Consider the following 277,218-nt stretch of genomic DNA (forward strand, 5'->3'; position numbering starts at 1 on the left):
TTACACAATGGATAATTTAAGCTGAGCAGTCTCAATGTTTTCTAAAATTACTGTAATGTTGTAGTGTAATAATAATACTGTCACAGTAACCTGGCTTTGACACAGCACAGCAGCAAACACATTTCTGATAACACACACACACAATAGGGGAGGAGGCTTTTCTTACCCTCTTCCTCCCTCCGCTTTAGTTTTACATCGTAGAGAATGAACTGGGGGCTTATGTCATGTACAGTAAACTTTTTACCAGTGGTTATGTGTTCGACTTTTTTTTATTACATTTAAAACACTTAAAATACCATTTTAGTTTATCCAACATTTTCAGACATCAGTCTTTGGAAAACCCCGATGAAGGCAGGCTGATAATGAAAATGCAAATGCCTAACTGTGAATTCTTAAACGTGAGACAGTCATTGCTTTCAAATTCTTTTCAATGACATACAAAATGCAATTTAGCAGACTCGTGAAGCTCCAATGGTCACTGATTGTGTTAAAAAATATTTTTCTTTCAAAATGACATGTATGTTACTATGTTATATTTGATTTTGTATAACTGCACTGTTATTCTTTAGATCGTAATATCATACTGCTCTTTTACTGCTGTTTACATAACCCTAAACTTTTTGATCACACAAGTCACTTTATATCATCACTGGTCACTTTAACTTGACATCCACTACACATAATTCGTAATTGTCCTGTATTGTTTAACTATTTATATTCTTTTGTATATACATCCTATTGTTGTTTCTATCTGTATTTATCTTATCTATCCTGTGAATTTTGTATTACTTCTTTCTCTGTCTTGCTGCTGCAATGCCCGAATTTCCCCTCTGGAGATCAATAAAGTATTAACCTATCCTATCCTCTGAGGTTTCTATGTTTGTTGGTGGTCATGATATTGAGACCTAATTGTTTATTATTGTACCCAACAATCATCAACCATTTCAAGTGGTAAAAAATACATTTTACAATCCTTAAACCATTATTACCAAGATGACAGAGTGGCTCTTCAGTTAGGTCTGCACTGCTCTTAACACAGCTCTTATGGTTTCTTGAGGATCCGATATAACTTGTGTTTATTAGAAGATTCTTGAAAAGGATGTTGTAGTGTGAGTCTGATCATGAACCCCAGGTGTCTAGTTTAAATTCAATTCTAAATTAAGTAAATATTGATGAATGAGCTGGAAAACTATTCTAAAAGTTGGTACAATGTTCCTCCCTTTAATTTATGAACTACAACTGCTCATTTGAGCTAATTTTAAATCTGACTTAGGAACAGTCACCTGTAGGCCCGGAGGTTTATTCTACATCTTAATTAGAATGAAGTAAAGGTGAAACAGATTAAAACCTCTATAATTTCCCCTTAGATCAGCACAAAATTACTTTGACCTCGTCAGGATTCTTCAAGAGAATTTTGTTTTTTTAAAATGTTTCGCTCATAAGTTATATTATATTGCGGGGTTATGAATTGCAGAATTGTTCAAATTTAAATTTATTTGTGTTTGATTACATGTGTAGGAAGTTTCAAGGGTTAAATTTAAGGTAGTGTTTCAGTTAATAAAAAAGGATGCCTCAAAAGCCTGAAACTGTATTAGGTATTGAAAGTAGTAAGATTGAAGTAACATTGTCCACTGTAATGGAGAGCTGTTAAACTCCCATTTGCACAGCCAGACTGCCTTGTCAGGTATAACTGCTTTTATAGCTTCACCAACTCACACATCTGAAACAGAAACGAAGACAGAAGCAGTACCCTGGAACCTCATTAGCACCATCTGAGGTAGAATTCGATCAGGAGTCCAAGTACATAATAATCCCTATTGAGTTTCAAACAGAAGCTATCACTCAAACCTGAAGACTGTGAAAACCACTTGTCAAAATCAAGATGTGAAAAATGGCTGTCAGAGTTTCTGCTGTAGACCTGTTTGTTAGGTTGATATAGGCTCACTTCCTGCGAGCCCTGTGAATGTAAAGCTAGGCTTCTCATAAGCTGCGTGTGCCCACAAAACGCATGAATTATTCAAGTGCGTCTGCATGAATATGTAATGTAATATATGTTTTCATCCATAACCAACACAGGAAAACAGCTGAGGGGAAAAGAGAGAAAACTTTTCCTGGCGCAAACTCGGCTGATGATTCAGTGTTGTTGTACAAACACGCCTCAGTCAATCTGTTGCTCTCACCAGTGTCTATCCGGAAGCAGGTGGTGTGGAATTTCCCCATGTAGAACTCCACCCCGATGATGGCAAACATGACAATGGCGAAGAAGAGCAGCAGGCCGATCTGAAGCAGAGGAACCATGGCTTTCATTATAGACTTCAACACCACCTGGAGACCTGGGAGAAAGAGAGAACAAAGTGTTAGCAGGGCTCAGTCAACTACATGAAGAGGAAAACACAGAGTTCACACTTTATCTCAACCTGGGCCTTATTTTCTATCACTTAGACTTGTTTTTTTTATCACTTAGGAGGATTGATCATCTGAATGCTTATAATTTGTGCACAATCTCCCTTCTTTTTTATCATTTTTAAAAACTCCAAGGTCTAAGCAATTTAAAATGTTAGTGTTGTATTATTCTCCTAAAGAAAAGATGGTCCAAATCAAAGCTGGACGTTTAGTAGTTTAATTATCACTTTAAATAGAGATGATTTCTGATGTGAAAAAAAACAATAGAGCCTCTGTAAAACTGGGTCAAAGCCACCAAACGTCAGTCTGAGTGATCATATCTGGAGCAATCGATAAAAAGAAAAAGGTTTATGAGAATTTATAAAAACTAAGTTATCTGCTTTTGTAAATAAACTCTTTATCTGCTATGATAATTACTCATATAAGGCTAGACATGTTACAATAATACATCATTTATAAATGATAAAGAGAATAAAAGATAAAATATTGCTGTATATATGAGAGATAATTAAAGAATATAACAGAATATCAAAGCAAAGAACAAAGAACATGAAGAACATAAAACTGACATTTTCTCACAAAGCTCAAATCACAGCCGAGTAACAAACTGGACGATGACTTTCCAGAAGTTTGTTTTTTTATTATATTGACAGAGAGACTCACTGGGGATTCCTGACACAAGTTTCAGGGGCCTCAGCACTCTCACAGCTCGCAGTGTTCGCAGGTCAAAGTCTGAACCCACTTTGGCCAGGATCCTGTGAAGACACACAGACACAAACATCCAGTTAGCAGCCAGTATTCCTCTGTAGCACTGATAACATAGCTTCTCATAACATTTCAGTCCAATACGCTACACATCGAGTATGCATCTTTAACTCAGGATGCCAATAACAAGTAGAAGGGAATCATTGTATCTTTTTCATTTTTCTTAATAACCCAATATGTTGAGAGAAATGTAGTTTGTTGTAATCCTCTTCCTGATTTTAATCAAATGAAGACAAAGGCTGAAACTACAACCTGTATGTTCTTCTCTGCGTGATGTCATAATTCATAATTCACTATATGCATTGATCAATAATCTAAACCTCTTGTGATTCACAACTGTGAAATGGTATGATCCCAAAGTTTCTTCAAACTGCTCGTTATACTTACCCAACAATCAAAAATAATAATGCTGACTATTTTACTATGAGTACATAGTACACTTGATAACCACTTCTGCACTATTTGTGACAGTAAAAAGACTTAAAATATAAATGTATTTCAAAGGAATCATGAGAAGCATTGATTCCTTAAAAATGAACCATCTCATTGTCTGTAGATTGGCTAACATAAGACATTCAAGTATCAGAAATTATTTTTCAAAGACCCTGAGACCCAAAAGTGAAAAGTGATGTCTTCAAATAGTTTGTTCCTCCAGTGCAATATCTTCACACAGAAATCTTTCAGAAGTATCACACTTATCTTTATTTCCGTCACAAACACACATCCTACAGCTGGACTACATATGTGTCTAATATCTGCCTTAACCTACAAGTGGAGGAGTGACACTCTGGCAGATCCATGTGTGTGTATGTGTGTACATATGTGTGTGTGTGTGTGTGTGTGTGTGTGTGTGTGTGTGTGTGTGTGTGTGTGTGTGTCTGTCTGTGTCTAAGTGCTCCAGCCATTGAGCCACAGCTGGCAGCCCTCATTACAGGCGGTACACAGAGGGGGAGTCTTAAGTGCTCCACTGAAACACAGGGGGGGAAAAAACATGCTCAAGGCTAAGAAAGAGAGAAACAGAGAGATTTCATGAAGGAAACGAGGAGGAGAAATATAAAATACATTTATTTATTTAATTAAAAGAAGGGGTTAATTCAACCTCTACTGACAGCGGATTAGAGCCGGAATCCAAGATTGAAGTATTCACATTCTCTACATTAGTATATCGGTGTGTGGGTCCATTATAATATTTCACTTGTAAACACAAGGCTCAAACTTAAAGATGGGACAGATCTAAAAACGGTATCAGGACCAATATTGACAGAATTTACACATTGGATATCCGACTGACGACACCAACCCAAGTCACCGATCAAAACGATACTGTCAGGCTGATCCGCAAGTGCCCACAAATCATCATCATAACGTTCATACAATATGGAACAGATCCTTCTATATCATAAAAGTACAAATCTTGCACTTCAGTTTAAAATATTTAATTTGAAAACCTGACAGTTGTTGCTGCTTCCTGTTTGTATGTGAAGCCAGCACAATGCAATGCTGGGTTTACTACAGCTTTGTGTAGCCTTACACATAATACCAACAACAACAATGACACTAATAATTATTATTTATTTAAAAAATATATATTAGAATCAGTATCGGTATCTGTACATCTGGATCTGAACTGAAAAAAGTGCATCTCTCCTCAAACTTTTCATCTAAGTCCAATATGCGATGAGACACTCTTATGGGCTATGGTCATAATGTATAAAACAGGGACGCTCAATATCAGTTTTGTTTTATTAATGTAAGTATGTGTTTAATGCACAAGATCAGATAAAATCATAGTCCATGGTGGAGGTTGACTAGGTCGTCTAGTTCCAGCCCAAAATGTCTGAACACATCCCTGGATATTATGCTAAATGTACTACAGCCAGTTTGACTGCTTGGATCATATTCACTGTGACACTGAAGTTCTCACTGCCCTATCAGAAGCAACCATACAAGTCTTATAACAAGTTGGTCTGATCACACAGCATACCTAAATGTGATACAGACAGACAGATAGCAGATGATGAGACACTGCATGCTTGATCTGTATATGAAAAATAGTTAATAGTGATATGCATGACACACTAATAAGCAATTGATTCATTTGTTCTTTATAAGTACCATCTTTGCCATCTGATAAGATTCTTTGTATTTATTTGGATGTAACAAAAATATTTTGACATATTTTTAAGTAACGATATTCTAAACATCTAATAAAAAAGTCTTAACTAATCAAAAATTATTTACAAAATGTGTCCTACAATAACCTCTTATCTGAATCATTGACAAAGTACAACCCAAAACATACCAATTTTGAAAGAAAACACAGCATTTGCCTTTATTTAGTGGAAGCTGTATTCATGGTGTGTTTTCTATAAAACATTTGAGAATAAGTGATATTATTTATAACATCCCAAATGGGTTTGGTTTTTAAACCTCTCAGTTAAGTACCGTTGGAAGCCCCAAAGCAGACGGAAAATCCTCAAGGGTACAATAGCTTTTATGTAGAGGGGAGCGCACACTCATCAGTAATGGCTGACTGAAAAAAATCCAGCACACATGCACAGAAACAGTAACACAGATGCACACACACACAAATAAAGAAAGAGGATGAAGACAACAAGAAAACTCACTCAATACTCCCTGTTGCAAGTTGGCATGGTAACCAATGAAGCACTACTGTGCTTTATGAAATTATCATTATGGGTGAAATCAGTCTGCTGGGATGAAAGTGCCTGTTTAAGTATATTCAATATAGAGTTTTATATATTTTATGCACAGGCGCTACAGTGATCTAATTCTCAGACATTGAAGGATTTTTGAATGTCCCTTTTTATGAATGTTCTCATTTCTCCACTTGCATATTAAGACTCACAATCAGAAAATAAACAATGTGAGGAGCGATCCTTAAAGTACAAGGTATGAGCTGAGGGATGACATGATGAAGACATGTGGAGGAGCACTGTGAATCAGTATGTAGAGGACAAGTCTTCTTGCAGTCACAAATCATCATCCACACAAGCATGAGACACAACTGTTGAAGCCCTCAGTATCCAATAACACATTGTATCATGCCACCTCAAAGACATCACAGACCCTCTCCTGACCTGGACCCCCTGCAGTTCGCTTACAGAGCTAACCGGTCTGTAGACGACGCCGTCAACCTGACCACCTTCTTTTATCCTAAAGCGTCTTGACTCAGCTGGGAACCTACGGCAGGATCCAGTTGGAGGAACTCAGGTCTGCTTTCAACACAATAAACCCAGCTCTGCTCTAGGACAAGCTCTCCCAGCTGAACACACCTGACTCCACCTTGCAGGTAAGATTGTGGCCGACCCCTCTAACCCTTGACACAGACTATTTAAGACCCTCCCCTCTTGGAAGAGACTGCTGTCCATCAGGACCAAAACCTTACACCACAAGAACAGTTTCTCGCCTTCTGCTGCTGGCTTCATTAATAATGAAACATTACATGCTACTATGTCAGTGTGGCTTAATGCAGAAAGAACATACACAATCTTCTTGTTTCCATGACTAACCTGCAAAGAATTCCATCTTATATCATATTAGTGCAGCAGACTATCATCAGATCACATAGTGGACTACTGACATGCTGCATGCAGAGTCTGAGTGTCACCTGCCCAAGCACCAAAAGCTGCTATCACAGGTAATATCAGAAGGCTTATCAAGACAGGAGCCAGGTTATGTGAGGCACGTCCTCTTGGTGCTTGTTAACGCTGTCGTAACAAGTGTGGGCTGTAGATTTCAGCAGTGTTTACTTTCAGCAGCTATAACTGCAGCTCATGAACAGTGTGTGTATCTCGTGACCCTCAAGTCTATTTTTATAGTTATTAAGAAGAACTGTGTCCCACCACCTGTACCCTCTATACTGGTTGCCTCACTGCTCACTGAGTAGCTGGCAAAGGTTTGAACCAAACATGGTAAAATAAGAGGAGGATTGTTTTATTAGATTAGATCATTAACGTGGCTCCACCAGCTCCACCCATCACAAGGATACTTTTGCTAACTCGTTTAAAATACCTGAATAATGGCTACAATGATAATGGAGAAACTGGACTAGTCTATTCACAGTACATAAAGCCCCAGTGACCTGAGGAAAAGAATGAAAAGAGGATATAAAAATATGAATCATCCCTCTGTGATGTTTTTATGTCCTCCACAATCAATAACTCACTTTGTTCTGCAAAGTGTGCACATGCGTGTGTGTGTGTGTGTGTGAGGGATGATCTGATGGCTATGTAGACAGAGAGTCGGGCAAGGAGCTGGCTGAAGAAGAAACTATGACTTTTAATATCCCTTTATCATCACAGCAATATATTTATGTGGGCGCCAGACACTTGGATAGGAAATATGGAGGATGATTTTATCGTCTGTCACTCACTCACACACACAGAGCCACAAGCCGTTTTCCCTGTTTATTCCCCCCCCCCCCCCCCCCCCCACACACACACACACACACACACACACACACACACACACACACACACACACAATCAAACACATTATTCTTAGAAGGTTTGGGCAGGTAGATTCTTACTTATTCAAGAAAAAAAGAAATACACAATTTGTATAGGTGCGTGCATTTTTTCCATAAAGGTGTCCAGATTTCCTGTGTGGTTAATCGAATACATATCTGGTTGATGTGATTCAGCTTTCATCGGTGGAATATAAACAGAAGCTGAACTGATTTTACCTTAAAGAAACAATGGCAGAACAATACAGAGAGATTAGAGTGATTCATGCTGCTCAATACAATCTGTAGGAGGGAATGCACCCTTCACTTCACTTCATTTTTGTTCCTCACGCAAAATTTAAAAAAATTAGAATAATTGGGACTTGTGTAGCTGGTTATCACTCCCAGGTAGGTCACTCCCGTTTGTTTCCACAGATCGATCTATACAGTTCTTATAGAGATTGATATCGTTCTTTTGTCTGTACATTAAGTGTAGCTCAGACCAGAAACCATTTAGCTTGGCATATCATTAAAAGACTTGGTACAGGACCAGGGCAGAACAGCTTCCCTATTTCTGTCCTTGGCAAAAACCAGAAATAAATCCACCCAGTAGTACGTCTAAAGCTCACCAAGTAACACATTGTATCTTCTGATTAATCTACACACACACAAAACAAAGTGTAAATCAAATCATTGTGGATTCGTAAAATGTAGAGATTTATTAAAGAAGAAAGAGTAACAATCAAAACCAAAAATGTAAAACTATTACCGATATTCTAAGGAAGTGACAGTGTGTCATAACAGCATTAAAGGAACAAAAAAAGAACCTGGAGGTGGACTTACAGAGAAAGGTGTAGCTGAGAAAAAGAGAGGAAAACGGAGAAACACAGCCCTCTCGTGAGGCTGAGTGATGTAGTTTAATTACTGCAACCCTGCACAGCTGGGGGCCGAGGGCTGTGATTGAGTTTTTCACACATCCCAGTAAGAAGAGACGGGAGCTCCCATGGGACACATGAGAGAACATGGTGCTGAAAACTGAATAACTGCTTGCCTGTGTGTCTGAAGACTCCCAGCTGGTTTCAGACTGTCTGCCTGCCTCACCACATTTAAACAAAACTGGCTCATGACTGGTGGTGAATGATGTTTATTCTCTGTGATCTGTGCACTACCATAGACTGTATGCATACGACCCGTGTCATTCTCCACTCTTTTGTTGATGAAGGATTCTGTCCAATCTATACATATACACATGTAGAATTGATATGAAGCCAAATATTCTTGTTATAGATTTGTATTGTGGAATCTGTCTCTTCGTCTACTACCAGCCGTCTTTTCTTTTTACATTGTGTCATGCCTCAGCAGACCCCTAGCCCAGTGGTTCTCAAATGGTGGGTCGGGACCATAGGTCGGGGAGCCATTTTCAGTGGGTCGCGAATGTGTGCCTGGAAAAAAAACTTGTATCAAAAAGTCTGTGAGGCGCTTTTTTAAGCGTCTTTGCTTTGTTCAGTTTCTTGCTTTAGTGACATGTTTTGAAACGACTGAGATCCAAACTGCACAATTTTTCAGTCAATAAATATGATTGGTCGAAGAATATCAGAAATTTGGGTCGCGTTTTTTGAGGTGGGTCCTGAAGCCAGACGAGTTGAGAACCACTGCCCTAGCCCTCCATCCTATCTGACATGGATAGACTCCCACTGTGAAGTGCATGTGTGAACAACCAGATTGTGAGGATTTCAAGGGACATTTTCACCATTGTGAAAACAGCCACGTGTTTAATTTAGTCAAGATCAAATCAGTGTTTGTAGCCTTCAGCACCTGTCCTTCAGCCTGTTCCTTTTCAGAACTTGGATGACTTTAATTGCATCCTGTAAATGGGACAAAATTGTCTCCAAAATGTCTGTGGTATTTCAATTACAAGAGCGAATGGATGTGCAGCCAGAAAGACAAACAACACAATAAACAATTTAGCAAATGGACCAAATCATTAGACACAGACCATTTCTTGCCAATTAAACCTGATTTCTACTATGTCATCAAATGGGAAATGAGCCAGCCATAATGAAACGAGCTTCAGTATGTCACATCTTGTTTATGTGCATAAGTGCACGTGTATTTGCATGTGTCTGAATGCATGTATCGCCATGACGTTATAGGATGTGACTGGACAGCTGTGACAGAGTCAGGAGAGCAAACATTTCCCACAATGCACACGAGACCAGAAGGGGGTACTCATGAACTCATCGCGGCTGCCAGAGCCACTTCAATTCAAATATAGCTGTTGTAGTGCGACGGTTCTAAATTAGCACTGTATGAAAGTACACACACACACACACACACACACACACACACACACACACACACACACACACACACACACACACACACACACACACACACACACACACACACACACACACACACACACACACACACACACACACACACACACACACACACACACACACAATCCCCGTTTTAGAATCATAAACAAGTAAAAAGCAAACCGATAGCTCACATCTTCAGGCAATACTATTACATAGCTCTCATTTTCTTCATCACACTTGATCCTCACAGATCTGACAACCCTCTTTTCATTTACAAACAATTTAGATATTGTTTCACTGAATTATCATCAAGTGGATGTTCTTTCCCTTGAGGTGAAATTAAAATTACAAACATTCAAGCTAGGGCAAGGCAGGCCAAGGCACCCAAAAATGTAATGAATTGCTTTCAAACAACATTCCTTTACCAACTACTCCACAGGAGTATCGACTGTACCATCCCAGTTAAGCCAGGGCAAAGATAGCTATCTGACATTATGTGTTCAATATACATTTCCACATGGTTCAATTTAGCTGCTGTGGCTCAGTGTGGTTTAGGGTGGTGAGTTGGTTTGATCCCAGCTCCTGCAGTCAACAAGTGTCCTTTGGTAAGACGCTGAACCCCAAATTGTCACAAATGCTGAGTGGTAGGCCTATAGCCCGTGGCTTAGGAATGCATATGAAGGGGTTAGTTAATATTGATGAGCACTTTACACAGCAGCCTCTGACATCAGTAGATGAATGTTTGTTCATGGGTGAATGTGGCATGTAGTGTTAAAGCGCTTTGAGTAGTCAGAAGACTTGAAACGCACTATACAAGTACAGTCCATTTGCATCCTGGCTGTAATAAATTCAAAGTTAGAGTGTGACATACTTCACCTTTCTTGTAAGTGTATTTTTTTCTCCAAGTGACTAATGACCCCCAAAAAAACATTTTTTAAAGGGCACGATCCTATAATCTGTATTTTTTACCCAAACATGTTAATCCCTATCAATTCCTGTATATACATTAATCACATTAGACACGTAATTAACGTGTAAATAGCACCACAAAACAGTCAAGCATTCAAAGATGGATCACAATGAAAAATCATGAAATTTGGAAAAAAAAGTAACCTGTTCCAGCATAGAGTCTAGGATTGTCTGAATAAAGGTCAGGATTTTTAGCCCTGATCCGCAGTGTGGAACAAGACAGACCCAAATGTTATGGAGGTTTTGGTTTTGGATTTATTCCAAAATCCTTGAATTTCTTAAGGAACCTGTATCTTTTTATGTGAGAGAGTATCTATTAAATTATTAAAACAATGCTGTGATGAAAATGTTACAGATTATTTTCAAATGCTGGGGTAAAATTCTCATTGCTCCTTCATTCTGGTCATCAGATTTATGATTTATCCTTTCATTCATTCCTTAAAATGGTTTCAGGATATTCCACTGATGTTCAGGTGCCAGAGAAAAATTAGCTTTCACAAATGTTTTATAATTGTGGATATTAAAACAAAGCATCAATCAGAGGCCATGGATACATACAATGAAGTACAGTTAATAAAGCACAGGAACCTTTCAAAAACCTAGAACTTTTTTTTTTAGCCAGTCTGTGGCAGTGGATGTTTGTTATAAACACAATTTAAACACAGTCTCAGTTATAAATTGAAATTGCGAGTAATCAGCTGAAGTGTTTAATTTCCAGCATATAAAAGCAACTTATCATTCTGAATCCTAATTCATTCATTCTGAGTCAGGTTTCCATCCACTATTGATCCAATATTGACTCCATTTAGGCCTTTTTCGCTCTCTGCCCTGAGGGAAATATCTGGCTCTTTGTAAGAGAAATGCTCCATAATGCTGAGCCACTGGTTCCCTGTATGGTTTTCTGCTGAACATGGCAATTACTGATGATTTCTATGCTTTATTTTTACCTAAGGCATATACACTTTCTAAAAAAATATAGATTTTACTCACTTCACCTTTACTCCAAGGTGTTATTGTGGATACTATGGATGTGAGCATTTTGTCAAATAAACGATTAAACATCGTCACGCTTGCTAGTCGGCAACAGCCAGTCAATCCTTTTCCCATCTGTAATGCAGCCGCCCGCCACTACCCGGGGTCGAAGTCATAGACGTAGCTGTAGCTCTGGCTAATACGTTTTTTCTTCCTGCTCTACTGCCCAGATGCAAGCAAGTATACGCTTAATGGATAGCATCTTGTAGGAGCTGGCAGTACGTTGATCTACATAATGGAGATAAGCTGTGTCAGCTTGAGCTGGCATATGCATTACCACATTTAGCACAGGAAGGCAGACATTAACCTGCAAGGCAGCTTGAGTAAGCCACACTCCACAAACCATTTTGAATTAGTTTATCTGCTGACTAATTTAAATCATTTGTGTTCATTTTGGACTGTTTTCTTACCTTGAGAAAAAGTCAGTCAAACAGAATTTAAATTAGCTTCTAATCGACTTTCTAAATTAGTCGCAGAGGAACATCACTAGTGGATGAAAAATTATGACCTGGTTTAAAGTGCCAAAAAGAATCAATCAAATGTTGGTCATTGAACAAGCCACTGCTTCCTCCGTCTGCAGTTGCATTCCAATATCCAATTTAATGTTCGTCATGATTCGTTTCTTATTTGTGCGATTATGCAACTTGGCAAACTGTATTGATTTCTTGTATACTCATTAGAAAAACACTATCAACATTTGCATGTTGTTCATTCTGCACTCTTATTACTGTGTTAAATGGATACGGGAAGCAATTCTGGTTTAAATTGGATATCTTGGAAAGATCTAATCGTTTTTGAAGAAACTATGAACAAATGCAGTCCAGGTGTTCCAACAGCGGTGCTGCACATCACTCATGAGTTCAAAGTGGAAGCAGATGCACGACAAAGAGGCAGCAGGGAGCTTGAGTGGTTGTCAAAAAAGTCTAAAACAGACTCTCATGAGAGATTATGCAGCAGTTTAAAAAAATGGCTTTCAGGCAGGAGTGAGACGATTGATTTGTTGTCATTTATATTATATAGGACACATCCAGTATGTTTCAACTCCTGACAAGTCAGCTAATTTGTGATTCAGTGTACGTATTTCTGAGACGTGATTGGCTGCTAAAATATTATGATCATAACATATTTTACATAACAGGTGCTGTGAATGCACATAGAGTAATCCAGCCATTGATTAACATGGAAAACCATATGGTCTCTGTCACAGCGTTATTGTTAGAGGACACTTCTCTCCAAGGAGAGATCCCGACAGGATGTGCTGTGATTTATGTGTGAGAATGTAATCAACCCCAGCCCCTGTCAGCTGAACCCTTTCTGCAAAGCTACATGGACGTGACATTATCACACCCATCCACTGCATGGGCAGACGGTCATTGTATATATCATGAGGTACGTCACTGGGATTGAAGAACAGCATTGGGATGAATCATATATAACAATATCTCATGTCTGACGCTGCTCCATTTGTACAGCACACTGTATTTCAAACAAAGTAAGACAGCCTTTACCCTTATTGTTTTTCAAAGCAGGGTGCTTACCAGAAAAGCTAATAAAGACCAACACAGAGGAGAGAAGCAGACACAAACACGCACACCAGATTAATATAAAGCCAGACAGTAAAGATATGACGTGAAATATCTGAAGGAAGCTGTTTATCTCAGTTAAGGAGGAACTATAACTGATGATAAATTCTCTATTCTTCTCCAAACTGCAGATTTAAACGAATACAAAACTTCAGCTGAAAGTGTGCAACATATTTTCATGTAACAACATCTGCCATGATCATATCATAAAAATACCTGATACTTATAAATGATACTGATTTATATGCCTTCATGATTCCATTAAAAATAAATATTCAAGAATCTTTGAGCTGCCTTTTTTCCTTCTTTTACCGTTTCACCCTGACATATGTTTTAACTTTAAAAACTTTGGGATTTCTACTTGAGAGAAACAAAGTTCTGTGTTTCATTCATTTTAAGAAGTTTTGGGTCACATGGGTTTTTGAGGTTAATTAGACCATGGTCTGCTATTAAAGGTATTCAAACATATTTAATTTAGTCATCTAGCCTTTTCCACTTAAAGAGCAAGTGTTACAAAGTTATTTAGCTTGGTCACTAAGGCCCTTTTCCAAGACGAACCATGTGGAAAGTGAGAAAAAAACCATTACCAAACAGTAAAAAACAACTTCCTTCTACAGATAAGCTGTGGCACCCAGACTTTGGAGAAGTGTCCCCCTCTAATGTTAGATCACGGGAATCTTTAGACTATTAAAAAAAAGATTTAAAAAACCTCACCGCCTTTGTGATTTTGAACAATTTGCTTTGGTTGTTGATTGTTTCCTTTTTGATTTTTGTGTTCAAAGCAACATGTTTTGTGAGTGTAAGTATTTTTTATGCTTATTGAATGTTTTCATCTTATTAGGGTTTTTCCCTTTCCCCTTTACTGTTTGGTTTAAAGCACTCTGTCACTGATGCTACATAAATAATGTTTACCTTTCCTCTTTAATAACTCAAATTTAACAACTCAAATTCAACAACAGTTCAACTAAGAGCAAATCTTCTCTGCAGATATGAATACAAACTTGTGAGTACTCAGAAATCATATAACATAACAAAGTTATTCAATTCTAGAATTCACTTAGTAGACACTTTTATCCAAAGTATTCATGATTGAGCAAACCAGAAGAGAGAGTACAAGTTGTGCTTTATTGTTGTATCTTATTTCCCTGGTGTTAAAATGGCCTTCTTGAATGCAGTTCCATCTCAACCATAGACTGTGCAGTATATGAACATGGACGTATAGTACAGCAGTCGCCATGTCGACAATGCTGTCTCAACCCTAACTTTTGGGCCACCTAGCAAAAAGGCAAAAAGCTGGAGCTGAGGCAGGCCTTAAGTCTCCAGACAAACAGCTATAACACTGTAAATATGTGTATTTGTGCTGTCAAAATGGACATTTTATATATCTGCCACGTGTCATTTCATATCGCAACATCAAGGACATTAACTTAACTGCTCTCTCCAGTGACATTGACAGCCTCCCCAGCATAAACTGTTTATCCACCCCCGATGAACTGGTTTCTCATTACAATGATGGTCTTCATAGCCTCTTAAATACCCTGGCTCCTTTAAAAACCCGGATTGTTTCATTCACCCACTCTGCTCCATGGTTTACACCTGAACTTCGCTTACTCAAAACAAAAGGCCGTCGCCTGGAACGTCTCTACAAGAAAACTGGACTTCTTATTCACAGAGAAATGTACAATAACCACATTCTCCACTACAAGGACAGTCTCTCTACAGCTAAATCAACTCACTACGCAGGTATCATCAGCTCAGGTGAAGGGAATACAAGGACACTATTCTCCATCGTCAACAACATACGACGACCACCGGACTCTCTTGCTTCTCATCTGTTTTCCACCGCCTATTGTAACTCTTTAATGTCATTTTTCACTGCCAAAGTAGACAAGATTCACCAGCAACTGACTCCTAACATCTCATATCTCCCAGTCTTCTTACCTCCTCTCTCTCACTCACTTTCAAGTTTCAAACTTCCTTCTGTTGCTGAAATATCTGACCTCATTCAGAAATCAAAACCATCTACCTGTCCATTAGACCCTCTCCCTACTGTCCTAGTAAAAGCTTGCCTACCCCCTCTGTCTTCCCTAATAATGTTCATCATACATTCCTCCCTCACCTCTGGTCTTGTTCCCATTTCTTTCAAGTCAGCTTCAATAACCCCTATACTTAAGAAACCTGCTGCAGACCCAAATGACTTCAATAACTTCCGTCATATCTCTAATCTACCCTTCCTATCCAAAATTCTTGAAAAAACAGTTGCATCTCAGGTTCACACTCTTTTGTCTGACAATAACCTCTCTGAACAGTTCCAGTCTGGTTCCGGCCCCCTCCATAGCACAGAGACAGCACTGGTAAAAATCACCAATGACCTCCTCATGGCAGCTGACTCTGGACTTCTAACCATCCTCATCCTCCTTGATCTAAGTGCAGCCTTCGACACCATCTCCCATCACACACTCCTTGACAGACTTGCCTCCATCGGAATCACTGACACACCCTTGCACTGGTTTTCATCCTATCTCTCTGGTCGCACTCAGTTCACTCAACCCGGAACCTTCAAATCCCAACCATTTCCAGTCACTACCGGTGTTCCTCAGGGTTCTGTCCTGGGCCCCCTTCTGTTCATCATCTATCTCCTTCCTCTTGGCCATATCTTCCGTAAGTATAACATCCAGTTCCATTGCTATGCGGATGACACCCAGCTCTATCTGTCCACCAAACCCACCTCCTCCCTCCCGCCCACTTCCCTGACTGATTGCCTGCAAGAATTCAAATCTGGTTCACCTTCAACTTCCTCAAATTAAACAGTAACAAAACCGAGCTTCTCCTCTATTGACCACTCCTCAGTTTCCCCTTCCCCTCAGGTTAAGAGTCTGGGTGTCATCCTTGACAGCACACTATCATTCCAAGCTCACATCAATAATGTCACCCGGTCTGCTTATTTCCATCTACGTGAAATTAATCGCCTCCGCCCGTCCCTCACTCCCAGCAGTACTGCCATCCTCGTCAACACCCTGGTTACATCCCGCATTGACTACTGCAACTCCCTTCTCTTTGATCTCCCTCTCAAGTCCATCCACAAACTTCAACTGGTCCAGAATTCTGCCGCTCGCATCATCACCAGAACGCCCTCTGTTAATCACATCACCCCTGTCCTACAGCAGCTTCATTGGCTCCCGGTTAAACATTGCATCACCTTCAAAATTCTGCTTCTCACCTTCAAGGCCATCCACAACCTCGCTCCGCTTTACATCTCTGAACTCCTGCACATCAACACACCTACTCGCACTCTCAGGTCTTCTTCTTCCATTCAACTCACTGCACCACCCACCCGCCTGTCCACCATGGGGTCCAGGGCCTTCAGCCGCTCTGCCCCCCACCTCTGGAACTCCCTCCCACCACAAATCCGTAATATCGACACTCCCTCCATTTTCAAATCTCATCTCAAAACACATCTTTTTAAACTGGCATATTCAGTTTGATCATCCTCCACCCATTCCCATAACTCCTTTACATCCTGTACATTTGTGTTTTTTAATGTTAATTTTATCGTTGTGTTGTTACTTTGTTGTTTTTTATCTCTGCTCTGTAAGGTGACCTTGAGAGTTTTGAAAGGCGCCTTTAAATAAAATGTAGTATTATTATTATTATTATTGTTATTATTTTCAACACTGTACTTAACGCCATATCAGACATTTCTTTACAGACCAGGACCTTTTAACCCACTGTGCAACAAACACATTTCGGCGTCTTTTTGAAACAGCAGTTTTACCAACCTATTGTTCCAAACTGTCCTTTGCTATCATGTTTTTTTTTCCATAGTCTTTTGTACTGTTGGTGATGGTAAAGTAGAAAGGGACTCAGTGCCTGCTGACATGCTAACAGCCATGCTGTCGTTCACAGAAGTCTAATCAGAGGGGAGATCTGTCTGTCTTGGAAGAAAAGCTCCCTAGTGTGCAGCAACCGCTCTCTGGATTTATATCACTGTCAGACTCTGTCAAAAGCAGACTCTCAGACTTTCCTCATAAATTTACAGAAAATGACACCAATTCAACGTGAGAGGACTAGTGCTATACTTTTAGGATTAAAGTATGCCACATGTGAGGCCATTCATTAAGGCACTTTCATGTCGCCCCCCATCTCCCTCTTTACCCCTTTGTCTCTCCCTGCTCCAGGGATCAGCTGATTATGAGTTTTTTCTCATTTCAGTACTAAACCAGCTAAGATGTTGACACGCCCTCTCTTGACCAGTCATTCTGCTGCTGTCAGATCTGAACAGTTTTCCTCTGTTCCACTGTCAGTTTGTCATTTCAATAATATATGTTACAAGAGGCGGACAAAAAGGATAATAGCTCATCAAAATAACTCTAGATATGAATCTAATTGAAATGTTTTGGCCCTTTAGTCACACAGCTGGCAGAGTCTGCTACAGTTTAGCCACCTAGAGATAAAAATATGCTGCCACAAAGCATTACAATTTTAATTAAAACCGCAAGCGGTGATGAAGGGCTCTCAGTCCCCTGTGAATGTCGGGGTGTGTAGCGACCGCGGGAGTGCAGCTGCAGCTTAACGTGGCTAAGCAGCAGGCCGCGCAGTTTGATTTGTGTAAAAGTCGTAGTACTGGCATGTTGAAATAGGCATGTTGAATAGGCTGCGCACCGCGACGTGAGGGACGGCTGTGCATACATTTTCACAGAGACATGGCTGAACGAATGCATCCCAGACTCCGCCGTTCAGTTTGAACAATTCACATGCTACCGTTCGTTACTGTAAATATTATTTATCTTATTTTTACCTCATTTTATTTATCTAGTTTTACCTTATCTTATTTTACCTTATTTTGGTTGTATTGCACCGCGGGACAGAGTATGTATGAAGTTTCAGGGCAGTACGACTATGTTAAGCCTGTGAAAAAACTACTTCCTGTTTGATGGCGATCGACACGTCCATATTGCGACAGCATTGGACGTAGGCGTTTGAGCTTGTAAGTGTTAAATGGCCAAGGTGTTAGCATGGTCCACACCAATTTTGAGGGGAAAATGAGATACCGTGTAGCAATGGGTAATACTAATTGAGAAGCAGTAACTTCCTGTTGTCAACAGGTGGCGCTGTGACTAATCAAAAAATGTCAAATATGGATGTGTTCAGGGCGGGTCCCGTATCATGCATGAGAAATTTTAATATGATTGAACACTAGATGGCAGAGATATAAGCAATTACTTTTTTGGCACCTTGCCAAAATGCTCAAAAAAGTTCAAACGCACACCACGGCTACGCCTTTTGACGAAATAACATGCGGAGCACAACGAGATATGCTGAATCTGTCTAGAACACACTGACACTGAGTTTGCGCCAATCGGATGAGCGCCCTTGGACAAGTGCGTTCAAATAGGAAGGCTGAAATCAGCGATTTTGAGCAATTTTGGGCCATTATCATGAAATTCAACTTTAATTTGTGGACTTCCTGTCGGGTTTTTTGAAACGCTGCAAGAGGATTTTTAGTCCGTCCCGACAAGCTTAATATGCCTACCAATTTTCGTGAGTGTACGGCCATTTGAAAATTTGGGGGGCGCCACTGAGCCATTTTACGAACTGCGTTTACGAAACCACCAGAATATCAAATTTTTGACGAGACCTGATGACCTTAGAAAGTTTGTTGAGTTTTCGGGCACGTTCAGGCCCTCAAAAGGGGCCGCAAAGTGGCGGAACAATAAAAACAACAATAAAAATAATAATCGCTAGGGTTTCAAGAGGGTCCTCGCACGATTCATGCTCGGGCCCTAATTAGAACAATAAACCAGTCATTATTAATTTATTTTGCAGAACAGCTTGGTGCAAATACATCAAACAACAAATGACTCTGATTATTTTAAAATGAAAGAAGGAAAAATAAAGAGATGTATTAATGTTAGATATAAAATATGTTACCTTTAACATATCGGATAAGAGAGGACAGTTTGATGGTCTGAATGAAGTGCAGAGAAAAGAACACTTATAAATCTTATTTTATATGTAATAAAAGTTAAAAGACAGGCCACAACCTTCACCTCAGCAGGATGAAACCTGATCTAGAAGATGAAGCATGAATCGCCTATTAACACTTCATCTTAAATCACTGTAAAAAAGTTTGGTATGGACACTGTTATGACTGTAAATCTTAATTACACACATCTTTTCCTGGGAGCTCCTGAGCTCTGATGTCTCATAGGTTCCTCAGGTTCGTTAGTGGGGACGGCCTACTGCTGCTGTGGACAATCCATGTTTGTCCCTATCCTTCTTCTTCCATCTTATCCCACCTCACCCTCATCTCATTTTCAAGCCCGGCACAGTTTCTCAATATCACATCCTGGACTTGAATTTTGTCTGCTGTCTCAACTTGATTTTGTACGGTAAGTATAAAAGAGTATAAAAGACTCCAAGTGACCTGTTACTCAGCTCGTTTAATGAGGTCTTCATTAGGAAAACTAAAGCTATCTGAAGTTAACTCTCTCCTTCAATTGCTTCTCTCTAGTTAGAACTTGGTGTCAGTGAGATCTGACAAAAGAGAATTAAATGGTGTGAAGCTAAATGACATCTGCTTCGCTGCAGACACTTTTCTTTACGGGTGACTGAGGATCTAATCTGTGCGCATCAATTAAATCTTTGTTGCAAAGTATATATTTAAGCAGGTATTGAGATCAGGGTACCATGATGGGATATTACAGCAGATAAAGGTTTAAAAAAACTTCATTCTTAATACCATAAAAGATAATTATCCTGCAGAGAATGTTGTGTAACACAAACAATTAATGGTGTCTGTATAAAAGGGTTTACAAATATTTCTCACAGCAGACAGCTGTCAAGAACATGTCAATAACAACTATCAAGAGAGTATCTGTGGACATTAATGAAACACAGACAAGTTTTCTTCTTTCACATCCTTAACTTAATGACATTAAAGCTGCACTATGGAGTTTTGGTAGAGAAATGTGAAAGTTGGTATGGTGGTATATGTTCATAACTATATACACCAACTGTCCTCAGAGGAACATTTGGTCCCTGTGACACTGTTTGAAGATAAAATGCTACACGAGAAGTTGCGGTGGTGGCCCCTGCAACAGTGAAACTTTTACTCTCCCGTTAGCTTTTTAGCTCCAAACAGTGATTCAGGGATTTTTTTCTTTGAATAAAGTTTGTGTATTGAAGTCAGAAAATAAAGCATAGAATAGTTTCACTTCTTTCAAATTTCACTACCAAATCTCCATAGTGCACCTTTAACCTTCATGGGTTGGGATGTTGACAGCCAACCCTTTGTTCTGCATCAGTGTTTCCTCTCTTATTTATTTGGGGTGGTGGTCTCACCTCGACACGATCACCCACCACTCTAAGAGAAAGGCACAATATGCTTAATTTATGAAATCTACCAAATGTGTGTGCACAAGCAGTGGGGAATACAGACTTATTGACTGTGGCTGCTCAACTGGGGCCCCGATTTGTGCAGGGGTGGCATGACGTTTGTGTGCACACACACAAAGGATCATCATTTATTGACCTTTACTGTCCTCCCTAATCATATTTACTGCATTCAAGGCAGCTATCTAATATATGTTATGTTATAATTCTTAAACAGTGCTTCTTTAAAGTAAATGCACTGTTACAAACAAACCAAAACTAACTGTAGAAATAAATAAATCAAAACCATCTTTGATGTATTTTGTATTCAACAAACATTTGAGCGTTTACTTTTAAAACACAACTATTATTCACTACCTAAAATAAAATACAAAATAAATTAATAAATAAAAGGAGCAGCTTTTTCATGCCAAAAAACCTCTGGACAACAGGACAGTTATTATCATTTGGTCTTAAGTTCATGCGCAAGCCTCTTTCATTTACAATAACCCTCTGCCACAAAGCAAAGTCATTTAAAAACACCATGTTACCTTGACCATTGTTAGCACATTAGCATGGAGAGACTATCAAATATATTAGTCTCCAGAGATTAGGTGCCCAAGCAGAGCATCAAGAAGCTGCTATGGCTGTAGAATGACGAAAATATTGAATTAATGTTCAAAGTGTAAACCGTTAATGTGCTTCATTTGTTTCCTTTTCTATAGTTATAATTTTGTCTCACAACTTGCTTAAAGTAAATGATGGCGGTCGGTTATTATTGAACATTTCATAACGACACATGTTGACTTTTTCAAAACTTTACCAAACTGCATTCATGACCTTTAACCAAACCAAGCTGTCTGGGTTTTCTTCACCTTACAGCAGATGGGACGGACGACATGATGACGACACGGTCCTGCACTTTGAAACTCTTAACGGGTAAACAACTGTTGAAAAGCATCGATCTGCAGAAGTATTGTAGACATGTGGGGGTGGGATTTTCACCTTTGCTACTTTGCAAAGGTAATACCAATATTTAATTGTATCACATTGTTTAAGACATTATATAATCAAATAATGTATTACCGAAATATCCCAAATAAGTGTAGTAACAGCTTGTATGAATGTGTAACAATGAAATATATAGTACTATGAAATACAATTAATATAATGATCTGTAACTGTGCCTACTGCTTTCTGCTATTGGTACATTAGTATTCATGCTGAAAGAGAGAGAGAGAGAGAGAGGGAGAGGGAGAGAGAGAGAGAGAGAGAGAGAGAGCAACATAAAGTTATGGATGCAGGCTAATCAATGTTGAAAATGAACCTGTGTGGCCAGTTGTGTTGCTGAGCACTATTACCCATACATCACCTTGTCTATACAAGGCCATTACTGAGAGCTATTAACCAGCCAGTAATCAGCCTTCAACTCATTAATAGCGTGAAGATAAATTAACACAGTGACTGTTACATAATGAAGCCCTGATCACAGGAACTCCAGTCAGTGAAGGAGGCAGTGGAGGGAGTAACAGAGATAAAAAATGACACTTACACCTCGAACATAAACAATCCATAAATTACTCATTACTGTACCAATAGTGTAAACTTCCTCTGACTGCATCGAGCTGATGTTAAAGCACTGTCATTATAACAATATTAATAATAACTTTATTTGTACAGTTCAAAGATTATCTACATAAAAGCATTTCTATAGTTTGTTTTAAGAAGAGATTTAAACAATGAAACTGATATTTAGCCTAATTTCCTTTGGAAGACTGTTCTACAGTACAGTTGCTCTAACAGAGAAGTCTCCTTTGTTCCTGAGTCTGGACTGTAGAATAACTAAAAGGGCCGTGACAGAGGACCGTATGCAGTGAGTCGGCTCAGAGAAAGTTAAAAGGTCAGTGATATAGCTTATATGACATCCATCCAAAGGGTAAAATGTACACATGCAGAGTGAGAAAGCATTTTTCCCCAAAACTATCGTTTCCTATTTATTGAAATAAATGTAGTTTTTTTTTGCCATATATATTGTAAAAGCAAAGCATTGAACCCTCAGTGGCTCAGTGTGCAACTCTGATATCTCTCCACTAATAAAAAAAAAGAGTGAAAACATGAAAATTCTCTTGAAGATTAATAGCATGTATCAAAATATGTCTTACCTCTATGACTGACTGACCGAGCAAAATGTGCAGTGTATGATAATACTGTTCTACCCCTGTCTTGCAATGAACAAGAAATATTATATTAAAGGGGAAATATTTTACTCTGACATGCAGCGTTTAAAATGTAAAATGAAAATCCAAATTTAAAACATTGGAGAGAGCTGTGTGTCCCCCCCCCCGCCCCCTCCTCCCTAGAGTAGATGCACACATGGGATGCCATGTCCTGGACCCTGAAGCTTTAGTGTTTAGCCAACTCTGCAACAGTCTGTAAACCTTTCTGCGTTCTAACCGCTCCCAATTTTTCAAAAAGCATCTCCAATATTGATCCTAGTTTGAGCACGTTTCTGCTCGTGGAGCTTATTAGAAACATGCAGAGGCTTTTTAGTTCAGGTATAATCAGTTCTATCTGAACCACTTCTCTTGTCCTCGCCATCGCTGCAACATCTGTTGGTTTGCCGTGATAAATATAAATGGCAAACCCAAGAGGCGTGACCATGTGGCAGTTACTTAAAACCCCCTGTCTTTTCTGGTCCAATCAAATACAGACCATTCGTCCACCAAAAGGGCTAAGGCCAAGGTAGATCTCCTTGTTGATGATTAATTGCCAGCATGGAAAGAAGTGTTCAATATATGGTTTTGTGATCATTGCACCATACCCTAAATTATTGTGAATCCTTTTTTTATTATTCTAAATGCAATGTATGTTCTGTATATTCTGGCCTCATTCTATTGTTGTATCTATTGTATTGAAAAGTAGGTTGTGGTGTGATCAGAGGATTCTCTATTGAGGTCAGATAAATGAGGTGGAAAGTACACAGGTTCTCTTTTGGAAAGTCCTGGAAAATTGACACCTGAGCCTCCTCTGAGGTCAACCCACAAGTCCAGACAGGTGGTACAAAGCCTGGGGTAATGGCCACATGAGCCACACACACACTAACACACTCACACTCACACTCACTTTCAGTTACTGCTCCTGTCATAATGTTTGCTGTACAACTGATTGGAGTGCCTTCATGATTAATTAGATTCAATATTTCTCTATTATATACACCCCAGTAGCAGTACTGTAGCAATAAATCATCCATCTCCTGATAGCTGCGAGCACTTTCTGTCATAAAAATAGTGAGGGAGGTGTCACACAGGGCGACAAGAAGAACATTATCCACACGTGCACAAACACAACTTGTCAGTGACTGTCTCCTTACGCCAAACCCTAACTCCCTCCTACCAACCCCCTCTTACACTCTTGATGTCTCGCCATTATGTTGGTGAATTGGAGCTGAAGAGAAAGCGGGAAGCCTTGACACAGAGCTGCTAATGCAGAACAGCTACATGTACACGTCCTGCACACAGCTGGGGACAACATCAACAGGACGATGAGGGAAAGCCAACACTTACACGCCGTGCAACACATACTCTAATCCCCTGGAGTGGCTCTACCAGCGACGCAAATACAAACATTACATCACAACAGGGTGAACATCTCACTCCCAAGAAACTTATTCATAGTTTCTCATGTACTCAAAATCCATCAATTCCAAACTAGCAATAACACTCCACAGATTTATAGTTTTCACATTTAAAGCAAATCAAATGACTTCCCTTCAAGAGTGGGTGGACATCAGAAGTAAAGTGAATATTGGAAATACATTTATTGATCTTTATGATGCTTTGTATCTGATGGACGCCTTAAGCATCAACCCCTCAGGGTGATATAAAGTTAGGTGTAAAGGTCATAGAAGGGACTACTGCCTTATCTGTTTTAATCTTTTACAAACAAAGACAAGAAATAAGAGCTATGTAAACCCCAGTATCAAAAGTGAAAATAACAAAAATGTAAAAAAGGCACATGGCACACATCTATTCAGTGTCTTCAGGAGCTGCACCTTATTGGTTACCTGTGTGTCAGTAAAAAGTAAACTGATTAAGCTTCACCTTTCAATTCACACTGCATCCACACCAGAGAATATGACGTGTATAAGAGAGATACAGGTGTGTGTGTGTGTGTGTGTGTGTGTGTGTGTGTGTGTGTGTGTGTGTGTGTGTGTGTGTGTGTGTGTGTGTGTGTGTGTGTGCGCGTGGATAAGAAAATAGAAGGGGAACTTAAGTTAGATGAATAAAGCTGTTTGTTACAAAAGCTTAAATTAGTTAGAAAAGAAAGCCCAATTAATATACAAACCATAAATATATACTTTTATAAACAGGAAGACTTTTATTGCTAAATGAGATCTCATCATTAGAACAGACAGAGAAATCACTCAGTCTGCTAACACTCTAACAAACCTGACCCTTTATACTCAACACAGAATATTGATTTTGATGACTGAACTTAATTGAATTACTTGGAAGGACGCTCTTGATATCTGATGTGATTTGTAGCTCATTGTGGTCAATACATCTGTTTATTTTTGTACACTTTCCAGTTTTCTTTTTCTTATGAGGGCTTTGTTGACGACACTTGATTTCCATGTAGATTGTGTGCATTAACAAGTCTTTGTGTGGAAAAAGTACTCGCCAGCTTCTTGGTCGCAGTGTGTGATGATTTACAACATGCCGCTGTAAATCAGATTAAGTGTAATTTTCTAAATGAATCACAAGTGTTACAAGAAGGAGTGTTCAGTTTTAAAAACCAGCAACTCCAGCAAACAGGATCCTATGGGCCTATTGATAGCAGAGCCAGGAATCACACAGGAGAGATACCCCACAGTGCTTTTGGTTTTAAAACCAATATGAATATTATTTTGACTGTGTATGTCACGGATAATAATTAAAAGTTCTCAAATGGGACATTTCAGGTTGAACTTATGAAGAAGAAGAAGTTTGTGTGATCAACAGGTTATCTAAATCATAGACTGTAGTAGTCTAGAAAGTAGTCACATCGAGCTAGCTGTTACTCATTCTCCTGACCTTTGCTTCTTTGAAGGAAATCTTTCCATCCATCTACGAATATGTCCTGAGGATGAAAAATACCGCCTCAGAAAGAAGAGGCCAATTTATTGGAGCAAATGATGACGGAAGATGGTAGAAACATTTATTTTACAGTGTTAATTATCAAATACAAAGAAAGGTTTGAAGTGGTCTATTCAAGTAAATATGACCAAGAAGCATTTGAACTATCATGGCTTTTTTCCTGTGTATAGGCTGTTTCTCTTCGTTTTATAGTAATAATTCGAATGATGGGAAAATGCACTATCACTCTGATTTGCACACAGCCTGGTGCCTTTTACAGATCTCATGTTATATGTAATGTAACATTTATATTCTCATCTACAAATACATCTGTTCTTCAGAAGATAAAGCAGAGGAGTAGTATTCTGCGTACTAGATATCTCTGTGCAAGCACGTGTAAGCAGAAGTAATTTATCATGGTGCATTGATTCCTCACGGTCTGTCAGAGGCTTGTGTGTGTGTGTGTGTGTGTGTGTGTGTGTGTGTGTGTGTGTGTGTGTGTGTGTGTTTGAAGGCATACACAGTAGTATGTTAACATGTACATATGTGCTTCTGCCAATCATGTATGCTGACAGCTGCCCGAGGTTCAGGACCAGCTGGACGAGTGACAACGTAACATGCTCCAAAGTCATTTCACAGTTTCCTGTCTAGCAGGGAGAGCAGGTGTGCGTCTGGCTCATACCTCCAGCTAAAGAGACGCCTGTTTGGTCATGAGATGCTGTGGTATAGGACATCTTTGTAATAGAAATAGAGAGAGAGAACCCTACAGTAAACCCTGAAGAATTACAATGTGCAAGAAAATCTTCAGCTTCTACAAAAACACAGAAAATATTTGGCCAAATATAACATTCAGTTGAGATCCAAATGAAGCAAGAAGCCTCTTCAAAGATCTTTAAAGCAACTGTGCCCGCCATAAAAAAATGATAATGTTGAACTTGAGCAAAGATTGAGGAAAGCCCACTCAGACAACTTGTCCTGAGCCACAGCCCTCACACAATCTGGACCCACTAAATGTGGCCAAACGCAGAAAAAGTGCATCATCCCTTGGATATATTTTTTACTTAATTAACACCAAGTGTCAGGATTGTGATACTTTTAAAGTTCAGATACTTAGCATGATACCATATCTAAGCTGTTTCCCTCAATGCGAACCCAATGACATTTTATGTCGTTCAATTAGACTGAACTGAAAGCTGTCAATTCAACTTGGGGATGGACTTAACAACCAAAACAAGATTGCTTAAACATGATTGTCCAAGCAGATCCTGTCAATGTTTGGAGTGGAGCAGCCAAAAGTAGATGGAAACAAGCAGAATGGTGCAATTTTATGATTCATTTTGCAAAGGAAGACTAACGGGCAGATTGGCAGGCAGCCAAACCAGAAACTGGTAAGAGGCTGGTGTAAGTAGAAAGATCTGGGGTGAGGTGAACATGAACTGCAAAGGCAACATAGAAATAGTGCATTAAAAAAATGGAAAATGAACTGAAAACAAAATGATCTGATGAGTATGGTTGGAGGCCCATTGGGGAAGTGGACAATGGGGTAATAGGGAGGCTTAGACAACTGCAGGACTAATTAAAAGTCAATAAAAGGAATGAAGATGGGAAAAGAAGGGAAAGTCTGATGGTGGACGAAGCAACAGGGTCAGCTATACAAGGCTATGAGACTATTTGCCTTTTTATCAATGCTGCGTGTAGTTCGACAGAATCACAATGTCATCAGAAGAGTGGGGAAGAACAGAAAACATAAGGCAGCAGTTTAATTACGTGCATGGAGATGGCAAGGATTGCATGCATACAGTCTATGAATGTGCAACAATCACAGGAAATAAACGTCACCACCCCGTCCCACTCGTTCAAGGGGAATTTTCCTGATTACATCCTGCTGCGTTCTCACGAGCTTAATCTGACTGATTGAAAAATACTAGGGGGCTGGCAGGAGAAACTCGGGAAAGTCTGATTGAAAAATTTAGCTGTTTGTGTTTTTAACTTAAAAATCAGAAGTCCTTTTGTTTACAATTCAATTCAAACAACTTTATTAATCCTTCTTGGGGCAAATGCTTTGGAGAAGCTTGCACATCAAAAAACATAAACACAGTGACGTACTGACAACAAATTATGCAAAGTAGGAAATAGGAGCTAAACACAAGATACCAATGTTAAACCGACGGATTAGTAATCAACCAGACTGAATAAAAATAATAAAAGGTTTAGTCATAAAAGGATTTTAAAAAATCATTTTTTGATTTTGTATTGTTTTGTGGTTCTCAAACCACCATTAACAACAGCCTCTGGCATCCATGCAACAAGCACTGGAATTACTGTACTCAATTTAAACCGTGCTAATAAGTACAATTTGTACGCATGTTATAGATTAAAGAGTGTGTAAGTGTGTGTGGGTGTGTGCATATATGAGCATGGCTGATCCGCCTGTCATGTATGAGAAAGTGGACATGGTTTGAAAGTCACTGGGGCAAGGGAGCAGCGCCGAGGCGAGAGACTCGATGGCGACACATCGCACCTCGTCACCATAGAAACAGGAAGGCGACATGACAATGGCTCTATAGGGTTTGTGGAGGAAACACAGCAGCTAGAGAGCCAGTACGAGGACTGGAGTCAGAAAGTGATGTGGGAGGGAGGGAGATAAGGGAGGTGGGTACGAGAGACGGGGGTGGAGGGGGAGGGGGCGTCAGAGCGATGAATCACATATCTGTTTGTTTTGTTAATTCCACTCTCTGCTGCCAGACATATGGATTCTTTTAATAGAGACGTAAAAAAATCATGATGCAAATACAAGCTGCCTCTGTCAAGATGTTGATTATAAAATTAAGGGAAAGGGGGGGCAATATTCCTCATACAGAGACTTATTCCATTTGTTAGCTAAAATATCCATAATACTACCAGTCATTATAAAAACAATAGGCAACAGTGCACACACACACACACACACATATAGAAACGCCTTTAGAGTGACTGAGGAACTACTTTACATAATGCTGTTCACAATCACAACCAAGCCAGATTTAGTCAACTGTGTTTTCTGCAATAAAAAGGCTGTGTCCAATCAACAGTTTTAGGTTCAACATTTTACGTAAATAGGTGAAATATTCAGAAAACATAAACTCCAACATTCTCATAAATCAAAGCCTCGATGCTGCCACGTTTCCAGTAATCATATGTGTTGACGAATAAAGCAGAAAAGGGATTATCTGCTAAGGAAATGGATAAAAAAGGCAGAAAGGCAGAGAAAGATGCAGAGAGAAACCAAGAAATATCTAAATAAAATATATACAAAACAATTTGTATTGCCTTTTCTGTATTTTAAATGGATTCCTGGTAACTTGAATCAGAGTGGTTGAATCCTTGTTTACGTTAAAACAGGACAAAGACACAGAAGATTAACTCTAGGACTTATTTTAAGAGTAGTTTTGAACAGTTTTAAAGGAACCAAAACATATACAGGGAAATATTTGTATGTTTTTCCTTTAAAATATTGAAATGAGAAGATTAATATCGGCCTTTTTTTGTGCTAAATTAAGCTGAAAGCAGAGGGAAACGGTGTACCGCCCTGAACAAAAACAGAAATGTTAAAATTACAGTTTTAAAGAAGATTTACAAGTTAAACAAATCTGTCAAGTAAAGATGCAACAGATAGCAGTAACTTTCATATACACAGGTATATTACCACACTGCTATTAAAGCTCACGATTGTGACAGAAAAGATGAGCTTAAGGGGAACGGTGCATTTTAGGTGAGGACATCGGAGGCAGTGATAACATTTAAATGTCATTCACTGGCATGCGGGAACTCGTTGGCAGCACATGACCTCAAGGTCATTATCAGCCGAAAGAAATGAGAGAGGAACACAGAAAACAGATTAAAAGATAAAGGGAGAGCGAAATAATCAGAAATACAAAACACTAGTATACAGTGCAAGCAAGAGAAGGAGATGATGTAAACTGATACTCACTCCATCAGAGAGCCTAATAACCAAAGAATAATAGAAAAGAAATTTAAAATTCTACAATTTCATAAGAATGACTAATAGGACTAATAGTCTCCATTGGTGCTAATGGCTTTTCAGGGTGTATCAAGGTAAGTGTGGCTCTGAGCTAAATGCTGATGTCATTCAGCATTTTAATCATTTGCTTTAAATCAAGTTCATATTCAGCTAATCAAAAAAACAATGGATAAAAAGTCTATGCTTCTTTCTATCAGCACAATGTATAATGGTATGCATTGCTTTGTTAGTCACCGTCTGTTGTATCCTCACCATAATGTGCTTTGGGATGAGTTTGAGTCCACAATCAGGTAAAATACAAAGACAATGTCAACATCCTGACTGTATCCGCCTCAGTTGTCCATCTAAGATGGATACAATCAGGATGTTAACATTGTGACATCTGACTGACAGGAGGGAGTGTTATAGCTGTTTGTTTGGTTGACTGAAAGTAAAGTTGAGACAGCATTTCCAATATGGCCACCGCCATCAACGGGCTTCAGAAACTATAGGGTTACATCACTGAGCCTCAAGCAATGTTTTATCACACTTAGGTTTCAATACATTGTGCCTGAAGCATCTGGTTATGTTAAAACAACCTTGTTAACTTGTGCATGTAACAGCTGTTGTAAATAAAGCTCAAATATCCAAAGTGAATTAGATGTATGTCATGATATACGCAAACACAGAGCCTCTAATCAGTTATCAGCTGTGGACTGATAAAGTTTTTCACCACCTTGACACCTTCCATACCGTTTTCCTACCATACCGCTGTGAGATATTTTGCATCAGTCTGGCAGCTTTTGATATAACATGTATACAGTATGATAGAATACAATGTGTTATGACTGCAGGATGTTTCTAATATATAATTTTAACCCGAATAATGTTGATACCTACTGCATGTGACAATAAAGGTGAAAGGTGTGAAGTAGTCTGAATCATCGACTGTGCATCTCTCTTTATTGATATTGGTTAGTAGAGGTCTAAATAAATGTGAATACTAAAACACTAAACAAAGAATTATTTTTTCTAGTTTTGAAACTAGCTTAGATAAAAACACTTCCTTTTGAAAGCCAGTTAATACCTGTCTTTTTCATCAGTATGTAATGTCTGAGTGGATAGTTATAACTAATGCATTTAAATGATGTAGTTAGTCGTGTTGGAGCTGCAGTAACTATGTTGCATACTTTTGGATAATCATGTAAAAAAAAAGAATTTGAATAGTGAGAACTAATCTCATCTTAACAAAAACAGTAACATCTTGGCATCTCAAATTTTGGCTAAACTCCAAGCTGGAGTGGGAATGGCACCCAATTGACCTGCAAAGCTTACACCAGAGAAGAGTAATAACACTGTCAGGTTATGATTGCTGCATTACAGCAGATTATCTATTTTCAACATTTAGAATTGAACATTACAATTAGACTGCTAGCAAAACAGCTTATAAATGAGAAACAGAGTTGAAACAGCTGCCTATCAGCAAAGAGATTTTGAAAAGATCTCTTTCTATTGTTGTTAACTGTAGTAACGTCAAAACCCCATTTCTCTTAAACAATAGGAAGAATCAGTCCTGAAAAAAACTGAGTTACCTGACTAAAGTAAATGAGTAAATCTTTTTTGCACTACTGAACCAAGTTGCCACATAAAAACTGGTACCTACAAAGCAAAATCAGTTTCAATAAAAGGAATGTGTACCTGTAAGTAGACATGTTTTGATACTTTTTGTTTCTGGTATTATGTCTGGAATTCATTGGTGGATAAAAAAAACCTTCTGTTAAGAGCGAGGCAGTGTCTAAAACTACTTTCTAACGTACTGCCTACTACATACTCAAACAGTACTGCATGCAGCCTAAACAGACCGTCAGTATAACGGCCACGTGATGTATTTCCGATCTAAGCTATGTTATATACGCTAGCATCAAACTAACACGACTGTCAGTCTGTGAATAGAATTTTTATTTTATGTGACAACATAAAACGCATTACAGTACGTTTACTTTAAGTTGTATGATGCTAGCTGAATGGCTGGCGAGCTCCACAAAGGGTTAGTCCAAGAGCCGCAATGCATTTTTTGGAGGGTGTTAGTGCTACCAGTGTGCCTCTGTATCATAATAAAAATTTCTGGCCAATCTAGTGTACATCTGTGTCTCGCATACACAAAATTGCATACTATGATTTGTAACATACTTCATGCTCAATATGGTGTTATATTTAATATGAATAGTATGAACGTATGCAGTTTTGGACACAGCATGAGTCTCGGAGTCTAAGCTACATTTATTTTACATGATAGTCCATGCTTCATCTTGGAACCAAGTCAGAACAATTTCCAGATCATTAGTGACCATTCTTCCTACTATCTACTGCTGATAGCGGCAATAAGTGAAAATGATGCAAGCCTCGTTTTGATTCATGATTCAGCTCCGCTCTGCTTGTGGAGGTCTCTCATATTCTGCCTGATATCTCTCCCCCTGCAGAATATGCACTCCCCCTCTCCCATCTGTCTTTTTACAGCCTTTTCTAATGTAGCATGGATACACTGCAGTAAATCAGTCGTGGTGACTAAAAGGCCCCCTTACAATCTCAAATGCTTTCCTGAAGATCAACATTCACGCAGTAAAAGGCAGACATTGTTATGAAGTAGTGGGAAGGGGGGGCAGAAGAGAAGGATATTGATTAAATGGAACACACAGTATTTTTCAGCAGCACATTGTGTGTATGGCTTTTTCTTCCAGGAAGGACTGCTTTGAGAAAACATGCATTTTTCAGAAGGTTAAAAAAAACAAAACCTGTTGGCTTTGAGATAAGGTAATGCATCTCAATAATCACACCCATTGAGCGACTGTTTCTTTCCTTGTGTTGCATCCATCTTGCAGCACTGAGGTTACAGCCTCAGGTAATATACCTCGAAGCTTTAGAAAAGCTTCAGAAAATCAAGGCACATTTCAATCGCGCTCACTCATCTCCCTTCAGCACTGTATAGATGCTAGTTTACTCAGTGGCTGTGGGAAAAACTGACTTTTACCAGTTGCAACCATTTCGTTTCACTCATCTTTGTCCACTGCTTGGAAAGTTGAGTGCCTTCACTCAGAAATGTTTTCATTGTTTCTATCAATACTTGGGTATTTTCAAATACACAATACACATAAACTCATTTCAAATGCAGTGTACTGTGTTCAACATTGCAGATCTCTTTGTTACACAGCCATTCCAGGCATTCAGTGTGACTTTAGTGTGTTTGTATTTCAGAATAAAATCGATACAGATATGCGTTTCTACTAGCAGTAGACATCAGCAGTAGCAGTGCAGATAAGTGTGTTGCTGGCTCTTTGGTGGTCAGCGTCGTCTCCTTGTTGACTGACGATTAAATAGAGCTTGATAGGAGATCGCAATATAACTTTGACCTATAAAGGCAATAAAACCGTGACATGTTATATTATGTATAACCAAACAGAGCATTGACAGCAGAAAACGTCACAACAGCCAGCAGATATTGCTTGCATGTGAAGTACAGACCAGAGTACACGCCCACTACCAATTGCAAAGCACTGTTATGAGCTGCTGGAGATATTGAGGTCTGAATTGTGAAAGAAAAAAAAAGAGCATCTCCCTCTCTGAAAAACAAGTGTCCACCTAAAGGCACAATTTTTTCTGCTTCATTAATGAATGCATGCCTTTATGCGCTGATCGAACAGCTTTACAACAAAACCCACCAGCAAAAATCAACATACAAACACAAGATAAGTATTCATATAAAAATATAACCTGTTTAAAAAACAGGTCTATAAATAATGGTTAATGGTAAAAAAGCCAAGTCAATACAAATAAATGGTCAAATAGTTGACATTTTTCCATGGTAAGAGTTCATCAATACAGCCATCAGTGTCATGATTTGGTTTCTTATTTTCAGAGTTTAGGTTTTCTTGTTGTTTTTAGTTCTCATTCTTGTCTGATGGTGTTGTTTCCCTTGTGTGTTTTCTAGGTTAGTGTTTCATGTGTTATTTTTGTAACTTCATATCCTAGTGTTTCTTTATGTTCTAGTGTGTTTTGTTTCATTCTTGAGTTCTGTGTGTCTTCAGTGTTTCATGTATTTTATTTTGTAGTTGTCCTCAGTGTTGTGTCCATTCCTTCCTCTGTGTGTTTCCCTCCAGTGTGATTGCCCTCATTGCCCTTTGGCCTTTTTGTTTAATTAAATATTTTTGGTTTCTGCACTTGGGTCCACCTCCCTTGTTTTCTAACCGTCCGTAACAATCAGATCACATAGAGCCAAGCTGCAGCACACTTGCATGCTAACATCTTGCTTCCATCAGTGTAATAAGTCCTGAGAGAATTATATTAAGTCGTTTTAATACTTTAAATTAGCAGGACCTTTTGTTTCTACTAGGAGCAGACTTTTTTTTGACAATTTGGCTCCTGCTTAAAATCCTGTAAACGACACTAATGACATAATGAAATCCTAGAAACAAGCTCAGCTGAAATTTGCAGTAGCTCATTTCTCAGCCCCCCCATATCTCACAGGGTGACCACCAAAGAGACAATTATTTTCCCCCTGCTGAACTACTTTTTGGTTTTAAATATCGTCTCAAAAGAAATACAGCTTGTTAAACCTGAATTTGTATAACTTTGATTTCTCAGTTTGCACTTCTATGATTGTGTTATTTGACAGCTGATTTCTCCAGGCCTCATTTATGACCAAGATACTTCTGAAACTTGCCGCATTATCAAACTATATAACTTGATAAACGTAAATGTTGATCAGTACGGTGATCATATTTATTTGTCATATCTTCAAGCCCTAACCTTGAGTGTGATTCTTGAAGGACAGACATCCTGCACATCTACACGTGGGGAAGATGGGCCACTTCCTTTTCCATTTACACCCCAGTATTGCCAGAGATCTCCAGAGATGGACTGGGAATCACACAACACACAGCTCTCACCTGCCTCTCTGGTGACTTGCGGTCTCACTTCACAAAGGAACAGACTCTCCACTAGTTTTCTTCTCTTATTCCACACACTATCTTTGAAACAGTGTCAGTATAGGTTAGGGATGAAGGGGATTGGAAAAGAAAGGTGATGAAGTGGAAATAATAACAGTTTACATTTTAGGTGACTAGAAAAGTGCCGGCTAGGAACAGGTACTGTAAGTGTAAGGATGGATACATCATTTGGTTCATTCATTTATCATATCTGTGTTTTTATATTTCAGGCCAGATAAACTCATATCCATAAAAAACACTGATAACTCTGGAGGTAGCTTTCACACTGTTTATGCCATGCTTACATCAGTTTCCTCTGACCAATGCTGTGGCCCACGATAGGAACTCAGTGATAGGCCATTACCATAATTACCAATTTAATAAGATGGACCCTTATCTAAACCAGTTAAAGGTAGGGCATAGAGGATGAAAAGGGGAAGTAGAGAGTGTATAGCAGTCAGGTGAACACGTATGTGAAGGAGCCTTCAGATAGTGCCAAATAAAGTGGCTTTCTGATGGAAAATTGACGCTCTGAGAATTTTCTTTGTATAGCGTACACTTACCCTGCAATGTTATTTTAGGTCATTTTCAATTCAAATTAGCCAAATTACTGGGTACTAACTTCCCCCTCTGCAGTGAAGCATAAACTAACTTCTGTGCCAGCAAGGGAAGGGGCCATGCTCACTGGCGTCCCCTGTGGCTAATACACCCAGGGTCTGATTCACAAAAGGATTGTGCTGCTTTTGCGCCTGCTAAGCCCGTGCAAATGAATCAAAATGGTTTTGTCCAATCCACAAAAAGGGGGCTAATTGCGCCATTGCTAGTTGCACATTTTTAAATGGGCAGTTATGCCATGTGGGGAAAAACTTTTCCCTTTCTATGCAAATAAGCATCATAAGAAAAAAAGTGTCTAATTCACAAACACCGGCACTAACAGCAACACGCAGTCAGTGTTGCAAATAAACGTCTGCTGAGACCGGGTGGTAGTGTGCCGCCGTACTTATGTCACAAGCAAACTTTCCAGTGATCAAAGAAACAATTCCACCTCTGAAAAACTCGACACGTAAGCCTGTATGCCCAAGGATGCACGTTTTTTTTTCGTTTGTTTGTCTTGAGATGCTCTTGGTTAATTCAGAGAGGAAGCTTTGAAACTCATTTTACATTTTTCAAGTCTAGCATCAAATTAAACCCTGCTGAAGAAGTCTCCCTCCTGTCCTAGCTCATCATATTTATATGGACAAAACGGCTCCGTCAGCATGAGAGCTCATCAGCGCGCAGAGTAAAGGTGCCGATCGTTTTCCCTCCACATTCAGACACTAAATAAGAGCATACTGCACGGAGCATGACAACTTTATGGGTGTGTGTCTCTACGCCTGAATATCATTAACACTATATGCTTTTGTGAATTAGACCATAAGACAGATAGCGGGAGCAAGTGATGCACAGTTTTTGGAGCTATTAGCGACCGCAATCCATTCTTAGTGAATCAGGCTCTTACTGTTGACAAGTGACCCCTCTTCAAATAAACTGAACTATGCCTTTAACATGAGTTGCTGCAAACTGTGATTAACTGCAAGTTCATGAAGCTGATTTTATTAGCTGATTGCTATCTTCATATTACCAAAACAGTATTCCACAATAAAGGTTCAAGTTTAAAAAGTCGGTACAAATCCACTCGTTTCTGCGGCTATAGTCACAGAAAGTACTGATTAGATCTGGAGAGGCTGGACGTTGTTTTTTAATATATTGAGCTTTCCTCAGACTCACATCAATAGAAACTTTTACATGGTAAACTTTACTTCTAAAAACACCACCAGCAGGACAGCCAGCTGTGATGATTCAGCCCTTTAAGTTTTAATTTCTCAATGGCCTTTTTTTTTTCTTCCAACAACACCCTCAAAACTGAGCCTGATTATATGTAGGGCCTTTTTTGAATGTATTGATTCAGAATCTCAAATGTACAGCATGTTATCATTACAGCCAATGTTACGGGAGGTCACAGTAATTTAGTGGATCCAGCTGTGTGTGGCCTTGAACTGTGAAAGACAGATGAAGCAGGACCTGATCGATCCTTAACATTGTCACTCTCAGAGTGTTAACAGGCCTGCTCAGCCAGCATTCACATTCAGCCTAAAGGCCCGCATGATGGTATGGACCAAAAACTAGACCCACACAAGACAGCAAGCCAGCAGATTACTCTTGAGACACCACCAATATCTCCGCCCACCTGCCTTCAACCAGTCTCCACAACCCTACAATCAATATTGACTGATCCTAAAATTGGTCAACTGTCTGATAACCAACAATTTTGTCAATAAGGCTCAGGTCATCCCCCAAAGGTTGTGTTTTACTTTAAGGATAAAAGCTTTCCTTGTTTGCTCAATTTGCTTAGATACCAGATAGGATAATTATGGTGTTACACAACATCAACTTAGCAGCAGGAGAAGATTAGCACTCAAACTGCAATAATGTGTGTACTGTGCAATGCTGAAAACACCCACTGAATTAATGAGAGGAAGCAAGACAAACTTGTGAAGATAATTCACACTTGTAACAGTATCTTTTGGGAACACCCTTTAGGAGTTTGTTTTAATGTTCTGTGCAAATAAATGTGAGGAAACAAAACAAAAAAAATATGAAAAAATAAACAAAGAATAAAAGTGAGCTATTTTACAAAAAAAGAAAAACGTCTAATTCTTGGCTTTGTGGGCCGACAAACACACCTACTAGTACATGTTTATGAAGCTCGAACAACCAAAGAAGCAAATGCAATTCAAATACTCACACACACATACACACACAAACAAACCAAGTATCCCCTGAGTCAGCCATTTAATGCCTGTAGCATGGATAACAAGGTTTCTTCAGAAGAAGCACATGCTGGTTATCCTATCAATAAACTCCAGTGCCAGGATCAATAATTCAAGCGCATAACAAGCAACCACAGAATGGCGGACAGCAGAGTAGTCATGGCAAGGACTGTCTTTACACACAAACAGTTATCTGACTATACAGGTGAACCACTTTCACAAGCCTTCCGGTGGTTACCTCTTTGAATAGTTATTAAAGGAACATTATGAAGGAAGTTGTGCTCTCAGGTTCCCATCGAGGGTCTCTGAGTGCAACTTCAATCAGTGCTGACAACACACTACTTTATGTAAAACCACAGATATTGTTTTTCATTTTGCACATTTGCAAGTTGATTTTGTTTATTGGTGATTTTTCAGAGTTGTTGGTAAGACCCTTTTCACACCCTTTCAGGAGCTTCTCTTTCACTTACCTCACAGCGTGACATTATACGTATCAGACAAGCTCTCAACTCTCACAACAATAAATATTCTCAGAGGAACACAGCAGTGGAAAACAATAAACTGACAACTAAGGGAGCATGAGAGTACAAAGCAGCAAAACTCAAAAGTGCCCCCCCCCCCCCACCCACTTGCTTAGAGTAAATGTACCAGACTATTACCTGCTGCGTTCAAACATCAGCTCACCCCAACAAGGTAAAAATGATTCTGTTTGCATTCGTACATGCACACCATCCAGACTATGATTTTCAGGAGTACAGTGAAAGTGTGAAAGGTACCTAGATCTCACTGATGGACGTAAGCAAAATAAGCATATCTTTTTAAATATTATTTTAGAACTGGTGGCACAAATATGGAAATATGGGTATATAGGATACATGAAAAACGATTAGGACAGCACTCCAATTTTTTTTATTTAATTGTCACAGGACAGGCAGGCCTGTTACACACTGAAGAAGAGCGTCTACTCGAAACGTTCAAGTGGCTATTAAAAACACAAATTTGGAGTGCTGTCCGAATTGATTTTCTTGTTTGAACATTTTTCGGGATTCAGCACCCAGTTGTTTAATGTTGAAAGGGAGTTGAGCGTGTTTTCTCAATCATTATATAGGATACATCCAATTTTATTCAGATCATATTTATTTGGATATCTCCTGGCTACACAACACCTTCACATTATTGGATGAGCCTACACCGGAGTCAGATGTTAATCAAAAGCTTTTGGGATTGCACTCTTATAAACGGAGGGAATAGTTGCACACAAAAAAACATATTACAAATAAAACCTACAGTATAAAGAAATAATGGGTCCAACCATAATATCACCATGAGTGGCAGTAAGAATGACCGCAGTGCAAAGTGTTCATGGACACATGGGCGGGGGGTACTTTACTGTACAAACTGTTCTCTGCCTTGACAGAAGACCATTATGGCATACTGTATAGCGTACTATGTGCTATGTGACAAGCAAGCCCACTTGACAGTCGGTTATACAAAGATGCAGGAAATTGAAAATAAAAAGTATAAAGGAGGATGCACACTGAGACTAAAATGTACTATCTTCAGCAAAGAATGAAGTACATCCTGTTAAGTAGACAGTTTATTGTGTCGGCTAATATTCAGCCCTTTGATCTCAGCCTCTCTTTTTCATCTCAATTTCACTACTCTCAGTTGTGCTCCACACCTCTCTTTGTGTCACCCATCAGTTATTTCAAAGTGAGAGAGCTTGCAAGGGGGCCGGGGAGGAAGGACAAACAAATAAAGCACCTCTCCACCGAGGCGAGACGGAGGGGAGAAGGGGAGGAGGCGGCAAGTGCTTCAGCGCAGCAGCAGTGGCAGCATCCTCCTGGTAGATCTAATGAGACAGAGGAGAAGAAATACTGGAGGAGGAATGTTGCTTCTCTCCATGCACAGTGCAAACAGAACTCCCCACGCCCTCAACTCTGCCAGAAGCAGCAGGCAATAAGGAGGAGATGCTCTCTGTGCCATTATTCACTCCATTATGCAGATGTTCGGGAAAAGGAGGGGACACCACAAAAAGCTACTTTCCCAACCTTTAAGGGGTCGTGATATGACTCAGTAGGAAACAAGGGGGAGCCAATCCATCCATTACATCGGCAATATGACCAAGTGGGACTCATTATGTGGTGCAGCTGGTGCACTTGCAGGTGGAGGGAATGAGAGGAGGGGCGCAAGCAGATGACTAGAGTAGATCTCAGATAATTCAACATTTGCACTGTTTCAGTTTCCTTACATTAGTAACTGAGACAGCTTGAACAAAAATATTAAAGTGATATGCATCATGCAGTATACTAGTTACTATCACTGACTGCAATCAAATGTCTCACCTAAACAGAGAAAACTGTTATGTTGCCTGTTGGAGGGCCAGAATATGTAGCCAGGGGGTGAAACGCTTTAAAAAATGCCTTTAACTTATTAAAAACACAAGATATCATAAGTTACATTTTACATTTTTAATCTTTTGGCCTGCATCCATTTTTGCCTTCTAAAGGCTCAGCATTTCAAATTGGATGCTAATTGAAACTAAATTCTGGGGGTTTTACCCTAATTGCAGTGCATCCTCCCTATTGTTTTCTAGTAGACGAAGGTGACGAGACACCTTTTTGTAATTCAAAGTCAATGATAATTGATGTGTTTTTTTCCCTTTATTTGTTGGTGGGACTTAATCATGTTGTCTATTTTCCCAAACCACCTCTGATGGGGTTTAAAGACACATTTTGCCTCTTGTTCCTTCTGCCAAATTCATAATAGAACTTAATTGCAAGGTGGTATTAAGATGGGCATGACAAATACTGACGCAATGTAAGAGATTTAAAAAATGAGAAGGAATTGAGGGTTACGAGTTAAAAAAAACAAACACATCATCTGATTCATTTTTTTCTCCGGCTGAAAGCTCTTCTCATTCTCGAATGTTCCTCAAAATGTATGGCAAAAATAAATCTTCCTCCTGTCATCTGTTTCATTTATCTGGCTCAGATACTTTTCAAAGGTTTGCTCTGACTAGACAAAGTTGACCTACAACTTAAATACACTGAAACTGCAGTACATAAGCTCAATTACTTCGTTCACAGTTATAGTTTGTTTCCCTATAAATAAAAGTGCTTCATCACTTTGTGGCTCATCATCCTGAACCTGAGGGCAGCCTCTCCAGTGACTTTTCTTACACTTGCAGACTATTTAACACAACCGGACTAAATGGTGTGTGGGCCAGTGTCACAGGTCATAGTCACGTAAACACCCTGCAGGCTGACGTGTCGTCCTTGCTTTCTTTGAGAGCCGACATGTTCAACAGGATAAACACTCACATTCTCCACAGTGCTGCTCAGTGGAGGCTAGAGGATTCAAAGGTCTCTGTTATTAACTTTAAGCCTCCTTGACCCAGATGAAGGTTGAATTGTGACCCTCTCCATGCTGGATGGACACTTTTGAGGCCCCACCGGGTGTGGCTTCAGGCACATATCCTAAACATTTATGTGATTTTTCAGGTGTCTACAGTTTGGACTTCCGTGCACGTTAGAAGAAGAAATACAGAAAGGAACTCGAGATCTGGTCAAACAGGCCGTTCAGCTTTTCTCCATTCACTCTGAACGTGTCTGCATGACTTAATGATATTACAGTTGTCCCACAGTCTGATGTAGTCTGTGAACTTCTCCACACAGACTCTACAAACACTGAAGAAAACAATGCTCACTAAATGCATGCTCCATTTTACTTACAACATGAACCAACGGAGCAGCAAGTGAGTCACACACATCAGTTAAATGAACGGTCTGCTTATGTCACGTGTTCAACTTTGTCAAAGCTAAATACACAACTTCAGCAAATCCTGCAGCACTAGGTATATTTTAACAGCAAGAAGATAAAATAGCATACTTTTTTTTTTAAGTTGATGGGGGATGCAATGTAAACGATCCAATCATTTCTAAAGTATTCAGGCATACTTTTTTATTTATTTTAGATTGTAAATTGCCACATGAAATTTTAAAATGTGATTTATATTCCTTGGAACCAAAATCCATTTCACAAATAGCATAATTGGCATTTTAAGAAAGGGGAAATGGAACTGCAATCCAGCAGATTAATGAGCTAAGGTAATGTGATGTCAACCTTGTGCACAGCTGAGTTCTGACCCATCTGATGTTTGCAGAGGTGTTGAAATTCGAGTCGTATCCTGGTGTCATTTGCATGTGATGTTATGAAGCCTATTCAAAAGTCTGCATCAGAATATAAACGTATAATCATGTGCTTTTGTACCTGCATCACTACAGTTTCTTTACAGGTCTCTGTTCCACTGTGCTGAGCTTTTACAAACATCTTCAAGAACTTTAAACAAAATAATTAATTAAAGTTGAACAACAGTGAAGGTTACAGAAATGATTGACACAAAGAAAATATGCAGGCACAACATGCCCTTAGATAATGAGCCTGGCTATCACCATAAGTGTTTTACCTACAACCTGGCTTCACTGCCAGGATGTGTTGTGACATTCCTGAATGTAGCTAGATTTAGCAAGGTATATATCAGTCTTTAAACTTCTCAATGCAAAGTCTTTCACATTTCCCCACCAAATAAGCAACAACTTGTAATGTACCACTTCTTATAAAAGCACCTCCCACTTTCTCTCTCCTCCAATCAGTGTACCACAGGAACCAAAAACACCAGACAGTCCAGTAATCTCAATTCTAAGGTAACTTTTCTGGGGAACATGAAGAATTTTCTAAATTGCAACCCATTTAGTAGTTTCAATCCATTAAATAGACAAGCATCCCTTGATCGATGCCCCTAGCATAACACAACACGAAAGAGCACCTGACTTTAACCACTTAAATGTGAAGATGTAATGCTTTCCTTCATTTAATATTATTAAAAATTAAATATCTTTGTAGTTATGAGTGGTTTTGTTAACAAAACACAGATGTCGAAAACATCTCCTTTAGGACTGTGGGTACCTTTTTTTATTCCAGGCGTTTCACAAACAAAACAATTAATACCAAAAAAAATTGTATAGAAATACTTAGTAAAATAATTATGAGTTGCTGATGCGCATCCCTAGATGCTATATGTTTCCTTTTCATTTAGCATTCTGTGTGTAAGTGTAGCACAAATAAATCCTTAAATGTCACTCTCTCTTTCTTACATAATGCAGTGGGAGTACCTGTTAAAATTGCTGATTTTTGCCAGAAAACAACACTTGGTTTGTAATCATCTCTACACTGAATCATGTGTGAAGAGGGAAACCTGCCAGTCTGCCACATCAGCTGTGGTGTAGTGCACTTCCTCTTCCTTTGAAATGACAAGCATCACTTTCAGTCACGCCTGACTGGATCTTTGGCAGCCGAGCCAGCAGAGGCAAAGGTGTGTGTATGAATGTGTGTATAATTGTAAGTAAGAGAGTGAGGTTTACTCGCGTTCTCCTTTTCCTTGCATCATCTCATCGTGTGTCTAGTCATGTTTGTTTGCTTGTGTATACTTCATTTACATGCATGTGTACAAAACAATTAGTCAGAAAAATATATTAATGATGTGTGCCACAGTATGTGTCTGTGTGACTGCCAAGTTCCCTCTCAGCAAAATGAAGTCACGTTATTCTTCGAAAGCTTCTACAGTATGAGCCACTCGCTCTTACCAAGGGATGTGTGTTACAAGTTAGGCAGATGATGCAATATGTGACACTCTTGCCAGGAACCTGCCAAATATGTCATTATGATCATTGGTTGAGCCACTGCATGTGAAGCCCTGCAGCTAGAAGCCATTTCAGTCAGCAGGCATAAATAGGCCTGATGGCAATGAGAGAGATGCAAGCAGGATTTGTTACATCCACAGTGTTAGACTGAGTCACCTTGGCTCTCTGTATTTCTGTTCTCATAAATATTCATTCACTGGGGCTAGCCTGCTGGTTGGCATTAGCTGTTATTAGTCAGGTTGTCAATTCAGCTGTCAAGACCAAACATGCGAATGCTAATTCTAATGTGACAAGTGTCAAATCCAAATCACAATAAAAGTTGGAGTTAATAGTATGTGGATAAAATGTACTTAGTTATTTCCAAAAGAAACAAAAAACATTACAAAAAAATCTTAAAAATACAAAAATAGTTGAAGGCATCAGGATCAAAAATAGGGAACACAAATGAAGCACAATAACACAGAGGTGAAAAAGGTGATGGGCCTTGGACGTACAAGAGTTAATGGACAAATGAGGATTCAACTTCCAGGCCTTGTTCACAACTGGAGGGGCAAAGCTAATAGTCCTTACAGTTCAGAATCAGTATTCATTGCCTAGTACATACAAGGAATTTGACTTGGTGTTCACCAATATACTCTAGGCTAAAGGTTTTATTATGAGGTTATATAAACACAACCAAACTGACAGATCACATGTCCAAGGAGAGCCTACATAATTAAAATACGATGGGCACAAGCATTGATCACTGAGGCCTCCCACAGTTTATAGGAGTACAAGTGGAGACCTTATCAGTGAACTCCCTGTTGGATGAATAAGAGGAAAACCAGTTGATCCCAATCCATTTTCTAGCCGATCAATATGATCAATAGTGTCGAAAGGTCCCAGACAAATCTAAAAGAACTAGTAAGGTATTTTAAGCATGGTCTAGCTGCATGACCGGTCATTTGTGATCCTAAGTAGAGCTGTCTGTATGCAGTGTTCAAAGAAAGCTTGCTGAAATGCTTAGATTCAAGCTTTGATTTGGAAGGGGTCAAGTTGCGACCTTTGAAGGAATGGGTAACAAAGTCTGATGAGAGCAACTGGTTCTTATTAAAAAATAGGGATGTTCCGGTAATGCTGATGGCTTCTCTAAGTAATCTAGGAGGCCTAATGTCAAGGGGATACATGGATGAATGGGAGTAAGTAACACTTACTATCAAATCCCCAAGGGTGACAAATTGATCCAGTAAGGCAATCTCATAACGGGGGCTCGGGGGCATGATGGTCTTGTTTTGTTAATTTTGTCTACAAAAGAAGATAATTTGCCATAATGCTTCACAAAAGTCAGGAAATGCTGGAGGCTGAGTTGTATAGTAGATTAAAAATTAAACTAGACATGTGTTTTATGTGTTAATAAGATTGTAGAACTCAGCAGTTTTTTCTCCTTTACTCTTTAATACAGTAAAAGAAGGGTTTGACTTTAAATCACTTTATTTAATGTGGGTTTGGGGTTTAGACAGCTGGATGACAAGCATAACCTGAGGGCAAGTGGCAACAAAAAATAACTCTATGAAAACCAATTTTCTATCCCAATTTTGCACTCTAATATTTCCAATCTGTCCTTGTCTAATCATTTCTTAATGTCAAAGTAAAGGACGTCTGTCTTATTTGCTTAAAATCACCTTCTTTATATTGTTTTTTTCATTAAAAAATTTACTTTTGATCTACAAAAATCTACCTTGGCCCCCACATTTATGGGTTTGGTGGCCAATATCAACATATATTCCTCACTGTAGTAAAAAAAATACAATTACATGCGTCTTTCTCTTGAAGTATCAGTTCAATTAAATCATCCATATTCAGGGAGCAACATATCAAAAAGGATTGTTTTGAATAAGTTAAGGATATGGCTAATATTGGTATTGTTGGGATGTCTGGGTTTTGGAGAGAAAAAAACATTTGAAGAACGTAAACCCTGAGCTCCAGAATATTGTGATACAATTGAATTTACTTCCTAACTTCTGTGAAGGGATGATAAATGGGATATTCAAAAGACTGCAACAGCCAATTACATAAAGAACCTTTGGTTGCATTGCATCTCTATACTTTAATTTTGAATTCCTGGCCACACCCGTGTGTGAGCGTGAGTAGGAAGAGAACAAGCTGACTGGGTTCCCAGCAGCCGCTCAGAGCTCTTGTGGCAGACAGACGGAGCAGAGCTTGTTTCAGTGTGCCTTGGTGAAGACAACATGGCCTCAGCATCAGCAGCACTCAGCTGGCCTCACAGAAGAACACACTGTTCACCGAAGGGATCACTAAAGGGCTAGAAGACATTTAGCAGAACGACCTGTACCAAGAACACAATAACCACATGCTCATGTATGAAAAGCATCACAACCTCAAAGCTGTCAGTTCAAGGACCACATCTGCCAGTACAACAGACATTGTGAAAGGGATCAATAACTTTACAGAGAGGGGCGCTCCTGATAGACAGAAAGTGAGAAGAAATGTAAATAATTATGTTTGTACAGCAAATCTGTAATCTTCCTTCTGAGCGGATTAAATGTATAAACACAAGCTGGACAAATCTGGTTGTGTAATGTAATTAGAACTGTAGTCTGTATTTTTTTTTTACTACAAGACAGCAAGCAGTCAGGATGCAGCTGAATACAGAAGAATAGAAAATTACTTCAAATTTGACCTCACTTGATCAGGGCCCAGTCAAAATAAAATAAAATATACAAAGAAAGGGTAGGGGTTGCAACATACCAAGCTCTCTCGGTAGTTAAAGTCTTCATGTGCGATTTTTCACACTTAAATATAATATAAATCAAGTATATCCTCTGAAAATAACTCTGTGAGTCATGACTGTCTACAATGGGTGTAACACCCGAGTCCCACTGTCTGTGATGTTTTCAGAGTTTTCAGAGTCCTATCTTCAGTTTGTTTACATCGCCCGGACAGCCGGCTGACTCCTCCCCTCATGTATAAAGGTTGTTTAATTGAGGGACTAGAGAAAAGAAGAATAACATACTGTACTCACTGCTTAACTGTGTTTCTAGATCACGCTCATTTCAGGTAAATTTACATGCAGTGTGAAGATACGAGCATAATAAAGATCGCTAGCATTAGCATGCTAACCAACAATGCACCGCGAGTCCCCTGTGCCAGTTTGTACCAGGCTGTAAACATGTTAATTTTAGCTTTCAAAACAGTTTTTTTAATAGGTGTGTATGTGACTTCCAGGGCTCTTGGAGCCAGCCTCTAGCTGACCCTCAACGACCTGCATGATTTTTCACTTTTGCATTGGCTTCATTTTTCAACAGTCAAGGGTTGCCGCTTGGCTTACATGTTCTCAAAAATGAAACTTGCATGGTTTGGTAATAAACCTAAGCATCCATTCAACAGTTATAGAAACATTTCCCATTCAATAGATGTTAAGGATAAGTAAAATCCTTTAGTGCAAGATGGAGGATTACCAAAATATTAGAACATGGCAGCTTGTAGAAAATGTCCAGGCAATCCATCCATATAACTGCAGAAATAATTCAGTCTGGACCAGTGAGTCTGAGTAACAGACTTACAGAAACATTCATAGTGCCACGGATGCTGCAAGCACAGCAAATAATATGCAGACACAGATTGGACAGAAATGAATGTAAGAGGGTTCAACACTGAGGTTAATATGATAAAATTCAATAAACTCTGGCTCTTTACCTGAACAGCACAAACATAAGCACACACAAACCCAGCCATGATCAAGTACAACTGTAACCTCAGTGAGGCCAGACAACCAGACCTACATGATCAGACAGCAGCATTTTGGCACACGTTCAAAGGCAACATTTATTCATGCTACCGGGTGCGAGCATAAGCTAAAGTGACCCGACCTCTGTAGTCTCTGCATTTATACTTTGAAGCCTTTTATTGTGTTTGCCGCATTGCCTGAGAGGCACATGAAAGGACATCACAACTTTGAAGTCTACACCAGCACAGACTCTTGCCCCATCCACTCGCTGATGAGAAGTGTAAATCAAACATACTCACAAATATATAAAACCAACTACCCTGGCTTTTGTTCCCTGAGGTTAACAATGGGATTATTATTCTCAGTGAGTTGACCCAGAGCCTGAGATTGTGGTTTCTGCAGAGTTTCCACAGGCAGTAAAAGGCCATTTGAGGATGTGGTCAATAAATGGCGGGCTATTAAAAGCCAAGAGGCAGGGGGATTAAATGGAAATCAACTAACCATTGAGATGTTACTGACACACATTCACAACAAAAAGATATGTTATTGTCTACATACATCCAAAATCTCAACATACAACTGAGCTCAATGTGTTCTTTTCTTTGAGTTATACAGCTGCTCTAAACTTCTTTTGAGTGACTGACCATCTCTACGAGTAAGAAGGGCTGCGGGATTTTGGCCAAAATAATAATTACAATTATTTTGATGAAAATTGAGATGAAGATTATGAATCACCATTATCTATTCATTTTAGGCACAACTGTGTATTGCTAATAAAAAAAACATATATCCTGCAGATCCACGATTGCTTTCACCATGTGTGAACGTAAACAGACACATTTTTCACTCAGACTTTATCCAGAGTTCTCCTCCTAGCCCTTTTGTAGAATTTCAGTGTGAAGTCAAAGTGAGCTAATGTGAGAACCCAGAAGGATATAATCAGGAGAATTCACCACGAGCAAGCGAGAGGGGGGTGGTAATGTTTATTCCCTGTGATCGCTGCTAGACCATAGACTGTATGCAACCAGGTGCATGAAATCAATCAGCTGCATATTGTATTCTGTTCACCAGTATGTTCCCCGCTATTGTCTTTATATTTTGATTCTTTCAAACTTCACATAGCACTGATTTAAAGGAAAATACTCTCATTATAGCATCTCATAGTAGACTCTGCTGCATCTTCACCACCTCTGTGTCGTTCTTTACAACATGTCTTGGCTCAAGAGCCTCCCCCCATCCGACAGTCTCTCACTGTCAGGTGCATGTGTGAACAACCAGATCAGGAGGATTTCAGGGGCAGTCAGCCTGAGAGTCTCTAGAAATTCTCAGGGATGCTTATGTGTTTGTTTGTGCATGGAGAGGAGTACTGAAGGGAATCATGTTGAGCAGCCTAAAGTCGCTAGTGAACAAACATTAATGTAAGAGAATACTCATGCAGAATATGATATTTAACCAAAAATGATTTGAATCGGGTAATTTATTTCTATTTTAAATAGATGACCACATAGATTTTCTACAGGCAGAGCACGCATTTTAAATGTCAATCACTGTCAATCATGTTTCTCTGATTGTGGGGAGGAAAAAAATCAGGATCAACATTCAAATTTGATGAATCATGCAGTCCTGTTTTAAACCTATAAAAGTCTTGACTAGGCTTTTTTTCATCCTTTCAGAGTTACATCAACTTTATTGCTCTATCTTATGCAACACTGTTTTCATATTGCACCTCTGCTTCACAATAGAAGAAGTATTTGCACACCATGAAGTCTTAGAGGCAGGTGTGTACAATCAAAGGCATCCACAAAGATAACTTAAAATCCCATACACTGTCCATAGCTCATCCTCAGTTTATCCATAACTTCAGTCCTGAGGACTTCATCAGGGAGGTTCAAATTCTGACTGAAAAATTGTCAAATGAGACTGTGTGTAATTACTTTTTTCTTTGCCTTCCATTAAATTGAGGTTAAAAGAGAGGTGAGAATGGTTTCTGGAATTTGCAGCTTTCTGTCTGTCCAGTTACATCGCCCCCCTTTTTTCCAACTCCTCACTTCAGACTATGACTCAAGTTTTCTGTTTTTGTAGTCTCCAAGCCCAAGCTTATGCCACAGTATTTTTTTTTAAGACTTCACAAAGCTCATCAAGAGCCACAGACGGTATTCAAATCCCAATAGCTACATTTTAAAATGTAGGGGACAATATTTATTCTCTCTGGCTTTAAAGTGATGTTTCCTTAAATGATCCTAAAAGGAGGAAAAGGCTTCTGGTTACAAATAGACTCTTACTGAGTTTAGCCTCTGAAATAAGAATAATAATTATGAGTGTCAATTAATCCCCTTCTTCTGGGATTATTTAAATTTTTCATTTTCCACAGCTGAGTCATGATTCTCTGGTTTCTGTAAGCTTGATGCTTCATACTGGCAAATGTTATAAATACTCCAGAAAAGAAAATGGTTTTCTGAGCAGACTTCTCCCCCTCTCTTTGAATGTCATGGACTCTGCCGTGCTCAGCGTGTGATTGGCCGTCTCTGGCTCCTCATCAGGGCTCTGTGTTCCTGGGCTGAGTTCTATTGATTAGGTCTTTGGCAACCAGGCCAGATTTATTCTCTTATTAGAGGCCTAATGCCTTATCGGGGTAGATTAAAGGTCTGTCCTTGCCTCCGGCTACACTATCATTTAGATCCTTTCATTAGGCGCTGATGGCGGTATTGATATAATTATTCTAAGGACTAGGCACTGGAATTGTACAAAAGACAGGGAACTAATACTGAGTGTAATCAGATTGGAAAAGGAAGAAGGTGCAGTATTGACTTGTGTAATGTATGATTATAATAAGTGCAGAAGTGATGATGTTTTAATGTCAAACTTAGGAGGATATTTTTCACGTCTCTCTTAGCATTACTAAAATTACTTCTTCTATGAGCTTTTCCTAAATTAGATTTCAGACACATAGGGTCAATACAAACACTTACATGTCACTTGTGATTGATAACCGAGCACCTTAAAACTTATCTTTTACTAAATATTCACGCTTTAATCCATAACAACCAACTCTATAGTTTTGACATTAATCTCTTGGTGTTTGGCTTACCAGTCTCTTTCGTCCATGCTCCTATAAATAACTTATCATTTCCTCTTTGTCATTCAACTGCTTATCATGATGACTGAAGGTGCTTGTTCTATCTGGGGACGACAAAGTAGAACAGATTTTAACACCCAGGTGTGCAGTAAAGTCTGTTTGATCCGCTTAAGATCACTTAGAGAGCATAAGCGTCTGCGGACATGGTTAAATCTCTTTTCCTATACTTCAGCTTAGCCATCAGGACTAGGATCAGATTTAGCTTTGATCCAGTGAGCCAAACCGCACAGAGAGGTTGTCTGATTGATTTTAAATCAGATCACCCCCCACCCAATCTTGTAGGAGCATGTAGAGCACTAAAGAAACAGTGCACTTCACACTCAGAAATCCCCCATCACGCCAAGACACACTGTGGTTGCCTGGCAACAGCACAGAGGCAAACACACACACATCATAAGCTTAATTTGTATCCAGCTATGTCAGCAATGGGTAGGCCAAAACTGAGGAGCTTCTACATAAGATTTGTTTTTTTTAGGTGCTTTATGTTCCAACCTGACTCTGCAAAACGAGTCGCTGTATTTACCTGCAGCAGATTAGTCTACTGTAATGTCCTCAATGCTGGACTTCCTAAAAAGTCAATGGGTAGGCTATGGTCATGCAAAATGCTGCTGCCAGAGCGCTGCCTAGGACTTAAAAAGTAGAGCTGATTACACCTGCTGAAAATGGAATTAAACTGGAATTAAACAGACATGCAACGAGACAGGATTCAAGGCTATCTCAGTGCTCTACCACATTTTAAGAGAATGAGTAAAGCCCCCTTCAAGATGCACATTAAGGCAAAGTGGGAGAGGAAACTTTATGTTAAAGGTACAGAAGAATGTGTGAAACACAAACCACACTACAACTTCAAGGACATGGAGAAAGTTTGGGTGGAAAAATTTAACCAACGACGTCATCACACCTAAAAACACAAAGAGTAAACAAACTGGTTCAAAACAATAATTTTGGAGGTTATGTGGGAATAGAGAAGCAAACCATACACATACTCACTCTGAGAAAAGGTGCTAAGTACAATTAAAAAGATAATGGGAAAAGCAATTGTTTCATTAATGATGATAGAAATGTAAATTGATGTTTTATGAAGTAATCATCTTGTACAATGTCACTGCTTAGAGCTTAGATATTGTTTGTGTGAAAAAAATATACTTATTATATAACTTTTCTAGTCCTCAGCTAGCTATGACTCAATCTGTGTTTTTTAAGAGCACTTTAAATCAAAATTCATCTCCACGCATTTTGATAGTGTATCACATCCTCAATTTTCTTCTCTATAGGGCCTATATTCTCATTGTTACAATTCCAATAATAATACTATTAGCAGCTTGATAAACCTTAGATGTCTTTCAATGAAGAACGTGCTTTTAAAAATCTGAGAACAACAGACTGTAATGAAAAAGCTCCATCAATTAAATTACTTATTTGATACCCCCCATCAGAAACATAAACCATTTTATCAAAATAATATGTAACAGTTTGGACAGATTTGAATGCTCTTTAACACATTTCTTCCTCTTCTTTATTTCTTAAAAGCAAATAAAATGTTGCACAAAACTGATAGCACCTCTGCTGAATTATGAGTGAAGCAGAATGTGTGTATTTTGGCTCTGAAGGCTTTTGCTGTCCTTCTACATGCAGATAGTAGAGATACAGTGTTTTGCTCCAAGCTACTTGCCTCTGTGTGATCTCAGTCTTACATTTATAAAACGCCTTCTTTCATCTTCCACCACACAGGAAATCATCCACTGTGTAGGTATTGCAGTGAAGCATTCAATCCATCACATATCCTACTAATGTGTCATGTGAAAGAAACAAGCAAAAAAACATCTTTGAGCTGTCAATGTTCCATCTATGGCTTAAAAAACAAGAAGAATTGTTTCAGTCAAAGTCGATGATTAGTCACGAAAGACTCCCTTTCTCCCCTCTTGCTTCTTTTCAAACATACCGTTTTTTCTGAAAACCTCAAACACTCTTGGCCCCGACCTCTCTGCAATCTTTGTTCTGTTTCTCTTGAACATCACTGTTTGTTATTTGTTTATTGACTTTCTGAAATAGCCACAATTTAAAACACAAACACAATCTGAAGCTCAGCAGAAAGGCATGAAAGTATTACAGCCCGACCGATAAATCAGTCAGCCAATAATATCACATCTAAAAGAGATATCAGTATCACATTTTTTTCTCTCCCCAATATCGATATCGGCCCCAAAAATTCCATATCAGTCGGGTCCAAGAACATATGTCTCCTCTGATAGATTTAACGAAGCAAAAAGATAATTTAAAATCAAGAAGTGAACTAAAATGAAACTACTGCACTTCTTACACGCCATGATGATTTTATACTTTCAGGCAGTGAAGACTGGGGGGAGTAGTGGATTACTAAAGTGCTTTTACACTGTTGTACTGAGCTGACTGACATTAATTAGAACTAATGGATTTTTGTCATTTTGGTTCTTGATAAATGTGGTGAACACCTTTACAGTGTACTGTTCTATTTAGCTTTTGCAAAGTTCATGAGACGAGCCAATTAATACATCAGGCAAAAGACGAACAACCATGTTTTCAACACTCTCACCCTCCAGTGAAATTTCTGTATTTTTAGAACTCCCCAGATAATACACCCAAAAAAACTAATGATGTTCCCTTTTCTGAAAAAGCTTGTTTTCCTATATAATACATAATAATGGTTTTGTTTGTATAAATAGATATCAGGTGCTCCCCAGGACAACACTAACTTTCTCTGTGACGAGAAAAGGTAACTGTTTTTAATCCATGGAGTTAAAAAAAAAAGTGAAGCAGCACAAAGCTGCATGACAGATAAAAAAAAGGGAGAGCATTCTCCACTGTTATCTGAATTAGCCATTAGGCGTCAGAGCTCTCATAGGGCAGTCACACGAGCCTCCATCAGCTGTGATTGTCTTGTCCCAATGTACAAGACATCTTTAGGCCAGTCTGCTTTCTCTGCAAAGGGGGCAAACATTGGAATTCTCTGCCCACTGGCATAAAACTAGAGAGCAACAGTAATGCTTTTAACAGAGGACTCAAACAATGGCTAAAATCAAAACAACAGAGCTCACATGAATAGCTTCTGACTGGTTTATTGTTTGATTATGCTGCCTTTGCTCTACGGTTTATGTCTATTTATTTATTCTCTCCTTATTGTTTTCTCTGTTTTATCGCTTTTCTCCCTATCTTAATTGTTTTCCTTCCAAAAGCCTCCTGTGTTGAGAACTAGCATGCTTGCTAAAACACTTAAACAATGCATCTGGTTTCTCCAATGTATCTATGATGTCCATGCCAAATAAAGTCTATTATTATAAAAGTTCATGTTAAATATTTTCTTGCATCCAAAACCAGTAATGCAAACACCAACTTCATCCTGAGTGACAACATTTTGATTGCTATCAGTGGTTAGGAGCAGAAAAGGAGCACCACACTGCCTTCTGGACAAAGCTTTAGCGTTGAATTCCCAGCAGTAATAACTCAGAATAATTGACCTGACCATTTCTCTGCCACTGACTTTTTTTTTCTGGTAATAAGAAACACAGACCATTACATATCACAAAAGCCAGAGAGTCTGACAGCATTTCTACAAGGCAGCTGCTCTTATCCAAGCTTGTCAGAAATGGAATAAAAATACAACTTTCTTCTATTAAGGCATCAGTCAAAGAGCTCTGTGGTCCACTTAGCTAACACCTTTCAGCCCAGACATGCACTTATTTCTGAAACCCATGTGCAAAATACAACACAAGATGTTGTGTTTTTGTTTCCTATACGCAAAATCAACATTAGAAAGTCTTTCAAAGCAAAATGAATACATTTCTAAGACAAAAATTATTTTCTTGATCACAAAATGAAAAATAAACTGTCATCAACCACATTGTCTGCATCCATACTACATGGTCACTTGTGTAAAATCATATCAATCTAGCAGTGTTTCAGGGCTACTCTTTGTTCATACTAACATGCCTGAAAAAACATCACATTACCATTCATGCATAATATGGAATTTTCTTCTCCGCAGCAGCAAGCATACACAGGGTAAACACTGCCAGTGATTAGTTATCCATTATGAGTTAACAGCTGCAGGTGAAAGCTGATGCTAGTGATACGATTGGGATGTGACCTACTAGGGAAGGACACAGTCAGAACGTGGCAAAAGTCATGCTTTTTGAATGAAAATGGTGTGCAGGCTGTCGTATAAGAATTTTATACTTCCATATGATACTAAGTCGTCTCCAAAAATATCAATACTACATCAACATTTACATTTGCAGCAGCTGTTGCTCAGTTGGTAGAGTCGTCACCTCTCAACCGGAAGGTTGTGGGTTCGATCCCCAGCTGAGCAACATGTCCAATGTGTCCTTGGGCAAGACACTTAAACCCACATTGCTCCCGCTACTCCAATGGCGGTGTATGAATGGATTAGTACTTACGCTCTTATGTATGTCGCTTTGGATAAAAGCATCTGCTAAGTGAATTGTAACATTGTAACATAATGTAACCCAATATGTTGTTTCCTGTGTTAAGTCTCATATTGCAAGCCCTGCACACTGTCTAAATTGCACAAAAACAGTGGCAATGTTTCAGTAACTAAACAGCGCCGATGTATCTGTGCAATCCAGACAGACCGTGCTCTGGTTTAAGGATTTTACTGCAGATCTGTATTTTTATTTTTTTATTTTTTTAACTATGGTGCTTTTGGTTACCATCGATCTTTGAAATTAGGAGATTGTATTGTTATAACACGTTATCGAAAAGTATAATAATAGTAACAACCTCAGTGAGGAAATAGCCGAAATTGTATATTCAAAAGCATGTGGGCACCTGAACATAACAGCTAAATGTGATGGTTGGACATTTTAAACCCATAAGTGTTGGAGTTTCGTCAAAATCAAAATAGCTTTTTGTTTATTTTTCATCACGTTTTGAACTGCTTGCTGTCTATACATGAGTTTCAGGCCTAACAATGACTAAGAGGTCATCTTGTTATTATTCTTTGCACTATTTTAGAGTCTGTCATTTCCTGAACAACATAATAAAATGATGTTGATGATTCATCCTTCACTTTGGGGGTAAAAAAAATTAAGAGATTTCTCAAATGTTTTGGTCCCTCCCTTATGATTCATATGACATCTCAGCTAGGTAGCAGCTAGGCAGCCCGGTCAATTCTTTCCACATTATAAAGAAAATAACATTTCTGAATGTTTCACTAGGAAAAGGACTTCCCCAATCTGTTCACAATCAGTTGGAATTCACAAAGTAGATAGTATCCATAGTGTAGTCCTGCAACAATGTTAAAATCAAGCACAGAAATTGCATGGCCAAAGCAACAACTGTTCAGAAATGTAACACTTTTTTCACATCTTTTCAGGCTTGCACAACTTGTTGAATAACATTTTGGTGCTTGAAGGCAACGCTGCGCCTATAAGAAGGTGATTCCACTACACTCTCTCTCAAGGCGATCACAGATACACACAAAAGAAACCACTCTCTCACTTATGACTTTCATCTCTGGCTGACACCCAGCGGGTTACAGACTTACCCTGTGAGGACGACAACGAAGTCCATTACATTCCAGCCGTTGCGGAGGTAGGAGCCTTTGTGAAATGCAAAGCCCAGGGCGATGATCTTAATGGCAGCCTCGAAACAGAATATTCCAATAAAGTAGGGCTCTGTGTCGTCCTAAAGAAAGACAGAGAGAATCAGGGAGAGGTTGAGAGTGACTGAGGAGGATCTTTTTGTTGGAGGTAAGAGAGTGGTTAATGAAGCGTAAAGTGAAAAAGAAGGGGGGTTAGTAAAGAGTGAAAGAAAGATGGCTCCTTTCACTTTTTGCATCTGAAGCAGTGCAGGAAGTGGAACTGTATTATTTTGATAAAAAGAGAGTAAATTCAGTGAAAACAGATATTCACAAAACACACACCATGACTTTAAGGGCAATAGTAAATCAATGAAGCCCCAAGCCTGTTCATTTAATGTATGCAACCCATTAAACTTTAATTGGAAGCAAACAATTAGATGTGGAATATAAATACGCCTGGAGGAGAGTATTATATCAATAAAATACAAGCTTAGATATAAACAGCTGTGTGCTAAAATTCTTTAAAGGAAAAGGACCAGAAAGAAAAAAGGGCACATCTACTGAGCTTGTATTTTAGGTAGGTGTTAGTCTTTATTTATGACTCTTTGCAACAAGAGAGAAGATGATTCAAGAAAGACTGGAGTTGGGCAAAGGGGAACTTCAATAGAGCATAGGGACTCTCTAACCACTGGTTACAGTAAGTCTGTCCCTTTCGGCTGCCAAGTCAACCAGAGGGCCAATTGAGACCTGAAGAGGGTAGCTTGGGATAAACAGAGAAGCATTTTAACACAAAACTGAAATGCCTCAGCAGAAAGGTTATATGTGGAAGGGACCAAAAGGAAGGGCCTATAAGTTTTTTTTAGGTCAACCCAAGGGGCTTGGTGACAAATTGGAATGCTACTTGGTACTTGGAGATATAATCTTGCCCTTTTAGATTTGAACTTGGATCAACCACAAGGCAAGAGCTGTTCAGTGGCCCTTCTGATACGATATTTGGGCTGAAATACAAGAGGAAATACAGCTATTGTGAGGGCACTTGGAACAAGCACTTGGACACACTAGAGGGGCAACTCTCTACAGTACATATTTTAGGTTTGGCTTGGGGTTTGTTGGGTCTCCATTGTGACATCAGAGAAGTCAAAATACATGAGACTGGGGGTGTAAAAAAGCATAATTTGAAAACACTGAGGGAATCTCTGGCTGACCACTTTGGTAGCCAACCAGATGGCCAATTGGGACCTGCAGAAGGGGGCAAGAGACAGGTGCCTCTGCTGACCAGTATGGCATTTTGGAAAACAAAGTAACCTTTTCTTGCATGACAGAAGGGCTAAATTAAGAATTGAACTGAAAGGGATGATAAAGAAAAGCATGACTTGTGGCCAACAAAAGGGTGGTGTGACTGACATGGAGGAGAAATCAGACATCCTAGGTTGAATCTTATATCAACCAACAAGGAACATTGGATGGTCAATTGCCCCTCTGGTGTGAAGAGGACAAACATTTTGGAAGTGGGAGGCACTTGGGGGCAAAAAGGCCAATCACAAATGTACTCAGCCCAAGCACAGGGCCAACAGCGATCAAAGAGGGGGCAACGTGTTTTACAGCTAGCAGAACCAAAACAAAAACACAAACTATCACACAAACTGTATACAGAAATAAAAAGAAACAAAAAAAAAACATGGGAGGAATCAGAAACACACAAAATTGATTAAAGGGAAAAAAGATAATAAATAAATAAATAAATATAAATATAAATATATTATATCATAGATAAATAACCCATTTGGGCACACCCAAGAGAAATTTAAACCAATCAAAGGGCACTTGGGTCTAATAAAGTAGGTACTTGGGGCACTTAAGCTGTTCAATAATCATTGTCCTTAAGACTTGTATCACCCTTAAAGTAATGGTGTGTGTGATACGATGAAGGACGGAACAGTGGAACCGTGTGTATGGTTGTGTGTGTGTGGGGAAGTGTGTGTGGGGGGGGGGGGGTTAAAGTGACAAAAATGGAACAAAGGGGCCTATTAGTCCACCTTTTGAGCTAAAATGACGACAGTTCAGTCAACCTCAAGGGAATATGGCTTGGAAAAAGTGGCACTTGGCTCTGCCAGTGAGGTACATTTATGATGTGACATTAGGGCATAAATGTTGAATACAAAACAAAAGCGGAGGGTAACTGGAGTTTCCAGAGGGACACTTGTCAAGTGCCCCTCTCGTTTGATAATTCAAAAGCAGAATATTATACCATGACAGCACTCTGGCACTCAGCGCATATGCACAACACAATTCACTAGGCATTATCGATTTGGCCATTGCATTATCCCTGAAATAACAGCAGTGTGTAACAGTGTGATTTTTAACACTGTGTGGATATGTTAACCCTGGGCCCTGCTTTAACCAAGCCAGCTGGATCAAGCTGTATGACATGACACTTTTTTCCTTTGCCTCCATTAATATCTGCGAGTGCCTGGGGCAATGAGCACAGCGTGAGCAGAGGATATCGCACGCCTACACCAACGTCGCTCCCCCTCCATTTTTTTCTCTCTCACTCCCAGCATACTACAACCTGACAGTCTGTGTCCCCAACCCCCAGCATCACCCAGCCTCCACTATAAACAATCAAATAAAAGCGGAGTGACAGGCCAGAGCACTGTAAGAAAAGTGACCTTTTCTGTTGTACAGGCTGACTACAGTAAACATCAGTGTTAATGGATATGTTGAACCAGAGTAACTGTATCAAGCATGAAGCCTGTGTAAGTGAAATAATGTTGTTTTTGTGGTTCAGAAGCAGATAAGCTGCTCCTGGCTAACAAGAGAAGATGTGGGAGCCTGCAATGTTTCAACAACAATGACAGGCATCCAATGTGACTTATGGAATATGTGTGTAGGTTTGCTGTAAAAAGACAAGTTTCATATTCAAAACAATATAATGTCTTATGTAACGACAGGGCTGCCAGGATGAATGTCTATGCTAGTAGTGTGTTAACATCTATTATACATACATTCAAAACATTCTTTAATTATAAACACACTCCCAGCTGGGAGAATTCCCAAGAAACAGCAGCGCTTAAGCCATATGACAGATCTGAAATACGCTTCTTGAAAAGCTTCTATCATCGCCTCCGCTTACAGCACGCCTCCTACTCTGTTGACAGAGCTTCATAAATAATAGCTGATCGCTTCTTCTAATTAAAAGGCTTCTTGTTGTATTACGTCCTCAAGGTGGAGGAGGCAGGGACAGGATGCTTGTTTTCCCCTTTGTGTAACCACTGTAATCACTTTCCCAGCTGCTGAACGCTACCTTTTGTGTATTCCTTGGTGTAACATTTTCACTGCTGAATTTGCATCACAGTCGCAGAGACAATTTGTATCACAAGCAGGTGGTTAAATATGAATTAATTGACTTTTTTTCACATCAAGCTGTTGCTCTTTGTTACAGTCTCTATTTAAAAACAAACTCCCCTGAGCTGCAAACACCCTCCAGAACATGAACAGAAAAGTGTTGAACCATGAAGCCATGTGCTTTTCTGTTTTGTTTTGTTATTTTCCCTGGTAAACAGGAGCAGGATATGCCACTTGACCTCTCTATACTGCAGTCTCTCTTGTTTCTCTTTGAGGCTGGTTGGCTTAGTGACATGACTGTCAGAGTTTAAATGTTGGTTTAAACTGAGTGCATATGTGAGCAGCTATGGCAACAGGGAGCGGCGAGACCAGTGGATCAAAGTTAGCCCACAGAGAGGTTCTGCTGACTTACAAGATGTAGACTGGTTGGAAAATATAAGGACAAACACACAGGGTGTACCACAGCCTAAAGTGTACAAAGTGCTGCTTTAATTGTGCATATAAAATGTAAGTTGCAGATCAATGCCTCGTATCACTGTGACTCTTCTAGCAACGGATAGGAATTCAAAGCTATGAGTGTTCCTCTGATTACTCTCATTATCTTTCATTATCTCTCTGTTTTTTCAGAAAATTACCTCTAAGACAGTCATGAAGAAGCACTTACCAGTCGCTCTGACATGGGCGTCTTGTCATTTGCAGGTAGATGCTGCTCCAGGGCCAAGACGATGCAGTTGGCGATAATCGTAGCAAGGATCATGTACTCAAATGGAGTGTGACAGTTAAGGAGCAATTGAATATGAAGTTGCATTTTAATTAAAGTCACAGAAATGACTTACTTTGTAAAAGCATCACAGGTAAGCTAGATAATCAAAGTATCCAACTGTAAGTATGTCAAAGCTATTCCTCAAAAACACATGAAAATAAACTGCCTAACCTATGGGGCAGGAAAAGTTCACAAGAGAGTGTAAGGTAGAAAATGACATGGTTTTCATCACCTACTTCATCAAACTTCCTGTCCCTTGTGAGACTAGCCTGCTTGCTTTAGCTTGCAGAGGATTCAGCGCATGGGAAATGATTGAAGGGGTAGACTGCCTGAAGGTGGGAAGGTAGACAAGCATGTGAGCCAATACAGTCTGAAAGAAATGACTGGATGCAAACAGTTTGAAATGCAAATAGAATAAATGATAAGAACAAGTTAATTTGCTTTAAACTGCTTTAAGTATAAAGCCTATGGAATATTTAAGGGCCTATTTTTATCAGGAAAGATTAGTAAGTAAAACGTGTTGGTTATTTTAATTCAATACAATCCAGCTGCCCAATCATCATGGCAACCCATTTTAAATTGTACGCCATAGAAAATGATCTGGCAAGTCGCAGAAAAAATGTGCTGATATGCTTATAGTTGTACACATTGTCCACTAAAGCATAAACTCCCATCATGCTCTGTTGAAGGCTTTCTAGAAAGAAAGCATCCTATATACGCGCCCATGATCCTTCCAGATGGTTGACCATTTCGAACCATTTTCAATGGTTGGCTCATTCTGCAATCCATTTTCACTGGGTCATTGCCCTCGGGTTAGGGCCTATTGAGGCACCATGAACCGCGAGGGAATACAGAGCTTATGACCATTAAAGCAAAGATGTAGAATTATTCTCCAAACGACGCAAAACTAACCTGCTTATACAACTATACACCGTTTTTGTGGTAGTAAATATTAACATACATTTATTTATTCACTTTATTTCAGGTTTCCTATAGGTGTAATAGTGTTTTTCCTTATTTTGTTCCTATGCAATAGGAAGTCTATTTTTGATTGATTAAAGCTAATGATGTCACAATCAGCAGTATAGAAGATGCAGCTGTCTTTTTGTGTTCACTGCAAAATAATATTTGCTTTAAAAATTAATTTAATCTGGGGGCACCGGTAGCCTATCAGTTTTGTCGTGGGCCCCATGTACGGAGGCTATAGTCCTCATCGCAGAAGCAGTGGGTTGGAATCAGACCTTGGCACCCTGATGCGTGCCATCCCCCACTCTGTCCTTCCAAACCTTTCCTCTCCTTTTTCATCGTCCCTATCCCAACAAAGGCAAAAAGGCCCAAAACATAACTTTAGAAAAAAGTTTAATCAAATCTTGTTTTTCTGATCTAAATGTAGAAAAAAAAGTATATGACTTAAATGATTTCACTTCAGATCACCCGCTTACAGACTTGGACTGAAAAAATGACTTTCAGGCCTCCACCATTTCATTGGATAACATCTTGTTGCAAGTGCATCAAGTGTTTTTCTTAGATAACCCACCTTGCTTCAAAGCAGGAGGACTGTGTATTTAGATGAAAAACTGAATAAAAATAAACATTTCCATCAAAAATGCACAAAAATTCATTAATGCCTGTTTTCAGAATGAAAGTACTGTTTAAGTATTTTCTTATATTAAATGTCCCTAAGGGAAGCTATTGCAGATTGTTACAGCTTTGACTTTATTCTTACACTTTTTTTTTAACCCAGGATTGAGTGAAATTGGATGGAAAGCTTGCCTAATAATGATCCTCTTGCAGAGTATTTCATTTCAATTAAAAGAGAAAACACAAAGCTTGGAGAATGACCATGACTCGACTCATTGGAGTGGGCATGTTTTTGCAGTGAGTGGCGTGCAGCGGTGAGCGTGGGCGACTTCAGCACCATGGAGAGAGCTCCTAACTAAGACAACGAGGCGGTACTTCAGCCCTGAACCAGCTTTCTCCTTCTACCAAAATAAACTGCTTTTTTTCTTAAGAATTACCTGACTGAAGACGGTGTAACGTGAAGCTCAGTCTACCACGACAGTGCACTTTTACGCACGCAGCTTTTTATTGACGTCCAGTTGCGTCAATCAATACCGATGTTTGATTGTTATGTTCTAACGCTGGGGATGCTGTCCGTGCCCGCTTCACAGTTTACAGCTGACGTTTTAACAAAAGAACTTATCAGTCGATGAAGACGCCATAGGGGCTCTATATTGAGCAGGGAATAGAAGAGGGATCACAAAGGGCGGGTGTTCTTTTCACTGCCCGCACCAATTGAGAAAACATCTTTCTGTCATGTGGAACAGAGATAAGAAGCGGAGCGACAGGTGCAGGCAGTGCTGCGCGTAGAGATGTGAAGACCGACACCCCTGTGGCTGCTCCACAGGCTAAACTAACCGGTAATCCATCAACAAGGGCGGGAATTTAACATAAACCAAAAGAACAAAAAACATGTAAGAACCAAGTTGAACGTATTTGCAAACAGACCTGAATGTGATTATTTTGTTCTGCTTTTCATGTGTGCATGTGTGTGTTGCTCATGGCTACAGATGCACCTGCTCTGTGCGTCAGAAAGGATATGGCCACTCTGTTATTCGCTTGGCATACTTCCTGATGAGATTGTCCTCACGGAAGATGAAGAGGGAGCGGTTGACAGTGAGGCAGTTTTGTTTGACAGGGTTCGGGTTGTAAATGGCCATAGTCCGGGCTCTCTGGGCCATCGACTGCTTGTACACCCTCTGGCCACCCGGAGCGCCACCACCCCGGGCTCCCCCTCGCCCAGCGCCCGGTGGTCCTCCTCTCCCTCCGCCGGCTGCGCTTCCTCCATAGCGGGTGGGTAGATCTTCTGCGAAGCGAGCCATTCTGGAAACGCACAGATCCAAAAGGAAAAATCCAAACTGGTGTCAGTGGAAACGGAGGATAGACGCATCACAACAAACACACTTCATCCAAACCAACAGCTTTAGCTTTAGAATGTGAAGCGCTGCGTTTGGAAAAAATGAAAAACAAGGTGCCATCATCGAAAACCATGTTCTCTGGATCCTTTCCACTCATTCATCTTTAGTGACATTTAAAAGCTAAAAGTTTAAAGCAATAAAACACTTCAGCTGTGAGATTATTCACTTCGCTCAGGCTGTTGAATCATCTGAGTGGGAGAAAAAAAAAATCACGCTGAAATGAAAGCACACCACCCTGTCTCTGTCCAAAACCCTGACATCGTGTCAGAATCCAAACACCAGTTGAAACGTTCAGGATGTCAGTCAGATTTAGCAGAAGCTTCAGAAAAACCGCTGAAATCCCCCCATTTTCCGGTCCCAGCTTAAAACAAAGATGAGACAAGCCGATCGAAGACGAGTAGTCCTGTGATTCTGTTTGATCGCTCACTGTATGGGGGCTGAAGGCTATAAAGCAAGTCCTCAGTGGAATAAGGAAGAGCGCATGTGACCAATACGAGCCTATCGGTGACTGGAGCGTGCAGACGCGCTCACCGTCTGTTGGCTGGTTACAAGAGACCGTAAAACTAATGAAGTTCAGACAAAAAGCCCTGAGAGTTTAAACATGACACTAAATCAATCTTTCTTTTAGCATCAACAAGGCTAAAGCACATTTTCTCCTCAAAAGATTACAGGTTATGAAACAAGCTTTAACATCCTGCAAAGCCATTAAATGTTTAAACGATGTCTATTCCTCTCACTCAATGTCGATAAAACGACACCTGAATGAATGAAGAAAAAGGTTTACAGACCTACCTTGTTTTCTAAAACAAACACTTGCTTTTAGGAAAGGACACATAAGATAGTTAAAAATATATGGTGGCACTGATCACAATGCATATTGAAACACCATCTTAACTTTATCAGACCAAGAAGTTGTAAAAGTCTCCTCCCCTTAATGTGTGAGAAGTACAACTTGATATCAAATAATCCTCACTTTGTCCACATTTTCTTTCTTTTTAAAAGCAGTATTTGGTTGAAATAGCTCCCCTACCTCATTGCTGTGGTCCTGCAGAGCACTGCTGTACCTGTCAAATTTGGATACATGAAAAATCAAACTTGTGTTCTGACCTTCTCAAAGCTTCACTGAATGTGATCAAAGTAAGAAATAATGACCACAAGGCTTTATATCAGACATAGGAAAGATTACTTTATTACTCCTGAGGGGGGGATGTGGGGGTAGATTGCTACTATAGCAACCAATGACATTTAACATTATCATTGAGGTAGTTGCATCAGATTTGCAAGCAGCAGGGTGCAGCTGTGTTTCACTCCTGAAGCAACAAACAAATCTGAGCCATGACAGAGGAGGAATTATTTTGTAACTTTATGTCACCCTTGCTTCCCCTGTTTGCAGTATTCCTCACTAGACTATTGTCTTATCTAGACTTGTACATAGTCTTTGTTTATTTGATCGATTATTGTTTAGTGTTATTCTTCTGTACATGGAGAGCACAGTTTACCAACATCAAATTACCAGTTTGTGCTAGAACACAAGCCCAATAAAGCAGATGATTTTGATATGTATAGACATACTGTAGATGACCAAAGCATTGAGTGATGCTGTTTTTCAGCAAATGTTCAGAGAAACTGTTGCATGCCAAACAAGAAATACACCGCCCACTTGTTGCAATACCCCCACTTGGACTCTAGTTGCTGAAGGTTGCATGGTGTGCATACACCAAAACTTCTATTTACACCAATATTTTCATGAACATTCAGAAATAGCCTACTTAGTTCTTGCAGTGAAATATAATTAGCTGTTTGTCCACTTGATTTCCGTGTACTTTATTACTTTAACAGTTCATATTGTTGTTCTTGGTTGTGTACTCTTTTCTTTTTAAATCTATTTCTGTTTATCTCATAGTTAGTTACTAATCAGAGATGGAAATAAACAAGCCATGTTTATAGTGGCTACAGGGGGAGAGCCAAATAAAGTCAAGTAATAGCCTGCCTAGGAAAACACCAATCCCAGTTAGGAACGTTTATTTTTATTTTTATTTTTTTTATTAGGTGTAATAAAGTGACAAACTGGTGATATACAAAGGAGGCACAAAAAAAACAAACAGACAAGGTCAGGACAACGGCTCCAAAATACAGTAAAACTTAAAAAAAAAAAGACAAATAAGGACAGCAAAATAAGACATCAATAGACACACATCATACTACGAACAGAAAAACTACAAAATTATGTGAAATACAAAAAGTGAAAGAAGCAATAGAGAGAGAGAGAGAGAGAGAGAGAGAGAGAAGGAGAGGGAGAGAAGGTGCTTAGTAAAGGGGACTTGAGAGGTGGAAGAGAGTTGAAGAGTTGAGCAGTGGTATGTGTTGAATATGTTGATGTTAAACAATGTTGTGGTGTGAGAGGTGAGAGTTTGTGGAATGATTATGTTTTAGCGGAGGTTGACTGCAGCCGGGGTTTTGAGGTTGGTTTGAGAAAAAATAAAAGTGTATGAAAATGCTGTTACTTATAAAGTGTGTGTGTGTGTGTGTGTGTGTGTGTGTGTGTGTGTGTGTGTGTGTGTGTGTGTGTGTGTGTGTGTGTGTTGGGTGTGATTGGTGCACAGGAAGAAAGAGTTGATGGGTGGGATGTTGTGGGGGTAGTTATGAGTTGAGGTTATTGATTATTGGGTTCCAGACAGATTCAAATTCGGCAGTTTGATTTCTGAGTGAGGCAGTTCGTTTTTCCATTGATATATATTCAGTAAGTTTTTCCAATGTTAGGAACGTTTATAACGGGAGTTTACTGGACATGATGGCGATGCCTTTTAAATAAGATTGAGAAAATCAATTCAATGCAACATCAAAACATTTTTTTTTTTAAACTTAATCCATTTATTCTGAAGCCGACTATAGTTTTCGCTCAGCAGTTTTTAATTTCTTCATTCTGCATAGTCGTACTAATAATAAAAATACTGCAGGACACACAGTACCAGGAGCTTCATCCAGCTGTAAATAATTCCCTTCAGACATGTTTTTTTTAAGGCTGTTGCCAAAGAAACAGCTAAAGATAAATGGCATTTTGATTTAATTATATGTTCTTCTTTAGTCAGTTAAACAATGTGAGCACATGAAAACTACAACACAAAGGTACACAATTTAAGTCATATCATGTTGTTTTGGCAAGGAAGTGAAATCTCTGATACTATGCTGGAAGGTGTTACTTTATCAGACCAAATTTGTTTCCCTTTGGTGTCAAATAAAACTGTTTACTTTATTCATCAACATGAAATAATTGCACATACTTGAAGCACTATCTAACACCAACTTTAAAGATTTTAGACTTACCTAGTGTACTCTACTCTACTACTTGTCATTTGGTCTGTATTCAAAAAAGAATTAACCCACAGCACATCATTCTGGACTGGTTGCCAACTTACTCACAGCAGTGCACCATTATGAATTGATCCTGTCTTGCATTTTTATTTTCATTATTCAGCATCTGAAAAATCAAAGACTACTCTCTGTTAACATCAACTTGAGCCAAATCAGAAAAAAAACAATGCACCGGACACAGCTGAGGAGACATCTAGTGGTTTAGTTCGTGTACTGCAACAAGAAAACAAGACCAGTGTTTATCCAGTCATGTTTGCTAAGTTAATCAAGTTTCCCGCAAGAAAAAAACAGAAATGGGAAATAATCAGAAAATTTGAAGGGGTAAGTGGGTGAGAAAAGGTTTTATTTTTTTTACATGTGTCAATAAGCAACAGAAAAACGTAATAAATTTGGTGTTTGACTGTTTTTGCTTTCTTTACAGTGACATGACACATGCTTGCAACTGTGAGTCCTCCTCTATCAGTTTATTAGTGTTAAAATCTACTCAAATATAAGGTTATGAAGTTCTAGTAAGAAAGAAGACAATGGGGGTTAAAGTGGGGTGTGCAATTCTATAAAAAAAAAATACATTCAATGTCAAAGAATAGCTACTGAAGTCGCCCCCTGCCAGGTTTAAGTGAAAATCGGTGAAAATACACAACGTGGCAAAGTGACTTTCTATATTGTAGAGATGCTGTTGTTGTGATATTGGCAATAGGGCGTTATCTGTATCTCTATCTGGAGCTGGAGGTCTGTGGGAAGCTATCCAGTAACCCTTTGCATGTAAGCTTTGCTGCAGCAACTGTAACTGTCATTTGTTAATCCGTCACATTAGAAAAATGAGCGACTGCGTCATTGTTCACTGTAGTCATAAATCAATTGAATAGAAAAGAAAAGGCAATGGTTCAAAAAGTGATGCTGATGCAGAAGTGCCTGAGTCATCACTCTGTCTAATGGTCAGCACTTGTTGCATTAGGCTACCCTTATCAATAATAGACCTGTGATTCAATGTCCTATTTATTTTATGTGTAGCCTATAGGCTATACACATTTTGTAAATAAAAGGCCTAGATGTGCTTCAGGAAGTGGCTACCTGTAACTACAAGTTGCTAGCAAGGTCACCTATCAACGAAAGTAGGGAGGTACCAAATGTCTAACCATCCTCTGTCCAATTATGGCAACTTTTGGCTCCAAAAAAACAAAATGGCGACGGCCTAATTGCAAGTTCCAGGTAGTCAACAAACCAATAGGTGATTTAATTGAGTCTATTTCCATTTTTTATTGCTGGTGTATGTGTGTCAAGGTTATTTGTGCATGAAAAACGTCTGAAGGGTTTGTAGCAAATATCATATCCACAGTATACACAATGTTAGCAAACAATATTTCTCCAGAATCTCACACAGAGCCTACCTGAGGCTAAATGGTGCCTTGTTCATTTTATGGATCCCAAAGCAGAAATTCCGCGGGTTATGATGATGTGTCCTAAAGGCCTACTTGTATCCTTCAAAACACCTTCGGTATCTAGGTCTATCTGAAAGTGTAGGTGTAGAAAATGAAGTTTATGTCTCACCCTCCTGACCATGGCGTGCTGTTCAGGGCGTGGTGCCTGTTGACGACCTGACGCACACCGTCACTCCTGCCCGCTCTGCTCAGCCCGTCCAGCTGGAAAACTGCGTCATACTTCTTATTCTCGGTGTCAACAGCTTTCCATGACGGTCCCTCCGGGTCTCCAGCACAGATATCCGACCCCTCAGGCCCCGGCAGCTCCTCCTCTACCTGCCGCCCGGGACTGCGGCTCCTGTTAGGTGGTGGTGCCCAGGTATCCTCGTACTCTGCCCCCAGGGTGAGCATCCTCCAGGAGCCCAATGTGGCTGCACGAACAGCTGGTGGGTAAAAACATGTTATCTCATCAACACGTACTGTAATGATACATGGATGACGAGCTGTCGTCCAGCCTGTAGCCTAACCTGTTGAACAAACATCTGCAACAGGTTCATCATCTAGCTGGGAGCTACTTTAAACAACAAAATAGAGCTAAAATGAACCGTATAATTATGAACCTATGATAATTGAGAATAAGTGAAAACTAAATATCTTGGTCATCCGGGGTAGGCCATCTATCTAGACACAATAAACGCAAAGGCCACTGAAGAACTGAGCAACCTAATACACCAGTTTTCTACCAAAACCAACATAACAGTCACACTCTTATTTTATTTTTAAATCAAATATTATGGTATCATAATGAGAAAAAATAGGTAGATGTTTTCATTTTGCAATTCAAGAATGAAGTTGAAATGTCAACATTTTAGTTTATGTGAACTGCATGACTAACGAGAAACAGAAGGAAGTTTTTAGGACATGTCTCTTTTTTAAATGTATTTGTTTATTTTGAGAATTTCTAGGCTACGTCTTTCTTGTAAGGTTTCAACTCTTCTCAACATTTAGAACTTATTCTCAAAAGTTGCCTTCTCCTCAGTTTTTTCATGTGCCTGGCCCTTACTGTAGCCCACACTCCTCTTTCCTGTAGTCTCCTCTCAAGACAGAGCACAGATGCAGCCTCCATAAAACATTTGTTTCTAGTAATTAAGGCTGTAACACCACTGTTACCTAATAATGCAGAGAATAACATGTAAATACATTGCAGGAATTCATTTATGCAGCTTTTTTAAGTCCTGTTTAACATCTCATTACCCCTTTGACTTAATCTCTTGATGGAAGGCCCTGATCATATGTTTGGTGACCTCTGACATGACAAACAGGTAAAGCAAGGGGACTTCTCTCAGCTGTTACTACCCTCATGGGTATATCTATGATAAAGCAATTAAAAAAATATACAATCAAAGTAGTTAGTACTATAAATCTGAATTTACATACCATAAAGCACAGTAGATCTCCTCTCGGCCCATCTGGAGTTGATAGGAACATTTCTCTTCATAATTGCTCTCCAGGGTCACTGAGTTATATGCAGCTGAACAGAGGAGTCGTAAAATATTTTCGCCATCTCAGTTCATGTGTGTCTTCCTGCAAGAAACAGGCTCCCCTGTAATCCACAGGGGCAGGGGCACCAAAAACAAAAAAACATTCTCCCACCTTGGAATGCGGAAAGGCTGCTTCCTGTAGGGCCCGTTAAGAGCCGCGTTATCAGACCAACCGTCTTCAGTGCTCAAAGGGAATTTTTTCTGATTCAATTATTGACTCTGCTTTCGCTGTCCGCCCTGGTAACCAGGAAGGGAGCAATCATCGGCCAGTTTATGAGGCCTAAAAGGCCTGCAGATGCACACATACACTCACTTCCTGCTGGTTTTGCTCATTAGTACCAGAGCTGATATTTTCCACAGGTTGTTTTGTGAGTACAGCTGACATGATTTAAGTTTTAATAACTTTTCTCCTTGATTTAGTTTAGTTGCAATGCTGGGAAGGCACGTGTTGTAAAATAGTGTGAAAGTATTTAACTCGTACACTGCTTTAATGGAAAATGTAATGCCTTTAAAGCCCCTGTGAGGAGTTCTTAAGTAGTTATGAAACAGACTGAAATTAATACCCATTCCTCTTTACGACCTACAAGAGCAAATAAGACCACAAGGGACAAGCTCTACTATTTCTATACAGTCATTATTCTAATGTGACTGCTGCCTCCTGGTAGGTGTCAGATGAATTGATTGACAGCAGGCGGGAGACATACCCTATTTCTTTCTACGTTTACTCCATCAAATATTGACAAGTGATACATTTGACTGTAAAAAATTAAACAGTATTAGATTTTGTCAGAAAACACTATCGATGTACAAGTCTAATCCTCAAAGAGAGAAAAAAGGCACTTCTTTATTTATTATTTATAAGGCACTTTGAGGCACCAAAATCCACACAAACCAAAAGTTCCTAACAGGAGCTTTAGCTACTCTTAAGCACATTCATCCAACAGCTGTATGTTTTACTTTCTTTGCTAACCTCGATTCAAAGCCAGGGAAACATATTGTTGTTATTTAGAAAAAGTCGTCTTACCATAAAATTAGCTTAATGCACTCTGAAAAACAGCTTCCTTTAGCTAAATAAAACAGCATTTTAGGCCTTATAGCAGCATAGCTCTAAATAAACCTCACAAAACTGTTCAACACCTATTGAATTACACCAAGAACCAAAACTGCATAGAACTTATCCAGTCATCCTGTACTGCCATCTAGTGGACAATACTTTCCCTCCATCGCCGGGAGATCCATCTGGTCATTGTCCACCCGCTTTCCAAGGGTAATGGAAAAAGGTAGTCTTTAGACCAACTTACCAGAAAGCATTAAGGAAGTCTGGGTCCACATTAGAAAACTTAACCCCCATGCCCTTACCTATGATTAACAATGCAAAATGGTCTATCTTAACCAGACCTATCAAATTTTCCTAAACCATGCAAAGTTATTCAGGGGCCAAATCGTACTGAACTAAGAGTAAAAACAAAAAGGATCAAATAACTAATAAAAAGTCAACTTTGACTTAAAATAATCATGACATCAACTGATTTCCTATCCCTATATAGAAAAATGAAAAAGCGTATTGCACCTGGTATTCCCAGGCAGTTTCCCATCCAAGTACTAACCAGGCTCAATCCTGCTAACGAGATCGAAAGAAATTGGGCGTGTTCAGGGTGGTATGGTCGTAAGCAACAGTTGTGTACAAATGGGCCCTTTAAAGACGTGGGGGCCGGTGGTGGCCTAAATTCTTGAATCTGGCTTAATTTTGGGATATCTGAATATGTCTTCACCACCATATGACAAAGATGATGTTTTCACATCAACTACTCATCGGACTAAATTAGCATAGTTACAAAGGGAAAAATAAGGAACTAACTATTAGTTTACCGTAAACTAATGGTTAAGGAGTAGTTAGTTTACAAAAAGTCCCTCATTTGTTACTTAATAGCCATTCCATTTTTTTTATACCTTTAACAGTTAATGGGGGAAATGGCACAGTTACAAGGGATCAAATGAGGAATAAATGAGGAACTATGAAGAATAGTGTGGTGTGGTTGTAAGCAAGTCGTCTGTACAAATGGGCCATTAAAGATGTGGCAGCCTGGGGTGGTCATAATTCTTCTGGTTTGTTTTCTTTATCAGCGTATGAAAAATAATATGTTTTTACATTTACTGTTAATGGGAAAAATGGCATAGTTAAAGTCAAAAGATGTCTGCCTGAAGACTTTTTCTTTACCCTGTTCTACTGTACTGGGTGTTTGGTAACATGATAGCTGGCTGGCATTTTAGTTGATGGGCGTCTGGTTAGTTGAAAGGTAGTGTGCTAATTGGTGGAGGGCTACTGATAGTTGCATTAATGCTGTCCAGTATGGGTTGGGTATTTATTTAAATGGCAAAAGATGGTATCGGCATAAAAACATCACTAAGGTCTTTACAAAAACATAATCATTAAATTTGGGAAGATGACTGCCAGTTATTTCAAGAGGCCTGCTTATCCAAAAGAGATGTTATTTATGCAAATGTTTACCATGACTCCATTTGTTCAACTGACAACTGAGAACACCTGTGTGGGAGCACCATGGTTGTGCAAGACTTTTAATGACCATTTTTGGCCTTTATTATCTTTTAATTACACAATTTAAGAGCGTTGAATAAGAATAATGCTTTACTAAGCACTTATTTGTTTAAGCTGTTCATACACCTTTTAGCCACAGTTTAAAATGATCATTTGACCTGTAACTAAATGATTCTTTTTCTATAACTACCCCGACCACTGATTTTTCTATCAGTTTGAAATGAGCTGTAAAACCAAGTCAAAAACATGATGCTTTGATAATCCAAACTCATCATAGAAAACAGAGTAGAAGAAGTGTCAGGGTATTCAATGTCGTAGCTGCATCTGCACAGCTGAGCTCTGAGTCGCCTGTCAAAACCGAGTTGCTGCTTCGTCTGTGCAGGGGTCGAACTGACTGCAGGATGTCATTTGGAGATCTTTCAGTAATGTGTCTGCACTTTACATGATAAGAAGCTAAATATGACTAAGCTATAGAAATAAGTAATGCCATTTCTAGTAAAAGAGACCTTCCTTCCGAGAGAAACTGGAACAACTAAAGCATATCAGAATAAATGCATTAGTAGTAAATTTATTGAAAAAGATACAACCAATTAGATGGATGGTTCACGGTCCAGAAATATGTAACAGAAAGTTATGGAAGTGCATTTTAACCTTTTTTCCATTATATCTTTCAAGACTTTGCACAACAGTCACTGCTTTACGTACAACATTTAAAAAGACGGGTTGGCTTCTGTCAGCAAAATCAAGAAACAAAATTAAAAACAGCCTAAGTACAGTAACTACAATTAGAAAACAACTTAAAATTAAACATAAAAAACGTAATAGTTTTCTTTTATTTTACAAACTATGTTCACTTCGGTAGTAAAAATGAAAACAAAAAGGAATAACCCTTGTCAGCACCATTTTCTTGGGTTTTTTGTAACGCCATTTTTACTTTAATCAATTCTTAACAACTGTGGCAAAAATATCTGACACATTAAAATCCCCTTAAACATGCTTTGTAAAAAGTCAGCCAATTTATTCAGACTAGAGGCACCTCACTTCTGAGGAACGGTAAAGCAGCGTTCTATCAGATAATCTATACTCACTTGAGTAGTAAATTAAAAACAGTCCACTCTTTGCTTTGTGACTTTCACACAATTGTTAATTCATTGATTCATATTAAACTATGGCGACGATGAATGTTGGACACGTCTGTTCAAACTCTGCAGCAAATATGAATTTACACGGAGACAAGGTGGCAAAATAATTCAACGATTATCAGCTAATTTTGTTGGAATGGTACATAATAAACGACCTCAAAGGTCAAACAAGTTAAACCTAGCTGTGAGCTGAGGTTGTCTTTGCAAAAGACAACTTTACTTTCGTCCCCAACCAGAATACACCTTGATCACGACTCCGTAGGAAAAAGCCATTGAACATATCATCCTAGTTTCTTAAAAAAGTAAAAGACGACCATATGCCCTGTTCTCCTCCCCTTTAAAGTTATGTATGAAATGTAAAGACTAGATTTGACGGTCCCTCTGACACTTGTTGTGTGATAATGCTGCCCCCTGCTGTTCATGTCACACAAGGTGGAATGAAGGGACAGTATGTTTTCCAGGATTAGATTGTGCATCTGGTTCCATGTGGCAGCGTTTAACAGGTTTCCCCCCAAAGGTCAGTGGTCCGTTGTTTTAATCAGAAGTGGAGATACAGTACAAGTTCTCTGTTAAAAGTCTGAGTAGGATGGAGACAGGCGCTGCCGTGTGTCCGTCAGTCCTGTGTACATGCAGCAGTGCTTAGTGTTAGGACAGTTTTATGAGGGACTGGAGGGACCGTTGGAAGAGCTGGTGTCAGGAGACGCGCTGGGCTGCTGTTGGTTCTCGGGAGTGCTGTCGGCCTGCAGCGACGCCATGGCTGCTGACGAGTACTTGCACTTAGAAGAGCCACATTCACAGCTGAACAGCTTGCTTTTGACTTCCCAGAAGTGGTCACCATAGTTGAATCTAAAGGTGGGAGGGAAATGATAAAAAGCAAATTATTTTAGACAAGTACCAGTATTTCAACAAAACCTGCCTTTATCTACCTCTATCAGATTTGGAAAAATCAACAACTTGTTTATTTCATTAAATGTCACTCCCACTCATCGATACAGTCATTTAATTTAAGTGTTTAGCGGTGTATCTATCTAGGTTGAGTCTTTGTGGTGTCATTTTTAGACCAAAATGTACCAAGTCTTGGGAGAGAAATGTAACTACTACCATGGTGGCCAATAAATATCAGGAATAAATACAAACCTTTTCTATGTGGATTGTCCACCAATAGTGTCCAGATAATCCAGAAAAAAGACATCATGACTGCATGCTTTTAAAAAAAAAGTCTTACCCAAGCTCCTCTCCAGCCCTGATGTTTTCACTGGCAAAGAAGGCAATGTGTGGGAAACGAAGGTCCTGGTGCGTCGTGAACACTCGACATGCGAACAAGTTGGGCTCGCACATGTGATTCAGGAAGCGGCTGATGTTTCCATAGAAACGAGCATCTATGCAGTATTGATCTTGTGGCTGGGAGGCAAAATAAATGAAGGAGCCAGAGTCAAAAATAAAACAAATTAGCAGTGAGAGCACAGCTAGGAAAATAAAGAACTTATGATTAAATAAAAAGAGAAATCATGTAAAAGGCTTTACATAGGGAACTTTCTTTTTTACATTAAAACCAGTCAGTTTAGAACATTTTGTCTCCATAATGTGTTTCTAAAATCTTGTTTCAGTGCTGTACCTTATCATCAAGGCTGAACAGGTAGGCGTCATTCTGCCTCATCTCTGCTTCGGCTTCAGAGATGATCTCTCCGACATACCTGTTCAGAAGCAGGTGACCCGTCAGAGGCTTCACACTTCAAACGTCACAGTTTTATGCAGATGTTGTTTAAAACATGTCAAAATTTCATGATCAAGGAATTATAAGGTTTCATTCGGGAAGACTGCACTCATGAGATACTCAGCTTCAAAGATTTCACATTCCTTTGATGTTTTTTTTTGTTTGTTTTTTCAAATCTTTGAAAATATTTCACTTTTTAATTTATTCTGTTTTGAGGTAAATGTCGCCTCTGGATCTTTTCAACCAAGACTCAGTGGGAAATATAAGCTCATGGATATTGTCACCACTGTTGTTCCTTGTACATATGGTTACAGAAGGCGATTGAGCTCAGTCTGTATGGACATGGGTTGAGAACTGGAGGGTCACTGGTTCAAATCCCGGTGCAGACACACTCTGGAAATACTCTGGTTCTGACTTTGACAGGCGCCCTTGAGCAAAGCATAAACTGCTCTGGTGCTCTTTCATGTGAAGCCCCTCACTCTAACATCACTTCATTAGTGCATGACCATAGGATACTGTGTGTTTATTACCGCCTGTGTGTGTAGCAAGTCTCAACAACAGAGTGTGAAATGTAATTTCCCTTGAGAGATTCATATAGGATAAAATCCTCTATACACCACGAGATGAAAGTCTTTATTTCCCTGCACACGTTGGAAAATGTGATATTGCATGTTGCACAGCAGGTTACTGTACTTGCAAACACTTTCGACAGAGATGGTCCCCCAAATGTCTGGAGCTTGAGACAACCCTTTTTAAAGTAGACCAAGTTCAGACCAGGAAATTGTTTCTCAAGACAACTGCAACGGGAAATGTTGCGCAGAAACCTAAATGTCACAATATTTAATTACACTAGCAGAAACTTAGTGACAAATCTCAAAAGGCCTCTGTGACTTCTGAACATGAGAAACCAGAAGGGAAAACTATGCATCTCGTCTGCCGCACTCACAGTGTGAGCTGCTACCATCTGGCAGGACATACAGACTGTGCATGTGAGAGTTGCAGGTTTTTTAAATTAGGAGAAAAGTGACACAACATACCTCCTCTGTGTGGAGGCCAGATTGCTAAATACATGTTTTGAAATGGTAGGATTGGAAAGGAAGAAAGCTGTGGCAGCTGTGCTGAGTTCTTTTGAGGCTGCAAGCAAATTTCCACTGAAAGAAAGTCTCAAAACACTGAATTGACTACACATTCAGCAGTGTTTTACTTGTATATGAGACTTACTCGCATATGAAGGTCCCCTTTGGTAGGTCTTGTAGTGCACGGACACCCCAGCCCTTCTTACTGGTCCTGAAGAGCTGAAGCCTGGCCCTGAAGGATCCAAAACAGCTTCAAGTTAGTTCTTTTTCTCTCCTTAAAATAGATATTTACCTTTAGACAAATTAGAAAATACAATTAAAACTGCAATATATCAGCTCACAGCCTTAATTACACAACATTATGAATATATCCTCCTCCCAGTGCTCCCCTCCTCACAGTGCTTCCAGCTCATCAGTTGTTTCAAGTTCAAGAGCCCATATTATGCCCTTTTTGGGGTTCGTATATTTAATCTATGTATCTACTTTTGTACGTTCACAATAGCTAAAGTTTGAAAAAAGTGTGTTTTCATGTACTGCTCCTCCTTGCTCCCTCTACGCTCTGAGTCCGTCAGCTACACTCTGTTGCTTGCCACAACAAGCCAATAGACTTAGATCAGTGATCTCACACTGACAATGATGTCGCACTGACACATTTTTATCGAGGGGGGCTAGAACCAAGCAACACATTTGCAATTGTCTGCAAAAGAGGGTTGAATTACTTTTTTATTTTATTGGTAAACACATTGAGATGAAATGTGATTACCTGAGGCCGTTCTGTACGACTCTGTTCTTACAGGTCCTCCAGCAGGAACACGCATGGTTGCACTCAAAGATGAGAGGAGGCTCCTCGTGGCAGAATTCAGGTAGAAGACGGCCGCCCTACACAGAATCAAAAAATATACATTTAATAATAGTTTTTTTGTTTCCATGTCTCCATGTTTTGATCCTGCTGCTAAACTTTGGGCTTGCTGCTGTTTTTATAAATTGTGCAAGGCATCTTTTGACCCTGACACACCAGAACAGACGTAGCCATTTATTCCTCTTTTTCCATTTTTCCCTCTGGTTTACTGATACTGTGGATATTTCCAACACAGCATTCATATAAAGAAAAAAAACTGTTTTCATAGTGAATGCTGGTGCTTTGTCCACCCTCTTGGATTCCTGCAAAAATTTTATACTCATGTTTGAGTATAAAAGAGAGTTCAACCTCTCGTCTGACAGGGAGAACTTCCTGCTGTGAGGGATATATGAGAAAGAGCAGATTTCGGGGCCGGCTGTCCTGAAAAGTTCAGGAGTGTATGTGTGAAAACAGCTTATTTTATTAAAGCATTTTAGATCCAGTCCTTCGTAATGGTCATGCAAAAACTGAAACCAGAAGGCTGACTTCAGAAGAGGGTACAGGGTACAGAAAAGGAGGTGCATGATAGTCTGCAGTTGTGATCTTGATTTGGCCCAGACAGAAGCGACATGAGGCTACACTAAATGTGTCCTTCTTTTTGCCAGCTCTCTGATGTTGGTTTATTTCTGGAATTATTGTTCCAATGACATCTTAAATTAATCAGGGGCCTACATTCTTTAGGACATGTTTTGTAAAAGAACGGTCTACTTTATCAATCTTGACTTACCTTGTCGTACCAGCAGCGCAGACTGAGCTGTCCACACATGCAGATACTTGTTGAACAGTCCTCCTTACAAACACAATACTGTTGAAACAAAGGGTAGAAGAAAAAAAATGTTGTCACTTCAAACGGCCATTTGCAGAAGGAAAATCTAGATACTTTAAAATACCAGATGGAATGCTTTCTAACTCACCTGTAAGTGTGTTATGTTCCTGTCGATATTCATGGGGGAGGTGACACAGTTTTCAGGGATGTATTTGTAGCTGTCTGGATAAGGTTCACTGTCCACTGAGTTGACACAGGGAATGGGGACACGCTCTTGCCCGAGAGCTATGTCACTGTGAAAGGAGAAGACACTGGTTAGAGGCTGTCAACGTCAGAAAATAAATTGATGCAGAAGCACTGGGAAAACAAATTCCATGTCCATGGAGGGGAATGGGAAGTCTATTGCTTTTTCCCCTTAAACGCACAGACGTGTAACTCTACCAGGCATTCCTGGATAGTTGTTTTTTTTTGTTTGTTTTTTTTATCTCTCCACCTCGTGACACGTTCACCCCAATATAACCCTTGCTTTTTAACCTTGCTTTTTCCTGTTTAATCCCTCCCAGTGAGACACACAGGATAGTTTATTTTCTACCTGTGAAGGACTTTTTCCTCTGTTCGAGCGAGCCTGCTGTTCTTGGCGTCTCTCTCCTTCCTGTTGGCCTGCAGAGCTGCCCAGGCCTTCGAGTTGTGGCCACAGCAGTCTGGAGGAGTTTCTCCCTCACGGTTCTTCAAAAACACATCTGCTCCTTGGTTCAGGAAAAGCCTAGGGAGACACTGATCATCAACAACAAGCCACGACCAAAGAAAACCTTACAAATTTCATTAGACTGAATGAAATCAGTCTCATGTTTTAAAGTACAGCTCAGAAAGAAAGTTAAATGTTTTGAATTTTCTCTAAAAGTTTTTTTTTTCTTTCCTGGGAGCATTTAACTTACGTAACACAATCCAGACGATTCTCCCGAGCAGCGATGTGCAGAGGAGAGTCGCCGTGGACGTTCACAGCCTGCAGACTGCAGCGGGCATTAAGGAGCAGCTGGGCGATGTCAACACTGCCCGAGAAGGCTGCCCAGTGGAGACAGATGTTCTCTTCCTAGAAGACAAAATGACAGAACCAACGATAACAGTATTTGATTCCTGTGTAAAATGTGTAAAACAGAGCAGGGAGGATCTTTAGCATACCTTATCCCTGATGCTGATGTCGGCTCCTTTGGATAGAAGCAGCTTCACCTGGTCCACATGCTTGTACTCTGTTGCCCAGATCATCGCAGTCCAGCCTCCATCATCCTGAGAGAAAAAAAAACACATTCAAACTCAGCAAACCGGTTACTCATTGCTGAATAAAGGTGAAGCTCATAACAAGAACAAGATAACAATTATTTCCTAAAGAACCTTGAAAGAAAAACTGTTTCTTAGCCCATCTTAAATGTCATGTACACATTTTAAAATAGAAACCATTACTACTACCCACTCGGTTCATCCAAGGCGAGACTGTCAGTACATCCCAGCTCTCCTAATAGCTGCAGCAAGGTCAGACTTGTTTTAAAAGAGGCACATCAGACGCAGTGCAGTTTTTTCTAAGAGCTCTGCATATGTTCTACAGATGTCTATATCTAATTTACTGGCTTCAAAGTGCATTTGAGGGAAGAAAATAAAACACTGTGCCTCAAAGGGAGCCACTCTACAATCATATTAGTTTCTGCTTGGCTGTTCAATCCAGTTGTAGATCTCTGCTAAGACCGTAGTGCTTTGACAGAATATTCTTCTGCACAAATGAACCAGAAGCTTAATTGAAAGTGAACCTGCATCCTGAAGCAGGTTTTTCTCCATGAAAGGAAAACTTGATAATCCTGCTTTCTTTCGGAAATCTATGGGAAAATGCACTTTATTCTTCTATTGCAATGTGGCAAGTGGCATGAGTAGCCTGCAGCCTGCTAGCTTAGCTTAGTATAAATAAAAGAGCAGAGGTTAACACCTAGACTGGCTCTGCCAAAAATGAACAAATACCAAACAAGCACCTTTGATTTTTCACCTTTGGACAGAGCCAAGCCAGTTTCCAAGCAAAAAAAAAAAACTACAATACATAAATTAACTTTAAAAAATACCATATATCTACCTACCCTTGACATATCTCAGTACTTCTGACATACAGTATATGGGTACATTTACTGTGTACATGCACCATACTGTTGTATGTATCATTACTGCAAGGTGAAATGTCAAGAACAAATTACTTGATTATGACAGTTATAATCATTAAGCTGTATGATTTCAACTACTAAAACAGACATGAGCATGTGTGTGCAGTAAGACAGCGATAAAGAGCTAGAGGAGAATGTAATCGGATACACACACACAAAACAAGTAATGTAAAAGCTCTAACCTGACAGTTTATGTTGATCAATCCTGTGGACAGAAGGTGCTCAACAATCTGGTAATGACCAGACTTTGCCGCTAGGTGGAGACAGGTGAACCCTTCAACATCCTAAGAGCAGAAGAGAATTTTTTTTAACTTTTCACAAAATAAACAACACAAAAAAAATTGACAAAAATATAAGCATGTGATGAAATAATACAATTTTAAACTCCCCAGTTTAATGTCTTGAATCTAAACGTTTTAAAGTAAAGTATCATAATAATAATAATAATAATAATGCTGTTTTAGCTCAGATAGCTGCTGGCTGTTGAAGCTGGCTGTTGAAGCTGGCTGGTGGAACCTCTGATACCCAGAGATAAAGGTAAGGATTACTTTGTGTGTGGCGCTGGCTCCAGCCCTCAGCAGATACATGACTGTCTCCATGTGGTTGTTTTCACAGGCCTCCATCAAAGGTGTCCGCTGATCTTCGTCACATATGTCCAAGTTTGCACCGGCCTAACGTGGCACACAGACATACAGGGAGATATTAGAACTCGGAGGGGTTGCCGTAAGTATTTCTACAGGACAGGACTTGGGTACGATCAGTAAAAGAGTCTTACTTGTACGAGCATGTTACAGATTTCTTTGAATCCTCCTTCTGCTGCAGTGTGGAGCGGCGTGCGTTTGTTGTGAGATTCCATCTTAAAGTTAGGGTCGATACCATCCACTGGAAAGTCAATGGAGAAGGAAACTATTTAGCTTTCGTTCAGCAAATAAAATACGATGAGGGATTAAACTGAGGTGCAGGCTCAAACACAACCTTATTATTCCTACCCTTGCCATACAACTTTTATAGTTGGGCAACCCTTTAACTGTTACATTTAAGTTGCACCAAAACAAAGAACAATAATCATAGGTTGAGAACAGTTTACAAAATGATGTATCACCTATCGTTTTCTATTTAACAAGTTTTGAATGTATAAAGTTATTTACACATTTCACAGCATGCATCTGTCAGATACATTTATTCAACAGAGAGTAAAATAAGAAAGTAATTGCCAGGGGCATTCAAAAAAAGTGTAAAGTTAGATAAGCATACCCAACATGAGCAGGACCCTCTTGAGTTCTCCCTGTTTGGCTGAGAGGTAAAGTTGTTTTGGGTGGAAACGCAGCTTCTTAGGCCTGAGCAAAAACACAGAAAAATGATTTAAAAGAACTGTTGAGGCTTTGGTCGTTCAAAAAGAAAACAGATGACACTTTTCTTGTAAAACTCACTTCTCTGTGTCCAGAGCTAATAGCAGACTTTCTAAAGTCTCTCTTGGAGCTACTTGATGGACTGTGGTTCCAGTTCCAGCCTGCAGGGTTGGGGTTCTGGATGACCCAGGGACAGCAGAAGTGTCATATCCATGTGAGGAACGATTTGAATGTGAGCTGTCGGCTCTGCCGCTGAGTTCAGCCCCTGCAGCTAGACGAGAAGAGCTGGGGAAAAAAAGATGAAAGTTGTTATTTTTGCATGAATGACTTGTCTTTGGACCTCACTATTCAAAAGAATAAGCAAAATGATTTACTGAAAATGATTTATTGATTTATCCTCACATGAAAAGCATACACCCTTCTATGAAGATGTCAACCCCCCCGAATATTTAGTTTACCCGCCAGTGGTGGTGTCTGCTCGTCCCTCGACGACCCCCGGCGTTGCAGGTCCATGTGTGAGTGTAAGGGGCACAGTGGAGGTGGTGTCAGCCTTTGCGATGGTGACCTCTTTAGCCTTGCTGGCCTCCTCTCCACAGTGAGGACAGAAGCTTTGACCTTTGAGCACTGAGGCACAAGCACGATGAAAACGGTGAGAGATGCTGACGTCTGGTTGGCACTCCATGAAGGTCCCCTGAAGAAGACAACAGAGTAAAAGGTCTTTCTATAAGCAAAACCTGGCAAGGAAATTATTTTGATACAAACTGTGTTGATTGATTCTTTACTATCTGTCCTATAACAGTATATGTTTTTCTCCTGCAGCAAGACTTTGAATTTTCAGGTGAAGGCCTGAAGATATGTGACATGTTACTCACAGCCCTGCAGAAGAAGCCACAGGTGGGGCAGCACTGGTGCTTCACCATGCCGTTGCGGTGGTCCTCACAGAGAACCAGCAGCTGAACCGAGTTTGAGGGACGCATCATTTCATGTTTCAGTATGGCACCCTGGCAGCGGGTCAGCTGTCCATCGACGCTCTCTGTGGCCATGCACTTCCTGTCTGCCAGCGTGAGAATTTCTCGACTCTTGGGTGTCTCCATGCGGCAGCTGCAGAGCGGAAGCTCCTGAGCCTCCTCGATCGCTGACCCTGAAGTGACTGTACAAAAGTCAGACTGAGTAAATTTACCTCAAGATAAGTACAAAACGGTTTGTATTAAATCTAAGTAGCCCTCTTAACTTTCATCCACAAAAGTTGCTTTAGTTAAGAAGAACAAAGTCTGAAAACTGTGATTTAAATCAGGTTAAATCTGGACACAGAGTCACATGGCAAGATTACAAATCTGACTTCGTCAGTCCAAACAAACTCGTTTTGGGTGGTATGAAACAAGTTAAGTTAATTACAACACTCTACTGATTGAATTTAAAAACAAATAGTCTGCTGTACCAACCTGGAACTACTGTTGTATCGAAACAGAGAGAGAAACAAATCTGTTTAGCAGACAGTCTGAGGTCTTTAGATACAGACACTAATAGCTACAGTTTCCTGACATCCATATGCATTGTACTTGCATGCTTACTTGCAAACTAAGGGATTACTTGTATTTTTTTTCTCTTTTCTTTGAGAAGAGTGGATGTCCCAGTCCCATAATGATATCAGTCCAATCCTGCCTGAAATAGCTGCGTCAGATACTGATGACAATGACTAATTATTGCCAGTCCATGTTTATGGAAGGTCCAACAGATGAATTAATTATTAGGATCGCATACAACAAGTTTCTTGGTTTCCTCACCTTTGTTCTGTGAGGACGCTGCTGGCTTGTTGAGGATGGCAGACTCAGCTGAGACAATCTTTGTGTACTTCTTGTCGCCTGCCTGGACATTAGCTGAGCCATGAGGCTGATCCACCCCCTCCGCTTCTGAGGAGATGAAGGTAACCATAAATGTTAACATCAATGTTTACTATCAGTGAACAGACAGCCACAATAAGATAAAACGCTAAATCTATCAGAGGGTTTTAACAAATGTTAATGTTAATAAATCTGAGTTTCAAATAAAGAAAAACAAGTGTTTTCTTAATTTGAAGCTAAGCAACAGATAGATAGGCCATTCTCTGCAACAGTAATAGGAAAATGAGTCATGTTAGGCGACACCCATTGAGTAATGATGTCTACAATGGGTGTAACACCCGAGTCCCACTGTCTGATGTTTTCAGAGTCCTATCTTCACTTTGTTTACGTCGCCAGGACGGCCGGCTGGCTCATCCCCTCGCGAATAAAAGTTGTTTAATTGAGGGACTAGAGAAAAGAAGAATAACATACTGTACTCACTGCTTAACTGTGTTTCTAGATCACGCTCATTTCAGGTAAATTTACATGCAGTGTGAAGATACCAGCATAATAAAGATTGCTAGCATTAGCATGCTAACACAACAATGCACCACGAGTTGTTTTGGTTTCATGCTGGTGCTCAAGGGCGACATCTACTGGATCAAAAAAAAACCACATTAAGCCTTTAAAAAGGCATATTTTTGTATAATGTACAAAGTCCAACATTTCTGGACCACTCTCTGCTCAGATGTGATGCTTCACTAGAAGTGCTGCAGTGCAGACAATTCTGAAAGTTGTTTTTAAAACCCAAGTGTTGATTTTGCATTACTTTTTCTGAAAGTTATCATAAAAGGCACTTTTCCGGATATATCTTCTGTGACAATTAAAACATTTGAGAGTGACATTTTAAGCCATTAAAATAATCTTGGGTCCAAATGGAATTTTAAAGAATAAAACAATAATCGGTGGCCCACTGAAAATTATGCTGAGCGAATCAGAGGAAGCTAGGGGTGAAACGCGTTGTTGGCTCATAATAAAGTGACAGTAAAGTAATTTTCAGTGTGCCACGGATTATTGATTTATTTTTTATCGTATTTTCCTGCAACTGAGCAGCACCTGAGAACGTAGGGTGGTTGTGCATGGTGTACCCTGTTGGTCATTTGGAAATTCAAAGTGTATTTGAGGGTGTAGGAGGGACTTAAATATCTATAATATGCACATATTTTAGAATATGCATTTTACTGATTAAGGCATGTTATTTTCAGGAAATTCACCTCTGCTCTTTATCCTTCTCTTTCGTTTCCTGGAAGGTCGCAGCCACGCGCTGTCTGCTTTTGTTTTCTTTTTCAACTTCTTCTTCAGTGCAGACTCTGTGCTCTGAGACGGACAGAGAAAGAAATGCTCAAATACAGAGGAAAGTAAATACATTATCATCAGAAGACAAATGACGTGGAGTAAAGAGGATCTTTAATGGGTCTTACCAAGTCAGATTCAGTGCCCTCCTCCTCTCCCTCCTCTTCTCCAGACTCTTCAGTCTCCAGCTCATCTTCCACCTCCACCACAAACAGGAAACAGAGATCAATAGTTATTTCTACACTCTGCCTTTTTAAGCTCCTGACTTGTTAATCATTCTCTCCATACTTTCCACCACTTTTTACACACAGTAAACATGTGTATGCAACATTACTGAGATCAACAGTCTCCTCGAGTTCTGCATTTGGCATTACATAAAAATGCTCCCATGTAGTGTGTGGACACTGAGCAAAAAAATCACTTCCTACCTGGTCGATGGGTTCCGGTTTTTGTTCCTGAACGGCACTGGCAGGTTCTTTTGCTGTGCGCTGCCGCTCCTCTTCCTCAGACTCCACGTCCTCAGACTCTTCCTCCTCAGATGCATTTTCCACTTTCCCACCATTAATGTTTGCTACCTCTTTTGTCTGTGAGACATGATAAAACCAAGATCAGAATTGTCTTAAAATATCTTTTTTTTAACTTCCCTAATGAAGTGGTTATAATTTGCCTTGTGCTCCAAAAAGAGATGTCAGCCATGAAGGCATCACCTTGTTTGTGTTTGTTTGATAAAAGTGAGGAGTACACACCTCCTGGCTCTTTGAAGAGTTTTGGAGATCCTTAAACATTTCCAGCACGGATCTCTGCTTTAGCACTTTGGATTTCTTCTTGGGAACCAGGCTGTATGTTCCCATCCTCCTCTTCTTCTTACGGGACGACAAACCTCCCGAGTTAAGCCCTACAGCAAGAGCAAATTGAAATTTACAACTAAACTGTTAAAAAGACAAGAAAGTCACTGATAACTTTTTGGGAACCCAAGAACACCATCAGTTATTCTACTGCAGGTCACTTTTTTGTCATGTGTTATTAGTCTTACCCAGTTGGAGTCTGGCTGGAGCTGCAGGAGTCAAAGGTGCCACAGGAGCAGCAGGAGCTAAAGGAGCTAAAGGAGCAGCAGGAGCAGCAGGAGCTGCAGGGTCTGTTGGGGGAGCTGTAGCAGAAGGAGGTGGTATAGCGGGTGGAGGTGCTGGTGTGGTGGATGAAGCCGTTTGAGCTGAAGCTGTTTGAGCTGAAGCTGGCGTATCCGGTCGACTCTGAGGTAGATGGTTCTGAACAGAGGATTGCTGTGGGGATTTCTGAGCGTCAGGTGAAACATGAGTGTCCGTCTTCTCCATTTTGGCGTTCTTTGCTTCTCGTAATTCCCTGTTAAGAAGCTGAAGGTGACGAGAACCACAATCATTAATGGTCACTGTAATGTCAAGTGAAGCCCTAGGATTTACTTCTCTCTTTGTCTTCTTAAGAGTCAGGATTGACAATTAAAAATGTATTTCCAATTAGAAGTTTGGCTTCCATGGACCAAAGGTCGATAATCAAATTGTTGCAGCATTGAATTCTGAGGCATGGCATTTCGACATAAGTGTTAATGGCAGATTTTTTTATGCCTAAACAAACACCCCAACAAAATATGGAACAGCAAAAACAACACTTGAGTTTTCTAGATTTGCTTATATTTTCTCCCATTTTGAGCGAGAAGCATATTGTTTGTGAGTACATTTTGTCACAGAGTGCAGCAAAAAAAATATTTGGACCAGCATTCAGTCTTGCATAATCTCAGGTAATATTCACCGCACAACTTCATGAAATGTTACGGTTCTCTGAACCCTGAGTCCATGTGAAAACAGAACCTCATCAAGGCTGTCATATGTTTATTGAAGTTTGAGCCTAGATGACCAGGTCATGTTAAATATCCATGACCTTAAATATTAATTGACCAAAACAATGGTTACATGAGTACATGAACACATTTTGTACTTCAGATCTGGAGATGTTTCGGTGTGTTTGCTGAGATTCAGTTGATGGAAATAGTAATTCAAGAGACAAAGATTTATTAAACAGCACTTAGCTTCCAACTGTTTGCAATAGTTTGGGGGGAAAGCTAAAAAACAGTTTAAAAAAGTAAAGTGTTTCATCAGTGTCTGTTTGTGAAGTCTCTCAGACATCCAGGTCATTGAAATTAAAAGTTATATGTAAAAGGGCCTCTTGAGTTCTGAAGCAAAACCTCTCCAAGAACTTCGACCAAGTCCAGTTGACTTTTGGGTTAACCTTTGATTTTTTTTTTTTGTCTGATTTGGAAGAACTGGACTGCCATGCAGGCAGGCTGAGTCCTACCCCAAACCAATCCAACACACTTTGAATGGAAAAGATGGAAAACCAACTTTGAACAATGTTATCAGCTAGTCACAGTTTTAAATGACCAACTCTAAAACATAAATGTACTTCTGGCTGAATGGTGATTCCCCACGGCCAGGTGTCAAAATCTAGTGGATGGTCATGGACAGTACAGGATGTGATGGCAGTAGATCAATGGTTTATGCTTGATTATGCTTATTATATATTCCACAATCATGGAGGGCCGTACTTCTGTGGTTTAGTATTTGAAAAACTGGGGAAATGCTTTAATCAGTCTTGTGGTATGATTCCAACAAGATCACCTCATAGAAAGTAACAAGAAAAGTGGGCAGTCAAAAACAAAAAAAACAGATCTGCTGATGGTGCACATAATTCTGGTGGTTTACCTTTTGTGCCGGGCTGACAGCAGGTCTGGACATGGTCTTGCGTGCTCGGTGTATTGTAATTGGTGCTGGAGCGGGTACAGGCGGCGATGCTATGCCATTTTTAGTCTCTGATGACCCTTGTCCTGATGTAGTTCCTGTACTGGGGTCAGTCCTTAGTGCACCTGAACTCTGTGCACCCCCAGACGATGAGGGTTTGGCCATGTGTCCCCCTGTGACTGAGCCCGAAGGCATCCAGTTAGTCCTGTGAGGGGGAGTGCCTCCCTCCTGCTGCTGCTGCTTGGTGAGAATTAATCCATTGCTTCCAGTAACAGAACCGTGCGGCGGCTCTGTGTCCAGCATGCCGTTTTCGTTTACCAAAAGTAAAGTCTTGTTGCCTGTTTTGGAGCCCTGTGTCGGGCTCTTGTGCCTCATGTCACAATCGGTGCCGTTCAGCATTGCCTCAGCTGCAGCGGAGGAGCCCAGTCTGGCTGCCAACTCTTTATCTCCATCTAGGAAAATGAAACAGAAATTAATGCAAATTGCAATATAATAAAAGACTATTCTATTCCATTTAAAATGTAACTCAACTAATACCTGGCTTCTCCTCTCCGTTTCTTGCTGCATTGAGTTCCTCTTTCTTGGTTGAGGCACCTTTATCCAAACTGCCCTTGGCTAGACCAGCGGGCTGAGAAAGAAAGAAGACATAAGTGAGTGAGTGGAAACTGAATTAAGAGCACAGACTTCTTTACATTACTTGCAATATTTTAACTCAACCAGCAGATAACTCCTTCAATATATCATTCAGTCTAAAAAATATGTTGCAATATTTTAAAAACAGAGGACTCAGGAGGCTATTTCATGGTCAAATCTTAAATGCAAAAAGCACGAACAGTGCATGCTGTGCAAAAGGCTGAGTTACTATTTATGCAAAGTGCAGCCTTCTTCAGGATGTACGCCTGAGTACACACTTTTTCCTTGAGAACATTCAAAACAATGCGTAAAGATTATGATTAGTCAATCGAAAGTTACTGCAAAAACAATTTTCATGTGTCCCATACACTGTTGGAGTCATTAATCAATCCAAACAGAAACACGTTGAGATCTCTGATCATTTTATACAGATTATAGTGGCTTTTTATACTGTTGATGAACAAAAACCAGACATTAAAAAACGAAAAGATCTGTTGACTAGGCAGAAATATTGTTTACATATCAACTGACAATGAGAATATTTGTTGAAGCCTAAAGTGAAAGAAAAGCAGCAGAAGGTTTAACATTTATTTTAGACCCCTGAAAGGTGAAAAAGTACCATTACAGCTTTTAAAGACACACTAGTTTACAGTAAACAATGGTGGTTTTAATGCACAATAAAATGAATTTAATAACTGACATTATCAGTTTGTATAATTGCCTTCAAAATACCTTAACTAAATGGGCTTGAATACCCTGGAGAAATGTCCCCCATTCATTACCAACAACATGAGACCACTCTAGAGACTTCACAATAGAGTCACTGCAACAGTTCCCCCTCTCCTTTCCAAACAATAAAACATTCCTTTAACACTGTAGGTACATTTTTTTTGGTGGATAACCTTTTTAATACGAAGCCCACTGCACTTTTGCTTCTGATGATATTGTTAACCAGATTGAATGTCCACAAAAAACCCAAGGATGAGCATCTGTATCAGCCTCATCTTTCATTAATGCACTGAATGCATGCTAAACACCTCCTTCTTTGTGCCTTTCAGTGATACGTCTTAGTCAGAATCAAAATCTAAAGAGCAGGCCAAGAGAATAAGGGCGACCCCCATGCACTCTCATTGTCTCTCCCTTCTCTCTTTCAGCCAACCAGTAGAGCAGTAGATGCTCAGCCGGGGCTTCAAAAGAAATCTAAACCACCCACAGGCTGCCTTTACATCTCACAGGAAGAAGAGGCAACACCAGGAAATGTAAAACTGTCTCTTCCTCCAGAGCAGTCCGTTAACCTCGTGCTCACTCCGGGAAAAATGGGCCCAAAGAAGACACAAGAAGCCCAAGAGAACAACAAAAACAACACCAATACACCCATTGTCTATCTGAGTTAGCCTTTAAGATCAGATGTCAAAGGAGAGTGGTCAGTTTGTCCTTGATTAGCAGAATACCAGGTTTATTATCTTCTCGGCCTCACTAGAGTGAAGGTACACATACTAGGATAAGTGCTGACTGGGGTCATAGCAAGTGAGAAGTAAAAAGCATGTGCACAATGTGATAGTCCAAAGAGAGAAAAGGCCCAATCTAAAGACCTGCAGGAGACAGAGAGACAACAGACTAGGCTCTGAATATCAAATCATCTTGTTTGAAAGACAGCATGTATCCTGACATTCACATACAATTGCGACACCAACTGAGAGAGCCATTAAGACACATTTACCAAATCATACACCAAGCATGTGCTCTTGAGTCCCTGATCCAAGCACCTTGTCAAACAGCATTGAGGTCAGACCAACAGCCAGCTGTGGGGACTTTTTTCCCCAAAGAACATCACGTCTTAGACAATCCTCTGTGGTGTAGGAATCTAGCGAGCACATGTGAGAGTAACATAAGAAGAAACCTTTCAGTTCTTTTTCTTCATGGATTGAGGAAAGGCCAGTAACAAAAAAGGAAACACCAGCATTTTCCCTCCCCCTAGTGGTGGAAAGTGGAACATACACAGTGGAAACAGAAAGGAGAGGAGGGGGGAAGGGAGCAGAGAAGCCTGTCTGCAGATCTCCGCCATTTCGCAACCAGATTGTTTACTGACACACCGTGGCCATTGCAGCAGTTTTCCACTAGGTGGAGAATGTGGAGGTCTGAAGGCTGGTGGTTAAGCATATGGGGGCTGCTGAAAGATGTTCCAAATGTGAAGCCAATGTGCTTTGTGTTCATCAGGAACCTTAAGCAGCACAATAAAAATGGAAGGAAGTTAGAAAAGAGCAAAGGCTTTAGTTCTGGCTGCAAAAACATGATGTCAATGATTAAAATATAACAGTCCAGTCTTAACAATCATACATCTAAATACTCAAATGCGTCAATCATCCACTGCCCGTTCACCATAATGTGAAGAGGCTGGATGTTCACAATTTAAATACCACTGCCAGAGGCCTGAAAAACAAGTCGGAGCAGTCTTAACACAAAGCACAGGCACAATACTCCACCAGCTCTTTCACTGCCAATCACAGTCACAAGGTGCCTACACCGAAATCAGTTAAAAACGTTTTTTAAACTAAGCATTTTTTACACAACTGCAGTTCAAAAAGTCAAAGAAAACAAAGAGTAAGTTGCTGCTCTGAATTAGTAAAGCAGGGATTCTAAAGTTTTTGGGGAAATCAATTTAGTTTAATTAAATTTAAAGTAATTCAAGACTATGATCTCAGGGTATTAAAGCACAAATTGCACACAGCAACAAACATTAGTTAGGGCATTCACCAAAAAGGTCCTTTATGAGGCTGTAGGCCAATCTGATTAAAATGACCAAGCAAGTTATTCAAAGATGGGCAGTCTAAATAACCAACTTGGAAATACATTTCTCTGCTATCCATTAGGTTTACATTCTCAGAGAAAGTATGATACTCATCTTGTGAAACATTGTTGTCAGGAAGGTTAAATATTAACCAGAGTCTTTCCAGACACTTTGTGTCTACAATTTGGACAGGTAGGCCACCTAATTGTCTTTTCCAAAACCAATGCCATCATGTGAACTGCAAAGCAGGAACCTCAGAGATTTTACCACCACGTCTAATTATGAATCAAGATTAAGAAATCTTTCATGTGTAGACTGCTCCTGACATAATTTTATCCTTCCTTTTGACACTTACATCCTTATCTAAGACATATCGTTCCCCCTTCTTTATTGTCGACTGTTAAAATAAAAGTCCAAAGTCCTTTCCAAAAATCCATCAAAATGTCAAAACTGTAACTTTCCAGCAGCTTATTATTCAAATGGCCTGATAAAGCAATGCAAGAGCTGACCCCCAGCGGTAACATAAATCCTGCATCTGGTAACCTAGTACAGTCTAAACATGCATCCTATGGATTGATAAGCAGTCAGTGCAGCCTCATGTTCCAGTATGTGCATAATCACAGATCACACTGCATATACAACCTGTCCCCAGGGATCTCATTAGAAACCAAAGAGGAGTGATCAAAAAAAAGGTATGACAAAAATGCGGATGGATCTAAGATTTAAAAAGCTACTCCTAGGGTATTCTCCTGTTCTCCAGGAGGTCAGACCTTCATATTGTGAGTGACATATTTCCTATGCTGAGATTGCTCTACATACAGCTGCTGTGCTAATCCATGAGGAGCACTCTGAAACAACAGGATCCAAAACAACACGCTCAGATCTCTCTTTGAGACAGCAACATTGCTACCAGAGAAATAGCATTGCTCCTGGAGATTAAGTCCACGGTTTCAAGAATCAAGAGCAATCAGTCTATGATGAGGCATTAGCAACTGTCTCGAGAAGAGAAACTATCTCAAAGAGAAGAGAGCAAGACATCAAACCAATTGATTGTAACTTCCCTAACTGTGCAGTCAAACTGTGAATCTCCTCAGACCATTTAAAAAGCCCACCATGGTTGAGGAGTAAAAATCTACCATGTATTTTCCCTTGTGTCCCTCCAGGAAGCATCATACCTGCTTTCTTCTCATGGCCTCCATTGAGGAGAAGAAGAAGGCATCAGAGAGAAAGAGAGAGAGTGTGCGTGAGGGAGAGTGTGAGAGAGAGAGGGAAAGAGAGCGAGAATGTGTCGAACAGATTGTTCCTCATTCCTCTTTTCTTTCCCCGCATGCACATTTCACCTCGCCGGTCATGTGACTTGGTGGCTCCCTCTGTCGGTCCTTCTCTTCAGAGGGTCTCCACAGAGCATGCTCAGTCAGCTCAAACTATAACACCACTCCATTTCTTGAAACTGGAAGACTTCACAGTGTCAGTGAAGATATCCAATGGAGCACACTATACATACAGATACTCTCTACCAAGTAAGACTGCAGGAATATACTGTGAAATCCTGCAGAACATGCACCCAAATAAGGTGTTCACCTCACACTTCATGATTATGTTGATTGTAGTTTTTGAGAAGAAAATGACTAATTGTCTACCAATAAGAGCATGCATTCATTCTGTTGTCTTGCAATTGTAACTATGCTACTATTACTTCCTTAAAAAGTGATTACAACTACCATTTTTCCAAGTTTTAAGCTGATTCTTTTGTGTCAATTGAGAATATATTTTGGTATGTCTCCTTTGGTTCTTCATAACCGGTGTGCAGAGCTACTTCAGGAGCACAAAAAAGACAATATGGGGAATATATAGTACACATTACAAAGCTATAAGCCCAAGAAGCAAACCAAATGTCAGTGAGAAGAAAATCATTTTAAATAAAAAAAATCAGGCCATATCTGAACCTCTCAACAGAGGGGGCCTTTTGTCCCAAGTCAGCCTGAGAGCAGTAAGGGCAGCAAAACACAACTCTACCAGGCCTTGCAACAGAAATGAAGTCACTGAAATGACATAACAGATTAAGCTGGCATTGAGGATGAAAGCCTGATAAATGTTCTCAAAGTAAAGATAGCACAAGGGCAATAACTGATAGAGTACATTATTGTGCTTCGTACAAACTGAGTAACCACAGACTTAAGGAAATGGTCTCAACAATGGTGACATCACACATTAGTTTGTGGTGGACTTCAATTGTGAAGGCTTGAGTTAGGCAGTCACCCACGACTGCAGATTGTTCAGCACAGATCAGTGATGTTCTTTGCAACTAATTTTCTGCTTGATGAAATGGACATTTAAGCTCTAGTTGACTTGTCTAAAGGTAAGAAAACAGTCAACCATATGCACCATCTATTAAAGTTGAGGGGATGCATATTTTGTGCAGCTACTGATGTAATGAACTGTGTCTTTTAATGTTTTTTTAAAATAACAAAACTTTTTAATAATTATATTCCTGTTTCCTTGAGCTGTTGTAATGGAAACATTTCCCCCAGCATCTGGTGGTAAACAATGTCAAATTGTTTAACTGAGTGTGGCTAACTTTAGCAGTGCTAGCACCACCAGCCTTCAGGTGGTGGTGGCTGCATCCTTTGTTTTAAAAGTGTAAATAATTTAGTCAGCAAATCGCGTACAACCCAATGAAAGATAGTTACTCCCTTATATATACCCGGCCTTAATTTGATTAAACTTTGATTTTACTTTGGATATTATTCACAGATTGTTAAAATAGGCCTTAATTCTGCAAGCAGGAAGTCTCCCCCTGCTCGCTGTTAGTTAGAATACAGGTTTAAGGAACTTACCAATTAGCTTCAAATGTGTCATGAAAAAGCCTTTGTCTGCTTCTGCATTTTTTTAAAGATACTTGTGCCCTAATGAAAGAATAAGCGCTCAATGAAGAAACCTCCTACGCCCCTATGACCTACTGACAAGTTACATAACCTACCCTTTAGTCACCATCGCAGGCAGCCAAACAGCATTGCCACCTTCAACAGACCCAAGCTTCGTTTATGCGAGCTAGCCAGTTAGAGCCAATGCTGATACTTTATCATACAACACCAGTGTAATATAAGCTGTTTGTTGTTGCAAGTTTTCAGCAGTGCTAGCCAACAACTACAATTGTTTTGTATAATTTCAATCTGTTAATTATTTTTAAATCAATTATTTAGTCTATAAAATGTAATTTAATAGTCAAGAATGCCCAGACTCACTGTTGTGTTCTCTAGCAACTATAGCTTTGTTTATTAGTGCTTTCACACTTGCACAAAGCTTTGAACTAAATGTGTTGAAGGCTCACTCCGATGATGTGTAAACGCAACACGAGGATAACGGAAAATTCCCCGCAAGGGAGCGGGAGAGGGTCGTGATGACAAGTACTATATGGACTCCCTTAAGATTATAAAGACATTCATCATCCCAAATGAACGAAGCCTGTCAGTATAGGTCATACCTTAACCCTGCTCCAACTCTGTCATGAGTTCTACATATTTGGTTTCCCAAAAACGGTTCAATTGATTGCCATAATGTGATACAGACATTCATGACCCCGATGATGAAATCTGAACTACTTTTTTTCAACAATGATATTTTTTTAATTTAGCTCAATCTTTTGGTCAAACTCAGTCATTGTATTGCTGGTGCCAAATATAAACCAATTAATAAATGAAAACAATCTTGCCTTAAACAATCTGAGTCACCATGGGTTATGCTTTTCATGACATCAGCTAAACCAGTAGACCATCAGAACAAGAGGGCAGTAACCGCCATCTTAACCTCAACAATGTACTTCAAATTCATGAGCCAAAAGCACTTCTTGACATTCAACCGTGTCTCCTTTGAGTACACAAAAGAAAGGAATGCTGAATCAAACCCCATACATCCACACTGCACACTGACTGACCAGGAAATTAGAAACACCTGTATGATGTAACACAATGCTGAACAAGAGTGCCGGCCGGGTAAAGACACGCCTAACTCAAGCTGAAATCTATGCCCTTTTGTTCAAACACTACTGGTTAAACTGAACATCTTTACAGTTTTGATGGGCTGCCAATCTGCATTTGAGTAGCCAATTATTTTCTCTTTGGCCAATTCAAATAAAGCTTTATCAGACTAGCCGTTACACAGCATGTTATGTATTTATTGATAGCAAAATCATCTAGAAAGTCTAGGTATAATCACACTTTTCAACTTTTATTATATACAGTAAGGACGGCACTAGTAAGTAATTTATTTCTATTTTTGAGGCAGGCGGTTAGAAGTATAGAAGATACTGAACATGCATACTCAAATATTTGAATGAATGAAATAATGAACAGACAGCGAGATATCAATCAATGGATAAAGAAAGCATTGACTTAATTTTCCAATAAAGAAGTTAATTTCTAGTTGGAATTTTAGTCTTTCAAATAATCTATTGTTTGAGCCATACTTTTGATCCAGTCACTTTTGCTCTGTCGACAGTTTTCATTAGGATTTCAACGCTTCAGTTGTTTATGTGAATTTCAGGCAGACAGTTTTTAGGAACATGCAATTAAGTTTTTGCAATGGTTTGAGCTTTGAAATCCATTAACACCAAAAAAAACAGTGAGGAGGAAGAAATCCAACATCATCCTCATTTGACCAGAAACAAAACAAAACAACACTTGAGATTGGTGGACATGTCATTTGGGTGAAATTATCCTTTAAGACATCCATGTCTGTTATTCAAATGCATCAACAAATCAGATAAGGATACAGGTGCTGAGTGGCTGCATGGCTCAATGCAATCCTCACTTCAGAACAGACTTCAGATCAGTCTCTGCACAGCGGAAATCATCTCAACGCTGCAGGAGCGACCTCTGCTGAACAACACTGCACCCTGTCCCTCAAAGGAAAGGGGGGAAAAGACACAAAGACTGCATGTCTTACCCATAAGACACAAAAGTGCCATTACATCCAAGCGCTTGATTCAGTGACTTATCTCTGCATTTGTAAAATCGTATCATGAGGTGAGCTGACAATGCAACCTGTTACTGCCAACACTACACTGGTTTGACAATAACTACATACAGCTAACAAAGACAAGCCTGCACCAGGAGCACTATCCCTGTAGAAATAGTTGCATGCCATAATATAGGGATGCAGAAAGCATTAAAGCCGGTTAGAGAGCTGGCGCCATATGTTTACAGTGGGAGGCTGAAAGGAGCAGAGCCAATGTTTCCTTCATGCAACTGCATCAATTATCATGTAGCTAACCGACTTCACAGGATAACATCACATTATCACATCAGCATTTAAGTCATAGTATTCAGAATAACGCAGGTGCTTCCCTCTATCATTTGAGGACGATTATCATCAAAAATAATAATATTTTTTTTTTTTTTTTTTTTTGGATTTGACAAAATGTGCACAGCCTGCTAACTAGCGCGGAGGCTAGCAGCTAGCTAAACAGCAGTGTACAAATTATCATTCAGTGAGCCGGTGATAGAAGATACAGCTAAAACATGAATGATATCTACTAAAAAAAAGGGTTCAAATCTAGCTTTGGTTTCTTTGAAACCGCTAAAGCTGTACAGAAGCAGGACTGTGTTGAGAGCCTGGACCATGTATAACAAAAATACAGAGCAGAGCCAACAGGGCGCTGGAGCGGATCATTCAGGTTCCGGGGCACAGCATCTTCCTGCACATTCAATTGCCCTCCGGTCCAGCACAAAAGCTAGAGACTCCAGGCTGGCAGCGACAATTTACGACAGCTCGACTCTCTCATACCGACAGTTCGCATGTTTACAGGCGAATGTCTTCTTCCCGGTGAGAAACCTGAGTCCAAAGGCTCGGAAAACAATTTGAAAGTAAAAGCTCGGTGAATATAAGCCTCACACACTCACCTCGGGTCCTACCGAAGCCATGGTGCCTGGACGTTAACTCCGCCCACTCGTGATTACGTCACATTTATCGATCAGCAGAAGAAGAGATACCTCACCTGCAAAAAAATCAATTGTGGAAATTAAAATAATTATTAAAAAAACACCTGTAATATATTTATAGGGTTGGGAGGGGATCAGAATTAACTTAACTTTTTATTTGTATAGTTGGTTTATTGAAGGTCTTAAAAAACAAACAACTTTGTTAAACATGTTCACATTGGCAGTGATATAAAACAAGTTAATAAAAAATATTAAACTATATCAAAATTCACTATCTATGGAAAGATAATGTCAGCACTGGTTTTATATAGGTATAGAATGGGCAGTAATTCAGACAACAACACAGTTGACCAGATATCTACTAAAATAGCATGCAGCAGCTCTTCTAAACAGTTTTAGTGAAAAGTGATAACCAACAACAATATGGAAACGTGACAATTTCTTTATTAGTTGTTTAAAAAAAATCAAGTATTTAAAAGTATGGTCAAGTGTTTGTTTTTTTCCAGGTGAACTTTTACTTTAAGTTACTATAGACCTAAACGTATGTAAAATAATCTTTAATTTTATCAAGGACAAAATTATATGACTCAGAAATGTTTCAGACAACAATTCTGGATTTGGTATTATCTGACTACAAATAGAACAATTAAAATACAATTATTTTACTCACAGGTTTATTTCTTTTAATGCCCCACAACTGTTGTAAAATATAGGCTATTAAATACTTTAGAGGATGCAACTACAAAATTAAGAATATTACTTTATTTTCTTGCTTTCAACATTAGCCTACGTAAAAATAATAATATGAATGCAGTTAAACTATCAGATGCAAAATGTTTCCGTTGTTTGATAAAATGTTGTATGACGCCCCAAGACTTGCAATAAGACATATTTTTACACTAAACACATTTGCATAATAATCTAAATATATGCCAGATCCATTACATTAAATATAGGCCCACCATATGAAAAAGTTGTGTTCATAACAGAACCCTCAAAATATAGAGTAGGATGTTTACATTTTCTATCTTTTCCTGTAAGATTGAATTGATTTGTCTTCAGTTCAGATTAGTTCAGATGAAAATGGATCTCTTTGGTATCTTATTCATCATTTATATTGACTCACTGAGAACTGCTGCTGTTACAGTAAACTGTTGGTGCAAAGAGAAGCCTAATAGAGAAAGGAAAGAAAATATTGCAGTAAAGATTTTGAAACAATATTGCCTAAACAGCTGTGGCACACAAGTGTTAATCAAGGATCTAATGGGGGGGGACACACATTATGTGTTAACCATCTAGATACTGGTATAATGTCCATTTGGTTTTAATGTGTGCATCAAAGTTTCATTGAATACTTTTTTCATGTAACAGGAAAAAACATGCAACTAATCGAATTAAAACTAGTTTAAATGTATCTATTTGGCTTATCTTTAAGATTTTGATATTGTTTATTCTAGCTCACTGTTAACGCAGTTTCCCTTACTTATGAGTTCTCTCAAATAAAGTCATCCACTGTAACTCATTTAATGTGGATGCGTTTTGGCCTTCTGAACCAATTCCTTTTTCATATTTCATAATCATCTTTTGGATTTCTATTGTCAGAGATCAAGCTATTTCACATAAAAATAATTAGGATGATCTTGGGCTATAAACCCAGAAATGACTTTATTGATCTAATAAATTCAAGTAAATGCAGCTTGCAAAAAGTTAACAATCAGTTTTGGTAATAATGACACTAACTTCAATTTAAAGTAATGTCTGAGCTCATTATTATAGCTTTAGGCTATATACTGTAATGATGGTGAAGCCTGATTTGCAGTCATCAACTATCCTGGCACAAAGCAAGTTTAATGGAATCAGATTCCTGAGTAATTCAAGTCCAGCTCATTCAAATCTAATACAAATATTTTATAAAGATAGGCCTGAAGTACAGAAGTTAATCTTATTTGTAAAAGCAACCCTTTGCAATATTAACTGCTTTGTTTAGATCTGACTGTTATGCGGTTGTTGCACCAGCAGGTGTCCTCCTTTGCTTAGTCTTCCTCACATCAATACTTAGAACTAACATTCATTCTACAATTCTACAATTCACTTAGCAGACGCTTTTATCCAAAGCGACGTACATCAGAGAGTAAGAACAACACAAGTAAGAAGAGAACAATGTCAGTAAGAGGAAACGATCAGCTTTGAGTCTGATTGGACTCACAGGTGCTGACAGGAAGTGACCAGAGGCAAAGCACAACATTTTCTTGAGAGCTCTAATCAGTATAGAAACCATCTTATAAGTCATCGTTATCAAACAAAAACCATCGTCTTTCATCATCATTATCATCATCATCATCATCAATGATATCGAGACCATCATGGTCAACATTCATGAGAAAATTGCCACTAAGTTACATATTGTCACTAAGAAATAAAAACCAACAGTTGTACAACACATAATACATTTGTTGTTTAACCGAAAAATCCCTGTTCGCACAACTAAATAACGCTCTTTATCCTTTTTATTTACACCAGCAGGACATTTTTATGTATAGCTGTTTATTCTACAGCAACGGCCACAAGGGGGCGCAAGCGCTGCTAGTTACACATGAGACATTTTGTTTCTGCAGAAGAAGAAGAAGAAGAAGAATCATCCCGGACAGCCGATAGGTCAGCACCGCCGGTAGAACTCGTTAGTACATTTTACTCTGTTGTCTGGGAAACCCGCCATGTATGAATTATCCGATTAAAACTGTTTTTATGGCGTTTGGTTTCACGTCCAAGTCAAGGTGCGCGTAGCTTTTTGAGACAAACAAGTATCTATTCGACCACCGGGAGCTTTTTACCGACTAAGCTCCGGAAGTGAATTTATTTTGAACTCAACCTGTAAGGTTAGTAAATCGAGCGGTGGCGTTAGCTACAATGACCCAACAAGCTGCTGCTCTTCAGACCTACAACAATGAACTTGTTAAGTGTAAGTTTTTTACCAGGATGTACAATCATTAAAATAGTTTGATACTGTCGGTAAACCGCAGGTAGATTTGAGATTCACTTAAATAGAGAATATGTTTACATTTTGCATTTTACATTTGTTATTGTATTTTGTATGTATGGTTACCTTTGCTCCACATGAACTCACTTTCTGGTGTTTTTGTAAAAAGAGGTTGATAGTGTTTGTACTGCTCTAGTTTTTCCACCTCATGCTGCCACAGTTCAATCTGATTAACCTGTACAGATTATGCTCAATCTATCAGCTGCAAATCAGCCTTCAGTTCCCTGCAGACCACTACTGTATCATGGTTTTGTAATAACAAGAGCAGGTTTCTTATCCCTGTAACACTTGAGTTGTCCTTCTTGTGTGGTTAGAATAAAACTTTAAAATAAACACACATATTGTTAGCAATATGAGTTTAGCTTCCTTAGTGCACATGAAATAAGATTACTAGAGGATAAATGCAACTATTAACCAAATCAATCAGAATTCACATGGCTTTTTCACTGACAACTTAAAAACAGAAACATCCTGTTACAGGTCAGTTTTCTGTGTATTGTTTGTATTGCTGGTCTGTGTATTTATCTGAGTGCTTCTGATGCCATACTGCACATTGAGAAGTACTAAACTCTGATGATGTCTGCTTGAGATTTGATCTCTCCCTTTGTTTCTGGTACCAGTCACACAGATTTTCCTTTTGAAACAGTTTGATTCATTTTTTCTACCTGTATATCAGAAACATGTAATAAAGATATTGAGGAGAAAAAAAACAGAAATATCAAAACAGAAAAAGGCAATAAACAAATCCTCATACTTGAAGCTAAAACAAGAGCATGTTTATTAATTGTATTTGGTCATCTTTCTGTTACAGACACATTCATTACCATTCATTAGTTTTAATATTTTACCTAATGTCAGGTGTTAACAATGATTTTGTCTCCTGCAGGTATTGAGGACTTGTCCTCCAAGCGGGACGAGTTGAACAGTCAGATCAAGCAGGAGGAAGAGGAGAAGGAGCGGCTGCAGCACGACATCCGAGTCCTCTCAGAGAAGCTGAGCCGAGTCGAGGAGAGCCTGTCACAGAGACTCGCCGCACGCGCTACTTTTGACCGCACCATAGCAGAGACCGAGGCTGCATACACCAAGGTGGGTAGCTTTTCTAAAATGTTATTTATCAACTGTTTAGATGTGTAAATTATGGGACATTCAGTGGTGATTGAAGTCCACCTAATGCATCAGGATGTTTTTCTTTTGATTCTCACAGAGGAATTAGTTTCAGGTTCATTTAACCTTCTAGTGCCAAAGAAATGTGACTTAAATATGGTGTCATAAACATGTCCATAAAATCAGTTGAATCCCAGACAATCCAGAAAAAGGTGATAAAAGTATTTCTGAAGATATCATTTCAGAAAATATGAAACAGGAGTTTTAATAATCCTGGAAGGGCTGCAGGAAACTAATGTGAAATCATTCTGTTGATTACTTTCTAAATGTCAGAACAGGGTAAAAAACCAATAATGTTCTCTCTGCTAATTATATTCCTACACTTTTTATTTGTCCAAAACCAAAAGAGATCAAGCTCACTGCTGTAGAGGAGGGAAGACACAAGAAAAGATTCACGCTCAAGAAGCTGGATCAGAGAATTTTGACTTTTTTTCTGGAAAATACTCCAACTAATAATTCAGTTAAGTGTTTGGTGATTAATTCAGTTTTTGCCAGCTTTAAGTAATGTTGCATCTCTTGTTTAAAACATAATAAAATCCTAGAGTATATGTTGAGGCAAGTAGCAAACAAGGATGTTACAATCTTTATAAAAGGCTCAAAAACCTCTTTAAAACAAAAAATATATTTTCAGTGTGAACTATTAAGACCTCATGAATTTCACTATTAGACACACCTTTATGTGCTCAGAGAAGTAGGGTTAAAAAAAAGTACATGCTACCTAATCACATCTTTGGAGCATCATATCATTTCATGCTTTCATTTTTCATTTTTGTAATTGAATATTTTTTGTTTTTTGATTGTTGAAAGACAAATAATATAAAACATATTTGAGAACATTATCTTGGCCTCTGATTGATTATTTTCTGATGCTATCAGGAAGAAAATTAGCTGATTAATCCATAATCAAGATAATTGACATGTGGGTTGTGCAGGATTTTGTCAAAGAATATTCTATTCTATTTAAATCCCTTAATTTTTTTAATTCAATAAAAGATTATAAGTAGCATGAAAAAAACATCTCACACTTAACAAGCCTGACACAGTCAAATTTGTGTACAGCAGTACCAGTGCCTGTTGTGCAGCTCAAAATAAAACATTCGATAAAACATTCGACAAAACAGCCTCACAGCTACATGCTGGTTTAAGTAGACGGGTGTAGGAAAATAGGCATGTAGGCTCTTCACTCTCAGAACTGTGGTGTGAAGAAGTGTATCATATGAGTGTGGAAGCTAACCTGTGGCTACTGATATATTGTGGAACCACTTGTACAGTGATCATGGAGGGACAACTGAGTGGGTCATGGTACTCATATGACTCTGCAATGCTCACCCAGCTTTTGTCATATTTCACTTTGTTTTTGTTAACAGGATAAGGGACTGCTTCTGTCGCCTTTTAGTACTCAAGTATTCCTCTGTGGTTTGTACTGTATAGTTGGAGAGGCCCCTCTCCATGTTGTCCTTGTGCAGCAGTTTCATCTGCCACAGCCGCACCCCCACTCACTGATGCTGAACTCCCCGAGCCCTCACACTAATCACTGCAAACAAACTCTCCAGAGCTGCTCTTATTAAAAAACAACAAGACAGTCAGCAGTGCCTGAGCTCCTTCTAAATGACTTTGATAGTACAGACGTCACTGCACGTCATGCAGGTCTTGATTCTACTTTAAATGACGTTTTTCTTAAATGTGATATATGTTTTTGTTTCCATCGATAGATCCTGGAGAGTTCTCAGTCTCTTCTGTGTGTCCTGAAGCGGGAGGCAGGAAACCTCAGTAAAGCCACAGAGACTCGGAGGAAATAGCATTGATGTCGATGAAAGGTCTCTGAACTCTCATTGTAACCGCGACAACGCTCTTTATCTGCCATTAACAAAGTCTAATCTCCTCACTGGACCATTTGTAATATACTTGATTGATTTATTTTAAGTTCCTTACTGTAATAAATGTGTTTCTTATCATTACAATGACTCTGTTTCCACCACAACCTAAGCCACTTATCTCATGCTTTTAAACTCTTATTTCACTTGTTCACATTAAAAGAGAAGCTAAAAGATGTCTTCCAGGATTGAAACAACACATACACAGTATTTACATTTGTTCAAGTCTTCTATTTATTGAGCTTTCATTTGTACAAGTATGACATCACTTTTTTTTTTTTCTTTACCCGAATCTTTGACAATAACTTTACAGTAAGCACATTTGCTGAGATGTATACATTTACAGACGAGGGGAAAGTAAAGGGGGAAGAAGATGGAGCTTTTGTGCACAGAGTTGCTACAGCGTGACCAATACAAACTGCTCACTTTGCAACAGGAGTCGACAGATTGGAATAACACACTGCATTAAGAGGCCATGTGTACACTTCAGAAGTCAAGTGGTTTGTTTCTACGTCCCTATGTCCCGGTAATGGCCATCAGAAGAGTTGCAAACGGTGTCATTCAGTTTTACAGAGAGTTACAGATCCCCACAAAGAGAAGACCTCTTTGGTGTTTTGGTCATTGAAGGCATCTGTTACCGCAAATGGATCCACTGTAATAAGCTGAAAGCCACCACGGCTCCACAGCAGGTCCAGATTAAACCTAAAGAACCATACCAGTGTGTATGGAGAGTTTGAGCGCCTTAGCTAAAAGCCATGTGGAAGCAGCCATTTGTATCTCCTAATGGTGTGACAATGCTTTGAATTGACCCTACAATAGGATGTTAAGTTATGTGCAGATCAATTGGAAAAGTGGATTACAGTTCATACTTCAGTTGGGCCTACCTGGTCCATTGATAATGGCAGTATCAGGCTGATATGGGGCTCTGACATATGTATCTGTATACATTTTTCAATATTTCAGATGAAAGTTTTAGGCGTCTTAAAAAAGTAGAATTGCGGTACATTCTCTTATTTGTTTCAAAATTGCGGCACAGTCCATTCAGAAAGATAACATTTTATCCAACTACAACACATTTTCTCTCTGTATTGGTGATGGGTGAATCCTTCTCCTCTAAAATCAGTATCACTTACAAAATCCCCCTATCAGCGAACCCCTTTTTTCAGTACTTGACCCCAAGTTCAGAATACAAAGACTTGCAGAGTGGTATTTTCAGTTTGATAACTTTGCAAATAAAACCCAGGTTATGCCAGTTTGTAAACATTACATTACTTGTTTTGCTGCTTGTGGTTAACATATAGCTTGAGGGGAGCGCAGATAGCTTAGTGGTTATGTAGCTCATCACATGTACACAGGCTACAGTCCTAATTGCAGCGGATGTGGGTTCGTATCCGTCTTTTGCTGTATGTCATCCCCTACTCTTTCCTCTCAACATTTCCTCTCTCTTCAGCTGTCCTATCCAATAAAAGTAAAAACAATTAACTGTAATCAAACATAACTTGAGAAATTCAACAAATTGTTAAAGAAAAAAAATGTTTTGAACTGAACAGCATTATAATTCAACGTTTCCTCGTGTTCCTGGGATGTCTCATTCAAAGTTTGCTGCTTGATTTTCATGCCATAACAAATAACATGGAGCTGAACAGAGATCAGGAATGGTTAGAAAAGCACATTCAAACTTGTACACCACAGTGGTACGGTTTGCAGAATGGTTGGCAGTAATTCAGTTGTTAGTACTTTTTGAGCTTACACATAGAGAATCACTGGTATGGTCCTTTTGAACATATTGTACATCAAGTCAACTGGCCAAAAACAACACCAGAACAGATTTGGCTTCCCTCGGTAAAAAGACAAACCTGTGTGGAGAACTACATTTAAGCGACAGTTTGTGGTCAAAGGCCGACAATCTTAAGACTTTTGATGCAAGGCTGCGGAAAACAGTAAAAAAATTGGACATGGCATTCATTGGCAGTGCATTCATCATGTAAGTTTGAAGAGTTCTTTTCGAGAACGTGACTCATTCATTTATTATTAAAAAAAATGTTTTTTCTGGCATTTCTTCAAAGTCTTACTCATCTCCTGTATCTGACATACAATCAGTGGTTTTATACAAAAAAGCAGGGGTCAATAGTGGTTACCGTCTCGAATCAAAACTCTTCAACCAGACTTCTTTCTTTTAAGTGCACACTTCATCAGTCTCCTCTGTTCCTTGTCATGAGGTGCAAAACACAGCTAAAAGCATGACAGTGCAAACACGTTTAACATCAAAGACTCCAGACAAAAACTAAACAGATTCATCCGACAAAGACAGAACAGTCTTAACAGCAACCGAGTGTTTCATCTGATTGGAGAAAATGAACGAAATAACATACATCGTGTGAAAAATGGTGGAAACTGTACAACAATACTGGTCGAAGGGGTCGATCCTGGGCGTGTAAATATGAATGTGAGGCTGTTACAGCAACACTTTAATCCGTTGGCATTATGAGTGTTAAAAAAATCATCTTGAAACTTGATGCATTCTTGTATATAAAATAATCTTAATAATAATAATAAAAAAAAATTACATTTTCTTTCACACACTAGTTTTGCTTGCGTTCTCACAAAACACGCTAAATCATGAGTGATCATACTTTGTGTTTGTCTTCATACTTCAATGGACGGTCTTCTTTCTCTGTGGAATGTGAGAGTACAAGAGGTCCGACTGGAAAATAAACAACTTGGAAAAAAAAAACAGTCTGTCAGGGTTGTTTGCACCAGTCTGGTTCCTTTCCACACCAGCACATCTGTTTTTACAAAAATGTCTTATGTACAAGAGCAGGTCTCAGACATGCAAACTTCAACTGTAAGCAGGAATAAATACACGAGAAGCCAGAAAATAAAAGGTTTAACAGCTTTTGATAAATCCATAAACTGTATAGAAGAAGTGGATGTAGCCTTTTCGGTTCAGAAGAGGGTGCTAATGGGGAGGACCTAAGCCTTGAATGTTCTCTAATGGCCAGCAGGGGGCAGCTCCACTTGTTTCAAATAGAAGTCAAATTCTATTTCTCCTTTGATTTATCACCTGAGACTGACAAGTTGCTACTATGTCAATCTAGTGGCAGGGATAGAGGCGTAGCAATCAAGCAGCGAACTACGGGGCTGAAAAAGGAAACTCATGCAGTTCCTTGAATGGCCACACAAGGCTGGTTTAAAGGTTGAGCCTATCTGCAAACAGCCCAATGTCAAAATGCCCGACTTTACAACAGATAAAAACATGTTTACAGCATGGTATAAAAATTGTTTTTTCCACTGAAGCTTATTTCTCCATCCATGACAATCTTTATAAAACTGACCCTGTTAATTATGTTTAGGTATATAATTATAGAAAATGAGGGACGTGGTGATGTGGAGGGACGTGGTGATGTGGAGCGACAGGTGAATGCCAAGCAGCAACAGCCAGTGAGCCGATACTGAAGTGCAAAAAAACCCCCTGCAGTTCCTCGAGTGTCCACCTTGAGCAGATGCTGTATAAGCTCCAGTCTCTTGATCAAATGTGGTCACTTCTGACCTAAAGAAAAAACTACATGGACAACCCAAGTGTCAAACTCAAGACTTCAAAGTTGTAGTTTATAAACCAATGGGTAATGCCATGCTTGTTACGTCCACTTCTTACATACAGCTGATGTGATAAACATGACGTGACACAGATATCTTGATAGAGATTATACAGAAACATTCTACAGTATGATGTTTTTGTTTTTCAACAGCAATACGGACATACAGACATTTCTGGCCAAGGTCACTTTTTTCAAGCTTTTCAATCAAAAATCAGAGCTCCAGCTGATTGATAGGTCATCTTCCCTGGGCTGCATATTTACGGCCCCCCCTGTCACAGATAAGGGGGGAAAGGGGGGATTGTTGAAGTTTGCTTGCCAACAAGACTCTCCTACAAAAACGTCCAGCAGCTTCAATACAGCATCATTTGCCAGAAAACATACAAAAAACTAAAAAGGCATACAGAAGCTTTACAGTAAGAGAAACAAACATGCAGATACAAAAACAACAAAAGACAAAAACTACAATTGTGGCACCCTTTAACCATTTCTTTTTGTTTTTGTGTCTCAGTCTGCCAGCGATCTACACAGGCGGATACCTCCTCAACATCCTCTGTCTTTGGAGACGTCTCCATGATAACACTGAGCTCTGTCACCGTGGCATTAAGCATACGTGGGCACTGTCGGCTTTCTGTTCCTCTGCTCCTCCTTTACACGTCAGCATCCTACAACGAGTGACTTACATTTTGAAGACGTGGACGCACTTCTTCCAGAGTGTGGAGAGGAAAACAGTCGTCTCCCATGGATTTTGATAAATCGCTTCAATTTTTCTGCCAGATATTTTGGTGCGTGAGGATGAGGAAGAGAAGGGGGGGCTGACAGATCAACTGTCCAGGATTTCAGGGGAAAGACAGTCCAGCTGTTTTTGGAAACAGATCAGGAACAAAGTGGGATTCAAACACAGGCCACCTGACAAAAAGCTGCTCTGTACTGATATGCAGTTGATAATGTGGCGTGCAGTGGTACCGTGGCAGGGAATCAGCCAGAAAAAAAAAAGAAGAAAAAAACCACTTTGTATGTCCTGTCTGATCAGGATGGTGTGCTTAGTGACGGCTGGAGTGTAGAGCTGAAGGCAGTTCAGGCCCAAGGTGTCATAGACCTCGCCGGGCTCTGTCTGCAGTCTGGTCCCACAGGTGAGATGCTACTGTACAGCTGATTGGTTCGACTGATAAGAAGTAAATCAGAAGTAAAGCGCAGGCTCGCTGCTGTAGTCGGACAGGGAGGAGCTGTCTGCCGGTGTGAGCTGAGGAGAAAAGACATAATTTAAATGTTTAGCTATAATCAGCACACTGAAAGCTCATGTCATTACAGCAGTTGTGTTATTTTTCATCATACCATGTTTTTGTAATAATAGATATCTTTTTTTAGTATTACACTCCCACACATTTATACTTGAGATTAAAGCATTCTACTATTTAAATGTACAAATATTTGTAAAGGATGTCTTCTTCAATTGGAACCACATTTACATTTAAAGGTCACATATTTTACTCCTTTACAACCAGTTTAAATAAGTCTCAATGCTCCCCAAAACATGTGGGTGAAGTGTCTTGTTCTAAATCCACTCTGATCCTGTATTTGATCATGTCTATAAACCCCTCTTATTTCAGCCCTGCTCAGAACAGGCTGTTTCTGTGTCTGTACCTTTAAATATGTAAATGAACTGTGTCTGACCACGCCCCCTCTCTGAAAAGGAGGTTGATTGGTCTTCCTCGCTCTATGCCTATATACTTTAAGGTGGAAAGGTGTATTCAGAGGACAGAACAGACACCTAGCTGTGGGAGTGTCACCCATCTGGGGGAGGGGTTACTTATTTTACTTTTAGTTTTTTTAATTGCTTATCTCAGATTTGAAATGTTCCAGTTTTCTCTGTTGTGAGGGACTGTGAATTGCCCTTATATATATGGGCGTTTGAATGTTGCTTGGACAAAACACGACGTTTGAGGCTATCCGCTTCTCGAGGAACTTTTGATTTCCTTCTTCAGTTTTTCTAACTTATAGTCAAGACTTGCCTTTTTCTCTAGGAAAAAGTGGGCATAATTACTCCATGCCTCAAAAAATACTTCATCATCCCAATATATAGAGAAAAAAAGTAGACCAAACTCATGTTCATGCATTTTGCACAACGATAGGCTGACAATCTTAAAAGCAATCAATACATTAATTAGAATAGACAGTCAACAGTTCTTAAAAGAAAAAGGTTATTTGAAAACATAAATAAAGTCACCAAACCATCAAATATGGAAAGTTACTGAGATGATTGTATTAAGAAAACACTTCTGTAAAACATTCTTTGGACCATCTGTTCCTGTCTTACTGTAGATCTCTGGCCTTTTTCAGAACCCAAGTAAATGAAAAACTGGGATCAAGTCAAATGATAGTACTTAGCTCTGCACAGTAGAAACAGTAAACAGGTTAAAGTCTGATGAATGGAGGAGTTGTATCTCACCATAACCTCCTCTGTTATCTCCGTCTGTTGAGCGGTGTTTTCTTCCTGGTAAACACTCTCTTCATGTTTCTGCTCCTGCCACGTGTTAAAGTCCACCGAGTGCTTGGGGACGTAGCTGGCAAGGTCTGCAGACAATAAAGAGACATCACTAAAATGTACAATACATTTCTTTCTCTGTGTATTGTTGTTATTGTTGAACCTGTTTTTTTTTTTTTTTTAGCATTTTGATATTTTGTGTATTCAAGTGTTAGTATTTAAGTACCACCATTTGTGCGAAAGAAGATTAATAAGGTACATGTCAGGTAATGATTTCTCAGAGCTATTTAAAAAAAGTAGCTGTTTATGCTGAGGTCAAAACTAGACAGTTCTCCTCACATTTTGTTAACTTTAGTTCACAATTTGCCCAGTAGGGGTCTCTGTCATCATACCTAATGTTGTTCTGCAACTTTTGAGATTCCTCATTCATTTAATGACACCTTATTGTATTCCCATTTGTAGTTGTTTGTATTCACTGAATTAAAAAAAAAACATTTTTAAAGATGAATTCTTCCGAGTAGCCAGTGTGTAAATCTCTCTTTAAGAAGAGAAAACAGCAGCTTTATGTATTTGTATTGATTGTCCTACAAAAAGTGAGAACGATGGCTGAACTCTGAAGCTAAAAGACTCAACTTAAACTCTTAAACGAGGCCAGATAAACAATACTTTTTAATGTTTATTTATCTTTTTATGGAACTTCTGGTTTGATTTTATGATTCTATGTGAGTCTAATGGGTGTGAATGTTTTTTATGTTAATTGAGTCTCAAACCAAAGGTAATATTCAGTCTCTATGTGACAGACAATAACTTTTTTTGAATCATGAAATAGAGTTGGTGGATCTATGAATATGTATAAAGAATACAGGACTAGAACAAAAAATGATCACAAAATCTACTCAGAAAGGCCTCTGTGCCTCTGACTCAGGTACAAATATACATTAAGAGAAAAGCTGCAATAATGAGTCAGCTGATTGATAAATGGATTTAAAGAAAATCAATGACTAACTGTTTTGACAATCACTTTATCTTAACACATTTCTGGTTTCATCTTCTTTAATATAATCTCATAAATGATTCAAAGGGATTTGCTGCTTTCTCTCTATTTACAAAATAAGTGTTTCAAACACAATGATTCTAGTATGCTGTGACGAGAGGAAGCAGTACATCACTTTAGGCTCGAGATCATTTATAATGAACATCACCCAACTTTCACACACAGAACATTTACTACCACATGTGGACAGATTAAAAATAATATAATAAAATGAAAGCAGGTAGCATCACTGCCTCCCTGGTCTGTTCAATTCTCATTACACTGCACTCTGCTATTGAATATTATACTCATGCACATACCTGCACAACTCCTCCATTGCACTTTTTGTCAGCAGGAGCACTGCTGTTTTATAGCTTTGTCCTTTGTCTAATGTTTTTCCATCAAAACACTCAACACACACACACACAGTCCAATGACTTGGATGTGTAAAGGTACTTGGCAATAAAAAATGCATTTTTAATATGGCCCATGATGGTACGAGCTGGACATAAGAGTGCAGGTAGATCCTCACTGTATCTAGCGTCTCATGATCTTACCGTTGCTGTTATTCAGGTGTGTTGGCGAGTTGGCGAAACTGGGTCGAGGGATGTGTATGCGTCCCACCATGCTTGGCTGTTCATCCGCCACCTTCCCGTCTTGTCTCTCTCCCTCGTCCTCCTCTCCGCTGTCCCAACTGGTCTCTGACGGATATTCGTACGTACTCTTCAGGCTGGACTCGTTGAAGGAGATCTTTAGCTGCAGAAGACACAGAGCAGAATAAGAATGAGCATCCAGCTATTCTCTCGTTCAGGTCATTGAACTACTTTGTTACTTTTTTTGACTCTCCTGGAAAGTGTAATTCATAAAACAGAAGACAATGAAAAGCAACAAACAACATTAACAGTACTAATGGATACACTACTGTTTTCTTCTTCTACTTAGTAGTTAATAGATGATGATGCGGGCTTCTCCTGCCCATATATTTCACAGGCAGCATTAAAGAGCTAATAACGTCAGTAAAAAGCTAAATGCATGTCGTTTGGGGCCAGTTGTGAAAACAGAATGAAGACAGACCTTTGACATGTGTTTCTATTTGTGCATCTTTTATGAACCAATATGACTTTGCAAAGGTACTCATAAGGCTGCGTTCTAAACCACTGAGTTTACTAGTGATTATCTAACATTTTCATGAATTGTGGATCATTTTTGGAGCAGAACCAAAATCTGCTCAGCCGCCATGCTCTGCTGTTTGTGACGTAGACAGCGTGAGAGGATTGTAAACTAAAGAGTCCAATGATGACAATCATTCTTAATCACTCCATGCACTTTTTATCGCTTCATATGTTCTTTAAAAAAAAGATTAATATCAGCTCATACTGGAAACCATAAAACCGATACTAGAAATGTCATAGTCCAAAATCTCATAACATTACTGGTTTAACTGTTTGATATCAGTCCGGCTCCAAAAAGGAGATTCCCCATGAAAGACTTCTCTTCAAAACTAAAAGATGCTTTAGCCACTGTGGTCAGTTTATGAAGAACAGTTTGTGATCAACTCTGGTATGTTGTTTTGTTAAATCCCTAAAATGTTATGAATACTGTTAATAAGAGACAAATATAAATATAAATGTGAATTTAAATTTGTATTGTCATTTTGCACTTTATTTTGAAAGGGTTCCTGGTCACTGAAAAGCAGCCACTTGTTTTGAGTCTGCAGACCTGCTCTTTGTTCAGCAGCCATGTGTTTACAGAGAAAACAAACCCCTGCTGTTGACTGTTTACTCGCTGAATAGTGTGGTAGAGAAGACAAACTTTGTAAGCGTCAGCCAAGGTTTAAATGTATCGGACATCTTTACATCCCACAGCTCAGATTCTGTAACATCTCAGAGTCCTCAGTCCCCTTTAAGCCTGCAGCAGTTTACAAGCACGGTGAACAGTAACTGGTTTATCTTCCTTATTGCTCTGTAATTACTGATCACGTGTCTCCGCTCTTCGCTAACTCTGCAGTTATGCCAGTTTAGTGAACCAGCTACCTCATAACTTATTCAGCAGAGCTTTTAATTGGGATTCTTGGAGAGCCAGCTGCAGTTTGTTTAGGCCATGTCTGCAGCGTCATGTACTGTACTTTCTGTGTGTCCTCTAAGTGGGCCAGGTGGCAGCCTCGCAGGAGCTCGGGGGCCTGTGATTGATTGTCTCAGAGCGTCCACTGCAAGACATGTCTGTTTGGCAACGCTTCAGTGGTCTGCAAACATAGATCCGGGCCCTTGCACTTTGTTGCACCATGTAATCCAACATGAATGGCACCTCTGCCGTCAGAGATTTGAGGGGTTTCAGCTGTCAGACACTCACTGAGTTTTTATTCTCAAAGGAGACATCTCAACCCTTTAAAGGAAGAAAATGGAAAGTTCTCTGATCAGTAACTGAGGCAGTCACATCGTTAAGTAACATTCAGAGTGAATTTGATGGAAGTGAATTGAAAAAAAGGAAAACAAGGATCAGTATCATGTCATGAAGGAAAAGCTTTACTGTCATACAAAGATGTCACGTTAAAACAACAAATATAATGTGTTATAACAGGACAAGTTCGTCTCTGGCATGCTGTTTGCATGTACGCCTTCTGGTGATCACTACCATTATTATAATACTGACATATAAATATATCTATGATCCAAACATCCTGCTGATCAGGACGGTGTATGTTCACCTCTCAACAGAGCAAGATGTCTCACTCTAGCTGATTCAATCATCACCTAAAAAATATGTGCATCAACCTACAATCATTAATTCTTTAAGTGTGTTCAAATACAAGACCAGCATGAATAACAAACCTGACACATAGCTACAGTATAAGTGCAGCATAAATACGACGCGCTATGATGATAAGTTCCATGTTGTAACAAGAATAATTTATTTGCTGCATTTATTCAAATTATTTTTATATAACATTGAAACCATCTTAATGCAACACGGGGCTTTTTACAACATGACACAGAATACTTGTTTGTCTTTTTCCTGGCATGGAAGAATTATTCTAACATTTTGAACATTTTGAACCACGTGTCACAGAACAGAAAATAAACTAGTGAGCCCTAAATTAATGCACAATTGTTACAGGTTTGTTTCCTCTATTCAGAGCTAATTGGAGGAGTTTTTGTTAACTATATTCTGTTACATTTTAATGCATTTGATTTATTTTATAATTATGTGTCAATAATTGTTTTAATGCACTCACAAACCAGACAGAATAGCACAAACGTCACACATGGTTTCTACCAGTATAGCAGCTCATTGGTGATGTTCAGGAGATGAGGAGCAAAAAAAGTTTCTTATGCAAAGAGGAAAATGATCTTTCAACGTCTGGTAAAAACAAAAATTAGAAACATATTGTCTTTACATGTGTCATTTTCCATATCGAAACAGAAAAAATGTACATTATTAAAATGACTGAATGACGGGCCGCCGGTTGTGTAGTGGTTAGTGTGCATGCCGCAAATGTGGAGGCTGTGGTCCTCCTTGCAGACGGCCCGGGTTTGGGTCGTTCCCTTCCCTCTCTCCCCGAATTCTGACTCCGTCCACTGTCCTGTCTCTGGAACTAAGGCATAAAAAGCCCAAAAGTAAAATCTTAAATAATGACTGAATGACTGAAGAGCTGGGCTTCTGGGAACATTTTTGTAGTAGATTTTCATTTCAAAGCTTAGCAGAAAATGCTGTTTTGTTGAGATCAGGATTTGAATTGAAATGCCAGTAATTAATCAAATGAAATATAATGAAACATGAAACCACTGCTGGAACTGTTCTTTTGGTGTCTTACAAACCTACGAGGGTTGGGCCTTTTTCAAAGTACATGACATGCAAATAATAGACAATCAAAAATATCCATCAATCGAAAAAGCCTCTGACGTATGCTGACCACATGTAGGTGCTGCACACTCAAAAGGCTTCATTATCTTCTCCTGAGTTGCCATGGAGACGACAGGCTAAAAACACACACAAACACATAACAGCAGGTTTGTCTGTCAGCTGACTGCTCTTTACATACTGTACCTGGCTCCATCCACTCTGCAGGCCGTGATCTAAATCTGCAGTAATCTCCATCACAAGGCCGCGAGCCAGCGGCCACTCCAGTCAGACTTCACACTTAACCTCCATTTCAAAACGACCGGCTTTTTACTTATCCTTTATGAATTTGTTACGGTCTATTCCCTGCTATTATAGTAACATTTTAGATGTTATTTTGTGTTACTCTGAATGTGCTTGCCCAAAAGTGTTGTTCACACTTAGAACCAATGTTTTTGTTACTTGTTAACCTGGCAGTAAAACAGATTTAGACTATTCACTTTTACAGACACCATCAAGTTCTTCCAAAGCTTCAGGTGCTTAAGACCAGCTGCATATACGTTTAATAGGTCTTTGTAATAAATAAAAAAATGTATATTCAATGTTTTCAGACATGATCATGTTATGATGATTTAATAAGACCAGTAGGTCTTGTCCCGGCAGCAGAAGCCAGGCTCTTGAGTAGACGGAGCTCCCCCAGCCTACAGCGAGGTGAACTGGCACTAATACCACCCGAAATCCCTGACGCCCAGCCACTACCATCGGACTGTGTCATCCCCACAACCATCACCTGACGCCCAGCCACTACCATCGGACTGTGTCATCCCCACAACCATCACCTGACGCCCAGCCACTACCATCGGACTGTGTCATCCCCACAACCATCACCTGACGCCCAGCCACTACCATCGGACTGTGTCATCCCCACAACCATCACCTGACGCCCAGCCACTACCATCGGACTGTGTCATCCCCACAACCATCACCTGACGCCCAGCCACTACCATCGGACTGTGTCATCCCCACAACCATCACCTGACGCCCAGCCACTACCATCGGACTGTGTCATCCCCACAACCATCACCTGACGCCCAGCCACTACCATCGGACTGTGTCATCCCCACAACCATCACCTGACGCCCAGCCACTACCATCGGACTGTGTCATCCCCACAACCATCACCTGACGCCCAGCCACTACCATCGGACTGTGTCATCCCCACAACCATCACCTGACGCCCAGCCACTACCATCGGACTGTGTCATCCCCACAACCATCACCTGACGCCCAGCCACTACCATCGGACTGTGTCATCCCCACAACCATCACCTGACGCCCAGCCACTACCATCGGACTGTGTCATCCCCACAACCATCACCATCCTCATTCATGCACGGCCTCCGCCTCAGCGGCAAGGAAGTGTGGAATACAAAGAAGAAATCCTTCCTGCATATCATCCCATGTTCTTGTCATGAATCGGCACTATACAAGTAATGACTGATTGATTGATTGAATAGGTGTTGACATTCAACTAGTGCTAATAAAATATGTTACAACTCTTGAGACACTGATATCAGTGAGCAGGCTGATCCAGCTGGTACTCGTGTCAGGCGGCAGTGTGCAGAAGTCCCAGATCAGTCCGTGTACTCAGTGAACTCATAAGAAGCCTTCAACAGCAACCTTTCATCCAATTACATGTTAAAGGAGAACTCCAGTATTTTTAAACCTGGGCCCTATTTATTGCCTTTAGTATCATTGACTGATGATCAGCACATCAAGTTTTAGATTTCTTCAGCCACACACCTCATAACAGACTGTAATGGTTGTAATCTAATCCCTGTATAAAAATCTGCTTCATCAAGGTAATCTGCTTCAATTTGACCACTAAAAGCTGAGGGGTTTGTTTTCAAGTTGTCTTATATCTTTACAGGAAGGATCCCCAACAGAGACAGACCTCTCAGTTGAAGAATAAATACATATTTTTTAACAGAAATAGATGCTGCATTGCTCAGTTCATAGCTACCAGAGCCCATTGAAGAAAACACACTGTATGTTTAACTTGGATAGCATGGGAGTTGCTCGTCCACCACTACCTGGATGGATCGTTGTTTCAAATGGCATTATGGCTGCGACATAATATTTATGTAACAGTTAATAATGAAAATACAAAGTGGTTGAGGTTGAACGATACGATACAATACGATATAATACAATAAGATACCCTGCCAAAGATGTGATACAGTGCGATAGGATCGAATACAATACGATGTGATGTGATGTGATTCAATTCGATGCGATACAACACGAGTCACAATATGATAGGTAGAGGTAGTGGTGGGAATGCGATTCCTGTGTTCTACTGAAATGATGTACAATTTTTAAGGGCTAGATGCTTCTCTCGAACCTAAATGTAGCATTAAAAAGTTCTCTTCATAGCCACCTGAATCTATTCACAAAAAATAGTAATTTTATCGTGTAGAACAAGAATTGCATTTCTATTGTTGGCCCTTTAATATTTCTGTTACTGTGTGTTGCACAAATAGTATGTCTCTTATGTATAACCATTTAAAAAAACATCAATCCAGGTAGTAGTAGACAAGCTTATGGCTTTGATAAGAGCGATTATATGCGTTTTTTTAATGCAGTAGAACCATGCATCAAACCATTTGAAGAAGTTTTAACTAATGTAGAAAAACAATCACAGAGTGATGTAAGTGGTCAAAACAACGATCTGCTTAATGTGCACATAAGGATTACGCTGCAGGCATTACAGTCTGTTTCTTTTAGCAGCCGGCTGAAGCAAACTTCTGGAGCAATACCAAAACTTGTTTGCAATTGTTAGTCATTCAGACCTGAAACTAAGTGAAAGAAGGATCCAGTCTAAGAATGATCAGAATTTCCCCGTGGGTTTGAATGCATGTAATCTCTCTCTCTCTCTCTCTCTTCTCTCTCTCTCTCTCTCTCTCTCTCTCTCTCTCTCTCTCTCGCTCTCTCTCTGTGTGTTGTATGAATGTACTTAAATGTTTACATCTGTGTGTTTTTTCTCCCCCACACAAGGTCACATTGTTCAGCTTTCATACATTCCTTCCTGAAGTGTGTCAAGGTTTCAAGGTCAGTTATATATTTAAAAACATTAAATAAGTTTGTCGGAACAATCAAGATGACTAAATAATTCAGAAGACAATAAGTGATTACAAATATACGGGTTTGAAGGTCCCTATATTCAGCTCTCAATGTCACATGTTCATTTTCTGATTTAGAAAAAAGTCAAGGTCGTAATAAGACTTACCTGTCCCTTACTTAAACTGATAAGACTCCAGGAAGTAACAATATGCTTCATAACAGTAAGACATAACTCTTTTTCTCATATTGTTTCCTGCTGAAAGCCAGGCTACAGTGATAATTAGCCATAATAAAAGCACATACCTAAACAGACCTGATCCTGATTCAACAGATACAGGCTCTCTGACACTATATAACCATCTCCAAACAGACCTCTTATTTTATTTTTAGCCTCAGCACCTCCTTATTTAGTTCCTGTGTGTGTGTGAGATCTTACACAACAAAAAGTGTTTCCTGGCTTAACTGGCATCCGGTCTTAGAGGAAGTCTCTGGATGCCAAAACAGTCTATCAATAAATCAGGCTAGCTGCTGGGCTGCTTCCTCTTTCACATTTCATTTTTGTGTGGTCCACCTCTCTCATGAGACTCTGGTGAGATGATACTTCTCTGTAATGTCTCCATCTCCATCTCCATCTCTCTCTCTCTCTCTCTCTCTCTCTGACTTAAGATTTGAGCTCTCGGTCTGCAGCAATAAACCAACTTAGAGGGGACATCTCCCGTCCCGCTGCAGCTCGTATTTTTTGAGCTTCAGTTGTGGCTCCTTTTCATCTCTCTGATAAAAGCCGGCATCGCAGAGGCAGAAGTGATTCGTCTTCTGTCCTCGGGCTGTGGGTCGGGCCAGAGGAAGCCAGACTCAGGCTTGCTGTCTTTCTCATTCACCACAGGGTGCTCAGACAGGAAGCTGCAGCTTTGACAGGGACCACCAACAAATGATTAACAAATGATTTTTATTTGTCAAGAACTGACTGCACTGTGCAGCACAGTATGTGTGTGCACAAGGCAAATGCTTAGTCTGCTCTTGTTCAGTGAACTGATGGGAATTTTCTTTTCTTCAAATGCAACTTTAATGTCTGCAGCAAAATGCTCAACATGTTCCATCAGTGTGTTGTTGCGAGCACCAGCTTCTTTGCTGCTGAGTGCTGGAGACTCAGGCTGAAGAAACCGATAAAGAAAGCTGGGTCTGTGGTGTGCCTGCAGCTTTTGCTGGTAGTCGAGACTAGTATGCTTACAATCGTGCACAATGTCTACCACCCCCTTCATAACGTGCTACACAAACTGAAGAGCAACAGAGTGATTCACCCCCACTGCTCAAAGAAAGATACAGGAGGTCTTTCTATCAGAATTTAGAACACATCGGAACAGACACTGAGCCGGTCTGATTATCCTCCAACCTCTGCACTAAGCACTCTGCTCTTTGCACAACTGTTTGTATATTTGAATATATCCTCATATATGTATGTATGTGGTTGTGGAATGCATTCTGTTATCTATTGTATATTTTAATACATTATTTCTATTGTATCATATTGTACTATATTATACCACATTACTATTATAACTATATCTCAGTATTATCATTACACTTATTTAACATGAGATATGTCTCTTGTGCCTTATCTATCTTATATAATAGTGAACATAAATTCCTACATTCATACTGCTCTAGGTATTTATATAAACTTAGTTATCCCACTTTATCCTCTCTGTATGATACATATGGTTATAGAATATCAAGGATGAATGATGATCATTGAAGATTACTGACTGCATGTTACCGAACGTGTAAACATGATCTCCTTGGTTTCAGTTTATTTTAATGTTTAGTTTTGTATCTTTTTCTCCTTTTCTTCAGTCATTGTGTGAGTGTCAGAATCTCACATTACTGCAGAAAGTTAATAAAAATGCAACTATCACACAAAATCAGAAAATCAGAAGCTAAGCTCTTATTCAAATCTCAACTGTAAACATTTATTCAACATTGCTTTAACAAGTAGCTTTTGTTTGACTCTTGTCTTTTACATTTTTGTAAACAAAACAAAACAATGCATAAAGTTTCTTATGCATTGTTTTGTTAACAAATCTTACACATATTTATTTGTAGTTAGCACACAACTGTTTATTTCTATAATGTTTTCTGTTATGTTTTGTTTGTTTTTTATTTGCTTGTAGTATTTGCACTTGTTTTAAGATGCCTGTTATGCATTCATTTATTCTTCTGTTTTGTTGATTTATTATAAAGCACTGTGATTTAAGGGGGAGTGAAGGAAATGGAGAGAAAGAAGAAAAGAAAACCCTTATGACAAAACACTTACAAGACAGTTATTATAGTCATTTCAGCTCTGTGGGGTTTTTGCTTGCTGTAAAAAAACAAAAATAAAAAGTGGTTTTGAAGCTGAATAGAAAATGAAAAGGACTTGTAAAGACAGTGGTTGCCTGCTGAGCGTGAAGCTGTTGCAACTTCAACACAACTAGACTTCAGACATCAGAGGGGGGAAGAGACCCAGCACATCGGAGAAATAGGTCTGCAGAAATGTATTCCACAAGTTCTTTTCTCTCAAGTTTCATCAGCTCTGTCTTTTTCTTGTTTGTATGTTGGTTCATGAGGCACAACGGGACGGGAGGAAGACGGACAAAGGGAGAAGCGAGGGAGAGGAGAGAAAGAGGAGCGTCGGCAGATTAGATTATGTCTTCATGATTGTGCCTCGGCCAATGGTGCGAGATGGGAGCTTTGCCAGGCATTTTTCCAGGCCACCCAGCCTAGCGTGTCCTCATTTGGTGAAAATTGGTTCCTACTGAATAGACACACACACACACTATCTATCTCTCTCTCTCACACACACACACACACACACACACTCACACACACTCACACACACTCACACACACACACACACTCTCATACACACAGAAACGCACACTGAAACAAGGAGGGTGATTTCCTGCCAGTGCCAGTGCTGATCTGGTTGAAATCAAAGCTGCTGAGTAATACTGGAGCTATGACACTATAGCAGAGCGGAGGGTGCAGTAGCATGTTAGTTTTTCATTTGTTGTGTATCTAACTATGTGTGCATGCCAGGTGATAGAAGGGGTGGGGTCTAAGGTCCTGTTGGTATCAGGTGTGCACCTGCTCACATACATTTAAGTGTGGCACCTGATGTCTCCCCTGTACCTCATATGGCTTGTCAAAGTCCTCTAACAGGACTAAAGGTGTGTACCCGCTCCAAGGAGATGAGCAGGTGCCTGATTAGAGCTAATCTCCAGCCGGGCAGATAATATTAGCACAGCACCACAATGAACCGACTGAGGAGTTTAGCTGCAGTTGCATTGGCTCCTGGAGACAGGGGATAATAAAGCCTGCATGTACTCAAACAAAGCGTGTTGTGCACCTCTCTGCTGTGCTGGTAAATGAGGATTATAGAGTGAACTACAGAGGACATCACTAATGGGAACAAAGTGACGGCTGCATCACCACTGAACAGACGTAGAAGATATTCTTTGGACAATTTCAAAAAGACTGCTTTCCTTTTATCTGTTTTTTTTTTATCGTCCTTCATTTCAGACATCACATAGAAACTGTTCAAACAAACGGGCTGTTTAAATCACAACAGTGATTTAGTCGTAAAGTGGGGCTTTATTTTTTACGTATTTGGAGGAGTCGATGACTAAATGGTACAAAAAGTTTTGGAATGAATTAGATAGCTTCAGCTAACAGGTGCATGGTTTTCAAACCAATATGGACCTGTTGGTGGCACAGAAAATATCATTTTTAGCAAAACTCTTTGAGCAGGGGCATTCACCCATCATTAATTTGTTTGAGCCAATCACAGTTGATTGATTTTTTTGTCTCCTGCTGTGTTTTGATAAATACTTATATGATTAAAAAAATCTAAATACAATCTGTTCATTACTTTTTTTGTGTCAATGTTCGTCAAACATTTTGTAATAAATAATTGTTTCCGAAAATCGATGTGGATTAAATGACTGTATAATAATATATCCCCAACATGCAGCGACCAGTGTTGAAAAATGAATTGAATAGGAAGTGCATCTTTTTTTTGAATACCTCATCTGTTTGATTATATTTAAATTAAATTAGCATTTAATTAGGGGCGTGGCTTCCATTGGCTGACAGTTGGACGCATTGTTGTTTTTTACCCGGAGGCTTCAGGCCTGCTTCAGCTCCACCTGTTTGCCTGTTTCTAGATTGATCGAAATTAAGGTAGAGTCAGCATTTTCAAAATGGCAGCCAACATGGTCAGCATCAAAATGCCTCGGAAACCAATGGGTGACCTCATGCTTTGAACAGTCTATACCCAAGACAGGTTTAGCCTAGCTTAGCATAAACACTGCAAGCATAGAGTGATAGAGGGATCATAGAAGTTGTATTTCAGCTATGGAGAAAACACTGCAACTACGCTCAATAACAGAGTCATGTGGAGATTATGTTTTATTGTCATCTTTGAGGAAAGATTTATTTAAAATATTGGAGTCCAGAAAAAGAAGTAGTTTGCAAAGAAAGACCGTTAAATAGTTTTAAGATATTAGGCTGCCAACAAATAATCAGCAGAAAAACCAATCTGAGCTGGCTGTGCTTTTCATACATCGGGAGTGTCGCAGCCCAAAAGCTACTCCTGGTGTTTTGAACTACAGATTGCCTTGAAGCGTTGCACTTAAAGTTCACCGTATTTCAACGCCAACCTTCAACACGGCTGCTGACCTTTCCAAGTGACATCACAGCTGAAAACGAGACATAGCCAGGAGTGACACATTCAAGAATAGGAGGTATGAGAGACAAAGTCATCGTGAGAGTTTCAGAGCTCCCTGACCTCTATAACACAATATTTAAACACACCGCACCATGCACCAAAGGGTGTCTGACTCGAGTGTTGATGCTCTACAGAAACATGGAGAATAGAGAAAATGTATTTTCCATGTTGAATCATCTTGAACTGTTGATATTTTTTTAGCTTTTTCTAAACTGAAATACTGACCCGGGGGAGAAAGTGCTCTGTTAAATTTGAGGGGGGAAATTATTAGTTGCACCATTAAGTCCCAAAACACAATTATAAGCAACTTAAGGCCTACATTAGACACTTTTAAAATAATGTTTAATGATTGGGATTCTCCTACAATGGGGTTACAGATGACACTAAGAACGTGCTTTTACTGTGAAATCAATTGTGCAGAACTATCAACAACACGAGCACAATTCAGTAGAAAATAAAAAAAACCCCTCTTTTACTGTACATGTGAAGAAACAAGTAATTCTTGTTTGTAATGAAGCCCAGATCTAAAGTTAAAAGATCATTAACTGTTGGTGCAACATTGTGAACATTCCTGTTAGCACATTCAACGTCGTTATGATTAATTTACTGAGTGCCAACAAAAACCTGCTGCCAAGGAGACACACCTTGGCAGCAAACCTTCAATGAGCTTACTACAAAATAAAGTGTTGGTTGCAGGGATCCCAGCTCCGACCCAAATATCACAGCTGTAGGCTATCAATGACCCAGAATTCAGTAAAAGGGCAGTGCAGTGCGGGAGCGATAATCACTGTTACACCTACTGAGCACTCCTCTGGCTGTTATCCATGCAGTGCGTTCAGGTCAGAAATGTAACTGCTGTAGTGTAGGTGTTGTGAGATTTCTGGTCATATTTTTCATCCTGATGATCTGCTGGTAAAAACAGCACAACTGATGAAACATTACAGAAATCCCCATCTAACTTAGCCTGCTAATAAAACAGATTCACTCAGTTATGGTCACTGCCACGCTTCTTCAAATGAACAATTAAGCAGAACTTTATTGTTATATTTCTTTTTTTAGAATTTCACTCAAAGCTTTACTGCTTTACTGCTAGTTGCTGGATCTCCTGACTCATATGTGTGGGTGTGTGCATGTGCGCATGCATTAGAGCAGGGGTTCTCAACCGGTGGTTCGGAACCCAAAAGTGGGTCACTGATCCATTTTTAGAGGGTTGCAAATGAGTGACTGACAAAAAAAAGTGTGAAATAGTCTAATTTAATTAGCCCTAAGTTTGATTTGGTTCGTTCTATGAAACAAATAAAATGTTCTCAAGCATCCTCTCTATCTGGGAAAGAGGAGATTTATCATCAGTCAGACCAGGCTTTTATTTGGAAACGCTTTAAGTGCTACAACCATCAATATTTAGATATCTTACCACTGACGGTAGAAACTCACATGAGTAGGTGGTTGTTGGACAAAATGTGAAAGTCCTTGTTTACACCGCCATGTCTCCAGAGTGTGAGTCACTGCTGTAATAGTTTACTTTTTGTAGCCGTGTGCGAGTAAACTGTTTGTGTTTAAGTCTCCTTGTTCTATCAGGGTTGGATTATCTGACAGATAAGGAATCAATGTTGGAGGAGAAACATTTAAAAAGTTGTTTGTATCAACAGAACCCTGAATAGATCTGCATCAGAGCCATTTTATATGATATACTGTCCCATCTGAGAGCTGATAAGAACAGGCTGGCTTAGACTAATAAAGCTGAACACATATGAAAGGTGATACCAGCAGGGTGGAGATCGAAACCACTGTCATTGTGGGAGCTTTTAGTGCGTATGATACATCTATAGATGGACGGGCACAATCAGGACAAAGGGCAGGAATTGATGCAGCACACCGGATTAGGATTAAGACTTTTTTCTCTCTGGACCATTAATGTTTAATCCCAACCTCTTCATATAAAATATGTTTGGCTTTTTTTCCCTTTAATTTCACAACTTTTGGACAATGAAACCATGGTTTAGTGATTACCAGCCTTTTATTATTCATCTAAGGGCTCTGTTCTGCATTTTCAGGGGTCAATAAATGGAATTTATTAGGCACTAAACTCAAAATGGATCATCAATGGCTTCCTTTGGCAGCTCCAGATTTAAAAGTCCATAGGGTGACTCACATCTTCAGCCGGCAGTGAAAGGTTAAACAATCAATGGGATTTTGGGCGGTAATAAGGCCATTGTTTCAGTGAACTTTGGGACAGAGTTGTATCAATGACTGACACAGTTTCGAGGCAGCTCAAGGGTTAGATGTTTATCTTGTTCTATTACCAACTGTCTATCAATATTAAAACAACAGTGTTGTTAGCCATGCATTTGCAGCAGCAGTAGTTGCATTTTTCTCTAAAAATATTCGGATTAACAAAAATGCAGCTATTTAAAAATGCAGCTATTTAAAAATGCAGCTACGGTATTTAAATTTGAAGCTATTTAAATTTAGAGTGTGAGGTATATCTACTTGACGTGAGCTAAGAAACGAGACGACTATGTATAAATAAAATATAGCACTTGCTAAATAAGAACCCTTAATACAACTTTTCATAATCTATGTATGTGGGGAAATACCAGCATGTTGTATTATTTTTAGCTATCAAGCTAATGCTATGAATACTCCAATCAGTCTGGTTTTGTCAAGAATTAGAAGATTGCTGACTACACATTAAAACCAATGTATCTCATGGTTTTTTCCTGTTGGATACAAAAGATACTACTGTAGCTTTAGAGTTTTAGGGAATACATTTTTGACACATTTAAGCTACCAGCTTCCCATGTTTTGAGTGTTTGTGCTAAGCTAACATGAATCAATCTCACCACTGAAAGTAAAAATATAACTGAAAAAATGTTAACAGATATCAGTCGCGTCATTGAAATCCTTTTAAGAAAGCAACTATGTTATTACACACTTCATAGTGTTGAAAAGATAGCATTGGCATGTCAACAGATAGCTAACAAAAAAGAGCAATTCTGAAATGCTTGAGGAGATTTATAAACTGTGTTAAGCAGAGAGCACTCACAAGTTTATTTTGTACAGTTACTCTAATTTTCCCTGCACACTGTTTTTTTCTATTTCACAATTCTTTACTAACGATATACAAATATTACATTTTTAGCCATGCTAGCAGCTGAGCCTTCAGTCAGAACACCACTGGAACCTGTCCTGAGTCAAAGGACAGCATCTCAAAGCTTTGGGCAAAACTGCAGACTATGTGAAGACAACACACAACTCATATATCTATAAAATCCAGTATTTGTCTGCGTCTACTACATATAATACACAAACACACGGTACAGAAATATGTGAATGCATGAAAACAGTTTCAACCCTGTACTGAAATAAATGACCTTGGTTTGCACTGTGCCTCATGAAAACAAACCAGTCCTCCCTTAAACATCACAGCACTGAGCGGTGTGGGTCTCCACCCACTCAAACACTGATTTAGCTCTGTTGATTACAGAACGTGCTCATCGGGAAACCCATTCAAACATCTTTATTGGACAATATCTTGTTTCATGTGGTACAAAATGCCCCTCATTACAACCACCTATTACAAAATCTACAACATCCAGCACTGATGTAACAAGGTGTGTATGTGTGCGAGACAGAAAGAAGAGTGTGTGTCCTCATCCTGGAATTCTAATGACAGGATAGAATGGCCGCAGCTCGTGTTGCCCCGGCGACAGGCGCCATGGATATGTGACAGAAGGAAACGGGAGAGCAGAGGTAGAGACGGGCAGTCAGAGAGAGACGAACATGGCAGTAAAAATAGACAGCTTTTGATCAGGTAAACAGGAAAAACTAAATATGCAGGCCCTGAATGTTTCACACGACAACAGAGGAAAACCTTCAGGTGCACACAGCCTCCACAGAGAGAGCATTTGAATGAAATTTACATCGTGCACAGAAAGCAGCATATACAGCCCCTGATTTCTGACACTGTTTTGCATTTATACTGAGAGAAAGTAGACCTTTTTCTCCAGTCATGAATGCAGCTTGGTGGCTTTTTTCTACACATTTCACTTTCCAAATATCAATTCAACCTAACGAATAGAAGCAGGAAAGAAGCAGGTAGTGGGGGGGGGAACACTATACAGAAATAAAACAGTGGCTTCTAACTGCTTTTTTCACTCGCCCACTCTGTTTCTTTTTATAAACTTTCAAAAAGCCCCGTCTGCTAACGTCCTCTGCTTTTAGTCTCTTCATCTTCTTGCTCATGCACTTTCAACGCACACACACAGACACTGAATTAAACATGATGATGATAGTGGGGCTTTGCTGGCTGAATTCTAATTACACCGACTTTGTAGGGTTGCACATGTGCCCGGGGGCTGAGTAGGAAACCTGCGACTGTGTGGGTGTTTAATGCACGCCGGTGTGTTTGTGAGAAACCATGCGTTTGTTCAATTGCTGCAGCCACAGCGCCCTCAGAAGAAATGACAAGCTTGTTTAGAGGAAACCATATTTGCACCATGAGTGATATCAAGAAGACAAGCAACAGTAAGACCTCTCTCTCTCAGGTGACAGTCAGTTACAGGACAGATTTTTGACTCAAGGACGCCATCATCTAACATCCTTCACTGCAAAATGTATCTTTGTCAATTCACCAGAAAACAAACTGATGCTTTAACATGCATTAAAAGCTTTCATACAGTTAAAAGAACGAGCTCAGAGAGATGCAGGAAGAGGATAATGAAGTAAGAGAACAAAAATGCTCTATAACACAGATGCAGCACTACATGCTACAATCAGTGGTGTAAAACAGCATACACTGCTTTCTGTAATAAAGTCATCAGAGTTTCTTTTTTCACTCTCCATAACAGTTAAATAATAATACAAGAATGGCAGAATTAATACAAGAAACACTTCATCTCATAGTCTCACATCAAAGTCCTTTATAAATGAAGTTAATCCTGTTGAAATGTGACAACATTAGCACTGTTTAGCCCCAGCAGAGATAAAACTAATTGGTTGCAAGATCTTGGAAGACTTCATTTATAAGGAGAAACGTCAGGAACAAAGTTATTTTTTCCTAATTTGTCCATCGAACAAAATGCCATTTTAGTGTTGTTCGGGAAATCGGATTTATTTTTAGTGGCTAAGGGGTGAAAAAACTCTACAACAGACATGCTGAAAGGTTTTATAAAGGGTCATTTCCTGTATCTAATGCAGATACAGGAAATGACTTTAAGCACTTCTTTCTGAACTGTGATCACAGCCTCTAACGTCATCAAGCCACAGAATAAATAGATAACTGTTCTTTCACTTTTGCTTAAGAACCACACCTCGTCAGATGACAGACTAATTGATATTTCATTTTACCTGTGGGTCAAACTACTGATAGTTCATAATATTTGTAAGTGATTCCTGTAAAAGACAAACTAATAACTCACAGCTCTGCCAGGGAGCATTTTAACATATTTTGGCTCCATGTTGTTTATTGGACAAAAATACAGCTGATTGTTTGAGTCTGCTGCTTTTGAAAACTTTGTGTATTGGTCTATTAAAAGCAATCTGCTTTCAGAAAATAGCTTTAAGATACATTGTGCATGATATGCTTCGCACCAAATACAAGACAAACCAAGTTAGCATTAGCTTACTTACATTGTGGAATATTTAGTAGCAGGTTAAAAACCACAGATTGACCAAAACACACTTTCAAGATCCAGCTAGACTTCGACATTTCAACATGTCTCCTGTCTCTTAGACTCAGCTTCAAAACAAATCCCTCCTGGAAAAAACACTCAGGAAAGTGAGCAACTAGCTGTTTTTTTTAAAAAGAAAAACTATTTTTTGTAAAAGCAAAGGGGGGTGGGGTGGTAAAGTGTTCGGGAAGTGTAAGGGAGGAGAGATGGGGAATGTCTGCCTGGTGGTAAATAATTAAACACAATGGACTTTCACACCTGTAGCACAGGCGCACAATGTAAATGTAGGAGTGTGCCCTTTCAGTGGCCTTCCTGTGTTACACAGAGCTTTTTAACCATTTCAGTTTGGGTATTTTTAACATGCTGTATGCTGTATGCATGACATTTAATCACTTTCTTACATGACGGATGACCCAACGCTGCAAAAACATTGATATGGATTGTGCAGAGGGGGAGAAAACCAAACTATCATAAGTGGAGCATGGTTGATTGATAGGCCTGCCAATAATATCGGCCGATATTAGCTTAATACATTGACTCTTATCGGCTAATTTTATTGCAGATATGCGGCAATATTACTAGATTTGTTCAACAGCATTTCATTTTAGTTTCATTGTATTAAAGTAGCAGTTCTCTTTCACCAGCAGGGCGCTATATGGATTACAACAAGCATGTGGTGATACATGTACTGTACATGCAGTTACTTTACAGTTGAGTGACCATCTTGTCGTCATTATATATATCTATACTATATAAGTGTTTGACCTGTATTAAAGGGATCAATGCAAGAAATGTGTATATCTATATCTGTATCTACAGATCGAACACAGATCTCCCCAATATCTGTATGTGCACCAAAAATCCCATATCGTATATATATATATACATACATACACATATATATATATATATATATATATATATATATATATGTATGTATATATATATATATGTATGTATATATATATGTATATATATATATACACATATATATATATGAGTGTGAGTGTTATTTGTCAATATTTCAGAAGGTGTAATATTTTATTGAATCATAGCTTTAGATCCTGAGTCATTTCAGAAAACATGAAGTCACTTAAATTGACTCCTCAATCATTGGCCTTTGAGACGCTCATCCTGCATCATCAGTTCTACATGGAGAAAACAAGCAGCAATCTCAAGTGATGAAAAATGAACCCAATCCAGAAGTGCAAAAAAAGCATTTCCTCAAGTGTCCACTTGAAGCTGGCTGCAAAAAGCTATTTTATCCATCTAATGCCCATTTTTACAGCAGAAAAACCATGCACCATGGTGCACCATTCAACTAAAAGATATGGGCAGAATGCTTAACAAGACTTGATGGAAACAGTCAGTTAAACATGGCTGTGCCTTTTCTTTATGGAGAACATGAGGTGAGATCTTAACCATTAGTTTTAATGGTTTTCAAGAGCAGTATGCCAGCTAATGTTAGCGTCACGGCTAATATTTGATATATATATATATTATATGATGACACTTGTGCTGCTATTTACAGATTTGAAATCTGAGCAGCTCCTCTGTACGAGTTTACTCTAAGATGTGAGCACACAAAGCTTCTACCTCTCTCTTTCTTTTGCTGGCAAACACATGGGTCCATCTCCCTTTTCCCATTATAACCCATCACAGAGACCAGCAGAGACCTCAAAAACAAACCACTCTGCCTCCTTCGGTGTCTTGTTGCCAGCTGTGTCCCTCCTCCACAAAGAGTGGCGTTGTCCATCGGGAGGAAACAAATGTAGCCGTCAATTCTGCCTGGGCTAAGTCAAGACAGCCCCGTCCAATCAAACTGCAAGTGAAAACTGTGTCAATCCTGGTCTGTGTATTTCACTTGAAAGACCAAGTCGATTTTATGCAAATGAAAGAGTGATGCGGTACAAGAAGCTGCACTTGACCTACATAGCTCTTCCACAATTCCTTCCCCAATACAGAGGAGGAGATCACAGGAAGCTGGAAGCAAGGGGACAGGCCTTATTAACCATCACCGCACAAGAATAAAGCAGTGCACTGTGGGTATGGGGGGGGGGGGAACACAAAGCAGAGTGGTGCTTGTGGAGCGATAAGGGCACAGGAGATTGTTCTGGATGAGGTCCACAATTTAGCTTTCATGTAGGTTTGAAAATCAGAACATGCAGCAAGAAAAGCGAAGAAAGAATGACATGTTTTTGGAACATTTAAAGGAAGAGTTAATGATGTGTTTCGGTGAAGTTCTCAAGTCCTGACGTACATATGGAACATTCTTTTCCGGCCAAGTTCCTCATAAAATGGTTTGGGTTTGTAGGGGGAAAATAAAGTGCTCAAAAAACCCGATCCCAGACCAGAATGCTGAGCCGAGGCCGTTCTCGCAGGCTGCTCTCGCACAGAAGCGGCACTGAACAAAAAATTCCACACAAATTATACAGGCCAGGCCGAGCCCCGATGCTTTTGTAATTGCCTACACAGCCCTGCCCAGAAGAGAAAAGAGGAAGAAAAAAAATGTGTGCCTTGATGATGACCAAGAAGAGCAGACACACAACAAAAGGGAGAAAGTGTTCGGTTTACAAGGACAAAAGACAGGATGTGTTCATGTCTCATGGCCACGGTCACTGGTAGCCTGCATGCACATGAGCACAATAAGAACGCATTCATCACAACTAGGTTTCATGGGTCAGGCTGACTCACAAAAGCCAGCAGCCCAAAGATCTCTCATTATATCGCCATGTTCTGCAGGCAAGCATCACTCAGAACCCCAGAGCTTTGTCAAAGTCCTCAAGTTGTTACCAAAACTATGACACTCATTTAAAATGAAATATGGAGAAAAATCTGCTCAAGACATCAACACACCTCCATTTAAAATAGTGGTGCACCAGAAAATATAGGGCTTCTGGGTACAGTGAGTCTGAGGCTCATTTTTCTATTATCAGTAATATCTCATACTCACTCTAGGATCACATGTATTCAAGCATGCAAACATATTTACCACAACCACATGCTGTCTTCATGAAAAGCAGGAAATAAAAAGGTTATTACCCTGCAAACATTTTCTTTACATGCAATAACAAAATGAAGGACACTTTTGTCTTTCTTACATAATTACATGATTTCACATGCATGCAGAAAAAAACCTTATCTTAAAAACATGTATCTAGTATGAAGCTTCTACTTTAACTTTACCTCTTTTCCTACTTTAACAGCTGGTAATAATTTAATAATGAACAGAGAAACTGTGAAACTTTGAAAAATAGCTCATAGATTAAGTGCAAGACCAAATGAATATTACATTTATTTACAAATCAGGAGCCCAGAACCCCTTTTCGTCTGATTTCTGTCAATCCCTTCCAGCAATTTCATATTGCTCAAATTGTCTTTTTATAGTAGCAGTTCTGAACGTGAAGGTATATTAGGTTATAGTAAAAGGAAACTGAGCAATAAAAATGATTCCATGTTATCTTTGTATGCTAAGTGAAGCTTATACATAAAAAGTAATGGAGTTTCTGTAATGCCACCATCAACTCATATCATTGTGAAAGTAGCTGAGCTGTGATGGACACATGTTCCCTCTTGCATAGAAAACATGTTGTAATGAAAAATACACTTGAAAATGAGTCAGTACTGCCATGTTGTGATAGATTCAGTGCTTAAGAAGAATAGTTTAATGGCATTAAATGTAGAGTTATGAACAACATTTGGTATTGAGCGGGTACTGATTAACTGTGTGATGTAAAACATATCAGTTCATGTGTTAGGAATTGAAAATGTTGTATAGGTATAGGGAAATATCTGCCGGCAGTTTTAAAAAGCTTACTGAGCCAACTCCATCATTGACAGATATTTTTGTCTCAATATCGAACAATACATGTTGGATTCCTTATTTTGAACATTTTAAACAAAATAATTTTTCATTCAAGATTTTTTTTTGTCTCTATTTTGTCCAAATACAAGAAGGTTACCTGAATAATAGTGATGTAACAATACCTAGGAATATGATTAAAAATCTATAAGAATAAGGGACAATTCTAATCAATAAGAAAAAAAACTGAATTACTTAATTAAATATTGCAATACTTTATCATTTCAAAAAACTATACAACCTCAAAATGAATGTGGTAAACTGTAATAAATTGTAAAACAGTCTTAAACTGGCAAATGTGAGCAAGCAGCCATGGAGTACTGTAGTACAACACCAGGCCGTGCAAAGAACAAATGTCAAATAGCTGCAAGTTGACAGCCTGGGGATCAGTCGGTCACTGTTTCCACTTGACAGAATCACGAGTCGCATGAGTTTCTTGCCCTGATTGTAAAAGGCTGGTTGGATTTAGTTGGAGAGCAGATGATTACAGCAGACCAGGTCAAGGAAAATGGACTACAAGCCAAAGTTTAAGAGGCTGAGCAACAGTCTACATTGAAGCGCTGCCAAAGCTCTCTGCATTAGAGGCAATGTGGGCCTTTGAAGATCACAAAGGGAAGTGTTGTGATGTAACTTAACGCAACCTAAAAGTTTAAAGAAGGATAGGCCTGACTAACAATTAGGATGAAGGGTGACATTTGATGAAGGTGAGGTTACAGGCCTTACACAACAAGCATCTGAACCACCACCAGGATGCTATACATGTAGTACTTTAAGCTACTAAGATATGGAAAGGAGATTTTTACTTCTGATCCAGCTGTCAGTGTGAATCTATGCTGCTGAAAATGTAAACAACTCATTTTGCTCTTGTAGGTCATATAGAGGCACCAGTATTCAATAAAGTCTGTTTTCTAATTAGCTGAAACTCCTCACATGAGCTTTAATAGTAAAAAAATAAAATAAACAAGTGCCATGGGCTGCGATGTTATGCTGTCAAGAGAGACATAAACAGTGCCATGCTGAAAATAATGTGTGACACTCCAGAGCAGAATCTGAAAGCAGCCTGCAGCATCCAGCAAATTAATTAGAAAAAACATTCTCTGATATTAAATTAATCCCCAATACAGATGAAAAAAAAAACACGAAGCAATTTGCATCAAGACCTTGGCCAATAAAAAACAAGATATGTAATTATGATTGTAAGATAATGATGCCCTAAGAACAAATTTACAATGTTCCTAATCTTTAATCTCAGAACCAGCCTTAGAGGGTTGCCATGAAACCAGATGTTTTAAATGTTATGATTCTATTAATAACAATGTTTATACCTTTTCTGATACCATGAGACCTTGTCACCCACTAATGGGTAACGTCTTGTTTTTAAATAGCAAAAAAAAAGGAAGGCAGACCTCTCAATAGTGTCTTAAATATGTGGGAAATGTTTCCATACAAACTAACCTATTTGTGCTCTCTCTCTTTTGCAGCTTTTGGTTAAATATGACGAAGATCTGAAGGTATTCTGAAGCTTCAGTACTTTACGATACCATTGATCATTCAAATTACAGAGAGATTGTATTGTTTTTAAATGTGGTATCAAGAGCATGTAAGTATCAAACACTTTGACAACCTTAGTTAGAACAGATGAATGTTCAAAGTAATTAATATGTTCCTGAGACTTAAGGACAGGTTAGAGCTGGCCCTGAATCCCCGAGCCAAATCCTGAGCATTGAATACAGCCTTGATGAGATTGTTCAGTCAATAGGCTTGGAGGGCCACCTAACCCAATAATGCGCTCTGCGACAAATAACATGCCTTTGTGGGACGGCAATCCACAGGCGAAAAGCCCTGCGTGTGGTTCCAAGTGGCTGTGTAAACACATGCTTTTAATCCATCCGTCAGGCCTGAGAGCAGGTCAAGTGATGGGATGCTTAGTGTAGCAGACACATTCACTCACAAACACTGCACAGGGAAATAACTGGGAGGATTATCCAGAAGTGGAAATGCCAGCCTGAATACCTGAAAAGCTCAGGTGACTGGAGTGCACCAGGTTGAGAAAAGGAACAATAAAAGCAGCAGATGCACAAAAGAAAAAGAAAACACTAACAAAGCCTTTCCTGTGTGTGCTAAATTTAGATCAGAGGGAACGATCCCCCTGGGAAGATTTGGCACATGTTATGCATAAGATTTTAAGCACAAAATAATATCCCTACTTAGTGTGCGCTCCAGTGTCTGTTTGTGTTTTCAAAAAGGGCTGCAAAACAGCCGCAGAAAATGGATTATTTCAGTGCTGCTGAATCTGTTTTTTGTGTTTTCGATTTTATGACTATCATTTAGTCTCCCAATTGTCATAACATCTTAAAAAGAGACATCCAGAAATCCCAGGGATGATATTTCATTTCTTGTTTTGTCCTTGATAAAGTCTAGTGTTCATATTTGACAAGCTAAAACCAGCTGGTTTGAGGGCATCTTGCTTGAGAAATGATTAAAATTTGAGATAATAATCCATATGGTTTGAGTAATCAATCAACTTATCTTTTCAGCACCATGCTGCAGGCTAAATTGTAAAATCTGTCAAAAAAAAATGCAACTCATTTAGAGTTTGATTTTGCTCTCACCTTCTTCCCTGTGGAGCCGGTCTTGGAGAGGCAGGACTTCTCGAGGGAAAGGTACCCACCGACCACCTCGATGTCCTCCACAGCAGGGTAGCGTTTTTTCAGCAGGGACCCCAGCTGAGAGTAGGGGGCCTGTGGAGGCGTGGACCCCGGTGGACCCTCAGTGGAGGCTTCCTGCTGGGGCTCAGGGGAGCTTGGCTGAGCCTCGGGCTCCGGCCTGCGTTTAGGTACCACAGTGAAGGTGTTGCCCTTTTTCCTGTGCACCAAGGGGCTGGGGACAGGGACTCGCTGCGGGGGCTCCACATCAATGTCATCTATGTTTGTTACTGGCAGCTGATCCACAGGAAGCTGTTCGGGAACCACGAGGGACGGGGCAGCAGGAACAGGAGACGGGGCAGGAGAGTCTGAGGGAGCTGGGGAGAAGGAGGGAGACAACGGGGGTGAAGACGGAGCTGGTGGAGAGGAGGGAACTGGGCTTAGAACGGGAGGTGGAGACAATGGTTCTGTGGCTGGAGGAGGCACAGAACTTGTGGCAACAGAGGGAGATGGTTCTGGTTCTGGCTTGGGTGGCCTCTCCACCTCTTTCTCCTCATTCCTCTTTGAGGGGGTCAAGGTGGGCATGGGGGCATGGGAGTTTGGCACTCCTGGCGTGGGCATCACCGTCCCTCTGTGGGAGGGGGAGGACCTGACAGGGCTCGTCGGTGTTGGGCTGGGACGCCGCTTGGGGACCACTTGGAAGGAGTTTCTGGACTGCAGACGCAGGTTTGCGAGGGCCCGTGCCTGCAGGTCCCCATCCGGAATTTTGGAGAGGTCTGGCTTTGATGATGGACGGATCTCAAAGTCAGGCGGGGAGCGTGACGCCTTAGAGAGGGGGCTTGAGGGGGACACGGCACGAGCGAGAAGGGTCTCCGGAGAGCATGGCACCTTGGGTTTGGGTGGCACGTCTGCACCCTCACAGTCTCTCTCCCTGGTGGGCTTTGTTTGCCCCCTGTCTGGTTCATCTCTCGAGGTGACAGCTGTTCCACGACCTCCGCTCTCCTCAAACCGCTGCCTGAATGAAGACACAGACTGGGGGGGCGCAGCAGAGCGCTTAGGGCTGCCCAGGTCGGGGACGGCAGTCTGTGGCTTTGGTTTGGAAGACCAGGAACCCTGGAAGACAGGTGACGATGGCTGGCTGCTGCCCGAGCTGCTGACCAATGGGCCGGGCCTGGGCTTTGGCACCAGATCTGGCTGTTGCTTGGACCAGAGTCTTGGCCTGCTGCTGGAACCACAATCCAGGTCGAGCAGGTTCTCTGTGCTGTGGGACTTCTTCTGCAGTTTTCCGTAGTTGCTGTCGAACTTCTGCAGCATCCGGCTGACCCTGCCTTGGCCCTGACCCGTCTCGTATGAGGAGACCTCATGATCAGGGCGGCCCAGGGTGCTCAGGTTCTCCTCGCTCTTGCTTAACGTGGTGTCATAAATAACCACTTCCTTGGCTCTTATCTCGGTAACAGCACTCCCTCTCCGGTCCAGGAGGTCGTTCAAAGAGCTATAACTACTGACACCGTTTTGCTGCCATTGAGACCCACTTTTTAACCCTCCAGCTTCCGGAAAGTAATCCGGGTCTGACTCAATGATGATGATATTCTCTGCGCGGATAGTCCGTATGCCGGGTACGCTGCCGTACAGCTCCAGGATGTGCTGCACCGGACGAGCGGCGCTGTCTCGGTCCTGCCGCCTCCTCCGCTCCTTCTCCAGCTTGATGAATGGGTTCTCCTCCAGCGGGCCCAGGCTTTCCTGCAGCACTAGACTCTCTTGCCTCTCGTCCTCCCTCGAAAACGTCCTCTCCGGGGCCGCTGGACGAGGGGGCTCTTTGTTGTTCGAGTAATGTTGGCTGGCCGTGGTGATGGTGTAGTTCCGCCCGGACCCGCCGCTTGCTCCGCTGTCACTCTTGGGTACGCTGCCGCTGCTCCCGTTAACGTTTCCCGCACAGTCGCCGTTGACTCGCTGCGGGCCCGCACCGCCGGGGCTCGTCTCAGCGGAACCGGCTCCCCCAGACCCCCCGCCCTTAGCTTTCCTCCTCTCCAGGATCTCTCGCTTCCAGGCCGGCATCCTCGGGCTCTCTTGCCCGGCCTCTTGGCGTAGGACGCGAACCTCTCCTCCGCCAGACATTTCCGAGGGTTGTTTAGAAGGGATGAAGAGGAGAGAGGCAGACCCCGAGGCGGTGTGCCGCTGGTCCGGTGCGGCTATAAAAACCTGTATCCGGATCTGACAGTACCTGCAGCAACAGCTACCGCACGGTCACAAACATCCCTACCGTCTCTTTTTTCTCTCTCCTCTCCCTCTGCTACCTCACTGTCTGGCTCCTTCTCTCCACACAGTCCCTGAACGCGGCCCCGCCCCTCCGCAGCGGATCGGGCCGATTCGGTAGTTCCGTCTGCTACCTGATTGGTCGTTATGGCGTACAGACACGCCCCCTCCTTCTCTGTAGACCGCCGCTCATTTATTCAAACCACGCCCATTTCTATTGTTGACTGGGCAGGGAAGGCCTGTCAGTCAAAGTGTTGCGTTCAGGTTCAACCCACCCCTTCCTTTTTTATACGACATAACCCAATTTGTCCATTCATCGTTTACAGATTTATTTATAGATTTGTAGATAATATATTTTGCACACATACAGTTGTCATAAAACTTATAAAGACATTTTTTGGGGCCATTTTTGTTTAAAATACTTAAAATGGTTTCTCCAAATAGCTTATTTTGTCTGCTCGTTTTCCTTTCACAAGATGTATCTCTTCACCACTGATGCTGTAAATGAATCCTGCAGCCCTGAGTTGTTTTTGTTTATAGAGTTTGGCGTGTGATAATTAGGACATAGCCTGTACCGGATGAAGGCTGTCGACTGTTTATTCAGCATTTGCCGGTGACGCCACCTGTCGATAATCCGGCTGCGGTAAACACATGAGCTGAGAAGTATCCTACAGCAAATGAATCAGCACTAAGAGGGCTATTGTTTAGTACTGAAGGAGATTGCTGTATCTCATCAAACATTTATCAGTGAACCATCCTTAAGGAAACAAAGGGCAAAGAGCACAGTGAGCGAAACAAAACGCAATAAAATAGGGGGCACAACGTAGCCTTGGTTTTTCCCTTTAAATTGAGTTGATAGAAACTAAAGAACTGGGACAGGTAAGCTCACCTCTTTGGTCATATCTGTGAATCTGAGTGGTCACTTAAATAAGAGTTTTCATTTTTGGATGGTGTTGATATGTAGGCTACTTGAGGCCAACATTCTGATACTTTTAAAGTTTGAACTTTTTTAATGCGTAACATAACACGATTAAAGCACCAAATCACACTGATTTAAGTCTGAATATCTCAACATGCATCGATACATGGCTGTCTGACTGAAACCTAATAACAGTTACTTTCATGCATCTCACCAAAGTCTGTAAACTGACATCACCCACATTGCATAATATATTGTGAAGCACAAGCAGGAAATACTAATGAATAATGATGTGTAACATCTATATATGAGAAAACAGTGCAAAACCACAAATGTATGGTCTTTCACATTTTGTATGCTATACCCATACAAAAGGCCAGTAGCGCCTCCTTGTGGCCAGACACCAAAGCCCACCCCTTTACATATTGACCAGACAATATTGATTAAATGTTGATGGTTTATTTACATTTATATACAGATAACATGACACATATGGTGCCTTGACGAGAACATAAATAAGATTTGGTGAATTTCTTAAAAACAAATCAACATGTACATATTACACAGAAATTTCACATGGGGGAATTATCTTCAAATGAGGTTTTAAATACATGCAGTACATACACAAGGTAGATTCCAACACAGGTCATATACATTACATATGGTACAAATAAACAACAATATTGAAGGATAACATTTGCACACAATTGACTGCTTGTTTATATCACATTTAGCTCCTCAACACAGGGGCGAGACTTAAGGTTACAACAAGTTTTAGAAGCAGCCTCATTGGTGGAAATGACAAACCAGGCAACCAGGGGGAATGTATAAGCAGCATTCCCCAAAACAGGCAACACAGTGACACAAGATAATAAACCCAACTTAGCTTTGCTGGCAAGTAGTATCTTCTATGAAAAAAACAACAAAACTGTGGAAACTTCTTCAATTCTCTGAACAATCACTGTTGCCCAAAAAGGTGCAACTGGCAGGACAGCCTTAAGGTTTCGCCAGCTTTTGTGTGTTTAGTGTACATACAAACATAACTCTGGTATAAGTTTTTCTTATGGCTCATTGTCTTCCATTGATTGCACTAACTAAACACACACCATGTCCCACATACACATTTACTGCTCTAATTATTTGCATTCCTAAAAGTATCAAAAACCAACAGCTGTAATCCATCCTGATGAAAAAAAGAACTGAAACAACAGCAGAGTAATTAGTACCATTTTGCAGTGACAAGTAACTTCAAGTAAGTCTTCAGAATTCACTAAAAAGTTCAATGTAGCAGCAGGTACCTGAGAACACGTTAACACTATATGGCCAAAGGAAATACTCACCTAATCATTTGCCTTCCAATACAATCCTGGTTAAAATAATCCTTTAAGCCCTTCCACTTTTCTTTTTCCTAGATTTTGGCTGCAGGGATTTGCTCCAATTCAGCCACTAGACATGCAACACTGACACTGGGTAATGAAGCCTGGCACAGAGTCTCTGTTACAGTTGATTCCAAAAGTATTGGATGGGATTACAACCAGGACTCTGCGCAGGCTCATTTAATTTCTGGGACACTAATTTTAGAAAACTATATTCTTATAAGCATTTGCCAAGGGAATCCTCTGAACTTTTTCCAAATAGTATTAAGGGGAATTATTGTTTAAATTTCACTGCATTCTGTAACAGAAAGACTTAAATTTATTGGAACTACGGGGTCAGGACTGCTGAAAAAGGCCCCATCAGAGTACATTAATGACCATACGTTGGTCCAAAAACTACTCATTTAAGAATGTCGCGACATACAGAGGAGATTGTCTACTGCTTTTAAAAAATACTGTGTTATTACTGTTGTAAGCGGCAAAACTTCTGGTTATTATGAAGCTCTTAGGAACACAACATTTATAAACTTGGCTTCTGGTGAGACATGAAATGTGCTTTGTGCAAAATCTGCACAATGCTGTTAGTAAAAAAAGCTGGCAATGAGCCAAAGAAAAAAAAAGGTAGACCATTGTTATGTTTTATATCTCTAATGACCGATGAAGATTGCTCTCTTCTACTGCATTGTAGGTGAAGTGAAAGCAGAAACCAATATCTGCCTCGCCTCAGTTGACGCGACATGCTCGTATCATCAGCAGCTGCAGCAGGATGAACAGGGGTGAAACGATGAGGCCAAACCACAGGTCTCTTGCTTGTTCCTGCTCCGCCAGTTTTTGGCACAGCAGAACCTCACACACCAGCTTCAAGCTGAGCACGGTCAGCACCCAGAGGAGCCGTAGCACTGCCAGACGCTTCTCATTCTCCTGGTAGAGACGGATGGACACAATGGCTGTGAAGTAGGTGCTGAGGCCGTCTGCAGCAAACAGTGGAACGAACACCAGCCACCAGCTCACGGACTGGGTTAACATGTCAGCTCGCAGAGCAACCAGTATACTGAAAACTAGCAAAGCCAGCAGGTGCAGGAACAGTTCAAATGTGGCAAAGCCCAGCCACTGGACCAGTTCCCTCAGGGAGAACAGCATGACTGAGGCCTGTAGGGTCTTTAACCAAGGACGGACGCACTGAGGACAACCTCCAGAGAAAGGGTGGAGGTGAAAAGTTGCCAATTATGTCCAGGCAGGACTGTTGAGGTACTGCAGAGCTAACCCACTTCACTGCACTCTTGCTACATCTTCAAATCTGCTCAGGTGGATAATTTGGGGAGAGACTGCAGGGAGTCATTCCAGTCAGAGTGTCTTTGGAAACCCTTCCTGGTGTATGAGAAAGAAATGAGAAAATATTATGGTGAAAGCTACACGTATCAGAGTCAATGTAAAAACAGACACACACACACATTGTGACTGAAAGTAGACAGGGCCCACATACATCTAACTACATTAAGAACAAGCAGGCAGTGACTCAAACAATCAGCTACCGACGGTTCATTACAGTGGCAGTTCATTTTTTAGCTTGATAAGCTTCACTTAAGTGTCTTTTGATACTAGTGGATGACACATAATGAATTATTAAAGATTCAGGTCCAGTCGAACAAATTACAACCAACATTCAGCCATGTACTGACAATGTAAGCTAACAACAGACAGCCAGAGATTAAATAATCAATCATATTTACAACGTAACACAAGAGTAAGATTATATAAATGTATTTAACACACCTCACACACATTACTGTACCTTAATGAGTTGGGGGCATCTTCCCCTTCATCTAATGAGGAGCGAAACTAAGGAGCCGTTAGCATCGTAGCTTCGGATTCTTCTTCTTCGTCTCTTTCCGTTTAATGGCGGCTGGCGCTCAGCTTTCAGGTGCTTTAGCGCCACCTACTGTGTTGGAGTGTGGTCCAGAGCGTACACCCTTAATGACAAAACTACAGCAACAAAAACACTCAAATATGTTGATTGACCCAGTTTCCCTTAAATAGCGAATTAACATCAAGTATAAACTAGCTCCTCCTCTCCAAACATCCTGATTTTAGTTTCTCTTCTTTCTTTTATTGTACAGTGCTCCCCTTTGTTATTTTTTTGTATTATATCTTTGCTTTATTACAGTGTATAACTATTGTACAGTTTATTTTTAATCACTTAGCTGTTACTGCAACTTATTTAGTTTTACTTTTAATTTTTTTTGTACTTTTCTACTCTTTTTTCTTATAATGATATTCTATTTTATATATAATTTTAACTTTTTTTGTAGAAGCTGACTCAGGGAGAAACGCACAATAATTCAAATGTACCTGTACTGTCTTGTACCTGTGCAAATGGCAATAAACATCTATTCTTTCTCTGTATTATTTCCGGCATTGTATGATAACATAGGCTTATACTGAACTGATTCATCATCTACCTCAACCTCTTTACGATAAAACATAATTAAATAAAGATTCACCAGCAGCTACGTTTTTTAAAACATGTAGGCTACAATAAGTTGTAACTGTTTTTCTTAACTCTCTAAAAAAAAGGACTTGGTGATAGTCAGTCAAGACAACAGTTTCTTTTCCTTTAAACAATTTTAATACAAAGCTTTTACAAAAAAAAAATCATCACACTGCAACAATTTGAATTTGTAGTTCGGTACAACTTTCTTTCTACAAACAAAGACCTTATATTGAAAGAGCCCATATTATGCCCTTTTTGGGGTTCGTATCTCTGGGTTAATCTATGTAAAATATTTGGGATGTTTGGGACAGATGAGAGGTAATTTGATCAAAATCAAAAATGAGAAAGCTATTGAAAATTCCAACCTTGAAAAGTATGTATTTAAAGCGATAATCCCTTGATAATGGTATTAAGGCATTTTTTAATGGCCTTCTATACTAACTAAGAGCTGTGAAAGTTGTGAGAGGATGTCCAGGACACATGAGAGCTGATTTGATGTCAATAAAATCAAAAATGAGAAATCTATTGAGATTATAACCTTGAAATGTGCTTATTTAAGGCAATGTGTCATTGATAATGATGATTTGCAGAGTTATTTTTATTTTGTATTCATTGGTGTGAAATGATGAGGGCTGTGGATTGAGATGTCTATGTTGAAAAACAAAGAAGTTATTGAATATTGAAATGAGCCGTATTGCACTTTTACGACTGTCCCTAACTCCGAGCTGCATCGTTATTTTTGGTTTTTTGAAGTTTATCAAAACTGTGAAACGTCTGCTTTAATCTGCTCTCCAACATATCCCCAAACTGTGAGAAATTGAAGCTATGACTCGGAGCTATTGAAACAGGCGAATGTCAAATATGAAACTATCTTCACCCTGGTTATTCATTGTTCCTAAATTAAGTGAAAGTCTATTTTCTTATTTTGGGATATTTTAGCGATACATTTGAATATTAGATTATGTTCGGGGTATTTTGATTATTATTGTTTACATTCACATGAGTTATTTCCATTTGTTTATTTTGTTACTTGGGGCATAAGGGTGGAGTCTGTACATGGGTGTGTCTATATAGCCAGGTAGCCAGGTGAGACTCAGGTAGGCACCTAATGGGTTAATGGTTTTTTTTAGCAGGAAGCCAGGACGCAATGGCAGGATGACAGGGCAAGACAGACAGCAGCGTTTTTTGTTGTTTGTTGCCTGCTCGATGTCTCTGGATAAAATAAAGCACCCTAAAACCTTCAATCATCATCTGGACACTTATTAATATATTCTGCGTAAGATTCTCCCTCTAGGTGCCTCAATGGCTTTATTATGAGTTTGTGTTAAGTTTATAATTTGTTTGGAATTTTTGTCATTTATAGACAATAGATATCGCCACTACAGGTAGGATATACAAGCTAGTTTGTAATAGTATTTTAGTATACGTGAATTTTAGGTAGTACAACTCCATACCTGTAGGTGGCGGATATGCACCAATTCGTTTCTTGCCAACCGCCAGAACATTTCCAAGAAGGAGAAAAGAAGTCCATTGACTGGAGGACCGTGTGGAGCAGACTGTAACTCACACCGTCACAAGTAAGTACATTCACATGAACCTTTGCTCTAAGTGTTTTTACATTAAAGTCTGTCAGATACACGACATTAGAGCCTTATCGTATCTGTAAATATAAATGTTCACACGTTCGTCACGTAGTTACTACGAATGTATTTTTCCCAGACAAGGTGACAAGGTGACATGTTCTCTTGTTGTAGGCTAAGTGGTTGAAGTAGAACTTGGAAGTGAAAATGTCTAAAACACACCTGTACCTGTTAACATGTGTCAAATTATATCGATTTGACTTTTTAAGGTCATGAGTTTGAAAATGGTTAGATCACATTGACAGTAGCACAGTATAAATGAGGCTGTGCATTAAGTTAACTTGTTACTATGTATTTCCTCTAAGTGTTAAATCTACAGAAATGTATGTTTTAATTATGACACGCCGAGTGAATGCTGATGAGATTAGCTACTTCTGTTTCGATAGGAAATAGTATTATTGGTTATAGACCATATAAAATGTCTACCAAGATTAAAACATGGATTTAACAAGTTGATGTTTAAAACATTTAACTGTGTTTAAGCTCTTTTAACCTTAAACACAGTTAAACGTTGCACATGATGCAGTTTAAAACCTGCATCATGTGCTGGGTCAGAAAGATCAGATAATCCACACTTCAAATACTGAGTAACAAAAGTCAGTTAATGGATATTTTGTATTATTACTTAACTTTATGGGCCCCTGCAAGTGTTACATTCAAATATATAGATTTGTTCTGCAGTGAGAAATTGAGAAAGAAAACTGTCATTTTTTTAATCGTATAACCTAAATACATGAGAAGACGAGGGAAAAACCCTGCTCTTTGCTTATTCAGCAGCGAGACAGAGCTAAGCTGCTGTTTAGAGAAGCAGCATCACGCATGCTTGCTCAGTTTTCACAGGGGGTTAAGCTGAGAGCTGTGTTTTGTCTCTGCTCGTGAAGTCAAAACAGAAGCCCGTCTCTTCCATGTCTTTCCTTCTGTGTTTTCTCTGACTCGTGTTCACTCTTTGTCTCAGGGTAAAGATGCAGACACCAGCAGAGTCGATCCTCCACAGCAGCTATTTCCACCCAACACTCCGATTCTGGCAGACCTGCGCTGCTGACCTAAGACCAGACAATCTTATCTACCCTATCTTTGTCACGTAAATGAAATTAGTCTGTTTCCTGAAATTACATACAAATACCAATCACATTAATTTCATAAAAAAACAAAAGTTTAAAAGCTCAACTGAAATGACTTTGAATGCAAATCATCGGACTCTGTCATCGTCATAATAATCTTATTGTTTTATCACTCTCTGCTACAGAGACAGTGAAGATGCAGTGGAGCCCATTGGCAGCCTGCCTGGACAGGCGAGGTAAGAATTATCGCAAATCATCCAGTCAGGACCGTCTCAGAAGTGCAAACTGTAGGTTCAGATATTTAGAACAACAACAACAACAAACAAGTACCGGTATGTGTTTTACGGAGCCATTAACAGACCTTGGCTCTGTTTAGAGTTTAAAAAGTATTGTTCAGGATTACATGACTCACACAGTGCTACACTGCAGCTGTGATCCCATTCAGGGTGTTGTCTTCTGATAAAAGCAGTGAAGCAGGGTGGACCCAGAGCCAAACACTGGACCTGGTCCAAGATAAGAAGGAAATCCGTTAGACCTCTATGCCTCTCTCAACAAAACCTTCATAGTTTGTCGGCTTTGAAATTGCTTTTTAAAAAAGATATATTCCCCCATATCCTCTCGAAGTCTTAAATACTTAGACCTCCTGGTTGAATTATTGTTGTTATTGTTGTTGTTGTTGTTGTTCTAACGCACTCTCATAAATAAAATCCAACAATGGTTCTGTTATTCGTATTACTACTTCCATGAATGGTATGTGATGAGTTGTCTGTCAGCTTCCCTTCTACGTATTTGTCTGAAAGAGTCTTTTATGTTTCATCTAACACTCATGTATTCTCATTAACAGATATGGAGTGAACAAACTGGAGGGCATGTTGAAGCCCCTGGTGGAGAACGGCTTGAAGTGTGTGCTGATTTTTGGTGTCCCTGCAAAAATTGAGAAGGTATATATAACATTTACTACGAGAGTGTAAAAGTACGTCTAACACACTCTGTTTGAAATGAACCTTTTTCTTGTATCTTTTTAGATTTTTTTCTTTTCGTTGATGAAGCTGTCTGCTAGCAGTTTTGTGTTTGCCTGTACTATTGTTAATAGTTGTTATGTAATCATTTTTAGTAGGGACCGACGGATATGAGATATTTGGGGCTGATACCGATATTGGGGGAGGAGGAATCAGATACTGATATATTGGCCATAATCTTTCTTAGCTCTATCTTCGAGTTGTAGCGATAGATATAGATACACACATTTATTGTGTTGATCCCTCAAATGCAGTTTTCAAACACTTGTGAAAAAGATTTAGAATGGAGACAAAGACGGTCTCTCAACTGGAAAGAAACTGTGCATGTACGTGCGTCCCTCTTGACTCTCTGGAGAGTGATCATGCTTGTTGTAATCCATAAAGCACACTCTGCTGGTGACAGCCAGAGAGAGAACTGACAATGATACTCAAATGAATGCTGTTTGACTGGTTCATAAATCTAGTAATGTCGGCACATGATACCGATATTTACTTGATATGCTAAAGTCTCTCATTTTTGGTTAAATGGCTAAATGTGCAGCAATGGAATTCACCTGTTCAGTTTAACTCGCAGCATAAGAATAAGGCTTTCCATCTGGTTTTTAATGAATGGACTGAAGGCTTGTTATCTCCCACAGCGCAGGCTGTCCCAGCACAAGATGAATGCCCGTTGTTTGTCTTTTGAATAAGACACTGTGAGTGTTCAGAAACCTGTTTCTTTACATCTTCTGATCTCGTCTCTTCCTGGTAGGATGACAGAGGTTCAGGGGCTGACAAAGATGACACGCCGGCTGTCTTGGCTGTAAAAAAGGTGCGATCTCTGTTCCCTGAGCTGCTGGTGGCGTGCGATGTCTGCTTATGTCCCTACACGTCACACGGACACTGTGGTAAGGGTCTCATTGGATGAAATACCTTCTGTCCATATCACTTATTAGAGAGCATAAATACAGGAGATAAATTATGTGCAGCATATATTTAGGATTTTCTCTCTTGCTATTTCAGGAATCCTGAGTGACGACGGTACTCTGAACAACGACGCCAGCTGCCTGCGCTTGGCAGAAGTGGCGGTGGCCTATGCCAGAGCAGGTACATCTGGTTTCCTGCTTTTTAAAGGCTACTCCCATTTTTAGCCTCAATCGTTAAGCAATAAGATAGGATTAATAATAATAATAAATGAGTCTTATGTAATGCTTTTCTAAATACTCAAAGACTCTTTAACAGGGACTAACAGATGGTCTAACATTGTGAAAGCAACTTTCAAACAATGTGCATGCTCTCGTCTCGTCCTTTAAAATGCGCCTGTGTCGACCCGTATTTCCACATATTTCTCTTATTTGTCATATTTTTTATCCTTTCTGTTTTAGACTAAGTCGTGCTCGGTTTTTCTTTCTTTCTTCACTCAATGGATCCTACCAGACTTATAGATTATTATTGAAGCAGACAATAACCCTTGAGGTTTTTCAGATGTCACTTTGGTCATTGGCTACAAACCAGAGAACAAAAACCTTGCGGCAGCTCTTATACAACATCTGATCATCAACACCGATCGTTCAAATAATGAAGGATTTGCACGCAGAATTTCCTTTTATTTCATTCATCAGGTCTTTTTTTTTTTAACCCTATAGTGACAGACATTAGATCTTTGTATCAATACTCCACTTTTCTTGTTTGTGTGGTTCTGCAGGTTGTCACATCATCGCTCCCTCTGATATGATGGATGGAAGAGTCAGAGCCATAAAACATGCTCTTATATCCAATGGATTTGGAAACAAGGTAGACCATACTGTAGACATGTGCAAACTATGGAGCAAGTCTTTATTGTTTATTCTATAGTTCTCTTATAGTTTACAAAGCCAAGGAAAAGGCTGAGACATGATGTGTGTTGTGTTTACTTTCTACCATAACCGCTCCTCTCAGCTTAATGTTTATTTCCTCCTAATAAAGATCAAATGTTAACAACTGTTAGTAATGAGAAATATATTTATAATAATGCAGAGTAATGTCCTTACACATAAAGGGAAATGTTCTAACATCTGAGATTATAATTGTTTTGGACTTATTAATCACAGTAGTGCTCTATTGAATATTTTCTGGCACTATCGTGAACACTACACAGTGTTCACGATAATGCCATGGTGTCCATCTATTTAATTTTGTGGCAATACAGACGAGTCAGGCTCTATAAATCAGAGGAATGAGATGTATCAGACATTGATACACACTCAATCAATCAATCATTATTTGTATAGCGCCAATTCATAACAACTGTTATCTCAAGAGGCTTTACAAACGAGCATACAAACAAAGTACTTGTTAGCAGGAGCAGTAATTTGTTTTATTTTTAGTCTTTTTGTTTGATTTCTTGACAATTGGAAAAAAAGAATATATAGCCAACTCCATTACTAAAGACACAAATGTAAAATAATGTTTTTTATGTTGATTCATAGAATATTTGTCTTTTCCTTTTCCAGGCTTCAGTTCTGAGTTACAGTGCAAAGTTTGCCTCCTGTTATTATGGACCTTTCAGGTAAGTAAATACTGCAGCGTCAGGTTAAATCAGATCACCACTAGGGGGCTTACAACAACAACAACCCACAAATTAACACAATAAAGTGACATAAAACACCTTCACAAAACATAAACCAAAGGATTTATTATTAAGAGACAAACAACTTAATCATTAAACAAAAATAGATCCAAAACTAATGCAACAAAACACAACAACACTCAATCCCTGACTGAGAGGCACAGCAGTCCCAACTCCACTAGCCCCTCTCCTCCTGAACTCAGCACCGGGCTTTTAAGCACTGAGGCCAGGCGCACCTTGTTGAGCAATCAGCAGCTTCACCTGGGCAGAGGTGAAGACAACAGAAGGGGAGAAGGGACAAACAGCCCAGGGAGTAAAACTGTTCTCTGTGCTGTGGTTGTCTACAGAGATGCTGCACAGTCCAAACCTGCGTTTGGGGACAGACGCTGCTACCAGCTGCCTCCTGGAGCCAGAGGACTCGCCATTCGAGCTGTGGTTAGTGGTTTAGTTTGGGTTTATTTGGGTAACAGATGTTAAGTGGATAAATGTTTTGGGAGCTCTGACGGATGTTCTGTGGTGCAGGAGAGAGATGTGAGAGAAGGAGCTGATATGCTGATGGTGAAACCCGGTCTGCCTTATCTGGACATCGTAAGAGAAGTCAAGGACAAGGTCTGTAGTTCAGTCTACTAAGACTGTTGCAAAAATGCCTTTAGGAAAACATGCTCTTTAAAGAAATACCCATTAAAAAAGTGTCCACATTCTCAATACTCTCGTTTCCTTTCACGTCTCTCTTCAGTTCCCCACTCACCCGCTTGCGGTGTACAACGTGTCAGGAGAGTTCGCCATGATGTGGCATGGAGCTCAGGCCGGAGCGTTCGACCTGCGGGCTGCGGTGATGGAGGCTATGACCGCCTTCCGCAGGGCAGGTGAGAAGGGGAGGAGAAGAGGGGGTTAAATGCTAAGTCACCTGAACAATGGATGTGTCCATAGTGATATTTCAGGTGCCATTTTAACACATACACTGCACAGACAGTGTCCACATGTACACCTGTGGAGGTGCACATAAAGTCTCAGTTGACCCTGACAACTGAAAAATAGCAGAAGTAAGCAATGCACCTCACTCTCCACATGAGGGATGTATGTGTGAAGGACTGTACAGAGATGATAGGTGAAAACTGTTTTATACTGTCAATCTATCAGGGCTCTTCTTCTAGTCCAAGTCTGCAACACCTGAAAACAGAGATGAATAAACAAATTTTACATTTTAGAATTTTTTTGGGGGGAAAATAGAAGTAGAACTTTTGGAAAAGCAAATTACCCAAGGCTTGTCATCATTTTTACAAGAGTCACAATATGGACACTCCAGAGCTGAAGTGATCAAAGCAGCTAAAACACATGAAGAAAAGATAATGTAAACCCTGACTTTTTTTTCTTATCTCTTCATAACCTACAAATAAATACATGAAGAACCCATTTTTATTTAGAAAGAGCCTTTTGAAATATAAACAATCATTAAAATGCCCTTGGACTTTGTATTTCAGTTTAAAAAAGCAACACAAAACATTGCTTGATGTGGAGGTGCTGATATTGCAGTTGGCCATGGGAATCACTGAGTTTGCCTCCAGCACAGCAGCTAGCACTCACAGCAGTTTAAGACGCTCCTGCATGCAGCCGTACTTACTCACCTTGAGTTCACTGGTGCAAGTGGAAGCTGATATCAGGTGCTCTCTCGTAGGAAAGGTTCACATATAAAGGGCTGTGATCAGTCAGAGAGAACTGATATCTGCATGTGAAATATTGACTCATTTATTACTGTTTTCCCTAAACGATGCTTTTCATCATTGCCTGACCCTTGTGTGTGTCATTACACAAAGAAACCACACGAGGGTGTCAGCGTGCCTGCGCTCATCTTAGTCAAGAACTAAGTGTTTGTTTTGTGTCTGACATACTCCACCGTGGTACTTTGGTACTGTGGGATAAATACAAGTCTAAGAATGAATTGCTATCTGAACCGAAGATGCAGATTGAATCACCTGACTTGATGCTAATAGTTTCTCCCATACCCTGTGTTGCAGGTGCTGACATCATCATCACCTACTACACCCCTCAGCTGCTCAGCTGGCTGAAGGAGTAAAGAACAAATACTTGAGGCCAAAGGATGGACGCACCTAGAGACAGACCAACAGACGGACTCCTTTAAGAGTGCTAACCTGCTGTTGACTCAGTCAAGCTAACAAACAGCGCTAAGGCAAATAAAAGAAGCAACCACCTTTTAGTTTAGGCTTTTATTTGACTTTTTCTGTTCAGTTTTGAGATTAAAGTTCATGTTTATCTGTGATGTAATTACAAAACAGTCTTGTATCCGAGTCATACTTTGTGTAAACACTTTTGAAGGGCTAACATGGAGCTGAACACTGAGAATGTAGACGTTCACAATCTTGAACCCTGTGTCTCCTGTGTGTCGTTGGGAACAGCATTAAAAATCAGTCATCTCTATAACGTGATTATAGAAAATATCTTTGTATGGATTATGACCAAACTGAATTCTGATGTACATGTTGCTGCTGTATGAGCCGAAAGCTTTCACACTGTTATCACCTCACAAGCTCTTATTGACTACAAAAAATAAAAAAATAATTTAGAACCAGAGGAGTGTGTGTGTGTGTTATTTAAAGATATTCACTCTAGCAAACCTTGATTTAAAGTGTGCTACCTTGGACAAAGTTTGATTCTTTTATTATTAATCAATGTGGATAGATATAAATAAAAATAAACATAAGGTGTTAAATAGACTTGTTAAAGTTTCTCTTATTTAAGTTCCCATGTTCATACATTTGATGTAGAAGTTCTTCAAATTGTAACTCGGTTTACTTTAATAAATCGGCTGGTTATGATTAATTCGTATTTAAACAATATCAAAAATAAATATTTCTGTATATTCTGGCTTGTTAACAGATACACATTAAAAGCTACAAATACTTTAACAAACACTTATTGGTTAAAAACAACACATTTGTATGAAATAAATGCAAGTTTATGAATCATTTGGTGATCAAAACGGAGCCTGATTTGCCTTTTGGTAATTAAAAAAAATCAAATATGCATATGGTCAATCAACATTTCAGCAGTATTTCAAAGTGAATATTTAATTTTGAAAAGTATTGTTTTAAAATCTTTGGTTCTGGACTTAAGTGTGATAACTTTTTCATATGTAAAAATCAATTTAATATTCAGACCTCTTCGGCTTCACTTTTCTATCACAGCTTGCCTATTGATTAATATCTGTGACATAAAAATTACAGGAATTTGCACATCCTACTATCCAACGAGTTTCCTTTGGATGATATTTCAATAAAAATCCAGCAGGTGGAGCTGTTTATTGACTGACATGCTGTCATGCGCAAACCTAATAATCAATCTGGGGCAGCTACTGATTAGACAATTCAAGCATCTGAGTGCTACTATCAGGTAAAACTCTATAACTCTTATAATTCAACCTGGTTACTTCTGGTGACTGTCTAAAAACCGTTAAAACCATTAAAACTTTAATAAATAACCCTCATGCTCACACATTAGAGACTGTGGCCGGCCTACGTTTGACCCTTCATGACCGACAGGGGGCGACAAAAGCCCGTTTTGAGATGCGTAATTAAACACTGCAAAAGATAGACCAATCGACTCTTTAAACAGGTAATTAAGCCTTTCGTACTTTACTTCACAGTCAGATTCTTTACTAAATGTAAACAGTTTGGGTTGGTTTACACACTCGTATTAACGGTGCTAAATAATGTGTAAGTTGTTCAAATAAAAAAGTCAGTCATGAAGTATTTTGTAAAAAGGAAAGCCTGGAATATCGATCATGATCAGATAAATAAAAACATTATCGAAATCACTTAAATATACTGTTGATTTTGGATGAATTGCTAAAGGAAGACTTTTTTCTTTGAACTCAGTGGTCAACAGATTGATGTCAGTGTTCATTTCTTACAGTGTGTGACGTGCGGGGGCCGAGCAGAGGGCTGCTCTGATTTAACTAGCAGTCTGTGGATGAATGTTATCACTCTCCGAGAGGACGTCAGTGTGAGGACCTGCTGCGCTCGGAAGGAGGATTTGGGAAACACCGGAACTTCCTTTAAGGTGGATTTACGCACCGGAGACGCATGGCAGAGCCGGGCTGGAACGACTTGAAAATGCTTTTACCCACTTTGTTTGACTTTTGAGAAAGAGGGAAGGAGGCCGAAAGTGAGGAAGACGGATACTTATGAGTTGGCGTGAGTGTGCCACAGCCGGCCGTGTCTCCTCTTCGTGCCCGTACTTTTCTCTCTGCGCCTTCTCTGGGACGCGACATGGGATGCAGAAGCGCGCAGGGATGCTGCCTGCTCGTGGCGTTGTCCTTCTGCTTCCTCCATGGCTGCACAGGTAACATCACGGTGGCGGTGATGCTCCCGGATAACCACAACAAGTACCCGTGGGCTCTGCCGCGCGTCTTCCCGGCCATCCTCATGGCACACGAGGACCTCCGCAGTAAACACGGACTGCTTCTTGGCCGCACCATCAACATCTTGAATTTCAGCACGGAGGATCCCTTGGCAGGCTCTTGCGCAGAGAGCCGGGCGCAGGTGGTGGCTGTGGACGCGAAGCTTTACAACCGCCCGGACGCGTTTTTTGGACCCGGGTGCGTGTACCCGCTCGCCTCCGTGGGGCGATTCGCGTCCCACTGGAAACTCCCGCTGATCACCGCCGGAGGACCAGCGTATGGCTTCGACAAGCGCGACGAGTACCGGACCATCGTGCGCAGCGGACCCTCCACCACCAAGCTGGGGGACTTCGCCAACGTCCTGCACACGCACTTCAACTGGACGTCCCGCGCCGTGGTGATCTTCCACGACCTGCGGCAGGACGACCGGCCGCACTACTTTCTGTCAGAGGGAATCTACCTGAACCTGAAGGAGGAGATGAACGTCACGGTGGAGGCCCAGCCATACGAGGACGACTTTAAGTACTACAAGGATCTCATCACGTTCATGAAGGAGCGCGGGAGAAGTAAGTGCTTACTTATTAAGGAAAAGGTCTGATTTAAAAAAAAGTAGGCTAATCATGAGAGCTGGCACATTAGTGCTGCCAACTCCACAAAGACGCAAATTGTGACCTATGTGGTGTCTAAACAAACAGGGAAGGCCTAGCTTTTACAATTTAGAATAGAAAGCGTTTTAATGGAATGCCATATCGGTGTTTGCGTCATATCTCTGAAGTATGACATCTTGAAATGAAGCAGATCACCAGCTGGTCACTGTAAAGATAGTGTCAGCGGATGGAGAAGGAAGTTCCTTTTAAACTGGATGATCTTTAATGGAAACACTTCAGCAAACTTGTGTCTCTAGTCGCCTTCTGACAGATGTGTATGCCTTCTTTTAGGAAATAAAGATTTGAAGTGACCTAGGTGTACAGTCGACCTGAACCAGAAGCAGACATTTCTATGTAGTTTCAAAACACTCATTTTAAAGAGTTTTTACGTCAAATCCTGCAGTGGGAGATTCCTCTCCCCCACAATGAGGTCACAGTGGAGTTGTTTTTCTCAGCAGATACAAACAGAGGTGGACTGGAAAAGGTGCAGAGAGAGGCTTGTTTATTCCGGAGTTATTACACAGGAATGTTTAGGCGGTGGGCAGTCTGCTGGTTTACTGCCTCAGGAAGACCATCACCTGCGGTTTTTTAAAAGAGAGAGAGAGAGAGGGGGACGGGGTGAGATCAAATGGGTGCCCTCTCAGCCCAAAACATGCCCTGCAGGTGTAACCACACTATACTGAAATTGACCCACGTTGACTTTTTGAATTCTAGTTTGTGGTTGGCAAAGTTTCGGAAGAGACCAAATCTGTCAGGCTTAAGTTTTGGGAAACATGTAAATGAAATGTTGGGTATGTTTGTGAAATGATGCATCACACTGTTTCTATTTCTGCAGTTATATTTGTTGGAGCTCAGGGTTGAATATTTCACTCATTGGAAACTTCATAGAGATTTGAGAAGGAGCTGGAAGAGAAGGATACAGAACATATATGATCCTGCCAGCAGTGTTGAATAACATGTTTCCATTTTATAGCTTCTTAAGGAGCACTAAAAGAAGGGAAAGAAATGGTTAATGGAATTGATTGTGGGGGAAAAAAAGGCAAACAGTGATTTCCTTTCTAACAAACAAACTGTCATGTGTTGTTGTAGAAACATGAATCACACAGCAGAGTGGCTGTTCACTGTTCTCTCTTTAAGTTTAATTAACTGGAAACATTGTGAGGCTGACTTAATCATTACTGCTGTTGTGAAAAGTTAATTGTCTGACTGAGTGAACGTGTGCAGCTGCACATGTGTTTGTGTATGAGAGGAGACAGATGCACACTTCGATTACTGACGCTGATGAATCGACCATTACAATAAACACTGGAGGTAAACTGGGATTGTTCCTCCTCGTTGTAAACAAATCTTTTAGAAGTGATAAATAATTAAATTTCCATTTATTTTGTAGTTCAGCTTATGAGACGTAAGGAGGAATATATTTTTTGGCTTCCAGGTTGATTAAAAAATGTCCATTTGACATACCCTTTTTTTATTGCGTATAATGTTGCAATGATAACAATATTTCATTGAACAAACAGCTTCACATTAAAAAAAAGTAAATGTCTATTATTTTCCAGAGCTATCAATCAATCAGTGAAACTACTTCATCAGTCCCACTCTGGGGAAATTGGTTAGGAGCAGCTTGTCCATAAAAAAACATTAAACAAAGCACCATGAAACAATAAAACATTCAATTAAAACACACACAAAAAAGGCTAGAATACTTGAAAAACACTGATAATGAACAATCCTGGTAGCATGATAAAATGATTAGTGTGTAAAGAAAGAGAAAAGCTTCAAATCATTGAGTAGTTGGATTGTAGAGGCAATGAATAAATAATTTAGGGCAACTTTTTAGTTTTACAAGCAAGTAAAACAGAACATAGCATAACAGCCGGAGGACAAAAGAGAAAAGATTTTGCAAAAAACACGTCCAGAGCTTTCCCTAAATTCTCATTGTTATCTGGATTAGTTAATTTGTTAATTTGCTGATAGTAAAAAAGACTTCAACAACCCAATGTTTTTGAGACGAGATGGGAAGATAGTTATCAGTCGTATCATATGTGTGCCTTTAGGAGCTGTGGTTGGAGGTTGTTAGCTTAGCTTAGCATAAAATACTGTTTGCAGGGGAAACACCGCTCTATCTAGAAACTAACATGTTGCATCATTTATGTTCATAGACAGAAATATTAATAAGTTAGTGTATTGTTTTTGATGACCTTTATGGAGGAAATATTTGTTGAACATCAGCCAGGTGAGTTTGTGCAGCTTCCTCAGGACCTGGCATTAAATCACAGTTCATCAAAACCTTTACAGCGATTCAAACAAACTGTTGTTCATTTACAGAAAGTTCAAGCATGTAACCTCAATAAGCGCAAATAGTCAACTACACATTATGAAAACAAGATATCATTTGGAAACTAAAGTCATCAATTAGATAATGATAAATGCTTATTTTAATCACAGGTAAATATATATTTTTTATAACCTAAACCCTTTTTTGAAGATTACTTTTAGGGCTTTTTAGTCTTTAATTGGCAGGTGGAGAGACAGGAAATGTTGGGAGTAAAGGGGGTTTAGCAGAACCAGCACCATGTGACCATTACCCTTTTAAAAAGATTTAAAGAAACTATAAAAGGACAAGAATCATGAGAAACGCTTTGGATGAGATATTTGTTGGCAGGAATACATTTAAATGACTCAAATCCAAAAGTAATCCTAAAGATAAAACACTTGTTTTCACTGAAATAAAGGTGCATACATGTTCATAGGGCGTTTTGTAGTGGATAGAAAAGATAAAAGGATATGAATCAAGAGAATAACTGCAGAAAAACTCAATTCTGTGTTTTATCCTTCCAGAGCAGTCAGAGGTATTATGTGTTCCTCTTAGACTGCATGCTTAGGAAAAACATGAGCATCAGTCTAGTGCAAAAACCGAACCTTAACCATCGCAGTCATATCAAATACTATTTAAAATACTCTGCAGTTCTGCTGTGGCGGGGAATGACAAACAAACAGAGGATTTACATGAGAACACTTGAAGAAGTTGTTTTGGACTGCAGCTCACGATGACATAGCTTGGCCTGTAGTTTTAAGAACATGCTGGCTCCTGTACAGGCTCCTATAGTTCACTGGAACCCTTATGAATTAAAATGCCCATGTTAAAAGTTATTCCAACAGCCATATTTATACAACTTTAATGTAAAGTTGGATTGTGAATCTGCAAAGTAAACAGTGCTGAAGATTTGAAAAGGGAAAGAAGTGCGATCGTTCTCTCTGAAATGTTTGAAATGGAGTAAATGTGCCTCCTATCTTTGGCTGTTATTGTTATATATTTGATTCACTATACGGTAAATCTAATGTTTTCCAGAATTCAGAATCCAGAAATGCAGAGCCAATCCTCATATGCAGCTAAAGTGCATGGATGTGTTGCAAAATATCTCCCTCTACTCCTGGGAACATTTGGAAAGAATCAATTTTGGTTCCAGCATGAACATCTCGGAGCAAGTTTCCAACCAGTAAATGTTTGAATATTATGGTTTCTGGCAGTGTGTGAAACAAAAAGAGTTTTAAACATCTTAATTTGTTGTTACAGTAACAGCATCAACAAACAATGCAATAAAACACGGCGCAAAGGTAATTAAAGGGTGGTTAAGGAGCAATGGAAAGAGGTGAAAGGTGCAAACTGCCTGCATTCTCACCTCTCCAGGTGAATTATGGAGCTGTGGCAGTGAGCTGGAGGTCAGGGGAGCTAATGGTTTTGTCAGGGCTTGTCTTGATGCGGCATACTTTTATCCTAATTGATATCCTCCGGGCTTTCGGCTCTGTGATGTCGCACAGTTCAAATGCTAAGAGGCTGAGTTGAGGTGTGAAAGGAAAACTGGGGCTTTTATTGTGAAGCCACAGATCACTGGAGCTCTGACAGCTGACCGAATAATTGCTTGTTGTTACTGAGTGAAACACCCCTCCCAGCGCCACATCGAATTCCCCAACTTCCTCCTTTTAATACCTGGAAAATGCAGACGCAGCCAAGGACACTTTTCCAAGCTTTCAGGATTTGATGCCTGGTTATTTTCCATTGTTTGAGACTTTGTAGTGTCACCACGTTGCAGAAAAATGTTGCTCAATGTGACAGATGTATACTAGTAGAATGTAGTTCATTTGACCTTCAATATTTGAAAAGCTACCAAACACACAGACTCTGCAGACCCTCCAGAGCCCTGCAAGTCTCAGGCTCACTGCATGTCTTTGTTTTATTGTCATAATAAGACTGATTAATTGAAAAGTCATAAGGGAATTTGCATCAGTAAATTAGAAGGTAACACTTTATAATAACCATCATCTATAAAGGGTAAATAAGGATAAATAGATAGTTAATTAACCATTAGTTAAGTTAATTACTGTTAACAAACAATGAAATGATAGTTAATAATGTTTGCTAATGATTTGTAACAATATAATTTATGTTATGTTAACAGTTTATTGATGCACACATTATAACATTTCATACAATTTCAAACAAGTGTTTGTTAATGATGTTATAAAGTGTATGAAATGTTATAATGTGTGCATCAATAAACTGTTAACATAACATAAATTATAGCATTACAAATCAAATCATTAGCAAACATTATTAAGTATCTATTTACCCTTATTTACCCTTTATAGATGATGGTTATTATAAAGTGTTACCAATTAGAATTGTTGGGGTGGCTGTGGTTCAGTGGTAGAGCCAGCCGTCTTTCAGCTGGGAGGTTTGAGGTTGGATCCTGCAGTCACATGTCGAAGTGTTCTTGGGCAAGACACTGCACCTCAAATTAACAATTATTACTGCTGCTACGCTAGCGGCGTGTGAATGTGTATGGATGGGATGAGTTAATGATGATGCACGCTTTACAGCGCTCTGCCATCAGTGTGTGAATGGGTGGATGCAACAAGTAATCAGAAGAATGACAGTAATCAATCCAGTAGATGTTACAATACGTCTTTATCAGAAAAATCGCCCCTGGATGGACTGACAAGTCTTCTTACAAAAACAAAACAATAGGTATACAGACTACTGATGAGTCAGGATTAAACAAAACAGTTAAGCAGCAGCAGTAAAATCAGGCTTGTAAATTCCTGAAATCGATGTCTTTTTGGTACAAGAACATTTTTTTTTCTTTTACTCTTTCTTAGTCAATGAATCCTCAATCAATGCGAACCCAATTCAACAAACATATTAAAGTTTTTTTTTCTTCTTGAGTACAAAACTGACAAAACATGGATTCTTTCTGTTAACAAATCTGCATCATGATGTTAAATGGTAAATGGACTTGAGTTTGTATAGTGCTCTTCTGACTACTCAAAGTGCTTTTGCACTGCAGGTCACACACTTACACATTCACACACTGATGGTAGAGGTTACCATGTAAAGTGCTCATCATATTCCATTTATTCACATTCACACGCTGACAACGAAGCAGCGGGAGCAATTTGGCATTAAGTGACTTGCCCAAGGACACATCGGACATGTGGCTGCAGGAGCTGGGGAATTGAACCCCTGACCTTCCGGTTGAGTGACAGTGGTTGTTATGTTGTTCTTCAAGGCAAAAGCAATGACCTTTTGATTGAAAGTAAATCACAAGAAAACCGGCATCTTCTTCTGGTTGATGCCGCTGAAGTGAGCATCTGTGTGATTTACTGTTTACAGATAAACTGAGATCTGAGATGAGCGCTAAGAAATGATGCAGTTAATATGCAGACATATCTGGTGGGGCGAATGTCGCTTCACTTTTGATCTGAACACACAATTACTTCTCCATTCACTCAGTGGACTATGATTGAAAAGAGAGCTGTTGACCGTCGTTCCTAGAGGCATATATCGCCATCAGATTAATTCCAGGAATGGAATGGATACAGAAACCTCATTGATCAGGATCTAAAACCTGGAAACTTAAATCTATATGGCCATCTGACCCCTTAATTTAAAGCTTTGAGCCCCTTTTTTTAGCTCTGTTTCAGTGTGACCGGAAAGCAGTTCTCTAAACACTGTAAACACATTCCAGTTCTGTCTCTTTGCCCAGTGACACTCTCTCCTCAATGCTTTTCAGTCCATTAATGCCAAAGAAACAGGAAACATTCATTTATGAGAGCTAGAGACTTGTGAAGACTTGTGTAAATCAGTGTAGTGATGAAAGATACAACAGAAAACTCAAAGTACTTGGTCTTTTTCGATTCTCTGATTTTTTGGAAATCAGAAGCTAGAGAATACATCAAGCTCTGTTGTGTTCATTTTTTTTTTCTGTGCCTGTCAGTATTTTGAAGCATGTAGTGAGTGATGAAGAAAAGGTAGTAGCTCGTCATGTTTGCAGAAATCCTTTTTCCTGTGAAAAGAAGAAAGACTCGCTGAATGCAACAATAGAAGAAGGTTGGATTAACTAGATGCTGCTTTATTACATTCAATTTTGGTAAGTTTTCAAAAACCTAGACATGCTGTAGAGTGAAAGCTGTAAATAATGTGTTTTTTTACAACAGAGTCATAAAAGCCCGGCAGACAGATTAGAGTGTGAAAAACAAAGAGCTGGAGGATGCAGCAAGAAAAAAAACATGATGCAGGGTCACATTAGAAAACCCAATCAGGAAGGCAACACAACAGGTAGAGTGCTGCAGTTATCTTGCCTTGTATAATGAAGAATATATATTGTTTGTACTCTGACTATAAATGTTACAAATGTTCAGGAATATGACTTGTTTCCACTTAATCAGGGGATTTGTAATTCAGGCTTTATATTCTTCAAAATCACCTTCATCTTTAGTAGTTATAATAGGTATCATTTACTTCTAAGGACAGCTAGTTTGAGCTCCATATGTCTGCATGAGAAGGATGTGAAAGCTGGGCCATGCAGGCCTCTGTCCAACAGGTCAAATACTCATGTTGACTGAGAAGGCGTTGCTTGTTGTTACGTTCCCAAAGGGGGTGAGAGGATTTACGTACAATAAAAATTGAAAATTGGGAATGAAGAAGAAAAAGACATGGTATTTAGAAAAACTAACAAATGATTAATTAACAACTTAAAGTGGATACACTTTAACAGAAAAAAATAACTACAAACTGGCCAAATTAAACACCAACACAAAATTCTTATTAACAAGAGAAACTATGGCCTATTGTCAGACGACACCCTTCTTCCACTGTAGAAGAAGTAGGATCAGCTGAGCCTCCACACAATCAATGCACACTGGCAACTGCTCTCTCCTCTCTCCTGCTTTTTATGCCGAGGACCTTTGATTGTAAGTTGATATCATGGTGAGCTCCATCACCAGCTGCAGTAGGGAGAGCAACCGGGGAGGAAGAGAGAGAAACAAACACAAAACACTCGCACACACACACACTATATGTTTCTTTATTGTTTAAAAAAACTCAGACTATTTCCAATGTGGTGACATAATTTGATTATTCATCACATTATCTGTGTTCCTGAAAAACAGCTTGAGTGTAATTTTTGAAACAGGGCAGACTGCAGTGCTATCAAGGAAAAAGTTCCCTTTGTGCTCATCCATCATCATCTACATCTGCTTTATTGTGTTTATGCAATTTAGACGGTAGAAGATGTTTGTGAGACTTAATTTTTTTAGAAAATCAAGAGATAAACAGAAAATGCTGATTTTAAAAGTGAAGTGAAGTACAAGAGGAAAACAGTCTGATGCTTTCTTCTAGTGTTGAGAATCCTTTGAAGGAATCCTGGATCTACATCCGAGAGAAGAAATCCTTGTGGAAATCTGTCAACAAGTTGTGATACTGTATTTAGAGAAAAGCAGACAAAAACAACAATTATTAAAAACATTATTTCTCAAGTGAAAGCTTGATTGTTTGCAATTTATCAGACCAAATTATCCAAGAAAAAAATGAATTCACGACTTAATAACAGGCTAATTGATACCAGAGGGAGATTTTCTGCAGCAAACAGATTAGGTCAGTAACAGCGCTGATTATCATGCTGGAGTCTGTGGAACAAGCTGTGCCAAACAAATGTGTTTTTGTGTAAAATAACGCCTCGCAGGTCCGTGTACTGTACGACTGTTAGAAAACAAGAGGACATTTTCCCCCCGGCTGTAGAGCACGTTTATTTTGGGAGCGGTCCAGGAGACAGAAGGACTACTTGGCGTGGTGAACCGTGTTGGAATAGATGAGAGTCGGGGTCTAAAGCAGCAGCAGACTTTGGTCTAACACATGAGGAAATGTCTGCTAAGTGGGAGGACTGCATGCAGTCTGACATATGCTGCGAATGGAAATTATGCTACGTTTTTTTTTTATTCACAATGCAGGCAGGAGGGTGTAGGAGTGAAGAGACACTGCCAGAGCCTCTAAGTGACATTTCAGGTGTGAATCCTGCATAGGCAAAGATTCAGAGTGCAAAGCAAACTTTCCTTTTGTTTTGTATACAAGCCAAGGTATTCTAAGTACCAGAAAATATCAGGCACGATAAGCTGGATGAAACTGAAGCTTTTTTTAATGGATGCAAAGTTCTTCTATGGCGGCTTTGGTGGAATATTGATCCACCTTTGATCTCATTTTAACAAAAGAAACTGATACTAAAGCCATCCATTGACTGTGATATGTTCTTGATTCAAATTAAATAAATGGTGGAAAATGTTTCTTATGTCTGTGTTAAACAGACAAAATGTGCATGCGCTGCTACACAGAGCACTTAAACTGAGACGTACAGAAGCAAGTGCAGCCACAGTAAATGTACCAATCTGAATCGCTCACAGCGTTAAGCATGGTGCAATTATCAGAATTATTACAATATTTGAACGACAACAATAAAACAGAATCCTGTTTTAGTGTATTTTCTTCTTTATGTATCTCTCCCAAATTTCCTCCAAGCTCACTATGGATGTTTTGAAACTCCACACAGCCGAGGTTCAAAACAACACCACTAAACTGGCTGAAAGGACATTTTTGGTTTTGGATGAGCTGCACATAAAATCAAGGAGTTTATTTACTGCTAGTTTAACTCTGCCCTCTTTCAGCAGGCTCCTCCCACTGCTCCTGTCAACCCCTCCAGTGTGTTTTCCCCATGCCTTATGCTCAGCAGCTTCAGATGTTATGTCAGTTGTGTTTGCGTCCGTCTTGGATGTTGAGCTGGCTTTTCATGTATCCCCTGCCGTACATCTGGTATTTATTTGTTTATGCATAGCGCCTGTTTTGACTTTAAAGAGTCATGTGTGGATCACTGCAGAGGCTCAAAACACGACAATACAGATGATACAAAAAATCAGAACAGCATGTCAACTCCCTAAACACAAATTATTGAGACCTTGAAGTCTTGTTCACTTTAAATAAGCCTGTTTCCAATACAAAGCATTTCGTTTTCAATGATTATCCTGAGTGCGAGTGTAAGAAAAAAATACAAAATAATGCAAGTGGCTTCATGAGAATAAAGAAATATCTGAGAGACTCTGTAGTGTTCGAGGTATTTTGAAGGATCAAGTGAGTTATTGAGACAAACATCTTTATTTTGTATCTTCTTCTGTCTGCAGTTGTTTACATCTGTGGCCCTCTGGACACATTCCTGAACATCATGAAACTGTTTCAAAGTGAGATCCAAGACCCAGAGAACTACGCCATCTTCTATCTGGACGTGTACGCTGAGAGCTTGGCGGATCGCAAACCGTGGCAGAACTCAGACACGGACTGGGCCGATCCCATCAAGGTCTTTAAGGTACCGTGAACACGTATCACACCCGACATGTAGCAACAGGCAGGCATTTAGTTGGATCACTGCTTTGGATAAATTGTGTTCAGATTTTTTTATGTTGATTTATCGAATGTGGACTGTCACAGTTTCGCCCACTTTGTAATTAGAGACAGGAAATTATACGAGACCAAAACCACCATTTGGAATGAGAAATGAATGTCTCTGACAACTGGTATTTAATTTGTCGTTTATTTATTCATTTTCTCTCCAAATCCCATAATCTTTATCAGACGCCACTGACTTAGTTTGACAGAATAAAGTCCTCAGATCCAGCTGAAAATGACATTTAGTAAAAGTTCTCTCAGAATCATTTGTGTCTTATTAAATATTACTGGTACTTCTACAAATATTCTTGACACAAATTAAAATCACACAAAGCTTTTATGTTAATGTATGTATAAGAGAAGCTTACGTGCGCTCTAACTAATCATCCTTGGAGGTAATTTTGCCACTGAGTGGGCAAATTGAGTCTCCAAGAGGTAAAGCACCCCTCGACCCTTTGGACCACTTTGAGGAGTAAAATTCTTGCGTGACATTAACAAATCTGTTTTCACAGGAAGCCATTTAGCCAAACAAATTAACGCTCAGAGACATATTGTAAGAGAGTGGGCACAGAGTGTGTCGCTTGCTAATTGATCTCCCTAAATGTCAAACTGGCTTCTCTTAATTCTTTTTAATTCAGTTTTCACAAAGGTTTGAAGGAGAGAGGCAGTCTTAATATAAATATAGTATAATATTGAATTGATTGTGGCAACATCTCCCATAATGGACTTAACATATGTTTGCTTAAAATGCATTAAGTGCATTTGAATAATTATCTTAAATTAATGTAAATTAAATTGTTTCTTTGCCTTCCATTCACACGGCTTAAAGGTGGTTTTAAGTGTAGTGCTTGCTTGCATATCCTTGCACACTACACCTCTTTTTTTGGGGCTTTTTATGCCTTTATATAGACACAGGACAGTGGATAGAGTAGGAAACTATGGAGAGAGACAGGGCGGGAAACAAGATGGGGAAAAGGAGCCACAGCTGGGACCTGATCCTGGGTTGCCCGCTATAAGGACTGTAGCCTTTGTACATGGGGAACACAAACTAACCACCAGGCCACCGGTGCCCCAATTTACAGCTCTTGTGAACACATAAATAACTTCTCTAGGGATGTTTTGACCAAATCTACCATCAATGATGCAGCGCCATTACATAGAAACTAAAAGCAAAGATAGAAACAGACATGAATAAGTGTTTGACGACACAAATGCAAAATAATAATCATACTTTTTTTGTGTAAATAAAACTGCAGTTTACTCATTTCACTCATCAAACAACAACTTCAGTCAGCTCACACACGCTCAAGAGATTGCAGTTTGCGTCATTATAGCTAAGAGTTGGATTATTTTTCAAGAGCAAAGCTGTTTAAGATTGAAGGCAAGACTTACTTACTAATGAAGGGATATTCTGAAACAATGCATCGGCATTACACAGTTTAAATATCACACAAAGGGATCTCAGTTTCTGTTTCTCTGGATGTGAACTGCTTCTAACCTTGGCAAAGGAGCAAAACTATGGACGCCTTTTTCGCTGATTCTGCAAGGCGTTAATTCGTCTGCAAGCGATAACAGAGCTCATTATAGCAATGTGCTTTTCTCAGAGCTGTTACCGCTTGTGGGAGATTGTGGTGGGACTCCAATGACTGTTGTGACATAAAAAATGATCCATAGCTCTTTCTGTGAAGAGCAAAGCGTGATGCCTTCTAGAAATGTGGAAATCTTGTTTTTGAAATAGCAGCAAGCAACAAACTCAAAGGTCATATTTGGACTGAAATGTCTGGCTAAATATTTTATTTATATATTGGAACACTTGGTCAGGTGTTAAATGGTTCTTTCAATATATTTTTTGTTTAGAGGAAATTGTAAACAACATATATCAATATAACAATCTATATCATGCAAGAAATTATAACACTGGTACTGCCACTCTCTGTATTTTACCACCAAGAGCTTTTGCATCATTTCACAAGACACATTATTCAAACTCACAAAGACAAGGCTATGCTTGAATGAACTCACCACTTTGTCTTACTCTTGCTTTATAAAATTGTTATTAAACTATGTTTTAGTTCACTTGGAGGTCTTATCATCTTTTATCAAAGGAGTATAAAAAGTGCTCCAGTTTGTCCAGTATTCAGCGTCATTATGCAGTATTAGGCAAAGTTCCCTTTTCTTTTATAGTCAACTGTGAGAACCTGCAATTCTCCGCCATGAATACTTTTAGGAGAGCTTTATAGATTTAAAAGACTAGAAGGATTTTATACTGTCAAAAATAATGGCCATTAGGGTATAATAAAGGATTTTATGTAATGCTGAACCTAAAAAAGGCTGAAACACAATTATTAAAAAGAAAATAATCAATCCCCACGCTCTCTGTCTCTCCACGATTGGCGAGAGATGCAAAAACGGGAGGGTCTGACCTCCAGAAATATAGTTCTTGACTTCTAAACTTGTTTTAAATTTAATTTTACTACTCCATGCCAGTATCCTATCTCTCCAATACAGGGGAAAAAAAGGTTAGATGGCATGCAAACATCTGACAGACTCCAGATAAAAAAAAAGGAAATACACTGAAGTAGGTCAGCCCTTACTGTGATTTGCCCTTCTAAAATATAAGCTAGTTAGCCTGTGGTGAAGCAATTATTATTTTCTTTTATTTCCTTTAGAGGCATTTATGTTTCTAAGATTTAATTTGAAATGACTTCTATTCAGAAAACTAAAGTAAGAGGGGCAATTGAATTGGACATAGGCTATACATTTGTCAGTGTTTTAATATGAGCTGATGTACAGAGTATTTAAGCTTTCTTACCTTCATCACAAATATTGGTCATAACATATCCCATGTAGCCTTTTGTTTGCACATTATATGTGGCTGATATAATTGGAGTGTATTGGGCTAAAATACAAAACATTGAACAGGTCATGATTTAGCGTACTGTTAGCCTTGGTTTTATTATTAGCATGCTAAAAGCTAAATGCATGTCAGCTCCTAACCAGTTAGCTATTTAGTCTGTTTGTTACTGTTTTGTTTAGCAGTTTTCTGTGTGTTGTAGTTAACAAACTATGTTTTTGGCTGATATCATTTGAATGTAACAGGGTGCAAAGGTCCCTTGGGTTCATTAAAAGTAGCAATGACTGTTAGCATGCTAATAACTCAGCGCCTGTTAGCAGGTAAGACTTAAGTTGCATTGTAAGTATGCAGTTTGCTACTAACTAGGTATTTGGTGTTTGCTTTATTATCATAATACATTTGTTTCCCAATTTCAAGTGATAATATAATTGTGTCAGAGGGATAGTGGTCTCAAAACACGGCATGGTCTGACTTGTAGCTAAAGCTCATTAGCATGCTAACTGTCAGGTTAACAAGCCAGCTGTATAGTCAGTTCACAGTTTGTGTTTGCCAACTCTGCAGTTTTATATTATTATTTACTTGTACATTTAATTAATTTTACTGATATCAAGAGGACTTTAGAAATATTCTGCTAACATTAAAACTAACAGGGCAGAAATGACTACTGACTTTGGTTCAATATCTGCTAGCTGGTCAGTTAGCTGCATAGTCAATAAAAAGTTTGTGAACATGAATCATGAACAACAAAAATATTTTCTTTACAACAGAAAGTATAATTTGGGGATTTGCTGTGCTGAGAAACAACATGATCAAAAGTTGCAAGATGCAGGAACTCTTAAGTTTTCTGACTGAAAACGAAGAGACAAAACAGATTCAGTTCACCATTAAACATGAATTAAAAGTCATTTAACAGGATGAAGCTGTATCAAAAAACATTTTACAAGAATTTAAATTGGTTTTCATTTTGCAGAAAAGTATTATACTTGCATACTGTATTTTCTTAAACCACCCACCTCATAAGCAAGATAGTTACACAGTGATGTTGTATCATCATCCATTGCTCATTTTACTTTTCCCTTTATTGGCTTATTATGTATTTATCTTTAACATGGACAGCCTTGTAGATTGGAGTCAAGTTGATTGATTGATTGATTGATTAAATTTATTTCAGACATATCAAATAAAATCAAACATATCAAAAATACAAAACAAAATGAAAAGCACAATTATACAATAAACAAAAAACAATGTTCAAATTATTTCACAAAAAAAGAAAAAGAAAAAGAAAATTACACATATTCAATTGGTATGCCTGAAAAGGAGCAGGAAGAAGTATAAAACTGATTTAATCCTACCACAGCTCAATAATTAATATTTATTAAATTAACTTGTTCCTTATAATCTCTCTATATATACATTCTATCTATATACAATTTGCTATACTATATTTATGATACTATATTTGATATTTACAATCCAATGATTTTCCATACATATATACAACTTGATATACTATGATTTTTTATCATTTATATATTTATACAATCCATATATCTATATCTATATATGCATATCTATTTGTACAATTTGATGTACTATATTCATATATTTATACAATCCGTATATCTATACAGTTTGCTATAGTATGTTTACAATTATACATTTGATACAATCTATATATATACAATTTGATATAGGCTACTATATGTACAATTTACATATATATATAATACACATTAACATACACCTGTGTATACAAAACTTGTATACACTAGTTTCTTTTATGTGTACAAATATTAATTCTTACCCTTAAATGCAGGAGGCTGAGATTCATTGTTTTTTTCAGCCTGATGAAGACAGACACATTGAATTATTGATGACGAGTAACACTTACAGTAAATATCCATATCTTATACTGTTGTATTTTAATGTTTATCCTTTTGTGTCTCTGTCAGTCTGTTTTCGTCATAACGTACCGGCCTCCTGATAATCCAGAGTACAAAGACTTCCAGAGCAGACTCCATGCCAGAGCTCTGAAGGATTTCGGTGTGCAGTTGGAACCCTCGTTGGTGAGTTACTGCCAGCCTGTAAAAACTTGACGTGTTCTCAGCAGCATCACAACCTCTTTAATCTTTTATTAGACATTATATGGAGAAAAACACCCACTGTGCTGTGTAAATGTCAGCTGTAAATGATGAATGATGTTGATAAAGATGTAAGCAATTAATCGTTTCTCTTTTATTACTGTCTTAAACGTACTTGGCACTTAAAACTGGTTAAACTCGTCATCATTTCATAAGCATGCTTTTGTTGGCATGATGGCTCAAAGAGTTTCCTCCATTAACATGTTAAGTATTTTTTATTATCCCATCATTAAGGTCAGTCATTACTGCGTGTAATGAACAAATTACCAAAGTGTTGATAGTTTAAACACACGCCTTTCGTCATGCAGATGGACTACATTGCTGGCAGCTTCTATGATGGTTTCGTGCTGTATGCAAGGGCTTTGAACGAGACGCTGGCAGAGGGTGGAGCCCAGAACGATGGAATAAACATCACAATGAGGACGCAGAACCGCAGGTTTTGGGGTGAGTAAATGTTTGTTGTTGTTGTTAAAATGTAACAGTTTAATGTACTCGTCAGCTACTTTTTGAGTAGTGATGTGTAAATGTGTAAGAAAATACAAAAAGACATCAAATAAATCACATAAATTCACAAAAATACCCATTGCAAACCATCTGCGAGAGTAAAACATTTTTAAAATAATTAAAAAAAAACACTAAAAGGTTTATAATTTACATTTGAGCCCCCAAAAGCCCTACGTTAATAAAACACCATTACAGCAACCCTAAAATGAATGCCAACTTTAAGAAGCTTATGTAACTTGAGGGGGGAGCCTTTATTCAAAACTATGATAGAAAATGAGCAGTTGCTTTTTGTCACTCTTAGTTTGGCACTCAGTATAGCCTGCAGGATGTGATTAGATGACTTTAGTTGCTGCTCAGTGGTGTAAGGTTATCTAAATCTAAAAATGAAAACATGAACACCATTGGCATTAAGTGCAGTCAGGCATAAATGAGATAGATGTGAGAACCAGTCCTAGTTAGGATGCTAGCTGCTGCATTTTGAACAAGCTGAGGATGTGCCAAGGTAGTTTGATAATTGTGGGTGAAAGGGTCCTTCCATAAGTCAGTACAGACATGCATGCTGTTTTAAGGCCATTTATTGGTTCAGTTTTTTGTTTTTGTTTTACAATTTAAGCTAAGTGCAGTCCTTTCTAGTGGCCAAACAGATGCAATGATTATAAATCAATGTGATGATAAAGCTACGGCTACATATTGATAAGTAGTGCCATCCATGTACAGTATGTGATCAAAATGAATACGTGAAAGTCTCCACCTCCACATGAAACACTGTCAGGTGGCTCCACATAAAGCCATTACTGCCTCTCAAGCCACAGTGAAAAGTGCTCGACTATCAACATACAGTGAGTTGAATTGACCTACCCAGTGGGCTTTTGTTGGAAAGCACCATTGACCCCAAAATGAGATTAAAATATACCCTTTCAGCACAATAATTATAGCATCATTGCACCGTTATTACACATCACTCCAGTTAATAGGCCATCAGATGCTTGATACGAGTGCTCACACACTTCCTTGTTTACTTTGCTGGCTGCCACATTTGATCTCACGTCATTTTGGAAAGAAGCAGAACAATAGGATTTTGTTGCTTCAGTTTAAAAGGGTTTACTGGGGTTATTTTGCTCAGCATGATGGAAAGAAATACAAGAAAACCAGGGCACATGTTCAGCATAATAAGAGGGAAGTTGTGCTAAATTGTTGAAGATGTTTTGACAATGACTGCACTAAAGATAATGTTAAATGTTGTCTGGTTTTACAGAAGCAAAAGATTTCTCAGATATCTAATTTTGGCTTCCAATACCGACGTCACATTTGTACTTTTCACTTTCTACTAAAAGATCTGTGGGTAGAGATGAAAAGGAAACACACTATGAAAGTGACAACGCTGGAAATAATGCTGCAACTGTCTTGATTATCACCATTATGTGTTTGTACAGATCCAGTAGTACTGTTGTGTAAAGAAAACCAAGCTTGTTAGCATTACAGATGCTACCTGAATCAATGTTTGCACATCAGTAACAATTCAAAACAATTTCTCCTCCAGGTTGACTTGAAAGATCAAGGTATTCTTGTTTTTACAACTAAAACGCTGCAGAATTGCCTTGAACTTAACTGAACTACACAGGGATTGTGATACATGAGTTTAGTAAAAACACTTAAATGATAGAGAGGAATCTCAAGTTAATGATTCAAATACTATAAATCGCCTGAAAAATCTGTGATGTGTGGGTGACTCATCCAAATTCATAAGAGGGAAGATGTAATGGGCACTTAGGAGTTTGTTGTAGTACCATACATGACGTTGCATCGTCTGAATCAGACCCTTATGTGAACTTGTTTTTATTTTTTAGGTGTCACAGGGCTTGTTACTACGGACCACAAAAATGCCAGGGATATAGACGTCAACCTCTGGGCGATGACGAACCAGGAGACAGGAGAGTACGGGGTAAGTCATGCTTAAGTACACTTGGTATTTAATGTGATAGTGATCTTCTTCAGAGTATTTTATTGGGGAGTTGCAAATGACTGAATCTCCATTTAGAGGCAATTTTTCCCTCTGTTTAAAGTTCATACACGAAGGGGACAATTTGTACTGGCCAATTAAATGTTTTAGCAAGAAGAAACAGGAGTGGATATGAAAGAACAGAAGTCAGTGAGTCGAATGTACGTTGGGATTATTGAACAGGCCTAACAGGCAAGGGCCCTGAGGAGGCTAAGGAGACAAGGGGCCCTTGATATAAGACATTGCTTATTTAATAGTTATTGTTTATTGTGCAAAAGTGAAAGAAACCATAAGAGTTCCAAAAAAATCACAAAGAACTCAAACCAACTACAAATATAAATCCAAAGAGGTATAAGACAACTTTAAAGAGCCTCAAACCAACTACAAAGATGCATAACTTATCTAGAAAGAGATACAAACTACTACAAAGAGACACAGATCTACTACAAAGCCGTGCAAAATACACACAAAGATATCATTGACACAGTATGGACACACACTGACTACAAAGAGACACAAACAGCTCCAGACTCAAACCAAAGAGACACAAAAACAACCCAAAGAGACACAAAACAAAATGCAAAAACAACACCACGTCGCATTTAAGACTACAAAGGGACCCAAAATGACTAAGAATAACTACAAAAAGGAAATACAAAGAGATGTATTTGCAAAAATGTGCAATGTGCAAATACAGTAAGATGGCAAAGACTTTACAGTTGTAGATTTACCTCAGCAAATTACCACACAGTGTATTTTTATATATGTATTATATCTGTTTTTTCACTGTCTAGCAGTGGTCAATGCTGTTTGTAAACATTGGAATTGTGAATGGTTATGGCTGGGAAATCCTCCCATGAGAATGATGTGGGATATGTAAAAGAATAACCTCGACTTACACAGAAACAAATTGTTGGAGCAAACAATATAACCATGAGTGCTTTTACATCTCTTTTGAGCATTTTGGACCCAGAGAAACATTTGTTGGCTCAACATTTCATAGCTAATAGCTTTCAATGAGTTTAAACTGAAATCATCAGTGGTTGGGCTCAATGCATCCTAATTCAACGGATGAACCAAAAGCAAGTTTTTTTTTTTTAAATCAACAAAATAGTGTTTGAAACAAAAAAAAGAAACCATTTGGTTACATTCCTGAAATGAGAGATACCTGGTCCTCACTGCAGCTGCCTGTCATGTTTATTTCAAGCTAAAGATAAAGACACTGTTGAAAAACAGAGACACATATCGACATCAGAAAGACATTAACAGCTATAACACATAATTTTCAATGGCAGTGGTGATCATTTACCTCCTCCATCATCCCAGTCTTGTCGTGTTTGTTGCTTTCTCTACTTTAAGAGCTAAGGTAACGGTTGGCTGGATGGACCAACATCTGTGATAACACCTAATTGGACTGGACTTTATTAAATGCCTACGAGTGCAGTGGTAGATAGAGGAACAATGCCGACAGGGACAAACAGATTGTGTCCTGCTGCGGTTCAGAAGAAGATTTGGCATTGACACATTTTTGTTGGGCATGGACCGGGCTGATAAGCAAATGAGGAGGGACTCAGCAAACCTTTTTTTTCATACTATGTTATCAGTTCAGGGCTGCCACCATATCCTTCCTTTTCTTTGTAGTTTTTTTTAATGCTAGTGCTGAGCTGATACCTTCCAGCTGAAATATAAACATAATTTGCTCCTAAAGGCAAAAATGATTAGGACTCTTATCATTGGCCATTATGTGTGGGATCATGTGTGGCATACTGTTTTCTAACTCTGTTCCCTTATTTCTTGATCCTAAAACATCATCCATGATAATTCCTAATTAAAGGTGCTGTATAATTAAAGTAAAACGAGAAGAAGTTGTATATATTTTCTTATAGGTCCTGTTGCTCTTTCTGTCTGTGAGACAATGTTTGGATGAGTTCAATTAAGACCAGTATTAGTGAAAAGTGTTCTGAAAGGCTTTTTATTGTTAGTCGAAGAGTTCTTGTTCAGAATACTTTTCAGTTATTTAAAAAAAAAATTCAAGGTCGAGCTAAAATCAGGGGAGTTTTGTTGGGAGAATATTTTCCATCATCTCAATCATTTGTTGTCAGTTGGTCAGTAAACTCAATCATTCTTTCATCACCCTGACATTATGTTAATAACAAACTTGTTTCAAATCTTAAGTCTCAGTTTATGCAAAAAAAGAAGTTAAATGAGGAACATTGTCAACAACCAAAAGGTGCTCTTTCTCCTGCACCAAAAAGAAAGAAGCAGACTGTAGTCCCCTACAAGGAGTTGTATGCAACTACACACACAAGAGCTGCTGTCAGTCTGAAGTAATGAGTGTGATTTGATATTTGGACACTCCCTTGCTGTTAAGTTACATGTTAGCAAGACTATGGTGAATATCTCGCTAGTGGCATGCTTGCTTGTAAAGCTAACATTGACCACAGATAATAAAAACCATTGCACACATCGGCAGCTGTGATTCTGTCAAACTACACAAAGTATTGATATAAAGGCAATATTCTCTTTATAGCGTTTCATAGTGTATTTTGTCCACCACGTCCTGTCCCCCTTCAGACCAGGATAGTCTCCCACTGTGAGGTGCATGTGTGACCAACCATATCAGGAGGATTTCAGGGGCATTCCTGAAATCCTCTACAAATTGCTAGGAGTGCATATGTGAAAATGAGTTGATAAGGCTGATTTACTTCATGTTTCTGAATGTGTGTAGTTTGAAACCACAGCCTGTGGTTGTTGATGTTACAAAAGCAAATGGATATTACTATCTGGAACATATTTTTGGTTTTTGACCTTTCTAGTGTTAAGATGCATTAAACCTCAAATTTCCCTCCCAGTTAAATGAAAATATTTGTGTATGTTGTGTGCCGTAAACATGGCTGTGAACTGCTCCAGTTCTGTGTGTTTTTTTCTCTGAGGGAGCAGAATTGGGTTAGCTATATGTAACTTCAGTTAGATTTTCACAGCCGTCCTCAGGGGTAGTCAGCTGGACTTCCTGGTCCGATTTATTCTTGTCTTTTGATTGTTTGATTCATATCGCTCATTGACCCCTAGTAGAAAGCTGTCTGGTTGAAAACATCACAGGGTTGTTTCAGCTTTGAGGCATCTTAGTTCAACAAAAAACTTTCATTTTTAAATAATATACCAATTAGAAAGACTCAGAAATAGATTTAAAAAAATATATATTATCTAAATTATAACCCATTGCTAAAATAGAGGGATGTGGCTGTGTTCATATTTATTTTATGTAATTGCTTTTCATCTGACATTTCTGTGAATGCAGTAAAGGGCTAAAATGGAAACAAATAATACGCATCAAATGGTTTATAAATCCACTTCAGTCACTTGAAAAAAAATATGTACTCACGTAAAAGGATACCCAAATTTGTATTCTATGCTTTGCCATAAGCTTGTGCCTACATTACCCACAATGCAACTCAACCAACAACAGTTTGGTTACAGATTTTTGTATGTGTAACACAAGTAGTGGCTAATGTAACCTTGGATTTCCAACCCTATTCTTCAAAGATAATTCAAATACCATTTTTTAACTAATCTATGCAATTTGTGCTTTTTTAAGTGACATTGTTTAAGGTCTTCTATTATATTTTGTGTAAGGTCTTCTGGGCTTTATGTAATCTTTTTTCCTTTATGGAGGAGTTGTCCAATAATCACAAAGCAACATGTGTCCCTCCTTGATTTGATAGCATACAATTGTTTCTACATTTTAAGGTAAAGCCAATTACTGTTTTGAATGAATGTGACCCCTTTCCATAAAGAAATACCTATTGGTGTAGTTTACAGCCATCAACCAACATTTGACCATATAAATAGTAAATATATGAACACTTATTTAACTGTGATATGTATATGTACGTATGTGTTCTCAGTGAATGCAGTGAACTCTCCTTACATCATTTCAGAAATGAGAGATATGAGTTTACCCAAGATGACGTGACTTGTTGGAGGACATTATTTGGCTGAGCATGGCAGTAAACAGAAAAAACAAACTGTGGCTATTTCAGACTTTTGCACCCCCAGCCCCTTCCTTTACCATCACGTTCTGCATTGTTTTGATGACCCTCTGTGGGGGTGATGGCCCCAAAGGTTTTAGCAGAGAAGACCTAACATGCTGGGAGCATAGGTTGAACACATAAAAACTCCTACAGCCAGTTAGAAACACAGGAGTCGAGTTTCACAGCAGGACAACAGATGCAGCTCTTAGACAAAATAGAGCTCACTCACACACAAGCTATTCAGGATGTTTGTGAAACAGTTAGGAGCTGTTCCCCACCTGTGTTATAGTCTACATGACATGACATGACGAGCTTACTTCCAGCTTACTTCCTGTGTAAATCTACAATTGTAAAGTCTTTGCCATCCTATTGTTTAGAAATAATCAAAGGCCTGTCTCATGTTGACGCCTGTCCCAAATAAATGCCGGTTCATTTTATAGACTGAGGTAAATAAAAGCCTTGGCTATTTATAGAAGTTTTACGGTAAGCATATTTCCCCGAACTCTATACTACTCTATATGAATATTTCATGCCTAAACTCTAAAAAGTATTAGATAGATAGATAGATAGATTTACTTTATTGATCCCAAACTGGGAAATTGTGGTGTTACAGCAGCAAGTTATCAGAGCAAATAAAACAATATAAGAATAGATACAAAGTAAATAAGCACTTAGAATATAAAAAATAAAAATAAGAGATATATACCTCAAGGATTTAACTTAACATTACTACTAGACTAAAATATGAAAAATTAAATCCAACATTTTTCCAGGCATGTCAACTGAATGTAAACATACTTGCTGGAGGTAAGAGATGTACATGTTCAAAAAACAGTGATGACAGTGGTAAATGTGCAATAACGATATAGTGGGTCATCCAGAGCTGTGAAATTTAAGTTATGTTGAAGTTGTTGTTGACTTTTGGCATGAAAAGTGGTCAAATACTAACTAATCCCAGCACAGTAGGACAGGGCCAGGCAAAAAGCTACATTGGTAAATAAATGGTATCTTCAGCAAAGCTTTGAGATGGAGGCGAACATCAGCATGCTAACATGCTCACCAGTAAAATTGTGACATACAAATGTTACGTAACATAAAGATATTATGTCTTATACCCGTCTGAGTTGTTGATAACTGTGAGAAGTCATTCTTGTTCCAATTTAAATTAATGCTGTTACAACTTTGTGTCCCGGGAACACATCCACTAGTTTCACTTCCTCTAATCAATCAAAGAAAAGTAGAAAGTGAAGTATGTTAGAGGAGCTAGGAAGTGAGCTAACAACAAGATCCCTGTATCTGTCTTTTCATCCATTTAATAGAGCATTCTTCCCTGTCTCCTTTGCAGCTTGTTGCATACTACAATGGGACAACTAAAGACATCATTTGGTCCCAGATGGAGAAGATCCACTGGCCCAATGGGGGCCCACCGCTGGATAACCCCCCCTGTGTGTTTTCCACAGACGACCCCTCCTGCAACGATGGTATGATAACATCTAACCATTTACTTATGGATTATCATTCATGTTTCTGAATTGGATTATTTCTTCTATCGCTCATCAGATTTATATATTACATTTCACTTATAAAATATTACCTCTTAAACTGTACATAGCCTGGGATGTATTCATTGATATGCTGATGATAAATGTGTTTTCTTCAAAATTCATCAATTTTTTTTGTAAACGAAGTGCTTACACGTTTACTGACTCAAATAAAAAGCAGTCTAAAAGATGAGTGGTGGAAATAGTGTCCACAGAGTTACAGTTTCCCAAGGGAAATGTCACCAATGATACATTTAGGAGGAAACAACAGCAATTATAAATGTATTTTGGTGAGAAGGAGGGATAATAAGTGGGGATGCAATAAATCTGAAGCAATCTGCAAAGAATTTGTGGAGTAAAGAGGCCTGAGGTCGCCTTCCCCAGTGTCTCTTTTAGCACTAAAAGCAATGAATGATCAGGATTAATTCACATTGAAGATCCAAGTTAAACAACATGCACAGCCACATAAAGCACAATTACCACAATGTGTCAGCTATAGAATAAAGAAACCCACAAGGTCAGTATATTGTACGCTATTCCACTGTTATCTTAGTTCTACAGGTTTGCTGGAAGATTATAAGATCAGTAAATAAAAAATAAAAAAATGTTGAATTTTCCAGAATTTTTCCTAGTTTGTTCACACATTGGCTCATGTTTACTTCACATGAAAATGGAAAATGTCATCAGGGGGCTGGCAGGAGAAAGTTTTTGCAAAGTCATCGTTGAGATTCAAACATGCATCTCGCACTGAAAATTTCAGGAAATTTCATAACTTTTGTACATGTGTGAAAACACCAAGAGTTTTTACATATATTTGATGATTCAGAATATGAATTTGATTGTTTAGTAAATGTTTCTTCATGGAATTTTTCTATGCAGTATTTCTGCAAAACTTTAAGCCGCAAGAGTAATTTGCAGTCATTGTCGGAAATGATATATTCCAAATGATGCGTATCATCTAATCCTCTGATTTACAGCAGGATGTATAATTAGTCTCAATCAGGGTTTTAATTATATACCAGAAATGTCAGAGCTGTATAATTGTGTGAAATTGTTGCCGGTGTGTGTGGCTGACAGATTGCTAAAGCAGTGCAGCTGTACTTGAGGAAGTCACAGCTGCGTTTTCACAGCAAAGGGCCTTTTTTTCTTTTTCTTTTCAAAGATATGAATGTGGACATCTGTTGAACATATGAGAGAAGCTGACTGAGTGTTGAATCCTTCCTCTCTTTCCAGGTCATCTGCCAGTTCTGGGAATTGTGGCGGTGGGATCCGGCTTAGCGCTCATCATTTTTGGAATCTCTAGTTTCCTCATTTACAGGTGAGTTTGACTGAATCGAGATAATGCTTCCTGTCTTTGCTGCTTTCAGCTCAAACCGTATAAAATGCAGAGATTGATTTTTCTTTCACTGAAAGACAGAAAGAAAGAAAGAAAACAAAGAGCGAGCGAGAGGTGTTTGAAACTGGATTTATGGGTAGTGCTGCTATAGGTGCCAGCGAGGTATTTACACGATTGTTTCCACAGCAACAGCTCAGCAGGTGACCGCGTTAAAGCAGCGGTGAAGTGTGCTGAAGCTGCCAAGCGATCTCATATACTGGCCCCAATCAACCAACACGGCTTTTCTCACGTAATGATTATTAGTGTGGTTATTAACTTTGTTTTCTTTGACTGGACTTAAGCTAAATGCCACCTATTTAAATGACTCACACAACACTGATGTCAGAGGAAAAGCAGGCAAGGTCTTTTGAAGTGCTTCTCTCAAAGGAATACATGTTTGTTTATTGGCTGTTGTGACTCTTCAGGCTTTTAAAATGTGATATCTAATATCTATGACAAAAAGGGCAATTTCTTACAATGAAAAAATGTCTGCACAAACTTTAACACAGTACAAATGTTGTACTTATGAAGTCATTTTTGACAAAAACAAAAAAAATGTCAACCTGGTCATTGGTCCTAATATATGGAGATCTAGGTCAGTGGTTCATAACCTTTTCTTCTTCGTGTATCTTAGAAAGCTGAGCCTCCCCAGGACCAAAATGAAAAATAAAAACACATTTTAATTGTTTTCATTGATGAAAACCACAACAGGTATAGGCGTACACATTTTCTCTTACAAAAAGATGTACAACCTCCCTCAGATCTGAGGTAGTCTGTAAACATTTCCTCAGCTGGAATCCGGGGCTGTACTCTATCATGCATGCGTGATGGACAATGGAAAGTCCATATTTATATCTGTGGGCTCGATTATCGGTGGCACTCATAAGAACTACTATAAATCCAACTCTGCTGCATGAGAGCGTGTGAGTGTGTGTGCTTCTGTGTGTGTTTCTGTGTATATAAGACAGAAAGAGCGATTCTGCAAAGAGGAGTGTTTGGAAACGAATAGAAACAGAAACAAAAGCTGAGTGTATCAGCAAATGCACTTATATTGAACTGTGGAGTATGTGTACTGTTGTGCATCCTGTGTGTGTGGATTAAGCTCAGTGGACGTGCAGCATTGTGAACTCGTATAACCATCTCTCTAATGTGTCCTTTTAAATTCAGGATCATACTGCCACAGACTTTAGACTTTAGACAAGGTTTTAGGTGGTCTGAAGCACAATCGTTTTTGCGTCCTCAAAATAGGAATGCGTGACCACACCTCATTTTAAGACAAACAAACCCCTGGGAACTGACGAGAGCTCAAGTTCATTCTCTATTTCAACAATGTGAGCAGTGGGCGTTAAAATGACAAATGTGTCAGGAGGCAAATGGGAACATACAGTATGCTTAAGATTTACTTTCAAAAAATGGAATCTAAGTTACATACCTCAAGTATGTTTTGAACTTAATTACAACTATTAATAATTTACTTCTCATAATAGTTCAAAACTTCAGAAAAGTGAGGACTGAATCCAGTAAGTGACTGTTCCACAGACAGCGCTGGAAGCACTCACGACCTCCGTTTCAGAGTGTCTCACCAGCGATCATTGTTGCTAGGTTACGAACGTTAACTTCTGCTTCCTCCGGTAATGTCTAATTGGTGTGTTTTAGATAGCTCCGTGTGCTTAATATTGGCTTAAATTTAAGGAAATATCAGACAGAAAACATGGATATTATTAGTTTCCTGTCATCAGCAGCAGCTCTACCTGGAAACCGTTCCCTTGAAAAGATGAGTCAGACTAGTATCTGCTGCGACATTGTAGCTGACAAAGCCTGATATTGTATGTCCCACCCTGTCTTGATTCTGAATGGTCAGTGAGGGAGAACTAACATTGATGAATGTGGCGTTGTTCCAAAAGTTGAACTGTTTTCAACTGCGAGCACTTGAAAACGAGTGCTGCCAGCGCTGTCTTTGGACACAGGCCCCAATGATGCTCTATAGGGGTACTTAAAGGGTATTTTTGAAGTGTTGAATTCAGAAAACTCTGAATCAAAAAGGATCAGATTTCTTTTACTGTGTTGTTAATTATTTTTGGGGATGGGTTGTTCAAAGAAATTAACCATCATTTATTCAGTGTGTATTGAATACTAGCTACAGCCTTGGAAACAAAGTGATCTGTTTTAACACATTTTTATGCTTTCAGAAAACTAAACTTTATCGACTCAACAAAACAAGAAGTGGAAAACATGAAGAGCATCAGGCTGCAACACAAGTGACAATAGCGTCCTAAATTGAAATCAGACTGTGTGCTCTACTAGGCATACATCTAGATCATTTAGTGAACAATAAAATGAATTTCCTGGATGTAATTGTTAAAGTAAGTGTTTGGGTTAATTACAGCCACAGTCGAGTTGTACATCATTTAGATGAAATAATTACCAGCCACATTCCTAATGGTTAAAACTGTGTGCTCTGCATTTAACTGTGAAACTGAATTCAAATGAAATTGTCACAACGTCCCGAGTGGCACAGTCTACATGTTGACTGAGTGCTGGAATGAGCCTCGTCTAATTACGCAATGGGTTAATCATGCATGCACTGTAGCTGGAAGGAGTGCTACATTTTTGATATTGTCAGGGGTTCAACCTGCATGTAATGAATGCAAATGACTGATTCTATTTTCCCACTTTCTCATCGCTTCTTCTAAGGTGTTCTTAACATACACACTTAACAATAAATAAACACAGTTATGTCGGTTTTGTATGAAAAGAAAAATGTTAATATCAACTCTATCTTTTCAATCACACTGGTAATCTGATGATTTTTCTAATACTGACTATTAACACAAAGAAGTGTTAATCACCAGCCAAACACAATGGATTTTGATCAGAGGAATGGTGGAAGAAAGACGGAGGAGCAGCTTTCCACTCGAGGTAAATCCACTGATCCTGAATCTGAGTTCATGATTTTAACTACCAGATAATCAGACGCAGACTTTGTTCCTTATTCTGAAAATCTTCTTTTTCTGTTTTTTTTTCCCAGCTCCAGTATGATTTCCTAACTAGCTAGCAAGTTTTCCTGGACTCTTTGCCAGTAAGTTTTATAAAATATGATCTGCTTTTTATTTGAGTTCTTATTTTCTAAACTCGTGAATCCAAGTGTAACTTTTTCTGACTCATGGCAGCACGTATCTTGTTTCTGTTTTAGTATTCCCAAAGGGAAGTTGTGAGATGCATTTTTGGTCCTGCCTCACAGTTTTGCACCTTCTGCTCTAGCCCAGCTATATTTAGATTCATCATTTACATAAATGACAGTTTAATGCGTGGAAAGTTATTTCAAGCAAATCTAAATATGTTGCCCTTTTATTGGATTTGGAGGTGACTAGATGCGCCCTCTAAAGCCAAGAAACTGTAAATGTAAACCTCCTTTTAGAGTAAAATACACCATCAGTTTAGGCTAGAGTTTATTTCTAAAGAGTTTTCTGTTTGATAGCAAAGGCTAACAAACCATTTCTTGTTTTTGCAGACACCAGTGGAGCTATGCTGATGGACAGAGAGGCGAACACACAGCTGTCTTAAAGATCATCCGGTCACTGAGAGGCCTTCATGTTTAGTCCTTTCCAAAACACCACTAATATGTTCAAATACTCTGGAGTTCTGTCACTGTTTGTAGTCATTTTCAAAGTTTCTCTGCAATGGGGTTGCTTGAAAAGCATTTAGGGGGGTGCAATTTCTACGACTGATTTATTGATATTTATTTTATATATTTTTTGATAATAATAACGATAGAAAAAGTAAAGATATGAACATTCCTTTCACTTATATTTTTACTGCTGCTTCAATGTTTGTGACAAACATTTATAAAGAAGATTTTATACTCAAATTTATACAAATTCTAATTATGGGGTGAAGGGGATTTAAATCTTATATGAGGGGAAATTATTGGTGTATTTTTATATTACTAACGGGTGGCTTGGTGGGAAGATAATTTGCTCCTCTGACATGTAACAATTTGCAACTATTGCCTGTGTAAAAAGTACATGTTGGTAACAGTAAATGAAGATCTAATAAAAAGCTATACGAGTCTGAAATTGTCTGTCTCTTTGGATTTATTTATGGTACAACATACACTCCAGTAAAACATTTATATGTCCTAATTCAATCTAGAATTACAGTGTTACGTCTTTTTTCCTTTGCAAACAAGAGAAAGATTTCCTGGAAATAATCTTGTTTCAGGAGTATTGACTCATGAAATACAGCACGCAGATGACATTTTAAATGTTAGAAGACCAAATGACATGTGAAGACATTATTATTTTGCAGTGTGTACATACGCAAAAAATGTACACAAACACAGTTAAATGTGGTCCAGCAGCTTGGAGAAGGTTTAACCAGGTGGTGTGCAGCCCTCGGTTGATCTTGGAGTCTGGTGTGCAGCAGCAGTGTGAGGGGATGTTGAGCAGAGCAGGCGAGGCTCTGTTGTTTTAATGGAGGGGTTGGTCCAGCGGAGGTATTCACATATGGGACTTATGAAACAATAGGCCCAGTGTGGAGCCCCACACTTTGCCCCTCTGGCTGCCAGAGGTCTCTAAACGAGATTCCTTAAATAGAAAAATACCTTTTTTTTTTCTTGGGTGGTGGTGGTGGATGGGGCTGGCAGGCATTGGTGGTTTAATGGTGTTTCCTGTCCTCAAAATGGTTCATGTAAGCACAACCTAGTAGAGTGTTTGTGGATATAAAAAGCATCAGAATTCCCTACATTTCTGCTAAGTCCACCAACAACACAATCCTGGTGAAAAAGAGGTAAAAAAAATCTTAAGGGCCAGTCTTGGGGCCTGCCAAAATTGTTAAAAAGCAGTGATGTGCAGACTTTGCAATAATTTCCTGCCGACATCTGGAAGTGTTTTACACCTTTTAGATTGGGTTGGAATGTGTGGCCTCCTCTCGTTTTTCATGCGTTTCAAGCTGAAAATGAATTTCCTCTCCGGTTTTCATAACTCAGGACTAATAGTTTTATTTTGAAAGTGTCTGTACTTTAAATCATTAAGTGTCAAGAAACAGCAGCTTCTCTGAAATTCTCCCCAGATGTGTTGATTCACTGGAATGCCTCGTTCGTTCTGAGACTCTTAAATAACTCTCAAAACATGTCAGAAATATGACTGACATGAAAATGACTAGATTGATGACTGGTGAGGCTGTTTCAGAGGGTGTCTGCTCTTATGTAACAGCTTCTATCCATTTCTTCTTTAATTCACCCACCCAAAGGAGACTGAAGTGATAAACAGTGTGATGGATATCATAATTATATGTTGCATCATTTAGAAAGTTACATTGACTGGGCTGAAGAACACATCAGCACAATTGGCAACCATCGTTTTATTGTTGGACTTTAACGACTGAGAATGACTTGATTTAAATAATGTTACACAGCAAACTGTAATAACTTGAGATAATGTAATGTTATGACCCCTTCAGTCTTAAACAAGCCCTCTTTCTGCAGCAGAGTTTTTACTCTGCTTTTTCTATCTTTAAAAAATAATTAATTAAAATATTAAATTAGAAATAATTTTGTTGATTAACAAGGATAATGTTTATTTTAATGAAAAGTAGTCTATTGGTAATACATCCATAGCAAACCTCTCAGTATGCTCTGCAGCCTTCTTTAAATTAGCCTACTTTGTTGCTATAATTCACCTAGAGCATTTTCATTGCTTGGAAAGTAAAAAAGAAGATTAACAGAAATGCAAAAATGGCCTCTCCTGCTTGAGGTTTTTCTGCACTATAAGTGAATTTAAACACAGCCACAGCCCATAGTCTGCGCTCAGTGAACAGGTTTAAATACAGAGTGTGGGAGTTAAATTTGAGGTGGATTATAACCTTCATCACACTTATCATTGTTTTTCACAGGAGAAAAGACCCATGAGTCATCAGTTCAAGACTTAATCATGCACCTTCAAGACTTAAGAAGAACATTTTGAAATAATAGCCTCACAATTTTTATTTTCAATGTAAATAGATTTCAATTATGTTAATCTGGATAAAAAATGGGAGTAATGCTTAATATGAGGGCATGTGTTTGAAATAAGGAGCCCTTTGTTCGAGACCATAAAAGATTCACTTACACTTTATTTTTAAGTTTTTGAGTGAAATGTGTAATAAAACACATGAGCCTGCATGCATCAACACAAACACACATCTCTTCATATAGTGGAGTTGAAGCATTCTTTAATAAGATCTGAGACCACCATGTCAGGAAACTTGTTTTTCTGAATGTCAAACACCTCAAAACAAAACCAGTCAAGATACCAGTCAACCTCTGAAGGAGTAATGTAAAGCAATGTTTTTGAGTTTTCAGTCTGTCTTAAAGGAGACACACCTGTGTGTAGGGGGATTATTCATCTGTTCTTTGTGCTTCTGTCCTTGTTAATCTCAACACCTGGTTTTCCTCTTTCAGGAAACTGAAGCTGGAGAAGGAGCTGGCTGGAATGCTTTGGAGGATTCGGTGGGAGGACCTTCAGTTCGAGAGCCCCAATAAATACCACAAACGAGCCGGCAGCCGACTCACACTGTCACAGGTAGATCATCAGCAAGTACAGATTTATTTATATGATTCTACAGACACAATATGATGAATTTGCAGATAAATTGACAAAAAACAAAGTGCTTCACGGCCTTAATCAACCTAAATATCATCTCAAACTGCAACTTCAGCAACACACAGAAGCATCATTAGAGCTTTATTGAGACAGCAAATTCACTTTTTTTAGGCTTAGATTTATTGGCACTGTTGACCACACCGGTGCTTTTTTCCAAATGTATGATATTCCCTGTATAGTTCTGCCGCCTTGGGATCGTGTCTTGTACCCACATCCTCTTCGCTCCGTGTCTGATCAGGAAATAAACAATCTAAAATTAAAAAAACACGGTAAAACAGACTGTTGTCATGGAGACAGGACGCACATGCAGCGCTTTACTTCTCAGCGCACAAACGCGTCATGCAAACACTCCCTAACGCACAGCCAGCGCTTTTCTTTCCTGGAAAAAACTCTAGGTGGACATGGGCCTCAATCAACCTATATATGATATCAAGCTTCAGCTTCAGCAACAGAAGCATCATGGGAGCTTCATTTGAACAGCCAATGAGGAATAGAGGAATAGATTTATTGAAAGATTAAGAAGAAGCTGCTCTAGTAGTGAAGAACAAGCTTACTCAATGTAAACCTTTTGGAAACTGCATGGGACAAATAACAAAACCTTTTGTTCAAAAACTCAGATTTCATATAAGGCTCCAACTTCTGCTAGAGAAGCATCTCTGAAGCTTTATGGGAACAGCTTATGAGCTTTTTTTGGAGGGAAAAGATTATTGAAAGATTGAGGGAGATCAGTTTAAGTTGTGTTAAATAGGCCAATTTTATTTTTACACATTCAAAAACAAAGGGCAACTATGATGGGTTTTGGCGTTGATCACAGGCAGTAGTTTCATGTTGCTGTAAAGCTTTGAAAGCAGCCATTCTGTCATTTACTTTTTCTTTCTACCCGATGTTCTGTATATGTGAGATTTATCAAAAATATACACATGACAGCAAAAGTAAATGAATATCTGAATTATCATGAACAATCCATTTAATTGTGTCTGTTGTTTGTAGAAAGGCCACATTTGTTGATTTGATGCATTTGATGTTATCTGATAGTATTTGAAAGCTGTTTTGACAGTACATACGTCTGATAAAGAAACATGCCACTGTGAGCTTCGTCTGACGTGTTTTCATAGTAGAAATTAATGTGGAGACATTTTTAAAAGTAGAGTGGGTATTTATTGAACAACGTGTGGTTTAGTGCAGAAAATGAACTCTTTTTAATTGGATGCTGTAGGCGTGTTTCTGTGCTTTTAGTTAAGAAAAAGTCATAAAAAAAAAACAGTAGTGTTGGCACCACTGAACACCTCTTCAGAATGCCTCGTATATCGTTAGTGTTGCTGGCTCAGCCTCCGATGTGTGATTAACAAGTTGTTGTTCTTCTGGCATGTCATGTTGTTATGTCTGCCAGTGGAAAAGACTTCACACTCGCTTCACAGCTTTCATTCATGCACGATTGGTTATCAGTACGAGATGTCACTGCTGTAAAACTGACGACATGTCAGGAATCCAGAATGCTACTTCAAGATGCTGGAAGTTTAGAGCTTCACATTTTTACACACTGTCTTCTGTGTATCATAATACAGTTTCTTAGAAGAAGTGGAGCTGCAGTCCTTTGGAGATCCTTTGTTAGTTTACACATTCCTGAAAGCTTTCCTGGTGGTTTATTGAAGGTGGCTGAGTTTTTGCGGTGGCAGACGCATATTAAATGATTGTTAAAATAAGCCCTCGTCTGGCCCCGCTCCCTACATTTATAATACCTCATTGCGTTCTTCAGGTATCACTTTCTGTTGTCTGACGCCTAATGCATCTCCTCCTGGGTTCTATTTCAGTCCACACGTGCGAACGTTCATGAGAAGCACATGCACACACCTTTTTCATTACTGCTTTTCGGTCCAATACGTAGGATAATGTGTGTGTGGAAAACACAGTAATTTTCCAGACCGATGTATTTTCCAGCCTGCCATGTGCTGCCAGTGTTTGCATTCTATACAAATGCGTAGTTAACTGTGCTGGCTGTCTGTATGCATGCAGTGCGCCCACTTGATTTTTAGTCACTGTATATGCTCTGCAGACATTTGCCCAAGGACTCAAGTTGGTGTAAAAAAAAAAAAAAGAACCTGAACACACCATTTAATACGAGAGAAGGCAATTTCATGTCGCACAGAGAAGGTATTTTGGATGAGAACTTCAGTGAATGAACTCTTTTTAGGAAGCTATGTCGCAGTGGAGTAGTAGCAAAGTCTAAAATGACCACATTTAATCCTCTTTACTCTAATCTGCACACTGCTAACTGACTTTTTTCTTCTCCTTTCTCCTTTCCACCCTCCCAGAGAGGCTCCAGCTATGGCTCCCTGATAACTGCCCATGGAAAATATCAGCTATTTGCAAAAACGGGCTATTTTAAGGTAAGGCTTAGTGAGTTCTGACATTTTCAACTCCTGCGCACTCCTTTCCCACCCACACATGTGCACACACTCGCAGAGAAAGCCGGAGAGCCAGAGAGAGAGAGCTGGAGAGAGAAAGAGAGAGTGTGGGCGAATTTAGGTAGTTGGTTTTAATGTGAGCTGCAGAATGCGTCAATTTTTTTCTTTTATTTTTCTCTCCACTCTTTTGTTTCTACACTCCCGCCTCGCAGTCTGGACATGGCCATCAACTTGTTGCTGCGGTTCATTTAACCATTTAAGATGGAGGAGGAAAAGAGGAAATTTGAGACAAAGAGCCTGCTGAATAATGAGATAGATGTCTTTATTTTAAGCTGTGTGATGCAGGTTTTATATAAATGCTGATGTCAAGGTACAGTCTGAATGTCTCATTGATCATTGGAGCTACTGATACACTTCTCAAATTCAACACAGGCCACAGTGGGATTAAATCTGACACCAAAGCTTAAAGGGAGAGTGCTGCAAGAGCCCAAAAAAAAACAGAAAATAACCTCTGAGAGTCAGTCAGACGCCAAATGTACATCTCATAACTTTTTATTTTCCTTTTTAATAAAACTTTAAGCTCCCACATGGGCTGATAAGGGATGTTGTTTTATTCTCCAGTCTATTGCGTTGTCAGTGGTTTTGAGATATTCACCTCACTTCTTTAGTTGACTGATCCACACGTTTCACAGGCCTTAGATGAAATACTTCTTCTGCAGCAGACTGAAATAGACCCCGAATGTACCTCTAGGTGGTAATGTAAGATACTCTTCTCTTGTCTGAATGCTGCTTGATTTCCTTTTTTCATGTGTTTTTTATGTGCTGCTGTTATTTTCTTACTGCCTTATTTACATTTAGACCAGTGTGCATCCATAATAGTCTCTTATGTCTTCATATAATAAAAAGCCATGTTTCATTGCTCTGCACACAGGGGAACCTGGTGGCCATCAAGCACGTCAACAAGAAGAGGATAGAGCTGACCAGACAAGTTTTACTGGAGCTCAAACATGTAAGTGTTCATTTAATGTCCAGTTATGGATGTTTTGTTGTCTGTTTATGGGGTTGAGTTTTCATTCAAATAGCCCCAAAACCGCAAATGTGTCAGCAAAAAAATAACCATCTCCCCTGTATTTGAAGAGATTATTATTTTCTGTTTAGTCAAGTCACTTGATCTTCTTAAATAGGTCCAAAAAGCAGCTGCAAGGCTTTTAACTGAAAACATATTAGCCCTGTTGAAGTATTCCTCCACTGATTTACATATGCAGTACTGAGAAAATACAACTTTGAGGAGCAAAATGTAACTCTGACCAGTGCAGTCGGAGTTCAAAACATTGGAAAGAGCTGTCTCCCCCTGCCCCTATTCACCAGAGACAATGTGCATGTGGGTTGCTGCTCTGAAGCTTCAGTGTTTATCCAGCTCTGCATCGGTCTTTAAACCTTTCTGTGTTCTAACCTCTCTCCATTTTTTTAAAATATTTTTCCTAGTTTTATCACCTTTCTGCTTGTGGAGCTTATTAGAAAAATTTAGGTCAGGTAGCATTAGTTAAATCTAAACCAGTTGGCTTATCTGCTTCCAGTGCTGCAACACCTGTTGAGACCAGTTATCATGGTTTGCCTGTTTGCAAAAAGTGTTGCTCATAATAATCCATCATAAACCGTTTTCTCCAGGAGCCAGCCCCCCCTCACATCACGCAGCTTGTTTCAAACCTAATGCCAACTGTCTGCTTAGCACTAAAAGGCAACCAGACAAAGTAAGCAACTAGCTGCTGAACATAGTGAAGCATTTCGCTGATATTTCCCTTGAGGAGACGGTGGAGACCAAAAACAGAGTTAAAAGAGACTGAAATTTGATATACATCCATCAGTTGTCCAAAACACAACTACAAAGTAATGTTTATGTTGCTCTGAGTTTCAGGTGACTTGAAAACAAAGAATAACCTATTGCTTACATATTCACAATCTTAAGTTTATAAGGTTATGACTGTATGTCTGTGCTTGGTTTTTTTCATCGTCTTTATGCTGCGTCCTATGGGAAAAATATCTGTCATTGCAGATTTAAGTAAAAAAAAAAATGAGTTTGTTCCTCTGTCTAATATTTTTATCCAAATTAAGTTATGTCTGCAACTCATTTCCAAACTGTCTGGAAGCTTGTTTATTGCTTATACAAAGAAAATATTTTTAATTCAATGGGAAATTTGCATAGCTTGTCTACCAGGGAGCTCAGATCAGACCTGCTTCCCCTTCAGGTTGATCTTGGAAAGCTTGAGGATGCTACCTTGACGTTTCTCTTTTGAGGTTTCTTCAGGCAAGAGCAACTTTGAGAAGACCCCAGGTTCGATACAAAGCTTGTTGGGGTTGATTATACACCGATCAGCCATAACATTATGAACCTACCTATGATATTGTTTATGTCCCCCTTTCGCTGCGAATACAGTCCTGAACCGCTGAGATGCTGTATGTTCTGAGCACCTCTCTATCAGAACCAGCATGGAATATTTTATCAATTTAAGCTCCAGTAGCTCTTCTGCTGGATTAGCCAGCCTTCACTTACCCTGCGCATCAGTCAGCCTTGACTCTGTTGCAGGTTTACTTTCCTTGAAAGTTTCCATTTTTGGTATAGTTCCTGACCACTGCAGACCGGGAACACCCCACAAGAACTGCAGTCCTGGAGCAGCTCTGACCCAGTCATCAAGACATCACAATTGTAACCCCCCTGGACAGAGTCGCTCACATCCTTACCCTTGCCCAATCTTCCTGCTTCCAACACATCAACTTCCAGGACAAAATGGTCACTTACTTTCTAACATTTTTTCCCCCACTGACAGGTGGCATTGATGATCAGTGTTATTCCTTTCACCTGTTAGTGATCATAATGTGAAGACTGATCTGTTTCTATCTCTTCTTGGCTGTATATACCTTTGGGTTGTCCTGGAGGAGATGTTAAACAGTACTGGAGAGAGGGATGTGTAAAATGCCTTACTAAGAGGACTGACGCCTTGACCCTTTTCCAGATAAGTTGGAGATAATGGATGTATAAACAGATGGAGGATAAGGCCGTTCCTGCAACCATGAGGATGATGACTTCTTTCGTAAATGACCTCATGACCCTTGCTCTAATGCACCCTTAGGACAAAATGTTTAATGTTAGCACTGCTTCTTATATTCAACACAATAATGACACTTCTATGATACATATTTACATATTTAAGTGCAATAATTCAGCCGCTAGCCTCCATGTAATTTTACTTTTAATCATTTTTAAAATCCATTTTTGTGGATTTTTCAGAGGATCACTGAATTCTTGCATTCGGCTGATTCATCCATCTGAAAAGCCGTTCACATGTTCTGTTTCTGATTGCTTTCAGCGGCCTGAATGTGAACAAAAGAGCCCAGCTGAGGGTTTCTAAAAAGAACTCCATCTGAACAAGTTGCATTGAGCTCAGTAAAATAACCATGAATTGACATTATTGTACTTGTAAACACTGCAGGGGAACAACCTTCATGCAAGGTTCAATAATTTCTACCTCCTGTAGGAAACAAGTTGTTTTTTCTTACTCAGTACGACATTCATCAGTTTATTTTTTTATTGAAGGTTTAGTCTGTTTGCAGGAAGTGGCACCTAGCTGCCTGTAAGCCCGAACATCCAGCCACTGCAGGATGTTGCTTGTTAACAACTTAATCTGTCTCGTAGACATCACAGACAGCAGCTGTCGATGAAAAGGTCCCTTTGGCTGGGAAATATTTACGAGCAGGCGATCAGTAAGCTGAAGGAGAAAAAAAAATCCACATAATTTATGTGGTTTGGTGATGGAAACACAGTGTGGCACAGAAAAACCCTTAACTCGGAAATTACATGGGCGCTCATAACCAAGATGGAGGCTGGTGAGGCAAGATTTTTAGGCATTCCTCGACTTCCCCAACACTGTTTTGCTGAAATTCTCTCCGTCTCAGCTTTGTGTTTTTAGGACCTATTTTTCGGGCTAGTTTGGAGAAGGGCAGTTTTTGAATGTCCTCTGTGGTCTCTCGGTCAGTCGGCAGGCACACATGGGAGAGGGGCTGCTGTCTGAGCTGGCAGCTTCTGGGATGCCCCGGGGGCTTGATCGACTGTCAAACCTCAGCTCATGAAAAAGGCATCCAGATGGGGGAAAAGACGTGGCCTGCCAGTGGAAACTTAACCACTTGTCTTCCAGCACCTCCCCCCACCAGTCCCTCCATCCTACCCCAATACACACCAAAGTGCAGCAGGGGAAATTATATAGGCCAAAGGGTATGCTAACATCCCAGAGTCTGTGAAACAGGAGCGACTGAGTCCCTGTGCTATGGTGTGAGAGTGGCTGTCACTCACTGTGCTCAATGAAGAAAAGTACACTGTTGAAATTAAGAACACCGTTTCTTGATGTTTCATGCTGGCTGTAGAAAGATTTTCTTCTCTTTTAGGTGCTCCTTCTGTCAGCACTCAGATTCAAAATAAAGGCAGAAGGAGGACATCTATGGAGCTCATTTCTATAAAAGAAAATAACCAGGCTTTTTCACACTTTCTCATAAAAGGCCAGAAAATGTTCTCCAAGTTTCCTCTAAATCAATAAACCTTAAACATGGCAGTTTCCATACCTCTTAATATTCAAAGTGATTCATGTTTTGGAAGACGTGCTGTATCGTAAAATCAGAGTGTGATTATTTTCCATGTTGTGCAGTTTTACACGTCCTGCCCGCTTCGCACTACTCCTGCACCTACATCCTCTCAACACCTCAACGTTTTTTTCACTATCCTCAGCACACAGGCTCATTCATAACCTCCAAGGGCAATTTATGCACATGCACATGTTTCAACCGGGTGCCCTGAGCAGGAATGCGTCTTAACACGTAGAGAAAGACATCAGTGCCAACTAGCCGACTGCAAATAGACTACTTTGATGAGCTGCTGGCAGCGTTATTCTTAAAAAACGTTGTACTGTGTATATAAATTAATCGTCAGTTACCCTCCCCGTCCTCTGTTTCCAGGGGGTTTTGAGAATGTGATGCTTGGAAAGAGTTGCACTCACAGTTGCTGTGTGTTTGTGTGGTTTATTTTCAGATGAGAGACGTGCAGTTCAACCATCTAACCAGGTTCATCGGGGCCTGCATTGACCCTCCAAACATCTGTATCGTGACAGAGTACTGTCCCAGAGGCAGCCTGCAGGTGATTTCTGCTTCTCTTTCATACAGTTTAACTTTTATTAAAAAAATGAGTCTATGTCAGAGCCAAATTGTTAACTTTTTCCTGACTTGTGTTCTCCTTCTTTTGTTTTGTTCATCCCTTTACTTTGCTGTCTCAAAGACATTAAAACAGGTGGCAGAGTGAGACAGTAGAAACCTGTTTTTACATTAACTTTGTAAAGTGGGACAGTTTCTCTTTAAGACGTGTAAGGGAAGACAAAAGTTTCGGACATCAAAACTAGTCGAGAACATAATTAGGGCCTAGTATGAAACGTGTACAGGTGTTTCTGTGTTGACTTAACGACACACACTAAGATTAGACTTTTAAAATATCACCTTATTTAGTCTACACTGAACTTATAATACATGAACTTTTCACTGAACATCATTTTGACTTCTTACACTCAAGCTTTGTGAGTTTTTATGTTTCAATAGGACACGTTGGATGTTTCAAGTGAACTTACTCTTGGCCTGCACTCTTTGTCCTGAAACACCAGCAGCCTCTTAAAATGCCAAACTCAGCTGTGGACATCATCAGTCACACTTGTAGAAAGGAGTCTTCTGTGTAAAAATCAGATAACTGCAAATGATTTGATGTGGCTGGATGTCGGAGCACGTTCCAGTGTTTGGGCAGCTAGATAAAAATCATGAGGGGCTTAAATTAAGTCTTAAATATCTGGATTGTTCTGTTTGAATCGCAAAATAAACTTTTGGTCTGTCTTGGCTCTTGGAAATTTAAATATAAAGCAGAACTGGATTTATTTTCTTGTCTGTGAAAGTTTCCTGTTTCAATTTTTGGATCTGTTTTTGTTTTTTTTCAGGATATTTTGGAGAACGAGAGCATCAATCTGGACTGGATGTTCCGCTACTCTCTGATCAATGACATCGTGAAGGTAGGTGGAAGTCAGACTGAAGGCACTGTAAACAAAGAGCAGACATGGAAAAGGCTGTCGAGAAATATTGACTTATATGATCTTTTGACACAAATGCTGTCAAATACAATAGCTTTTTACAGTTACATTTGATGCATTGTGTGCCGTACAGCTACACACCAAATGTTGAGGTTACCATGGTTTCTCATGGAGAGTTTGTGAAAGAGGGAGTGAGGCAGAGAAAGAGAGTAAGACAGACTAACAAGCACAAAAATGTATTTTTGGCACGGTGCAGTGGTTGAAACTACAGTAAATATTGCTGTTATATCGGGTAAAGTAGGACAGAAACATAATCATACAGTTTGCGGAAATTTCCTTCCAGCTTAATCAAAACTAATCATGGACTCAATTTATAAGATTATTCTAAATCTGTCCTCACAAAGAGGCTTTTTGTCAGGAGAGTGGCCTCTTGGATGCACTTGATACTGAGCTGCATGCATGGCGAAGAGCTCCAGATTAATTTTTGCACACAGATAGCAGCGCTCTGCAGAGTAGAGGCGCTGGTGAAGCTTTGAGGGATGTTTGACTCACCGTTTCCACTAAATATTAAACATAAGTACATTCAGTCCCCTCACCAAAGGATTTAACAGTAATTTCACAGACATTCCCCTCTGTCGGTGCCGTCCTTGAAACACGGCTTCTTTTCAAAACCTTTAGCATACATCAACTTGTCAAAGCGGATTATTTCCATATGTGTGGAGCTGTGTGTTTCTTTCTGTATGATTTGCTCTTCAGTGAAAAAAGGCACTTAATGCTTGATTTAACACTCCACCAGGGAATGAACTATCTCCACAACAGCTACATTGGCTGCCATGGAAATCTGAAGTCATCTAATTGCGTGGTGGACAGTCGATTTGTTTTGAAAATTACGGATTATGGTTTGGCCAGCTTCCGCACGTCCTGCGAAAACGACGACTCGCACGCACTCTATGCAAGTAGGTCTTCATATTCTGACGGACAAAGACATTGGCTCCTGTTGTGTGTCAGGCATTTTCTGAGTGTTTCTGACTCTTCTCTTGTTTTTCAGAGAAGCTCTGGACAGCTCCTGAGCTGCTCATATATGACCGCCATCCTCCCGAAGGGACTCAGAAGGGTGATGTGTACAGTTTTGGCATCATTCTGCAGGAAATAGCCCTGAGGAATGGACCTTTCTACGTGGAGGGCATGGACCTCAGCCCTAAAGGTAAACACAACTCTCTTTTATAGGCCACTGAAAGGTCAGCTGGATGCTTTAAATCAGCAAGCATTCAGCAAACTGCTCTAACTTGTTACACAAAAACTCTGAAGAAAACAAAACCAAATGGAGTAGAAAATATCATGTCATAAAGTCACCTCTCATAACTGAATCAAGAGTCTTTGTAAAAAAAACTCTTCTAAGAAAAGTTTCCCAAGACTCCTTCTAAAAAAGACGGAAGTTCACATAATAGGAACTTCATTCAGTCGCTTTTCACTGCATGTCAAAGCGGACCTTTTGTAAGGTCAGATGACTCTGACCTACTACTTGCATGTCCCTGCAGCTATGAACACAAACAAAGAACACATGTTGGCCAGATGTCAGAGGCAGGTCCAGTCACAAAAACCAACACATCCAATTTCTACATCCAATACATGACAACAGGATTGCTCCCAAGAAACAACCAGAGAAAACAGGAACAATCAAAAGTGTAAAAAGTTGACTTGTCTGGTTATGTTTTAAATGTCAGTAGCTAGCTTGAGCAGTCATCGTTTGTTGGTTTAATAAGGTAGCAGGTATCTACAAAATGTCTGTTCTTACATGATTTCAAACCTAATAGACTCCCCTTGAACATCACCTCTATCTTGATTTAACAAAACACACAAGTGTACAAAAGGAACGGTATGGTTCTATCTTTTTAACAGCCATAATGCAGCTGCAGCGATAACTTCTGGGATTTTTACAGCTGTGCTACATTTGACAAATTTTGTGCAAGTTTTGTAATTGCACCAATCAGGGAACTGTGACTACAAATACTACCAAAACATGTCCAAGACCAAAATCCAGACTCTATAATAAGAGGTTATTAGAGCACGATTCGATAAGTTCAGTCCTCAACCGCCAAACTAGCTGTAATGGCTGCATCTTAATCCTTGGCAGCAGATCTACCCAATAATGACATCATCCATCAGCCCATTCAAAGGGTTTGTTTTTGCCCCTGAAAGACTCAGAATATGATTATAAATGTCTGACAACATTATGGATATTATCCCTTCCTCTGGTTTAACCACAAACAATTGGAACATGTCTGTTTTTCAAAGCCACCAAAGTCCTTTGGCCAAAACAGTGATTTTACCCTGCAGATCTATTGCTTCCTTTACCACTTTGATAGATTGTATTTTTGGCCGACTTTGGTGTTTAAATAGTAAGTTAGGATCCAACACAATATTTTTGTTACACAGAAAAACATGAAACAAATAGAGGCAGTGAGAGACCAGCAACGTCAGTGTTCTAGGATGTGTAATTACTGTTTCTGTCAGTGGAGTTTGGTGGCCTTGAAGAGAGCAGTGTGATGGCTATTTCTGGTGTCAAAAAAAAGCTATCTATCCGTCTCAGTAGGGGTCCTGTTTGTAAAGTTTTCAGACAGTTTAATAACAGTTTGAGCCTGTCAGTCCCAAAAAAGCACTGAACTAAATTTGACCAATTGGTTACAATGGAGAAAATATAGTTTATGGCTGCCTGAATTGATCTACTTCATGTTGCAGGTCTGAGACTGAACACACACTCTGCTACTTAAAGGAAACACTACTTCTTGCATTGACACTGATGTAAATCACGTGCAACAGATCTATCACGAGTGTAAAACATCAGGTTTCTGTAAAGGCTGGGGGGAAATGTCCTTTTAAACATCAGTCACTTTAATTATTCTCCTCTCTGTGACTTTAGAGAGATCTCTTGCCCCAAGGCAACTCCGCAGTTAGTAATGGAGGACTAAATCCACAATCCTATTGCTGCAGATTATTTCAATTAATTCCAAAGGTCAACTAAAGCCTTGGAAGTCTGAGTCAAACAATTACAAACGGGAGTCTTCTGCAGTTGAAGTGTGATGAGAGCAAAATGTCCTCTTTGTGTCAGGATCCCTCTTCTGCAGCTCAAACGGTCATAGGTCACACAATGATATTTGGAACTGAAGAGAGCGTAACCTTGAAAGAAATACAATATAGGGCTTTCACACATGCAGAAAAACACAATTTTCAGACCATTATGACCATTTGAACAGTAGCTCTTGATATACTTATGCCAATAGGACATACCGGTAATACTTGTTAAAATCTTCCCTCTGAGTATTTGCTTAGCAGAAGCCTACATGTATTCTCTCACTGGAAAACTCGAACACATTGTTATCTTCCTCAGTTAACTTACGACTTTCCAGAGTCTAATCAGTGCTGACACTGGCTCTTCAGCTTCCTGCACACATGTTGAAGTTTGACCGGTTTCTTCACTGGCATCGACATTTACCCCCACCGCTGCTCCTGCTCAGTGGCAGCAGGAAAGAAAATTCACTTCCAACGCAATTTGAAGATCAGGAGTTCAACTAGAAGATGTGAAGTGGATGTGTGAAAACCTCCTGGGTGCCTCCTTCATGTGATTACTTTCATTGGCCTTTTATTCACAGTCATGCTGATAGGTGATTGTATGAGTGCCTGGTACGATCCATTAACAGGCGGAGAGCTGCGGCAGCTGCCACCTGTTCTCCAGTGTCTGATTGTGTTAAATATAGAGCTTAATCAGTGTTTCACAGCAGAGTCTTTTAATTAGTTTGATTGGCTTTTTAATGATGCATGATTATGATAACAGAGTGGATGTGGAGGAATCATTTGGAAAGAATGTTTCAAACACATCTCTACGATTAATGGACAAATGAGGAGAAATAAGCTGCAGGAGTCGATCTTCATTGATGAATATGTTCGGACTCGTTCAGCAGGAATAGCACATAAAACACAGTATATTAAATATTCCTGCTAATTTTATTTCAGGTGGGATAGTTTACTCCGTTCAGCAGTCACTGAGTGCAACACCCCCTTATGTTTAAAAAGAAAAGGAAAGCTCAGCTGAGTTCCCTGGAGACATATTAGAAACACTGGGATGACTTAATGAGTCAAGTTACGAGTTTGGAGTTGGATCTAATTGAATTTATTCAGCAGCAGAAGTTGTGTAAAAGTAGAAAATTTAATTTTCGTTCAGGCATACATAACAAGAAATATCAGGGAAAACATCACAGAAGAAGAATTAAAGCATATTACGGATATCATTGGACAATTTAGGCCTGCACAATATGAGAAAAATATATTTTGTGGGATAACAGGGTTTAATATTGCAATAAACAAACAAAATGTAAAGAACACATTTGCTATACCTTACAAGTTTTTCTTTATATCTCCTGTTTTTAATGTTTATCATAATATCTGTGTTTGCAAATTGCAACATGTCCCTCGTGTATGTAAAATAAGGCCAGAATGCTTTTTTTCAACACTTCTATCTAAATAATGTACGGCTAGCAGATACTGTAGCTATCCTGAGCTTCATGTGACTGCATAAAAATTGTGTAATAGCATAACGATTACACCTAAGCCGCCACACTACAAGTAAAACACATACATGCTGAGTGACAAAGCATTGCTTTTGAGCTTACTTTTTTATTTATTCCAATAAATTCAGACTTTTGTGTTGTGTTTATTTCAAATACTTTCATTGCCATATCGATGATATTGAAATGAACAGTTCATCTGTTGACAGTATGGTCTCTTGAAACTTCTCCATCAGAAATGACAAACTGTTGGTTAAACTGTTAGGAGTTTATTTATTTGTTAACCAGTCTGATTTTGATAGTGATGCCTTTTTGTGACCTACTAAACGCGTACAGCTGGTCGGACTCTGTTAAGAGATTTACCACGTAAATCTTAAGATATTTTTTGGTTTTCGGTGTAAAGTTTAATAAAATTGACAGTAACTAAAAGCTGTTTCAACCGAAGGGATGTTGAAGATGTTTTAATGATTTGTCTACCATTTCGGACAAGTTGTGCACAGATGTATCCGCAGAGAAAATCAAGTCACTCTTAATGGAGTGAATTATGAAATGTGTGTGAAAAAACTCTGGACTCACATAGATCTCGCTCTCTGTCCTCTCCGCTGCAGAGATTGTACAGAAGGTGAGGAATGGTCAGAAGCCGTACTTTCGACCAACCACGGACAACAAATGTCACTCTGAGGAGCTGACCATCCTGATGGAGGGCTGCTGGGCTGAGGATCCCGCGGAGAGGCCAGACTTCGGCCACATCAAGATCTATGTGGCCAAACTCAACAAGTGAGTCCCTAACTTCTCTTTGTTGATTGTCAGTGTTCAGTGTTATGTAGTTTTCTGAGTTCATAAGGACAACAGAGGACATTTAGAAGACAGCTTTCTACAAGACTGAATACTGAAGAATCAAAAAGACCAGGTATAAACAAAAATCAGAGGTGGAATCATTTTATTGGATTCTGAACTTGTGATTGAAAGGAGGTATTATTTTTGACCTCAGATTTCTTTCTTAAGCCTTTTTACTTTGTCATTTTGACTTTATTCTGAACATTTAGAAATAACTCTCACAATTTTGTCTTCATTAGACATTACTCATTAGATGTTTTTCTCATTCATTTTTTATTTATTATCATAAATTTCAACATCATTTGTGGCAGTACAAACCCCCGTTGTTGACGTGAAGACTTTCTAATGGGCCTTTCAGCTTTATTCTCTACATATACTATACATATACTACTATAAAGATCTTCCTCCTGAATTCCTCAGATGAATCATTTTCTTATTCTTGACAATTATAGCAACATTTTGACTTAATTCACTTCATTTTTGATTCCAACAAAAAAGATCTTCCTCCATAGGGGCTATTTAGCAGAGTAATTCATTATTTCAACAGCAGGCTCTTGATTAAAACATTTGATAACTTTCATTCCCTTTCTCCAAGCTGAAGTCATTTGACAAACAGAAATGGACAGAGTCTTTGCTTTCCCACACTACGAGTGTCAGCCCTGCTAAACTCAACATGTGAACATTGTGTTGAGAGCCTGCTGAGCATAGTGCACGATGATATGATTAAGAGATTCAAAAAGGCAACAAGCAAAGAGAATCATGTTTTTGAAACCATCAAGACAATTTGAGATAAAATGTTGATTGTAATGCCTGACAGAGAGCGCTGGACAGGAAGTACTCTTTGCTGCTTTTCCATCCCTGATTGTGTATATTAATGTGTGTGTGTGTGTGTGTGTGTGTGTGTGTGTGTGTGTGTGTGTGTGTGTGTAAGGAAGGGGAGTGTGCAAGTCCACGTTTCTGCTGTTGTTTTCAATGATCCCATGAATCATTCATGTGCATATTTTGAGTCAGAGTTTTTTGTTGGAGTAGGCTCCTAAATTGTCCCTCGTATATGGCAGCTCTGTCAGAAAGAGTTACAGTAAAAAGCATCCCTGCTGATTCAGTGTGACACTGCTACACACACCTACACACACGGAAATACACAGTTAATGGTTATTTGGGAAAACGGCAATATTTGGATAGACTATCTGAGCAGTTATTAAAACAGACTATAAAAATAGTACAGTGCTGATAAATCCTGTAAAAACACATTTTAAAGAGCTCATTTCCTCAGTAATCATCTTCCTCTAAAATAACCAGAGTATTCCCAGTAAAGCAAACATCAGTTTCAAATGTTAAAATACTTTATTTTCAATAGGTACTCGTTCTTTGTTAATTACATGGGCTGCTGTAAGTCAGAACTGCAGGAATCCATCATTAAAAAATGCTAAAATGTGATCACTCCTACAGAACTGTACTTATAGTTCTCAAGACCTTTGCTTTAGATCAAAAATGAAAAAGGTGTCAAACAGTCAAAAACTAAATTATAAGCTAAGGTGAGATAGAAAATTGCAGATTGTTGTCGTACTTTGATAAAATATTGACAAATTCTTAATTCTGTCATTTCAGCCTTTCTAAACTGAGCAACGCCCTCTTTGAACAAGTCTGAATAGCACACGGGGATAAATAGAAATACACAATCTCTACATGAGGAATGAGCATAATATTAATTAGCGTGACATCAATTAAGGTGTTGATGTGCCCCCCCCCCCCCATCACTCAAAGTAAGAGGCTGATTGAACAAATGGTCATCAGGGCATTTCAAATTCTTGATAAAGTTGTAATTAAGACGATTGAAAGTTGAGTGAATGCCACACTGCAAACAAAGAAAACAAAGAAAAAGATCTACTCGTTGAGGTAGATGACGAGACACTCGAAAAAGAGGTTGCAGTGATAAATGGATGTAAGATTAGTCTGGAAGTGAAGCTACTTTAGAGAAGGAAATCAAGATAGAAAAACACATTAATATGAATAAAAAAGGAGATGAGATAATGGGATGAAAATTACATCAGCAAAAATTAACCTAAATAAGTAATATTTAGTTGATGGCATTAGTGTGTGTACATGTTTCTATAATTGTCTTGTAGTCAGAAGTATCATTTTGTGTTTTGTGATCTGGATTCATTTGTGTGAGTGAGTGAGAGTGAGGGAAAAAAAGGTGAAATAAACAGCTACAAAAAGTTCAACAATTTAAAACAGAATAAGATGAATGAGCCATAACATTTTTCAAAGTCATTGATAAAGTTGTTATCATGATGATAGTGCAACTGCGATTGCTTCCCAAAGATTGCTCATAATGTGTTGTCGACGTATGGAAATCGTTAAATCAGGGTGGAGAGATTGAAGCCGTGTGCAGTGGAGTGACTGCAGTCTCTAGCAGCCATGTTGTTGCTGCCAGGTGCAGTCAGCCTGTCCTGTGAGTTTTGACATGCAGATCAAAACACGGGCCACGCTTCATTACACTGAACGGCAACTTGGATCTTTATTCTTCCAGCATGGTCATACTTTGTGGTATCTGGCTTATCTTAAGACAGAGTTATAATCATGTCTGTGCTGCCTCTGGCAAAGCTACTGACCCACCGTTCAGCACTGATTTTTATCTGGACAGATGTGTCACATACAATCAGGCCGTGGCTGTTTTGTGTGAATTCTTTAATTCACTTTGTGATATTGAGCAATGAAGGGGAGGTTTACCTCATCAGGCATACTGAATGGGACGCTCTTTCAATCAATAGCCTAAGTACTCATGTTGACACTCGTTCATTCACTCTAATAGAGAGAAGCAATCACTGTGAGCACGATGTATGCTGTGGAAATGTCTCTGCTGGATGTGTGTAATTGAAAAGGAGATAATCACTGACACTTCCTTCACCTTGATGATATCGACCTTAACATCTGTATTTCCACTGGAATAGGAAACTTATAGGAGGATCTCCACATGACATCTCCTCGGCCACTTTGACACAGACGTGTAGTTACGTTGATTAGGTGACAAACCTAATTACAGTAGCTGAGCTCACCTTTTAGCTCTTAAAGCCCTATTCAGCTACATATGATCACAAGCTGTCAGGACTGAGTTTATTCACAAGTGATGCTTCCTGTCGGTTTATCATACCGACTCTATAAGAAGAACATGCTGTTGACTTTAGGAGAAGCAGTGATGGTTCAAGTGTTTATGATTCTTTAGAAAGAGCTCGTGCAGCAGGTAAGGGAATATGTAGAGAAGAAGACTCATCATGGATTATTTTTGCTATATTAAGACTTTCATGTAGATTATCCTGCACATAATACAGCTGTTTACGGCAATGAATAAATGATGCTTCAAAAAATAAAAAAGATTTGACTTCTTCTGCTTCTTAGTTCAAACTGCATCAAAGTCAACATTTCAGCTTTCTTCAAATAAGCCTGATTAGCTGTTATGGTTCACATTAAACTCAACATATCCATTGAGGATGTACAAAGACAAGGTGAACAGGTGTGCATGACTGGCTGCAGCGCCTGATTGTGGGATTTCTCACCTGTAACTTTCAAGTCCTTTGATATTTTATTTCCGTTAATTCGTCGACTTCACAGAACTCGGCTGCCAGGCAAAACAAAAAAAGCATGACCACATCACTCCTGTTGTAGCGTCTTTATACTGGACTCCTGTATGTGGCAGATTTGAGTTTAAGATTTTAATGATGACTTTAAAGTCTCTCAATGGAGTTTCTCCCAGCGACTACATTTCAGACCTGTTTTCAGAGTGAAAAACTAAAGGGGATAGAGGATCTGTAGGTAAGTTCCTTAAATCCCTTCTGAAGACATTCTTTAACCAATGAGCCTTTTTTCCTGACTTGTCCTGATTTTACCAGAATTGTATTTTATTTAACTGATTTTAAAAAAGTCCTTAACATCTTCTAGTTCGTCCAGTTAAGTCTTTTTATTTGTTTTTTATTTCTGTTTTTCTGTTTCATTTTATTTTATTAAGTATCAGCAGGATCAAAGATATTTGTCCATAAAAGGCTGCTGTTCACTGTCTCATGCTCTATTTTTGTACTTAGTTATTATTGGATGTAGCCCTGAGATAAGAGTGGATAAGATCTGCATCCAAAGCCATCGTCTGTTCATTGAACGAGCCTGCTTCACAGACACAGCAGCCCAGAATTAGCCAATCAGAATCAAGTATCTAATGCAAGTTGTGTAATCATTTCATATAACTGCACAGTTTCAACTTTCTCGTCAGTGCCTCAGAGACTAGTTCTCAACTGGATTTTTTTTTTAACCATCCAAAGTGTGCTTGAAATAAGTAATCCATCACAGAGAAGATTTCATTTCCTTTACACTTTTCAGTACGAGCATGAGACATCCTCGTTGGTGAGTTCAAGGTCTCTGACGTCACAGAACGTTACATTCATGAGCTACACGGTTATGAAACCAGATCCATAAGACAGCGTCTTTTCTTCATACAGTCCTTTAGTAAGGTGACGGTTGAGCCTTGAACCGTGAGGAACAAAACAATATTCCCACAGAGATGTAAGAAGAAGGATCTGTGAATCTTTCCCTATGATAAGAAAAAAGACAAGAATACACATCCCAAAGCTACAATTCTTAAAAGATAGAATCAGCACAACAGCTGTAAAGAAATATATAAATGTGTTGATTTAATGTTACACAGATCTCTTGGAGACTTGCTGAACAGATCTGTGTGCTTGGTGTGTTTTTCTTTCTGCTCCACTTCTCCTCTGTTCACTGTAAGTCAGGATGCGCCCGGTGATGTATGTCTTTCCATTTAAAGAGGCTCGGAGTCGAGAGCTCTACATGATTGACATCCTCAGAAGCACTCAAGGATGTTCTTGACAGCCACTTGCAAAGCCCCTCCTCGTGTGTGTGAAGCCTTTCACCACAGCGGCCTGCACTCTAATGCACTGTTTGCCGGTTATTTTCATTAGGTAAATGTATGTTGTTGACATGGCCTGATGAATGGGCTGTTATTTTTGGTGTGTGTGTGTGTGTGTGTGTGTGTGTGTGTGTGTGTGTGTGTGTGTGTGTGTGTGTGTGTGTGTGTGTCTGTGTGTGTGTGTGTGTGTGTGTGTGTGTGTGTGTGTGTGTGTGTGTGTGTGTGTGTGTGTGTGTGTGTGTGTGTGTATGAGCTCTGGCTTGAAGGGCACTGCTGTGAATATCTGACCACCCTCGGTAAACGTGCAAGTCTCTCAATGTTTGTCATCTCATCATACACAGCAAAATAAAACGTCTATTGTTTTAATGATCTCAGCGTGCTTTAAGATATTCTTTTTATTTTGCTGTCTTTTCTGAAACAACTGGTAAAAATCTGTCCTGCACGTCAGACCAAACAGGAAAATGTAACTTTGAGAAGCATGTTTAGCCGCTCTGTAAACACTTGAAGAGTGCATACCTCCAGTAAGACTGCCCAGCCCTCTGCATCTGTTTTGTAAATAGTCGAGAATGTCTTTAATTATTAATCAGCGTCTGGATCTGGCATCAAAGCACACAGTGATAGACAACCCTGCCGACTGGACGATGACAGCCATGTTTCTTTAAAATGTTCTGTCTAGCTTTTTTCCAGTGACTCAGACTCGTGAGTTTTGAGATATTAAAATGATCTTTCATAAAGTTTCTGCAGCATACCCTCAGGTGAATTCTACCAATGTTTGCAGGATCACTTAGATTTCCAAACTGCGTGTGCAGTCTTCATTTGGTTGTTGTGTTCAAATCTTAAAGACGTTTATTTCAGTCAGTCATTTTGTAAATATTTTGTATTAAGTTCCCTGGAAAGAGCTTCAGGGAACAGGGTGAAGATTCAGGGAAGGTAATTTGAATTAAGATCCTTTTGGGGTTATGAAGCAGTTGTTTAGATCCCAAGAAATGCCCTTAAAATAACTGCCCCGTTTACATGCAAGTATATAATCACATGTAGTTTAAATCATTCTCATATTTATTACATTTGATGCTTCACTTTCATTTGACTCTCAATATTTTCAGTTGACCTGCTGTGCACTTAAATCATCTTGAGGTAACGTCCGCTCAGAAATATTGAACTGCAAGTTAAAGCTACTGAAAGGAACTTTTGATTCTTTGATTCTTTCTTTCACCCCTGAGGACAAAGTGGTACCTCTTATGCATTTTCTGATTGTGTCCCATATTTGCAAAAAGTAGTATTCTCTAGCAAACAAACAAAATCCTGCTACCTTTAAACAGCAAAAGTATCACTCACCATGAACCTTTACCAAAGAAAATGGAAACAACAGCAGCTCTTCTGCTTGCTGTAAATCACGTCATCTGACACTAACCCACCAGCAGCAGATACTGGCATTAAAATGAACTATATAAAAACAGTTGTTCCTTTTTGTTGATGGTCTGGTTCACTTTTGTAGATCATATAGAGACTTAAGTTTTCACTTCAGTCTGTTTCATAAGAAGCTTAAAAACGCCTCACGGGAGCTTTAACCCCATCAAAAAACTGTCTCTATTTCCCCCTCATTGTACCAAATTACATAAATCCTCCAGAAGCCTTGCTATGAATTTAGTCAAAAAAAGGATAACAGCATAATAAGAAATATCTTAAAAGTGTGCTTCATAAAAAATCGTATGAAAATCGGTTGAAATGTTTTGCTGTGACTGCCGACTACCTCCGCTAACTACAAACGTCGCTCCATAGCGCAACACTTGTATGACACAAATTTTAGACCACTTCTTGCTGATTTACAGCGTTTATAAAACTTTGTGGCTGATCTTACTTCATTATGTTTTTTTTTATATTTATGTTTTCAACTATTTGCGAGGCCCAAGAAGTAAACTCCAGTGTTGAAGGATGAGCCAATGCACAAGCGCTGGAAACTGCAGTTCCTCCAGTGTCCACTTGAGGATGGCTGCAAAAGAATCTCCTTTAGGTCCCATATTAAAATGCACTTTTTTTTATAGCAGAAATCAACATGTTTACAGCCTGGCACTAAAATAGGTTGTTGCTCATTTGCTAATTTCTTTATTGGTACACACTTAATGGGAGATGATTTTTTTAAAATAACTGATTCATCTTAATTTTATTAAATTTAAGAGTTAAGGAAAGTTGACTGACAGGTGGGCGTGTTGTAGCTGTTTGTCAGAGCCTCTGCTCTTCCTCTTTCCTTTTGTTTGGATTAATCAAAACTTCCAACATGTCTCTCTTCAGAAACCAGTGAGTGACGTCACTGAGACTATGTCCATGTTTTAAACAGTCTATGGTAAGGCCCTGTAAAACTTAGAGGGTGCACATAAGCTATTGTAGCCTCTGGGTCAGTTTCCTCTGTGTGCTTGTCATGGTTAAAGGGTAACGGCACAAAAGTTCATTGTCAAGTCACACGTCACACTTTCCCCTCTCAAATACAAGCTGCAGTAATTTGGGAAACAATGAAGGCGGCAGGGACAACTGCTTGAAGGCTAAAATGACCTTTGTGTTTTTATAGAGTTCAAATACAAACAGGTAGACGGGGTAGAGACATCGAACTGAAGAGGTTGTTTCTTGGTCTTTGGTGAACTTTCAGTGAAATGTCATCCAAAAACGTTCACATTAGTACAATATCCCTCCATGTGACATTTTTTTCCTCTCACTATCAGAGACGCATTAAAATCGGTTTCCAAAATGATTGTTTTCCTGCTTCCCATCTCTGAAAGATCCCGTTCATATGGAGACTGATTCTTTAGTTTGAATGGTGTGAAAATCTGGACGTGCAGTGAAGAAAGGCTCAGTGTATGTACGGCTTGTATGATTGCCTTCAGTGCATCGATACTCATCCCCGTCTTTCATGTCTCCCTCTGATGTTTAGCTCTTTTAACTTAAACAACATGTGGGCGTGTGTAGGATCTGTGACCCACAAGAAACATGGCAGCAGGCCAGGAATTGATGCTTTTAGCAGCCACGGTGGTGTAGATGACTCACCTTCTTTCTCCATCGGAGTAAATGTGTGTACATGCATGTGTGTGTGTGTGTGTGTGTGTGAGTATGTGTGTAAAAGTCTCCTGAGACACACACATTATGCAATACATGTATTATATAATTTTAAGAATATAAGAGAAACGCTGGAATCACACCAGCAAAGACATAAATGGAGACCTTTGAGAGCGTTTCTCCCTCATGTTGGGAGGTATCAACAGCTGCTGAGCGTTTCAATGGGAGATACTGTTTACAAACAAAAATCAAATAAAACCATAAAGTCTCATTCCTGGATGAAGTGGAACAGTAATATTAATTTCACATGTGTTTCCTGTTATGCCTCTGATTTTCTGCATGTGGTATCCATTGATCACGGGTGGCTGTATTAAAGGAGAGGCAGTGGCAGCGCTCAGAGTCTCTGTTAGGCCTTTGAATGATTCCATCATGTACACTCACATTTAACCTATGAGGTCATGGCAGTCTTTATTTAGAGCTCAGAGAAATGTGCTGAGATATGCCTCTAATTACTGATTTGTTTAATCTAATGGAAGTGGTGAAAGTATAGATTTGATCCAAAGAACTAATTTAAGTGCAGAAAACCAATAACCAATTCAAGGGTAACTATTGTGTCATTGCTAAAAGGACTTTGTAGAAAATCTTTTGTGGCTCCAAATTTGAGCCACAAAATGTCTGATGATTTAGCTGAGATGATGTCACTTTTGTTCCCACGTCAATAAAATTTCTGAATAATGCTGCAAAAGAATTATAAATTTCTGGATTTGTGCGTTGTGCAATAGCGTCATGGTGTCCCTGTATGCTTTTGTATTTTCTTGCCTTTGTTATTTTATCTCTCATGCTGTGTTTTTGCAGATCTTGTGCAATACACGTATGTGGTGTTCTGTAGTGGTATGTGCCTTTTTTATGTTTGGATGTGCTTTTTCTATTGTCTTTTATTTATTGATTTGAGTGGAAGCAGCTGAAGAAGTTATGACTAGAGAAGACATCAGTTATGATGACAATAATATTCTTTATTGACAAGGATAAAAATGAATAATCGTTAAAAGGACGTCAGAGAAGTGTGTATAAAAGAATCACAGTTAAATCAGATTATCAAAACCACTTTATTTTTAGGTAGAAATGAAAAAAAAGTGCTCCAAAAACAACTATTATTTGTGATTTTATTGATTTGACTTTTTACATTTTGTCTTTTGAAAATGATAAACAATGACAACTAATCTGAGTTTTTTTTAAACTACATATCATGAATTATATTTTATTTACTGCAGTATAATTAGATTAGGTTATTTAGAGCTTTGGTAAATTGTTCTTAAAAAAACATCTATTCAAACAAAGCCTTTACATAAAAATAAAGAAAATATAGGCTATAAATCCACAGCCTTTCTTGGTCAGTCTTAGGCAGTGGCCTCATTTCCGACCCGTGTGTCCGGAGGGCAGGCGTCTTCCTAAGCCTCCCAGGCGTCTTGTATCAGTATGTTATTCCTCACCGCTGCAGGGAGAAACCTCATTATCCGGCTGGTTGGGATCCTTAATAATTCTCCGAGCCGCCTGGTACTAGTATCCTCCAGGCAGGGTGAAGCACAGAAAAACATTTGCAGAGCCTTGTTGTGTTTCTCTGTGCTGTTGACATACCAGCTAGTTATGTTCCTAGTGAGGAGGATCTTAATAGTGCAGAGTAGAAAAAAATATTGATAATGTAAAAACTATGAAAATATGATCCAGATTATAAAAACACAACAGGTTTATCCTTTCAATATGCTTCCTGAAACGACAGAAAAAAGTGCTTTTTAAAATAGGGCTGGAAATAACCAATATTTTTGTATCTTTTAAAGTACGACTATCACGACTTTCAGAGCAGATTTACAGACACACCTCCTTCACACATCAGCTCCCCTCAAGTCTCCACCTTTTATCCGCCCCTCCCATCCTGTTTCACAAGCAGCGTTCTGTAAGACAGAGCAGACAAGTGCTTAAAAACATCTGAAAACAAGATTCTGCGAGCAATTTCCCAAGTAGTGATATGCATCTCAAGGCTGATTTAGTTTTCAGACGTTACAAATGTCTCATATGACCATCATATCTGTCACATGACATCCTATTTAAGCACCTGTTTTTTATCTCTGTCAATTACATGTCCTGACGAAGACTCAGTAGAGTCGAAACGCTTAGACACATCCCTGTTTAATAAAGGATTTTATACGACCTCAGAGTGCCTCGGACTTTCAGTGAAGACTGCCTCTCCACACTTCAAAGCACCTGATTCCTCTATTTTTTGACCCAGTGCAGAATTCTCTTTTACCTTTTTTGATTTAGTTATGTTTGTCTTTTAAGGCCACAGAAAGTCTCTGTTATAATGCCTCGTGACACAGCGTCCCTGAGAGGCTATGCTGTCGCACACCGGGGTGGCAGGGCTTATGGTTAGAAAGAGTTTCACTCGAAAAAAACAAACAAATAGGAAACATTTTCTGATCCTCTGGGCAAAACATAAACAAGGTGAAGGAAGCGCCATCCTGTTCATGTGAACACAGACCCGAGAACAACAAATCCATAGAGAGTTTTACTAGCCTCAGTTTTTCGGAAGTCTTTACTCCACAATATATTATCACAGAGTATATTGGATTTTTGTTTTATAAATACAGATAGTATAGTTGGCTATAATTTTTTTGTATGATCAACCAACTCAAAACCTTCGCAGCTGTCATCAGCAACTTCAGAAAGGACCTGAGCATGGGGTTTTGTGAAGAAATAACTTTATTCTTCTCTGTGTGTGATTGTGTTTTTCCATAGGGAAGGCAGCACCAGTATCCTAAACAACCTGCTGTCGAGGATGGAGCAGTACGCCAACAACCTGGAGAACCTGGTGGAGGAGCGAACACAAGCCTACCTGGAGGAGAAGAGGAAAGCTGAAAACCTCCTCTATCAAATTTTACCACAGTAAGGAAAAATTACAGCTCACGCTCACAATTTTTGTCCTTCTGCTTAAGACTTCACTTAACTTGAACTCAGCTAAACTGCAGGAGGAGTTTCTTTCCAAGTGGGCCTCGATGACACTTTGTCGATTGTGTTAAATCCCTGAATTAAGTAAAAAGGCACAAATCCCTCCCAACACCTCATTTTATTAACAGATACACATTTCCCTGGGAGCATCCTCACTGTAGATGAAAGAGAACAGAGACAGCTGACAGGCAAAGCAGTGCTCATTAAGTCGAGGAAGGAGAGCAGACTTGATTGTCAGTTTAGGCGTTTGGATAACACCAAAGCCACAAATCCCATCTTTCTCACACATTTATCCCCTTTTTTTTCCTCCTTCAAAGCCGGGGCCTGAGAGAACGGACAATTATCATAATGACTCCTTCCAAAGTGTTTTTGCCTTTGGTGTCAGTTGATTCAAAGAAAATTCGATGTGAGCAGAATAAGAAAAGATAATCATCATCTTATTTTACCCGTACCTTGGAGTGCATTCTGTTTTCCTTTTTTGAAAGAATGAATCTCAAGTGATCTTTAATTCAACTAAACATCAATCAAAACCACCACTGACGTCGTCCTCTTCTAAGGTTTGTTCAGACCAAAAGAGAAACACTTATTTCCCAGACGAGAATAAAGTCAATGCAAAGAAATACACATGAACTTGCTGACCACTAGTCCATTGGCGCCCCATGCAAGTTGAATTTCTCTTTGCTTTCGACCTGACTACATGGTTAAACCTTTAATCGCTTGTTGACTTTACCTTTTAAGTATTTTTTATTATTGTCATTTGACTCCTCCTGGAGAATTTAGATTCTTTGTAATTCATCTTTAAGGTTTTGACACTTTAACCTCATATGTTTTTTTCTCTATCTGCTTGCAGTTCAGTAGCAGAGCAGCTAAAACGAGGCGAGACGGTGCAGGCAGAAGCGTTCGACAGCGTCACGATTTACTTCAGCGACATTGTGGGCTTCACGTCAATGTCTGCAGAGAGCACACCGTTACAGGTACAGTGATGAACTCTCTGATGCCTGGTAGCGTCTTCATTGTTTGAGTTTGATGCTAAAAGCTTTCCTGACATTTCTAACAAAGCTCCTTTAAAAGCTTTTAGCTCGTGATCACAGTTCCAACAAATTCTCTTTCTCTATTCATGGGTTAAGACCAAAGTCTCTACATACTGTACAGCGTGTCTCATAGTTCCCACAGTGTGTGTTCCCACACAGGCTGCAACTCAAAATAGTACAGTTGTTCGATAGAAGAGTGTGTTGACGCAGAGTTGAGTCACATTATGCCACCACATACCACCCTCTCACATTAATACCAAAGGGAGGTTTCCAGAGCAAATAAGTTAGCATGATGTCTCAGCTTTGCAGAGGGTGTGAATAAGAGACACCTGACACCATCAGGTGGAGTTTAATCACCTTAGAACTGACACTTAGTTTTCACCTTTGAACTATTTCTTACTGTTTGAGTTTCAACTTTAACTATATGAATTCTTTTCCTGCATTTTTATGGTGGATGTTACAGGAGGATCAAACTGGTTAGAACGCTTTCAAAAGAAACTGAGGCCAAACTAAAACGGGCCGTTCGGTAAAAATCGTCAATTTTACTCCCATGTTATCGGTCAAATCTTTTCACTCCACAAAATGAGTCTCATTATGACACACCTCCAGTGTTCATTGTTTAGAGTTTTTAACTGGGAGCCACACTTTCTGCAGAGGGCTCCTCCCCAAAAGACCCAAAAGACCCAGTGCTTAAATCACTAAAAATACTGTATTGAGTGGCAGCGCTTTAACATTTCATGTTAAAGTTATTGCTTCTTCAATGCTCTGTCCCGGCAAACACAGCGTGTCAGGACTGGCTGGCTTATTTGATATGTATCGTGATTTGACAAGTATTCAAAATTCAATATTACATTATTTATTTTTACCTCTTTTTTTTTTCATTTTTAATTCTAGCCCCTTGGAACAAGTTGTGTCAAACTAATCTAGAGACAGAAGGTCATGAAGCATTATTCCAAAAGCAATGCCCATCGTATGTCAGATGTTGCTGCTGCTGCAACACCTTGTGTTCATTAGCCTGTTTATTCTTAACTCTTTTTTTAAGACGATAATCTTAAGAAAAATGTTCTGAATTCAAAAGTTTCATGGTAAAGTTTCTCCACACTTTGGCGTACACAGCTCACTAGTAAGAGCTGCATGCTGAGTTAGCGCTCATGTTAGCTCAGTTTGTATTTGAGTGCTGAGCTTGTTTTAAGGTTACAGTCTCTGTCTCTCTGCATTTATCATTCATATGTTTTTTTTTCTGCTGGGTGCAGATTTGGATCTCTCTCCAACACAAACAGACCTGGTATATAAACTAGAAAAATATTTTTAAAAAGCATTTTCATGGTGAAATCAGTGTTGTTTCCATGCTCCTCTGAGGGGCTTTAGGGGCTACCTGTGGCTTCCATTTTTCAGTGGCAGAATAAAATGCTTCATGTGGTTGAAAGTTGTTGTTAAAAGCGACACCTAGCTAACTTGAAACACTGACCCAACATCATGTTGTATTCATCTGGAAATGTTCTAACGTATGGATTGCAGGAAACTGATTAGATTGTGTCTTACAGGTGAAACATGAGACTCATTCAGGCAGCTGAAGAGTTTGTTGTGTTGCTGAACAAAGTATAAGAAGTCTGATCTGGAAGATGATTTGATTGCAAAAAAAAAAATCAGATTGAGGTACAGCTCTCTGTAAAAATAATTGTTTCACAACCACACCCCTAGTTTCATGGTCTTTTGGTTGTATAAGATCATAATATAATTCTCTCTAAGTTATGTCACACTGTAGCATCTTATATGAAACATATTTACATCACAAAAGATATAAGAAAGGAGAAACAATTGTTTTTTAAGCACACAATTGTGTTTGCAGCTGATCCTGACAGGCAACAATCAGGCCCAAAAACCTCCAACCTCCCTCCCATCCCCCACCTCACTCATGACTCCAGTATAAATTAACATCCTTTGTGCTGCTGTCAGCCCGTCAGTCAATCAAATCCTTTACCATGTGCTCTGCAATTATTGTGGCCGCCTGTCTTGTGCTGTTAAAGCCATTTTGAAAATGTTGCAGTGCATTAGTGAGATGCAGCATTATGCTGAGTACAGAGTTGTTAGTGAAGATATGAAAGATGTACCTGCATCCAAAGCCAGTTAGTGTAATAATAACATGTTGGAGGAAGATAACTTTTACCCTGGAGAGGTTTCTGCTAAAATAAGATGTGATGATTTACTTAATATAACCAAAGCTTTACAAATAGTGAAGAAATATGAGTCAATACAAGGCATATGTGTCATGACAAAGATTGGCATGTTTTAAATTAAAAAAGCACAAATCAATGTTTTGAGGAGTAGATACTTGGTGGTAAAGATTTTATGACTGTTAAGAAGAAGAAGATATACTTTATCAGTCCCACAAGGGGAAATCCAATTTTACACTCTGTTATTGAGACATGCTACATACACACACAGGCTGAAATACACACACACACACACACACACACACACACACACACACACACACACACACACACACACACACACAACAGGATTATATGGAAATGTATTAATGGAGAGCTGTCAGAGTGAGGTGGTGCCTTGCTCAGGGGCACATCGGCAGTGGTCAGCAAGTGAATCTGCACTTCTCCAACTACCAGACCAATTTTGAGATTCGGTCCACTAATCCGCTATGCAACATTTTCTTAAATGCAAAACAATAATTTTTATGTAAAAAAGAAAAACATGCCTAATGTTCGGCTGTTTTTTTAATGAAAAGAAACCTTAATAGAAAACATGAATAACTTAGGTTTTATTGTCAAACTGATAGCAGCTACATTAAAAGATCAAGCTAATCCAGTAAATAATCTGAGCGTCACAAGGTTCAAACCCTTTGTTTTGATGACCTGGCAGCCTATTTCACATTGTGCGTTCATGAGTTCGTTGTGAACAAAATTCAGTCTAATTTTAATGTTTTCATTTAATTGTGACTGCAATGTCCTGACAAGAAAGAAACAAAAACAGCTGGGTTTTATTTAGAGTTTAGAGTCAATTTAGAAAAAAAAAACATTTAAAGAAGACAACTTCACAACAAATTTAACTTTGATTAAATGGCCAATGTCTGACATTGTGAAATTAAACCAGCAAGTTTAGCGAACTGTTAAATTTAATCCAGATTGTGTTTGAAATATTCCATCTGCTGCTTTGATTTATGATGCTGTAAATGTGTTTGTCAGTGAGCCTCAGCGGGCATCTGTCCAGCTGCAGACAGACAGAGATAATGTGGGAGTCTGTGAGGTTCTGCAGAAACTGGCCTCCTAACTTGAGAACATTTTTACGAGAGACTGTATCAAAGTAATGGACCTTGCCAACCATTGGATGTAGACTCCCATTTTTAGGCGTCCATCATCATCAGTTTTTTTTGCATCCAGAGGTGACAGTTTCTAGACAAGAGTGTGAAAATGTGGAGGAGCCCTCTAATGGTCAAACTGCTTCAGTCCCAGCTGTCATTGGGCTAGAGGCAGGGTTCAGTTAATCATAGGTTAACATATAGAGACAGACAACCATTCACACTCCCATTCCCACCCAAGGGTAATTTAGAGTGACTAATATCCTAACAATTATGTCTTTAGCCTGTGGGTACCAGAGTACTCGGAGTGAACAAAGGAACATGCAAACTCCAAACAGAAAGGCCCCTGTCCTGCCTGTCCAGCCTGGGGGTCAAACTAGGAACCTTCTAACCTTTAGGCGCTGTGCTAACCACTGCGTAGTGATCCAGGCCGCCCAAAAGCATGTCCCTCTTCAGTGTTTATTTTACTCTAAATGGGACCAACATTAAAGAAATTGACCTATTACTACCCAAATCTTATAGTGACACAATCCCTGGAGCGTTCTGTCTACATGTTGTATTATCGTAAGGCAACATCCTGACCTCCCAAAGTCACAGCCATCCGTTTAAGTGTATGCGTGGCCTTCTTTGTGAAAGGGTGAATGCTGACTGTGTTGTGTGTAGGTCCTTGATTGGTTATACAACTAGAATGAGATGTAAAAGTTCAGTCCATTTAAATCCCAATTTGTCCAGTTGAACTCCTGACTTAGCTTTGATTTTTTATTATTTATACCCTTCTTGCAGTATTGTAAAAACTCCTCTTTCTGTCTTTACAGGTTGTCACATTGCTCAACGATCTGTACACCTGCTTTGATGCCATCATCGATAACTTTGATGTATACAAAGTAAGTCCAGATTGACAGCTTGAATAATTATTACTATAATTAGGTTTTATCTTCTATCGTTGCCTTCAGGATGTGTAAAAAAACCAAACAGGCGAATACAGAAGTAAAAAGATCTGAATAAGTTGAATCTTTTGATGCTTTAATCTGTTCTCATTCTTCCTCTCTTAGGTGGAGACCATCGGTGATGCCTACATGGTGGTGTCAGGGCTGCCAGTCAGGAACGGAAAACTGCACGCCAGAGAGATCGCAGGCATGTCGCTGGCGCTGTTAGAGCAGGTCAAAACGTTCAAGATCCGACACAGACCCAACGACCAGCTGAGACTCAGGATAGGTATACACACAGGTGAGTGTCACACATAGAGGCTCAGTTTCAGCCTGCTGATTGTCCTCGACCACAGAGATGATGAGTTCTTACTGTATCATCGACTTTTCTCTTGGATGCTTCTCTGTGTGGTTCAACAATAGCCTGATGATGTTTATCAGTCTCTTTTTTTTCCGTTGGTACAGCGATTGTTTTCTTTTCTATCGCTGGCAGGTGCTGACTCATTCTTATTTCAGCCTTCTGATTGATTGATTTTCTTCCCGTGGGAACGAGCATAAAATCAGATATTGTATCTTGTTTATGAAATCAAAAATGCAGACAGGGATTCAGAAGTTCAAACTGGACTACTTGAATATTTTAATTACGAGAGCTTGTTTAGTGTCATTAAAAAATACTAAACTCTGAAGGAATGTATTCTGTGGAAAGATGAATCAAAAGGCATTTCCTCTCCTAAAGTCTTCTTATCTGATCCAACAGTGGTTGCGACACACATTGCCAAAGATTTGAGCGATCATTTTTTCGTCATAATGTCGGACAAACCAAAGCGTTTTTTTTATTTTTCTCCTCTTCTGCTATCAGAGGTTTGCACAACTATCAGAACTTCTGTACTCCAACAAGCTTAGTAATCATTTCAGACGATTTCCTGTAAATGGAAAATTCTAAAATCTGACACGAGTGTGCTCACATTTTTTTTTTACAATAACCAAAAATCTAATTATATCAAAAGAGTTTCAGGATGAGAACTAACAGATACAATCTCACCTCAAACCACCGACTGTAGGCAAACAAAAGGCAGATGAATAAAAGCCCAGAGACCCAAAAGGTGCATGCATTTGTCTTTTTTCCTGCAGACGGTGCAGCAGGCATCAAATTGAATACTTTCTGCAGGGTTCAAACAAATACTGTGTCCAATGAAAAGACCATTTAAAATCCTCTAAAGACCTTTTAATACCGCAGATTCAACACTTTTTAAAACTATTTGTCAAAAATGTTCCCACTTCAATTCTTCTTCTTCTGTACCACATATTTTTAAAATGACACAATCTCTGGTATTTGAATGATTAAAAAGTACAGAAGCTTTTACATCAGATCTCAGTCATATTTAGAAGTAAAAGCTACCGTGAGTGAAAAAGAGAGAGAAGCGATATTTGCTGCAACACTTTGGTACTGAAACGTTGCCAACGCATTTGTCTGTTTTCAATTGAATATAGATTCTGAATCGAATCGTGACCCCAAGAATCGAAATCGAATCGTGAGACACCCAAAGATCCCCAGCCCTGTTGTATATCTCAGTCACTGGTAACTGAGTGTGCATCAGTTCTGGTGCAGCTGTGACGTGTAACTTCCCACCTCTGGAAACCAACAAGCTGACTGGAAATAAACACAGGATGGTTTATCTTGATCTGTCTGCAGCATTTAGTCTGCTGTAATTTACGACTGCTTCAGACGCAGTATTTACACCATCAGCTCACGGCTGCATGTTTATTCTCTCATACAGATACTTGACATGCAGCAGGGATGGACCAGCGTGCGTAGGCTGGCACTTAGTGTTGTCTGAGCACAATTTCAATTCACTCATACCGCTGTCGTCCTATATACAAACATTTTCACAGACAAAGCTAAGGGATAATGACTTTAACTCCCAGTGATATTAAACAGGACATGTTATGAAAGATCCACTTCTACAGTGTTTCTGAACATATATTTGGGTAACCTGAGTGTCTACAGACCCACAAAATGTGAAATTATCCCATCCAGTCCTTTGTTTGTGTTCTGCATAAGTCTTACAACACAGAGAAAAATGCTCTGTTTCAAATTTGCTTTCCTTGTGATGTCACAGTGGGATTCTGGTAAAAAAAAAAAAAAAAACTCCCCTCCCCTGGTATCTCCACCCATGGACTCCACCCCCAGCCTAGAACAAAACTTTTAATCAGGTCCACCATTTTTATTCTCGCTATCGAAGGGGTGATGTCTACTGAAAACTCAGGGGGGGGGGCTCATTGCATTTAAAGAAACACATACACCAAAACGGAGCGTTCTGAGAGAGCTGGTTTCTACAGGGTCACAAACCTCCTCTGGTGCTTGATTCATGTTATATTTTGACCAAAGCACAGCACATATGTTTCATTTAGACCACAGGGGACTCTTTGAAAAGGTGGAGAAGGGGGATAATATGTTCCCTTTAAAGTAGCTTTCCTCTGTAAAATGTGACTATATTTAGCTTGTGTTTTACAGGTCCAGTGTGTGCTGGGGTGGTGGGTCTGAAGATGCCCAGATACTGTTTGTTTGGAGACACTGTCAACACAGCGTCTCGAATGGAGTCCAATGGAGAGGGTGAGTGTCTCTGTCTCTTGTTTTGGTTCTATATTTTTCTCTCTCTGGTGTCATTTGGTTTTTAAAGAACATGTTTACACAAATGTATGTACTGATAGAAATGTGAGGTGTTCACTCTTTTATTATACATCTTGGTAATTCAGTTTTACCATGACATTAAATCTAAGTCCTTACTGAGGAGTAAGAGTTGGCTACTTTGAGTAAGCAGAGTTTGTTTTTTTAAATGTTTTCCTAACAAAACTCGGTGTTCAAGTGGTTCCCAACCTTTTTTATTGTAGACCCCCTCCCCAAAATCCCTACTGGTATCTAAGAAAATCTGATGCTGATTCCTGTGTTCTGCTCTTGGCTGAACTTTGTGAATTTTGACTCATGACTGCATGATAAAGTAGATGCATTAATCAGTTAAATTTGTTTTTTTATTTTTTATTTTAAACTCTGTAAAAGTATGTGTTGCTATGGTAACACTTAAGCCGATTGTCATTACATTAGCACTCATTTGAACACTTAATTTATTCCTTCACTTGCAGGAATAGATCATACTCTGATTAAATCTTTATAGAACTTGTTAACTGTCCTTTATTTCTATTTTTGATAATCTGAGTGTAAATGTGCATCCATTCATGAAACTGGAACGTTTAGATTTTAAGGCTGAATGTGAGACGTACAGTTGACCTGCTGAGTCCAATAATCTTTACTCTGACTTTTCTGATCTTAACTGGCTGTGGCAGGAACTGGTGTTATGAAACTGTGGTTGGATCTGTTGCGAGTGAATCATCAGATGTATTGATTAACTACTGAGCTGCTTCCTGTTTTGTGCCTCCTCTGGTAAATAATTGATAGCACTTACAGCAAAGGGCCCTTAGCCAGCGATAAACTGTGCAGCCTGAAGCTCCACAGGCCGGGATAACGTCTCACATCTCTGCTCTGTGCGCATTAAATGGGCAAAACTAGACAGATTTTTGTCACTGTTAGCATTTCAACTGCTGATGTCTGACAGGCATCATCAGTTTCCTTGTCTGCTATAAATCCTGAGATAATAGCAGTGTGGTGGTTATTCAGATATCTCTATAGTAACTCTTTTTCATTCACAGTCTTGTCTTTGTCTTCTCTTTTACAGCCTTAAAAATCCACGTTTCCTCTGCTACCAAAGAAGTGCTGGATGAGTTTGGCTACTTTGACCTCCAGTTACGAGGAGATGTAGAAATGAAGGTAATTGACTTTATTTAAAGTTGACCAATATGAAGCACCAGAAAAAGAGCAGGTGTTGCACTAACAAAGTCTGCTTAATTAAGAATAACATCTATCTGAGATCTGGCCTCAGATTGAATTTAAAAATTCGGTAAAAACAGTGAAATCACAACATTGTTACATAGTAAAGCTTGAAAACAGGGGCGGACTAGGATAATAATTCAGGCCAGGAGTTTAACTTCATCACAGGAACCCACAAAGTCTGCCCGGAACCTTTGTGTCATTATTGATGAGAAGCCAACGTTAAAGGTAAAAGTGACCTGAAGTGCCCGGTCATGTTGATTTGCCCTGAACAACTTCAGGAAGATCAAACCTTACCTGTCAAGAGCATGCTACACAGCTCCTGGTACAGGCTCTCGCATTGACTATTGCAACTCCTTACTGGCAGGTCTTCCTGCATGAACAATCAAACCTCTGCAGATGATCCAAAACGCATTAGTTTGACTTTTCCCCTAACCCTTATTTACCCAAAAGAGCACATCACTCCCCTGTTCTCCACTGGCTCCCAGTTACTGCTCGCATCAAATTTACAACCCTGCGCCTCGCTTACAAAACAGCGTCAATATTGGACCCTTCTCACCTTAATCCTCTCATCAAGGTCTACATTCCCTCCCTCCTTTTACGCTCTGCCAATTAAAGGCATCTGATCAAACCTTCTCTGACTAGACTCTTCTCCTCTGCCCCCCTGAGTTTTTCTTGTAACTTTGGGATTTGGTTTCTTCTTTAGTTCAACAGTCTACATACATTATCTTAAGTGTAATTTTCTCATCTTTATTGTATAAGAGGGAGGGCTTCGCTTCACAGACGTAACTGCATAACACTCATTAAAGACGAAGGGTGGAAGTGTAAGCCGAGTTGCAGAAACCATCAGGGTCACCCTTAAACGAAGGGCAGCCTATTAGAGCATATCACCCTAAGCCCTCACCCCCCCTCTTCATTTCATTGATGAACTTATTGATTTCTGTGTTTTTCCAGGGCAAAGGCAAAATGAGAACGTATTGGCTTCTGGGAGAGAAGACTGATGTGTATGTTATCTGAGAAGCCTGCTGATAACGCCACAGCAGGAGCTCCGGTGGCCGAGCGAGCCCATACTTTATTTGTTCTAGAATAAGTCCTTATTGGTGATTTCCGTGCAGAGGAAAAGAGAACGACATCATGTGACAAAAACAGAGGGGAATTCCAGGTATTTTTTATTACCTGCATACTGTAATTGAAAAAAAAGAAAAGACTAGAAAAAAAAATTGTAAAAGTTGTTTTTTGTATGAAGAACCTTCCTGTCCTGAGAGTGAGTACTTTTCACTGATAAATTCTTATTTTTTGTGCTTTCTATATTAAGATTTGTATAATGTGTTTGGAAGTCAATGATGTATTAATATTTCATCCACTGAGTTTGGAGGCACAGGAATACAATTGATGTCACTGCAGGGTCCATACATAGTGTTACACAGTACAAGCTAATATGTATATATGTATATCCAAGATACTGTAAGATATTTTGTTCAATAAACTGAGTACAACACTCTTTCCCATTTATAGATCAGGCTGTGTTTTCTATGCCTCTGCATGGGGTTGATTACTGAAGTTTAGCTCCAGAGACTGTGCAACTTGAGAAAAGCAGAAAAGAGTTTTAATGGGTCTTTTCTTCCTTGTGTCTCTAGTCTGTCTACAAACCCCCCAATTATTAGAAAAAGTCCATCCCCTTCATCTTCTGCCTGCTCCACTTTTCAGAAAATGTGTGCTCAAACAGGCCATTTGGAGATTTTCCCTTTGTGACATCACAAAGGGCAGTAACCCCTCCCCCAGGTGGGTGACACTCCCACAGCTAGGTGTTTGTTCTGCCCTCTGAGTCTGCCTTTTCACGGTTAAGAATTGGGCATGGTGGGATGCTGATGGCGCATTGGTTAGTGCGTGCGCCCCATGTGTGGAGGCTTTGGTCCTCCAAGCGGGCGGCCCAGATTCAAATCCCACCAGTGGCTCCTTTCCCGCATGTCATTCCCTACTCGCTCTCCCTGATTTGCAACTATGTCCACTGTCCTGTCTCTACATTAAAGGCACAAAAAGCCCCAAAATAAGCAGATACGGTAGGCTACTTTGAAGTTTGAGATATTAATTTGAGATACTGGACTCTATTCCAGAACATATGGGAGACTGTGTAAAGAGGCTAAAACAGCAGATATTTTTTTGATTCTGGTTTAGAGCCTGACAGTTGATTTCTGAACAGTCTATAAATAATTCACAGATTTTTGGACCAGCAAGTTAAAAGGCTGTTGTGATAATTAAAAGCGTGATAAGATAAAAGCGTGTTAAATCATGTCTTTAAAAGTTAAGATCGTATAAGGTGTTAAAAAATGTAATTTCCAAAGCTTTGTGTTGTGCTGCACTCTGAGAATATCTGGGCTAAATTTCTCTTGATCCCCCCCAATGTGTTCATCAACATTTAACCCAGAAAGAATTTATAAATGACCTTGTGCTGTCCAGCTCGAATATTGGATGTCCTGCTGAAATTACACTTAACAGTCAGGGAGTGCTAACAGCATATTGAAGAGGGTTCAGGAGAAGGGCAGATGAAGCTTTTAGGAATGACTACTGCACATTTAAGATTATTTTCATATTTTTATCTTCTATTAAATATCAGCTCTGCAAGTCATGACAATTAGTTCAGGTTTATCCGTCATATATTTGCTTTGTAGCTTTCAGGATGCTCTCAGGGCTGTTATACATTTATTCATGAGATAACGTGTGCCAAACAGATACAGAGAAGTATCTGCAGTCTAAATAACTGCAGGCAGTGGTGGACAGATAAGGAAAGAAGTGAAGAAAAGCGAGTCGGCAGCATGCAGCTGTGTGTTTGCTGTGCTGACATCACCGCTCATTAGATGCTCATTATCAGTTGTGGAACAGGGGCATGGACGCTGTGTGTGGCCATGTGTTGGTGTGTGTGTGTGTTTGTGGCTTTCTTCATCTCTGCAGGAGAACATCTTCTCCTCCTGCACGGCTGTAATTACCGCCCACTTTCTCACAGCTACACACACAGCCGCTGCCTGTTAGCAGCACAGCGAGCAGAGTGAAGGTCTCTGCTGAACCCCCGGCGCAACTACTCATGGCTGACCAGGCTGCCCGTCATCCTGTCCTGTGTTATTTTTCTGCATTTTTACACAGCCCACACCTTGAAATATAAAATATGATAATTCAGAAGTCAAATAATTAATTTAAAATTAATAAAACATCTGACATTTGTTAAAACTTGTATTCACATTTGAATGATGTTTTTCCTTGCACATGCTCTCTTTTAATGAAACTACACCAATCCCATCAAGTGAACAGTTTGCACCAAAGGACATTTTTTTTCCAGTTCTGCCTGTTTTTTTAATTTACCCAACTTTTTGTTTTTAAACTACAAGTGTCTCGTACTTTCTTTGACTATTTGTTTTAAAAGGATGAGCAGGGAGAGAGAGAGAGTGTGCATTGGCAGGCAACTTCTGCTGGACTCAGATCTTGGATGTTTTAAATAAATGGTCAGCTGACTGGGTTAAGACTGGCAACTTTTTACACATCATGACAATAAGTGGGAATTTTTGCAGTTGGTTTGTCCGTTTTTAAAATGTATCTTTTTTGTATTTATCATATCTGTGTAGACCTCCTCTATCAATCTATCAATCTGTTCATTGCTCCTCACTAACAGTCGTACTGGCAGGATTTCATGGCTTGTGTTTGAATGTGTAGTTAGCACAGAGGGTTTCATGATTAAAAATGAGTCACAGAGCTAAACATCTGAATAATAAATCGCCAAAACCAAACTGCATTTCTCAAGGTGTTTCTACAATCCAAAATAAACGTTTCTAATCATCCGCAGCAAAACAAAACATTACTTTCACTAGTTTTCCAAGTTACAACTCTATTTCTGAATCCAAAGACATGAGAAATGACATGATTGTGTGAAAAGATTGAACTGTTGGGCAAGAAAAACTGCATTACGCTTAAATCACTTGTCGCCATAGCTACCACCGACTTTTCTGGGCTGAAAGCTTAAAAAAGCTGCAGTGAAGCAGGATATTGACCTCTGATTTCCACAACCCATGTAAATGTGTTGCATACACTATGTGACAGCAATCAATGTGTTGATTCCCATCAGCCCGCAGAATGCCTTTGTGAAGACAAAGAACAATCTTTTGTGCTTGTTCTGAATCCTGAAAGGCTTTGCAGGACAATGGCAAGATCTTTTCCTCGATGCAGAGGAAAATGTGCCTTTTTGTTGCTCTGTTTGATTTCAATAATTACAGGATATGAAAGGCAGGAAAGATGAATGGAGCCTGAACACAGACCAAACTCCTAAATCTGATGAAGAGAGCATAAGGCAACAAGAAAAATCAAGGTCCAGCAACATATTATATAAAGTCTGCTGTCAGCTAGAGAGGCTAGCCAAACTCAACATCTTGTCCAACATATAGCTGCACAAGAGGAAGTACATTAACTTGAATGTGTGTGAAGTTTTAGGAAGTTAAAAAAAAATGTAGATACTTTAATGTTTGTTCTTTTAAAAAGATGCAATCTCTGTTGTTTAAATGATCCATAGTAACCTAAAATATCAAAGCTTTTAAAAAAATATATATACAGACTTCAGTTGTATTTTTAACCGAAGCTGCTGCCAGCGAAAGAGAGAGCACATATTGAACTTCACAAACTGCAATGATTCGTACCTAAATGTTGCCAATGGATTTGTGCAACAGTGTGCAGAAGTCTGCATGCATGTTTGGTTATTCAAAAATAAGTAATCTACCAATACTGTGTACCACTGTTAATGCTTTGGGTCAGAACAGACTAGAACTACACTGAAAGCTATTGATCCTTTATATGCATTCAGGAAGTCGTTTTAAATGCTGCCCTTCTTTTGATTCCTCTGTTCTTCACGTTCTTTTTGTTTTCAGGTTTGACCTACACTAGAGGTTCCAGCATCGCTGAGATGAACATTTAATAGCTCTTTAATTTGAACCCATAATGAATAGATGAAATTTGATCATGTGTCATACTGTCTCAGTTATCAGGTGGGAGCTCAGGTTCGTCCAGACGCTCACTAATGGGTGTGCTGAACTTGGCTGACTTCCTGAAGGGAGCTTCCAGGGTCTGCACGGCGGTCACACCCTGTGACAAATAACACAAGAATAATGTTATCAACCTTTTACTGAATCTGACTGAACTCTGAACTGTGCAGGATTTGTTCGCAAAAGATGTGAAGGGTCCAAAAAAATCGGACACCAGATCATAATAAAAGACACTCTGCAAAGAGCAGAGAGGGAATAATCAGGGAAAGAGCACCACACAAACTCTATAATTATCCTCCTGTTGGCCAAGGTACATCTGTGCATCATTTCTTAAGAGCTGCTGTTGCTGCACTCTCCTCTGACATTATGTGGAGCCATTAGTGACTGCAGGTCATTTTCAAAAAGGACCCTCAACACAAACTAGAGACAGAAGGATTCAGCATCAGGTAGATTAACGCCAATAAATAAATCATTTAAGATTTAATTGTAAAGAAACTGAAGCTATTTCATATTTTTCTATCATCCACCCACAAAGAAAATGACAACAACATAAAAATGGTACTATCCATATCTAAAAAAAGGAAACTTCTCACTCACATGTATCTGATGGCGGTTTTCGCTCCAGAATGTAACCCCTGCGTCAGATTTATAATCGTGAGCCTGGAAAAAAACACAAGAACAAACACTGTCAGATGAACACCATGGCAAGGAAAGTTCATTTTTACAGCACCATTCATTCAGACATCAGCTCAAAGAGCTTTACAGTATTCAACAACTCCGTACAGCCGTTAAATGCAAACAAAACAAATTATTTTCTGCTTACATCGCCTTCTAAAACACACAAAATATTAGAAACTTATTTTTAAGATAACTCGTCAGTTACACTAGCATGCAACAAAAAGATGAGCTTGATTTACTTTTTTTCCCCAAAGCGCTATGACCTTTAATCTAAAGATGATTTTCTGATTAACTATCTCTCACCTCAGGTCCAAAAACACTTCAATGATTCAAGTAATACTGAGCTGATCCCAGAAAGCGTTTGACACATAAAAATGACTTTAAACAATGAAACATTTGTCAGGCTTGCAGTTATTGCTGTCTTCAAAATGTGTTTTAAACGAATCTACAGGTCAACACATCTTGGACCCTTGTGTAAACCAAGTGTAAAGATGATTTCATGACATTTCTAGGAATCTGTTTCAAGATAACACAACACGAAACGTTATTCTTCTGCTTTTATGGTTACTGAGAAAGGAGTCCTTCAATAATGCAGAGTCCTCTATTTAATGGGTGGCATTCATTCTTCAAGGACATCATATTGTTTATTTCTCAAAGGATCTGAGGAGCAGGCTGTTTGCAATGCTCATACGTCTGGTTTGTATTGTTTGTGACACTCTTAATGCACTTCTTTATCTGAGTTCTGATTGTCTGTGGCAATTGACAAACCTTTTAGATGCAAAAAAGAGAGAAGGGTGTATGGGTAGAAATCTGAAGCTGTCGGAAAAAACTGAGAGAAATAATCACTCAGTGACGCAAAGAAACAACTACAGTTACATCTGTACAGATACAGTCTGTGCATTGAGAGTGTACAAACTGCAGAAACATGTAAGGTTGAAGTTTATACCAAAAAAAACATTTACCTGGTCTAGACACCCCTCATTCACAGAGAGAGCAAGATATTGGGATTAACTCAAGATTGGTAGTATATTGCACTCATTCTACTGGGATTACACACAGGTGTTCTAATAATCTGTCTGTACCCAGTTTATACTGAGAGATTATTAGTGATTACAGTACACCACACACACAGTCTAATACTGCAGCTCATTTTCTTTCAGATTTGAAAGCTTTTGCTCTCCATCACTGCAGCTCAGAACATCATTAGGCACATCATCTCATTGCATATAAAGTAAAGCACCCATAGTTTGGATGTTGTTGCCTGTGAATGGGTTATAATTACGAACGCTGCCTCTTTCAAATGAAAGTGTTTACAGCTGCAAAGCAGAGCACTGTTCCAGCAGCAGGGGCTTTCTTCTTTGGTTTGTACTTAAGTGTTCAAATCAGCGTGAAGAGGAGAGCATCATGATGTTTCATTTAGGCTGTAAGCTTTTTGAGAACACCAACGGCTATTTAAAAAAAAAAGTGTTTCTTTTGTTGTTTATTAAACATTTTGAGGTAGAAGAAAAGCATCTTTGTGTCAGCAAGGAGACAGTGATAAATAAATAAACAACTGTGCCCTGACCTCATCTTTTTAACATCTTCAAACTTTAACTCAATGGTTGATTCCATTTGACATGATGTTGAGGTTCAAGACTGCCCTGACTGCAATGCAACTCACAGTGAAGCCATGTGTTGCTTTCTTCATGTGCATTAACATACTGTCTGATGTAAAGATGATTGAATAAAGTCATTCTTTTTCCTGGTTTGATTCATAATAATTTGCAGGAGCTAAGACAGATACTCTACATCTATTACGAAATAAGCAAATTTCCATCCTTTGAAAAAAATGGAGCCTTATATAATGATTTATCATCTCCTAGCTGTTATAGTCGTCAATTAAAGAAGATTTGATCAGAACTCTGTTGATGACACACACACACACACACACACACACACACGTCTTACTTGTGTTAGTTCAGGTGTGAGCGGCACAAACCCCTCCACACAGAAATCCCTCTGAGTGGTGGAGCAGAAGTCACTTTCTGCCGGGGGGGCGCTCTGTTCAGCTTGAATCTTTTCCCTGTGAAAACAAAGTGCACCTATGACACACTCTGCATCTTATCTCAACCTGTTACACAGTACATTGGGAAATAGTTTTTGATTGTATTTTGTCAGAGTTAATCTGAAAGTCAAAACTGATAAGATGAAGTTAATGTTCACAAAAAAACAAATATTTGAGCGAGTCTAGAAATCTGTTCATCTGATCGGATGTTCTGCTTATCAGGCAGTTATGAAACACAGAAGTGAAAACCAACGCAGTAATGTATCCACAGAGATGCTGAAGGTGTCAGTGAAGTAGCCTTTACAGGTGTAAGAACATGCCAGAAGAGTAAAGCAGATACCGTCTGTTCATGCCCAAACAGTCCTGAGAAAAGAGTCTAATCAGTGCAAACAACTGTGTGGGTGAAACAGGCTGATGATGTAAGAAATGCATAAACCTTGAATCTTTGATTTACACTTGAGATGGGGTATTTACTCCTAACCTGTTCCTAACCGACCAGTCAGAAAAGGTTCTCTCAGTTTGAGATGATTGTAACCTGGTATGATTCAAGTAGCATTGGTGTGTTCTTATAAAGTTCAGGAAACCCAGTGTATGGTTCAAGACCGAGTGATGAGACAGCGTCTACTGCTGCTCCAGCCACTTTCATCGAAGACATGATGCTTTGTGTTCTTTATGAGCAGTTAACTCATGCAGGGACGTTAATAACCACATCTGTGGGGATAGACTCCATAAACCCCATTAGGATGACTGGCCTCCATGTAAAATAACATCATAAAGTGTGATTTAAAAGGTATTACAGCTGTGATTGAACAGTAAAACAAACCCAGACGTGTAAATATTACATCACTTTCCTCCGACATGTTTCCCTCTCGGCATGGTCAGGCGGTGTTCTCCGCTTCCATAAACAAACCGCTTCCAGCAATAATTTATCCGCATCAAAAAAACTGGTTTCATAGTTGATTTACCTTATCATCAGGGTGATATGTTTTTCCAGAAGCTCACTCCTGATGCCTGAACATTGGGAATAAAAGAAAGAAATGAACTTAGCACATATGAAAAAACTACCATAAAAAAAAAAAAAAATACAATCAGAAATTAACTAAAAAAGGTCAAAGCATCTATCATCAAATATCCTTTAAGGAACTCACGTTTGAATACAATCCTTTTTAATTCTAGTCTGTTTTAAGCTACAAAAAGAGAGAAACGTTCTGGCAGTGAAAGATAAAGATACACACCCCTCTCCCGCACCCCTGGGCCCTTCGGAGGGAGGAAGTCTGTTCTGTGTGTGGTCACAGTCTCCATTTTAGTGTCCTGGTCCAAAGTGAGAATCCCTTTGTGACCTTGTCTTTGGATCTGGAACCTGTTCTCCGCCTGGCCAAGGGCAGCGACAGCCCTCTGGATACAGAGACATTTAGGATCAACATGAAAACACACATCTACTCTCTAAAGCCATCAGCGGAAAACTTCCATAACAAAGCCTGTAATGTATAAGACTGTGTCTTGTTTTGATTTATCAGAGAAAAGTCTTTCATGTAGGCTACTTGATTTATCTTTTCTTATTTTACTTTGCATAGAAAAAAGATCCACAAATGTCTTGATGTGTCTTTGTTTTGGATTATATTTGACAGGATGTAACCATTCCTCAGCAAAAATGTTGAGATAAAGATAAGGATAAGAGTGGCTTTAGAGTTTATCATCATCTTTCCAAATAGGTTACTGCTGTGTCACTAATACACATTATTAGGCCTTTTGACTTTTTGAAATAGAACTTCCCAGAGCATTTAGACTTTTTTAACACATTTGAAATGTTACTATATAACAGTAACAGTCCACTTGACTAACATGTGTAAACACGTTTCTAGTTCTGGTTTCTGTTGGGTCACAAAACACAACATGACACCACATACCAGTAATAAAAGCAATTCCAATTCAGTTTTACGAAAAGGTACAGTGTTACTTCGATAGGTTTCACTAACAATATACTCTACAATGTAGAGTCTACATTACATCTTCATGTTTTAGTTACTTCTTGTTAACGGTTTGCCAAACAGACTGACGTTGCCAGTTAGCATTAAGCTAACTTCACTCACCTCCTCCGCCCAGTTGTGCAACATACATCTCCCAACTTTATGTTCCCCGGTGGCTGTTTGTTCTGTCATTTTAGCACTAAAACGAATTAATAATGACAAAAACTGCTCATGCACAACATGCACTAAAAATCATCACAAGACGGAATCTCCTTCTGTGGCAACGGACTTAGCGACACTCTTCTGTTGACGGAAGTGTCGCCATGACAACGGCCTTCTTTCTATGGTACATGGTCAGAAAGAAAGAAAGGCACTTGTTATTCTTGCTTTGTCAAATAAAATAATGTTGCAACTTTAGTGCTACTCTTTTATTTCTTCATCACATATTGTTCCATTTCTACATGTCCTTCTCAATTTGCGTATAAAACAGAAAATGTGCCATTTAACCTATAACCACTGTATTTCCCCCACATTATTTGAAGACTAAACTTATTGCAATCACCTTTTCTGCCTCACCTTTTAAAATGTTTAAAAATAAATAACATAAATAGGATAAATGCATTTTATTTTACCTCCAAACTTAAGCCTCCAAAAAGTTTGAAGCAATGTAAAATTCTAAAAGATCATTGTGACAATACACAAACAGACTCAGGAATAACCTTTGGGTTTAGACTGTGAGTTGGCAGCTGAAGGCCCCAAAAAATGTAGTAAGGGAGCTTTGACTGGAGTCATTTCTGAAACATCCTGTCTCAAAGGTCCAAAAGAATGAATGTCCACACTAAAGAAATATGACTGTGTGTAAGGAAATTAACATTTACTTGTCATTTGCTTTGTAAATTTAATGAGATTAATGGTTGTAAAATTGACTTAAAAACCCTCCAAAATCAATCCTTAAATAGAAAAGAAAATTGTGAACATGAAAATCCCCCCTGTTGTACAAGGTCAGAGTTCAATAGTCAGTCAATAATAATACATTTTGACTGAACATCAGCTTCTAATTTGAGTTGAAAAGATTGTGTATTTTGAATTTGTTATCCATCATCCGTACATTCTTGAGCAAATCAACTTGGCACTGAATCACATTTTCCATCTTCTACCTGCAACCTGCCTTGTCCATCTTTGAACTTCTTCTCACATTTCTGTATGCACTGTATCTCTCTTGTTTCTACCCTGAAGGTGAAAATAATTACCTGCCAAACCAAAAGAACAGCATCAACATTTTGGCTAAAAGGTGAATTTGAGAGAGCGTTTATATTTTCTCAGTAACCTTGTTGAATCACTAGTTCATTGAGAGGACCATCAAATTTATTCATATTGAAGAAAACCCAGCTATATTTAACTCTTGCTTGTTACCGTGGCTATGAGACACAGAAAAAACCACAGAGTCTGTTGCCGAGAAACAGCAGAGGAGTTTTTTTCTCCGTCAGGCAGCCAGCCTGTCTGGATCAGTGTACAGGCTCAGCATGAAGCGCTGTCAGACGTCTAATTAATGTTTTATGGACGCTTGACTGTCAAACTGTGCCTCATCATGCCACACACACTAATAGGTGTCCACCCATTATTTTACATCAGTCATCTGTGATTATGTTGGTGGTAAATACCACAAGAACTGAAGTTTGTGCTACTATTAAAACACAATGAGACGCTGAAGTTATTTTCGATCCAGGGATGAGGTAGTCTCACAGCATTGTGAGGGGATTTTAGAATTTTTAGTTTTAGTTTAAAAATGTCACTTTAATTTAATCTTAACAGGTCAATGAAACTTGATTAATGTTAATGTAATTGTAAATGTATAATGCATGATTATTTAATGTATTTATTGTCACATGGACACATAGGCAAAACAAAAGACCAGCTCATAAAGAAAGAGGATGTGTTACTTCTGCCTAATTAAAAAAAGAAAATAGTAGTGCCGTTGGCCCCAATGGTTATGTCGCCACCCACTGTACAGAGACTGTAGTCCTTGTTACATCGGCTGTGGGTTCAAGTCCGACCCCAGCCCTTTCTGCATGTCATCCACCACTCTCTCCTCCCAGTATTTCCTGTCTCTCTTCAGCTGCCCTGTTTAATGATGGCAACCCCCCCATAAAAGTTTTTTTTACATCAGGGTGTAGCATGGATTAAGTGATATATAAATATAAATAGTGCATCTTTTTTTATCATTTTGATTCCAGCATCCTTTGCACTACTATTGGCTCACTGTCTCCAACTGTTATTGTTGTTTTTATTTTAATTTCTGTAGGCTCATATGGAAAGCCTAACTTAAATCAGTTTGTGTCACTTTCGTTGAGCTAGTTGTCCTTTCCTAAGTGTTATGTCCATTTCTGTTTGAGTACTCTAAGAAAAAATGTAAAACTGGAGTCAAATTCCTCCAGTGAAGTTAATTGTGATTCAAACTAAACTTGTGATTGGTCCATAGAAATACTGACATCACCTTTACTGTTAAACCAGTTTGAAAAGCGGAAGCAACCCAAAAAGGACTGGAATAAAATAATGAATGAAGAAAATATTGAGTGTGCATTTGACCATAAAATGAATCAATGAAGGCCTTTTTTTTTCTTAGAGTAAAAGGATGTTTCAGTGTTTTAGGTCCTTTTCCGTACAAACATTTACAGCATGAGCAGTCCCTCTCTTTTTATTGGCCAACAACGGTTCAGAGATTCTTCCCAAAGCAGATACAGAATTTCAATAAAGAATCTCCAAAGCTTAAACTCCTAAACACGGAGCAGCATTCCCTCACACAGCATTAGCATTCAGATTTATGTGTGGTCACTGAGGCGAGTGTGAGCTGGATGTGGATCCAATTCTCCAAATCCTGCCCTTGTAGTTCATGATTTCATCCCTCCATTGAACAACAACAGGCTGGATGAACTTCTTCAGGGGGTTTTCTGTGTGTGTGTCTCTCCCCCAGGTTTCTATTTTTATACCACATAGTGACTACATGTTGACTATCATCTCTATGACTACCAGCATCTCTGCAGAAGTATTGATGAGGTATGAACGTGTCCGACTGTTTGTCTCTCTTTCTTAATAGTTAGAGCTCATATGGGCTTCCACTTTGGAGATGTCACTTTCTACTCCAGGCCCAGCTTTCATGTCTTTACTTTCATCTTCCCCCCCACTCACATCCTGACCTTCATACTGACTCTGACACCCTCATGCCATGATGAGAATAAGCCTAAAAGAAGCTAAAAGCTGACTTTGGCTTTCATCTTCTGGCTCCTTAAAGTTTGTCTGCAGAGGTGTGCCATCCTTATCACATCTGTGACATGGAAGGACAAGACACGGTCATTTCATGAGCTCTTTTTTTTATCATGAACGTCTCTTACCTCTGACTGATCAAAGAGAAAATATAGAGGCAGAAACAGCTCTCATTTTTCTTCCATCAAAATCAAGGATTGTTTCCATGTTGTTAGACATTTCTGTGGCTTTTTGTCTTTAATAAGAACATCTTAGTATCAAGCTATAGTTGTGTAGACACAGGGTCCTTGTGCTTAATTCTACAGACAAAACTCTGATTGGCTGAGAGATGTGGTCCATTTTTGGTTGTTAGAGGATAGAGGATATTTGTCTTTATGCCTCTTTAGGCATACTTTTCTGTTTAGAACATTTAAACTTAGTTAATTGAGAAGTAAACATGACATAACACTTTTGATTTTTTGAAGCCCTGATTTTGGCATTTAGCTGTCCCCATCTGGATGTTTTAGTAAGACGAGACAATATTCAGACAGGTAAGTAGAGCCAATAGGAGCAAAGGGGAATTTTTCAGCCAATGAAAGCGCTGGTATCTGTAAAGTAAGTTAATCAGGTGCTAGTTTGTTCTAACAATAAAGCGGCTAAGTTTAGTTTAGAAACAAAAAAACAGCTTACCCATCAGAGTTTCCTTTAGTACAATTGAACTCCGAACAATGCGGCCCAGCCCTAAATGTATCTTGAGCTATCATTTATTTTGCTGCAAATGGGACCATCTGTCAATACTTATCCTGTTTGGAGTCCTGGGGGGCTATAGAGCTGATCTGTTCTCTCAGAGACAGAAACCATTCAGTCAATCACAGGGCTGACATGTAGAGACAAACGACACAAAAGGCAAGGCACTAGGGACAAAGGTAATTAAGCAACAGATAACAAAATGTATATGAGAAAATGTAACGACAATAATTCAATGTAAAAAGAAAGATTGCATTCTTTAGCACATTGATATGGTTAAGTGAATATTCTGACAACATTGCACAATTTAAACCAGAAATTAAGATAAAAAAAAATCATAGCAAAATACATTACTTTAGAAATATATTAAGAAAGAAGAAGGCTCTTTTTTTTAAAAAAAATTCCCGTATAGTTGGATTTTTTGTTTTACACCAGTGGAGTTGCCCCCTGCTGGCCTGAAAAGACATACAGTTGTTCAGCACCTCTGCTTTAGCTTTACTTTTCTGACCCAGAGGCTTCGTCCACTTCATATACATAGTCAATAGTCTCACTACTCTTATTAACCTTGAATAGAAGTGGGAAGGCCTAGCTGTTATTATCACATAAGCTTCAACTGACTCACTGCTATGTGTCCATAGACAAACAGCAGGCAGACAAATGAAGTGTGTGTCAGGTCAAGAAAGTGCAAAGACAGATATATAGCTGACACCAACAAATGGAAAAAAGAGACTAAATAGTAAACGTACATTCATAGGGTGCTGAAAAACATGACTCAAAATGTATAATGAACTACATTATCTGTGCTGTAGGTGAGTAGACTGCGATTTTGCTAATGCATTAGCATAGAACCAAAAGAAATGGTTATTTATCCGTGAAATAAGATACTCAAAAAAGTACTTTGGAAACAGCTTATCTTCTCTGTGCATGTTGTGGGACAGAAATCTTTAACCTGTCTGTGAGAAATCTTTAACCTGTCTGTGAGAAAGCAAAGATTTAAATCGCTAAGACCTCAGAATGGATTGGCAGGACGCTACGTGTTGGAATTTCAACTACATAATTCAATTTGTGGCGGTTAATACATTCACTGCTGTCAGATCTGTGTCTTGTATTTACCTAGCTGGAATAACACTTTAGCCTGCGTCGTATGGCACGCTGCTCAGTGTTGTGAAAAACGAGGCACTGCTGTGCTGAAGGTGTTGGTGTTATGTATGTCGTCTCTCACCAGAGGAGTCGAGGCCATGTGTTTTAGTTGGCGCTCATAAATGTAGTCAGCTGGTCAGCACATCTTGGCTTCAGGTCTTTTTTTTCCCCCTTTCTTCTTCTTTTTTGACAGTGTAGCACCGTCTGTCTCACACAAACACCTTTAGCTGGTGACTGCTCCCTCACACCCGAGGGCAAACATGGAAAATGTTCCCGACTTCTACAGCTCTGTTTTCCAGGAATGTAAGGAAAATGATCTGGTTATTTTAATCAAATCTATGGTACTCGTTGTCAAAGTACGTTTTATTATCCCTTTTTTTAATAGAATTCAAAAGGATTCAGTATAAGTTGGCCATTCCCCAAATACAATAGTCAATGAGACAGAACTTTAAGGTTCCTTCAAACATGTTTTCTGCTTCTGCCAAAAGGAACTTCCAACACATGGTTAACATATGCAAATTGTAAAAGTTTGTGGTCAACTGGTGAAAGTCATCTGTTTGACCAATTCATCATTCACCACAATATTATGCAGAGGCGCTTCTTGTCAACAGGCAAGGCAGGCAACTGCTTGGGGCCCCAGGCCAGTAAGGGGCCCTCGAAAGGCTGACAAACTTTAAACCGCAGCAGTCGCTCAAAAAGTGCACATTTTGCAATGACGGTAGGAAACCTCCTGAATAGGGCCCCATTTGACAGCACTCACTGTCGTTGCCCTGCTTAGCATCTCATGGATTATTCCTGTGAAAACCAAAGTTTGTCAATGAAATTCACTGAAGGAAATAAACAGGATTTATCAATCTGGGAGTGAAAATGGTGGTTGGATGGGCCCCCAATGAATTTTGCCTATGGCCCCAACAAACTGTAGAATCGCCACTGAATAAATGTTTTATGTCCTACCTGCAGTCAAAGATGGCTTTCTTTCACTATCAAAGTTTTAGATGCCTGAAAGAGTGTTAAGCTTCGAGACCTGCATGCGGCAACCTTCAGGGTTGAAAATGAAGCCAATGCGGAAGTGCAAAAAAACTACAGATCCTCGAGTTTCCACTTGAGGCTAGCAGCAAAAATAAAGATGACTCAGCTCTTTTATCCTGTCTCTACAACTGACTGAAAGTTAGTATGAGACAACATTTTTAGAAATAGCCACCGCCGTCTTTGGGTTAAGAAACTTTTGTAAATATAATTTAGCTGAGATGATCTTTTTCACAAGTATTGTTACTGACGGGATAACCATGTAGACTGAAGAGTGGGAAAACTGTTTCTTTTCTCTGTGATTTCTTCTTTGATAAATCACCTCCACATGTTTTAGAGGTTCATTTGGTTTTCATCCAAAATCAGCTACATGCTCTTATGCTCTATTAGCACATACTGCATATCAGGAGCTCCATTAACCCAATCAATGATACATCTAGGAATTCATCTATATTTTACATCTAGGAATGAAAGATAAAATTGAAATAAAATCGTCCTCATAAAACCAAACTAGACCTTTCAGACGGTCATAAAAACAGGGTGTAGATGGTTTTCTCATGCCAGACGTTTTAAAAACCACAGACGTCGTTTTAAATAGGAAATGGTCCTCTGCACTTCCCCTCTGAACTGCTCAGCTGCACATTAGCAAGACTAGAATAACCTTAACAATTTAATGACTGCAAATCGTGTCTTGCCAATTAAGCTTCATAATGAGCTGCAAATCATATCAGTAAAACCTCAAATCAATTGTTTGTCAAACTTTTGTTTTCAACTGCGTTCATCATTCCGTTTCAGCTCCCATAGATCTGATAGGCGGAAATGATTTGCTCAAATATTTGTGAAACAGCAACTGAAAAATGTGTTATTCTACCAACATGATATGAGTAAAATCTCGCATAAATTACATTTTCTAATTTTGTATGGCTCTTATGTAAGCCCAGGTGTGCACAGTTCCTGCAGCATCCATCTGGCAGACCTAACGAGGCAGGATGGTAATTATTCCGCCGTCCGGCTGGAGATCAAATCAGCTTCCACATCAGGGCCTCGGAGGAGTTCTTCTGTATCTTCTCTGCAAAGAGTCATTTCCAAATTTAACTTTTGACACGTCGATACTGCTACACCTGCCACAAATACACAAACACTTCAACAGTCATTTGTTGCTTTTTTTTCATCTTTACTAATCCGAGGTTCAATCCCTTATTGAACAGTGTTGGAACAATGCCAAGGACTGCTTTTGTCATGATTTGACATCTCAAAGAGCATGATGGGTGGGTAATCCGCCCTCGTTGTTTTAAAGGGCAGTCATTTTGGATTACTGCTTTTCTTGGTGTCACCTGTTAAGAGAATTCCCACTGTTTCATTGTGGAGTTTAATATCAGCAACAACATTGGAGATGATTTTAATTACCTTTCCAGCATAACAACACTCCTAACACTGCAAGAGGTCCATTCAATGGTCTTCTAATGCTTTTAGCTTATTTCCTGAACACAACAGGAGAAGGTGTGACTCAAAAACAACTCGACGTGGTCAATTCGGGGCGGCCGAAATGATATAAAAGCAGACGATAAGACTTCAGAGTCAGAAGAAAGACGCTCTGAAAGAAATCTCATTCAAGAAGACATTGCACTGCACCTCCGGAAGATCTTCACCATGAGACCCTCGGTCATGCCGGTCATCTTTGCAGCAACGCTCATATTTGAGTGCTATGCTCTGTCTGTGGCGTTACCCATGGCAAAGACTGAAGACAGCTCCTTGGAACAAGACTCTTTCACCTCTCTGCTGAATGACGAGATGACGGAAAACAGCCTTGGCGACGTAGATCTGACTGCTGCCGGCAACACCAGAGGCCAGCGGGTGATCGTCATTGCCGATCCAAGCCTGTGGAGGGACCTGAGGGCGCTGCACGGCGGATTTCCCCTCTACAAGCGCAGAGCTGACGACAACAGCCAGGTCATTGAGCACAGAGGAACTAACCAGGACCTGAACATTCCCATCCTGAGGAGGGACACCATGAGGTGCATGGTGGGACGGGTGTACCGGCCCTGCTGGGAAGTCTGATACTGTTTGAGCTTCTCGTAAAGGTGCCAATGCAGAGGAGTGCTGCGTCATCCTTCCTGTATCATAATCCAAATCTATGTATCTATATCTAAAAAATGCAGATTTGAAAATTAAAGTCATTTAATTCTGCCTTATGTCTCGTGCATGTTTACTTCTAAATTCTTACATATTGCAGGGATGATGTTGGTTCAGATAGAAGGTCTCTGTTACTTTTCTTTCTGTGTATGAATCCAAAAAGTGATTTAAACACGGGGACTGAAAAGTGTGCTGTTTTGTGACAGACTGGTAGCAGAGAAAGGGCTGGCTTTGCTATGTGGCTTGAAGGTAGAGATCATTGTTCTGGTTCAAATAATACTTCAGTGCTGTATTATATGATATATGTATACGTTTTTACATGGGACACCGTGAACTCCTGGGCAAAAAAAGGAGAAAAAAACAATTGGTGTGCACCAACTTCTATGTTGTAGAAAACATACATCCTGGTGAATCTGCCTCTCTTTTTTGGATTCCCAACAATATACAGCAGTATTTGCTGGAGTAACATGTTGTTTCAGGCTTCAGTTTGGCTTCTCCTGAAGGTATTTTGGTCTGTTAGAACAAAAACATCTGTGATGGGAGAAGTTGCCCGATAACCCCGGTGACTTGCCAACTTTCAGCGGCTCCCCTTCCTTCTTTGATTACAAACAGGTTTCTACTTAAGAATAAATTACATCAGTTCCTGTATACTGGTAAATGACTGCTGTTTGTGGCCTCCTGCCTGTAGAACAAAGACAGGTTCATTTGAGAGTATTTCTCATCTTCCAATAGAACTGAGGTGATTGTAATAATGCCAGAGCATGAAATGCTTTTCTTGACTTTGCAGATATGTTGTGCACATCTGTCTTCATCCAGGCATAATATAAAAGAGAAATGGCCTCAGTGGTTGATACACAACAGTAACAGATAGTTTGGCTGATTATAGCTGTAGCAATTGGCATGCTTAATGCAGCTTAAAATGATTACCCATAGTTACTACTAATGGGGGTTTGGGATTTCTTTTAAGTAAAAAAAAAAAATCAAAAATCTTATTTAAGTACCCAATCCTTTGTTATCTTAAATAAAACATTTTGAAAGATATTTTTGGCTATTTTTGCCTTTTTTGGGCAGCTGAAGAGAAACAGGAAATGTTGGGAGGAGAGGGGGGGGATGACATGCAGCAAAGGGCTGAGGTCGGATACAGACCCACGGCCGCTTCAGTAAGGACTGTAGCCTCTGTACATGGGGCACGCAACATAACGTCTAAGCTATCTGGCACCCCTCATTTGTTATCTTTTTGGACATCTAATAAGTGTCACCTTCATTGATAAAAAATTCTAGAGTAACATTTCTCTTCCATCCTGTTTCTACCTTTCCATTTTTATTTACAGCCTTTCTGTTTAGTTGTTGTCTCAGCCAATAGAGTAACACTCATGACTGATTCTTTTAGTTGTCTTCAAACCAGAAATGATCGATCAAGCCTTCAGTTGTGTCAGCACATGATTGTGATCTATATGTAGAAGATGATGCCCAATACCACTGCAAATGCATTTCACTTGCCACAATGCGGTGAAGTTGTAAAATGTGACTACTTGGGGAGAAAAAAACGATTCTGATGCTAAATTGTTGTGGGTCAGTCAAAGTCTGCAGAACATTCCTGACAAAGTACAGAGTGAGAGCAGTGAGTCAGCAGAAAGGAGGACGTGTTTCTGGGAATGTCGACACCTTTTTGGTATTCCGGCGTAAGCTGCTGGTTGGAAAATCTATTAATCTGAGGACGTCTGCAGACATCCAGCATGTGAACAATGTAATGCTTACTCAAAACACTGACAAAACGACTTACTCACAGCCTTTAGTTTGGAAAATCGTAGTACTTTATAAGTATAAACCACTCTTTAATATCCTGGTTGACAATATGATCACAGGTTCTGCAAAGTGAAATCCTTTAATATTAATGGAAATTAGATGAAAATGTTGGTAATGGTTTTCCCTGAAAGAGAAGAACAGAGTTTTACTGACCATGAGGATACAAATGATTTGGAGTCCTGTTAATGGACCGCCTCTGGGGATGGCAGGGATGTTTTGGTCAGACTCCGAGTCCTCCTCTTTTATCCAGATGGAAAAATCTCCATAGCTACCTGATGGATTATCATGTTATTTTGTACAGACGTTCATGGATCCCAGGGGATGTTCAACTATGTGAGCTAGGGTTCACGTTACACAAATAGTATTTTTTTTAGATACCAGCTTTATCTGTTTTACAGAAAAATTGCTTTCATTTTAGGACATGGCTTAACTGTTTTTTATAGACCTTCATGTGGCATGTGACTTTAAGGTGTAGCAATATTGGTCAGTTGTTCAGTCAGACCACCAGACTGACTATTTATCTAATTCCGACGTTACACACTGCCACTGTCTCAACACCATCTGCCTCGTTGTGTTACACATTGAAGATAAGATATAACAGGGGATGGTTATGTTACCTTGATCTGGCGATGTATAAGGGGCTGATGGGTGACATGATGTGTAAGAAGAACTGTGCAACACAACCTATTTCCAACAAACAGAAATACCTACCACAGTGTGCTTAGGGCTACAAAAATTGTTTCATACTGCTCCAGGCCCTTGGCATTAAAAACCCTAACCCCCTAACCGTCCTTGCTATGACTCGTAGCAAGGACGGACTTTTGGAATTCACAAAAAACCTCATAAAACTCATAAGAAAATGCAATTGAGATAAACGCTTTATGGGAAGGTGTTTTGTTTTTTACCGATAAGAGTGGAAAAGCAACATCTGGTAACAGTTCAACCAGAGACTGGGATACGTTCTTTTTTTCAAATCAGTTGTTGGTTTAAGATTTTCTTCAATTGATCTCCCGACACATGTAATCTGTCAACAAAACAAAACAAAACAGAAAACAGCAGCCTGCTTGAGCTTTAGATGTTAAATGGTCAAGCATTCCAATTGTTATCTTTCATCCATCCATTATCTTTTAACGCTTTTTTCCCCTCGGGGTGGTGGGGGGGCTGGAGCCGATCCCAGCTGTCATTGGGCAAGAGGCGGGGTACACCCTGGACTGGTCGCCAGTCTATCACAGGGATGCTTTTCCTTTTGTAAAGTGTCTTGAAATAACATTTATAATGAGTTGGGACTATACAAATAAAGATGGATTGATTGATTGATTGATTGATCATAAATTGGACCATAAAACATTTTCAAACACTTGAGACCATAAACTCATTAGAAATGTTTTACTGGATAATAACTGAAGTGAGAAGTAGGGTCATTACTCCAAATAGTGAAGATGCTCCATGCTGGTCATTATAAAAATGCATATTTCAAGCCACCTTTTATTGATTTTATGTCTTAGACATCGAGGCTTTGTCTGCTTTTTATCCAAATGTTATGATAAAATGAGTACGATTGGACTAAAAACATTCAAAGTGAACTAGTCATGACATAACTGCAGCAGCAGCCTAATCAAGGTCATCAATTATCGATGATTTCCCACTAAGATTTTGTTCTACACTTCATCACAAACGTTTAACCCAACACTGCTACAGCTAATCAGCGATTAAAAGGCACTTTGTATCCTCTGCAGGGAGACATTGTTAGCCTTTCTTTCCTTGCCTGTCTTTCTTGTGGATGAATAGCACTATTAATAGCAAAGGAGCAGCAGGAGAAAGGTTGGCTATTCATTGAAACTGTCTTGGACTTCATTATCAAAGGATGGAGAGCACAGCTGGGCTTGTCTGCTTCATGCTACACGCTTCTCAGCCCCCTTTAAACCGAAACAATTCCACCTAAGGCGAGGAGGTTTTCTGACAGTTGAATTCATTTGATGAAGATTTAATGAAGGTGATTAAAAGAAAGAATTAGAGTTAAAGTGTTTTTGGCTATGAATAAAGTATTTATAAAAAAAAAGAAGGTGTTTTTGGAGGGCAGCTTGTCAGGAAAATTTGAATCAGGGACTCTGGAGATGTAATGTAAGTGTGCAGCTGTGCCACAAGGCAGGATATAAAAAATCATGTATAAACACTTTGCTGCATAAATGCATGACGACTTAAATAATCAAAATGTAAGAAGGTCATGATTCATTTTCAGGTAATGTATTGAATGTTTCAGAGGAGAAATTAACGTGTAATCAGTTTATATTGCACTGAAAACCTCTAAGCTGAAGTGTCGTCTTAATAAAACTCAGAACATTCGCCATGGCAACAAGCCCCTGAATGGAGGATGGATGTTGTCGATTGTCTCTGTTGCCGCAGAAGTAACAGTGTTTGCAGGCACAAGGTTAAAGTAGACAGAGTGTGCACAATATCCTTCCAATTTTATTAGAAACTGTATTTCATATTAATAGCAGTGTTAGTAACGTGCTGGTAAGCCATTTGATGTTGATGGGTCGGAAGATTTGGGATGTTTTAAAGCTTCACAGTAAGTGATGGAAAGTGGCTATGGGAAAATTACAACTCATATTAAGTAAAAAAAACAATTAGTCTCGTAAAGTGTGTCCTTCAATCTGGTGCATGGTGGGTAAAACAAGGTCCAAAATGTAAGATATCTACATAATTAAATCATAAAATGACCTTACTATATAATCAGACTTTAAGGAAACATGTTATGTTGAAATGCTGGCTTCTCTGACAACAATGCAGCAGCCAGTCCTCCATAAATGGTCTGTATTGTTTAGATCAGAGAAGGATGGCAACCCCACTTGGCCCTTTTGCCCCTTGCCCCTGGATTTGCCAGATACAAGACCAGTTATCACAACAAACCAACAGGTGTTGCAGAGATGGAAGCGGGCAAGAGAACTAGTTCAGATAGAACTGATTCAACCCGACTTAAAACGCATTCTGCACGTTTCCAATAAGCTCCACGAGCAGAAATGTGGTAAAACTAGGATAAATATTGGAAATGTTTTGAAAGAAGAAGATGCAGAACAGGCTAAACACTGAAGCTTCATTGTACACGACACAGCAACCTGTGCACATTTCCGCAAACTGTGGCCCAATATCTCAAAACTCTAAAAACAAACTGAAAAGAGTGCATTAATCAGGCAAAATCACTCCACAAATGCATAATGTTTCACATTTCATAATGGAACGACACTCAAAACCCTGCCCTCTCTTCTCAAAACGGATTCCTTCCACCAAAACAACAGATGTCTTACAGAGCATCAAGTAAACACTGATGTGATCAATCCAAAACAATACCATTAAAAAGTTCATGTAGAGTATGTATTGGCTTCATGAGGTCATGATACATATGTAAATACATACAAGTGTTTGGAAATAAGTCTCTTTTTTTTTTGGGTCATGTTATAGCATCTACAGTACGACATGTATATGCAACATTATCGTAATCTCAAAACCCTGGAAAAGGCTCGTTACTGGGATTCACCAGTCCACGTAAATGCCATCACTGACCTTCAAAATGAAACACCCTGATTACCAATTAGACTCCCTCAAGTGGCACCTGTGCAAACTCAATTGGAAGAACACTTCAGTCAAGGGTCAGAGTATGAAAGAGGACTCGAGTAACTTCTAGAGGTGTTAGATAAGGAGATGGAGCACTTTGTATTACAGTAATGAACACACATTTCTTCTGCTATCTGTGCACAGATATTCTCTGTGGTGTTTCTCATTTCACTTCTCTCACTTACAGAGGGGAAATTACTGAGTTTAGGTCACATTTGTGTTGCATATGCACGTCGTACTGTAAATGTTATTTCAGCACATAAAAAAACAGACACTTCACCAAACGATTAAAAGTCAACTTATTTCCACACACTTGCATGTATTTGAATATGCCCACATGAAGCCAAAACCTACATGGAAACTTTTGATGGTAGTGTTTTGAATTGATCACATCAGTGTTTATTTGATGCTCTGTAAAACAGAAGCATAATGACAGCTGTGTGTTGTTTTGGTGGAAGGAATTTGAGGAGAGGGAACAGGGTTTTGAGTGCTGTGTTTCATTATGAAAGACATTTGTGTAGTTTTGACTGAGAAGTTAACGCTTTTCCAGAGTTTTGAGACAGTGAGCCACAGTTTGTATAATGTTTTTTAATGTTTTGGGGAAAAAAACTGTGAAAACTGATTTTAGTGTGAAAGGAATAGTAATTTGTGCTACAAATGAAAATGCCAAAGACATACAATAATAGTTTTATTATACTTGGCATATATCAGAAAGTTTCATTTTTAGGAGAATGTGTATGTTTTGAATGCTGTGCTGGCTTTTTCCAAGACATGTAAGATGTTTTGTATTTTGTGTATATGTTTGGGGTTTTTTGTGAGCAGGGTTTTGCCAAAAACCCTTCTTTTGTCCTGCCATTTGTGAAAAACAATTAATGACATCATGAAGCCTAAAGATTTTGTGTGATTGGACAACAGGTGCTCCATTAAGCCATGATTTTGGCCCTTTCGTAGTTAACCTTTGATAGATCAGGTCACAGTGGAAGACTGTGCTAATCATAGAGCTTTTCTCTGCCCCACTTTATTGATCCCTGAGGAGGAAATGCTTGTCCTCCCTCCGTGTGGGGGGCAGAGGACAGTCGACCACAGAGACTACAGAAGGAGCAGGAGTCAGATAGTGTTTTCACACAAGGACGAAACTGAGTTGCATTGTGTGGAGACAAATGGCTATATTTTTTACCCTGGCTGTGCTCAGACATATTCCTGTCAGTACTTCTTTGCATAAAGTTGGAGTGATGACGTTTATACCCTGCAACCGTTTTGCAACAGATTTGTCCATACTCTTTTCTGCTCACCAGTGTGTTCTTATCCACCTGCTCTTTACTGTGAAATGTATTCAACATGTAGTGTGGATATAAAGGCCTGAAACTGTTATAATAGTGTTGGACTCGGTCGCGTATTCAACCATCTTGGATTTCCCCAGCTTTTTTTTTTTTTTCTACATGTCATGCCAATAGAAATGTCCAGGAGTGCATGTGTGAAAACAGCTAAAGATTAGTGTTAATGTGAGTTAAGATTTATTTTCACAAACTGGAAATATACTTAATTTATAAATGGGAAATAATGGTTACACATTTTTTAAATATTAATAATTTTAACAGAAAGTCTTGCTCCATTTAAAGCCCACAGATCAATGTGTACCATATACTGTATAGACTTTTTTATTATTATGTATAATTACAAATATGTATATATATGTATGTTTCACCCAAAACAGCATTATGGTAGTTAGTAGTGGTAGTTTCCGGTGTTCTTTTCTTTCCTCTCTAACCACCCATACCGTTCAAGGATATGAACAAATCTAATATTCATACTTTGCCATCTCTTAGGTTATTTATTGCTCTTTTTCTGTTTATTTATAACTGACCAAATAGTTTGTAACTCTTTAAAAAGGTTTTTTTTCTCCCTGAGCATGAAATCAATAAACAAATACAATGGGCACTAACAGGAAATCATTGGGTCAAGTCAAGTACTTTTGATTTTATTCACGATTTAGAGCAAAAAAATGAATAAAAAGTTTATTTTTGACCCCTTCTCAGATATTTTCAACTTGCTTTATAAAATGATGTCGTCTACATAACTCCTTAGAAGAAGTCCCGCCATCAGTTTTATTTCTACTTGAACATCTGCTCTGCCATCTGTCTCAGGCCATTAACACCATACTTAATCTCTACATTTATTTCATTAAGGGCAGTGACAATGACTGTAAAAGAAACCTGATCTTATTTGGTCAATATCATGTTTTCTTCCCTTCTTCAATCAGTCTAATCGTTCGGTCAAACGGTAACATGACATGTGGCGCCAAAGGACACAGGACACGATGTCGAGTGCTAATTGGATTCCTCTCTGTAAATAATCAGCGTAACATCTCAACATGTCTGAGCCTGATTGTTAGTCAGCAGAGAACAAGGCTGATACGTTCACTCTCTGTATGTGAAAGCTTTACTTTCATCTCAGCGAAGTAGAAGTTTAATCTGCTGAAAAACCACAACAAAAAGTGAATGCAAAGCAATTAGCCTAAATCTTAACACTAAAACTATCTCTTTGGTATTTCCCATCCTCTACTGTAGTTTGTATGTACGCGACTCTAACGCAAAACCTGCATTCCCCTGGGGGAATCAGAGACATTCACAGTTGAGATAAAATATCTGATCTCTCCAGTGTGTTCTATCTCCACCCCGGAGGATTTCAAAGTATCTCATTTGGACCTGTTCAGAAAACTTTTGTAGTAAGGAGCCCAGGAGAGGTCCAAATCAAAGTATGTCCACCTCCAATGTGTCCTTTTGATGTGATGGAGCAGCAGCTCTACTCCCAGCTCTCACTGGAAGTCTGAGTTGCTCTCATTATAACCCTTTTCTCACATACGGAAACCTCCTGAAAAACTCTAGAGATTTGCCTACCCGGAGGTGCTTTAGGCTATGTGTGAACACAAACAGCCGCATTTTTCACGCAGACTTTACCCGGTGTTTCTCCGACCAGACCCCTAGTATTTTTTCCACAGAAAGTCAGAGTGAGCTGATGTCTGAACGCGGAAGAATATACTCTGGTGATTTCAACTCGAGCCAATGGAAAGAGAATGCCGTTTATATACAGTGACTGCTGAAAGTGTCTGCACGCGACCACTACAATCTCTGTGCACATAATTAAACGGCTGCATTTTGTTTTCTGTTCCTCAGTATGTTGTTCTCCTCTCTTTTGTGGATGTTGTCATTCCATTGGATTACACATAGCATTGATATAAAGGCAAATATTCTCACTATAACGTCGTGTAGCGGACTCTGTTGCTTCGGCCGCTACTTCCGCGTTGTTTATGTCACATCTTACCTCGGGAAATCCCCCGCGCCCCTTCCCTCTGACAGGGAAAGTCTCCCGCTGTGAGGAGCATATGTAAACGGCTAGGTCGGGAGAATCTCCGGAGAAGTCCTCCTGTAAATATCTAGATATTATCCGGAGTGCATTTGTGAAAACTGCTTATCTCTATGGCTGTGTTTAAGCCGACCTACTAAAGAAACCCATTTAGGCTGCCTGTATCCCAAACCTCATTCTTTCCCCCCTGACCCAAAGCTCATGATCATAGGTGGAGGTGGAAAAGAACCTGGGAACGACTAATAAATTGAAAGATTTTACTTCCAGCTCAGCAGCTCGATAACATTCCTGTCCATTTCTTGAATTCAAGGTGATTTATGAAATCCAAATCAACCACTACATTCACCAACTAGATACACATTTGCCATGCCCCTTTTTTCCTTGGAAACCTTACGTGAAATAATACGAGCAAAGTCAAGATAACTGCAGCCCCGGCAAATATGCACATGTTGGTTCATAAAGTGCTACAAACTTTGTATTGTTTCATGGTTGTGCCGTTTCTTAATAACTGTTTCGAGATCTGGGGTAACACCTACTCAACAGTCATTATGCATGTTAGAGAAATAAGGATAGTTACACCGAACACCAACACACTGTTTTTAAGATTATGTTTTAGCAAATATTTTTTTAAATGCATGTTTAAGGTAATGTATTTTCTCTCTTGTCACTGGGTAGATTTTTGATATATAGTTGTTGAAAAGCAGATAAGGGTGAGGTAAAGCATCTTAAAATGCGGTGTAAGACATACTTTTAATACTTATTTTTTCATCTGAATAGTGAGCTGCATCCTCCTGGTGCAACCAATATACCAGTATAAAGCGCTGAGACGTGTGCTGTCATGACCGCAAGTGTAGCCGCCACCATGCCCAACTGCACGCGACCTGACGTGATTGAAAGTTTCGCCTCCATTCGTTGTGTCTGCTTCAACTGTGCATAGCAGCTGCTTTTCTCTCTCATGAGGTCGTAACGACACAGAAACGGAACATTGTGGATTTTATTGAATGTAGTTAAAATCATCACTCAGGAAACCAGTTCAAACCTTTTGCAGGGAGACCCCCCAAAACAGATTGCTTCTTATAGCCTATTCTGGATTTTACGGTAATAGTAAACTTCCTTCTCCTTTTCAAACATGTACTGTTTGCTCTGTGTCAAATAACGCAGTCGGATATCATGGTTAAGGTTTCATATTTTCTCTCTCTTTTTGTGTAATTATTCTTTTACTTTTGCTTTTTTAACATGTTTGAAACAAAGTTATCAATCAGATTTACTCCGAGAGCTTCTGACCACCATAGCCCTCTGAAGAAGCCCCCCATAGGCGGAGGCACCTGGACACCTGCCCATGATCCCTCTATTCTCAATCCTTGCCTGAATACCCCGCAGATATCAGAGCTGTGGCCCGTTTTGAAGACCTTTCCAGACTTCATAAAGCCCCTTTGCCCTGAGGGTGAGAGACAGATGGAGCGACAGACAGACAGAAAAAGAGAGGGAGAGAGAGAGAAAGAAAGATGACTCTTGGCAGTGGGGTTACTTTCTTTGCTCTTGACTTTGATGCTGACTGTGTTGATTTTGCTCTGTGTTTTAGTGTTTCTGCTCGGTATTGTACAAGCCGAACTTCCCAGAAATGAGACAGAAGCAGAGCGGTGGGAGAGCAGAAATACCTCACACTCCTCTGAAAACACACATGGCCTATTTCATGCACTTTTAAATTTTGATAAGTGGCTGTGTTTTGCCTGTATGTCAACTTTACTGCTCAAGTTAAACTGCTTTTCTTTTCTTTCATTATCACAGCATCTACCAAGAGTACCCTGGGTTCACCATGAATAAATGAGAGTTGCTTTAAAGCTATTACTCATTGACACATGTCATCAGAGCAAGACAACAACCTGTTGTTATCTTGGAGAAACCAGCTGATTTCTCTGTATTCACTTATTGTGTATACAGAAAACACTTTGCTGATTCAGTTCAATCAGGCGTATTCACACTTTGCCCCCTCTCTCATGTTTCAATCAGTGATGTTGACAATCGAAGTAACTATTAAGTACTGTTTGTATTGAACTGTGGTTCACTTGACTGGGAATTTTGATTACCTAGTTTGCACTCTGTCAGAATCAAACTGATGAAAATGTCCAGTTTTGAAGACAGAGTGCAATCACTGTAATCATGTTGCCAGTGGCTCATCTGCAACAACATCTGTGTCAATTCTATTCAAGAGGTGGGAAACACACAATTAGACTCAAGTCATGAGGTGAAATGGGCAAATATCGAGCGTTAGTCTCCGATTTTGAAAAATGAAGCAAATGCAAAGATGCAAAACACTGCAGTTCCTCAAGTGTCCACTTTAGGCAGGCTGCAAGGGCCAAGGAATCACCTTTAGTGTTAAAATGCTCATTTTGACTGCAGGAAAAATATGTTTACATCCAGGTTCAATAGACTAATTTGGTATCTACATATCGCTTTTGGTACACAGTGTACAGGAAAGGGGGGAAGTTTTAATAATTGACCTGTTCTGATTATATTAAGGCTTAAAGGTAATTATACATTTGTACGATTAGACGGTTGGCTGAGTTTTCTGACAGGCGAACGCTTTGTCGTTGTCTTCTTGTCTTCTTGATGGTTTGATTGTGAGTTGAGATAACATTATCATTATCACAACTGTGATTGTTGGGCTTCAGATCACCTTTTCAGTAACCAAAGGGTGACTTAGCTGAGACTATACGTCCATGTTTTATACAGTCTAGGCTGAATATTGAGGTATGCAACTTTGGCTTTTAAAGGATTTGTCTAATTAGTTTCTGGTTGCTCTGGTGTCTCGAACACAACCTGCAAAAGGAGACCCTCGTAGATATGTTTAAAAAAAAACAAATCCTGTCTTCTCTGGGTTCACATCACCTGGAGGCACAGACAACCAAGATCATTTTATAGCTTCTCCAGTGACTGTGTCTGGATTCCCTTTACTCCCACTTCCAGCAATTTGAGGCTAGCTAATGTCCAGTTCAATGACCTCTAAACTAGAGGTCAACTCTTCAACAGAATTTCTAGGTCAGATACTGGCAGTCTGATTTAGCTGCAGAGCAACTGTCCATCTGTCTCCAGTTAGTGGCAGCTTCACTGAATATAATGAGTCCCTATTCTAAAGTCTGACCTTCGATTTGATATGAATCCAAAACCCTTTTCATATATGCACTCCTAAAAATTTCTGAAAAACTTCAGTACAGTCTAGTCCTGAAAACTTCCTGAATCTTTTGTTATTGTGCCAAAGCAGGTGATCTTCTGTGTTGGACAGAAAGGTTAAGGCATGAAGTATATTGCGCAATGTCGAAGATGTCATGTCAATTCTGTAAATCTCAAATTTAGGCTCTAGTCCTACAAGCAGCTGGCCTGGGTTCAAATCCGACCTGTTGCTCAGTTTCCATGTACATTGCACGTCATTCCCCACTCTCTCTAGCTACTCGATTTCTGACTCTATCTATTGCCCAATCTCTAAAAATGGTATAAAGAGCCTTAAAATAAACCGGAAAGAACAAGGTTTCATTGAACCGCTTAGCCAACCATTTACACTTCTTTAAGAACCTCCCCAGTTTTCTTTGCTAAAAGACCTTCAGCAAAAATTGCTTTTAATTAATCATGAAAAAAAGCTTTTCTTTTGTCTTTCTTTAGAGTTTCTAGGTGTAATTTATAAGTTTGCAGGGGGGTGTGAACAGATGTTGAACTCCTTTTTGTGGTTGATCACATATGGGGGCTGTGTTTTGCACAGTAAATTTATGACGAAGTAGCATTAAGTCTTGTGACAACACTTAATTTAATTTTTAACTTAATTTTTTTTAAATGTTCAATTATACATAGTTATATAGAATAGACACTTTCTGACTATTTCTTGTCAAGTACTTTATCTCTCTATTTTTTAGCTTTTAGCAGCTTCAATTCTCCCTTCAGCAGTCGTCTGTCATTGTGAACTGTGGTTATATAAGCTTGTGTTAATACACATACACACACACACACACACACACACACACACGCACGCACGCACACACGCACACACGCACACACACACGCACACATGCACACACACACACACACACACACACACACACACACACACACACACACACACATGCACACACACACACACACACGCACGCACGCACGCACGCACACACACACACACACACACACACACACACACACACACACACACACACACACACACACACACACACACACACACACACACACACACACACACACACACACACACACAGAGCATTCACATTCACAGTGTTCCCTCTTGACCAACAGTTCCTGCCGCTGCAGCGACCTGCGGAGGCAGAGCTCTCGTCTCCTCAGACAGACTCTTCCGGCAGAGATCTGTGCTCCTCCACAGCTGACTCCATCATTCAGTCCCAGGTGCCCTCGTCTGGCTCCATGGGGCCGGGTGACATCATCGTCACCCCCCCCCCTCCCCCCCATACTTCCCCTCGTCTCCTAATGGAGGCCCAGAGCTGGTGAAGGGGCCTTGTGAATAATTTAGGAGCTCTGGTGCACTTTATAACCTGGCCTGCAAGGCTAGCCGGGACATTCACCCTAAGTGCATTAGTATAATAGTCTGGGAGGAAACTAGCCTTTATTGACTAATATAATCAATAGCTGTGCTTCTGTTTGCTGTTTCGTCCATGGAGGTTGTTGTGTGTGTGTTTGTGTGGGATGATTGAGCAAACTACCAGAAAACACGACAAAAAAGTAAGCTCACATAATTACACTTTGAGGAAAATGTCCGTCTGAATAATTACACCAATTTTTACCCATTCATTTCTGTCTTTACGGTATTGAGTGAGGAGCCATCTGTATCAATCAGAAACATAATTTCCCCACGGTTAGGCAAAGAAGCTCCACAGAGAACATGCATTACAAGTGTTAGGCGACCAATTTTGATCAGAATAGAGCTCTATAATTAAGTAAATTCATTGTCGTTTGAAAGCGAATAGTGATGTGATAAATGTCGTGATTATCTGAAGCGTCTTAAGAGAGATGAGAGTCCTCCAACGGTGCATTCAGAGGAGTTCACCTTAGTCAGGTGAAAGCAGAGGAGGGAAGAGGGCTCTGTTTTAATTTACTAAAGTGCATACTCAGCAGAGTACAAACAGAGAGCGCAGTGTCGTTAGCATTGTTGATAAATGAGCGCGTTGGCACTAAATCATGCTTGATAATTGTTTAAAAGTGGGCCTTTAAGAATAGTCATTCATTATATTTGCATTTAACAATTATCCAGAAGAGCATCTTCATTTTTTCTATAATGACAATAATTTGAATAATATGGACCAAATTTGCTTTCTGAATTACGCCAAATTATTCAATCATTGTGTATGTTGAACAAAAGTCTTAAGTTTGGTTTCAAAAGGACAAATGAAGAATTATTGGGGTGTTGTACTTTGTTCTTTGACTTTTCTTGTTTCTTTCACACAGACATCAGTAAGTCCCCCCAAAATATGTTTTAATCTGTGTTAAAAGTTCGTTTTTATAATGTATTTAAAGTGAACGTGTTTCAGTTACATATGAGTGTATCCTGGTGAGCTTTGAGAAACCAACAAGGTCATCTAACAACACTTTCTGCTGTTTTAAATTGATTTAAACACGCAGAACAACATAGATAACCAGGGTGGCTGTGGCTCAGTGGTAGAGTCGGCGGTCTCTTAACCGGAGGGTCAGGGGGTTAAATTGACTCCAGCTCCTGAAGAACATACTTGAACGGTCCTTGGGCAAGACACTGAACCCTTAGTTTCACTGCTGCTACACTGGCGGTGTGTGTGAATAGTAGTACAGTACTTTTGGTAGGGTAGGCACTTTTCATACAGAAAGATACAGAAACACAGAAAAGTGCTATACAAGTCCATTTACCATTTGCTGGGTTACATAAGTTTTCTCTTAGTGCTTCCACTTCCCTCTGTAGTGACCATTAGGTCTTTGTTGTTATTGGAAGTCCCGCCCCTTCTTCATTGTAATTGGTCCGTGTGGGAGAAGTGACATTGATGAGCGTGTTAGTGTTTCAAAAGTTGAGTTATTTTCAACGCTAGGCTAACGCATTGGATGTTTTTTTGCACCTATAAGACCTTGATTGCTGAAACCATGATCTGCATCAGTTTTTTATTTATTTTTCACAAAAAAAAGGCACAGTGCAAAAAACAGGCCATAATTTAACCCCATCAAAACAGACGGGGCACAGACTTCTTTGTAAGTCTGTTAGTGCAATAATCTGCAAAGTTAACCATGTGTCTGATCGTTGCAGGAAGAAACTCCTGAAGACAACACACAATTTGAAGGGTAAGTTCAGAGACTTAATTGACTGAGGTGACACTAAACAAACATATAGCTGCATCAACCTGTCACAGCGACCACACCCAAGATATGCTTAACATCATGCCTGATGCCTAAGTTTATGGAGATGAATCCTATAGATCAGAAGTATGTTGAAGGTCTCTGAATCTTTGTTTGGTGTTTGAATTTTGCTTCTGATATCATCTTGTCTTTAATTCTGTGTAGTTAATGGAGCTGCAGTGACATGAATCAAATTTAAAACTTTTTTTTACTTCAAAGTTCTATCAATCAATCAATCAATCAATCAATCAATCAATCAATCAATCAGTCAATCAATATAAGCCTTTGAGTTGTATAAATATTCATCCCCCACAGGAGTATCATGAATAAATAAATCTGTGATGGAGACCAAAGCAGTTTTTGTACCAGGCTGAAAATTTTTAATTTGTTTGACATGGTGCCTAACAGGTTTTAACTCTCTATCGGACCAGCTTCATGTGGCCACTTGAGGAACTGCAGCTTTTAGCATTCATGTGTTTGCTCCATTTTTTAAGCACCTACAATTTCAGAAGTTTGCACAGTCACAGACCATGGAGAAAGACTTCAAGTCGAGAGGGATTTTTCTTTTATACCAATCACACTTCATGAGAAGCAGAACACAAGGTTCATACTTGGTTTGGAATATGTTGGATGCATCCTGTATATGCAGTATACTTTTTGCATAATTTTGTGTTGCTGCAATCCCCACTCAAACACCACTATGTAAAATTCTTGATTAAAAGTTAAGAAAAATGTATGACTACGGATTTCTGGGTGCACATATTAGATTAGGTTTGCACAAAAAGCAACTAGGTGACAAGGTCCAGTGTCCTCTAGTTTGTCTCAATCTGTGTGTCACATACAGGCAAACAAAGGAGGTGGCCAAGTGACCCCAGAGGTTGATTTACAACGTGTCAGCAGGATGCGTCCCCTCCTCCCCTCCAAACAGCACATCAAGGATTTATCATAGCTGGGAGGCAGCCTGAGTCACCAAACAGGTCAGATTACAACATACCGTAGACACCAGCAGGCATCTCTGAGTGCTTCTGTTCCTTTAAAGTTAATTAATCAAGAAAATGAGTTATTTCTACTTTTCTTTTGAAGACATTTCACAGCTTCTGTGAAGGATGTTTTTTGGTTTTTCTTTTTCTTCATGCAGAGTGATTATTTTTCTGGATTTTATGACAAAAAATATTCAATAATATATGTTCAAAATGTACTGTGCAAACCTTAAACCCATAGCACCTGCATTTCATTTGTCATATCTCTGACCTATTGCGTTTTAACCTCAGAGAAAGGCTTGATTGTACTATTACAAACCTCCAATCATAAGACTGAGCACTGGATTCATTGGCAGTCTTTCTCTGATTATTCCTGATATCGTGAATCAAAACAAAAACACTTTCAGTCAAACAGTGTGATATAAACCCCGATAGTCACGGTGCATGGCAAAATTAACATAATAACCCTTTTTAGTGTTATTTTGCACAGAGATGTTGGGTTGAAATACAGGAAACAGTTTGATAAGAACAAACTATGGAGCTCCAGTCAGTATGATGTAATGTGAACATCAAGATGTACTGTATGTGACCGCTGGGGAAGGAATTAGTAAACTGCATTTCACGAGCAGGGTTGGAAAAACTTAAAGGTTACCTTTTTTAATGGGTCCATTGAGAACAAGTCTGCCAGTTAGTTAAGATGTTCACATGAGGAAACGTCTTTTCAGCAGTAACGAGCTGATCTTCCTCTGATCCATCTCTGGTTCCTCCAGTCTGCATGTTGAAGTGTCCTTAGGCTAGATATGAAATCTCAAATTGCTCCTAAAATCTGCTCATGTGGCTTGTGTCTAAGTAAGTGAATGAATGAGTGTTTGTATGTAAATAGGGGGAAAAGTAATGTGAAGACGATATAGTTTGCAGACCATTGGATAAAGTTTCTCAATACTTCCAATACCTCAACAATAAAGTTAGACATATCTCAGACATTCAATCAATCAATCAATCAATCAATCAATTTTTATTTGTATAGCGTTAACTCATAACAAGTGTTATCTCGAGACACTTCACAAAAAGCAGGTAAAAGACCTTACTCATTGTCTGTTAACATTACAAAAGACTGTATCTTCAAAATGGACAAGGCATCTCTGCCTCCTTCCATTGTACAAAAGTGAAGACAAAACACCCCTGCAACAGGCGCTGACATATTGCTCTGGTGACGTCATTTGGAGCCAAGACATGTACAGATAGAATCCGGCTTTTGGAACCATGGAATTAAAGCCACACCCCTTCTGCCAACCAAAGCACAACTTTAATACGCTGATGAAACGTCAGGATGAACAGATTCTTGTGTCAGTTTGGAGCAGACACTCGTGATTATGCATTTGAAGGTCACTGAAGCATTTGGAAGAGATGCAAGAGAGATCTGGTTGTGTGGAACTGTGTACCTGCATCTTGTTTTCTCTTGCCTTTACTCTTCTACACTGATAATCTGGTTGAGAAGCTGCAAAGAGCCTCAATTGTCAATAGAACATTGGGGTGCACTGCTTAGTCCTGCAAAAACAAGCTAAGTAAAAAGGATTGTTTGCCGGTAGGTCCTTGGAAATGGCTTGCAAGAATCCCCTGATAAGATCGTAATCCTGTTGTTCAAATGTGACAGATTTCTCAACAAGTTAAATGCATGTGTTCAGGGTGCCGTTGGCCGAGTGGTTAATTTGCGAGCGGCCTGGGTTCAAATCCAACCTTTAGCTCCTTTCCCGCATGCTATTCCCCACTCTCCCTGTCCCTGATTTCCAACTCTATTCTATCTGTCCTATCTCTACAGTAAAGGCACAAAAGGCCCCAAAAGATCTTTATAAAAAAGCACGTATTCTTTTCCTAACTGAACACAAACTTGAACAATTTTATTGTGTTTTTTCTCTTCTAACCAAACCGCTCCTGTCTTTTAAAGACATGTTACCTGGTTTCTTCCTGTGAGAAAGTCTACAGGCACTTAAAAAAAATGTGGAACAAAATATATAAATCCCCAGATCTTGTATTGTGAAGGCCAGTGGAAAAATCTTAGTTGTGGAAGTGAACAGGACAACCAACAGACCTCTAGTTTGTAACCACACCACTCAGTGAAACAGTCCAGTAGAGCTGCTCTGTGGCCAAAAATAACCTCTGAGGGCTGAAACAAGATGATAACTTCTTTTTGTCTCCACAAAATAACCGCTGCAGCCAAAGCATGCATGTAATACAATTTGGGATTTCTACAGAGGATTCTTAATTTCATAATTTAAGTCAGTTTCTGTTTTTGCTCATCTGTGTTTTTGTTTACAATGTGTACTGTAAATAAAAGGTTGTTATAGGGATTTGCTCTCTATTTGTTGAAAGTCATTTATGTCCTAAAATGTTCTTTTAGACTGTGAAGATTATTGTTTGAGATTTCATCAACACCATGAAAAAGAAAATAGACTTTAATAAAACATGCACGTGGTCTCAGTGACGTCACTATTTGTTTGTGAAGAGGCCTTTTAAAGCCAAACGATGGACGTCATCATATTTGAAGTGTTGACTCCACCTAGCTGTCAGTCAATTTAATAACAGACAAAGAGGTGGGGTTGAGACAAGACATTGCCTCCTAGTAAACATTCTACAACAGTTTTTTTGTCAACTCAGCCAAGTTGTTATGATTCGGGGGGGGGGGTTTAGGCCTTTATTGGACCGGACAGATGCAGAGTGTGGGGAGAGTTTGGACTGACATGCAGCATCAGGATTGGGAGTAGAACATGTGACCTAGTGCCAACTAAGCTGCCCCAAACTACGCTCCTAATTATGCACATTTATGCAAAACTCTTCACCTACTCATTATAAAAACAGATGTGTTATCAAAGAATATCACCCCCTGTACAGTTTTTTTTAACAATGAAGAAATTACCTGTTGAAACAAAAAACATTTAATGACCCAGCTGTTGGAAAAATAAACATTTTTATCGGGTCAAATGATTAAAAAAACAACCTCTAGAGCAGCTACTAATGTTACTCTGTACATGAGATGTTTTAAATAAGCACTGATATTTTATTTACTTTGTTCAACATCAGTTTTAATGGAAATGTGCTTGGCTCTCTTTCCAACAATGAAATTCCCTTTGAAAATAACCACTACTTCTCTTCTGTCTGAGACATTTTGACACATCTGTAAGTCTATAGGCCAACTTGATTGTGAGGAAAAGATCACTTCCTGTTTGGTCCTCAGTGAAGGTGCTCTGGAGAAAATTGCGCTCTCACCTTTCTCAATCCCTGCTCGGGTCAGGCTACAATGGGAGCCTTTCTTTCCTTCATGTGACATCAAGCATTCAAGGTCAGTGGAGTTCAGGAAGCAGTTGATTTCTATTTGAAAATCTATAAATTGTGAAAATGAATGCTCCTGTGTTTATTTGTGCTCCACTCTGCTCTCCTGCTCAGAGGCCTCATTCTGCCTGCCAGCTGCTAACCTATTAGTACCCCACAGAAACCCGAACAGTGCTGCCACGGGCCCTCTGTTTGTTTGACTTTGTCAGTCTGAATTGAGCCGTGCAGACTCGGAATAGGAGGTGAGAATGGGCATTGAATCATTTTGAAGGGTGCACTTGTTAAATCTCTGGCCATCTTGGACGATGTTTAGACTGGGATGGAGATCTAAACTCTCCACTCTGGTCTTGGACGATCAGCTTGTGGGTGAGATCTGTACTGCTGAAGATGCCTGAAACCAAGCTTTGCATTCTTCTTGGACCTCAGTGCTGACTCGCAAATTCATTTAATGGGAATGAGCTTGGATAAACATGGAAAAGGGCAGAGGCACTCAGGCTTTAAGGACACTGAAATGTGCAGAAACTTCTCAAATTGATTTCTCAGAATGTGTGTTAAATGTACTTACTTGTCATGCTGATGTTTAAAATGCTACATATATTTTATCATTTAATTATAGTGGGAAATAACCACACAGATATTTTTTTGTATTATTTAAATAAATAGATTTTGAGAGATTGGCCTCTAATGTCCTTTTGAAGTAACACTTAAGAGGTAAATAGAAATACATTTACATTTTTTTTCTTTTCTTTTTTTGAGCCAGAAGTTAGTTATTTGTTGTATCACTCCTTATATGGGTTTACAATTTAACCTGATGATGGCAAGATCAGGTTATAAAAATGAACAGGATTTGAATGTTAAAACCAAAACATTTTTACTGAGTCCTCTAGGAACTACAAATAAAAAGAAAATGAAAATTGTGTGCCAATCCAATCTTTTTCTTTATATGAGCACCATAAAGTTCTGTATTTGGTTACAGGCCGACATCTCAGAGGCTACAAATAAAAAACAGATCTATTTGCATGGCTAGACACCAAGAGCGTTTAGTGAGGAAATATTTTTTGTTGCAAATTTGGTCAGCTGACCCTCAAGCATTTCAAAGGTTACTAGTAAACGATATGTTTCAGTGTCGAGTTGCTGAGTTTTCTTGAACTGCTCTGCTTTTATCTTCAATTTTCCATCATTATAAATGTCACACGGCTGAGTCTTTGTCATCAGGGCCAAATAGTGTTCCAGGCAGCTGCAAGTGTACGGTTGGGAGCCCTGCACAGGAGGAATCTGTCTTGTAAACCGATATGGCTGCCCAGCCATGACCTCAGCCTCAAAGCATGAATCCTCAGTGTGATGTGTGGGTTTAAAAGCCCGGCTTTGTAGGATAACTGAGACTAATTATCAAGTGTCTCTGTGGAAAACAACAGAAGGGGCAGCGGTGGACGGGTGAAGGGATGTTAAGGTGTCAGATACTGCATCTCGTAATGTCAGATAATAATGTAGATTCTCAGAGTGGTGAATAATTCTGCATTATATAACTGAGCTATCAAAGTGTGGTTTGGCTGTGTTTCTACCTCACAAGACAGTGAAGCACCACAGATCTTTTATGTGGATGTTATCCTCATATTTCACAGTTTGAACTCTACGCATGAACTACAATGAACTCAAACTCCCAAGATGCCAAATAATGCTTTTCCCCCCTTTCAGCAGCGGATGATTTCTGGTGTTAGTCTTTAGCAGCAACAGATGTAGACAAGCTGTTCGTCAGCAGACCTTCAGGAGAGATGGCCTAATGATCCTTGTGATGTACGCAGACTGTGACTCACATCAAGCAGATGGCAGGTGGACTTTTACAGGAAAGCTCTCCTGGCGTCCCCCCCAGAGGATAGAGGATGGATAAAGGGGGCACTGGATCCCCTGAGGTCTCAGCTGTGAAAGGGTTAAAGCGATAAGAGCTCACACTCTGCTCCGTGCATTAGCTTTAAATACTGCTGGATTGATGTGATGTAATTAGAGTTGTGAGAAGTGTGTGCATCTGCAGCCAACATGAGACCTACATGTAGGCTTTTCAAAGTATTTCAATGACTGGAGTCATATTACTCTCTTAGGGAGTTTAAGAGGGATGGATAAAAAACATTAACATAAATGTTCTGAAACTAAATTAAGAAACTGCCTTTGCTCAGCCTTTTATATACTTTGTGTTGTGATAATAACTTTGACAATCTCATATTCATTTGACTTTTTTTTTTCATTGACATTCAGACAAATGAGTGTAGGAAAGGATGTGTGTGTATGTGTGTGTGTGTGTGTGTGTGTGTGTGTGTGTGTGTGTGTGTGTGTGTGTGTGTGTGTGTGTGTGTGTGTGTGTGTGTGATGCATTTAGCTGCGTCCTTATCCAGGTCCTGCTGTGCTTACTCATTCACTGTCACTGCTTACTGGAACACTTAAGACCACAGCCATCAATCATGTTTTTGGGATCACCTGGGCTTTAGTGTTCCTAAACTTTGTTAAAGTGTCTGCTGTAACTCTGTATCGCAGAGCTCCCTGGATATTCGTTTTTTTTAGTCTGCTATTGATTTGAGAGAATCTGTTGTATTTCTCATTTGTTTTGAATTCTAAGACATTTGTGCCAAACATATGTTATTAGTGTGGCAGGTTTTGCCAATATCAATTCAATTTTATCAATCAATCAATTTTTATTTGTATAGCGTCAACTCATAACGAATGTTATCTCGAGACACTTTACAAAAAGCAGGTAAAATACCTTACTCTTTGTTATGTTACAAAAAGCAGGTAAAAGACCTTACTTATTGCTATCCACTTCTCTGCAGCATGAGGAATGGCTCAGGGTCAGATATGGGCGGTGCTGGACGTCACAAGTGCATGGTCAGACGTGTTTGGATGTCATGACACAAACAGCGCCATCAGCTAGATAAGTGTAAGAAGCACAAATAATATATATACCTGTATTTCAGAAAATATAAAATTATTTCATGGCTCTTTTATATCTTTATTGTGTTGTAATGCATTTTTATGAAGTCATTAATGTTATATTAATGTGTGATCAGAACACCATTAATGTTATATTAATGTGTGATCAGAACACCATTAATGTTATATTAATGTGTGATCAGAACACCATATTCCATCTTGTGCAGGACATATATTTAAACACAGATTAGAAATAAACAAATCAAATAACAGGCCGGGAAACAGTACTACCAATTTTCTGAAGCACTGCATGCAACAGATCTCTGCTTTTTGATGTTTTCTGTGTTAATCAAGCTGTAAAAAGAAGAAAAAACAAGAAGGTTTTGGTTTCAAATAAGCTCGCCAGTGCACTCTATTGGACAAAACATGTAATGAAGATACACTGAAGCCTTGTTCACATTATGCACAATGAAAACTGTAGGACAGGCTGCCCAGAAATCATTCAGATTTGCCTGTTCACATTGTATTTCTTTCTTCCACCCAAGTTTTCATTGGGCCAGGGGCATAATAGTTAGGTGGAAGTTATTACTGTGTCAAGTCAAAGGCAAAACAATGCAGGGGTGGTCTGGAGTGTGATGCACGCACACACACACACACACACACTTGGTAATGGTTTGGTCCAAAAAAATTGCCAGTAAGTTCATTAGAGGAACGACAGTGTGCATTACTTTCCTTTGCGCCTGCCTTATGAAATAGAAGTTATCATTTATATTAAAAAAAAATTATACAAACAAAATGTGGACTATATTAAACATCTGACGAAGACTACTACATATACCAGCCAATATAGTAGGCTACTAACTGGTGCAGTTTTAGGACTTGAAGAGGCAGGCTGGATCTCTGAAGTGATGACACAGCTCAAAAGAGTGATGCCCAGACTTGCCAACAGTTGCTGAATCATCCGTGTCAATTTCCTGTTTGCTTCATGTCAGCTTTAAAGTTGACACTTTCCCACAGCTTAGTTTATACTCGGGCTTGTTAATGCAGAGCACGTGTACCCGTAGTGGGAGTGTCCAGATAAACTTCTGTGATTTAACCAGGTAAAAAGGTGTTAAACAATAGGCTAAAAGATCTTGTAGCATACAGATGCTTCATGATTAGGGCTGAAAAGGGTAAATTCAAGCTGGAGGTTTTAGGCCATGTGCTCTCTACATCAACCCCAATGAGTTGCTCTCAGTAACCTAAATCACTTCTTAGTTAGGAACAGTTTTAACTTGTATTGGACTCACGATCATAGATGCTCTGATATGCATAGCATAGGTGATGGAGTAGTGCAATGAGAGCTTTGGCTCAAGCCATTAGAAAATTCTTAATTTCATTCATTGTAATTCTTGGTTATTCAAGAGACTACATTGATGATTGAGCAGAAAGACCCTGGCCTTCAATGTTGATCAATTGGCAGAGTGTGGCTTTTAACAATCACAAGCTTACAGGTTAGGCTCGACACATTTTTTGGGGGTAGGTGATTGCATGTTATCTTTTAAGATAACCCAGTGTTTCAATGCACTGACATTGTAGACTTTAAAGCTAAAGTAGGAGAAATGTTAGAAATCATAACCTAAATACCCATCCATATTTTAACTGTCCATTTACAGCCAAGTGAAAGTTAGATTTTAGAAATGTTGTACGGAAAGCAAAACATATGGACCAAAGTTTTATTCACCTATTTCCCTTTTTTTTGGGGGGGCGGGGTCAATGTTTAAGATATAAGAGCAACTTCCAACAGGTAAACTCAGTTTATTCGCTGCTCAAGCAGGAGGCAAATCAGTTTGGAGATATACAACTTGACCCTTGTCTTAGAGCATCCTGTAGTGGTGGTAAAAGGTATTACAAGGAAACATCTGGTATGAACCATTTAATTAGCTTTAAAACATCACATGGAAGAACATAAAATCATTTAAAAAGAAAGTATTGCTGTACATTTTACACAGTCACTGCCATACACACATTAAGAAACATCTGAAATTTAAAAGAGATTGGGGGCACATTTGTCCAATGGACCCAACACAATACTGACTATTTTTGAAAGCGGGCCATACGGTTTAAGAAAGTGGGCACTTCGGCTACAAAAGACATGGTTATAGGGGCACAAGTATTGTATTCAAGGCTCACTTTAAAGATGCCACTTGGCCAAAGTAAGTAGTGCATTAATTGACACATTATTTGCATTACAACAGTTAGATAGCCGAGTTTTGTGCACAATAAGGTGACATGCTTATCACTGATGAGCAAGTCAGTTTTTTTAAGCCTTGGCTGCACATTTGCGTGGCCCATGAGGTCTCCAATGCCAGCTCTTCGATTGGAAATTAAATCTTGTGGCATGCTTTCTAAAATAGTCAGGTAGTAAAACATGCAAACCATATGGTCTTCAGTTTGCCAACCCCTCAGTCTGGTTAAAAGTTTAAGTTACAACTGTACAAATGAGCACATGGTGCTTGACAGTCATCTCACTGGGTGACTTGCTTTGCAAGATCCTTTACGAGTGAAGACTTGAGCTGGGCGAGTGCTGCGATCCGCATCTGCTTGGAGGTTGAATACTTTCCTTTGATAGCCTGCAGAAGACACAAGGTTTCAGTGTTAGGACATTAAGTCAGCCATTTACCAAGATGGGCGAACCAGTTATTCCAAATGTTCAGATCTCATTCAAACATTGTTCACACGTACCATATGTTTGGTCAGACCATCATTCACTTTGACAACATTTTTGGCGATGTGTGCCATCACAGGAATTAAACTCTCTGCCGTGTAGTCCATGTAGTGCTGCAGTGTCACATCCTGAGGAAGAATACAGAAAAACTAGTTGAGCATTTTTTTCCCCCCCTTACATGTTGTACCATTTGTGGATGTGATAAAAGCTTGTTTGAGAGCTAGATTAAGGCACAAACAAAAAGAAACTAAAGCATGCACTTTTGTCTTCACACAAAATTGTCCATATACATTGGAAGCTGCACATCTTTCAGGCAATTATATTTAGCAAAATAAAATCATTAACACCTTTTGTGCAGTGTTGTTAGTCAACTCCAGATTGACCCAACACTTCACCGCCCTCTGAGAATACCTAACAAAGCTAGGCTGGTCAGACTCACCCATTCACCAGCATCCAAGATCTTCAGGGTAAGAGCCAGAGAAGCACTTGCAACCATGGAAGGTGGGAAGTGAACCATCTCGTAGTCAACCATGGTGAGCTCTAGGAGGTATTTAGCCAGGGTGTGTTGCTCAGCAGTTACCTGAAACAAGTCAAGAGTAGAGATGTTAGTGTCACTGAATAAACCAACAGTAGTCAGTTGAATAGTTTCTGCTACAAACCTCATAAATCTTTGAAGCCCTTCTGAGGAACTGAAGAGGAAGAGGGCGGCCCAGTTTAAACTTTAACACCCGCAGGATTGTCATCTCCATGTCTCTGATCTGGGCGGTGGTGTAGGCACGGTCGGTCACATAGGCGAAGTCGGAAATCTCTGGTGGGTACATCTCCTCATATTTGGAAGCAAGGAACATGGCAGTCACACCAACCAGCTGCAGCTGCTTCTTGGGGACTGGGTGGTCCTGTTAGAGTAAATCACAGCTTGTTAGCTAGAGGATTAGAGATGTTCTACACAGCTTAGCTGAGGTTTGATACAGTTACGCACCTGAAGAAAACGGTCAATGATTCCTACAGTCATGTACATAGTTTCCTGCAGCAGACGGAATTTGAGATTCACTTGCACAAGCCAGTCAATGAGAATGGCCCGCATGTTTCCAGTCACCTCCTTACCCTGCAAGTAAGTAGGTCTGACATTCTGATCCACCTGGAAACAGAGAACTGGGTTTGAAAGGTGGGTAGAGAATATAGGGAAGAATTGAGCCATTCAAGAGGAAAATAAGTAACCTCAAGCTGTCGGAGGTACGTGTAGATATCCTTCACATATTCACTGCAGAGCATGGGGTTCTCATAGTCATCTGCATCCACATCCCTGATAGCGTTGTGAAGGATGACATCTGAAAAGGCTTGACAAAGGTCTGCAGGCTCACAGCCAGATGTCTCCATGGGAGTCGGGGATGCAGGTTCAAGCTGGAAGGATTCACAAACACCATATTAGTTGAAATGCAAGAGCCACACCCATCCACCAAGTAATTTTTTCTTTTTTAAACTACTACAGGCCAGATAGCTTACCTGCACCTCAGGTTCGGGTTTAACAGGAACAACATTTTTAGGTTTTGGTGCCTCAACAACTGCTTTTTCTACTTTGGTGGCAACTTTTGTCTTTGTGGCCTCGGTCTTGACAGCCTTGAAATGAAAGTTACAAGTTAGTGGGACCAGAAAACAACTTGTACAAGTTTTGAGCAAAAAACAAACAAAAAAACCCCAATTACATGCTAATAGTTGACTGATAGTTAAATGACAGCTTAAGTGGTTAATAAGCACTTTTACCTTTAACTCTACAGGGAATCAAATGAAAGCACAAGATTCCTACATTAAGGCTTCCATGAGCAAGTTACAGCTGCTAGTCATGCATAAAAATGATTTTTACTGACATAGGGTGTATATGGTGAACCATTTAGAGCCAGAGTAAAAAAATAAGCCTAACACTTCAAAACAGCCTTATAAATATAAGTTTGCATATTAGCAGGAATTGTGTCTGCGGTAAGATACAATATTTAAATATGACTAATATGCAATTGATTTAGGGGAATATACGGCTGTACAAACATTTCTCTTACCTTTTTCTGTGGCTCTTTGTTAGCTGTAATGTTTCCGATTTCGCCCAGTGCAGCTCTAGGCTTCAGGCCAGGCCCAGTCACCGAGCAAGCCTTTCCACCAAGGTCGGTCCTGTTAGAGGCCAAGCGGTTCTGTGAAAGAATATAAAAGTATTCATCGTTAATGCATTCCTTATTTTTGATTAATTAAATGCTGTTGAGTTTGTTTTGGGCTCAGAATAAAGAACAGCTGCGCGAGATCGCACCTCACATATGCGCACGAGGACATCTAACAATGTATGTACAAAAAATATAAATTAATGTGAGAAAAGAGTTTGAGAGTAAACAAAGTATAAAGTATGGAGAAAATAAAAATGTGAAGTTTAAAGGACTTACTCTTGTCACTCGGAGAGCCATTTCGTTATGAGCGTTGCTTCCACAAACAGCCGGAGACTCGTAATGGAGGATGATGCACTTTGTAGCTTGTGTGTGTGTCTTGGTTTAAATCCTCGCTCGCTGCACGCTGATTCGCTGCAGCCGGAATTTTCAGAGCACCTGATTGGTCGAGCGCATCTGTTTCAAATGCATCCCCAGGACAACTAGTGGTCACGTGGTCCGAGACTTTTTTTTTTTTTTTATCATTTCCTCTTCCTGTAAGTGCTTTGCTAACCATACGTTCAAAAAGCACATACTGCCCTTTCAAAAGGTAACACAATGATAAATCCATTCACAAAACTTACAAGTCGTAGGTTATTCTAAAATAATAATAATTTAATAGGTTTTATGATCAATCATTTAAAGTGTCGAATCAATAGTCTGCTTATACAATAGACTGTAGGCACAATATGATTAACATTCATATGTGGGAAAATTATATTGAAAGCAATAAAGGCAACAAAAAACAAAATACAGTAAAACATCCTTATAAGGATAATGTTTGAATAATCAGAAATATAAAAAATGAACTTTAAGGGATAACCCCTAAATCAAATGTATTTTATAGCCAACTTAGAAGTTAAAATTAATGTAAACTGTTAATATAAGTCTTAAAAATTACATTATAAAATAAAATAAAGAATTCCGGTTGTCTGGTCAGCTTTTTCAAATATCAACTATCAAATTACTCCGAGGAGCATATTTAGATGACAAAATACAAATACAACAAATAAAACTATTTTGTTATACACCAGAAAGCAACAAAACAACAAATATATAATTGCTTGTAAAAATAAAATTCAACACCTATAATCAAAATATTATCTCATAACAATTAAACCTCTTTGTTCTGCAATCTCATTTGTAAGTGTACTTTCCCCATCCTCCACAAAAATAACAATTCAACTTTACTGGGTAATATTTAAAGTCTATCTTGGGGAGTCAAAGTCCAAGTAGAATATCTTCTACAATGAGGCATTGGAGTTTAGCACATGAAGGCAACACCATTTAAACTAGTTTATTTTTTGAAATCCACAGACTGTATCTGCATGTCTGCGGCGTAAAACATTTACAGTTTAACTATTTTTTACTGAGCAGTTACAGAGCCAGAAATCAAAACAACAAGAATTTCGATAAATCAGCATTAATCTTTCTACCAATCCTGCTAGATTTCATTTTTTTCAGAGATAAGAAAAATATCTGAAATTATTTATAAACCAGTCAAAGGAGGGTTTGCTGTTTCTGCACTTACTACAGTGAATATGATATTAACTCATGAGTAAAATAACATTTACTATGTCAGTAATTGAAGGGTTTAAATTATCCATAAAATAGAGAATACTATAAGTATCAAAAGATGGAATATCATTAATTTTTAGCGACAACAAACTTCTAATGTTGACCCAAAATCTTTGAGACACAGCACAGAATACAAACAAGTGCTCTAAAGTCTCTTCAGATTCACCACAGAAAGCACTGAAGGGTTCACATCTAAATTTAACTTTTTTTGAGAAATGCAGCAGTTGGATAAATCTGGTGAATTATTTTAAAATTGGTTTCTTTCACTTTAGGGAAAACAGGCATCTTAATATATATGGAATGTGCTTTAGTCAGATTAACTTTGGGAACTTAGTATGCAGCCCTCTGTGGTAATCACGGAAAAACCTAGAGCTCAGGATAGTACGAATAACTTCGTTATTACATTTACTATCACACAAGTTACACTCAGAGTCTCAGTGATGTTATGGCCTGTTCACATGATGAAAGAAGTAGGTGTTGTGTCTGAAATCTTGCATGGCTGTACTCCAACAAGCATACCTTCCAATCACAGGGTCACAATTTCCGTGACGTACACCGGAAAGGGAGCACGCAAACGCACCACGTAAGGCAAAACAGATGCCACCACGAATCAGCGACAGAGGACGTCAGCGAGTTTGTCCGAAGGTAGGAGTCTAGTCCCCGGCAGAAAAGACCGATAAGACAAGGCACAAACAACAACGACACACCTAGACGGCCCTAGTTTGTAAGATCGAGAGTTAACCTTGTTGTCTCCTCATCCAGAGGGTCAAAAGAAAATCAGTAAGTAAACATTAAATAAATACTCAAAGAAAGTTACCACTTGTGATTGTTTCTGAGCCAGAACAAGAACTTCAAGAAATCCTGGAGTTGCAGTTTTAGTTGATAATGTTTAGCATTGGCACGAACGTGTCATAGACTTTATATGTTGTTAGAATTTAACTACAGAAAAGTAGATTTTTTTTAATACACGTGTATTTATGTGTTAATCTGTTAGCACTAGCATCTGTACACATGCTAACGTGAATCTGTTGTTTACTTTCTCAAAGTTTCACCGTCATTGTTTGTGACAACTGACTTGTTTTTATCTATCACACGGGGTGTTTTCTCAAATGTCCCCTCGGTATTTAGTCATATTAATAATCTTTAGTTCCTCTTGAGGTGTGAAGAAAACAAAGAACAGACAAAGCTAACTGTTAAAGCTAACAGCTAGCATGCTACCATTAGCGAGATCACGAGAATCAGCTCACAAGGTTGTTTTAGTCAGAATACTTCTATAATGAATACAACTCATAGTGCTGATTGTTGCTTAATTTGTATGTCTTTTAGCTGAAGAACAACAACAAACTGGACTTGGTGGACTCTGTTGGTGCTTCTCTGTAACAGGGTTTGCTAGCAGCAGCTATTATCTTGTTAGCATGACTCAGTGGATTTGTGACTCTGCTGTGGCCTGTTGTTTGTCAGGAAGACACCGAGAGTTAAAGCCAAGAGGATTTATAAAGGTAGTTTAAATCATCTCAAATGGGCACACATATATCTAAAGATCGGGATTTTGTTCCCCTTTACGATATTGTTCAGGTTATAACTCAGATTAATAATGTAACTTGTGCTCAGTGATTATTATTGGCTTTTGTCTGATCGACTCTTGTTGTGATCTACAGGTGTTATGTTGTAATTTGTTACCATGTTAGAGTCTGTTCCCAGAGCTCTGTCAATTCCTGAAGTGTCGAAACTGTATTTCATCCCTCTAGTTAGAAGGCTGATGGGAAACCTTCTCCAGGATACAACTTCTGGCACGAAATCAGCCATGTGTGCAGGGCTCTAGAGGTTGTGTATAAATAGACATGATCGCTGCCTCAGAGGTAACTCTTAGGTGTGTATGTGTGTGTGCTCCAATGGGATCACAGTGTCACATTGCACTCCTGTGACAGAGGAAATCCACCACACAGAGGCCCATGTGAGCACTACTGTCTGTACACAGACACACATGTTGCAAACAGTGGTGTATTGATTGGGAAAGGAGGAAGCCTCTGATGCAATTCACCACACCTGAACGTAGAAGTGTGAATACTTCCCCCTTTTAATTATTTTACTTTAGTCATTGAAACAGGAAGTTGTGATGATATCACAAGCAGTAGCCTTTTATGTTTTTATAAGGCTGGTTGGATTACCTGTACATGTTTCTCAAGAGCCCTAATTATGAAAATCGCTACGGCTTTATATTGCTGAGCATTCAGGTTTTAAAACCTGCACGTTTTCTCCTACATTTTTTGGAACAAAACAGTTTAGAAGGAGCTGTAGCTGGACGATATGGCCTAAAAATAAAATCACTGATTTTTTTCACTCCAACCTTGATTTATGGTTTTACTTGTCTTTTTCTTTCGCGAACATAAAACTAGAAATGACAAACACGTTTTGCTTTCATCTTTACATAGAAATTTAACAAAAGTACAAATCTACTGTGACATTAATCAATCAACGGAAAACCACGTCTGGGAAAATGATTTTAAATGCTTATGCTAAAACAATTCTCATGAAATTACTTGAGAAATATATAGAAACACTCTACATATTGGTGTTCCCTATTTAACCCCTTTATGTTTCCACACAACACACTCATCACTCTGGCCTTTGTCTTTTGTTTGTGTGTCCAGGTCAGCTCAGCAGGTGGCAGACATCACTATGGCCCAAGAGACCAATCAGAGCCCGGTTCCTATGCTCTGTCCTACTGGCTGTGGTTTCTATGGCAACCCTAGGACTAATGGCATGTGCTCGGTGTGCCACAAGGAGCACCTGTCAAGGCAGAACAATGGAGGAGTCAGCACTTTGAGTCCTCTGGGTAAGTCCTGCTGGGTCCGTCTCATTTTTTCTTTGTTTCCATGTGAACATTTTACAAAATTGGCCAGCCTTTGTGCCTGACTGTAACATGTGGTGAAACTTTCTTCTTCAGGCATCAGCGGTGGCTCCACAGCTGAAGTGTCTGCCATCCAGAGGTTAGAGGCCACTTTGAATAATGCTGCAGCTGCAGCAGTTGCTGCTGCAGAAGTTGCAGCTGAGGCCGCCGCGTCTGCTGAGGCTGCAGCTGCTGCTGATGCTGCTGATGCTCTCAGGTGAGCATCAAACAAAGCTCGTTAGGTGGCCATTTTAAAAGCTGAAAAGTATACGTAAACACTATTCAACCTGCAAATATATGTTACATCTCTGTGTAGCTCTTCAATAATGTATTTTCAACAGATACAAAGATAAGAGTCATTTGTGGAAAGAAAAGTTTAATTAATCGAATTACTCTCCCTATATTTTAAGCCATTTTAACCTGTTTTCACATCTATCCCTTGCAGTGGAGGGTCAACCGCGATTTCTGTAACACAACAGATGACTGAGATGAGTCTCTCTTCTGAGGGGATAGGAGCATCAGGAAGCAAAGTAGAGCTCAATGAGCCAGGTAAGTACCTAATATGGAACTCTTTGTGAATATCCTCTGATTTATAATTGTGATACATCTTCAAACAAAGTACAGCAATTTTATTTAACACATCATAGAAGAATTTGAATGTTCTCACACTGAACTGAATGGAATGAAGGAGAGATTAAGAGTTGACAACAGCTGCACTCGTTGTGTCTGCATTTATTTATTTATTTATTTATTTTAAAGATTTATTTTTTTGGGGCTTTTCGTGCCTTTAATGCAGAGAGAGGACAGTGGATAGAGTCAGAAACCAGGGAGAGAGAGCGGGGAATGACATGCGGAAAGGGGCCACGGGTGGAAGTGAACCCGGGCCTACCACTCGAGACGAGAGTCTCAATACATGGGACGCGCGCCCTAACCATTGCGCCACCAGCACGCCCCAGCATTTATTTTTAAAGAGTAAAAAAATACCTGTATTGACATAAAATAAAGTATCTCGGTGTTGCTCCATAGCACCAGACCAACAAGTAGAACAATAACTTGATCAGCCCTGACATTTGATCATTGAAAGTGGGTAGGGATATCCCCATAAACCCATGAGCCAATATGTTAAATGAATGTATTAATTTGAGAAGGAACACTCCTTGATTTGACTTATTTCATTCAATAGGTTTTCCCAAAACAGACACGGCCCTTGGGTTAATATATCATGAACTCTATTCTTTGTGCCGAATCACTATATATATATATATAAATAAATAAATAAAAATAAGGATACACAAAAACACCTCTGTGTAGATGAGTAGAAGAGATCCATTCTGTTATAAGTATATTACTACAAATATGTTCCTTGTGTGTCTTCAGTGTTGGTTCAGCCCTCATCCTCATCCTTGCATCCCTCCACTGCTGGCAGTGAAGAGTCCAATGCCCAAGAGCCCCAAAAACCCAAGAAGAATCGCTGTTTTATGTGCCGCAAAAAGGTTGGCCTTACAGGTAAGGAATGAGTCCGTTAACTGTAGCACTACCATTTAAAAAAAAAAAAAAAAAAAAAAAAAAAAAAATGTCACCATCAGCCACAGACTTGTTCTGACCTCCTTTAAGGTAGAAGCAAGAAACTTAAAATGAATCTAGCATTCAATTACTAAAGTTATTTACTTGTTGTTTGTATGGTTGAAAGACTGAAGTGCCCTGGGTGGCTGTAATGGTTCTGGATCAGAATACAATACAGTCGGGTCTGGGTCAAACCTGAGCCGTTACACAACAAGATTTGCTTTTCTGCCATAGTGTTACAAGGTCCACAGCAAAATGCAGTAAGCAGATACAAGGTGCAAAAGCTGTTAACCAAATCCCCATCCATCACAATCCTTTGCAGAAAACTAATATAGGTAACTGAGGGTTTTTTTTCCTTTGTTTGGGACTTGTTATTGATTTCACTCACTTTGTCCTTTGCTGTGGCATTTCAGGTTTTGACTGCCGCTGTGGGAATATATTCTGTGGAATTCATCGTTACTCCGACAAACACAACTGTCCGTATGACTACAAAGCCGAAGCTGCTGATAAAATCCGCAAAGAGAACCCTGTGGTTGTTGCTGACAAGATCCAGAGAATATAACTTTGAACACTGGGAAGAATCCAATGTACACAATGGACTTGAGCCTGACCTTCTTCCTTAAGGATTTTTTCTTTCTCTCTCTCTCCCCCCCCCCCGTGATTGTTTCAGGACTTTCCCCCAGTGCATGAGAGTTCAGTTTCATAGTTTAAGCTTTTATTCTTGTTTGTGTGCAAGTTAAAAAAAAAATATGTGAAAGGTTGTGTTGAACAAACAAAATATGTATGTGAGGACTGGAGACGTGACCGAGGAAGACTTCAGAAGAAGAAAAAATCAGTTATCCTTTGAGATAAAGTGCTGTTGAGGTCTATTTTGTGATCCTCCGGAGGTCACTTGAACTCTGCCTGGAAGGAGCTCCAACACTTGGGCCTGTTTGGACTCTTGACTGTTACTGCTGTTGGCTGATTGTGCCGTGTCAGCCGTGCTTGCTCTCTGCTGGCTTGAGTAGCAAAAATGTTTTCCTTTTTCTCTGCGTGGCCACAGTCTAACCCGCTCCGTTTTTGTCACACTTAACGACCTGGTAAGTTTTTATCATCTGAGAAGCTTCTCTGTGCCGCTGGGATCTGATTCACCCTGTTCCCCCTTTCAGAAAAGAGACTTTGAAGAAGAGATTATGTTGCTATCTTTTTTTTAATCTCACTGGCTCATAATCCTTCCTCCTTGCTGTTTGTGCGGCACAAGAATCACAACCTAGTTTGACCCTTAACTTGTTTTGTCCTCTTGTTGATCCTGAGCTGAATGCTGTGACTCGCTCTGTGCCGTGGATCTGGACTGCAGGCTCGTGTATCTCCTGCATTGTAGGTCTTAAAAACCCATCCACTGAAATTACAAGACAATGCACGTCGCCCGACTGTTTTTTTTCTTCTTTTCGGTAATATTTGTTTCATGTTATTTTTGATTTGCAGAACGTGGTGTGTGTATGCTGTGTGTTGTTGTATGACAAGTAGCCCAAACTTGTATTAATTTTTTGCCTTTGGAAGGGTTTAGCTCCACTAACATTTTCATCTTTTACTTCACTGTTGAATGTTTTCCTACGTTTTTAATGTGAGGTGACAAATTCACAAGTTTGGAAGTGTTGGATTGTTCAAACACAAGTGTGTGTGTGTGTGAGGACCGTGTATGAGATATTGTGTGAGGCTAATTGGTTGTGTTGCCGCAATGACTTAGTGAGACATGTGGTTGTAGGTTATTAATAATTTTCAGTCTGGCTGCTTAATCAGTTTGTTTTGTTTTTTATCCTTTAGTTATGCAAGTTTGTACAAACATCTTTATTTATATACTGCAGTGCGCATAATCCTCCAATAAAACAGAAATAAATGTATGATGTAAATAAATTATGTTCACAAATATATAACCAGGAGTTCATGACCTTTCATCGTCTGTCTTTGTCAGCGTAAATTGAAAATGATTTTTGTGGCCCCAAATGAATTTGTCAAGGAAGATACAGCTAGGAAATTCTCCAAACCTATTCAAATTGAAACGCTATACAAATTTCTTCAGTCAAAGGGTCCATGAGTGCTAAATTCTGCATATTTACATGTTTATTTTAACACTTATTGTGACTTCATGCCATCTCCAAGTCGTTCTTATTCTCAGGAGATCTTTTGAAGATCTGTTTTGCAAGTTATTTGGCAAATGCAGGTTTTTCTAAATCTTTGGAGGAGGGATTTAGAGGAGGGACGGATTAGGAGAGCAGTCTTCATCCTCACAGTTTGATGCTAACAAATCTTAACCACTGGTGTTTAAATTGATGTTGGCTGTATTTTGCCATTTAAATCTGTCTGATTTTACTCTCAACATCCCTCCTTTCTCCTCATGCAGCTTCATATAAAGCATAACCTCATCATACCAACACTTTCTCATCCTGCAGGTCAAAATACATTTACTACATAAAATACAATTCTCAGTTCCTCCTGAAACAGTCAGCCAAAGTAGCCATTATGAACATGGGTGCAAAAAAGAGGCAACATCATAACACGTATACAGAAGCTCTGGGTACAACTCTTACATGTTGTCAAACACTAATATGCTTCAAAACAAATGTGCAACACACACCCACACAGCATACAAATTATGTCCACAGCGTTATAAAACATATTAAAAATAAAATCACTGTGGTAAAAGTTTGATAAATCTAAAGCTTTTATTCATGCATAGTCCCTAGAACAGGCTAAGATGTCCAATGAACCTCTTGTGAACGTTTCCCGGCTGCTGTCTGTCAGTTTATCTGTGTCTCCATGTGACCCATGTCTCTGCAGGTGAAACTCGATCTCCTGCAGTGAGCCTGGCCTCAGGTCACGTTCTGATACCCGCTGACCTGCCTCACTGTGAGGACTGTGGTTTTATACACGCACGTGCAGAGGGTACTCATGTCAGCAGCACAGGGTGTCATGGACACTTGTGTTCTCCCGCTTCACTGACGATGAGTAGAAATGGTTCTTCAAATATCTGTGCAGGAAACACAGACCATGAATGTTTTTACATATTTGAAGTATGAAAATAAAAGGTCAGTGGAATTATAGTCTCCCTTAATGTAAGCTCTCAATAGGGGCCTTATTTGGGTGCTGGTGACCTAGCAGTTAGTTTGCACGCCCCATGTACAGAGGCTACAGTCCTCACAGCAGACAAACCACGTTTGAATCCCACCTGTGGCTCCTCTGTTGCATGTCATTCCCCACTCTCCCTCTCTGGTATCTTTCTCTATCCACTGTCCTATCTCTGTGATTACGGTATAGAAAGCTCCAAAATAAAGACTTTAAAAAAATGTGCCCTATTTTCTGGAGCTTTTGAGCAAACACACTATGAAATGTTCAAATAAAGATCTTTTAGAGGAGCCATTTCATACATCATGCTTTTACAGTCCACTTGGTGCCTGCATGTACTGTAAGTATGTCAATACTCCTGAAGAAAACAATTAAGCAATATCACATGAGAGCAAGTGATGTTCTAAATATCAGCACAGCTGTGAGTTGGTCTGAGGAACAAGACCGCTGCCTAGTGCTGAAGAAAACACTTCATAAACCAAATTATAGGGGGCGCTGGTGGCGCGGTGGCTGGTGCGTGCGCCCCATGTATGGGAGCTGTGGTCCTCCGGGCGGGCGGCCCAGGTTCAGATCCGACCTGTGGCTCCTTTCCCGCAAGTCATTCCCTGCTCTCTCTCTCCCTGATTTCCGACTCTATCCACTGTCCTATCTCTCTAATAAAGGCATAACATGCCCAAAAATGAAAAACTTTTTTTTTAATAGAAGACTAAAGTTAAATAAAACAACAGATTATACATTTATCCTCCACCAATTTAACTAGTTCTTTATCTAAAATAAAACTCATCTGTTGCCAAGCAACCCAAACATTCTCTTGCTCTCTTGTTACTTAGTTTGTCTACATGGCTACCACAGAACATTTATTTATTAATAATAATAATGATAATAATAATTATAATTATACTTATAGATTTAATTTATAAGCGCTTTTCAAAACTCAAAGACACTGTACATTTGTTAAAATAAATAAATAAAATGAAATAAAATAATGAATTAATCAATTGAACTAATGCAGCGAGTAAAGTAAGGATCTGCTGTCAGTCCTGAGCAGAGTCGTACCATCTTGAAAAGTTCTTTGTTGTTCTTAATATCAGTACTCGTGGAAGACCTCTTGTCCAATCAGAGTACTCGGTCAAAACTGTTGTATAATATATAATAATGTATATAATGTATAATAATAAACAACAGGAGATAAAGTGAGTCAGAAAATGTTTCCAAAGAAGTTGAAAAAAGACATTGAAAAAGTTAATTATAGGTCCACACAACACATCCAAGTTTGCAAAAAAGGATCATCTAAAAAAAGGATGTAGAATCAAATAATTTCTCCACCCTGTAAACCAGAATTTGAAGCAGAAGAAATCAGGTTTGTGAATGCAGAAAACTGAGAAGTTTTTTTTTTTTTAGCAAACTATACATTTTATTCATATATAAAAAGTTAATATAATGTGGGCTTTTAATAAGTCCTGAACAGCCAATTTGCTAAGTTGTACACAATGCTGCTTCAGTATCTGTGTTTATAGCTTTCAAGTTTATATATTTATTTTTTATAGTTTACAAGACATGAGGTCAGTTTTTAATGCATAGCCACTAGGGGGCATACTAAACACATGACATGCCATTGAACAGATGTACTTATGGCAGGAACTTGAATGTTTCCTTGAAGATCATTGTGGGGAAGTTTGAGTAATATGAGGAGACTTGAGAAGACAAGAAAATAAAGTATAGTGAACGCCAACAGCGAGACAAAAGCATAAATGGACACATAACATTTCACCTTTTAATGGGGAACTTAAAAGTTATTAAACTCTGAAACATGAGTTTAAGGCCACTTGGACAATGAAACATGTAAATAGCTTAAAATTGAAAATCTCTTACTTGTGCGTATTGTATTTGAGAGTAAATCATTGTCATAATTTAAAATGTAAATGCACATCTATTCTCTCTTTAAGATTGAGTTTGGTGACCATTCATGTGCAGAAAAACAACATTCACAAGTCCTGATACATTAACTATTAATTGCTCATGCAGCTTTCATGGTAAACATCAATTCAGAATCATGTGTTACGTTTAAAGACATGCAGCTGTTTAGAAATTCATGTCAAAACCACATATATTTCCATGTTTGACAGGAACATTGAGATTTCTTGTTTTGTTTTTGTAACTGTTTCCTATTCAACAGTTTTTGATCTATGTGACTTATGATTAATCATCTCTCATAAATATTTGTAGTACAGTATTAATGTAAGCGAGCTGGGGGCAAAAGGAAAAAGTCCCAGCCATATTCAGTCAAAACCATGATAAGCACACTGCACCAAAAGCTGTTCAATATATTCATAAGTACAAGGATCAAACAACAATTTGTGTTCCCAGTAGTGTTGACTCTTAACCCACAGATAAAAACCACATGTCTTTTACGTCCCTACAGAAGGTTTCTACATATTTTCACTCCGTTTTATTTTGTAGGCCATGACTGCACTGTTTTGGTTTACACAGCTTCTATCAGTCTCATTTACACCAGAGAATACTGTAGGTTCAAAGATGTTGCACTGAGAGTCACTTCTTTTATCTATGTGAAGTACATGTATATTGCAAGTTCTGGCAACACAGATATCTTTGGTCTGTCATATCTTTTGTCATCAAAATGATGGCATCGTATCTTATGGGTTCCTTTCAGATTATAAAGCAAATGTAGACAAAACCATGGCTATGGATATAAGTGGTAATATTTCACAATCAGTCAAACTTCAGAGTGGGTTTAAATGGCCAAAAGATGGTATTAGATATCTTGGCATTCAAATTCTGCTAACATTAAACAACCTATATAATACAAACTACAAACCTATAACTCGGAATATTAGTAGGGATCTGGACCGGTGGTCACTATCTCTGTTAGGTCGTATAGAAAGTGTACGGATGAATATACTCCCTAAGCTTCTCTACCTATACTATTTCAGATGTTCCCAATTGATATTCCAAAATCCACATTTGATAAATTAGATAGACTTATTTCAAAGTTCATTTGGCAAGGACAACGGCCGAGAGTTAGACTGAAAACACTACAACTTCCTAAATCCCATGGAGGCCTCAAACTCCCAAATCTTAGACATTACTTCTGGGCTGCACAGTTAAGACTCTTAACAATATGGATTCAGGATCTCTCAGATACACGCTGGCTAAACATAGAAAAAAGTTTGTGTGCTACTCCCCTACAGGCCTTGCCTTTCATAGATGTCCCATTAGGGGACACTCAAATGTGTGAATGGACCAGAGTCACATTAAAAATGTGGAAGAAAATAAAAGTATCATTTGGATTACCTAAAACAATCTCAGCACTAACTGACATTGGATTTATGAAGGATTTTACTCCCTCCCATATGGATGCAGGTTTTAGGAAGTGGTCAGAACATAGACTCACTAAGCTACACCAACTCCGTAGGGGTAGAAGTCTAAAATCATTTGAACAACTAAAAGAGGAATTCATACTCCCTAACACTGGTTTCTTTAGATATTTACAATTAAGGACATTTTTAACTAAACATAAAGAATGGAATAAAGTCTTGGAGCCCACTCGAATTGAGGAGTTTCTGTTAAAATTACAAACTGGAAACGAGGGTAAGAAGATTATAGGTAGTTTTTATCATATATTTTCAGGTATGACTTTGAATAATACACTGCAGATAAAAAGAAGATGGGAAACCAAAATGAATGTAGACATACCAGAGGACACATGGGATGAAATGTGTACTGAAGCCCATCTTGTAACCAATTCTAATTCATGGAGGGAATTCAAGTGGAAGGTAATAATGAGATTCTTTCGGACACCAGCAATAGTGGCTAAAATGGACCTAGCATACTCTACTACATGTTGGAGAAATTGTGGTACACAAATTGGCAACCATACCCACATATTCTGGACATGTACAAAATTAAAAACATTTTGGGAGGAGGTTTTTAAAGCTCTAGAAATGATATTCCATCAAAAGTTTACAAAAGATCCAACTGTGGCACTACTGGGCCTAGCACCAAAGCATTGATGGTCGAGCTAAAAAATATCTTTTACAAATACTTATTACAGCAGCTCTCAAACATATAACAACTAATTAGCTAAAACCTGACCCTCCGACATATAGTATGTGGACTGGGAAAGTATTGGAAAATTACCTCATGGAACGTATAACATACACCCTGAGACTACAGAAAGAAACATTCATGAAAAGATGGAACCCTGCCATCTCCGTACTGCTTCTAAGCTGAAGCAATTACACACACACACACACACACACACACACACACACACACACACACACACACACACACACACACGCACACACACACACACACACACACACACACACACACACACACAAATGAAGATTCTACTACATTTAAATGTTTTCTTTTTGTTCTCAGGATCCAAAGATGGGCTTTGGCATCGCAGTGTCAGGAGGGAGGGACAACCCGAACGAGGATAGTGGAGAGACATCCATCGTGGTCTCTGATGTCCTGCAGGGAGGACCCGGTGATGGCTTGTTGTTGTGCGTGCTGTTATTTTTCATAATTGAGTATAAATCCCTAAACTCCACACACACAGTACACTCAGAAAACATTAATAGACTATAGAGCAGTTTGCCATCAGTTAAACTCTATAATACAGACAGATGCTCGATCTAACCTGGCCCTGTTTGTTCATATGTTTCATGTTTTGGCTTCTAAGCTGAAGCAATTACACACACACACACACACACACACACACACACACACACACACACACACACACACACACAAACAGGAATCCCCTCCTTGACTCTTACCTCCTTTTGTTATTATTTATCTGGATTTTTATACACCTCTTATATGTATATATATGTATATTTGTTTTACCCTATGATAGAGTTAAGTTATATCTGTCTTGTTGTTTTTTAAATTTTTTATTATTATTATTGTGTTTATCCTTGTAAACATATAGATACAGCTGTAAACAAAAAAGGAAAATTGAAGAACTGTGAATATTATTGTATAAATTGTTGAATCTGAAATAAAAACTAAGTTTAAAAAAAGAAATGATGGCATCATGTATGCTTTTTTGACATATAAGAGTCATCTCAAGAGCACTTGTAGATGAGCACAAGTCTTAAAGGGTGAGATCCGTGTCTAACCTGTGGGAACTGTCTACCGTGTAGGCGTGTAATGGAATCCTTATGGATGTGAAAAAAGATCTCTACTCTATTATTTAATGAGGCTACGAGGTGTTTCTCTCGACGGTTTACAGAAAACAGATAGTTGCTGCCAGCATCTGCTGCCAGCTGGCTGACTGTACGCCGGCTATCATTCTATTGAAAGGTTCAAACAAATAATATTTCAACTTCAAGGTCATCTAGGGGTATTTACTATATGCCTCATGAGTCTTTCATAGAGAAACCTAAACCTTCATTAAATCTTTAGGGCGTCTGCGGTCTACGTCGGTGTGTGGGGTTTCCAGTTGCAAGAGGAGTGAGAGTGTTCCTAAGCATTGAGATGATGTGGCTCTTTTGGCCATTTCAGAAAAAAAAAAGCAGGACCAAAAAGTCAGTCGTGTCTGATTAGAGCTGTATTGTGTGTTTTCTTTTCTTAATTCCAAGATCAATATGAAACACTGGTGAGACTGTCAGCTGTTTATCTACACCTTTTAAATTATTATGAAATATAAGTGTCACAGCTGAAGGAGGATAAAGCAGCCTCTCTGCTTGATAGTCCAAAGTATTAATTTACTGCACCTTTCCAAGAGCAGGTCACATGCAGCAGTCGTCATAGTGACGGCACCATCAGATACCTGAGTTGGGTGCTGGCGAGGAGCCTAGGCAGAGGAGGGCCAACCCACTGAAGGGGTAGACCAGGCGAACGCTGCAGAGGACACAGAGGACAGACACTTTTATCATTTTTCAAGATGCCGAGGAAAATTGATGCATCTACTTTGGATGAAGGTGGGTTAAAGACAAGAGGACTAAGAGTTGAATCTGCTTTCACATTATGATGATATAAATTATTGAAATTTTAATGATACATAATCCAGCCTG

The 277,218-nt window shown here is 39.3% G+C and overlaps 12 protein-coding genes across 17 annotated transcripts in view; 6 read left to right on the top strand and 6 right to left on the bottom strand.

Annotated features, from left to right (window-relative positions):
• Positions 1-60,073, bottom strand: part of cacna1bb (calcium channel, voltage-dependent, N type, alpha 1B subunit, b) — a 157,221-nt gene extending 97,148 nt beyond the window's left edge. The window contains exons 1-4 of the mRNA XM_065965499.1: positions 59,977-60,073; positions 55,932-56,071; positions 3,067-3,158; positions 2,181-2,333 (exon numbers count right to left, since the gene is read on the bottom strand). Of these exons, the coding sequence (XP_065821571.1) occupies positions 2,181-2,333; positions 3,067-3,158; positions 55,932-56,071; positions 59,977-60,069 (478 nt within the window). The 5' untranslated portion in view covers positions 60,070-60,073. The remainder of the gene's footprint in view (positions 1-2,180; positions 2,334-3,066; positions 3,159-55,931; positions 56,072-59,976) is intronic.
• A 12,420-nt stretch (positions 60,074-72,493) lies between these two features.
• ehmt1b (euchromatic histone-lysine N-methyltransferase 1b) lies at positions 72,494-96,391 on the bottom strand. 2 transcript variants are annotated; one of them, XM_020636068.3, is made up of 26 exons: positions 96,347-96,391; positions 87,563-87,653; positions 86,990-87,477; positions 85,291-85,627; positions 85,004-85,152; positions 84,686-84,841; positions 84,386-84,457; positions 84,179-84,281; positions 82,869-82,994; positions 81,957-82,234; positions 81,543-81,775; positions 81,166-81,369; positions 80,990-81,072; positions 80,511-80,617; positions 80,284-80,406; positions 79,918-80,019; positions 78,717-78,821; positions 78,473-78,627; positions 78,130-78,300; positions 77,686-77,830; positions 77,499-77,576; positions 76,637-76,752; positions 76,019-76,105; positions 74,699-74,777; positions 74,309-74,484; positions 72,494-73,929 (listed from the first exon to the last, which is right to left on the bottom strand). In XM_020636068.3, exons 1-26 carry the CDS (start codon positions 96,365-96,367, stop codon positions 73,740-73,742), a joined length of 3,975 nt encoding a protein of 1,324 aa, XP_020491724.2. In that variant the 5' UTR covers positions 96,368-96,391; the 3' UTR covers positions 72,494-73,739. The 2 variants fall into 2 exon arrangements, with proteins under 2 accessions (XP_020491724.2, XP_029133597.2); XM_029277764.2 differs by lacking the exon at positions 96,347-96,391 and adding an exon at positions 91,622-91,750.
• Positions 96,392-99,015: 2,624 nt separating this feature from the next.
• On the top strand, positions 99,016-105,038 carry ssna1 (Sjogren syndrome nuclear autoantigen 1). Its single transcript, XM_020636027.3, has 3 exons — positions 99,016-99,344; positions 100,309-100,508; positions 102,299-105,038. The coding sequence occupies exons 1-3, from the start codon at positions 99,293-99,295 to the stop codon at positions 102,383-102,385; spliced, it is 339 nt and encodes a 112-aa protein (XP_020491683.1). The 5' UTR covers positions 99,016-99,292; the 3' UTR covers positions 102,386-105,038.
• Positions 102,671-135,901, bottom strand: tprn (taperin). The gene is made up of 4 exons (XM_020636026.3): positions 133,446-135,901; positions 110,132-110,330; positions 108,506-108,630; positions 102,671-107,299 (listed from the first exon to the last, which is right to left on the bottom strand). Exons 1-4 carry the CDS (start codon positions 135,591-135,593, stop codon positions 107,237-107,239), a joined length of 2,535 nt encoding a protein of 844 aa, XP_020491682.1. The 5' UTR covers positions 135,594-135,901; the 3' UTR covers positions 102,671-107,236.
• Positions 135,902-137,093: 1,192 nt separating this feature from the next.
• On the bottom strand, positions 137,094-139,958 carry tmem203 (transmembrane protein 203). Of its 2 annotated transcripts, none has more exons than XM_020636025.3 (2): positions 139,819-139,958; positions 137,094-139,394 (listed from the first exon to the last, which is right to left on the bottom strand). In XM_020636025.3, exon 2 carries the CDS (start codon positions 139,164-139,166, stop codon positions 138,750-138,752), a length of 417 nt encoding a protein of 138 aa, XP_020491681.1. In that variant the 5' UTR covers positions 139,167-139,394; positions 139,819-139,958; the 3' UTR covers positions 137,094-138,749. The 2 variants fall into 2 exon arrangements, with proteins under 2 accessions (XP_020491681.1, XP_065821276.1); XM_065965204.1 differs by having other exon boundaries at positions 139,800-139,918.
• A 2,041-nt stretch (positions 139,959-141,999) lies between these two features.
• Positions 142,000-149,411, top strand: alad (aminolevulinate dehydratase). The gene is made up of 12 exons (XM_065965425.1): positions 142,000-142,094; positions 143,113-143,238; positions 143,404-143,454; positions 144,063-144,159; positions 144,989-145,124; positions 145,240-145,323; positions 145,922-146,010; positions 146,709-146,764; positions 147,172-147,259; positions 147,347-147,433; positions 147,561-147,690; positions 148,840-149,411. Exons 2-12 carry the CDS (start codon positions 143,120-143,122, stop codon positions 148,896-148,898), a joined length of 996 nt encoding a protein of 331 aa, XP_065821497.1. The 5' UTR covers positions 142,000-142,094; positions 143,113-143,119; the 3' UTR covers positions 148,899-149,411.
• A 1,404-nt stretch (positions 149,412-150,815) lies between these two features.
• On the top strand, positions 150,816-218,292 carry npr2 (natriuretic peptide receptor 2). Its single transcript, XM_020636052.3, has 22 exons — positions 150,816-151,807; positions 161,396-161,577; positions 166,467-166,580; positions 166,964-167,099; positions 169,007-169,101; positions 174,535-174,670; positions 175,964-176,048; positions 182,545-182,665; positions 185,059-185,133; positions 186,083-186,160; positions 190,226-190,330; positions 191,169-191,240; positions 192,055-192,214; positions 192,307-192,462; positions 196,429-196,597; positions 207,408-207,554; positions 208,468-208,591; positions 212,783-212,851; positions 213,020-213,194; positions 215,409-215,507; positions 216,625-216,716; positions 217,731-218,292. The coding sequence occupies exons 1-22, from the start codon at positions 151,111-151,113 to the stop codon at positions 217,791-217,793; spliced, it is 3,150 nt and encodes a 1,049-aa protein (XP_020491708.1). The 5' UTR covers positions 150,816-151,110; the 3' UTR covers positions 217,794-218,292.
• On the bottom strand, positions 204,742-226,793 carry spag8 (sperm associated antigen 8). 3 transcript variants are annotated; one of them, XR_010669001.1, is made up of 8 exons: positions 226,607-226,793; positions 225,752-225,911; positions 225,482-225,527; positions 224,420-224,534; positions 222,392-222,454; positions 221,783-221,894; positions 206,493-206,566; positions 204,742-206,382 (listed from the first exon to the last, which is right to left on the bottom strand). XR_010669001.1 is itself a non-coding variant. In XM_065965427.1 (7 exons), exons 1-6 carry the CDS (start codon positions 226,673-226,675, stop codon positions 221,787-221,789), a joined length of 561 nt encoding a protein of 186 aa, XP_065821499.1. In that variant the 5' UTR covers positions 226,676-226,793; the 3' UTR covers positions 204,742-206,566; positions 221,783-221,786. The 3 variants fall into 3 exon arrangements, 2 of the variants coding, with proteins under 2 accessions (XP_065821499.1, XP_029133607.2); XM_065965427.1 differs by having other exon boundaries at positions 204,742-206,566; XM_029277774.2 differs by lacking the exons at positions 204,742-206,382; positions 206,493-206,566 and having other exon boundaries at positions 221,712-221,894.
• Positions 226,794-234,211: 7,418 nt separating this feature from the next.
• Positions 234,212-234,823, top strand: pmchl (pro-melanin-concentrating hormone, like). The gene has a single exon (XM_020636088.2). The coding sequence runs from the start codon at positions 234,287-234,289 to the stop codon at positions 234,692-234,694; it is 408 nt and encodes a 135-aa protein (XP_020491744.1). The 5' UTR covers positions 234,212-234,286; the 3' UTR covers positions 234,695-234,823.
• A 24,222-nt stretch (positions 234,824-259,045) lies between these two features.
• ccnb1 (cyclin B1) lies at positions 259,046-262,431 on the bottom strand. Its single transcript, XM_020636063.3, has 9 exons — positions 262,276-262,431; positions 261,904-262,032; positions 261,356-261,469; positions 261,071-261,253; positions 260,832-260,990; positions 260,512-260,748; positions 260,292-260,432; positions 259,870-259,980; positions 259,046-259,757 (listed from the first exon to the last, which is right to left on the bottom strand). Exons 1-9 carry the CDS (start codon positions 262,294-262,296, stop codon positions 259,653-259,655), a joined length of 1,200 nt encoding a protein of 399 aa, XP_020491719.1. The 5' UTR covers positions 262,297-262,431; the 3' UTR covers positions 259,046-259,652.
• A 1,704-nt stretch (positions 262,432-264,135) lies between these two features.
• Positions 264,136-269,979, top strand: LOC109985698 (AN1-type zinc finger protein 5). Of its 2 annotated transcripts, none has more exons than XM_065965583.1 (6): positions 264,136-264,258; positions 266,265-266,449; positions 266,561-266,720; positions 266,949-267,052; positions 267,881-268,009; positions 268,480-269,979. In XM_065965583.1, the coding sequence occupies exons 2-6, from the start codon at positions 266,293-266,295 to the stop codon at positions 268,626-268,628; spliced, it is 699 nt and encodes a 232-aa protein (XP_065821655.1). In that variant the 5' UTR covers positions 264,136-264,258; positions 266,265-266,292; the 3' UTR covers positions 268,629-269,979. The 2 variants fall into 2 exon arrangements, with proteins under 2 accessions (XP_065821655.1, XP_020491748.1); XM_020636092.3 differs by having other exon boundaries at positions 264,209-264,393.
• A 7,014-nt stretch (positions 269,980-276,993) lies between these two features.
• tmc2a (transmembrane channel-like 2a) overlaps positions 276,994-277,218 on the top strand; it is a 14,039-nt gene continuing 13,814 nt past the window's right edge. The window contains exon 1 of the mRNA XM_065965985.1: positions 276,994-277,125. Within this exon, the coding sequence (XP_065822057.1) occupies positions 277,089-277,125 (37 nt within the window). The 5' untranslated portion in view covers positions 276,994-277,088. The remainder of the gene's footprint in view (positions 277,126-277,218) is intronic.

This window comes from Labrus bergylta, chromosome 17 (assembly GCF_963930695.1).
Source record: "Labrus bergylta chromosome 17, fLabBer1.1, whole genome shotgun sequence".
NCBI lineage: Eukaryota > Metazoa > Chordata > Actinopteri > Labriformes > Labridae > Labrus > Labrus bergylta.

Coding starts and splice junctions, on each gene's coding strand:
- ehmt1b (XM_029277764.2), bottom strand. CDS start 91,645: ATGGAGGCCATGAGAAGAAAGCAG. Junction 84,842..85,003: donor ACTCTTCAAAGAGCCAGGAG/GTGTGTACTCCT, acceptor CATGTCTCACAG/ACAAAAGAGGTAGCAAACAT. Junction 80,020..80,283: donor GAGCCAGCGCCACACACAAA/GTAATCCTTACC, acceptor TTCTGCTCTTAG/GATGTTGAAGGGTTCACCTG.
- ssna1 (XM_020636027.3), top strand. CDS start 99,293: ATGACCCAACAAGCTGCTGCTCTTCAGACCTACAACAATGAACTTGTT. Junction 99,345..100,308: donor CAACAATGAACTTGTTAAGT/GTAAGTTTTTTA, acceptor TGTCTCCTGCAG/GTATTGAGGACTTGTCCTCC. Junction 100,509..102,298: donor CCGAGGCTGCATACACCAAG/GTGGGTAGCTTT, acceptor TTCCATCGATAG/ATCCTGGAGAGTTCTCAGTC.
- tprn (XM_020636026.3), bottom strand. CDS start 135,593: ATGTCTGGCGGAGGAGAGGTTCGCGTCCTACGCCAAGAGGCCGGGCAA. Junction 110,331..133,445: donor CCGGCTCCACAGGGAAGAAG/GTGAGAGCAAAA, acceptor TGTCTTCTGCAG/CTAAAGATCTCCTTCAACGA. Junction 108,631..110,131: donor ACACCTGAATAACAGCAACG/GTAAGATCATGA, acceptor TATTGTCTGCAG/ACCTTGCCAGCTACGTCCCC.
- tmem203 (XM_020636025.3), bottom strand. CDS start 139,166: ATGCTGTTCTCCCTGAGGGAACTGGTCCAGTGGCTGGGCTTTGCCACA.
- alad (XM_065965425.1), top strand. CDS start 143,120: ATGCAGACACCAGCAGAGTCGATCCTCCACAGCAGCTATTTCCACCCA. Junction 144,160..144,988: donor TCCCTGCAAAAATTGAGAAG/GTATATATAACA, acceptor TCTTCCTGGTAG/GATGACAGAGGTTCAGGGGC. Junction 147,434..147,560: donor TAAGAGAAGTCAAGGACAAG/GTCTGTAGTTCA, acceptor GTCTCTCTTCAG/TTCCCCACTCACCCGCTTGC.
- npr2 (XM_020636052.3), top strand. CDS start 151,111: ATGGGATGCAGAAGCGCGCAGGGATGCTGCCTGCTCGTGGCGTTGTCC. Junction 161,578..166,466: donor ATCCCATCAAGGTCTTTAAG/GTACCGTGAACA, acceptor TGTCTCTGTCAG/TCTGTTTTCGTCATAACGTA. Junction 215,508..216,624: donor AATGGAGTCCAATGGAGAGG/GTGAGTGTCTCT, acceptor TCTCTTTTACAG/CCTTAAAAATCCACGTTTCC.
- spag8 (XM_065965427.1), bottom strand. CDS start 226,675: ATGACAGAACAAACAGCCACCGGGGAACATAAAGTTGGGAGATGTATG. Junction 222,455..224,419: donor TCACACCTGAACTAACACAA/GTAAGACGTGTG, acceptor GTTTTTTTCCAG/GCTCACGATTATAAATCTGA. Junction 221,895..222,391: donor AAAACCGCCATCAGATACAT/GTGAGTGAGAAG, acceptor TATTTGTCACAG/GGTGTGACCGCCGTGCAGAC.
- pmchl (XM_020636088.2), top strand. CDS start 234,287: ATGAGACCCTCGGTCATGCCGGTCATCTTTGCAGCAACGCTCATATTT.
- ccnb1 (XM_020636063.3), bottom strand. CDS start 262,296: ATGGCTCTCCGAGTGACAAGA. Junction 261,470..261,903: donor ACAAAGAGCCACAGAAAAAG/GTAAGAGAAATG, acceptor TTTCATTTCAAG/GCTGTCAAGACCGAGGCCAC. Junction 259,981..260,291: donor TCTTGGATGCTGGTGAATGG/GTGAGTCTGACC, acceptor ATTCTTCCTCAG/GATGTGACACTGCAGCACTA.
- LOC109985698 (XM_065965583.1), top strand. CDS start 266,293: ATGGCCCAAGAGACCAATCAGAGCCCGGTTCCTATGCTCTGTCCTACT. Junction 266,721..266,948: donor GATGCTGCTGATGCTCTCAG/GTGAGCATCAAA, acceptor TATCCCTTGCAG/TGGAGGGTCAACCGCGATTT. Junction 267,053..267,880: donor AGTAGAGCTCAATGAGCCAG/GTAAGTACCTAA, acceptor GTGTGTCTTCAG/TGTTGGTTCAGCCCTCATCC.